The following is a 276,050-nucleotide window of genomic DNA, read 5'->3' on the forward strand; positions in this document are numbered from 1 at the left end:
CCATCAAGCTGTCCTGCCTTTATGTCATCCTCTGCTCAGAGCACCCAGCCTTGTTATTCACCCTCCTGAGAGGTCCTCTTGCTCTCTGTTCTCCTGGGTTTCTTCCATAGAAGTAGCCTACTCCTCACCTCCCACCCCCACAGCTGGAGGCTTTTTCTCAAGTTGGCCCACGCATTACTGAAAATTAATACACAGTATGTTTACTGATGAAATCCAAAATGTTCTAGAGTGAGATTGTTTGACCCCCAAACCTGGGTTGGTCACATTTCTTCCTAGCTGTGATCATCTTTCCATCGGAAGGACCGGTGACTCCCAGCCCCAGACTCTCCTTTTATAAAGGAGGAAATGACTTGGTCAAGGCCACAGAGTTGGTCCTAGCAGCAGGCTCCCCACCAGTCCACAGATGTGGGGCCTGGGGGAGAGACTAGTGTACCTATGTATTCAGGTGTTCTGAGAGTGAAATGGCCTCTGAGTCTGATGACGCTGAAATCAGCTGGCGCTTACGGTTGGGCTGTGAACTCGGCCACCCTCTTGGTGGCTGAAATTCCAGAAATGGCTCTGCACCTTGATCTGGAGGACTTGAGCTTGCCAGCTGCATCTCTTAGGCACTCTCTCTGTGTGCTAAGATACTACAGTTTCCCCACGACCTCACAGCCTCTCTGTCACCTTTCTCTGCTTTTGAGAGCCACAAACATCTTGAACATAGTCCACACGTTCCTAATTCTCTGGAGCCTGTTTCAGGCTACCATGTTATGGCCTCCCCATCAGCTGCGCAAACCCAGGGTCTAAGGGTAGAATTTGGCAGCTTTGGAAGATAAGGGAAACAGCCCCCAGCCATTGGGGAAAAGGGGCTATCAGGGTCTCCCGCCAAACTCCTTGAGCGGCTCGGCTGCCCTTCCACCACCATTCTCCGTCTTCTTTTTCCCTTTATTTATCTCTGTGTTTCCTTCTGTCCCGCATCGCTTGCTTCCTCTTTTACCCGCCCAATTTTTGGCCCCCTCTTTTCTCATCTTCCCTCTCCTTGTCTTGCTAGGCTCCCCTTACACCCTAGCTTCTCCTGGTTATTCATTACCCAGCCCCTCGCCCTGCACAACAGTCCAGGACTTCCCGCCTGGGACTGGGCCCCGAAGTTGCGGGCAGGGAGTGGACGCGGGCAAGGATCCTCAAGCCCTCAAGCCCCCACGCTCTCAACAGACCTGTTTTCCCCAGGCTCCGCTTGTCGCCACGAACCCAGAGGGACATCTACAAGGGCCTCGCGGCCAAGAACACGAACCTTAGGAAGAACTGACCCTGCCAGCTGGGGGATGGGGGGGAATCGGAGGGTCTTTCTTGGTTTTATTTCTCGCGGGGGTGGGTTCAGTAGTGGAGATAGAGGGCAGAGGCGGTCCTCCGTGCCACCAATGCTGGCGGCGGGCAGTGGTGACCAAGAGACTTTCGAGCGGGGCTTTTCGCTGGACCCGGGTCCGGGGAGCGGGCGGGAGAGCCCAGGAGGCCCCGCGGGTTCGGCTCCGGCGGGCGCAGCCGTCTGGATCCCCGAAACTCTCAAACGCCACGTCGCCCCGTCTAGGCCCCCATTCCCCTCGGGGGCCTTGGAGTCTCTTCTTTTCCATTTTGTTTCCCTGCCGTTCTATTATTTAGTTTAATATTTAAATGCCTTGGGTATGTTTCCTTTTTTTAAAAAAAATCATTTAGTGTTATTTTATCTCTTTTAACGTTCTGTTTCTTTTCAGATAGATTTTGTTTTTCCCTTCTGTTTCCGATGCTCTATTTTCTCGCGCTCACTTCTGGCCTCGGGTCTTCCGGGGCTTTCGTTTCCTCTCCCGGGCGCCCGCGGCCGTGCGGCTCTCGCGTCGGGAGGCGTCCGCGGTCCCGCCCCGGGGAAGGAGCGAGGGTCCCGCACGTCTCGCCCTTCCCACCCGGAGCCCCCTCCACACCGCCTGGCGAGTCCGCGTCCCGAGCCGCTGCGGAGCTCGGACTTTGTCGGAAGCGGGAGCCGGAACCGCAGCTGCCCGCGAAAGCGCAGAGGAGAGGCAGGGACGCCGGTTGGGGCCGCACCGGCGTACTCCCGCCGGACTTCTGCCCGGCCAAGGGACCCACAACTCACACACAGAAGCCACAGGTTCACGCACACTGGGATTCAGGGGCTTGCAGACCATGGTCCGCAAGCCACACGCACGCCGAGCCACAGCCAACTCAAAGGCGTGCGCTGCACACACCAACAAACCCCCAGATCACAAATGTCACACATACAGCCCCGAACTACACACAGCACTCACAAAGAGTAGTCATATGGACGTATGTGTGATCCCAGTATACATACAGCAACCAGCACCCTGCGAACACACACACAAACCTACTTGTGCACACAAGGCGGCTCAGGGGGATTTCAGTGCTGACTCAACCCATCGCAGTGGTGACCCTGAGGGAAGCACCAGGCAGTCGGGAGGCAGCCTGCCTGGCCTCACCAGCGGGCACAGCCATAGCCGTATACACAGCCACCCGGAGTTCAGTAGCTCTGCCAGGACTAACGTTATCGGGGCTCCTAAGGTGGGGAATACTGGCTGCTTGTTTGGCTGAGGGATCCAGCCCAAATCCCAGAGCCTGAGCCCCAGAAATGAGCATCAGACCTAAAGAACCCTCTGTGAAGCAGACAGAAACGGGCACTGCACCAAGAAAATGGCACCGTGTTAGAGTATAAAGCAGGCATGCAATATGGGTGCCAGGATGTATTCCGTGCCACACATATCCCACACAGAGCGGGTGTTTGGCCAGGTGCCCACATGGAGACCATTATTTTTGTGAAAATGAGCAGAGGAGATGTATACCATTCTAAGAATAAAAGTAACACATGTATACAGATATAGGTACCAACAGACAACCAGGGAGATGTCAAGGAGAAAATCTCTCTCCAGCTCCTGGGCATTGTTATCAAGCTGGCATGTGAGACCAAGTCTCTGTGGCGAGGTCTGTCTCCTTTCCAGGGCAGCTGTGACTGTTTGGTGCCGTGGGAGTTCTGTGGTGAAAGACTGGTTTGTGAGACAACCAGATGTATCTGACATATTATCAGCCCATCAAAAGGGGAAATTTTGGCAGCTTTAGTGGGGATCTTTGGGGGTAGAAAACGATCTGATTTGTACCTCAGAAGTGCTGGGTTTGGAGGATGCCCTGGGCCGTAGCAGTGGTGGCCAGACATGCCTGGCCGCTGGATGGTGGAGCCTGAGAGCTGGCAGGTGATGATACACATAGACTGTGCTGGATACAAACATAAACCTTTTCATGCCGTACACAAATCCGCTCCACACACAGCTCCTAACAACCACACCGGGTAATGTGCAATTATGGATGTCCAATGGGGTTGCCAGAGAGATTTAATTTGTAAAAGAGAAGATAAGAGATATTTAGGTGCACACACAGAGCTCCATAGGTTTGGAGCTCAGTTATTGTACAGGAGAACCAGAGAAGCAGGAAAGTGCCTCTCGTTCAAAAGAGAAACACTGGCAGGCAGTCCCCGTGGCAGGCAAGTCCCCATAGAAATGCCAGGCTGCCAGGAGATGGGTGTCTAAGCGGGCAGCCCTGGGAAGGATTTGATCCGTTGTCCAAACGACTCCAGGAGCATGACGAAGGATGTGCCTGAAGAAGCTGCAAATCTACTCACCGATTTTGGGCTGAGTCTGGGGAAGAAACAGGCAGAACTGAGGACCACATCCCCAGATCCCCAGTCTCTAATGGGGGATAGAGAATGGAAAGTGCAGCCCCTGGGCTGGCCGACTGTCACTCTCTGGTCTTCCCTGTTCTTGACTGGCTTTCTGGTGCCTCTTAGCACCTATCTCTTTCCCTCGAGAAGGCTTCTGTCTCTGAGGTGGTCTCTGCCCCTCAGCGCTCTCTCAGTTTCTCTCTCTGTTCCATTTGTCTCGCTTTCTCACTGCCTCTTTAGTTCTTTTACTGTTCTGATTAGTTATTTTACTATTCTGAATCATATGGCCACAGAGAAACACAGCCAGATCCAGGAGCAGATACAAAAATAAATGCATAGTGTAGATGCAGAGGTCACTGGAGATAAAGCCTATCCATCTTGCGGGTCTAGATATATCTATGTGACAACACATTTTCATTTTGGGGTAAGAATCTAAGTGCAACATTGAGATTTTGTTTCCTTGCAGTCTTTTGGCAGCTGTCTCTCTGGGCATCTGTCTCTGTGTCTCTCAGAGACCCCTCCTCTTCTTCGTTGTACCACTGGAGAGCAGGTGTTTTGGCTAGTGGACTCTGCCACAGGTTTGGTAATACCCCCTCCCCCACATTGCCTCATTTGAAGTTTTCCTCAGGTGGGCAAAGGTTTTTTTTTTTTAAACAAACAAACAAACAAACAAACAGGGACAGCTAGATTGCCACGTTGCAAGTGGTACCTGGAGAAAGGCATTTAAAACACAACGGAGATACAGGAATATCTAGGGCTTTGGGACCAAACAAAGATACTCCTCCCTTAATGCACCTGGGGGCTGGAGGCTCCTTCTGAGTGGAGTGGAGGGAAGGATATAGGTGAGGCTCTGAAATCCCAGCCGCTGATCCATTGGCAGCCATGCGCTAGCAGAATCCCATCCAGCAAGGCAGAGGAAGAGGTACCCAGCTCAGCAGGGCAAGCCATGGAGCAATATGAAGGAAAAGCAATGACAACTGTGAAGGTCCCACTTCCCAAGTGTGGATCTGGTAAAAATAGTGTCTTAGTAAAAGAGGTATAGAATGTGAAAAGGGAGGCAGTGGTATGACTGACTCCCTAGAGACCTAGGCAGCCTGTGGAGATCTAGCGGGGAGGGGGAGGGGGGAGCCAGAGACTGAACGGGCTGACGGCTGCACAACCCGGGAGAGGAGAGGAGACAGGAGATGGAGGGCTCCCGGCTCAGCACTGGTGTGAGAAAGGAAGGTGGAGAAGGAAGGAAGGATGTAAGTGAGGCTCTGAAATCCCAGCCGCTCGCTGGTCTATGGCAGCCATGCACCAGAAGAATCCCACCTAGCAAGGCAGAGGAAGAGGTACCCAGCTCAGCAGGGCAAGCCACGGGAACAATATGAAGGAAAAGCAACGACAAAGTTAAGACTGTCATTGCTTTCTTCATGCCATTTATGCTTACCCCGTGGTGGTTGGAGTAAACAATGCTTCTGCTCAGATCCCTTGCCATTTACTGAGTGATGGAAAGAGGGCAGAGGACTTGGTACTGTCCTTGGGTTGGGCTCTGGAGCCCACAGACCACTGGGGAAGGCCTGAGCCCTCAGGCTGCCCCAAGCCCAAGCTTGAGTGAACCTAGAGAACTCATCCCTCTGGCTTTCAGATCCTTGTTTTCTCTGAGATCCAGATTCTTGGTGACTCTATGAGTTCACCCCTCTGTTCCTGGCTTCTTCACTCTCTGGAACTGTGGATCTGTCTCTCTCCATCTCTGTCATTGCTTCATAGCTTTTCTGGCTTCATCTGTCTCTGTTCTCAGGTCTCTGTCTCTCCATATCCCCTCCCTTTGTTAATTCAAAGTATTCTCACTGAGCCCCTCCCTAGGCTTCACAGAATAACGTTGAGTAAAATGAGATAAAACCCGCCTGCAGGTTTTTTTTTCCTTGTCCTGTTCCCCTCAGCCCCCTCCTCTGGGGCTACAACCCCCTCTTATAATGTCAGATAATTGCTGGTGTGCAGATCTGAGAAGCCAGAGCTGATACCAGAGAAGGAGAGAGGGGGAGAGAAATAAATAATAATCTGCTTCCATTCAGCGTATATAGGTTACCTGATTTGCATATATGCTAATATTGCTATAATTACCCTGCTGTTCTGGCCTATGATCAGGTTCTATAAATACATAGGATAGCAGAGCTAGGCCTAGCAACACCACCCTGAAAATTATCCAGTATACATACATATGCATCTGTGTGCCTTTCTGTGTACTTTAAATCTATGAGCCTCTCTTAGACACAACACACTCCATGACAGATCCCCCTAGCTCTTCCAGCTTTTCATTACCCCTCTCATGTTTAAAGGCCCCTCCAAGGAAGGAGGAAAGAGAAGCCTGAATGAGAAGATATTCTAGGTTATATTTAAATTCTTAGTATCATTATGAATAAGTCATAACTATTTTATTAGGAAAATCAAAGGTTTCCCCAAATTATTGAATTAGTTATTATTACCTGAATGCCCCCACCTCCTACAGGCCCATGCTTTGGGGTACAGGTTGGGGGATAGGAAAAGGATATCTCCATATTCCTAGGCCTCTCACAATATCTGAGAAAGTGCTGTCTATGGGAAAGGAAGTAGAGCCCCCTTCCCCAAATCTGGCCCCCAGCCTCACTCTCTTAGCAAACTCCCCACTCTCAGGAAACCAGGGGGAAGATGCTCAGGGAGTTGTGCAGATTTTTGGGTGCTAGTGGCAGAAGTGGGGAGGAAGCTCGGAAGAACATAAAAGACGCAATCCACAGCTGTCTGCTTTTAATTATAATTATCCCCTTTTGCTTCCTTTCTGGCTAATGAGGGGGGGATTACATTTTTTTTTCCTCTCTCTCTCCCCCTCCCTCTTTTCTCTGGAATTGAGGGGTGGAGTGAGTTCAGGGTCCTCCTCCCCTTCCTCCCCAATCCCCTGGTTACTGGGAGAAAGGCAGACTCCAGAGGGTGGTGACAGTATGAAGAGATTTGTAGGAACAAAGGAAGGACAGGTTTGGATTGCTGGACACGTCCCAGAGTTGGAGAGACCCCCCCCCATTCCACTAGCACCCCCTCCCTTCAACCCCCAGCTCCCTAGACAAGGAACTCAATGTCTTCCAGGCGGTGAGAAAGGAGCTAAAGGGAGCCCTGGTCTAGAGGGAAGGAGGAGGGAAGGGGTGGGGAGCTGGGGGTGGGGGGTGCAAAATTAGTCTCAAAGGATCTTTATTTCTGAGCTAGTGAAGCAGATGTAATCAAGGGGAGAGCAAAATAATCATAATGGGAGGAATGAGGGGCGGGGGAAGCTGAGGCTGGAATGGGGGGACTGGGCCAGGACAGGGCTGAGAACCGGGGCAGAGAGCCTTGAGTGGGGGCTGTCTGGTATCTTCTCCCACCTCCCCAAAGTCTCCCTACCTTGGGGTGGGGAAAGGAGGACTGGGTCTATAGACTCTGACCTTTGCCCTCAGAATCCCTCTTTCAGAGCTTAGGGATGGCCAGGCCAGAAGGTGGCTGGGAAGGCACCAGGGAGAAGGGAGCCCCCCCGCCCCAGCTGAGGGAGGTGGTGAGGAGAGGGGAGACTGAAAGCAGTGGGGGAGGGTGAGAGAGGGGAGCCAGCGAGACTCAAGTGGCCTCCAGGTCTGTGGGACAAAAGTTGGAGGGAGATTTGTGTATGAGAGAAGAGGGGAGGGGGCCTTGGGGAAGGGGGGGCTTTGACAATGAACTTGAGACAAACTTCATTAGCATGCAGGCCTGCTGTCTGTCACGTCGAGCTCAGACTGAGTTCCCATGCAGGCCAGGAAGAGTGGGAGGGAGGGAAAGGGAGGGGCTGAAGGTGGGGGCGAGAGAGAGAAAAGAGACCCGACCATTGTACCATTCTGGGCCCCAGCTTCCACCAAGTATCGGGACCCCAGCCCTGGAAACCAACCCCCAAATTGCTCTCCTCTTCTTAGAACAAGATAATTTATCTCCCACTTTGAATCTGTGGTCCCACCCCTCCTCTTCTCTTGTCTAGACTTCCAAGTGCTGGCTTTCACCACACTGCCCCACCTTGTTCCCCCCTCAAGCTCTCAGCCTTCATCTTCGGATTGCCACTTTTTCCTTCACAGCTAAGGTCTGGATTTGTGATTCGTTGAGCTGACAAGAACAGGGAGCTGGGGGAGGTTTGGGAAAGGGAGACTGGAATACTTTGACCCTCCAAATGACAAACTGTGTCCTCTTTCTATCACTCTTTATCAACTCCACTCCCCACCCTAGACACACATCATTTATCACGCTCTCAAGTTCGAAGGTGAATTAGAACTGGAAGGAGGCTGGGAACGGGGTATCCCGTCACACCCTTTCTCTTGCTTCCTTTGGGAATGAGGGGTCCTGGAGGAACAATAGCTTTCCTTAGTCCCTTCTTCCTGCCTCAGGTTAGAAAAGACAGGAGGAGGAGATGGGAAAGAGTGGAGACGACAAAGACCCCTTCCCTGACAGGCATGAGATGGGAGAAGGAGGGGCTTAATCAGAGTGGGCTGTTATCCTGGGGGGCGGGCGGTGTCTCCAGACAGGGGCAGCACCCCCTGTTTGCTGCCTTTCCAGGGAGGGCAGCACGAGAAAGAAAGAGGGAGGCAAGCAAAATTCCTGAATGGATAGACAGATGCTACGTCATCGGAGCCGCATCCTCCACTCCACAAGAGGCTAGGAGCCAGAGAAAGAGACAGGCCAGCGGCAGGGGCCACCGAGCCAGCGCGCCTCCTCCCAGAAGCCGGTAAGTGGCCATTCATCTGGAAGGGTCCTAGCCCCTCAGACATCTGGGCTGGGGGTGGGAAGGGATCCTTTAAAATCAGTTAGGGCGTCCTACCCTCCCACTTTGCCCACTGGCTAATGGAGGCGGGTGCAGAAATCACAGAAAGGCTGAGGAAAGATTGAGGGGGTGGCCAAAAGGGAAGAGGCGTGTGTGTGTGTGTGTGTGTGTGTGTGTGTGTGTGCAGGAGCAGCTAGCAGAGTGGGATTTCATCTCCCGCTTCCCCATCTATCTATCGAGGTGAGCTGAGGCAGGGCCCTGCCCAGCTGCCCCAGAGCGCCTCTCGGTCTCCCTCCTCCCCGCCAGCCCCGGCCAACCCCGAGACAGCTCACTAAGTTTGTCAATGGGATTCAGGGGGGCTTTAGGGTCACGGTGCTACTGATCCTATTAATCCGCCCCTCCCTTCTCCCCACCAGACAGGGCCAACATCTTAATGCTTGCACAAGAGGAGAGGCAGGAAGGAAGATTGTAGTGGAGATGTGAGGGAAGAGAAAAAACGGTTCTGTATTCAGACTCCTGACCTTCTTTCCTTGCTCTGGCTCTTGCTCCTCTCTGCCCCAGAGACTTCAGGTTTTAGGGGCAGACAAAGTCTGAGGGACTGGGGTCACTGGGGGTTGGGGAAGAAGCCATATCTCTAAAAGGGAGGAGACCAGAATTAGGGGAAAAAAAAAAAAAAACACTTGTAGAATTTAGAGTAATTTTATTTCCCCCTCTCCTTGCTTTTCTCAAGAGCTAGGAGATGGGAAAGGGGCTGAGGGGAGCTTAAAGGCAAGTGAGGTGTTGGGGCAGATGCTTAGGTTCAAAAAGGGGAGAGAACCTTGCCCCAGCCCTCAGGAGACCCATCTGATGGTGGCTTTTTAATTTCTTGTTTTTTAAGAAGGGTCAGAGGAGACAGGAAAGAGGCACTATTCTTATCTCGAGTCCCCACCCGCATGGTGCTTGCTGGGAGGCAGGCTGGGACCCTCGTGGGGTGGCAGAGGCTGGAGGCCAGCAAGTTATTTCTGGTTCCCCAGAGGCCAGCTGTCTGGGAGAGGCTGAGGCTACCAGCCACAGAACAAGCACACATATCCCATGCCTCCAGGGGTGTGGTCCTTGTCACCAGGTCCCCCTGTACATTGTGTGTGTGTGAGGCGGTAGAGTGGGGTGTGGGGCACAGGTCAGCAAGAAGAGGCACAAGCGTTCCAGGGACCCCATGACTCTTTGTGAATAGGGTGAGGGGAGGAGCCAGAGGCTCCTCAATTGCCCTTGTGCTTAATGTCTAGCAATAAGACAAAGTTGGGGTTGGCCCCCACTTTGGCTTGAAGATAATTTCAGACTGAGATGTCCCTTTATGAAATGGATGGGCTGGCAGAGCTGAAGCTGGGCATTAAGTGGGTATTCATGGATGTTAGAAGAGGGGAGAGAGGTATATTCAAAACACCCCCCCTAGAAATCAAGACTGGATTTAAGTCCTAAACCTGCCCCCCAGCCTTCCTTTTTTTCTGATTTCCTCTGCATTTAGGTATGTTATCTTCCTGACTTAAAAAAAAAAAAAAAAAGAAGAAGAATTAATTGTAAAATTGAGTTTGAGGTAGAAGGATTCACTAATTTATCACAACACACACACACAATACACTTCTCTTAGTATTTTAGGACCTGGGCTACCTATAGTATACGTGTCATTCTTCAAAATCATAATTTAGTCTGAAAGCAAAATACTGAGAAAGTAAGACTATAAAATATTGAGACGGGGTTTCATACCCAACATTAAATTAAAAAAAAAAAAACTGCTTTGTGTTCACACCTTTTGTATATGTGAGAGAGAGAAGGAGAAGAAAGGGAGAAAATGGGTAGCTACAGGATATGTCTTTATGGATCTTTAGTGATATGCATGGATAGAAGATAGATAGGTAATGATGAGAAGAGAGAAGAAAGCTGGAGACATAATGTGATTGACAGTGTCTTAAGTACCTAGAACTTTAGAGTTTCCAGTACAGTTACACCTAGATAGACAAAAATATACGCCTGACCCCAGATCCTTCCTTCCATCCTGAGCATGCTTTGTCATGGTGGACCGTGAGCAGCAGGAATCTGGGAGGAGATGGTAGCCACTGGGCAGGGGATTACTCCTGTAGGTTCAATCAGAAGGGCCACAACATCTTCACAGGCTCAGTGCAAATCCCTGGGCCCAGTGATTTCAGAGGGAGTTAGAGGGAGGTTGTGAGGATGGGCCCGGCTTAGAGGTATCCAGGCAAGATGGAGCCAGAGAGCTCAGGCAGGGGTCCTGCCTTCCCTGCCTATCTAGGCTTTTCTCTGCCAGCTGCCTCTCTGTGCAGCCCAGAGCCCTGTTGGTGAAAGAGTGTCAGGGAGACAGGGATGTTAGGGAGAGGATTGGAGCCACAAAAAAGACTTTAACATTTGCATTCTCCTCCTCGACAGGAGCGGAGCATCGGAGAAGAAGCAGCCTCGTTTGCTTCTGGTGTCATCGTAGGTGTCCACCTTTGGCTTTGGGGGTACTTATTTTCTTATTTGTTTCTGATGGTGGTGTTGAGGGGTGGGGTGGAGAAAGAAGCTGGCTCTGCAGTCACCTGAGTTTTCCCCCGTTCCTTATACCTCTCAACCCCCTGCCTGCTCTCTCCTAGCTTTCAGGCCCTGATTTGGGTCTATTCTAATTGTAGTAAGACCTGGATAGTCATTGATAATGGGAATGGAACATGGTGACTTGAGAATGAAGGCCACCCTGTGAGCCCAGTCCCATGAGAGAGAGGAGAGGCCCTGAGGATTCTGGGGACCCTTTGCCCTTCTCTCAGAGGCTCCTGAGGGCAGAGATGGAGGCCCATCGACCCTGGGCGGGTGAGGGTGGGAGGCAGTTAGTTGTAGAGGAGCAGAGTTATGGATGGAACATGGATGATAGAGGTGAGAAAGGAGAGGGGTGTGGGTGGTGGTGAAGGGGGACCTGGAGAGCTTAGACAGCTGTGCGCGGGTGTGTGTGCAGGGTGTGTAAGACCTGGGAGGTGGCTCTGCTGCACATATCTGTACATATGTCACTGTATTTGTCTTAGTTGATAGGCTTGCGTGTATGCGCGTGCATGTATGCATACACAGACCCTTACACATTCATGCTTTGCCCCTCGAGGAGACCATTTGCTTATGGCTGACCACCTCTGTCACCTTCCTGGCTCCATAAGGCTCTCAAGCAAGTGAGCAATGTGTTGAGTTGAAGGAGAGAACTGAGAGCCATCGGGGGAGGCAGTGCTTAGACAAACCTGAGGAATTCTCAGGCTGGCCTCGAACAGGAGGAAACACACTTTGTGGGAAGAGCAGGGTGGTATCTCTGCGGAGAAATCACCCAGATTATATCTCCATTCCCTTTAAACTCATCTGCCTACATAGAGGTTGGTTTTGTGTTGTTGTTTTTTTTGCAGCTTCCCAATTTTTTTTTTTTACTGCCAATTCTTGCTTTTATCTGGTGCAATCCCATAGAAAATGCAAATATTCTGTAGCAAAAGAATAATGTATGATAATGTTCACAATAATGAACCACTAAGACAGAAATAAATATCTGAACCCACCCTCTTCCAAATGCAGCTTTCATCTGTATCTTCAAGGCAAATTAACCTGATAATTGAAACAAAGAACAAATATGCTTTTTATTTAATTACCTGAGTATTTTCAAGAGAGTGGCATGATGCCAAAATATATTTTGGGACCCAAACTAGAAAGATTCATCCAAAAGCTGCATCCAGAGGGCATAATTCAGGCCATGTTTTTCTATACATGGGCCTCTTCAGGGACACAGACAATGGGTGGGCATCGGGGCTGTAGAGGCGGGGGCGGGGACAGGCACTGGCAAAGCACGTATGCTCCTTGGATAACTGAGACACTGAGAGACTCAGACCAGCACCAGGGGTTTGGTATGCTCTCTTCTCAGGCCACCAGAATTTCCCTGGAAGGACTTGGGTGGGGTCTGTAGACCATTGCTCTAAGAACACTGCAGCAGAATGTGCTGTCTGCTGGAAGCAGAGAGTTCTGTTCCAACTGAGGCCTTCCTAGAGGGACTGAGGCTGGTGGGCCAAGAGCAAGGGGGACAAAATGCACCCATTCTGCTCCAGCTGTTAGCTTCTCCCAGGTCTGCTTTATCCAGTTCTTCATAGTAGAAGGGTCTCCTCTGGTCAAAGGAGCTGCCAAATAGTCACTAACATACACCTCCCCCTATCCCCTCTCAGACCCATACACAGATCCCACAGGACACACATTTTGTCAATACCTTCCTTCTCCACCCACGATGGGCTCAGTTCACAGGAAGGCAAACTCAGACTTGCAGCCGCACCCACAGGGACGCACATTCTTCTATCAATTCATCAGTTATTCACCAGGCACCCACTATCTTTTAGGCATAGTGTTAGATACCATAGAGTTGAATATGTATGAAACCACCTCTGACCTTGACGGACTGTCTCTTTTGCTACCCTCAAAGTAGTGTCTTTTTTTGAAACTGGAGCAGCATGGCTTGGTATACAAACCAACCCCAGTTAACATGATGGTGGAGAGTTCTCTCCTTTCACGGCTTGTAGCTCTGTCTCCATTAGAATAAAGGCAGATGCCCCACTCACTCATCATCATTTCTAAGCAGGCACTGTGGGAGATCAGGTTGTCAAGTCCACCCAGACAAAACTAAACAAAACATTACTTCATCAGAAATCTAGGCAGAGAGGGGGATTCCAAGCAGATAGCCCCAGGACAATGTAGAATAATCTCTGTTTTCTTTTGTGCCACCCTCCTCCCCTTATATTTGGACACTGTTTAGACTGAGGTACTCTGGAGGAGCCAAAGCCACAGTAAGATACAAGGGTGGTTAGCTCTTTATCTAGCTATCTGGAGAAAATTAGATATGTACCCATTTCTTTCCTGAACTTGGTTTTTTAGGAAATCCAGTTGAGTTGAATTTGGGCAATAAGTTGGGGGGGGGTTGGTTTCTGTTGGGCAAAAAAAACCCTTTCTGTCCTCCTCTCTGACAAAAATGTGGCTCCTACTGATCCCAACTATTTCTTGCTAGGCTGTCCGGATGGTCCAGCCCTGGGTAAGGAATTGTGGAGCTAAGCTTGGGCCCCATAGAGGCAGGGAACTTGATTGGAAATTAGGGACAGAGAAGAAAGGGGAGAGCCAGCTAGCAACACAGCCTCTTTCCTATTTGCTGGCCCAAGCCTCCAGGCAGTGGGTGAGGGGAAGGTGGAGGGGCAGAAAGGATTTATTTAAAGTGCTTTTAAGAGATCTTGTGGGAGGGGAAGTGGGGAAATACTTGTAGGGGAAGTTGGTGGTGTGTTTGAAGAAGTGTAGTCCCTATTTAGGATTGCTAGAATGTCTAGAGGATGTTAGGTATCCTGTAGAGGGTGTGAGGTGGTATACTGGGAAATACTTGCGGAGGTTTGTAGGTACAAAGAGGCCTATTGTTTCTTTGGGGCCTGGCATGGAGGACTCATTTAGGGGATACATTTAGCAGCACATCAGTAGGGTAGGTCTATCTCCGAGAGCGGGGAGGGTTCGCCTTTCTGCAGCTGTACCCCACCATTGACTCATGTGCTCTCAGTTCTAGGAGGGTGAAGAATTGATACTGTGGCCATTTCTAGAAAGCCTTTCCCTTGGGTAAGGCCCTTGAGACGCTGTGGAGGCAGACAGAGGGGTGAAAGGTGTGCCAAGCACAGCCCCACCGTTAGTGTCCTGTAACCTGGGAAATCAGGCCAACAACTTCAGCTTCCTACTGTCACTCTGGTGGGGAAACAAAGTCCCTGGCCTTTGTCCTATTCCAAAGTACCCCCCACACACACACACACCCCCTACCTCACAATCATGCAGCAGTTATTCAGACTTCCCAGTCTTTGAGGGGAGCACCAAATGAAACCCACAACTAACCAAGGCAAATAGCATTCAGGCTGGGCTTTGTCCTAGACTATGCAGAGGCAGGCCCCCTGGCACGGATAAAACAACCTGGCTGGGTCTGATGGAGAATCCTGGGTCCCCTGGAGGGCACTTCGGTTGTTGTAGGATCCCTGTAGGAAGGAGCCAGCCCAGATTAGGCAGAGGGGCTGGCCTCAGGTATCCAAGTCTTAGAGTTTGTTTGTTTGTTTTTAGAAAAGGAGCCCAGAGGAAGGTGGTGGAGTGATAGGGTAACTCGCGACCTGTCAGGCGCAGCGGCTCAAATGGGAGTTCGCAGCTCGATCAGAGAGAGCTCCACCGATGAGAGAGTCCAGACCCCGCCTGCAGACTGGCGTGTGCCGTTTTCTGATTCTCCCGGCCAGATGGGGATGCAGGTCGGAAAACCTTGTCTGAGAATGATTTTTCTCCCTGTGACTCCGGCTCACCAGACGCCTGGAGATGGAACCCGGGGTGAGGGTGCCAGGCTCGCGATTGGAGGCGCACAGGATGGGGGGAGAAGCGAAAGCGCTAGGGAGGGCCTCCAGGGCTGAGTCAAATCTGTGTGTGTTGCCCAGATTAATGTCAGCTATGATTCACCAGCCTACCCTACCTGGAACTTTGGTGTTGAGAACAAGTTCCTGAGATATTCTCATTCCTGCACAGTGAAAAAGGAGGTCGAGGCTCGCTCACACCCTGCATCTCCCAGTAGGAGTTCCGAACTTCCAGGATCTTTTCCTCGCTGTTTTGGGTTGAAAACCAATAAGGGAGGTTCCTGTCCATCCTAAAAGATTAAGATTACAGTCTGGAATGGGTCAGAATCTTAGAAGCACAAAGGATATCCTGATGCGAGAAGGCCGGTAGAGGTTGAGTCTCCAGTAATCTGGTTCTTTTTGAGGAGATACCACCTGATCTCTTTTCCCATCTTTGAACCCTGGACCTGGTGCAATATACCTTGGATCAAAATGGAAAATGTAGAACCTACAATGAGGTTGGAGATCAAAACCACAAGTGGCAATAGATTGGAGATGGCAGGCAGGTCTCGGGAATGTGTGAGGCAGCAAAAGGCTGAGAATCAGCACACAGACATAGTAGTTCCACCCCCTTCACCGTTCTCCGGGGGGAAGGGCGCCCCAATTGCGCTCTCAGGCTCAACCCGGGAAGGGGGAGGGGCGGAGCCGGTGGGAGAACGAGGCGGTGACGTCAGACTCGGCGAAGCCAATCAGAGGCTGGTCTGGGGAGGGAGCACTAAAGGATGAATGAAAAGTCCGGAGCCGGAGCGCGCCCGGGCCAGAGCAGCGGCAGAGGCTGGGGAGGGAGCTAGGGAGGTGAGCTCTGCCCTGCTCGCCTTGGCTCGGCGGAGGCTGAGATCCCGGCGGGCGCCTCCACCCCGGCGCCCGCTGAGCCCTGGCACCTCGAACCCAGGGCCATGGCGTTCCGTGGGCGGGAACGTGCCGGGAGGACCGCGAGGGAGAGCACTGACGGGCACACTGGGCTCGATGTAAGTGGCCTGGCAGGCTTGGGACACGAGGTGGGTTAGCGCCTTGGGATCCGGCGCCTCCGTGCCTGGGCCTCCGCCAACAGGGGCTGGCCGAGCCCCACACCCTCCTCGGGGCTCCCGGAACCTCCTTGATTCCGATTCCTGATCGGAACCCCATCAACCTACGGCACCTCCTCTGGCTTCGGACCCCCGGCCATTTTCACAGCCCTGGGTGATATCTGGACCTCTTTGTACAAAGCCATTTCTCTGGGGGTCCTGTGGGCCCAGGGACTCGGCTCACCTTCCCAGCCCGCCCTCCGTTTTCTTCCTCCTTCCCCATCTCATGGGTGCGCTATCGGATCCCTTCCCGCGTGGTGCCTCTCCCTGTCCTCTCCTAGAGACACTCGCTAGGGAGTCTCCGGCTTGCCTCCCCGCCCCCATTTCCCTCTCTCTTTGGGTTGCCGGGATTTCCCTGTTTCCTACTGGGACGCCTCCGGGGTTTTACCCCCAGGATTCCGGGGCCCGTTGCCCTTTTTAGTCGGTGGCTAGGATCCAGCTTTTTCTCCCCCCTCCCCCCCGACGCCGCGGCGTGAGCTCCACTTCGCTTCCACCGCCCTCGGGAGTTGGGAGATGTGGTGGAGTCGGCTCCGCTGTTCCCCGCTACGACCCCACGCGGAGGCTTGGGCTTCTCTGAAAGCCAAGGCTCAGGCTATCGGATACGGCTGGATCTTCCAGAGGTGGGGGCAGTGTAGACCCCGTGAGGTTTGCGAGGCCTTTGCCTCGGTCCCTGAAGTCTTCCCGGGTGGCACGAAAAGCCTGCGAGTCCCTCCTCCCAGGGACCAGCGGCACTCTGGCTTCTGGCTCGAATAGGGAGCGGGAAACCAGGCATCGCAAGCTTCTGAGATCCGGGGGCGATTCCCGGACTTCGACGCCATCGGCCGTCGCATCTTTCCACGCCTTTTTCGGTCTCTGTCGTGTCTGTACCGCAGCGTCTCTGAGTCTTTTTCTGTCTTGGACTCTGCTTCTCTCTCTGTCCTCCCCCTCTCCCAGTGTACCCTTTCCCCAACCTCCACCGGCGGGCGACCAGGAGGCTGCGGCGATACAGGCGTGGGCAACGGCAGCCAGGCGGCTGCGTGGAAGAGGCGGCGACTGCAGCCAGGAGGCGGGGTTGGTTGTTATCTTTGGTTATCTAGCTGTATGAGTGGTGTGGAGTCTTCATAAAGCTAGATAACCGAAAGTAAAAATAACCCCATACACTGCGCAGAGGGGCCCCTGGAAAGCTGGCGGCACGGGCGGGCGGGAGGTCTAAGGGAGGGGCTAAAGCCGTGAGGACCCACGGGCCGTGGGAGGCGAGAAGAGGACCCGGCGGCCCTCGGGCCTCAAGACCGCACCGGCTTGGGGCGTCTTTCCACCCTCCAACTTCGGTCCGCGCAGGTAGGAGTCGCAGTCATGTTTCACTTTCGCCAGGCGCGATGCAATGCCTTCCACCGCCTAGTAGCGGGGTAGCAGGAAGGGCGTGATGGTTACCTCCAGAGACCTGGCCGTTTCTGGCACTCAGCGCCCGGGAACGCTGCTCCAAGGGAGAGATCTCTTGAAATCTCGTTTTGGGGTTATTCCGGGCAGTGCCTGGGGTTCCTGGTCCAGGCCTCTCCCGCGGGCGCTGGGAAACGGCTTCCCGCGGGCTATTCACAGCTATTGCTGGGGCCGGAGAGTTTGGGGGAGGTCACCATAGAATGCTAGTCTTGGCTTTGATCTGCTCCCTAAAGCCCCGTCGGTCTATTCAGCTTGGTCGGGTGCTGAGAGTGGCGGAGCGGGAGATAGGCGGAGGGAGGCTGGAAGTACTAGGGGTCCAGGCTGTGTTGCTCATGGGGAGCCTTTTTGCCCAGGCAGGGTTGTGGGCAACGGAGTGCAAAGTATTTCTCAGCCCCCTTGTTTTCATATTCTTTCCTCCTTCCCACTCAGGACCTGAATTTGATGTTTTGCAAAGCTTCTCATGCCAGCTTTCTCTTCACTGACCAAAGGGGTTGTGATGGGGTCTTTCAGGACACACTACCTTCCCACCCCATCCTTACTGTCTTGGAAATCATCTCCAAGAGCAAATGGCCTCAAGGAGCTCAAACACAAAGGAATTTGTAGCTTGGTATTTATGCTGCTGGGAGGAAAGCAAAGAATTAGAGAGATTAATCAGGGCCTTTCCTAAAAGAATCCATTTATCTGGCCTGACCTAAATATTTTAAGCAAAAGAGTGTTTAGGTGCAGTTGGGTGGAGGATGGTCTAGTCACTAGGGAGAATAAAAGTAACAGGCAGCAAAACTAGAAGTAGCTCCCTGTGCATTTATTACCTGTTCCCATCCCAACACACCCCCACCATGCCCCCCTCCACCCCACTCCCGCATTCCAGAACACCGGGCAGGGCCCTAAGGAGTCTAAAGGGAGCAGAACTGGGCAAACGACCTTGTACTGACTCCTGTTTCCCCTGTAAATTTAAAATTTCCTCCCAGGAGCTGATTTTATAGCTAGAAGATTATGATTCAATTATATATTATGTGGCAGGAATATTGGGGAATCCAAACTAAAACAAATGGGCTTCAGAGAGTCCAGAGTACATATGTCTTCTTTCTTCCGAGGTTTGGAGGAAAGGGAGATTAGCAGACTTTGTCTATTTCAGCTCTTTTGAAATCTAGCTTTTTTGGGGGGGGGGGCAACTGGAGACAGGATTAGGGAGTGGGATTGGGGCAGGCACTAATAATCCCTAACGCCACACCGTATTTCTCCTAAGAGCACTCTGCCTGCAAGCCTTTCTTTGATCCTCCAGCCCTGTGAGGTAGCTGTTATTAACCGCATTTTACAAACAGGAGCCACAGACTCAAATAAATCGCTAATGTCACTCAGTGGTTTCAAACCCAATACTTTTTTTTCTTCTCTACTTCTCTACACTTGCCTGAGGGAAGGACTGAGAGGCAAGGTGGATAGGCTGAGATAGGGGTGAGAGGGGAGGGAATCCATGCACCAGGGGAGAAGGAAAGCCGGCTGAGAGATGCAAGGCCTGGTTGTGAACACAGGTTGACCTTTTTTTTTTTTAACTTTTCTTATAGCTGGCTAGAAATATGTATTCTGGATCTGCTAAGGCTCATAAGGCTCATCCACATGAGACTCAACCTATATTATTAGCCATACAATTTGGGTTTATATTATTATTGTCATATTCTATTAGCACATTTGACCACAGAATCTCCAAAGGAGAAGAGAGGGCCTGAGGGAAGTGGTGGGTTGAGGGTTTACATCGGACAAAACAAGCTCCTCGGTGGAAAGGGCAAATAGAAGCCAGGAGAGTTGTTGGGGGGGGGGTGAGGGTTTGCATCTGCCTCATGTGTGGGTGTATAGATGGGGTTGTCAAGAGAATGATGGGTGACAATGTTCGTGAGCTGTATATGTCTGCTTATGAGGGTGAGAAACGGAGTGATGTGTGAGCTGGTGTGAGATTGGATGTGTGTGATCCCTGATGGGGAGGAAGCTCTAATGTGAGATTAGGAATTCCTGGCTACTTATAGCTATAAATCCAATAGAGAAAGAGACACTCTGGAATATGGAGGGGTTTACCAAATGCTGCCGTCACAGTGACACCACAGAGTCCTCCTTCTGCCTTCCCAACCTTTATACCAAATAGCACCTTTTTCAGCTAAACCCAGTAGGAGAACTGATGGAATGGGGATGCGTGGGGGCAGGGTTGAAATTTCTCTTTTGTATCATTACATTTCTGTGTCCAAGAATTTTTAGGTCTGTTCACATCTTGCTATAGCCACCTATTCCTACTGGAAAACAAATTCTAAGCTGGTTTCTTTACCCATTTCTCTCCTCAGTCCTTTATCCCAATACCCTCTCTCCTATTGAATTCGGAGTCCAGAAGTTCAAAGGCAATTTTCTTCTAAATATTTGTCTCAAGTTTTGCATTTTCACTCACACCCTCACCCCGGGGCAAATTTTTCATAGGTCTAGGCATCAAAAGGGTTTTGTTGAAAGATCCTTGCAATAATAGAAATAATCACAGTCAGAAGTCTAGGGAGAGAAAGAGAATGAGCAAATGTGACTGAACACGGTCTAGATTTAGGTGCCATTATTTACCAGCTTCTGATCAGATATTTGTTCAGTGGGGGTAAGAATTTGTATCCTCAGGATTGTTACATGGAACAAATGAAGAATTCTCTATAAATAAAGATCTTGTACATTATGATCCCCACAGGTAATGAGTAATTCTTTGACTGCAGAGGGGGATAAAGGCTACAGTTTGGAACAACTGTTTGAAAGCATATGATTGATCTCAGAATGCAAAAAAGGACAGCTTTTTGGCATATTCTAGGCTGAGGATCTCAAAAGATTTAAATTTAAGGAAGTTCCTCTTCCTCTTCTAGCTTTGAAATCAAGGAGGGACTCTTGGGACCTGAGGAAGCTGTGTCTGAAGCTTGGGGGAAGAGGAACAGACTCTGGAAAGTCTGTTAAGGAAAGAGGCTGGAGTCCACATGGCAGAATGGCCTTTGAATTTTTTCCTCCTTAATAAATCTTACCAGGTATTGGTAAGAGTACTTAGGATTGGTAAACTGACTTATGTAGATAGAGAGATATGGCTTGTATAAATGACAATTCCAAATTTATCCTATTAAGCTTCTAGAGTTACTAAAAAGAGTTTATTAAATTAAAGGACCAGATAGTGGGTGTAATTAAGGAACTAAAGAGCATGCAGACTTTTCTTCATTGCTCAGTGACTCACAGAAGGAATGTTTTCTGTCCTTTGGCCTCCCAGCCCCAGCCCCCACCTTCTCAACCATCTACTCCTGATTCCTAAGGTTGATACCTCACCAGAGAGCACAGGCCCCTCTGCATTCTTCCACATCTGGAAGTCTTTCTTGAGTTCTGGACTTCCCGAGGCTTGGGAGTGGGGATCCTGATATTTATTTTTCCACCTCCTTTCCACTCGGATATTCTGGGGATATTTGACCTTTCTTCCTCCCTTCCTTTGCTACTGAGACCTCAGAGATCTTGAGTAGTTATAGCACTGTCTCATCCAGGGCAGGGTGTGCCAACTTCCCTAGTTGTTAAATGAGTTTCGGTTAATGCTTTAAAATTACTGAGAGGAAAGAATAGGCAAAACTATAAAAAACATTCTTGGAGCTCTGAGGAGAATGAGGAGTAGGGCTATGGAAGGTAAGGTTGGGCTGGAGCGTATTTAGATAGGAGAGAGTTAGAGAAAAGGGGAACCCTTCTTTGCCACCCAGGCTCTCCCAGGGCTCAGAGCAACACCCTCCTCCTCCTGCCCTAATCCCCCCATTAAGGCTGCTCTGAGTTTGTTATGACAGCGGCTGAAGGCAGCTGAATTGCTGTTTGCTGTGTCTGCTAATTGGACTGAAGGGTTGGAATCTGGACACTGAAAGAGACCATTGTTGCTGTTTACCTTCCACAACTGCCTCCCTGGGGACCTTCTGGGTGAAGGGGAACAGCATGCCCTTGGGGTCATTGCACCCATTCCCTGTCTCTGTGCAAGGGACCAGGGTGGGGGGAAGTGTATCTCATTGCCTGGGGTAGTGTAAGCTCTCACAGCAGGGAAGGGACAGGCCCAACACCTGAGTCAGTCTCCAGGTCAGGCTTGGGGCCACTGAGAACTCCTAGGCAAGGGGAGGTTACACGGGCTTGTCCTTCTCCTCCCTATTCATTCCCTTCTTCAGGGGCCCTAGCCTTGCCCTCTTCCTCCAGCTGATCAGGCTTAACCCCTGAAAATTTTCACATTTGCTTTCTTCCAGACCAGTGATTCTCAACTTGGTTATGCACTAAAATCACCTAGGAAGCTTTTTAAAAGTTACTGATATTTGGCTCCAGCACATCCCAGAGTGCCTGAGAATAAGGCCTAGGCATCAATATCATTTAAAAGCTCCCTTGGTATTTCTAAATGTGCAGTTAGGGTTAAGAACCACTGATATAGTCTTATCACTCTGCCTGGCAAACACACACTCACACACATACACACACAGGTACACATGCAAGCAGACACACACATGCCCTTTCCTATCTTTCCTACCTTTCTACCCACCCCCTCAAGCTCCTAATAGCTATAATACTATCAGGCAGATTGTATATCTTCTTCATCTTTATTACTGAATTCCTTGTAGGAGCCTTAGAATTTAGGATGGAATTTAGAGGTCTGTAATCCATCAACTGCTTCAACCTGAACAATACCCTAAGGGCAGGAACTATGACTCCATCTCCCTGTGGATTTCTGAGTAGGATCCAGATGAGGACTGAGCTAATCTGGGACACTTACATCATTAGGGATGGAGGAGTGTGAGGATTAGAGTTTCATTGACTCTTGATCTCTTCCTTCCCCAAAGTAGTATTGGCTATTTGGAGATCTTCAGAGAGGAGATACAGATGTATTTCTGAAGAAATACATTTGCCCCTCTCCTTACTGTTTCTAAATGTTTCTGCTTCTTCTCTTCGCTTTAGTTTTCACCTGGGGTGAATGGGTGTTCCACCACTCTCCTGCCCTTTTTCCGCCACAAGAGCACCAGAACCGTATCCAGCACCATGGACAGCTCCCAGGCGATGAATGAGGTGGCTGTGCTGACCCCCTTTGCAGGGGTTAGGAGGGGATCCTGTCTGCACGGCTGTATATAAAAGACTAGAGTTTTAATCTTTGGGAGTTGTTTGCAGGCAGTTGTTAAGTCTCAGGGAGAGGAGGAGGCTGATGGCAGTTGTCATTCCATCTCCAGGAAATTGGGTTTGTCCACTTTGGAGAGTCTGAATGAGAGGGCTCCAGCAGCAGAAAGGTTGAGGGTTAAATTTCTGGAAGAATTTAAGCTAAGGTCATATAGGATTCAGGCTGCCCTGGTGGCTCAGAGGTAAATAAGCCATCTGCCAATCCAGGAGACACTGGAGACCCTGGTTGGATCCCTGGGTCAGGAAGATCCTCTGGAGGAGGAAATGGCAATGCACCCCAGTATTCTTGCCTGGGAAATCCCATGGACAGAGGAGCCTGGTGAGCTATAGTCCATGGGGTTGCAAAAGAGTCAGATACAACTGAGCAATGAAACAATAACAACACGTAAGAAACAGAGTGTGTGGATCAGGTAGAGCCTTAGATGGCATCAATTCTATATCCCTCATTTTACAGATTCCCAAGAGAGTGGAAGAGATATGACCAAGGTCACTCAGCTGGTTAGTGGAAAAGCCAAAATCCTGGTTTTGGATTTGGCTTTGGAAAGGCCAGGCTCCTGGTTTCCATCCTGGCCCTGTTTATTGTATCTGATACCTCTTTAAGGACTCTCCCTGCTTGAGTTGGGTAGAGCAGGCCTATTGCAGGTAGGTAGAGTTCACTGATTGTCCCCATACAAAAAAGGACAGGATGTATGTCCGGGCATATGAGGTGTCCACACAAGCCAGGAAGAGCTGGAATTGACTGTTCTGTCTGAGAAGGCTTGAAAGGGAGGCCTCAGGGAGAAGCACAGGGGAAGGCATACCTAGCAGTAGCTGATAAGCCCATGGGAGGAAAGGCAAGGAGGCAACCATCTGCCAGGGCAGAGAGGGCAGTGGATGGCCACAAGGAGTCTCCAGAGGCCAGCAAGAGCCACACAGACTGGAACGCAGCCTGGGAAAGGCCCTTCTGTGTGCCCAGTCCTGCCCCCCCCAACACCGAAAGCCTAGAAACAAAGGGGCCATTCTCTCTAGGATTTGATGCCGCCATCTCCGGCTGGCAGTGCCAGGTGGTGGGGGCATCAGGGGGTGTCAATCCATTATCCCCCCGAACTCTCTAGGTCCTCTGGGGCTGGATGTTGGGAAGGTGGGTGTTCCATGCTATGTTGCCATGGCAACCACCCCAACCCTCACCTTCCAAAGCACAAAGAGAGACAGCTTGTACCCCCCACTCCCAGGAAGAACCTGGGTCTGGTTGGGAATCTTCCCTTGGGAATCCTCCTTTCTGATGCACAAGCCATGGTGTGCATAAGCATCACCCTCTTTTCAGCTGAAGGTTCAGCCATCAGCGGACCATATAGGCAGGGATGCTGGTATATCCAGAGTCTCTGGGCAAAGTTGTGTAAGAGAGTCCCTTGTACTTGATCCTCTCTCCCTCCAAGCTCTCCCGTCCCTCACCTATAGCCAAGGCCATCCTAGGCCTCCTCAGCTGAAGTGACAGGGCCTTGACCTTCTTCTCTTTCCCAGAAGTGAAGGACACCTCACTATTCCCAGCAAGCCCCCAGGCTGTGGGAACGGAGAAGAGGGGGTCACTCCTGCCACCTTCCATCTGCACCCTCCGCCATTACTCATTAGGCATTCTGCCCCTCCTTCCGCTCGTTAAGCCTGATTTGCATATATTTGCATAATACAACTCATTTGCATTCCAGGAGGCTCTTGGTAGGAGCCAGGAGAAAAGGGGAGGGGGGCCGGAGAAGAGAGAAAAGGGGAGAGATTTTGTTTTCATCAAAGTATGTGTGTTGGGGAGGGGGAGGTGACAGGAAGAAGACCGAAATAAAAACTCACACTACTTTCTTTCTTCCTTTCTGCTCTCCCTCCCTGAGCTGGACTCAAATGCCAAAAAGAGATGCCAAGGGGCCGGCTTTTCTGTCCTTTTTTTGTCTTGCTTCCTCCGGCCTTGGCTCCCCAGCCTGGCCCCCCACCTTGTTGGGCTCAGGCTTCAGAAAGAAAGGGGCAGGGGTAGGAAGCAAGGCTGTGGGAACGGAAAAGGGAGGCCACCATCTTAGGTAGCCGGAACCGATAAAATGGCCGCCTCTGACAGGTGTGGGCTGAGAGCCAGCCCTGGCTGGAGGGCATGCAGGGAGGTGAGACCACAGGAAGGACTTTCTGGCTGACCAGGAACACTGTTGAGTCTTCCTCCTAGTGGAATTGGGAAAAGAGGATGGGGCGAGAAGGAAGGAAGGAGAGATGAGAGACGGCAGCCCAGGGCAGGCATGAGCCTCACACAGGAGCAGGGCTGGTAGAGAGGCCTCTGTGCTGAGTTTAGTTCCAGACCACTAATGAGTGTCAGTGGATGGAGGACTACAAATAGTTACAAAAAAAAAAACAAACACTGGAGGAATCAGAACTGGGAGTATCAGCAGGAGAGGGAAGGGGCAAAGATATGGGCAGGCAGGATAATCTGTCAGTTTGAGGGGTCTGTGAAGGGCTGCTATGTACTTGAGATGAAGTTCCCAGTCTTCTCTCCTCAGCCCATCAGTCTGGCTTCCACCTTCATGACTAGTCATACCTGTACCTTCTCCAGCCACTCACATAGACTCTTCAGCCAGACCCAGTGGCCCTTGTTTAAGCCTGGTGACCTCTGGGGAACATTTCATACTGATGTCTTCTCCTTTTGCCTTTGGTTCTTCTGTTGTATCCCTGATATGTGTTCTGGGTTCTAGTCATTCAGTCCTCTGGGTAGATCAAGTCTCCAGCCAGAAGTGTTTCCCAAGGTTTTGCTCAGTTTATTTTTCCTTTCCATTCACATCCTTTTACTTTTTATCATTTCAACCATCATTTGGAATTATTAACACTCATTTCTTTAAACTCAAGACTTGTACCCTAACTACCACCTGTGGTCCTGCCACTAGGCTCTTAGATCAGACTGGAGTGGTGCATCTGATTGGCTAATCCTGGATCACATGACCAGGCCCTGGTTGCAAGGAAACCTGGGAAAGTTGTTCAGTCACTCAATCATGTCTGACTCTTTGTGACCCCATGGACTGCAGCATACCAGGCTTCCCTATCCTTCACTAACTCCTGGAGTTTGCTCAAACTCATGTCCATTGAGTCGATGATGCCATACAACCATCTCATCCTTTGGTTTCTGCAGTGGCATATAAGTACAGCCTCCCTCCAAAACTCCTGAGATGGCCCTTCCTCAGACATAAGGAAGGCATTCAGAAGTTTATTCACTCAGTATTGTGCTTCAAGACTTGCCCCACATTCCTGCTTCCCTACCTCTATCAAGAGCATCATTAAATTTCTAGGTCCTCTACAAATCCTGAGCATTATCCTGGGATTTGCCCTCTTCCTTCCCCTTCACCCAGATCATTCACATCAGAACCCACCCCTTCGTCCTGTGTAGTGCTTCCCATGTCCATGCCTTCTTTTCCCTTACCTGTCAGCTCGTTCATTCAACAGGCATTTATTGGGCACCTACTGTGTGCCAAGTGCTATGCTGAAGAGGAAGGTGGAATGCAAAGCTGCTTTGAGGGCCTAGACACCTAGTGGGGAGGCAGACACAAGTGATTAGAAGATAGTATGAAGGCTGCGGTCCGGAAGACCTTTGCGTGGGGACAGCATGGGGGCTGAAGCCCTGGGATATCTTAGAGGAGTTGAGGAAGGCTTCCTGGAGGGCCGCCAAAAGATAATCAAATAAAAGGGATAAACGTGATCGAAGGTAAGCAGGGGGCTGACAGTCTAAGGAGTTGGAGTAAGTGCCTAGTGGGGCATGGATAGCATATGTGAAGGCAAGAAGGTATGAAAAAGCAGGTTATATCAGGTGACTATAGTGTCCATCAGAGGGAGTCTGGAGTGGGAGGAGATGGGAAATGGAGTCAGAAATCCAGTTATTAGGAGACTTATATGTTTCACCAGGGCAATTGGGTTTGATAGGGGTACTGGGAAGTTAGCTGACAGCCTCAGAGATGCTGGGTGTGGAGTATGGCTCAGGGGCAGCACCTAACCACCCACAGCATGCAAGGGGATACCCAAATCTAGCTGCCCACTGAGCCCGGCACCAACCAAATATTTAACTGCCTCTTGGCTGGTACTGAACAAACGGAGGATCATGAAAGGACAGTGTCACCTGAAGAAGGGTCTCTGCCTCTCCCCCATCTAGAATCACCCTCGCTCCTCTCAGCCACACACACCTGCAGGCTCAGGAAGCTCCCCGGGAGGAGATGCAGAGAAGCCAAGGTTGGTCCCCAGCACTGTGAGTGCCCTGAGGTCAGGGCAGGGGATGGGCCTCTGAGTGTAGAACAGGGAGGTTTGGTCTTGGAAACTTCCTGGAGGACAGAGTGATGGAGAGTGCAAGGGAGGATCCAGGGTGGGCCAAGGCTCCGAGGAGATTCTTTCCAGAGAAGGGGTGAGAGGCTGGAGAGACAACTGAGGAAAGGATGAGGCCACTGCGGGCCACTCGGGTGGAATGGGCATGGCGGGGGGTGCTGCCTACCGCCCCTCCCCCAGGCCCAGCCTCTGCACAAAGGCCTCTCTGTGAGTGGCTGTGGAAGTGGCCCTGTCAGGTGAGGGGGCTTAGCTCTCAGTGCCCATTGTGGGTGAGCTGGAATGGGGTTGGAGGAGCAGGAGGATAAGGGGTGGCTTCAAGCTTTAATCGAGTCCTAGAAGAAATAGAAGCCAAGACTTGGCCAGGGAGGCCATTCCCAGGACAGGCTCCTCTCCACACCAAGGCCCTGCCCCGCTCCCTTTCCATGTCTTTCCAGGTGTGACTGCAAGGCCTGTCCAGCCTGCCTTCCCCAACTGTACATGCCCTCCCACAGTGCCTCTGAGGCTGGCCCCACACAGACCCTCTTTCTTCTTCTCGGCAGAGAGTCCCCTCCAGCTCTGTATGGAGCTACCCCTTTAGAGACCGCTGTGTTGGGAGGGTGGAAATTCAAGTCTGACCAGAGCTCAAAAGGAGTCTAAGGTCCCTTCAGTCTCCAAACCCAGGGGGTTTTCTCTCCTTGCCTGGCCTCAGCATCACACTGAGCACCACACACAGTGTGGGTCAGACCTCCCCTACCTCCAATCCCCATTGTGTACGCTCTCCTAGCTAATAAAAGTTTGGACTGGGCACTGGAAGTGGTAGAATGATAGAAGACACACCTCAGTTTATAGGTTGCTCACAGATTTGGTGGAGGGGCTCCATCCACAAGAAGAACAGCAAAAGAAGGAGGTTTGGCATTTTGACTCTGGAGACAGGCTGGTCAAGAGACAAATTCTGTCTTCCCTCCCTTACTAGCTGTGCGCGTGCATGCTCAGTCACTCAGTGGTGTCCAACTCTTTGCAATCCCACGGACTGTAGCCTTCCAGGTTCCTCTGTCCGTGGAATTCTCCAGGCAAGAATACTGAAGGAGGTTGCCATTCCCTTCTCCAGGAACCTTCCTGACCCAGGGATTGAACTTGCCTCTCCTGCTTCTCCTGTATCGGCAGGCAGATTCTTTACCACTGAGCCACCTGGGAAGCCCTACTAGCTGCGTGGCCTTAGGCAAGTAACTTAATGTCTTGGATCCTAGCTTCCTTCCACAGTTATCCTGAGGATCAAATGGATCAGTGTGGAGGAAAGTGTTTGACAAGACTGTGTGCAGATGTCCAGTGCCCCTTCTAAATGACACAGAGGAACTGAGGGACGCAGAGTTAAAGGGGCCACTATAGACAGGTGGGGACAATCAAGGATGGCCTCCAAAGTTTGGAAGTGAGGGAGTGGATTGCTGGGGAGACGAGCAAAGGGACTCTGGACTGTCTGGGAGGCATGGCCAGGCTCTGTGGACTGGTTCTCTCTGGTCTCAGGCGGGCCAGCATCTTGCTGAGACTGGCTTGGGAGGCATTTGTTTCTAACTAAGTGGCCAAATGGACTCCATGGCCACAGCTTCTTTCATCCTTCTCAGGAAGAATTTCCCGCTGGCCCTGTGGGGACACTGTCCAGCACTTCTGGGAAGAGAGGGAGGGCGGAGTGAGGCCCGATTTCCCCACATTGCCCCGACCTGCTCTGCTCCCTCATCTCAGAGTTCACCAGAGGGAACATTAGCCAGACACTGTGACCCGCCCTCCCCCCCCACACACACACTGAATGTGTACAAAATGGTACCTCCAAGCCCCACCACTTTGGACCCTCCCAAGTCCCTGATTTTATGGTTCCTTATCAATGTCAGGAATGTGCTAAATTCAGACCAATTTAGATCTCTTGGCCTGTGGGCCAGGGAGACTGAACAGGAGGGTCTTTTGTCTCTGAGCAGTCATTCCTTGTTGTACACAAGCGAGAGTCAGGAGAGGGAATGATTTTGGCATCATCCCCCACAGATAGCATTGGAGTCTTTCAGCCTGGAGGGAAAGGCCAGGCTGAGGCTGGCATATGGAGGGAGAGCCCTGGGCACAGGGGGCATGAGCATCACCCAGCTGGGGCTACCTTCTGCTGGGTTTGTCCATCCGGCACCAGCTGGCTTCCCGGCACTGCCCCCGCAACCAACCAGACTCCTTCTTCTGCTGTTACCATGGCAATTGGCTGCCATCTTGTACTCGGGGCACGATCTCATATCCGGATTTTACCATGGGGTTCCTGGAGGATGGGAGATAGTTCTCAGGGGATTTAGCCTTCCTCCTGATATCCACCCAATAAAAATTCCTATTAATGTATGATTTTTTTTTTAATTAAAAAAAAAAACCGGAGGCTTACTGTATGTCAGGCTCTGCTAAATACTCCCTATGTGTTATTTAATATGTGAGGTAAATGAGGTTAATGAGGTAAAATTTAAGAGAGTGCCACTCAGGTTCCTGTTTCTGTGACAGACTTCTCTCTCCAACCAGGAAATTCCATGATCTTGCTTATTCCTGTCTTGGAAAGTCCTTTCCAATGTCTAAGCAAGATCTGTACTGCTGAAGTACCAGTTCTTTGACCTATGGCTTGACATGGCTGATTTGAGAGGTAAGGAAGGACGCACCCCCCAGCTTCAGCCACATTATTGAGCTTCTCGGGCTCCAGCTGTTGGGATAGGAGAGCTGAGACTTGGGTAGACTGGGGAGAGGCTCAGGTGCCCCTTAAAGACTTGGAGGTCCCAAGGCTGAAACTGTTGTTTGGAGAAGTAGAGTCAGTGTCACAAAATGCTTTGTAATCTCCCCTCCTTGTCCCCCTCCCCACCCAGAAAGAGGCAGGAGCAGGAGGCCATTGGAACGTAGTAGTCTCCCAGGCTCCTCCATCCAGTCATAGGGGAGCTTCCATCCAACAGGGTCCCCAAGAGATCTTGGGATGGTGAGACTTCCCTCCCTCTGGAGCTCAAGCAGAGGCCGAGAATGGTCACCTTGAGTTAGAGGGGCACCTCTAAGGGGCATCGAACAGGGGCCAGCTTTGCAGGGGAATCGTGAATGAGGAGCAGGTGGAGAGAGACAGGCCATTCTCAACTGAAGAAGGGTGGGCTGATGGGGAAGGCCTAGGGATAATTTATGATATCATTGTTCCCCGCCCCACTTTCCCAGCCCCCACCCTCTTCCCAGCCCCCTACTGTACGGTTGCTAGGAGATGCTCCCTCTGTCTGGAGCTGGGAGGGTGTAACAGGCGGAGACTGTTCCATCTGGGCCCCTCCCCCCCCCACCCAGGGGAGGCCCCACACTGAGCTTCTTCTACCACCCCTTCCCAGGCCACAGCAGACACCAGTCTCCTCTGTTGTCCCCCCAAATCCAGCCAGTCTGGGGCTAGCAGTGTTCCCAGACAGGCTGAGGATCTGGAGCAAGGAAGGGCAAAGGGAGCTGAGGAGGGACTTAGTGGGGACACTGAGGAGCAGCTGGCTTACCTCAGGGCCCCTGGGAGCCAGCCCAGGCTGGGCAGAGGACCGAGAGGGGTCAGGGACACAGGCCTCAAGGAGCCCAGGTTTGAGGGAGACTGAGTGTTTACCTTTAGGGAGCTTCCAGTATGATGCGTGAGGCAGCCCTCCCATCCCCCCCACACACACATCAAGGTTGGGGGCCTGGCAAAGGTGGGCAGGGCAAGGGGCAGGGCAGGGGAAGAGGGAGGTGGGGTATGGAGGCAAGACTTGCAAGTCTAGGTGGGAGGAAGGTGACAGTGATCTGAGCAGAGCGGGCAATGCAGGGGTGTGGCCCAGAGACCCTCCTCTTTCCAAAATTCTCTTCTCAGACTTTCAGGCCTTTTGAGAAGTCGCGTGAAGTGAATTTTGGGGGGCTCCCAATTCCACGTGGGGCAGGAAAGGAATGCTGTGCCCACAACTGTGCTTCTGATGCTTGATTTCTCAGTTCAGCCGCTTAGTTGTGTCCGATACTTTGCGACCTCATGGACTGTGTAGCGCGCCAGGCTTACCTGTCCTTCACCAGCTACCGGAACTTGCTCAAACTCATCTCCATCGAGTCCGTGATGCCATTCAACCATTTCGTCCTCTGTCATCCCTTTCTCCTCCTGCCCTCAATCCTGCCCAGCACCAGATTTCTGTGTAACCCCTCTTGATTTTATTCTTTCCTAGGTACAGCTTCCCACCACCCAGGAAGGAAGGAACTGGCCTGGATTTTGGCAACCTCTTGCTTGTGTAAGCCCTTTCTTAGCCATTGTCTCAGTTGATCACCCAATGGTCCTGAAAAATTGGTGATACTGTCCCCACTTTACAAAGGCATAATCGGAGCCCCAAGTCAGAGGAGTAGGAAGCTGGGTTGAGCATCAAATGGGGCTTGGTGGATTCCAGAGCATATGCTGTCTCCCTCCCCTGTGCCGACTTCCTGCAGAACATGTTCCAAACACAAGCAGAGGGACTGAAAGGAGAAGAGGACCAAATGGGCAGGGGGGCTTCTCTGCATATTCTCAGGGGAGGAAGGCCACTCCTTCTCAGGTGCAGGGGTGAAGTCTGAGGAATGCTGAAACAGACCTTGCAAGTTGAAGATGTGGCTGGGGAAGAAGCCACAGGAGCTGTAGAAGTCAACAAAATCTTTTCAGGTTAGTCTCTGACCAAGGAAATATGCTTCCCGTCTTCCTGAAGCAAGTGCCCTGGGCTACCACCTAGCCCCTCCCCTGCTGGGGATCAGAATTCCTGCCCTGGGCATCCCCTCCCACTCCCCCACCATGGCCCTGGATAGAGCACCTAGAAGAGATGCCTAGACTCAGCCACTGTCATGGTGGCCCCCTTTTTCATGGAGCCCTCCCTGGACTTTCACCTTTCCTGGCCACTGGACAGTTGCCCTCTGTCTCCTGCTAAGGTTTCCTTCCATCCAAAAAGAACCTTTTTTAATCTTGCCTTTTTTTTTTTCTTTTCAGACCAAAAAGAAGAACCTACTTCATCCAGTTGGCTTCGGTGCCTTGTGAGAAGCCTTCCTGATTGGCTGAAAGATGAGGCTAAATTCTAGCAAGTTGAGTGGCTCCTTCAAGAAGCCTGTGTGCAGGATAGAAGTGGAGAGGCCATAGCCTCCAGCCTGGGCAGCCCATTGGCACCTGGAGCCACCTCAACTTTGCCTCCCCTTTGCTCCTGTGTCTATAAGCTGCCCATCCCAGCCCATCCTGGTTTCTCCTGTGTCTTCTGAGCTGAGATTTCTCTGAGATGGAAGCCCCATCTCATGTCTAATAAAGACTCTTGAATACTGAACAACATTACTGGTGGTAGTGGATGTGCCTGGGCAGGGGAGGGGCTGGATAAGAGGAGAGTAGTTACCAGGTTCCCTCTGAGACACGGGTCCCCTACCTCTGGGATCTAAGGCCTGATGGTCTGAGGTGGAGCTGATGTAATCATAGTAGAAATAAAGCACACAAAAATAAATGTAACAGTCTTGAATCATCTCAAAACCATCCACCCACTCGGGTCCATGGAAAAATTGTCTTTCATAAAACCGGTCCTTGGTGTTAAAAAGGTTGGGGATCACTGCTCTGAGAGACCAGTGCTGTAGAAGCCACCATGGCAACAAAATGGCGAAGCCTCACGAAGACAGAGCCTCCACCTGTGCAGGGTGGGCGGGGCGCAGGTGGGCTCCTTCCACCTCTCTGAGCCGCCCCAGGCTTCCGGGAACACTGTCCATGATCTGGTTAGTTCCAGCTCCGAGCAGTGGGCTGACGCTCCCAGCCCAGGAGGCCCCTAGGTGCCATCCCAAGAACCAAGAGAATGAGAGAGGACAGGGATGCTCCCCTGGAATGCCTGTGTGGGAGGTCACCGGGTGGCCCTCTATCTTGGTCGTGATGGGACACATCCTTAGAAATGTTCTCCAGGGTTTGAGCAGGCCAAAGAGAAAGAGCACCCCTGCTTCACAGGGTCACCCACTCCTGCTTCCTCTCTGTCCACCCTGAGTGGAGACAGAATGGGATGAATGTGCCCAACAAGAAGGATTCAGGTTAGACAGCAGGTAGGACTTCCCAGCAATACCTGGGAGGGAACCTGAGGGAGTCGGGGAAACACGGCAAGAAGGACCTGTGCTCTTGGTCTCATTTCCCCCATGACACACCTGTATAAAACATGCTCCCCCAGAGATAGGCCCCCTGGAAAGTGTTGGCAGAATCCAGAGTGCCAGCTCCTTTTAAGCATTCTGCTGCTGCTGCTAAGTCGCTTCAGTCGTGTCCGACTACCACTCCCTAAAAAGTCCTTCCTCCCATCTAACAATCCCTTCATGGAACTATAGCTTGAATCCTAGAATTTTTCTAAATAAAAAGACTTAACACACATGGTACAATTTCAACAGCACAAAGGGAAAGTATGCCTCTTTCCCCCCCTGTTCATAGCCACCCACCTCCTCTCCCAAAAGGCAACCGCTGGTGCCTGCGTCCTCCCTGAGATACTCTGTGTGTTCAAACACATACGTCTACACACACTCCTCTTCCATTTAAGCCCTGATCACAGCATTTTTAGCTCCTCTAGACCAGGGCTCCTAGCCTGAGGTCAAGATGAAACTCAGGGGATCCTTGCATCTGCTGAAACTGCACACACAATGCCAGCTAGGCTCCTGGGTATGGTTTCCAGGAAGAAATAATGCATTAAGAGGCACCCGGTCTAGCCCAGCTCCTCAACTTACAGAGGAAACTGAGGCCAGAGAGAGGAATGGTGGTGTCCAGGGTCCTCAGCATGGTGGAGGCCCATCAGGAGAATTCCAGGCTCCTCTAGCCTGCATTCCAAGGAGCCCCACAGTCCCCACAAGGACAGGGTCAAGGAGGGCTGCAGCTCCGAAAGGCAGTTCCACTTGTATCACATGTGGCATATATAAGGGGCAGAGCCTGGGCTCATTAGGCCGGGCAAAGTGTTTCTGAGGTTCCCAGATCTCCTTTCGGGATCCTTCTGACTGCCCAGCCTTGCAAGGACCCACTGCAGCCCTGGTGGTCAGTCCCACGAGGAGGGGTGAAGGGAGACAAGGTCTGGCCTGGGATCAGCACGAAGTCTGGCCTCCCCATCCTCCTGCATTTGTTTGGACCCTGGAGCCTAAGCATCAACATTCTAGGGCTGGGCTTTCTTAACCTCCAGGTGTTGAGGGCCCTGGGGAGGGCGAGGCAGCCAGTGCCTGACTGGGGCCAGCCCTCTGCTTCCAATAGTGGCCTGGCTCCTGGCTTAGAAGGGAGGCTTCTGGTGAAGGAGCCGGGGCAGGCACGAGGAGGTGGGAGGAAAGACTAGCCTGAGCACAGGAAGGGGAAGCAGGCATTGGTGACAGCAGGTGGGAGAGGAGCCACAGAGGGTAGGATGCCTTTTGGAAACAAAAAGACCCAGACACAGACAGGGGCAGGAAGGGTGGGGAGGGGTCCCTCCCTCAACAGGGATGCCAAGACCGGGGTGGGAGGGTCCAGGCGGACACTGAGGAATGTGCTCTCAGAGTCCCACTGAGCATATGCAGATGAGGCCTGTCTGTATGCAAATGAGACCGTCTATATGCAGATGAGGAAAGAGGGCATTCTCTTCTCAGGGTTACCATAGAGCCCATCCCTACCGCCTTCCCCCAGGCCCCCAGCTGCCAGGCAGCCTGGAAAGAAGCCAGGCCAAGGGATGGAGGGGAGCAACCTGCAATAGAAGGTTAGACTTCAGGAAGAACTTACCAACGGAAAGTGGCCAGCCCTGGGCAGGGAACTGAAGAGGAAATGGTGGATATAGAGGGGCTGCTGAGAGAGCCAGGCAAAAGTAAAAGATGGTGGTGGACTGTGAAAGAACATCTCAGTCACCCAGAAACATAGGCAGATGGAAGGAAACTCTGAGAGGGAGGCAGGAGAAAAAAGAACTTCGACTTAGCCTCCACGCTGTGCCAGATCCCCAGGGAGCGTCTTCCACTCACAGTCTCACTGCTCCTGGTGATAACCCTGTGAGGCTGCTCACAGATGTGGCCCAGACAGACCGACATCTCTGCGCCACACAGTTTGCAAGAGGCAGGGCCCTGGGCTGTTCGACTCCACAGCAGACAGCCGCAGCCTTTAGGATCCTCCCGGTCCTTCCTGGCCAGCACTCCTCCTAACCTGAGGGAAACTGAAGGGCCCTGGGGGCTTGGAGCCTGCGCCTGAGTGAAGGAGAGGTCTGGCTGGGTCTCAGGACCACAGAGGGGCTGCAGAGGGCTGGGAACTTCAGTAGAAGGTAGGGTGGGGCTGTGGAGGGTAACTGAGTGGGCATATAGCAGGAGAGGGACAGCAGGGCAGGGAAGGACGCCAGGTATAACACTGTGGGGGAAACCGAGGCCCACAGAGATTGGGAGGGTCGCCCTCCTCACTCAGCAGATTGAAGTCCAAGCTGGGCCTGAACCCAAGGCACTGGGCCCCCAGCCCAGGGCCCCCTTCCTGGGAATGCAGAGGCTGGGCATGGGGGGTGTCTTTGAGAATAGCCTCTCCTCTTCCTCCAGTGGCCCCTGGCCCCCCACATCCAATGGTGTAGCCAAGGCCTTTGTGGGGAAGCTGTGGGGAAGAGAGGCCCCTTGTTGGCCCATTCATCGTGCTGGAGGCTTGGCCAATGCCAGCCCAGGCACCGGCTGGGCTCTCCTTCCTGGGGGTGCCAGCCGGCCCCCACCCACTGCCCCTGCCCGCTCCCCAGCTCTGCCGTTTCCTGGAGCCTCAGGGCTTTGGCCCCAGTCCCGGCTGAAAGATGGCGGGGAGCCCCGGCCCCCGCGCCCCCCGCACCTCGCCTTTCACACGCTGGCACCAGAGCCGTGGGAACGCTGGACGGCAGCTGGGCACCGGTGCCCGGCTCTACCCACCCCCAGCCCAGCCAACCTCAGAGAGGGGAGAGGAACAGGCTGCCCCCAAAAAAAGATCCCTCCAGGATGGGGCCCTAGAAATCCTTAGCACTAATTATGAATCTGGGGACAAACAAGGCATTTGCAAGTCAATTAGTGACAGAACTTTCCCAGGAAAGCGCTTCATCCAGGCTCAACTTCAGACAGGGACACATGCTGGGTCATCTTGTCCCTCCCCCTGCCTCTGCCCTGCTCGAAGCTCAGGGACAGAAGCCGCCCAATGTTCTGCCAGCCCCTGTGTGGCAGAGGGTCCCAGAGCCCCGATGGGCATGAGAGGCAGGAGGGCAAGGCTGCACTTGCTGAGGTCAGTGAGAGGTCACTAGAGGTCTGACACCAGGAGACACTGTTAGGCCCCTGGCCTCAGATCCCCCGGGATAGAACCTGGTGGCTCCTGGACAGAATTGCCAAGGAGACAGCTGGCCCGGACAGGGTGGCATGGATGGTGGGTGGAAAAACAGACGTCACTGTAAAAGGGCCAGGGAGAGGTGCTACCCGAAGGACACAAAGAAACCAGGTCAAGAGGAGACCAAGGGAAAGGCAAGTGGTCCTAGGCACCTCAGCGCGTGCCCAGGCAGGAGGGAGGCCCACAACCGAGGGAGGGGGTTCAGCTACACCCACGGGAACTTCAGGCGGACTGGCCGGCCAGCTGGGGCCCCTTCCCATACAGAGGGCGACAGAGCCCATGGGGTGGCTGCTCCCAGGCACGGAGGCCTTTAGCTGGGAGAGGGGCTCTCTGCTGAGAGGACCCCTTAATTGGGGGAAGAGAGTGAGGGAAGGGGCTGTTTGGGCCTCGCCATCTGAGAGAGATTAAGGGATTATAATTAAAATGTGTTTGAGGGACTCCAAGCAGGTGGGTTGGGGCTGGTGCTAACGATCTAATTGCTGCCTTTAGCCAGGGCTTTAGCCAGGGCCTGGCTGCTGAGGCTCGGTAATGAGTGGGGGTGTTTTTTTTTCAAGGAGAGTGAGTGAGAAGAGGCGGAGCTGAGGGTCCAGGAGGGGAAGTCTTTCTCTCCACTTTGAACACCTCAGCTCCCAGGGTCGCGTGCCTGGAGAGGCTCCCCCTACTGCTCTCCCTGAGAAACCAAGGGGAAGGCTGCGGCTCAGTGGCGTTCCTGGTGGCCTGGAGAATTTGGGAGCCAGGAGTGAGTGGAGAAGATACTTAGGCCACTACAGAGAGGGGACATTGAGACAGGGGATGGTTAGGGTGTCCTTGGAACAGTTAAACAACATGAACATGAATGGCAGACGTGCTGTGTCAAGCATTGTACAAAACACTCTGTGAATGGATTTCATCCTCACAGCCCTGGTGAGGTAGGTCAGCCCTGCACGGCTGGAGCAGGGCTCAGCCCCCTAGCTAAGCAGAAGTCAGAGGTCCCACTGGCCAGGGGTGGCTCCGTTCTGGGAAGGGACAGAGGGATAAACCCTCTCTAGACTCTGAGACTTCAGGCTGAGGGGCAAGAGCATGCAGAGTGCAGCCCAAAGACCCTTGACTCTGGGAGTCCAGCCTGCCTGAGGTGGTGCAGACCCCCTCCTGCCTCTTCTGCGGAAAGCCCGTTAGGACACACCAGGTGTCACAGCCAAGCTTTCACATATGATGTTCCCTCTACTTGGAAAGCCATTCCTGCGGCTCCATCTCCACCCTTCTGAGAGATCCTCCTCTCCCCTGCAAACCCTGGATCCCCTGAGAGTTCACCCTCTCCGTCCTCTAAAGTTTTGTGCCTTTAAAATGAAGAAATGGCTTATTCAGAAATAAACCCAATTTAAAATAATAATTATTCCCTCTTTTTTTAAAGGCTTGGGAAGGACACTGCCTGTGTGCATGTTTTAGTCGCTCAGTTGTGTCCAGTTCTTTGTGACCCCGTGGACTGTAGCCCACCAGGCTCCTCTGTTCATGGAATTCTCCAGGCAAGAATACTAGAGTGGGTTGCCAGTCCCTTCTCCAAGGGATTTTCCCAACCGAGGGATCAATGGGTCGATCACAATGCAGGTATCCTGCATTGCAGGCAGATTCTTGACTGTCTGAGCCAAGAGGGAAGCCTGGGAAGGACAGTGTTTAACCCCAAAGGCCAGAGCATAAGAGAACCCTTGAGACTCCTCTCCTCCCTGGAGAGGAAGAGTGGAGCTTCAGTTCCTTTTCTCATCCTCCCCTTCCTCCCACCAGGTTCCTGCCTCCTCGCAGAGCCTGGTCACTCTGCCCTACACACCCCCTGGCCCTCAAAGAGCATTTCAGTGTTGGCCCAGAGAGTGAAAAGTGCTCTTCACTGCCGGGTGGGCCTCATGGGCAGAGCCCCTGGAGTCTCACTAGCTCTGCACAGGCCAAGTCCCGGAGCCAGCAGCTGCCCCTGTAAACACAGTGAAGGCCTGGCTGCTCTGGCCTGGAGCGCTCTGGGGACTGCTGCTCGCACTCCTCTGTGCGTGCCCGAGGGACTTTTGCTGCCGGGTCCTAGCTGTGGGCCCCGATACTCTGCCGTGTGCTCTCTTCTAGGCCACCTCCCCTCTCTGCGCCTCCGTGTTCCACCTGGGACATGGGTGTATACCTGCCCTTCCTCCCCCGTATGGCTGAGCTACGGATAACGGGGCTCTGGGCACCAGTCTTGGCGTTCTTATCTGAAAAATGGGGATACAAATAGTAGCTGATTGCCAGAGCTGTTGGAGGAATTAAATGAGATAATGTATGTAAAGTGCTTGGCGCGCAGCGGGGCATGAAGCAGGGGCTCATAAATGGTGGCTGTTATTATAGTTATTAAATGGGAGGGACCCTACAGATTGTGCTAGCCTGGGGAAGGGACTCCTCATTATTGCTCTGGCTGGGAATAATGAGGCCTCGTGGTAATAGCCCCTTGCACTCCCAGGCCCCTCTGACAAAAGGACGCAGCGGCTGGGGACGGGCTCGACAAAGTGAGAAGTGAATGGTGCATAATGGGACACTTAGGGGCTTAGCCCGGGCTGGGGGGCACTGGGAAGGACCCTCTGGCTGTGGCTCCAGGTGCTGAAGGACCCCACCGGCCAGAAACCCACACCAATAGTCTGCCGTTTCTCTGCTTCAGTGTGGCTTGGTCAAGAGCCTTCAGCTGCAAACCCAGGTCATCTGGGCTTTTTCTAATATGGACTGAGCGCCTCTAAGTGCCAAGGACTGCTCTGCATGCCAGGGCACCAGCCTGCACCAACAGACCCCAGGACCTCTGGCTTCATGAGGCTAGTGTGAGAGAACAACACAAATCCAAAAATAAATAAATAAATAAGCAAAATCCATAGAGACGGTGATGAATGTCCTGGAGAAAAACAGAAAGAGAAAGGGGACATAAGGACTGGAGTCAAGGTGGAGAATTCAACTTAAATAAGGTGCTTTTAGAAGGCCAGATTTTGTTCAGCCTTTTCTTGTGGAAAATGTTAAATAGATGCAAAACTCAACAGACTAGTCTAATGGACCCCCACCTGCCCGTCATTCAGCTTCCACAACTGCCAATCTTGTTTCATCTGCACCTCCATCTACTCCCCCCCACCTTCCATGTCACTCTGAAGCAAATGCCAGCCTTCTCCTGTCACGGAGGATGTGATTTGAGCAAAGACCAAAGGAGATGAGGAAGACAGCCACGTGGCCATTTGGGAGGTGAGCATTCTAGGCAGAGTGCTGTGCCTGGGATTCGAAGCTCAGCCCTGCCTCTCCTGGCTGTGTAACCTACAGGAGTCTCCTAACTGCTCTGAACCTCGGTTTTGTCATCTGTGAAATGAAGCCTGTGCCCTCACCCCACAAGGAGTTTGTAGGGATGGGATGAGAATCTCCACGAGTATTTTAAAAAATAGAACAATGCAAGACTTCCCTGGTGGTCCAGTGGCTAAGACTCTAGGCTCCCAGCGCAGGGAGCCCAGGTTCAATCTCTGCTCAGTCATGTCTGACTCTTTGAGACCCCATGGACTGTGGCCCACCAGGCTCCTCTGTCTATGGGATTTTTCAGGCAAGAATACTGGAGTGGGTTGCCAATCTTCCCCACCCAGAGACTGAACCTGTCTCCTGCATTGGTAGGCAGATTCTTCACATTGAGCCACCTGGGAAGCCCAGGTTGGGAAGGAGCTCTGGGGGTGATTTCCTGCAGAAGGTTACCCCTGAACTTAGTCTAGCAGGTCACAGTGATGGGGAGGGAGCTTGGACCCAGAGCTGGGCCATATTTGCTGGCCTACCCCTCACCCCCACCCCCATGGATGGGCCACAGGACCCCAGGCTGCTGGAAACAAGAAAAGGGCCAAAGGCCCGGATGGCCAACTGTTCTCTGAGAGGCTTGGCCCCCTTTAAAGAAACTTACCATCACCTCCACCTCTCTCCCAGGGTGATTATCACCCAAAGAGGCCTTTCCTGGGGGGAACACAGAGACCCCCCTACTCCCATCCTCTAGGCAGGATAATGGGCCATTCACACTGAAGGGACCCCAGCCCCACACCTGGCCTCTCAGGCAGCCCCCGACAGCCCCTTTGTCCCAGGCCTGCCCTGCACACGGGTGTCGGTTGTCGGTGGCAGGGACGCCCTAGTCCCCAGCTGGAGCACTCCTGGCCCTTCCCCCACCTCTCCAGCCGCCTGGACTCTGGGCTCCGTTTGGGGGGAACTGGGCCCACCATTCACCCCACACCGCTCACTAGGAATTTCACTCCTCTCGAGAGTCCTTACAGAGCTATGGGAAAATGGGAGGGAATAATTAGGAAAATCATTAGCGTCTCAAGGCCCATCTGAGAGGGATTAAGGGATTAAAAGCCTTCCAACCAATCTCTCCTACTTTAAGTTGTTGTAGTGGTTTTGTTTTCAGGACTTTTTTTTCCTCTCTCTCTCTTCTTTTTTCCTGGGTCGGGGGGAGACTAAAGTCTTGGTGGATTCTTCCTTCAAAAGCTGCAGGAAAAAGTCAAGACATTGAAGTCTGAGGGGAGAAGAATGGGGAAGGGCAGGTGTGTGGGGGAGGGTCCCTTCCCAAGCTCTCCTGGGCCGCTTTGGGTCACTTCTCTGGACATGAGTGGATGGGGGGCGGGGTGGCAGGGGCAGCAGCCAGGCTGGGCATGAGGGGAAGCCCAGACATGCCTGCTGAGAGCTGACGGGCTCCCTTGGAAGGCCCCTGAGGGGCCTAGCCCTGCCTGCTGGGCCACCTACCTCCTTCTCCAAGTCATGGCTGATGGGGTCCAGTGGAGGCAAAATGGGCCAAGGGTTCCATGTGACACAGCCTGCTCTGGAAGCCCACGGCTGGAGGACAGAGGATGCAGAGAGGCAGAAAGGCTGCGTCAACAAAGTTTTTTTACTGTTTGCAGGGAGCAACATATACCGCTGTCTTTGAGCAGCGCATGGTCCAGTGGGGTGCTTGCGAGCGTGCTAAGTCCCTTCAGCCTTCAGTTGTGTCTGGCTCTGCAACGCTGTGGACTATAGCCCACCAAGCGCCTCTACCCATGGGATTCTCCAGGAAAGAATACTGGAGTGGTTTGCCAGGCCCTACTCCAGGGGATTTGTCCAGTCCAGGGATTGAACCTGTGTCTCTTATGTCTCCTGCATTGGCAGGCAAGTTTTTTGTTTTTTGTTTTTTGTTTTTTTACCGCTAGTGCTACCCGGGAAGCCCCTAGTGAGAGTGAGCAGGTAAAAATGAACAGCTCGTTACAACACATTGTGAGGCTGGCTGAAAGGTGAAAGGGGTGAGGGGGTCTACAGAGGCAGACCTCATCCAGCCTGGAGGGACTGGGGACAGTTCCCTGGAATGGGTTATTTATTTCTGAGCAGATCCCTAGGCCTGGCACCTGGTAGTACTCAGCAGCTATGAGGTAAACGTTCCACTAAGATGCGCCATCCCCTTTTATAGGGAGTGTCTCACTGAAATGGTCCCCCAACCACAGGAGGAGAAATTAAATCCTGTATCACTTGGCTTAAGGCAAAGCTGGTATTTGGGTTGCAGGAGGGCAGAGGCGCTCATCATCAGAGGCGCACATCAGAGGGGTGCATCCAAGCTGTCCCTAGAGTCTTCATGAACTCCATCCTGACCCAGCCTCAAACATTCTGGGGAAGAAAGATGCTAGCCAGCATCATGTGACTCACATAGTGCACCTCCCCTCCACCCCCACCACACATTCACAGCTCCATTTCTCTGGAAGGCTCAGCTGACCCCCTCTGAACCCTCTGTACCCAATGACCCTTGCCTTGAAGGCCTGAAGCCCGGTGGGGTAGCTGGTGAAAGGGAGCAGTCCTTCCCAAGATGGAGTCAAGCGGGAGCAATCCCAGAGCCCGCACCTCGCCAATGGTGCGGGTGAGAGATGCTGGTGGCTGCAGCCTGCTACGGCATTAATAGTCGCGTTTATAAATGATCTTAATTAGTAACTGCCAACAAGAAGCCCGGTTCTAATTCCACCAATAATCGAGGCTTGCGGGGCGTGGACAGGAACGCGAGTGGGGGGATGGCTGGGATGGATGGCTGGCAGACCCTGTGTGTAGCTTGCAGATGCCTTGCAGCTGTGGAGTGCAGCTACCACAGGGGCCAGCCAGTGGCCGGAGAGATGGGAAGGAGGGGGACCCTGCCCCCCACCGGCTTTCACACCAGGGTTCCTTGACCCCCCATGGCGCAGCCTCCTCATATGGTGTTGGGACAAAATGAAGCGTGAGGAATTGCGGGCAGGAGGGGAGTCCTCTGTCTGTGCCTTCAGAGCCAGATCCCAGACAGCAGACTGTGGGATGGAGGCGAGCCTGTAAAAGCCCGAGTGAAATGAGCTAGAAGGGGATTGGGAACAAGCCCCACAGTGTCCAGGAGCCACATTCCTTGCTCTGGGGAGATGGATGGTGCTAAGCTGAGAAGGAGGGGACACTGGGGTGGGGGTGGTGGGGGCAGCTTCTCTAGCTGAGGGCTCTCTTACTGAGAAGAGCAGGGGAGGAAAAGCTAATTTAAGAATCCAGCCTATGTCCTGGCACAACAAAGCCCACTTCCTCTCTCAGCCTCAGAGCCAAGCGGGGTCTGCTTGGATCCTGCCCAGGGACCTTTCCGAAGACCATCCAGAACAGTCCCAGGGAGCCCTGGAAATCCAGGCTGAAGAGAGAGAGCGCCACCTTCAGGGCAGAGAATGTCTGGGCAAGCCTCTCTGGGGACCACCTGCAAAGGGAAGAGAAGAGGGAGGGTCATGGGGGGAAGGATGTGTTCTGGGGTCCGGCAAGGGGAGGCTCTAGCCAGGTGTGGAGACAAGTGAGGGCTTGGTTTGGCTTCTTTCAGAGGTGGCATCTGGGGGTCCTCAGAGTCTGGGCAGCCCCAAGTCAGAATGCTTTAAAGGGTTCCAGGTTGGAGCAGAGACCCAGTGAAGAGTTGCAAGGGAGTCTACTTCCAAGGGCTTCCCTGGTGGTTCAGTCAGTAAGGAGTCTGCCTGCTGTGCAGGAGACTGCCTGCAGTGTAGGAGGCCTAGGTTCAATCCCTGAATCAGGGACAAGCCCCTCGAGAAGGAAATGGCAACCCATTGCTGTATTCTTTCTTGCCTGGAAATCCCAAGGACAGAGGAGCCTGGTGGGCTACACCCCCTGGGGTCACAAAAGAGCCAGACACAATTTAGCGACTAAATCACCACCACTTTCAAAGGTGGAGAGTAGAGGTGGACAGAACTCTTGACTGCTTCCCTAGCACAGTGAAATGCCCCAGCTCCCAGCCCACATCCCTTAACCCTGCCTCAAACTCCCCTCTTATCTAATAGTCTCTCAAATGCTCTCCCAGGAGGCCAGGCTCCACTGCCTGCACCCCACTTCTGCCTCCCCAGAAAGGAGTTGCCATGCATGTTGTACCTGGATCCTCACAGAGGCCAGGAAGACAGAAGAGCCCCAGGACAAACCAGAAATGAGCAGGCCTCTGAGGCAGCCCTATAACCCCTGTTTCCCACAAGACCCCTGCCCTCCCAGCATCTTCTTCCTCTTCCTCTCTCAATTTTATCCTGCCTTGTGTGCATGTGTTAGTCGCTCAGTCATGTCCGACTCTTTGTGACCCCGTGGACTGCAGCCCACTGGGCTCCTCTGTCCATGGAATTCTCCAGGCAAGTATACTGGAGTGGGTTACCATTTCCTTCTCCAGCATCTTCTTTGACCTGGGCATCAAACCCGGGTCTCCGGCATCGCATCATGAGCAGATTCTTCACCGTTTGAGCCACCAGGGAAACCTGCCTTACTGGGACTGAAAACCTGAACTTCCCCGGTCAGCTCTCATTTTGCTGTTGCTCCAGTTGATTTTGTCACCTCAAATCTTATGAGTCCCAGAAACATCACTGCTTAAAGGGCCCAGGCACCATTTCTGAAATAGCTCTCACCCTAGGGGCATCAGTTGTCGACCGTGAGCCTGTGTGGGAATTTAGGAAAGTTGAAATCAGGTCCTGCACCTTGCAGAGTTGAAAGTCCATTTACTGGAGCTCAGCCTGCAAACACCCAAGAGCCAGGGCCAAGTTCCCAGCTAAAATGGACGCTGCTCCAAGCACAGAGTCTCTTGCTCACTGTCCAGATATTTTCCTCCAGTGCCGAACAGTGCAGTGTGTTAGGTGGACGCAGGCTCCTGGGCTGCGGGGAGAGGAACACACTCTTTCACCTGTGGGAGGGAACTTTGTGTGGCACTCCCGTCGCTGAACCTCTAGTCACTGGAGAAGCTTCAGGCCTGCATGGCTGGCATTTCTCTCGTAAAAGGTGGGCCTTCTCAACTGGTAGCAGCAGAAGGAAGCAGGAAGGCGGCCTGGACTCGGCCTGGGGCTCACCTTGTCCAGTAACCTGTTTTGGGGAAACCATGAGTATTTCTCTCAAGGTTCTAGAAGGAAACTGGCTCCAGAGACAACCCAGATCAATGTCATGTGAAAAAATGATGGAGATGGGGAGGGCAGTTAACAGGTAAGGAGGATGGGAAGAGCAGAAACTCTAGGTTATGTTTAGCCTTCAGGATACAGGGGCTCAGAGAAATGAACTGGTTTGTGCAGGCCATCAAGCTAGTGAGCAGGGGAGCCAAGTTGGGGGCCCACCACGGTCTGACCCTAAAGTTAAGGCTCTTTGGGGAGAGGAGTAGGAGTGGAGGGAACAGGTGACCACCCCTCCCTTGCTCCAAGGCCTGATTTTGGTCCTCTTCTGCCTTCCTCCTGGAGCTGGCGGGCTCCGATGGGCGATCAGACAGCCGCACCGAGACAATGGCACTCTGTCCCGGGCGGGCGCTCCGGGACGATAGCTCATCCCTATGCAGGGGCCGCCTCCCCCACCCGGGCCTGGCCGCCAGCCCCTTTCAGGCGGTGGAAGACGCGGCGGCGGCAGAGGGGGATTCTCACAGGCCGTTGGACATTTGCATAGCCCGCTCGCCCGCCCGGAGACATTGGCCCGCATTGTTCCCGGGAGGCGGCGGCGGCGGGCGCACGGGCCGCGGCGCGCGGGGCGGCGCGGCGGACCCGGCTGGGAGTGGGCGGGAGGGCCAGACAAAGGAGACGGGGCGCGCAGAGCCGGGCGGCGGCGGGTGGGGGACATCCTGACGGTGGGAGAGAAATATCGGGGTGAGGTGGGGGGAGCACGGCTGCCGAGTTAGTCTGTCCCGGGACCACCACCACCCCCCACTTCGGACACCCACGCCGTGTCTAATTCCTCCTCGAGCTGGGGCCACCTTGCGCCGTGATTTGAATCCCAATAGTGGGGCATCTCAGGCCTTTCCCAGGCTGCGCAGGTTCGGAGGGCGGTGTCCTCCAGGGGTCACAGGAGCAGCTCGGAGCTCCTGGCCTGGGGGTGGTGAGGGGACGGATCTGGCCACACAGGGACAGAAGCACCCTGAGGTCCACGGGGAACCTTGGGCCTCTCCCCCAGATGTCTGGCCCGGAAGCCCTGTTATCGCCCACACATACTCCAAAACAGTGACCACCTCCAGAAACCCTTCCCTAAGGGTTCTGACCTTGCTGGCTTGACACTGACCCCCGGCGCAGCCGGTCTTCCCCATCAGTGGGGCCCTGGGAGGCAAGCAGGGTCTCAGGGTCCTCGTCCATCATTGTCCCCAGAACTCGGGCACTGGGGCTGGACAGACAAGAGTTCATGAGTGGGCAAGTGTCTGATTGTCCTGCATTGAGAGTAATAATGGTGGTGATCAGAGGGGCTGTCCCTGAGGGGCAGAGGCCTCACTGTCCTGAAGGGGTGAGGAAGGAGCCCCCTTGGCCCCTGTCCCCGCCATCTTCTTGACCTGCTCATTGTCACCCTGTTGACCCAGCCTGAATGGATGGGCCACCGAGTGTGGGGGACCGATGGTGCTGAGCTAGGGGCTACAGGAAAGATGGGGGAGGGGCTCAGTCGCAGGGCAGCAGAGAGGCTCCTAGGATACCCTAGGGGCTAGGACATTTCTTGCCCTCTGAGCTATCTGCCTGAAAGCAGTGATGGAGGAGCACTCCATACCCAAACTGCAAATGATGATGGCTCAGTCCATCACTCAGACTGAACGATCTATGGACTGCCCACTGGGGAGCTGGGCACCAGAGGAAGAGCTATGGGAGGGAGAGGAGGAAATGTAGAGTGAAAAAACAAGGGCCTGGTTTCGCCGACTTCAGCCCTGGACAGAGTCCCCTGAGCCATGAAGCCAGGGTGCTGGATCTTGTAGATCTCAGCAGTGTCTTGGGCTGTGAGCAGCTTCAAGGGAGTAACAGAGCCTCAACTGTTTGGTTACAGGATTTTCAGGGCCATCTCTTGTTGGGCAGCTACCACGCTGTCCCTCCTTTCCCAAGGACCTCTTGGCAGGCCACCTTGGGACCTGCACTTTCCTCCCTTAGAAGCTGGTAACTGTCCTCTCCCAGGAAGGGTTCAATTGTCACTTCTTCAGGAAGCCTCCCTGGATTGAGATGGGAGCAGTGACCAGCCTGGGCTGGAGCAGCCCCATTTAGTCAAGCCTGGAGGAGATTTGGTTATGGTCAGAAAAGAACCAGAGTGATCAGGAAAAGATCAGGTGGGGAAATGCCGGTGGTATGTGTAAATGAATAGTCATAAATCAGAACTTTACCCACCCAAACCAAGCAAGGGCAGGGAGGGTCTTATCCTCAACTCCTTTCCTATAAGTCTTTCAGATCTCAGAGGACTGCTCGGGGAGCTTGGGGGCAGAACAGATCAGCTGACTGTACCTGGATCTTTCCAGGGCTGGAGCGAAGGCTCTGCAGGATGGAATGGGGGATGGGCCTCTGCTTGTCCAGACTCCCACCCTCCTGGGGCTCACAGGACAGGATACCTTTCTGCAATCTCAGCAGTCATCCTTCTGCCTCAGCACAAGGATCTCCCTCCAACATACTGATCCCAGCCAGCAACGAGACAGGGGAGGCTGTGGAGGAAGGAGGGGAACTCAAGGGGAGGGATACACCAAGTCTGTTTGGGCCACAAAGGGGGTGGTCCCATGGAGCACTTGTCCCTCAACAGCACTCCTTGTTCCTCAGCTTTTCCTCAGCTCTGTGCTGTCTTCTTTCTCCAGCCCAGCTCAGTCCCTTTAACTACAGTGAGGATGGAGCCTCGTGGGAACACCTTTTGCCCCTATCCCAGGACTGCTGCTGCTGCTGCTGCTGGTAAGTCGCCTCAGTCGTGTCTGACTCTGTGCGACCCCATAGATGGCAGCCCACTAGGCTCCTCAGTCCCTGGGATTCTCCAGGCAAGAATACTGGAGTGGGTTGCCATTTCCTAGGACTAGGCCCCAGAAATCTCTCCTGGGGTTTGGTCCTGAGGAAGAGTTCTGTAGTCTTGTTCACTCCTGTCAGAAGCCTGGGGAGCGGCAGGAGAGGGCAGAGGGGCTCCCAGCACTTCAGGTTTGGGAAAAGAGCTCTGGTCTTCTGGAAGGATGGATTCTTAGTCAAATGAAAGATCTGGAAGCCCTAGCACCGCCTGACATGTGATGGGGAGTGGGTGCTCAGAAAAGTCTTGTGGCAGCAATAGTGAGGACCAGAGCTGAAGCAGGCAGGAAGGCCATTAGGCTGCAGGAAGGACTTCCATTTTTGGTAGAGGTTGCTGGAGCATGAAGGCCCCATCTTCCTCTGCTGGGACTGGAGCGCCCTCTGGTGGTCTGATGGTATCAGGCCGACGGAAGCCCTGGGCCTGCCTTCCCCATTCCCTACAGCAACTCTGAATTGCCCTTTCTAGTCCCCACTCCTCAGACTCCGGACAGGGACCTAAATTGGTGCCTGGAGGCTGGCTGCTTCCAGCTTCTGAGGAGTTAGTGGCAAAAGAATTCCTTATGCTACTCTTAAGCCTCCCGGGGCTCTCTTCCTACTGTGTTCAGAGGTCACCCAAGTTGAGGGTAAGAGTGGCATTCATTCTAGAATAGGAAGAGCTCTCTAGCAGACTGAGCTGTCTTGTAACAAACACACACTTGCTGGAGGGGAATGAGCTCCCTGTCTCTGGAAGCAAGTGCAGTCTGGGCATTGCCCTCATAGAAGACAGCATCCTAGGGGGAGTTCCTTAGTCTCAAGGAGGCAGGATGTTGTCACCAGTCAGGTCTTTTTTCACCTGAGGTTCTAATATTGTGAGTTAGATGGTGCGAGAAACTCCCCAAATTCTCAATGCACAAAAATAAAGGAGTCAGAATCCTTGGTGACCATGGTATTTATCACCCTCAGAGAGCCAGGCTCTGGCTCAGGCTTCACAGTAACTGAGTGATGCTGGTCCAGTGAATCAGCAGTCCCTCGAGTGCCTCACTTGCAGGGTGTGGGGTGGTGGGGTGGGGGTGTGTGAGGCTCTCTCCTCACCATGACCAGTTATAGCCACCTGGCTCCACCATCTCCCCAGCCTTCCACCACCCCTCCCCCAGGGCTCCCTATGGAAAGGCGCTTCTTTCCTGCAGCAGCAGTGATGGGAGCTAATAATGAGGAGCTTCCCCACGGTAGGCTGTCATCCTCTTCTAAAAGGAGAGCATCCTTCCAAGGGCCGGAAGCAAGTTAGGCCTGAGTCTCTGTCTCCTCTGATCCTTGGGCTAAATGCTCATGTTCCCCAGGCACCTGGAGGGCAGGGACGGAGGAGCAGGTGAAGGGTCAGCTCTAGAGGACGGAGACCACAGCTGAAGGGTGAACCCCAGAGGAGCAGGAGCGGGGGAGGAGGGAAAGAGGCAGGTTGGACCAGAGGAGGCGAGGCAGGGAAGGGGGCGTTTGAGCGTGAGAGGGCCCTAAGGGCCTGAGGGGTGGGCACATCTCACCTCCCAGTAAATCTGGTCCTCGTAGCACTGGGAGTCTGGCGGGGAGTCCAGGATGGGCAGCCTCAGCAGGAGCCCTGGTGGCAGTAGGGGACAGGGTGTGAGGCTTTTTGCTGCCCCCATAGGGGAGGTTGCTACCCAGTACCACAGGGCACAGAGGAGCTGGGAGTCATGAGGTCAATGGGATGCCTGGCACAGGCAAATCACAGCAGTGTTTATCAAGCGCCACTTCTGCTAGGCCCTGTGCAAAATGCGTGACAAAGCACTGCCTCCCTGAGTAATCACAGCAACCCTGCAAGGTGACTAGGATCCCTATATTACAGAGAAGGGGACCAAGGTTCAGAGAAGTAACATACTGAAGTGTGCACGGCGGGAACAGATCAAATAGTGTCTGTCATGAGCCACAGCTCGTAAGCTTTCTGTGGGCTCCTCTCCAAGAGGGATGCAGAAAGTGTTTCTTGGGTAAATAAGTAATTAAATGAATGAAATGAACTCTTATTTAAGAATAAGATCTCAAGGAATCTTGAGATCAGGAAGTTGGGGATCTGAGAGCAGGAAGATGGGGATACCGAAGCATACGTTTAATTTTGAAGGCCAGACATCAGGAGGGACTGCCTGGCCTGGCATCAGTGGGCAGGCTGCCTCTGTGGAAGGTTTTTGTGCCCCAGGCCAGCTAGGCCTCTTCCTTCCCGGCCCCTACCCCAGCCCCAGCCCCAGCCCCAGAGAGATGGCGCCACAGGCCTCAGCCTGAGGCTGGGCTGCCCTCTAGTGGGAAGAGGGAGCAGCGCGCCAAGCAGCAGAGGAGAGGGATTGGTCAGCAGGCTTCCCACCTTCCTTTGCGACCAGAAGGGAGAAAGTACCTGCTTGGTCCTCCTTACCTGGAGGAAGTTACCCCTGAACACCATAACCCCACGCAGCTCCTGGCACGATGTAGGTGTTCAATAGAGTAAACGAATGTCAGGGGAATGGGATCGATCCAATGGCCCTTCCTCCAGAGAATCCCCCGCCCCGCCCCGCCGCCGCCGTCGTCTTCTGCCCTCCCTGGGGCTCCTCCTGCCAACTCCTGACCCCAGCCAAGGTCACTCACCTCCAAGGCCCCCACCCACAGAGGCAAATGTCAGTGTGACAAACAGCCCGAAGAGCTGGTGCATGGCCTGAGACGTGGCACTGCGCTGGCCCTCGGCTATGCGTGGAAACACACTCTCCAGGCTGCAGGGAGAGGAGGGTGTGGGGAGACGGATGGAGCACGGAGCCAGGGCTGGTCAGCGCACCAGTGCCGTGCAGCCGAAAGGGCCCTGGGGAGCCTGCCAGGCTGAGTCACCTCCAGGCCTTTGCTCCAACTGAGCCCATTGGAGGGGAACACCCTCCCGCCCAGTGTGCCAGCCACACCCTCACACCTTTCAAGGCTCAGTTTGAGGGTCACTTTTGCTTCCCATCTCCCCTGAGCCCTGATGTTCAAAAATCTATCCTAAGGGTCAGTGTCTCTTCCTTGACCCTTTAATAATGACACTGTTGAAATCATTTATTTAACGACCTTCTGCTGCACTCGACCAAGGACCAAGAAGGCAGTCCCCAGGCTTGTTCACCCCAGTTTCTTCAGCTTCCAGGGTATGGATGAATGAATGAAAGAGAATAGACAGCTTTATTTTGGTCAGGAGCAGGAGCGGGGGAGGAGGGAAAGAAGCAGGTTGGACCAGAGGAGGTGGTTGTGGTCCACAAAAGGAGGAATAGACTGAGGGAGTTAGTTCAGGGTGATAATGATTCCATTGAGGATTGGGGGTGGGGTGAGGGTGGGGAGAACTCACCCATCTCCATAAGCTTCACGGGTGGCCAGCCCAGCCACAAGGCCACCCAGGAGGGCTCCCAGGACCCCCGGCATCCCATGGAGGTTGTGCACGCCACATGTGTCTTGGACTTTGAGTTTGGACTCAAGGATGGGCTGGAGACAGGACACCAATCATGAGTCTCGTGTGTCCCCCTCAGCCAGGCCTGCTGGAGAGGAGGAAGGGTGTGAAGACGCCCTGCCCTGCGCAGGGCCCAGGGGCTTATGTACCGTGATGAACTTGTACCCCAGTGTGGAGATGGCCCCAGCCAGGAAGCCAGCCGCCAGAGCCCCAAAGGGTGTCAGCATCATTTCAGCTGATGTCCCCACTACAACCCCTCCGGCCAGCGCTGCGTTCTGCACGTGGACCTAAGGGAGCACAGAAGAGCAAGGCTCTGGAGGCCTTTTCTGATGTCACAGCCACACCCACCCCAAGCCCGCCCACCAGTGCCACCTGCTGCTTCTCCACCGTCTAATCCTCTACCTCACACGCGGTCCTAGCCTCACCGCCTGCTCTGGCCCCAACGCCTCCAGTGCATCTGCAGCCCCCTGAGCCTCTGCCCTTACCTGTCCCCCTGGAGGATCAACCTTGCAGGGTCTCAGACCTCTCCCTGGCCTCCCGGCCCACCCCTCAGCCTCTCCCCACGCCTCTTCCCCATACCATGTCCAGCCGCCCATCCCCCCCAACAAGGGCTGACAAGGCGAAGGTGCTGAGGGTGCTGGCGGTCAAGGAGTAGTATGTGTTGAGAGCGGTCCGATGCTGCCCGTCCCCCAGGGCAGTGGGTGCAGAGTTGAAACTAGGCCAGAAGATCCACAGGAAGATGGTCCCTAAACGGTGGGCAGAAAGGCGGAATGAGAGGAAGTAAGTGACTCCCTCGCAAGGTACAAGTTGTGTAACTGCAGTCAAGTCACCTACTCTCATCAGCCTCAGTTTCCTCATCTGTAAAATGGGGATAGTGACGCATACCTCAGGAAGTGAGGACTCAATGAGATGATGCATACCAAGTACCTAACCACAGCTTGTTACTTTAGTCAGTGTCAGTCGCTCAGTCATGTCCGACTCTGCGACCACGTGGACTGTAGCCCGCCAGGCTCCTCTGTCCAAGGGATTCTTCAGGCAAGAGTACTAGAGTGGATAGCTATTCCTTTCTCCAGGAGAGCTTCCAGACATCAAACACAGGTCTCCTGCATTGCAGCTGGATTCTTTACCAGCCGAGCCACCAGGGAAATCCAACCATGGCCTCGTTGTGTTCAGTAGCTCAGTCGGGTCCGACTCTTTGCGACCCCGTGGACTGCAGCACACCAGGCTTCCCTGTCCTTCACCATCTCTTGGAGCTTGCCCAAACTCATGTCCATTGAGTCGATGATGCCATCCAACTATCTCATCCTCTGTCGTCCCCTTCTCTTCCCACCTTCAATCTTTCCCAACATCAGGGTCTTTTCCAGTGAGTCAGTTCTTCACATCAGGTGGCCAAAGCATTGCAGCTTCAGCTTCAGTCCTTCCAATGAATATTCAGGGTTGATTTCCTTTAGGATTGACTGGTTTGGTCTCCTTATTGTCCAAGGGACTCTCAAGTGTCTTCCATGGCCTAGCTGGTACTAAATGTCTAACAACTGGTACCACTGAAGGGTACTGGCATGAGAGGGCGTAAGTTACTTGGTTGACAACCACGGGGGGTGGGGAGGGGTTGAGTTTTTTTTAAGTATCAGAAAAGGAAAGAAAAAAAAGGCAAAGGGCACCACATATCAGGCACGAATCTGGTACTTGATATCCATAACAGGAAAATCATTTGTTTTATAACCTCAACTGCCACCTGGAGAGGGTGGGCCCCGGCCTGAGCACTGATGGGCTGGGCCTCGGCGTCTCGGGCAGGAACTGGGAGCTCCATAGGCCTTGCTGCCCTGTGAGGTTCCCAGGTCAGTCCTGGAGGGAGAGGTGGGGGGCAAGGGAGGAGGGGGGCTGGGGGCCCTGTGGGGCAGGGCCAGCGTGGCAGAGAGGCTTGAGGGAGTGCCCCTTAGTTCTGAGTGGTCCTTGGGTTGCGATGTAGCTTCTGCACCTCCATAGTCTGCAGTAAAATCTACCGCACATACACATGTGTCTTCTGAGAAGAGTTTTGGGAGGAATCAAGGAAGAGACCCATTTTCCTGTCCAGCAGGAGCTGGGAGGCAGAGGAAATCTGAGAATGTAAGCCTCCCAGGAAAGCACAGAAATCTCCGGGAGGCCTCTGGACTTCAAACCAAACTTATCAAAGGGCAAGGAGGCCTCCTCTGACCTAGGGTTCCATGAGCTCTGTTTCACAACACACCCAGATGTGAGCAAGAAACACAAGGCTAGTCTCTTCTTTATGTAAGAATGGGCACTTCAGTAACTACTCAATACTACCTTCAAAAAGGTAAAATATCAATTTCCTTTCCTGACTCATCAGTGAATGGACAGGAGCAGAGGTGCAGGCTTAGAAGAAGTAGGTGGTGACGAGGGTGCTTGCAGGCCAGACCCTACTCCTCCCAGGGGTGACCTGTAACCTCTCCTTCTCTCCTGAGAGTGCCGGGGCTTCCAGGAAATCTCCTGGGAGGAAGTGTCCTCAGGAGGTGGGAGGCAGCACCAAGGGAACAGGCCTAGAGGTTACAGATGGGGAGAAGCTGAGTCTGGCTGGAGAGAGAGGGGGAGAAAGAGGTAGGGAGTCGGGAGGGGAAGGGGAGCAAATTACTGCACAGGCCAGTATGCCTGACTGAGGAGTCCAGTATTTAACTGTGGGTAGGGGGACCCTGAAGGCCTTTAAACAGAGATAGGTACCATCAGACTTGGATTTAGAAAGGCCCCTGAGATGGATCTCGGGCTTCCCTGGTGGCTCAGACAGTAAAGAATCTGCCTGCGATGCAGGAGACCTGGATTCAATCCCTGGGTCAGGAAGATCCCCTGGAAGAGGGTAAGGCAATCCACTCTAGTATTCTTGCCTGAAGAATCCCATGGACAAAGGAGCCTGGCGGGCTACAGTCCACAGGGTCACAAAGAGTTGGACAAGACTGAGTGACTAACACCTTCATGAACATTTTCTGGGATGGAGCCCTGAGATCCATGAGCTCTGAGTTCTAAGAACCTGTCATAAAACTACCAAAAATGATAAGCAAGGGTCCCCAGGCTCTGATGGAAGAGTCCGAGTTGGAAGGGAGTTCCCTGCCAGAACCCCAAGACTTATAGGTGGTACCCCGAGACCAGGCCTGGATATGAACTGGCCCCTCACCCACCACACCTCAGGAGGCCTCACCAATCATAGCAAAGAGGTCCGAATGGTAGACGGAGCCCTGGCAATGCTTGCTGTTCTCCAGTTGGGGCCTATAGAGGACCCGGGAGAGGATCAGCCCGAAGTAAGCGCCAAAAGTGTGGATAGTCATGGAGCCTCCTGCGTCCTTCACCTGGGGAGGTGGGGCTGAGGTGGAGGGGCAGCCCCTTGCCCCACTCCTGCCCCATGCCTTCCCTGTTCAGGGCCTGGCCATGCCCACTCCGCACCCCATCCCCATCCAAACTCACCTCCAGGAGGCTAAGCAGGACAAACTCGTTGAGGCCAAACAGCACCACCTCCAGCAGGGCCATGAGCAGCAGCTGAACCGGCCCAGTCTTGCCCAGTACGGCCCCAAAGGAGATAAGCACGGCCGCAGCACAGAAGTCAGCATTGATCATGCTGGGGGATTCGGATGGGGCGGGTGAGGGGGGCTGGAAACAAGGGCAGCCCAGGGGGATGGGGAGGGGGCAATGAATGCACCAGGCTAAATTCTTCCCTGGGAGGTGGGACAGGATCACCTCCCTGTTTTGTAGAGATTCTGGGGTTTGGCAAACAAAGCCCAGGACAAGTGGAAGAACCAGATTTTGAATCAACAGCAAGCACTGCCCTTTTCCATGATGCTGTCTATCCTCCCAACAGTTCATGAGTAATAAGGGGCCTAAAGGGAGGTGTGGGTCAAGGATGGGAGAAGAAATCAGACAACAAGAACAGGCAGGGTACCTAAAAGAAATTGACTGACGGGTCAAAAACCTAGGTCAGGGAGCAGACTTGAAAGACCAGGCTTGAGCTGGGTCCCTTGGGCAGGGTCCTCCCAGGTAGACCTAGGGGAGCCAGGGAGGCCACTGCTGCCCACCTCTCCATGCCTACAAGGATGTAGCCACCACGGAAGGAGTGGAAGAAGCCCTGGATGAGCGTGGACCACTGCAGGGCAAAGGCGGCCAGGAGGAAGGTGAAGCCCACGCTGCTGAAGCCGTAGCGCTGCAGGAAGACCATGAGGAAGCCGAAACCCAAGAAGATCATGGCATGCACATCCTGGAAGCCTGCAAGGGGGCATTTGGGACTACTCAGGCCACCACCCATAGACCAATCAGCAATCCTGCTGCACCCTCCAGCTCTCACTAGCCAGTGCCACCTTGAGGCTGGAGCCAAGCCTATAAAATTCCCCAAGGCGTGGCCAGGCCTCCCAGCCTGGCTCACCAGCGCAGAGCTGCCCAGCCTGGAGCAGTGGGACCCCCACCATCCCTGTTGTCCCCAGGTCAGAGCAAGAGAGTAGAGCCTTCTGCTCTCTTCTCTACCCTACTCAACTGCCCAATCCCTGGGTCATTATGACCGGGGAAAAGCCCCACCTTTCCTGTGTGGTTTCCTGCAGCAACCCCTGCCCTCTGTGATGGAAATTCTCTTCCCCTTCTGGCCTTTGTGCTGGAAGTTCATCTTGACATCTAACCTCCATTCCTCATGCTTCAGAATCTATTCCTCTCCACTTTTAGGGTTTTAAATTTTACAAATTAATTGATAAAATAACTGTTAACTTTGTAGAACTGTATAAAATAACTTTAATAACTTTGTTAAGAGGTTATCTCAGGGAAAAAAGGAATTGAAGGCAGGGGGAGGGCTGCTGAGCCATACAACTCTGGTGCAAATAACGCCCCCTGGATATTTGCAATATGGCCACTTATGAATAAGAAGATTTATGGGAAAGATTTTACCCTATAGTTTGCTTCTTTCTATAATTTGGATATCTTAATTTTATAGATGAATCACTTGAATTTTTTAAGTGTCAGTGGGGTTTCTGGGGAGGGACACTTGGGGTCTTTTCTGTTTGCTTTCCAGTCTGTGTACAAAAATCTAAAATAATAAGCAGCCATATTGAAAATGAGATACATACAACAATTTGCTTTGTATTATTTTGTTCTGTACCCCTCCAACCATCTACTCGTAAACAGGGCTAGAAACACAACCTCGGGTGATGTTCAGCCAGTACATCTCGTCCTGTTTCCTTTGTCTTGGGTCTATGTATCAGTAATGCTGTGCTATCCTTGGCTTTAATTGAGAAACACTTAGAGGAACATTTGAGTGCATTATTGCATCTGTTGTAAATAACTTATTGAGAAACAGGGTTGACCAACCATGACCCTAAACTCTCCTTTCATAGCTCCAGGTGGGAAATTTCTCCTGGAACTTAGTCCTAGGAAATGTCATCTCCCCTAAGGAACAAGGAACTGATCTGCTTTCCTTCACTCATGTGTTAGATGTTTACTAAGAAGTCATAGAACTAAAAATAAATAAACAAACAAAAAAACCTAAGCAGTCATGCATCAGACTCTGGGAATGTAGCTATTGCTGGAAGACAGACATCAAAGGAATCAAAGAATCACGTATGTGAGGCTTCCTTTATTCTGATGAGAACATGTAACTGTCCATATTTCCCCTTTTTCTTGGCTGCCTATAGCTCAAAGCTACATTGGAATTTCAACTATATCAGCTATAGGCCTTCACAGTGTTCATTATTTGTGTTCTTCTCTGCTTTTCGTATAACTGAAATTCACATGTTTTTGTTGTAAATGAATTCAAGTAGAAAGAGGCAGATCACAAAGAAAAAAAATCACAATCACCTTTTTTGTTTAAAGGTAAAGAAGCAACAACAAGGGATTTCCCTGATGGTCCAGTGGCTAAGACTCTCTGCTCCCAATGCAGAGGGCCTGGGTTCAATCCCTGGTTAGGGAACTAGATCCCACATGCGGCTACTAAAGATCCCGAGGGCCACATCTAAGACCCAGCATGGCCAAACAAATAAAGAAGAACCATCAACAAGCCAAATTTGTACTACTGAACTTCAGAATGCAATCAATAACTTTGAGAGAAGCAAATTTGTGTGTGTGTGTGCTGAGTGTGGGCTGATGGGAAAGGAGTTTGCAAGCCCCTGCAGAGGGCTGGGTACACGCAGCCCCCAGGCCAAGGGGGTGAAGGTCCAGTGGCCTCATTAGATGTCCCCACCACTGCGCCCCTTCTCCAGCCCTGCCCACTCCTCAAGTCGCCCAGATCGCTCTTCCCTTTCAGATCTTAAAACCCAACAGAAAAGGAGAGGTGTTGTTTAGATCTCAGTGTGCAGCCTTAGCTCTTTCAGCCTCCCCATCTGACTTGCTTTCTCCTTGTGCAAACAGTAAAGGGGAAGCCATGTCTGTTCTTTTGCCCAAGGACAGCAAGACAACAAACGGGGCTGGGTCACAGGGCTCTGTGCCCAAACCGCTCCAGAACTTGTCTTAAATAGCAATAACATTTACATCTCCCACCTGGGGGTTGTTTGGAATCAAAACTCAATCCAGTGGCTTTTCACCTGGAATCTAAACACCAAGAAATCTCCTTTATTTGTTCCATTCCATGGAATGTTCCACACAGACATTCTCTGTGGGTTGTGGAGGGTAAGGGGCTATTCCAGGTGGAGGCAGGGGGATAGATATGATGACCCCTCAACATTCCCTTCAGGGGATCCCTGGGTCCAGCAGCATGGAGCCTGTTTCCCATCACATCCCCAACGCCTCCAAACTCATGCACCTTTGGCTGGAGAGAAGATAAAAGCCCTCCAGGGCCACCTATTACCCTCCCTCCTTCCCTTACTGCCTCTCCCCAACCCCACCAGATGATTCCTGAACAAGGTTAGACTGTAGGACAAGGGAACAGTGACAACTGGGGCTTTAGCATCTCACAGAGCTGGCTTTAAATTCCAGCACACGCATGCACACACACACACACACACACACACACACACACACATCTCTACACTTCTCACTGTGTGACCTTGGACAAGTCACTTAACCTCTCTAAGCCTCAGTTTCCTCGTCTGTAAAGTGAGGATATAAAATATGAGTAGCAGGAAAAAGGGAGTGGTGAGCTGCGGAGACCATCTCTCCCCACCACTCTACCTCCACCTGCCTTTAAGAGGGCAGATTGGGCTGTATTCTCCTAGAAGAGTCACAAACCACTCTGGTCCCAGTCACACACACTGCTACCCCCACCACAGGAAGATCCTGTTTCCATCTGTCCTAAATCCCTCTTCTTGCAAGTAAGGTCTCAGAGACAGACAAAAAAGAACCAAACTGTCCATATTTTTTCTTAGAACCCTTTCTCATCTTGGCTTCTGCGTCCCCTGCACACTTAGACTTTCCCCCTAGTCTTTTCCCCCTCTTATTTTCCATGACTTATCTCATGGAATAAGAGGTTTGTAATGTGGAGGAAATGCTGAAGATGGGGAGTCAAGAGGCCGGGTTCTAGGTGGGCTGACTTGCTGTGTTATCTTGCACAGTGGCATTACCTCTCTGGTTCTCTCTCCACCTCGGAGAGGAGTGAACCAGCTGGGCTCTGAAGGCCCTTCCTGTAGAGATAACAGGCAGACACTCAGAGCAGCCATGCCCTTGGCGTTGGCTAGTCCCACTGCCTAACAACAGCGGCAAAACGCCCTTTCATCTCCCAAATCAAAGGGCAGTGGCCACACCACCCTCTGGCCCTGACCACTTCTCCTGGACACAGGGACGGTGAAGACTCGGCGCATCAAAGCCCCAGGCTCCAGGGACCTCACACCTCCCTCCTTTCCAACCCATCCCCAGGGTCCCAAGTCCACAGGGACAAAAACCTCGTGCAGAAAGAGGTAGGATTCCCACTGCTGTTCCTCCTACTGCAATCCAGGGACAGAAAGCTGTGCATTCAGGACAGTTTATCATGCAACAGAGGGGCAAGGAAGGTCAGGGAGGCCTTTGAAGCAAGCAGGGCTTGGAGGCATTGATTGGGGCCCATGGGAGAAGCAAATAGGGGGTCATGACAGGCAGCCAGGTCAGACTCTAGAGCAAGAGCTTACAACTCTCAGTCCATGAACTGTTCTCCATCCAACTCCCCATCTCTCTGGACAAATGCATGACCCCAAGAGCTTCCCATCCCAGCTCTGTGGCTTTGATTTCAGCATCCATGGCTCACTTATGCAGCCAAAATTGGGATGAAATGTGGGAAAGGAGGAGCTGTAGTCCCCTCTGCCTAGGACCAAGCCTCCACCAATACTTTGGCCACCTGATGCAAAGAGCTAACTCACTGGAAAACACCCTGATGCTGGGAAAGACTGAGGGCAGGAGGAAAAGGGGCCGACAGAGGATGAGATGGTTGGATGGCATCACTGACTCAAAGGACATGAATTTGAGCAGACTCTGGGAGATGGTGAAGGACAGGGGAGCCTGGCGTGCTGCATTCCATGGGGTCATAAACAGTTGGACACGATGGAGCGACTGAACAAAATCAAGCCTCCGCTTCACCCTCTCAGTTCTCAGCACTGTGAGCTTCATGGTGTTGGGGTTGGGGCTGGAAGAGAGTCAGGTGAGGACAGCTGCCACCAGCTCTGCACACAGAAAGTAAGGTAATAAAAGCTGGGGTTTTTATAGGAGACACCCACATTCTGGGCCTTGTTTGAATGTATATCTTTCAAATGGAGGCACCTTTCTTCTCATTGCTCAGATGGGGGAAACTCAGATGAGGCTTAGAGACCTGCTCAAACATTTGTAACAAACCCTGGGAGATTTGGTGCCCTTGGTCCTAGCTGCCCAGGGCCTGAGTCACAAGGCTGGTCCCCCAACCTTGAGGGAGAGGCTCTGTCCTCAACATGAAGCAGGGGCTTAAACTTCTCCTTCCTGGGCCTTGTCAGCAGGCAGGTGAGCTGCGGTGCTAAGAGCTTAGGATGCTGCTGCTGCTGCTAAGTCACTTCAGTTGTGTCCGACTCTGTACGACCCCATAGATGGGCAGCCCACCAGGCTCCCCCATCCCTGGGATTCTCCAGACAAGAACACTGGAGTGGGTTGCCACTTCCTTCTCCAATGCATGAAAGTGAAAGTGAAGTCATGTCCGACTCTTAGCAACCCCATGGACTGCAGCCTACCAGGCTTCTCCGTCCATGGGATTTTCCAGGCGAGAGTACTGGAGTGGGGTGCCATTGCCTTCTCTGAAGAGCTTAGGATGACCAAGTCCTAGTTCCAGCTCTGTCACACACATACTAGGTGATCCTGAATAAATCACAGCCCCTTTGAGCCTCAACTTCCTTCTCTGTGAAATGGGTTAATGACCCTGCCTTTCCTCCTCCTCAGGGCTGTGGGGCGGCTACTCTGTGATTGGCTGGTGGATAGAAAAAATGGTGGTCATTTTTTCTCTGACTCTGGAAGAACCAGCTTTGGGGGACTGGGGAAGAAATGTCTGAGCCCACTGGCCTTGGCTGCCTTCACAGCTATTACCTGCATCACTGTCTCCCCCACCCCACCCCCTACCTCCCCTGCCCAAAGGATTTCTTTTTCTCCTTGTGTTCAGGGTGGAGGCCTGAGAAAGACAAAGTCTCTAGGCAAAGCCCAGCTAGGCCAACAAGAGAGTAGGTAAAGCTGGAGCTTCAGATTTGGGTTCAAATCCCAGCTCACTCACTTCTAACAGCAAGACCCTGAACCAGCCAACTAACCTCTCTTAGCTCAGTTTCCCCATCTTTGTCTACTTCACAGACTAAAGGAGAAAATGCATGTGCCGCCCTTGGCATAATACCTGGAACGTGGCAGACACTAGTGAAAGGATATTTTTATAAATCTGGGGCACCTTCATCTCAAAGCAAGAGGGTAGCCTACCTAGGGGTAGATCTGGACTCCCTCCCAAGACACCAGAGAAACCTAGGGTCTTAGCTTCCCGCGCGCCCTCACCCGCACTCACTTGGGTAGCGAAAGTAAAATTCATTGTCCGCGTTACTGTGGTTGCCCCAGTGCCAGAGGGCAGCGTCGGTTTCACGGTTGTAGCGGACAAAGACTGCAAAGAGGATGGCGGTGGCGCCCTGGAGGAAGAGGCACAGCAGGGGCAGCTGCAGTCGCCGGCCCGCGGAGCGGCGGGGAGACCAGGCCATGGGACAGAGGCTGCGAGTCTCCGACTCGGTTGTGGCTCTAGGCGCGTGGCGCGAGCAGACAGTCCAGGGGCGGGCGGGGCGAGCCAGGCCCCGCCCACTGAGCTAGGCCCCGCCCACCACGAGGAGGCTTGCCAGGGCCTTGTTACCCGCGCTCAGTTACCCATCCGAGTTCCCGGAAGCAGGGTGTCGCGGGGAAGGTCAGGGCCTGGGCCCCAGACGTGAGGCGGGGCGAGAAGTGGGAGAGGATGGGGCGTTCGTAGCCCCAAGTCCTCTTTCCTTTGGCCCAGCTGACCCTGATGCCGTTCCGTTGGGACAGATCCTTGGAAATAACCCTGGAAAGGCTCCCCGTGTCCTGCCCTCCTCCGGCGCAGCTGCGGACCGGTGAGGGTGGAGGGAGAAAGAAGGGAGGGCACCCGCCCCCTCAAACATGATGTTAGTTTAGAGAGTGTTTCCCAAAGAATAATCGACCTTGATGGGCTCAGGCTTCTCCCACCGGACCCCTCCAGGGTAGATACAAGAGAGAGTTGAAGTGTTACTCAATCTTTTCCCCAACTGAAAAACCGATGGAGACCGGAGATAAAGAACCGGCTCTGTAGGCACTGATGATTAACGTGGCCAAGGAGGTCTGAGTCTCGACAGTTGAGTTCCTTACCCCACTCCCAAGCCTCCTCGCTTCTACACCCCACCACACTTCTAGGACAGAAGGCTGAACCTGGGAGCAGGCTGGGCAGGGGCCCACTGAAACCTGGGTTCCCTGAACACCCAGTGTGATATGAGAGGTTCTGGGCTGCCCCCAGCAGCTGGAAAGACAGGAAGATAGGTGGTAGGAAGGTCTTCTCAGTTAAAAGTCAAAAGCCCCTTGTTACACAAGCAGGATTTGTATCCACTGGGGTCCTGGTAGACAAACAAGGAGGGGATAGCTGTTAACCGAGCACTCACTGTGAGCCAGGCTTTGGAGATGAGCCAGATCAGCCCTCCCTCCAGGAGCCACTGTCCAGTTAGAAGAGAGACATTCAGGAGGGAATTGAATTGCCATTGGGGTAAATGTGTCACCCAGGAATCAAGAGACTGTGGCGCCCAGAGGAGAAGCTGCAGAGCCTACAGGAGTGGGGATAAGGAAAGGGACTGGGCTGGAGAATTGCCTCCTGGGAAGTGGTGCCTGAAGGCAGCCTGGAAGGACAACCTGGAAATTGAGTAAGTGAAGAAAGGAGAGGAGACATCTCAAGAAGGGACCCACATAAACAGAAACCGTGGGCATGTTCAGGGTGCTCAGAAATTGAGGTTGGGGGTGGGTATCAGCAGGCAGAGAAACGTGGCCTCTGTTTAGTTGGGTGCTGGGCCCCTGGAGACCTCTGAACAGGTGGAGGACCTTTGTATTATTGGTTCTGACACCCAGCCCACAAAGGGCTTCAAAGAAGAAAACCTGAAGGCCAGTAGGGCTGGTGGTGGGAGAAGTCCTGTGTCTCCACTGCCCACAGCCTAGCTGCACCTATCTGAGGGGGTTGTTATACAGGGGTGGGGGGTGGGCTTGTGGGTGTTTGCAAAGATGTCCCAGACCCTGGCCTGAAAGAAGAGCTGCCATTCCCATGGGCTGTAGCCTAAGGCCATAGGGACCAGTCACTGCCCAGAGCTGATGCCAAGTAGGGCTCAACCTTGCTTCTCCTCTGCCACCTCCCCAGTTCACCTCCTCCCCCACTTCTCCTCAAGGCCTAAGCCTCTGGTCCAGCATGGACTCTGCAGGACAGTTAGATTCTAGGTGCCCAACTGGGCAGGTGTGGGAGGGTGGTAGCTGCCTCTGATAGCACAGCTCTAGCAGGCGGAGCAGCCTCTCTGGCCCTTGGTGGCCCCTGGCCCCGAGGCTCTGTGTCACTACTTGGTCAGCAAGATGGCTGTTTTCTTGCTCCTCTGCAGGTGGTGGGGTAGGGGAAGAGGGCAGGGGAGGAGAAGATGTCTGATCAGCTGCCTTTGGATAACAACTCTCAGATCATTCAACATCTGGGGTTTCCTGCCACATTCAGCCTTCTGCCCCAAAGATGCAGTCTACTTCCTGAGCCCTGTTTGGAAGAGGGGGTTGCCCTGGGTTGCACAGGCAAGGACTAGACAGGCCCTTAAGGGGAAAGGTTTTCAAAAGCACCAGAACTCGAAAGAGAAAAGAGTAGGGGCTGTGTCTTCTCAGCATGGAGCATGGAGGGCAGCATCAGAATCACGGGAGCTTCCACCGTGATTCCAGCCTCCTCCATCTCTGTCCCACCTGGTGTCTCTCTTAGTCTCTGAATCCCTCTGAATCTCTGATTTTTCCTTTCCTCTGTTGCTCATTCATTCATTCACAATATTCATTTAGTGTCAACCCTGAGCCAGGTTTGGGGGCTGTGACCTGAGGTTCTAGTCACATGTATACCACGGTTGGGTCCTGGGTGCCTCCAGCCCTGACAGGTGTTCACCTTTTATGTGTTGGATTGTGGGAGGTCTAGAGGGAGCCCTTTGGGAGGGCCAGGATAGCTGGGCCAGTATCTCGAAGGCACACTTGGAGACCTTTGGGCAATTACTATTCACCAGCCTTTACAGGAGGATCTTGGTATTCTCACAACTAGTGGGTACCAGCTGGTATCACCCCTGGTCTAACAGAGAACAGGATCCTGACAGTCCTCCCCTTCTGAGGGTCCCCCTGGCCCACCTGTCCCCTCTGTGGGCTCTCCTGGCAGGCCTACACCTGGGGGCTCTCCTAGCCCACCAACCACTATGGAGAATCTCAGTCTATGGTTTTCTTTGGGATTGCCAAGTGCTGTCAGAACCCTTGGCCCTCCCTCCTGCCTTCTCCAGCCCTGGAAATTCTGATGGAATTGGGGAGAAGGCTTCATCTCTCACCCGTCTCTCCACCCTTGACCGCCTCTGAGGGGCCCCAGCTCCGTCACCAGTGCCCATCCTGCCTGGCCTGGTGGTTTGCCCAATCTTTGACCTTCCATCTCCAGTTTCCAGCTATGGTCAGCTGGGCACTTGAGGGTGGCCAAGGGGAACTGGTGTCTGCCACTTGCCCTGGCCCAGCCTGGCCAGGCTGTTCGTGGGGACCAGGGCTTGGGTTACTGAGTAACTCGGGGTTGCTTGGAGCTGTTCTCTACTGGGGTCACCTTCTGCCTACTCCCTGCTCTCTTGGCTTAGGAATCCTCAAAGCCAGTGGGCTTCTTTTCTCCATTGAGCTTTCCCAGGGTTTATGGGGAACAAAAGAGAAAAGTACTAAAGCACCAGAATCAGTAAGACTCCCGTTTGTTCATTCTTTCATTCACTCAACACATCTTTGCTGTATCACCTTGGCAAATTGTGGAGCCCTCTCTGAGTTTCAGTTTCCTTATCTACAGAAGAAATGATATTCCCTTTGTGGAAATATTATGAGAATTACAAATAATTGCTGAGGAGTGCTGGCATTTTCGTAGGCAGTCAACAGATACTGTTATTAGTGTTCCAATTGGCTGAGCAGAGAGGGTAAATGGGTTGCTGACTCCAACAAACCATGGGCACATGTGCCTCTGGTGACAGGAAAGGGTGGAGGGGACAGCCACCTCGATGCGTTCTCCTGTTGTTGGCTGGAGTGAGTGAACAGCAGGTCTGGGGGCTAGGAAAAGCACATTCAGGAAAGGCCTTTGAACCAGCAGGCCCCGTGACATAACAACTCTTGAATACAGGAGATTTGGAGAGCCTTCCTTCATTCAACAAATATATATTAAGCACCTGCTGTGTGCCAGACATGGTGCTAATTGTTGGCAATCCAATGAAATGAGATACATCCCCGGGTGGGGGTGGGAGGTCTATCTGTGTGTGTGTGGGGGGGTGCAGATGAAGCAGCAGGCAGTACTATTGCCAAGGGTGATAGTGGGGGAGACAGGTCATACCGGGACCCAGGCCTTGCTGGGGGTGATCAGGGAAGGCTTCCCAGAGGCAGTGATTCTTACATTGAGATCTGGCCTAATTTCACAGCTAAGGTGGAGCAGAAGGATTCCTTTTTGTCTAACAGTCTGGTATGGAAATAGAAAAAGAAGCTATACTGGGGACCTCCTTAGCACCCATTTTCTGGGGGTAGACAAACCCCAGAGCTCAGTTTTTCCCAAAAACTACAGCCACAGTGGCACCATAAAAATATTATTGTGTTTACATAAAGCCGTTTGTAAAAATCAAATATGGCCTTTTGTCCCCAGAGGCTCACCAAAATAGCTTCCGCATAAAAGATTGCCAGAATTAGATCACTTGTGTTTGTTAAGGTTTCTTCATCTGTAAAATGAAAATGGCACTACCTTGGGAAAGAAGTTGGTCAGAAGGCAGCGATCTCACAGGGATCTCATTTCAAAGCTTCTCATTCATGTAGCGCATTTTGTTTGCCTTCCTGCTACGGGCTAGATTCTAGACGACTGCCTCCATGTTCTGCCACCACCAGATGGAGGGGAGTCACGCTCTGTCCTCAGGACGCCACGGCAGACGAGATGTAGTCTCGATTCCCCAGCCCTGACAGCAGCTCTGCCTCAGTGGTACAATTCTCGTGATCCTACTGGGGGCTTCTGTGGTCAATTCCTGACCAGGAAGTTTTGAAATACAGCAAAGATCAGAAGGTGAGCGTGTGTCTTCAGATTGAGAGGGACAGAGGACTGAATCCCAGCTCTGCCCAAAAGGGATTTTGGAGAAGTTGCTTACCATGCCTTGAACCCCAGTTTCTTCATCTGTTCCATGGAGACAATAATAGTACTAATACCACAAGGGTTGTTGTGAGGATTTACGTCCACAAATCATGGGACATGTGGTACGTACACCTTCAGCAGTATGGTCACAGTTCTGACTGTTGTTCATAAGGAAACATATCAATAAGCTGTAGAGCATTTCTTTCTTTGCCTTCCATTCCTCCTCTTAGTAGTGGTAGAACTTTTCTAACTGCTAGGGACATGGGGAAAACTTTGCTAACAGCTAAGGACATGGGAAAAACTGGCCCTCAGTCCTTAGTTTTAAAAATGTAATTGTGTTCTGCTAATTCTCAAGGGCCTGACCGGAGTCCCTTAAGAGAAAAACCAGGGAGAACTTCCCTGGTGGTCCAGTGATTAGGACTGGGCCCCTTCACTGCAAGGGCTGGAGTTCCATCCCTGGTCGGGGAACTAAGATCTCTCAAGCCGTGTGGTACAGGCCAAAAGAAGAGGGAAAATCCAGAAGGGAATCCAGAATGCAGTGGACTTGCTTCTAGAAATGGGTCACATGAAGGTGACTGCAGCTAAAGGGAGCAGGGAGATGGGAAGCCACGTCCTCGCCCCAGCTTCCCTTCCACATTTCTCCTAAGGATTCCGCCACCATCACCAAATCAGCCAAAACCACAGCCAGGAAAGCTCAAGTCCTACCACCTCCCTCTGCCAGAAGCTGTTGTTCAGGCGTCCAGACATCGGACCCTTGCTCCCTCCCCTAGGCCAGCCCCATCCCCAAGTGTGAGAGACACTTTGTGGTGAATACCTCTCTTCTCTGGAAAGCGAGCAGTTGAGTAGAAATATTCTTCATATCCAACCCAGGACAGGACATTGTGAAGGTTGGAAGCACATCTTCTCTGCCCAGGGCCTGGTGAGGCACAGAAGCGGGGAGCAGCCAGAATGGAGGTGGTAAGATGAGTCCATAAAGTTTGACAGGAGCTGCAGAAGGGTGATCAGACTGGGCTGTGAGCCCAGGAGAACTCAACCTCTCTAGTGCACATCTAGCGACATGGCTCCCTGCTCTGAACTCCCTCCTGCAGCCCTGCCAGTGGACCAAGCTCCTGAGACACAGGAGAGAATGTGAGATCTGAGGTTCTTAACAAAGCAAGGTCATGACCATTCAGCCGTTCATTTCATAGCTGTTTATTGAGCCATGTGTTACAAGGTCAAGCAGGCCCTGCTTTCAATCCTGAGGCCAGGGCACCAAACAAATAGACATTGTCCTTGTCCCCCTGGAGCTGCTATCCTGGTGGAGGAGACACACAATAAACACACACAAATAGATACATTAGATATCATGAGAGGTTTGCTGAAGAAAACAAAGCTGAGCTAGAGGATACAGTGATGGGGGTTACTAGACTGGATCACTAGGGGAGGCTCAAGAGGGATGGAAGGAGTGAGAGGGGACCTCATAGACTCCTAGGCGGAGGGAAGAGCAAGTTCACTGCCCCTGGGTTGAGGAGCAGGGAGGGCAGTGTGGCTAGAGGTCAGTGAGTAAGGGGGCAGTGCAGGAGGGTATGAGGGCCAGCAGGTGGAGGGCTCAAGGCCCTGGTGAGGAGTTTGGACCTTACTATTAAGATAGTGGGGAGCAATTTGAGGGGTCAAGAGCAGAGAAATAACATGACCTGAAATATTATTTTAAAGGATCCCTCTGGCTGCCTAAGGAGCATGGCTGTAGGGTTAAGCAGTTGCAGATGACCAGACCCGAGGCTACCATTACAATCCAGGCAAGAGCAGACAGTAGCAGTAACAGTGTGGAAAGTAGCAGGTTATGGAAGTATTTGGAAGGTAGAACTGACAAGGTTTATGATGGACTGGATATCTGAGAGAGAAAGGAGTTGCTATGGACTGAATTGTGTGCCCTCAGAGTCACATGTCTGGGACTTCCCTGATGGTCCAGTAGTTAAGAATCTGCCTTGCAACACAGAGGATGTGAGTTCGATCCCTGGTCTTGGAACTAAGGTCCCACATACCTCAACTACTGAGCCCATACGCCACAACTAGAGAGAAGCCAGCTTGCCACAACTAAGACCCAATGCAGCCAAATAATAATAATTAATTTTTAAAAGTCATACGTCAAAGTGCTAACCCCCATGGTGATGGTATTTGAAGATGGGACCTTTGGGAGGTAGTCAGGTTGAGATGAGGTCATGAGAGTGGCCCCTCATGACGGGATTAGTGCCCTTATAAGAAGAGATACCAGAGAGCTCCCCCAGCCCCCTGCCCCTTTTGCTCTCTTTCACTCTTGCTCGCTCTGCCACATAAAGACACAGCAAGAAGGTTGCTGCCAGGAAGAGATGTCTCAGCAGAAACAGACCATGCTGCCAGCACCTTGATCTCAGACTTCCCGCCTCCACAACTGTGAGAAAAGAAAGTTCTGCTGTTGAAGCACCCAGTTTATGGGCTTTTGTTATGCAGCCCAAGCTGACCAAGACAGGAGTCAAGGATGGTGCCCAGATGTTTGATCTGAGCCACTGGTGGGAGGCCCATCTCCAGTAGGGAACTGAGAAGACCCCTCCCTGAAGCAGCCTGTCTCTCCCTCCAGGCTGAGATTTGCTTTCCAGACTCTGTACTTTAGTCTGGGCTGTTACCAGAACACTCCTTCTTCTACTAAAACAAGACTTCACCTTCAAGGCCCACCTCAAGTATGACTCCCTGCCTTTGGGTCCTGGCTGCGTGCTCTCCACATAGAGTACTAGATGCCCCACTGGGATTTATACCTCCACCTCCTCTCTGGACTGGGCCAGCAATGTTTGACTGAAGGAAGACAGGACTTTGACTCTGCCTGGTGAACCAGTCCCGATGCTGCTGGGAGTTCTTTCTAGATCTCCACCCTTGAGGACCGGCCCTTCCCTACTGCTTCCTCTGCCTCCTGCTTTCTCTGCCCGGCCCTCCGCCCTGAGACAGCTGGGCAGCCGGTGGTGGAGCTAAGTGAACACACCGGTTCCCACCTCCCTCTCATAGCACCAACACCTTCACCCTAGGGTTGCAGCTCCAGCGCTCATAGCTCAAGCCAGAAGCAGGTTATCTTCCCTGGAGGGGGAGGCCCACACCATCATCTGCTGGGCGGTGGCTGCGGACAGGAAAGAGGAGGCCCTGCGCCGCTGGCTGGGCTGGGTTCCCTGGCCGGCTCTCCGTGCACTCTCAACCATTGTATCTTCTTGCGTGCTAAGTTGCTTCACGTCCGACTCTCTGCAACCTCATGGACTGTAGCCTGCCAGGTTCCTCTGTCCATGGGGATTCTTCCAGGCAATGCTGGAGTGGGTTGGGTTATCTTATGTTCTTAGTCAGATCAATTTGTAAACAATAGTATCTTTCCCACTTATTCACTCAATAAATATTTATCTAAGTATTTCATTTTATTAGCCATTTAAATATGCAGAGAGCCAGCAGTGTGCCAGGTACTAATCTATGCATTGGTTACACAGCTTTAGGAAAAACCATCAAGAACAGGACAAAAAAAACCCTGACTTTTCATTAATGTGAAGTTCATTAACGTGTTTTAAATTGTATTGTTTTAAAATGTGTCACTGCTGGGAATTCCCTGGTGGTCTGGTGGTTAGGACTTGACGCTTTCACTGCCATGGCTCAGGTTCAATCCCAGATCAGGAAACTAAGACCTCACAAGCCTTGCCACACAGCCAAAAAGATAATAATAAAATGTGCCATTCCTTGAAACTGGTGATTTGACTGCACCAAACTCCTGCCAGTGAAGTGAAGTGAAAGTCACGCAGTTGTGTCCAACTCTTTGCGACTCCATGGACTATATAGTTCATGGAATTCTCTAGGCCAGAATACTGGAGTAGGTAGCCTTTTCTTTCTCTAGCAGATCTTCCTGACCCAGGAATTGAACTGGGGTCTCCCGCATTGCAGGTGGATTCTTTACCAACTGAGGTATCAGGGAAGCCCTAAATTCCTGCCAAGTGGTTTGCAAATATCAGGTGAAAAACCCCAAAAGGCACTGAGTTCAGGAAGGGAGAAACTGGGCTGGTGGGGTGGAGTGTCGTGGGGAGTGTGTACCCAGAGAACTCCTCCAGGATTCTGACTCTCCCCTTCTGAACTTCATTTTCCAAGCTCTGGACACACCTGAAGCTCTGGATTCAGTTAGAGCTGTCACATCTGAGATGCGCAATAAACAGAGAGGCAGGTTCAGATGAAAACCAGAGGAGGATGGTAAAGGAATTGGGGCTGCTTTATCTGGACAATGGGTGTCTTAGACTGGGGGAGGGGGTTAACTGCTTCCTGTCTTCACTGTGAAATTGATTTACTAAGGGCTTGGAGCTGAAACTCCAATACTTTGACCACCTCATGCAAAGAGTTGACCCATTGGAAAAGACTCTGATGCTGGGAGGGATTGGGGGCAGGAGGAGAAGGGGATGACAGAGGATGAGATGGCTGGATGGCATCACCAACTCGATGGACATGAGTTTGAGTGAACTCCGGGAGTTGGAAATGGACAGGGAGGCCTGGCGTGCTGCGATTCATGGGGTCGCAAAGAGTCGGACACGACTTAGTGACTGAACTGAACTGAACTGAACTCAAGGGCTTGGAGAAAGCTATAGGAGTCAGACCCAGGTTTAGGTACAAGAGCCTTCTAGCACCCAGACCTGCTGCCCTGGGAGAAGACTGGGCTTCCTGCAGAGGGGCTAGAAGCTGGGTAACTCCTGGCAGGAGAATCATGGACCCAGAGAGTTAGGGGCCGAAAGCACCCTTATCAGAACCACTGCGGGAAAGTTGAAAAGGCTCAGCAGTTGACTGTGAGAGACTGACATGGCAGCACCCACTCCTCACGTGAACCCTGCTGGCCTGGTAGGGACACTGTCCAGTGTCCCTCTGAATCACCTGGGTTGGGGAAGAAACTCTGAAAAAATACTAATGCCTGCCTCCACCCCTGGAGAAGGCAATGGCAACCCACTCCAGTACTTTTGCCTGGAAAATCCCATGGATGGAGGAGCCTGGTAGGCTGCAGTCCATGGGGTCGTTAAGAGTCAGACACAACTGAGCTACTTCACTTTCACTTTTCACTTTCATGCATTGGAGAAGGAAATGGCAACCCACTCTGGTGTTCTTGCCTGGAGAGTCCCAGGGAAGCCTGGTGGGCTGCCGTCTATGGGGTTGCACAGAGTTGGACATGACTGAAGTGACTTAGCAACAGCAGCAGCAGCAGCCCCCACCCCACAGAGACTTTGATTTAATAGGTTTGGGTGGAGTCCCAGCACCAGTATTTTTCTTTTATAGTTCTCCAGACAATTTTAATAGGTAGCCAAAGTTGAGGATTGCTGATCTAGAGCAGCAGCACTAGCACCCTCTACCAGGGAGCTCGTTAAGAAGGGCAAGCTCTCAGGCCCTGCCCCAGACCCACCGAATCAGAAACTCCTGGAGAGGGGCGCACAGTATGCAGGGAACAAGCGCTCTGGGTGATTCTGACGCATGCTGATGTTTTGGGGAGCTTTCAGGCCTTTTCTAGCTCTAAGAGTCTCAGAACCTCAGGGGAACACAGCTCCATAACGGCTTACCCTCTTCACCAAGGAGGTGTGTTAATAGTTTAACCCGCCTAGAGGACAAACTAGTCAAACCTGATATCACAGAATGGCTTCACTTCTTTATCAGTGTCATACTTCATGAAAAATCCAAACCAAAAACTTGACCCATCTTAAGATTTTTTCACGAAGTGTTCAGTTCAGAAGCAAACAGTGGTCCTTGAATCAGATATACCCATCACCTCCTGTCTCAGAGTATCTACTGCTTCGGTCCTTTAGACCTGACTGCCTGCTTTATGAGGTCTTTACCTAGGGGACCCTGCCATCTTGTTGGTTTTCATCCCATCTTCAGGAGTCAAGCATCAGTACATAGAGGGAAGGACCTCCCAAGCGAGAGTTGGCCCGACTCGCCCAGAGACAGAAGTGGTGTAAAGCCAGGATTGAGTAGAAGACCATGCCTGGCACCTCTGGTTCATTTAGGAGCAGCTTTAAAGGGATGGGGAGACCAAACCCCTGAGTCAGAGGAAGCCTACAGCAGAGGGCTTGTTTTCAAAGAGGGAGTGAAGCACTCTGCGCTGGAGGCTCTGGATAAAACCAGAAGGCTGTGAGGGTCCCAGGATTTCCATCCATCAATTCCCCCCAGTGTAGAAGAGGAGGGACCCAGGCTCCTCTCAGAGATTTTTCTCCAGGTCTTTCTCTTGGCCTCAGAGCAATTAGAAAGGCCGAAGAACCCAAAAGGAATCAAGACCTAGAGAGGAAGTAATGGCAAAAAATCTAGGATCTCTGGGAAACACAGTCATGTAAGAAGGAAGAGGAACGGTAGTTAGTGAAATCTCAGCCCCACTGAGGGGAAGCCAGGAGGAGAAGGGCACAGGAGGAATGCTGCTCAGGCACACCAGCCAGCTTCGCTCTCCTGTATGCCTCCCTGCAGTTCCCTCTGAGATACTGTCATAAAGACGCCCCACAGGCACTAGCACGTTATAACAGGCACTTGTTCTGTAAATTCTCTGGCCCTTACCTCTTGCTTCAGCTAATGCTGTGGTTATGGTTTCACATAAGCTTCAACCAGCTTAGGGCAGGTCCTACCTGACAGTGTCTGTCCTTGGAATCGGTGCCATACCTCCCATTTCTACCCCTGGGGCTTCTTTGCAAGAACCTACAAAAACTCATGGGCTTCCCAGGTGGTGCTAGCCTGCCAATGCAGGAGATGCAGGTTTGATCCCTGGAGAAGATCGCCTGGCGGGCGATCGCCGGGAGAAGATCATTGGGAAGATTGCCTGGAGAAGGGCATGGCAACCCACTCCAGCATTCTTGCCTGGAGAATCCCACGGACAGAGGAGCCTGGTGGGCTACAGTCCATGGGGTCACAAAGAGTCGGACACGACTGAAGTGACTTAGCATGCAAGCACACTCAAAGACTTATGCGCGTGTAACCGGGAAGCATGGAGGGGAAGCCAGGGGGGAGGTGCTAGGGACTGAATGTTCATAGCCTCCCAAATTTCAGGTTGAAACTCTAAACTGTACCCCCTCAACATGATGGTATTAGGAGGTGGGGCCTCTGGGAGGTGATTTGGTCATGAGGGTGGAAGCCCCATAAATGGGATTAGTGCTCTTATTAAAGGGACCCCAGCAAGCTCTCTCCCCCTACTTTCACCATGTGAGGATACAAGAAGTTGGAAGAAGACCCTCACCAGCACCCAGATTTTAGATGTCCAATCCCCAGAACTGAGAATTCAGTTCAGTTCAGTCTCTCAGTCATGTCTTACTCTTTGCAACCCAATGGACTGCAGCACACCAGGCTTCCCTGTCCATCACCAACCCCTGGAGCTTACTCAAATTCACGTCCATTGAGTCTGTGATGCCATCCAACCATCTCATCCTCTGTCATCCCCTTCTCCTCCTGCCTTCAATCTTTCCCAGCATTAGGGTCTTCTCCAATGAGTCAGTTCTACGAATCAGGTAACCAAAGTATTGGAGTTTCAGCTTCAGCATCAGCCCTTCCAATGAATAATCAGGACTAATTTCCTTTATGATTGACTGCTTTGATCTCCTTGCTGTCCAAGGGACTCTCAAGAGTCTTTTCCAACACTACAGTTCAAAAGCATCAATTCTTTGGTGCTTAGCTTTCTTTATATGAGAATTAAATTTTGGTTATTTATAAGCCATTCAGTCTGTGGTACTTTTTTTTTTTTTGGTTTGGTTTTTGTTTGCTTATTCAAGTATAACTGACTTACAATATTATATTAGTTTCAGGTGTACAACATAGTGATTTGATTTTTATTTTATTTTGTTTTGTTTGGCCATGCTGTGCGGCTTGCAGGATCTTAGCTCTCGACCAGAGATGGAATCTGGGCGCTCGGCACGGAGATCGTGGAGTCCTAACCACTGGACCACCAGGAAATTCCCTCAATATTTTTATACAATACAAAATGATCATCACTATAGTTCTCTGTTATAGCACCCTAGACTGATTCAGATAGGGAGTTAACCATAGTAGGGCACCTGTGTCTAATGGGGATCAGGAGCCAATAGATACATTTCCCCTTTGCATTTCCTCTAAGTGGGTGGTTCTGAAATCCATTTCATGAGGCTCCTCAAAAGGTCCTGTGAGACTGAGCAAGAGTCATGTGCTATGGTAGCTAACTGAATGATACATCTTTATATCATCTCTCCCCTTCTTCTCTCTTTCACGCCGCTTGCTTTGCGCATCATTTCTCTGGATCAAATTCCCAAATAAACTACCTGCATGAAAATATTTAATTCTTGCTTTTGGGAGAAACTGGCTAAAACAATTGGTCCCGGACTAGAATGGGATTTTGGAGCTGTATCACTCTTTAGTCAGATGGCGAAAAGGACTCCATTGCTGGTAATTCCTGGTGTATGATCGCATCAAGATGACTACGATCCTCAGCTGTGGTGGATTGGGATGCGGTAAAAGGTGAAGTGATAGGCATTTGTGATAGCTATGAGCCTTGGGATGGGGGCAATGGTAATTACGAGGATTGGCTGGGTTTTACCTGTTGTGAAAGCCTTCAAAAACAGAAAATTAGAGGCTCAGGTCAACCAACTAACAACTCAAGGTATACCATGCAAGTCAGAGAGCCTCTAGGAAGACTCTCATCTAAGCCACAGGGCAGACAGTGAAAAAATCAGATATGGGGTGTAACTGAGGGTAGCACAACAGCAGAGGAGACTGAGTGCATAGCATCAGCAGGTCTCCTATGTCGGAGTCAGGACCCTGAAGGGAAAAGAGTAAGACTAAAAGACCCAGAAGGAGACATCTGGGGATGCAGGAACCTGAGAATTCTGAAACTCCAGGTTGACCTGAACACTCCAGGTCAGCAGAAGCAACCCTCTTCCCTTGCAGATTAGCAGCATCATCAAATACTTAAAGGATAATAGGATGGTAGTTTTGTTCAGATTAAGTGATGGATACACAAGAATTCATATATTATTCATTTGTCTGGCTCTGGCAGAAGCCAAGCAGAGTAGATGAGAATGAGTTACCACAAATTTAACCACATGGTAGCCCCAATCATAGCGGCCACACTGACTGTGGTATCTTCACCAGCCAGCTTCCAGCATCGACATGTGACTGTTGGTCTGGAAAGTGTGTTCTCCATCCTCCTTGGTAAGGATGGGCAAAAGCAAGTGGCCTTTATAGGGGAAGGACAGCAGCACATCATCTCCATCTCGCCACAGATCATATTAACTCTCCTGCTCTCTAACCAACAGTCTGCAGGAAATCCAATTGTCTTGACACTGCCCAACACATGCCAGTCCACTGGATTGATGATGTACTACTTGGACTTGATCATGAAAGATGGTAAGTGGCTTAGTAAGACCAGAAGATTCAGGTTCTTGGCTGTACAGCTGTTAGCAAACTGATGCCCTCTTGGACCCTTGGAAGTTCTCCTTTCCTTTCATTGCTCCTACCCAGGACTGTAACGTGCAGCAAATCATTTCTCTGCCACCAAGGGCTTTTTAGCTAATAGATATTGTCTAAGAATCACGAGGACCAAGTAGCCTCTATGCTGTGTTAGACCCCAAACAATGATGAAGAACTCTCCCTGACATATTCTTTGTGTCCACAAGACTACTTATCCATTCACAAATCTTAACTTAGGAATGTATGTCTTGTTTCCAAGCACCTATCCCCATACCCTAGGTTAACTATAATATTATCCCAGTGGTCCCTCTGCTGTGTGGAGTACAGCTGTGAATGCTTCTGGATCATTGCCCACCCAATCCCATTCCCACTGGTTTAATCACCACTGATCCGCTGATTATATATGGAGCCTCCTGCTTCATTTTTCAGTCTCAAGATGCCTTCTCAGTTTGGTGGGCACTTTTTATTCCCTCTGTCCTCCAACACTGACACACTGAAGAAACTTTAAGGGGTCCAATAATCTGAGGCATGCCAGAACATCTCCTCTGTAAAGGACAAAGAGCTGAATTTTGTATCTCCTACCACTATGACCAATCTAGATAGCATATTCAAAAGCAGAGACATTACTTTGCCAACCAAGGTCCGTCTAGTCAAGGCTATGGTTTTTCCTGTGGTCATGTGAAAAAAGCTGAGCATCGAAGAACTGAAGCTTTTGAACTGTGGTGTTGGAGAAGACTCTTGAGAGTCCCTTGGACTGCAAGGAGATCCAACCAGTCCATCCTAAAGATCAGTCCTGGGTGTTCTTTGGAAGGAATGATGCTGAAGCTGAAACTCCAGTACTTGGGCCACCTCATGTGAAGAGTTGACTCATTGGAAAAGACTCTGATGCTGGGAAGGATTGGGGGCAGGAGGAGAAGGGGACGACAGAGGATGAGATGGCTGGATGGCATCACCGACTCGATGGACACGAGTCTGGGTGAACTCCGGGAGTTGGTGATGGACAGGGAGGCCTGGCGTGCTGCAATTCATGGGGTCGCAAAGAGTCGGACATGACTGAGCAACTGAACTGAACTGAACTGAACCACTAAGAAGAGTAGTAACTGGCAGAACTCTTTAGATTTTGATGGCAGCCTATTCCACACATGGGAACTTTGCTCCACACCATTTATGAGGTGACTTGAAGGGCTATTAGTTTTGAGTGGGGTTCAAAGCAAGAGAGAGAGAGCTGTACAGACATCCAGACTGTGATTGAAGCTATCCCATCTCTAAAGCCACATCACACACACACAAACGCAATGAATCCAAAGGTATTTACAGTGGATTAGAGTATTGGAGAAGGAAATGGCACCCCACTCCAGTTTTCTTGCCGGGAAATCCCATGGACAGAGGAGCCTGGCAGGCTACAGTCCATGGGGTTGCAAAGAGTTAGACACGACTGAGCGACTTCACTTCAGAATATTGTAGAGAGTCTCTAGAAAACCCCAGTAGAACTGTTAACACAGACTCGAGGTTCTGGAGCAAAATTCTGCCAAATGTGAATGAGAATGACTTGTCATTTGCCAAATGGGCTATAAGGCTTGAGCACAGACCCAGCACTGACTATAGGACATGGAGACTATTCAGCTAGAGCGGCTCATCTTGACTGGGCATTATCAGATCCGTTCAGTCATAAGATGGGGCGGGCACTGCAACAATCCACTGTACGGTGGGGAAGTGCAGATTTGGTATTAGGCCTGAGCAGATCAGAAAGACGCTTGGTAATTGATTACATCAAGTGGTGGACCAGATTGTCTACGCCCTTTGCTCCAGTGCTTTTCCCCTCAGCTCATATCTATGGCCTCACGGAAAACTTTCCAGGACAAACTGACAGAGGAACAAAAACTCAGGTCTGATTTTGAATACATCCTGGATAGTTGATATTAATGTACTTGATAATACTAAAATATTTACAGTGAAATTACATAATATATGCAACTTGTTTAAAATATCACGAGGAGGGGAAAGAATGGGACAGGCCATGCTTGAGGAGGGAGTGGCCATGGTTAAGCATGAGTTAGGGATAGATGAGAGTTCATATACTATTCTATTTACTTAGGTGTACATTCTAAATTCTTTTTTAAAATTTTTTATTTATTTTTATTTTTTGGCTGCACTGGGTCTTTGGTGCTTGTGCAGGCTTTCTCTAGTTGTGGTGAGCAGGGCTTCACTGTAGTGCTGGGCTTCTCATTGAGGTGGTTTCTCTTGTTGCAGAACACAGGTTCTAGGTGATCGGGCTCAGTAGTTGAGGCTCTTGGGCTTAGTTGCTCTGCTGCATGTGGGATCTTCCCAGATCAGGGATTGAACTATTGTCCCTTGCATTGGCAAGCAGATTCTTATCCACTGTGCCACCAGGGAAGTCCCCTAACTTCTTTGTCAGTCAAAGTTAAGAACAACTCAGTCTGGTCCAGAGACGGGTCAGCACGATACACTGAGGTTATCATGAAACACTGGGCTGCTGCTGTACCACAGCCTTGTTCAGGGGTGGTCCTAAAGGACACCAGGCAGGGAAATACATGGAGGGCCAGAGCTTTGAGCATCACACCCAGTTGTTCACTTTATATGGCAGAAGTGGCCTGAGGTTGAGTATACACGGAGTTCTGGACAGTAGTGGTGAATGGCTTGGCGAATTGATCAGGGGCCTGCAGGACAAAAGCTTGGAAAATCAGAGACAAGGAAGTATGGGAAAGAAAACATTGGTGGAAAAGAATTAGAGTGACTTCTGTTTCCAGTAATCACATTATGTTCCTAATGGTGAAGCAAGGGTTACTTGGCTTTTTTTTTTTTTTTTTTGCCATGTTTCACGGCATGTGGGATCTTGTTTTTTTTTTTTTTTTTTTAATGTTTATTATTTATTTTGGCTGTGCTGGGACTTAGTTTTAGCACACTGGATCTTCCACCTTTGTTGTGGCTGAGGCATTTGGATCCAGTTTCCCCAACAGGGATTGAATCTGGACACCCTGCATTGGGAGCTCGGAGTTGTATCCACTGGACACCCAGAGAATTCCCGGGCTCTTTCATTCTTGAACATGTTTTCATCTAAGACTATCTTAGCTTTTCTAATCAAAGCTAAGGAGAGTAGAGTCTGAAAGTAGCTCTTCCTTTCATGGAAGTCTTAACCTTGTTGTGCCCAGAGCTCTGTTCTCTGCCGCTTCATTCCTTAGCTCCTTGTTTTGTGGCTTTCAATATCATTAACACACTGATGTCCATAGAATTTTAATCTCCTCCCCACTGCATTCAAGTCATGTATCTACCTGCTTGGCGGACATTTCCACTTAAATATGTAACAGGCATCACAAATTTCACACAGTCAAAACCTTCCTTCTGTATCCACCCCTTTTATTCCTTTTCCAGGCTTCTCCATTGCATCATTCCAAGTGTTCAGGTCAAAAATCTAGCATCATCCTTGACTTCTCTTTCTCTCACACATCATACCTTCTATCACCAAATCCTGAGAGCTATACCTTCAAAATACATTCCAACTCCAAACATTTTCACCACCTCTGTAGCTATGACCCTGTTCCAAGCCACCTTCACCTCTTATCTAGATTATCAAATAGTGTCCTCCTCCTCCCTTTACCTCTATCAATTTTCAACTCAGCAGCTACAGTCATTCTGTAAAAATATATTTCTGGGATTTCCCTGGTGGCCCAGTGGTTTAGAATCCACCTTCCAATGCAGGGGCTCAAGCTCAGTTCCACTAAGTTTCCACATGTTGAGGGGCAGCTCCGGGGCAACTAAGCCGCGAACGGCAACTAGAGAAGCCCACGTGCTGCAACTACTTCATCTAGAGCCAACACTCTACAACAGAAGCCCTTGCAGTGCAACTCAGACCCAGCACACCCCAAAAAATAAAGGTATTTCTGACCACATGACTCTTCACAATCCTCCAGTGGTTTCCCATTTCGCTCAGCGTAAAAACCAAAGTCCTAAAAATATCCTGCAATGCCCTACACGTCATCTGGGATTCTCATCCCTCTCTGACCTCACCTCCTTCCACTCTTCCTTGCAGTGATGTCACTGTAACCATTTTGACCTATCTGTTCTCCCAGAATTCCAGGCACTCCTCATAGCCTTTGCACTTGCTGTTCCCTTGGTCTGTAATGTGCTACTCCCATATGGCTCATTCCTTCTCTACCTTCCCATCTCTGCTCAAATGCTACTTTATCAGTAAGACTTCCACTGCCTCCCACAATCTCTCCCTTCCCCTCGTTATACTACACCAAGGGTTTTCACACGCTGATTTTAGGACCCCTTTCCACCCTTAAAAATTGAGGACCCCAAACAGATTTTGTATATATCTTTCAATATTTACCTTGTTAGAAATTAGAACATTTAAAAATATTCATGTATTCATTTGAAAACGAAAGCAACCTCATGTTAACAAATATTTTTAATAAAAATATAGTATTCAAAATTAGTGAGAGCAAGAGCACTATTTACCTTTTTCAGTTCAATTCAGTCGCTCAGTCGTGTCCGACGCTTTGCAACCCCCATGGACTGAAGCATGCCAGGCCTCCCTGTCCATCAACTCCCAGAGCTCACTTAAACTCATGTCCATTGAATCGGTGATGCCATCCAACCATCTCATCCTCTGTCATCCCCTTCTCCTCCTGCCCTCAATCTTTCCCAGCATCAGAGTCTTTCCCAATGAGTCAGTTCTTTGCATCAGGTGGCCAAAGTATTGGAGTTTCAGCATCAGCATCAGTCCTTTCAATGAAAACTCAGGATTGATTTCCTTTACAATTGACTGGCTTGATCTCCTTGCAGTCCATGGGACTCTCAAGAGTCTTCTCCAGTACCACAGTTCAAAAGCATCGGTTCATTGGTGCTCAGCTTTTTTTATGGACCAACTCTCCATACATACATACATCAGATATCCATACATGACTACTGGAAAAACCATAACTATGACTAGAAGGACCTCTGTCGGCAAACTAATGTCTCTGCTTTTTAATATGCTGTCCAGGTTGGTCACAGCTTTTCTTCCAAGATGCATGCATGTGTGTGCGAAAGTTGCTCAGTCACGTCCAACTCTTTTTGAGTCCGTGGGGTCGCAACCAGGTCTCCCACATTGCAGGTGGATTCTTTACCAAAGGAGCAAGTGTCTTTTAATTTCATGGCTGCAGTCACCATCTGCAGTGATTTTGGAGCCCAAGAAAATAAAGTCTCACTGTTTCCATTGTTTCCCCATCTATTTGCCACGAAGTGATGGGACCAGATGCCATGATCTTTTTACCTTTTTACCAATCCCTTTAATGTCTGGCTTAATAGAAAAGTAACTGGATTCTCATATCTGTTTCCAATCTGTTGTGATCTCACATTCCTGTCGCCTCTGGAAGATCCCACTGTATACTGAGAGAATGAGAATGCAGGCAAATAATGTCTTAGTATTACTTATTACAAAAATTGTCTTGATCTCACAGACCCCCTAAAAGGGTTTTAGGAACACTCAGGAGTCTCTGGTCCAACTTGGAGAACTATATACTATATTTTAATAGTTCTTATTGTCATCCAACATAACTATTTACTTGTTTTCTTACTATCAGTCTCCCTGCACTAAAATGAAAACTCCATGAGGTGGAGACTTTGTTCTGTCAACTGTTCTATCCAGCTCCAAAATCAATGCCTGCTACAGGCATTGTGAGAGGCACCAGTAAATGAGTGAATGAAGAAATGAAAAAAAAAGGAACAACTGTTATCATTTTTGGGATTATCTCATCATGAAGAATGCAGAAATGCTGTAAAACACCTCATTTTTAAAACAATTCCATTGATGAGTCTATCCTAAGTCTGAAGTACCTATCAAACAGATAAAATAATGAACCACTTGTGATCTATTTCATCCACACCCCAAACAAGGTTCTTTTGAGGCAAACCACAAACATCATCTGCATAAGTTTCTGTATGTGTCTTCAAATATACCGATCTTCATTTTCAAAATTTTATGATGAAAATATTCAAACATACATAAAAGTTGACTTTTTTCCATGAAAACTCATAGATTACCACTACCTAAATTTTATAATAATATTTTATTCTATTTGTCACATAAGTATCTTCCCATCCTTCCATCTTTTTTTTTTTTTTTTGGATGCATTTCAAAGTGAGTTGTAGACATCACTAAACCCTTCTGTATGGACATCATTGCTGCTACTGCTGCTAAGTCGCTTCAGTCGTGTCTGACTCTGTGCGACCCCATAGACGGAAGCCCACCAGGCTTCCCCGTCCCTGGGCTTCTCCAGGCAAGAACACTGGAGTGGGTTGCCATTTCCTTCTCCAATGCATGAAAGTGAAAAGTGAAAGTGAAGTTGCTCAGTCGTGTCCAACTCTTCATGACCCCATGGACTGCAGCCCACCAGGTTCCTCCATCCATGGGATTTTCCAGGCAAGAGTACTAGAGTGGGGTGCCATTGCCTTCTCCGATGGACATCATTAATTAGAGATTAATATTTGTTTAGTTTCTTTCTTGTTTTTTATTTAATTTTTAAATTTATTTGGCTGCACCGGGTCTTAGTCGCTTAGCTGCATGTAAGATCTTTAGTTGTGGCATGGAACTCTTAATTGCAGCATGAAGAACTTAGTTTCCTGAACAGGGATTGAACCCGTGGTTCCCTGCATTGGGAGCTCAGAGTCTTAACCACTGGACCATCAGGGAAGTCCCTACAGTTTTATCTTTTTAAATTAAAATTTACATCCAATGAAATGCACAAATCTTAAGTGTATCATTTGATAAATTTTGACAAATGCATACACCTGTGTAACCCAACCCTATATCAAAATATAGAGCCATCAAACAGAAAGTTCCCTTTACCCCTTCCCAGTCAATTCTTATTCCCACTCCATCCCCAGAGGCAATTATTGTTCTTAGGTTTTCTTCCATCGTATATTAATATTGCATGTTTTAGAGATTCAAATAAATAAAATGGTACAATGTATGCTCTTTTCTGAAAGATGTCTTTCCCTCAGTATAATGTAATGTTTTTGAGATTCATTCACCTTGTTGCATGTATCAGCAGTCTGTTCCTTTTTATTGCTAAGTAGCAATGGCACCCCACTCCAGTACTCTTGCCTGGAAAATCCCATGGACAGAGGAGCCTGGTAGGCGGCAGTCCACGGAGTCCCGAAGAGTCGTACATGACTAAGTGACTTCACTTTCACTTTTCACTTTCATGCATTGGAGAAGGAAATGGCAACCCACTCCAGTGTTCTTGCCTGGAGAATCCCAGGGACGGGGAAGCCTGGTGGGCTGCCGTCTATGGGGTCGCACAGAGTTGGACACGACTGAAGCGACTGCAGCAGCAGCAGCAGCACTCTATTGCTTGAATGTAACAGTTTATCCTGACTTGTCATTATGAAATGTCACTCTTCATCTCTGGCAGTATAAATTTGTCTTGAAGTCCACACCATCTGATATTTATTCAGCCGCTCTAGCTTTCCTCTGCTGTTAGCATTGTAGTTTTTTTTCCTACCCATTTACTTTCACCAAAAATATATTTTTACAAGTAAAGTCTGCCTTATTGAGATTGACTCCTGAGTTCTTCCAACACAATTCTTAAACAGTTTCTTTCTACCTGATACGATAAGATATTCCAGGTCTATCTTGTATTTTTCCTGCCAGAGAACTGGAAATAGTCATTTCTTTAAGAAATTCTGCTTCCTTTAGTTGAAAAAAGTGGCACTTAAAGGCTATAATCTGGGTGCTAGGGGTATTCATTGCTTCAGAGTTGATCAGTTCTGGGGCCTTTTCAGTGAATATGACTTTCTGAGAAAGTGCTCAGTGTAGACTCACTTTATTGCATGTGGATGTCCAGTTAACAGTTTAGAAAACACTATCCTTTCTCCATTGGATTGCCTTTACTCCTTTGTCAAGGATCAATTGACTATGTGGGTCTATTTTTGTGTTTTCTCTTCTGTTCCACTGATTTGTCTTTCATCAATACCATACTTGATTAGTGTAGCTTTATATGAAGTCTTGAAGACTTAGTAAGTCTTCCTCATTCTCTCCCCTCCTCCTCCTCCTCCTCCTCCCTCAATAGTGTACTGGCTATGCTTAGTCTTTTGCCTCTTCATATAAACTTTAGAGTCAGTTTGTCAGTATTGACAAAGTAATCTGCTGGGATTTTGATTGGGATTGCATTGAATCTATAGATCAAGATGGGAAGAACCGACATCTTAACAAGACTGAGTCTTCCTTTGAGACTTCTCTGGCAGTCCAGCGGTTAAGAATCTGCACTTTCAATGCAGGGGATGTGGGTTCCATCCCTGGTCAGGAAACTAAGATCCCACATGCCAAAAAAAAAAAAAAAACAACTCCCAAAACCCAAGATTGAGTCTTCCTATCCATGAACATGGAATACCTTTTCATTAAGCATGATTATAAATTTTTATTGAATATATTTGACAAAAAACATTGTGTACATTTGAGGTGTGTGTGGTATGCTTGTTATGTTACTTTTGATATCTTATGTTACTTTTGATATCTTTATATTTTATACTATGATTGCTGTTGTAGTTATACTTACTATATTACATAATTATGGTACAATACTGTTGTCTATGTTCATTATAGGGTACATCCAGATCAGTAAGGCTTCAGTTTAGTTCAGTTCGGTAGCTCAGTCGTGTCCGACTCTTTGCGACCCTATGAATAGCAGCACACCAGGCCTCCCTGTCCATCACCAACTCCCGGAGTTCACTCAAACTCACGTCCATCGAGTCGGTGATGCCATCCAGCCATCTCATCCTCTGTCGTCCCCTTCACCTCCTGCCCCCAATCCCTCACAGCATCAGAGTCTTTTCCAATGAGTCAACTCTTTGCATGAGGTGGCCAAAGTACTGGAGTTTCAGCTTCAGCATCATTCCTTCCAAAGAATACCCACGGCTGATCTCCTTCAGAATGGACTGGTTGGATCTCCTTGCAGTCCAAGGGACTCTCAAGAGTCTTCTCCAACACCACAGTTCAAAAGCATCAATTCTTCGGTGCTCAGCCTTCTTCACAGTCCAACTCTCACATCCATACATGACCACTGGAAAAACCATAGCCTTGACTAGACAGACTTTTGTTGGCAAAGTAATGTCTCTGCTTTTCAATATGCTCTCTAGGTTGGTCATAACTTTTCTTCCAAGGAGTAAGTGTCTTTTAATTTCATGGCTGCAGTCACCATCTGCAGTGATTTTGGAGCCCCCCAAAAAAAGTCTGACACTGTTTCTACTGTTTCCCCATCTATTTCCCATGAAGTGATGGGACCAGATGCCATGATATTCGTTTTCTGAATGCTGAGCTTTAAGCCAACTTTTTCACTCTCCTCTTTCACTTTCATGAAGAGGCTTTTGAGTTCCTCTTCACTTTCTGCCATAAGGGTGGTGTCATCTGCATATCTGAGGTTATTGATATTTCTCCTGGCAATCTTGATTCCAGCTTGTGCTTCTTCCAGCCCATTTACTACTTATTGAAAGTCTGTACCCTTAAACAACATCACTTTTTTATCCCTCCACCCCCATCCCCTGATAACTACCATTTTACTTTGTGTTTTTTTAGATCCCATAAATAAATGATATCATACAGTACCTGTCTTTCTCTGACTTCTCTCACTTAGCATAATGTGCTTGAGGTCTATCCATGTTGTCACAAATGGCAAGATATCCTTCTTTCTTATGGTTGAATAATATTCCATTCCATACCACATTCATTTTCTGAAGGGCATTTAGGTTGCTTCCAAATCTTAGTTATTGGGAACACTGCAATAAACATGGGAGTGCACTTCTCTCCTCAAAATACTGTTTTCACTTCCTTTGGGTATATACCCAGTAGTGGAACTGCTGGGTCACATGGCATACCTATTTTTAATTTTTTCAGGAATCTCTCTATTGCTTTCCATAGTCACTGGACCAATTTACATTTCCACCAACAGTGTTTAAAGGTTCCTTTTTCACCCACATCCTCACCAACAACTGTTATCTTTTGTCTTCTTGATGCCATTCTAATGGGAGCATAACTCTTAAAATTTTAAGTGTGAATGGAGAGATCACTGGCTAAGGGAAGAGGGGACCCCATTCAGATCTTACTCAAAAATTGCATTTTAATGAAGATGATGAGATGATGAAACAGACATACTTTCAGACATAACATATCCTTTCTCTTTCCAAGCAGTTGGGTCAAATTTTATGCACAAATGTCAGAGCCTCTTTCTAAAATTACTTTATTTCTCTTTTCTCCACAAATAATAGCTTAATCAAAAATTTTCAATCCCCAACCCCAATTCCTCAAGCTTCACTTCAGCCTTATTCCTGCTGTCTTCCTTTTTTTAACTTTATTTTTAATTGGAGGATAACTACAGTATTGTGATGGTTTATGACATACATCTCTGCTCAGTCTTCCTTATTCATACACAATAAAGAACTCTCTCTGGAAGCAGATTCAAGATGGCACTCACCTTCTCCTGTCAGACCAAGTCATGCACTCATCTTCTCCTGTGAGACCATCAAAATCACAACTAGCTGTTGAACAACCATCGAGAGGAGGACACTGGAACCCAACAACGGCAAAGGACTAGGAGTCCCCAGAGAATTTTACTTTGAAGGCCAGCAGGATTTGACTGCAGGACTTTCACAACTGTTAATTGGTTATACCCCAATACAAAATATTAATAAAAAGTTTTTTTAAAAAAAGAAGTCTCTGAAAAACCATTCAAAGAGTTGAAGCCAATGTGAAATTCTCTTCTCAATCACTGCTTTCTCACTTTCTTATCTCTGAATTCAGGCCTAACTCTCCTTTTGTCTTCTCCACATTCCATAGGAAAAGAAGCTTCTGGAAAAAGGACCTAGTTTCAGTCTCAAGAATAATTCGCCAACACAAATGTATAAGAAAGCGGTGATCTAATGTAGTTCAAATGACTAAGCCAACCTCTGGTGTCTGCTTCTCAAACACTGAAAATATGTGGCTGGATTTGAACCTCCATGAAAGCTAAACTGATTTCCCAACTTAGAAATTTCAGGATGCTGTCGCTTGGTGCTTCAAGCTCGAGACTAGTCCCTCTCTACAATATAGCTAAGATCTACCCATTGCCTGTCTTTATATCTAAACCCTTTATCCAGACCCTGGTAGTTTCATAGGGGCCTCTCCACTTCCATCCTCCATCCACCCCAAAATGTTTTGCCCATTTGGTATCCTTTGCTACCTGAAAGCCTCCAATGGCTTTCCAGTGCTTCAGATAAAATCAGAGCTTCTAACAGTTGTTAGCAGAACAATTCTCCAGGGAGAGCTGTTCTATTCTCAGCTGCTCCACATTCTGCTTCACATCACATTCTACATTCTGGGGGTAAAAAAAACCTCTTTTCCTAATTTTTGAAGACTTATTCCCCTAGCTCTAGGTTTTTGCCCAAGCTTTCCAACTGACATGGAACTATCTTACTTCATCTGTCTAGGCCATCCAATGTAGCTCCTTCATCAAGTGGCAACACTTCCTCTGGCAAGATTCCACGACTGATCCAGTATCCTACTAACCTCTATCTCTGAACTTCCATTCCCTCTTAGAGTATTGCTAAATTTTACAATGAACTGTCTTTTCTGCTTTGCTAGATAGTAAACTCCCTGCCCACAATTTCTCTCTCTTGTAATATGCATCCCCAAGTGCCTTGTACAGCGCTTTGCACTCAGTGAGCACTTAATATGATCTTGTAAACCAACCAACCACATATAGAATATATAAGCCCAGATTCCATCAACGGTTTACTGGGAAGAGAGCAGGGAAAACATACACAATAACTTTGTTCCACAATTCATTTACTGAATTGGGGCAGGTGACTGAACAATAGATTGCGAGATAAGGCTGGGAGAGAAGAGTTCTTGTTTTCTTTCCCAGGAGCCAGTTGTGTCATGGATGCTTGTAAATTTTCCAAAATAGCCATCTGTTGTTGGGCGAGCTGGGTCTGAAGCTGGAGATTGGCATACATACATTCTAGGAGTCCTAGGCATTCCTTGGGCTTGTGGTCAATACCTGAAGGAAGAGCAATGGAGGTGCAAAGGGGACAAAAGAGATTTTATAATTGTACTGAGATGGGAAAGGTTCTCATAAGAAGACCCCTCTAAGCTTTCTGGGCACAACTCAACCCAGATGCAACTATGCTCAACTGTCACCTTCTCTATGAAGCCTACCTGGCCAGCCTATTTGAAACCAATACACTGGAATTTATTACTCACTCCCTTGCTTCACTTTTCCCCTTAGTACTTACGATTATTTGGCGTAAATTATAATTACTTATTTAATTGTTGGCTAATTCCCCCTTCTAGAATGTAAACTCCAGGAAGGCATGGATTTTTGTCTGCTTTGTTCACTTGTGTGTCCCCAGCATCTAGAAGGATACCTGTCATGTAAGTGTTCAACAGATATTTGATGAGTGAATGAAATGGTTTGAGATTGAGGCCTAACCTCCCTTTCAAGAGCTCAGGAGATACCTCAGCTTTCTTCTCTCTGACCTGACACAGTAAGTCATCAGCAGTGACTCGAAATTCTTCCTGCTTTCTAACTTCAACCAGTCTTGCTGCACCCATTTTTTTTTTGCACCCATTTTTAATGTTTTTAACTACATTATACACATCCAGCTCTGCCAGTTAACCCTGGCAGTTATTTATACATTGTATATTCATTGGTCTTGACTTCTTTGTTAAACCCTGAGGTCCTCAAACTCAGGAGTTATGACTCTCTAGGAGATCAGTCCTGGGTGTTCATTGGAAGGACTGATGCTGAAGCTGAAACTCCAATACTTTGGCCACCTCATGCGAAGAGTTGACTCATTGGAAAAGACCCTGATGCTGGGAGGGATTGGGGGCAGGAGGAGGAGAGGATGACAGAGGATGAGATGGCTGGATGGCATCACCGACTCGATGGACATGAGTTTGAGTGAACTCCAGGAGTTGGTGATGGACAGGGAGGCCTGGCGTGCTGCGATTCATGGGGTCGCAAAGAGTCCGACACGACTGAGCGACTGAATTGAAGTGAACTGAACTGAGTGCTCTGTTTGGGTTCCCACAGGTATGCTAAACATGCACTGATTTCTCTGTGGGAGGATGAATAACTGAAATGCAAAGAAACTGAGCTAATAGTTACTATTTCTTTCCCTAGTCACTTTTTAACTAACATTACTAAACAAGCAATGAAAGTCTTATTTCAGTCCTGCCAGTCTAATAAAGGCATTAATGAGCAAAACAAACAAACAAATGAACTCGTAAAATCAGGAAGAAAATGAAATCAACAGAACTGAATAATCAACAAACTACCAGCGAAAAATCTAAAGGTGCCTGGACCCAGAGGTCAGCACCAAAATCAATAAAAGAAAGCTCCAGCCACCTCGTCCATAAAACCCTCCCTGTTGCTGAGTCTATTTGGGAAATCCACCCTGCCTCCTTCCTTACCTGACGGCAACTTTGTTGGCAGGATTTTCAGGAAAGTGACTGGTGGGGAACTTGCTTGAAGATTAATAAAGCTGGGGGAGGGTTTGGCTCGACAAAGAGGCACAGTATTACCCTCCTCTTTGGCTGGAACAAAATCAGAGACAACTAAGTCAGAGTTCATCCTGACAAGGGACAGCCTAATTAGAATCCTGCATCTGGTCTATGAATTCAAAGTGCTGAGGCCCTGGCCTGAATGTCTCCAAAGAAAGTTATATAAGACAAAAAAAGAAACCACAGTGAGACTAAGGGAAACCAAGCAGAGATGGGATAAGCTAAAATCTAATTTGCTTACATTTTACAAGTTCTTATTGATCTGTGCTACACGCTGACTACTGCACTGAATACTAGAGCATAAACATGACTAAGACATGGTTTCTTAAGGTGTTTAATACCTAGTTAGGAAGACAAATCAGACCCTGGTGAAATGGTGATATAGCAACACAGGACATAAACAGTGAGTCTGATAGTCTTGCGTGAAAATAAGTCCTTTTATCTTTTAGTTATACTGAAATGTGATTAAATGTAAAAATGAATGTTTTTGAAAGGGCGGGGGAGAGGTATCAACATGAGTACAACAGACAAAGAAGACTCCAGGCAGGTGGAGGATACTTCCTAGACCTTGAAAACAGGAAGCTTCGGATAAGTGGAAAAGATAATTCAAGTGGAAGAAAAAAAGACGGTATGAGCAAAGACAAGGATGCAAGAACGTGGCTAGAATGATAAGGAGCCCTAGGAAAGTGGCCAGAATTAGGGTGGGGAGAGTGGGAAAAGCAGGATGGGTCATGGAAGACCCTTTCCAATATAAATCTGAGACTCTCTCAGAAAATCACTGAGATTTTTTAGGGTTAGAAAATTTGATACAATTTTTAATCAATACATTAGGATTAAAATGGGTTGAACATGGAAGTTCTTAATGGGGAAAAATAGATTACCTTTGGCAAAAATAGTTAAGTTAGAAGGAAATTTTGATTTGTAGGAAGAAAATGACGAGTGTTATAAGAGACATATGTTATTTCTGTCTACTGAGCCACCCTTCCTCTGAGAAGCTACTTGTTCCCCAGATTCTAGGTCATACATACATCAGGCCCCTCTCCCTATTCCAACAGGAATGGACATGTGACCCAATATAGGCCAATCGTGGTAGCCTATCCCACTTGGCAACTGGGACTGATCCAAGGGGCAAGCACATGAGGCAAACTGGGCTTGTCATGCCTTGGGACTGATAGGTAGATTCTGTGTCCAAGCTTGCTTTCCTCAATTTGCTCTGCTGGGAAGATGTAAAGCTGGGGTCAATGAAAGCTAGCAAATTTGGCTAGCATGCTTTAAGAAGCAGGTATAAGCAAGAGATTAGAGAGAAGAGACAGTATAAGAGAGAGAGAGATAGATGGGCAGATAGCTACAGGCACTGAATCCCCAGTTCCAGTCCCTGTGGTCCTCATCACTCTTATTCATTCTTATTCTCCAGCTATCTCATCAACCCTCCCAACTGCACAAGCATCTGAATTTCCTTTTTCACTCAAGGAAATCTGAGTTTCAGTAATGTCATATTAACATAAATCACATTTTGGACATATTGGATATGAGATGAGACAAAGCAGTCCAAACGCCTAAAAAACAGCCAAAGAGATGGCACTGAGCTCAGGTGAAAGGTCAAACTTCCACACCAGACACAAAGAGGTGATGAAGGAGCTGCAAGAATAAATTAGCTCTCCCAGGTCAAAATCTGGGAGAGAAACCTGGACCTTTGGGGAACTCCTTCCCAAAGTTTGCAAGATGAAAAGGAAGTGGCAAAGTAGACTGAGGAGGGCTTCTCTGGTGGTCCAGTGGTTAAGAATCCACCTGCCAAAGAAAGGGACCTGGATTGGATCCCTGGTCCATGAGGATCCCACATTCCTCGAAGCTACTAAGCCCGAGTGCCACAACTACTGAGCCCACGCTCTGGAGCCCGGGAGCTGCAACTACTGAAGCCTGGGCACCCTCGAGTCTGTGCTCTGCAACAGGGGAAGCCACTGCAACGAGAAGCCACTGCAACTAGGGAGTAGCCCCCACTCGCCACAGTTAAAGAAAGCCCGTGTGCAGCAAGGGAGACCCAGCACGGCCAACAGTAAGTAAATAAATAAAAATCAAAAATCAAAAATCCAAAGAAGAGCAATGGATGGAAAGGCAGACTATCTGGCTCCATGAAAGAATTAAAGGGATCAAGACAATGGAAATCCACAATTCACTGTCATAATAAGATCAAAGAAGATAGAAAACTCAAATTTACTCATTCATATATATAAGAGATAGCTTAGTGCTTCTATGTATCAGCCACTGAAGATGCTACAGTGCATTAAACAGACATGGCTGCTATTCTCAGGAAATGACAGTATTACACTGTAGACAGTGCATTTTCTACTGAACTGTAAGGTTTGAAGAGTACATTACACACAGTCCATATTAAAAGAACTATACTGATGACTAGACAATGTATAATAGAGGATGAGACTGGGGAGCAGCAAAAGGAAGAACAGAAAAAATAAATATAAAAAGTGATTTACATACATTACATTATACATTTCTAATACTGACCCTATGAAGTAGGTAGCCTGTGGAAAATTCTTCAAGAGATGGGAATACCAGACCACCTGATCTGCCTCTTGAGAAATTTGTATGCAGGTTAGGAAGCAACAGTTAGAACTGGACATGGAACAACAGACTGGTTCCAAATAGGAAAAGGAGTTCGTCAAGGCTGTATATTGTCACCCTGTTTATTTAACTTCTATGCAGAGTACATCATGAGAAATGCTGGACTGGAAGAAACACAAGCTGGAATCAAGATTGCCAGGAGAAATATCAATAACCTCAGATATGCAGATGACACCACCCTTATGGCAGAAAGTGAAGAGGAACTCAAAAGCCTCCTCATGAAAGTGAAAGTGGAGAGTGAAAAGTTGGCTTAAAGCTCAACATTAAGAAAACAAAGATCATGGCATCCGGTCCCACCACTTCATGGGAAATAGATGGGGAAACAGTGGAAACAGTGCCAGACTTTATTTTTCTGGGCTCCAAAATCACTACAGATGGTGACTGCAGCCATGAAATTAAAAGATGCTTACTCCTTGGAAGGAAAGTTATGACCAACCTAGATAGCATATTGAAAAGCAGAGACATTACTTTGCCAACAAAGGTTCGTCTAGTCAAGGCTATGGTTTTTCCTGTGGTCATGTATGAGTTGGACTGTGAAGAAGGCTGAGCACCGAAGAATTGATGCTTTTGAACTGTGGTGTTGGAGAAGACTCTTGAGAGTCCCTTGGACTGCAAGGAGATCCAACCAATCCATTCTGAAGGAGATCAGCCCTGGGATTTCTTTGGAGGGAATGATGCTAAAGCTGAAACTCCAGTACTTTGGCCACCTCATGCGAAGAGTTGACTCATTCGAAAAGACTCTGATGCTAGGAGGGACTGGGGGCAGGAGGAGAAGGGGACAACAGAGGATGAGATGGCTGGATGGCATCACTGACTCGATGGACGTGAGTCTGAGTGAACTCCGGGAGTTGGTGATGGACAGCGAGGCCTGGCGTGCTTCGATTCATGGGGTCGAAAAGAGTTGGACATGACTGAGCGACTGATCTGATCTGATCTGAAGTTAGGAAATTTGCTTAAGGTTTTTCAATGAGGCAGTGCTGGAATTAAATCCAGGCCTATAGACTCCAAAGTCATGTTCTTTACCAGTGCACAATACAATCCCTGAAAAGAGCTAGTTCACTTATGTTCAAGTTAAGACAGTACAGACCTCTCAGATAATCTATCCCACCTACAATTAAGTGAATAAGCTCTGGAGTCAAATGGTTTCAGGCACTTCCCTGGCCACTAGTGGGACTGTCCCACTCAGTTTGATTATCTGTTCACTCGAGTCAATAGTATGTCTTCTGTCCTAAGTATTAAGAGGAGATGCAAAGGAATAATAATACACTTTTCAACTTTTAATTACTGAGTATCTACTATTTAATAGATCCAGTTCTAGGCACTAGGAATACAGGAACGTTCCATTTAGTGGGAAATGCATAACAAATACAAATACTTTCCGACTAAATAATAGGAAAAAACCATACATACAACTAATTTCATTTCCCCAAAAGCTGGGCAATTAAGAAGGTCTGGTTTTAAGGGAGAGGAAGCAGGGCATCTGACACACACCTCTTCTGTTAGTAGGATGACTAGGAAGCTGCTCCATCTGAACACCCTCAGGTGTGGTGCCTGGGGAAAAAAATTATAGTATCTCATGACCGACAACCCATCTTACTGTTTTATTATTAACAATTTAAGTTCTCCCCAGTAGAGCTCAGGCTGTTCCAATTTGGAGAGGAAAAAGTGTGAAAGGATGTACTGTCTTAGTTTATGGCCAAATAGAAGTAACTGTTCTTGAATTGTTTTTGGTCTCAGGGCCCTTCCTTTAGTTTGGAAAACAGCTATTTCCTTTTTTTCTGGACAAAACAGTACTTTAACCACGCCTAAACCTTACGAGTCTCCTATGAACAGGCAAATATTCCGTGTTCTCTCGTTTTAACTTCTGTAATATCAGTCCTTTTCTCATTCTGTTAGGCTATTTTAAAACTCTTGCTCTCCAGCAACTCTAATGAACCTGCAGTTGAGGCGATGAGGAGGGCAAGGGAGGGAATGGGCGTGGAGAAAGAAAATCTTGAGAGCACTACACGGAACACTTGAAAAAGTCTTTTGGATAGGACAACTCGGGGGAAAACTTAAGGCACCTCCTGGTACCGCTGGCAGCCTCAGATTAAAGCATGTGCCTAAGAAAGGTTAAGTCCACGCACAGCAACGAGTCAGAGACAATAAACCACAATTCCCAGCGTGCCAGGAAGGATAGTCACCGCTCAGCCCAGCCGGATTGGACTACAACTCCCATTTCACCCGGCATCAAACCGGCCAGGTCTTCTCTCAACAGCCGGTTTAAGTCCCGCCCCTCTATCGTTCCCCGTTGCTAAGGCTGGAACGAAAGCGTGGAAACTGCCACGCCTTTCTTGACCTTCGCGGCCCGAGAGAAGCCTAGACGCCAGAGTTTAATGACCTCATCTGCAGTGTTAATCGAAAGCCTCAACCCCAGCACCCACCCTTGTTGTTGATACACATGCGCAGTGGCGTGCCGGCCAACTGCCGGAGCCTCGGCGCTTGCGCTGAGGTTCGCGCCGCACGCGGCCGGGAGCGGCCACCCTATTGCGCAAGCGCCTGTGCCCTCGCAGTTCTATCATCGTGCTTTCTCTATCTAACTTGCCCTGCGTTCTAACGCAGGGGGTGGGGCTAAGAATGTCAATTGGTGTGTTTTCGTGCCGGTCAGTGAGATGCACGCAGTGATTGGTGGTGACTCAGAGAGTAGCGGGTTTAGGTGTGAGCCCCGAGGAGGCAGCGTTTTCTGGGCTTCTCTCTGGTTCTCTCTCTCCAGAAGGTTCTGCCGGTTCCCCCAGCTCTGGGTACCCGGCTCTGCATCGCGCCGCCATGATGGGTCATCGTCCGGTGCTCGTGCTTAGTGAGTTGTGGGGAAGGTTGGGAAGGGACTCCCTTCGCCGCCCTCCCCTTTCCGCACTTTACAGCCTTGCCCCAGCCCAGTCGCGCCCTAGTTCGGCCGCGGAGCCTTCCAGTCGTTCATTTTGGAAGCCCCTTCTCCCGTTTCCCTCTTTTCTTAACCCATTTCCCTGCCTTCGCAAACGCAAATTGACCTCACCCTCGCCGAACGCGAGGCTCTTGTCTTTCCGGGCAGTGACCTCGGAAAGATGCTTCCCACTCGGCGTTCCGTTCTTCACTCCCAACCCTTGCCCCTGCACGCTTCCTTGAGCGATTTTCAGTGTGTAGCTGAATGAATAAATATTTTTTAATTTGGCCTAGCTTTATAACCTTGGTCCATCCTTTAATAGTGGTGTGGCTTCGGCCAAATAAAGATCGAAATAGTTCCATCTTTATTATTAGGGTTAACAGTATTTCCTCGTAGAATTGTGAGGCTTAAATGAGATAAGTAGATAAAATTGTTTAAAATAGGGTCTGGAAACAGCGAGTTTCCTTGGCCACTTTTTTTTATAACTGTTGTCTTGAATTTTCATTTGTCAACCCCTGTTCCTGATGTAACCCTGCTTCTCTCACTGATCATATTATATTAGATGTAATTATCCCTGCAAATGTCTCCTCCGTTGTAATCTTTCCCACTTAAGAACTGAGTTTTCCCAAATTTCTCAATTAGTTCTTTTTACCTTCGGGAACATCCCAGATTTCTTATTTACTTATGAGTCCCATTTCACTTGTCTTCACCTGGTATGTTTCTATCCTGTGTAACTACTGTACCTCATCCTGCATGATCACTTGACATGCTTGACTAGCCATTTTGCCTTTCTCACCATCTTCTGTGTAAAGAATGCTGTTCCGAGATTTTATCTATTTTCTCTACACCTGGAAAATAACTATTTTAAGACAAGCATTCGCTTAACCGAGAAAAAAAACACCTGTTTTTTCCTGATGAATCCATCAGAAAAATCCATGCAGGATTTTAGTTAACACTGCCTGAAATAGGAATCTAAATCCAGAGAGTTGTGTTTAGATTTGATGGGACGGGATAGAAAATTTTACAACAAATTGTAGGGAAAATATAATTTGGAGAGAGGAGTGAGAAAAACAATACATTGGTTCAGTTATAGCCATTGGCTTGTCTCTCATTGAAAGGGCCCTAGGGTGAGTTAGTGGTGCATTGTGCAACCTTTCCGAGGTCCGTGTTAATCCTTGGCAGTAGCGGCTGTAACTGATTATGCTCCCTATTAAAGTATATAGTACACTGTAACTGATGGTAAGTGGGTAACTGAGGCATTCTGATTATATTCAAGCATGAAGTGACCATAACTTGCAAACCCCAATACTTTTGAGTGTGTGTGCTCATTCCACAGCACACTGGGGGTCACTGTCAATAATTTATGTTGGGACTGTGGGTATGGTTCACCATATCCTAGTGTGAGAATGTAAACCCCCAGACTCTTTCCCTTGTTATATAAAGAAGAGATTCATGCTTTTTTAGGGACACCAGCCCTTTGAGAATCCCATACAGCTCAGATTATGAATCCTTGCTGTAAATACATGAGTGTTTGGTTAGAGGGAAAGTGATGACCAAGATTCCGAAGTGAAGCTTTGTGGATTGTTCTTATTATACCAGGAATTGAAGTAAATAAGTAAGTAGCCATAAGTACATGTGTTTATTTTTTAATAGTTTGTTGAGGTATAATTGATATTTAAAGAGTACAAGTCGATAAGCTTTAATCAGTGTATACATCCATGAAACCTGGGTGTGTGTTTATTTTCAAAGATTAGGGAGTAGCTTATATACAGTGGAGCAATACTGGTGTGTCGCCTTTTTTTTTTTTGAAGGATAATTGCTTTACAGAATTCTGTTGTTTTCTGTTGAAACTCAACATGAATCAACCGTAGGTATACATATATCCCCTCCCTTTTGAATCTCCCTCCCATGCCTTTTGTTTTTATCTGTTTTAGGCCAGAACACAAAGCGTGAATCTGGAAGAAAAGTTCAATCTGGAAACATCAATGCTGCCAAGGTAGCATATTTTTTTAAGTTGTTTATAATAGTTTGCCTATATTTGTATTTCTGTATTTGTTTGTGATTTGGTGGAAGAAAATTTGATTTCCTTTCCTTCAGGACATTTCCCTTTTGGTGGTAAGGAGAAAGAAGCCTTCCCTCTCTGAGATGTGTCTAATGGTCTTCTCATATTGTGCATATTATATTGCATGTTTGTGTTTGCCTCCCATACTAGACTGAGTTACTTGGGTAAAAGAACTATATTAATTCCCTTTTGTATTCCTAGTACTCACTGTAGATCCTGGATAGGTATATTCAGTAAACATCTTTTGAATGAAAGAATAAAATAGCCCTGGATATAATTTAGCATGGGGTGGAAGCCACTATCATGGAAGGAAGTACAAATATGTGGACTTTCAATTATCTGTGGACTGCTGGGAAACTGAAGCTGTGAGAGCTATGTCCCTTTTTTTTCCTTGTGAAAAGTTATTTCTTTGCATATCCAGAAAACATTCCCAAAGGGGGAAAGACAAGGAACAGAATCTAGCCATATGACACCCTATATTGAAAGTTAGTTGCCAACCCTACTTTAAAAGTGACCTTGTTAAAACACTGGCTCTGTGAGTTGCGCATACCCCTTCCCCTGAAACACACAATCACCATCCTCTGGTTTGTGCTTAACATGTTTTGTGTTTTCTTTCCCATAGACTATCGCAGATATCATCCGAACATGTTTGGGACCGAAGTCTATGATGAAGGTAGGCTTATCTCATACTGAAACTTCAGCTACAGGTTTTCCCTTTCTGTTTTCTGGGACACTTAAATATAACCTTTGCTTTGGTCCTAGATGCTTTTGGACCCCATGGGAGGCATCGTGATGACCAATGATGGCAATGCCATTCTTCGAGAGGTATGACTTTTCATTTTGTTTTCTAACGTTTTGCAAAAGACACATAAAGAGATAATGTAAATAATGGTTAGTTTCTTCGGGCTGCTTAGAAGTTACCACAGACTGTGTGACTTGAAACAACAGAAATTTATTCTCATGAACTGGAGTCTGGGGGTCCAGACTCAATGTGTCAGAAGTGACACACTCCCTCTGAAGGCTCTACGGAAATACCCTTCCTCTTGTAGCTTCAGAATCTTGACCACATTTCTTGGCTTATAAACTGTCCTTCTGTCATATGGCATTCTCTTGTGTGTCTCCACCATCCCATTGGCTGGATTTAGAGCCTACCCTGATTTGTCCTATAACCCCATCTTAGCTTGATTTCATCTTCAAAGACCATATTTCCAAATATGGTTGGATTCACAGTTTCCAGGGAGTGAGGCATCAGCATGTTCTTTCAAAGGCCACAATTCAACCACCACAACAGTGCTCCCAATAAATTAGCTAAAAGATACTGTTCTGTTCTCAAGAAACTTTAATAGTTAAGTTGTCTAATGCATTCCCCCTCCTTCCCCCTGCCCCACTGCAAAAACTACTTGAAAAAGTGGTTTACTTAGATATCTTGGAGGCCAGTTTTAATCTTTTAATCTGTGATCAAACAATAAAAGGGAGTAAGTGGAAGCAAGAATCTTTAAGAGTTAGGACCAAGCAGAATGGGTTAAGAGGTCTTTGAGTAGTGTTGATTCAATGAATTCTACATTTTTCTTTTTCTAATTATTTATGGCTGTGCTGGGTCTTCATTGCTACGCATGGGCTTTCTCTAGTTGCGGTGAGCAGGAGCTACTCTTCATTGCAGCGTGAGGGCTTCTCATTGCCTTGGCTTCTCTTGTTCCCAACTACAAGCTCTAGGGAAGACAGGCTCAGTGGTTGTGGCACACGGGCTTATTTGCCCTGCAGCATGTGGGATCTTCACGGACCAGGGATCAAACCCATGTCCCTTGCGTGGGCGGGTGGATTCTTAACCACTGGACCACCAGGGTAGCCCTGTACTTTTCTTTTCAGATTCAAGTGCAGCATCCAGCGGCCAAGTCAATGATTGAAATTAGCCGGACACAGGATGAAGAGGTTGGAGATGGGACCACATCAGTAATTATTCTTGGTAAGAAGAGAATGGAAGGTTGATAAGGAAAATTAGATTGAAACATTAGATTTTTGCCAGAGATAATGTCAGTCTTTTTTATATTTTTGCCACACTGCTCAGTATGTGGGATCTTAGTTCCCTGACCAGGGATCAAACCAGCACTCCCTGCAGTGGAAGTGCAGTCTTAACCACTGTACTACCAGGGAAGTCCCCTGAGTCATATTTTAAGAACATTTTTACTAATCCATTAATTATATAACTATTTAAAGAACTTGTTGCTAATTTTCTATGTATTCTCTCCCAACTGAGCATAAAATGTTCATCATGGTAAAGAATAAGTTTTTCAAATGTGTTAGAGTAAATTACAGTCTATTCTCATTACAGTAAATTATTTTCTATAAAGTCACCACAAACACTGAATTAGTGAGTACTAAACCATCACTCCCGGAGAAGGCAATGGCACCCACTCCAGTACTCTTGCCTAGAAAATCCCATGGACAGAGGAGCCTGGTAGGCTGCAGTCCATGGGGTCGCTAGGAGTCGGACACAACTGAGCAACTTCACTTTCATGCATTGGAGAAGGAAATGGCAATCCACTCTAGTGTTCTTGCCTGGAGAATCCCAGGGACTGGGGAGCCTGGTGGGCTGCCGTCTATGGGGTCGCATAGAGTCGGACACGACTGAAGCGACTTAGCAGTAAACCATCACTCCAGGAGGTAGTACAGGGTTAGATGCCTTTGAGCCTCTGGTCACATATTTTATCAAGCATAAATATGTGTTTTATGTTTTCTTTTAAAGTGAAGTTGCTCGGTCGTGTCCAACTGTTCGCGACTCCGTGCACTGTAGCCCACCAGGCTTCTCCGTCCATGGGTTTTTCCAGGCAAGAATACTGGAGTGGGTTGCCATTTCCTTCTCCAGGGGATCTTCCCCACCCAGGGATTGAACCCAGGTCTCCCGCATTGCAGGGAGATGCTTTATCTGCTGAGCCACCAGGAAAGCTCTGGATGTTGTTTTTAAGTAAACATGGTTTGTTTTAAAGATACCTTACTTAATGTACGTTGTTGACTCATTAACATTGAACTCATGCCCAATATCACTGTAACTCACACCTGAACTAAGCTTATCTAGTAATAGTAAGTTCATTGTCTTTATAAGGCACATCAGAGCCTTCTTGTACATGGGAAAACTAGATAGTACTTAAGGGCTTTCAACAGTGAAATCACCAAGAAAATGCACAAATTTGAGGAAAACTTGCCACTAAATATACCACATAAAGGACACTTTTTTATAAGATGAGAGCTGAAACAAGGCAGAGCATTCAGTCTTGCCTGAGAATTGTATGCATTGGGTGCTTTAAATTTTTCATCTCTGCGTGTCTGTGACTGACCATTTAAGTGCAGTAAATACTGATTTTGAGATTACAGATTTTAGTGAGTAGTAAAATAGAGAAATATAGAATCTTAAGACTGAGTCTTAGCTATACATGTTTTAATGGCTAATCTTTCTGTGTTCTGTGGGATCATAAAACATCCTTTTGAAAACTTAGCATGTTGCGTTAGTTTCATAAATTTTAAGTTGATTGTGAAATTTTTATAATAGTATTCATTTTGAAAATATCTGGAGCAACGTGAGAATTTTCTGATGGTAATCTTACTGGCTCAGTAATAGAGAATCCTTGGCCACCTCATGCGAAGAGTTGACTCATTGGAAAAGACTCTAATGCTGGGAGGGATTGGGGGCAAGAGGAGAAGGGGACGACAGAGGATGTGATGGCTGGATGGCATCACTGACTCGATGGACATGAGTCTCAGTGAATTCCGGGAGTTCCTGATGGACAGGGAGGCCTGGCGTGCTGCGATTCATGGGGTCGCAAAGAGTTGGACACGACTGAGCGACTGATCTGATCTGATCTGAATAGAGAATCCATCTGCCAACACAGAAGGCTCGGATCCCTGGGTTGGGAAGATCCCCTGGAGAAGGACATGGCAACCCACTCTAGTATTCTTGCGTGGGAAATCCCATTGACAGTGAAACCTGATGGACCATAGTCCATGGTGTTGAAAAAGTTGAATACCAACAACAGCAATCTTAGTTGAATCTTCTGAAGATACTAAATAGGTTAACTATCCATAGGTCTAGGTATATTAGACATAGCTATTTAAAAAACACCAAAATATTGCCATTTCTGAAGATAACTTCTATGATACTATTCTGGCTGCTGTTTAACAGAGCATAGTCTTTTCTAAGTTATTAGAGCATCTTTTAAAATGTTTGATTATCTTTTAATATACTTAATAGTCACTTATGAATTCTAAAGTATCAAAATCAAACATTTGAGCACATGCCAGAGAGTAGATAGGTGAACTTTGACACATTTGTGTACATTTTAAGAATTAATGTCAAAAAAAAAAGAATTAGTGGACCTGATAATATAAGCATTTTGTAAAAGGCCCTTTTTTGACCAAAATTAATGGTGTTTTAGAAGCAAACTTTTATATGTCAGTGTGTATTTGTATTTCTCTGTGTTTGTGTGTGTTTTAATTAGAATTTAAAAGTAAGGACAGTTTTTAAAAGAAAGGCATTTTACCAATAATTCCTCTTCCAAAGGGTAAGATTTTAATGGGTATTCTCTGGGTGTAGAGTTTTGGTGGGGGCGTTCAGTACCTGCAGTTTGACTACATCTTAGGTATTGAAATAATAATAAGCAAATCGATTTTCCTTTATGTATTTTTCTTTCTTTTTAGAGTCTTTGGAAAAATATTTACTGTTTAAGAAACTGATAACATATGTAGTTAGATCACAGAATTAAGTAAACCCTAGGATCAATCTTGAGTCATTTAAAATGTATCTGATTAGTACTTTATTTCAGAGTTGGCTTGTACAGAGTACAAAATTTGAAATAGTGTTGGCATACCTTTGGGGCAGACCTGCTTTAGAAAAAAAGAGCAGGTATTTTAGAAGCTTTAATGAAGTTGTTTTGATATCCAGATACTTTTTAAGATGTTATGGTATATATATCTTTTCTCAGCTGGGGAGATGCTGTCTGTGGCTGAGCACTTCCTAGAGCAGCAGATGCACCCAACAGTGGTGATCAGTGCTTACCGCAAGGCATTGGACGATATGATCAGCACCCTTAAGAAAATAAGGTATTGGAGGTGGGGACCAGAAGCGGGTGGTGTCGACCAAGGAAGGCCTGAAGACTGATCTGTTCTTAGGTGGTAAAGGAAGGCCGGGCACATCACCAGTAGTTCGTATTATTTTGCAAGGAGAAAGAGGGGAGCAAAATGAAGGGAAGGATAAGGGGAATAAAAGCTTTTAGAAAACGGCCAAGGATCCAGAGCAGACAAATAAAAGGCGCTAGGTTCAGTTCTTCAAAACATGCTTTGGTTACATGCAACCTGCTAGTTTCCATGTTAGACACTGCCTTGGGGAATGTATAGTAAGTGAACTAGAGCTTCACTCCCAAGTTACAGATTGTAGTAGGAGAAACAAGGAGTTAGATAACTGTGATTATTGAGGACTTAATATTAAAATATCCTGCCATCATGTATGATTATAACTAATCCAGTCAGTACTCTCTGTAATACACAGCGTTGTATAGGATAATAGTCAGCTGTATTCATTCAAATGAAAAGGATGGTACTGAAAATGCTGTTTGAATCCAGTCGAGTTATCACAGAACTTGCCGTTGCTCTGTGTTTGCTGACTGCTATAAGGTATAATAAAAAAAATATAAAAATGTGTGACTTCTACTTAAGGGAATGTCAGTTAAATGAGAAGATGATACAAAATGCAAAACTTTTTTATTAAAACAGTTGTTTAAAAAATAAAACCTATAATCTACTCATATTCTTGGGTTGTTGGATGCACAAGTACCCCACAGTGTGGAAGCTTTGTATTGTACCGCCTGCTATTAAGAAACAAAGTGTTTGATAACTAGCACTCCTAGAGAATGAGGTGTTTGACTGCAGATAATTTTATGAAGTAAGCTTTATAAGAACATAGAGATACAAAGGATTTATTGAATATTTGGATCTGAGTCATTAACATTCTTCTTTTTATGAAGCAATAACTTTTGAAGCTATTGCTTTTTTCTCTAAAATACATGATTCAACAACTATTTAATGATTGCTTATTGTGTGTCTTACACTGTTAATAAGAGGGATTTCAGCAGTATGTGAAAATTCAGACAAGATAGTATCCAAGGTCTTCTACGACTTTCAGGATTTTTTAGTTAAGGGATGAAGTTTCAAAGATGAAATGTTTCTTGAGTCAAGTTGTTAAAGTTATATAGAGTGCATATGGTTGGAGTAGACAGTAAAGAGAATATTGTACTGTAAACTCTTAAGTAAATGTGGAGGGTTGTCAGAGGAGGGAGCAGATTATTCCGGGATTTGAGACACCTTCCAGGGATGGGTTAATTGTAAGCTTTCTGAAAAGCAGAAGATGGACAAGGTTACTTCTTGATAACACTTTAGTTTCCTATGAAGAAACAAATTGCCCCTTCTTCTGCCTGTTGGCCCACTGTTACAGCCATCAAGATGTAGATGAGGGATTTCTTAAATATCCAAGACCCCCCTGAGCATATTACCTGTTTTTCTTTTCTCCAGTATCCCTGTCGACACCAGTAACCGAGATACGATGCTGAACATCATCAACAGCTCCATTACTACCAAAGTAATCAGTCGGTGGTCTTCTTTGGCTTGCAACATTGCCCTGGATGCTGTCAAAACTGTACAGTTTGAGGAGAACGGCCGGAAAGAGATTGACATCAAGAAATATGCAAGGGTAGAAAAGGTAAACTCTTCAAGTGTGTACTTTGCTTGCAGAAGAAGTAAGTTTAAATCAGAGGAAGATACCTTTGTTATTAGAACCAGGAAGAAGAGTATTTACTACCTGGAAAACAAAAATCTTGAAAAAGAAGATACTAAAGAGGTATCCGAAATAATTCTGTTAGCTTCACTGCTCTCTCTACCCACGGTTTACAGGGGCAAGGGAAAGCCTTTTTTTTTTTTGTCTGTATTTGTGTGCATATCAGACACTAGGTCAGGAAATAAGGGTTCTACACCATAGCACTAATAAAGCTTTCTCCATCTAAGATTTAAAAGAAGCATTAATAACTTGTGACCAGTAGAGGGAGCCCTATACCTAAAATTCGTGGAACTCTCTTTCAGGAGGTAGAGAAATATGCCTCTTTAAATCTTTGTGAATCACTGAACTTCTGTTTCAGCCAACCTTCAAATTGTGTGTCATGGTCTAAGATTGATGTGCTTCCTAGAGAGAAAGAAAGGTGATTGAAGCTGTAGTTGTTTTTGAGATTTGTGGAAAATTTAGAAATCTGAAATGGTGGTTATTTGGGAAAGATGAATGTCTGAAAAGGAAGTTGAGAAGTGTCTCCTGGTTGTGGATTAAAGTAATTCTTTTGCTCAGATACCTGGGGGCATCATTGAAGACTCGTGTGTTTTACGTGGAGTCATGATTAACAAGGATGTGACCCATCCACGAATGCGACGCTACATCAAGAACCCTCGCATTGTGTTGCTGGATTCTTCTCTGGAATACAAGAAAGGAGAGAGCCAGGTAAGGACATTGGCCCTGTTCCGTAAAGTTGATGTAAGACTCTGTTTCTATACCAAGGAGGTAAGAAGTGCTTGGTACATGCCTACTGTGTGACCTTTATATGTAGTCTCTGATTCTTACAACAACCCTTAAGAGCAAATGATACTGACTTTCATTTTACAGATGAGGGATCTGTAGCTCAGAAAAGTTAGGTTAACTGCTTTAGGAACATACTTTGTATTGGCCAAATCAGGATTTGAACCCAGCTCTGTTTGGCTTCAATTCCAGAGTATCATGCAACCTTTTCTAATGCATTAGTAGAACATGGAGTAGGAGTTAATTGAGCTTTGAAGTGCTAAAAAATTTCCAAAGGACAGGAAACTCAAGGCTCCATCACACTTGAATAAAACAAAGTAATTGAAGCTTATCAAACAGTGATTGGGAACAAGAATCATTATAAGTTGGGAGAATTAAGACCCTGAGTTACCCTGCATGCTGACAAGTCAGAGGAAACATTGAACTAAGTGGCTATAGACCTTAGCCAAACTCTCCACTAATTGCATTGTGACTTTCCTTCCGGTAAATAACTAAATGGGGTTAAGCTAGGTGTAGATGATTGTTGGAGCTAAACTGGTGTACAGAGGTGTTGGATCATGGTTTATTCCAGCTCTTGCTTTCTGGGATTCATGAAAGGGCTAAACAGAGGGGTCAGGTGGGGGTGTGTGTGTGTGTGTGTGTGTGTGTGTGTGTGTGTGTGTGTGTGACTTGCTCGATCATGTCCAACTCTTTGCAATCCCATGGACTGTAGCCCGTTAGGCTCCTCTTGTTCGTGGGATTCTCCAGGCAAGACTGGAGTATGTTGCCATTTCCTTCTATACCAGAGGGAGTGTAGTAGTAGCTAAAGAGCTTCACTAGTTCAGAATTTTTAATTCATGGTGACTTTTCTTCACCACATAGACTGACATTGAAATCACACGAGAGGAGGACTTCACCCGAATCCTCCAAATGGAAGAAGAGTACATTCAGCAGCTCTGTGAGGACATTATCCAGCTGAAGCCAGATGTGGTCATCACAGAGAAGGGCATCTCTGGTAGGATTCCATTCATTTTTCCAGACTGCTGTTGTGGTAGAAGAGGATGGGTAATTTTTTTCATCCCATGTTGTCATACACTGACCATAATGGACAGGTGATGGTTAGGCTACATGGAAGATAAAAGCAGTTCAGAACCTGGAGTTTCTGGCTTCCAACTTGACATCTCTATTTCCACAGATTTAGCTCAGCACTACCTCATGCGAGCAAATATCACAGCCATCCGCAGAGTCCGGAAGACAGATAATAATCGCATTGCTAGGTGAGTAGGTCAGGTAGAAATAAAATTGTGCTCCTTCCCATGTGTTTTTATTTTGTAGCTTCATAATGTAGTCATCATTATCTGATAAAGCTTAACAGGACACAACAGCCAAATCATTTACAGGTGGAAATAACCTGGGATTAGCCATCTGCCCTCTTCAGAGGTCCTCTAGAGTAACAATTATCTGCTGCATGAGACTCTGTTGCTCCTAACCAGAAGTGAACAGCTTATGCTTAGACATCTGTGATCACCACCTTGGTATAGGGGTCCATTTCAGAGTCGTCTGTTTTAACTAGCTCAGAATATGATAGAACCAATAATTTTCTTGATTGGATCCTCAGTTACTGTTAATACAACCTTAGATTGCATTCACTACTTCAGCATGGATATCTAGGCTTAGGTCCATCTTTTTTTTTTTTTTTAATGTTAAGTCTATCCTAACATCACATAATACGCCATAGATCCAAATGTGGTTTTATACTTAAAACGTGATTTTATACTTAAAACGCTTGCTCTGAAATGGCGCAGGGCATGCATGCGTATATATAGTTGACTCTGCATGCCCATGAGTAGGGGGAAAGAATGACATAAAAAATTAGCCCTACATTCATTAAAATGGGGTCAGACATATATTTACCTTCCTTCTTGCTTGACCTTTGTTTTGTTTTTAGTGTAGTCCTGTTATTGGCCTTGAGATCTAACTAGGCAATATAGGGCAAGTTCAGCATAGAAATGACCATTATCTAACATGCATAAGAACTCATTTGTCCAAATTTTAGGGTCTACTGAATATACTTTGAATTAAACAGTATCTCATTATGGTAATTATCTTAGGTATGTACACTTATAAAACTATATTAGTTTAAGGAAACTTTACCTCTGTATTTGGAAATCTGTTTCACCAGGCAGCCAAGACCTCTCAAGTTCGGTAGAACTGTTACTAGCAATCCACTTTTGCCCTTCCTTTATCGCCCACCACAGACTCTAGGGACCAGGAAGGTGAGTAAAAGTATCTGACATCATCTGGTCTTCTCCCTGTCCCCCTCCTCCCCATCTAATCACTAGAGCCTGTGGGGCCCGGATAGTCAGCCGGCCAGAGGAACTGAGAGAAGAAGATGTTGGAACAGGAGCAGGCCTGTTGGAAATCAAGAAAATTGGAGATGAGTACTTTACATTCATCACTGAATGCAAAGACCCCAAGGCCTGCACAATTCTCCTCCGAGGGGCCAGCAAAGAGATTCTCTCGGTGAGTCAGCCTTAGAAGTGTGACTGAATTGAAGTAGGTCATTCCATTTCTTGAGAGTTTCCCAAAGGGCCTAAAATTTTCCTGTTGGCCATTTATAGTTATTCAGTTGTCATCTGAAGCTGCAAATGTTTTTATTTTAAATTGTGATTAAAATTTTTTTAAATGTAACATTTATTGTCTTAACCATTTTTAAATGTATTAGTTCAGCAGTGTTAAGTGTATTCATATTCTAATGCAACAGATCTTTAGAACTTTTATTTTGAAAAAGTGAGGTGCTATACCCATTAAACTCATTGTTTCCCCATCCCCTAGCAACCATTGTTTTCTTATTTAAGTTGAAATTAATAAATATTACCTTTTTTTTCTTAATGAGGTTAAATAACTTACGGAATGCACATAGCTAATAAGTACAGAGTTTCCAGTATGCTGTGCAGCCTCCTAGAGTATACAAGTAGACAGGACAGAGTAGGGTATAGGTCTGTCAAGCACAGGGGACAAAAGCCTAATACCCCAGAGTGACACCTCCTCCCCGTGGCCTTCTTGGAATTGTAGTTAATGTGTTTTTCCACAGTTACAGCATCTACCCTTCCCAAAAGGTTTGAAGGACCTTTCTTAGTCTGCCCTCTTTGGTGGTTTACCAAACTTGGCAATCAGGAAGTCCTTTGATGCTTCCGGTTTGTTCCTGAGCCATCGAACTTTGGCTTTATACTGTCTGTTTGCTTTCCCAAGGAAGTAGAACGCAACCTCCAGGATGCCATGCAAGTGTGCCGCAATGTTCTTCTGGACCCGCAGCTGGTGCCAGGGGGCGGGGCTTCTGAGATGGCTGTGGCTCATGCCTTGACAGAAAAATCCAAAGCCATGACTGGTGTGGAACAGTGGCCGTATCGGGCCGTTGCTCAAGCCCTGGAGGTCATCCCTCGCACCCTTACCCAGAACTGTGGAGCCAGCACCATCCGTCTGCTTACCTCCCTTCGGGTGAGTTCCTTTCCACGCTGTTCTCTTAGGTAGGAAAAGCTGTGTTGCGACTAAGGATGGTTCATGTCTGTCCCCCCAGGTTCTCCTGGTAGCTTCTTCCCTTAAAAACTCGATCTTAATTTTTACCTTATTTGCTGTCATTGGCATTTTCTCTTATTCCTGCCTTATCAGTGTATTTGGTTCTTGTCTAATGGTCTCTGTCAGCTTACTTGTTCCTAATATTTTCCCCTTTAACCGTTTATGCTTGTTCCAACTACAGGCCAAGCATACCCAGGAGAATTGTGAGACTTGGGGTGTAAATGGTGAAACAGGCACTTTGGTGGACATGAAAGAACTGGGCATCTGGGAACCATTGGCTGTAAAGCTGCAAACGTATAAGACAGCAGTAGAGGTGAGGCAGTCAAAATCATATGCTGTGCTGTTTGAGTATTCTTCAAAAGATCTCCCCAGGAATTCCATCCCCCTGCTTATTTTTAGCTCACTTAAAAAGCAAGGTAGTGGGAACTTTCCTGGTGGTCCAGTGGTTAAGACTTTACTCTCCACTTGGGGGTGCAGGTTTAGAATCTTGGTTGGGAGCAAAGATCCCACATGCCTTGGGGCCAGAAAACCGAAATATAGAACAGAAATAATATTGTAACAAATTCAGTAAAGACTTTTTAAAAAATGATCCACATGAAAAAAAAGTCTTAAAAATAAAGAGCAAGGTAAGGAATTTCCTGGCAGACCAGTGGTTAGAACTCTGCTCTCTCACTGCCCAGAGCCCAAGTCCAGCCACTGCTCAGGGAACTAAGATCCAACAAGCTGTGTGGCACAGCCAGAAGGGAAAAGTGAACTAGCCCAAGTAGCATCTCTTGCTTAGGGAGAGCTCCATTTACACTCAAGACTATTGAAGGGTAGATTTCAGATAAAATGATAATTATGTAGGAGGAGCTGAGTGATAATGTCTGAAAGAAAACAAGTGTCCTTCCTGTCTGCTGACCTCTTTGGGGCTGTGGTTTTTCTTCTAGACGGCAGTTCTGCTGCTGCGGATTGATGACATCGTCTCAGGCCACAAAAAGAAGGGTGACGACCAGAGCCGGCAGGGCGGAGCTCCTGATGCTGGCCAGGAGTGAGCAGTGGACAAGGCAACTTCAACGCACAGAGCCAACAGAGTCTCCCCCTACCCTGGGCCAGATTGCCAGGGACACTGTGGATATCTTTGTTTGGAAGGGATCAGGTTGAGGGGCAGCCCCAGTCTCTTTCTGTCCCAGCTCAGTTTGCAAAAGGCACTGACATGTAATTCTTCTCTATTGTAAGCTTTCCATTTAGTTTGCTTCCGATGATTAAATCTAAGTCATTTGAGATGGTTGTTATGTGTTTTTCAACCTTGGGTCATATCTCTGCCTCCTGGCAAGGAGGGAGAAGGCCAAAAACCTTACTGGGAAGAAAGAAGAATGGGGATTGAGGTCATTAGGTAACTTTGTTTTCTTGAGAGGGTATTCTTCACACTTCTCAGTAGATGCTAGTTGGAATGGCTCTTGGAATTCAAAGCTTGATACTGTAAAGCTTAAAGAAGCACAACTTTGCATTCACCACCCAAAGAACAGGAAGAACCTGTCCAAACTATGGTATTCCTTGTGTGTGGTTGTATGTAGAGCAACACCCAGTATGTGCCGGGGCTCTGGCGTTCATCCTAAAGAACATAGAGCATGTGTTTTTTGTACTGTATCCTGTAGCTTTTCAGAACCTTTTCTGTCATTCCTAGAATTCTTTCTTTGCTGTCTCCCAGGGTTCTTCCTGATTCCAGTCTATTCTGGCTTGCTGGCTTATTTTCCTGGTGTGTTTGTGTCACAGGAGGATCTCTACTTTCCCTGCTAACATTAACAAAAGATGTCCCATTTTGTGCTTCATTTTTATCAAGACAAAAAAAAAGTCTTGTGACCCTGAGACTCTGGAGGCTAGGTGGGGCTAGCCTTTGATTTCTTCAGAGACCTTCCTCTGCGCCGTTCCCTGTTCCCTTTGTCCTCATGACTCATGCAACCAGATTCTATCTCCTCCATGACCACAAGAGTTAGTATTACTAAGTTTAATATCAGGTGGCATGATAATGGCTAGCACATAGTGCTTATTGTATAATGGCTATGTTTTGGTCACTTTGCATATATTAGCCAGTCCTTAAAAGGACCCTGTAAGATGGGTAATAACCCTGTTTTATTAGGAATCCAAAGCATAAAGTAATTTGTCCAAGGGTCACAAAAATGGTAAGTGGCAGGCTTAGAATTCCTGTGTAGATAGATGGTCTGGCTCTAAAGTTGAATTTACAACTAGCAATGATGACTGAACAGAGGTGTGCCTGAAAAGGGCCTTTGGAGATCTGCTCTCATCACACCTGGTATTTAACTTGCTGTTTAACCCGGTCTAAAGTTTTCAGCTTTTCCTTTTCTATGAGAGGCTCTGAAATCAGCCTACCTACCTTTTGCTGAAATCCCTGCCTCTACATGAAGTGTTAATTCCCTCAAGAGTTTTCAAACATTAAAGAAAGATAATGAGTTAATTCTCAAAGATCTTGAAGAGATGGTTGGAGGAATTGCCTCCCATTTGTTCTTTACACTTTTCTAGTAAAAACCATTCTGGTTTTACCTCTCATGGTTAAATACATGGATAATTGTACATAGTAGTCTAACCTATGGAAATTCCTCTTGGAATGTTAGATCAATCTCTATCCTTCATCGGAGCTTTCAGAGCCACTTTGTGCTTTTCAAAAAGCCTTTAAGTCATTACCCAAGCAACTATGTTGCCTGCATGGGCTCTAAAGTGAAGTGACACCATGAACACAGTTTTTGCTGCCACTTTGACTTTGTCATGATTCTCTGGCAAATTCCTGGATTCAACTAAATTCTATTCTGCACCTGCCCCCTCATAAAGCAGTGTTTTGGGGGTTGGGGGAGCCTTGAATCCTGCTAAACACTATGTGCTCAGCCAAGACACTTGAGTATATCCTCACATGCCAAGTCTAGAGGTGACACTTGAGAGGGTGCAACTATTTTTTTCTCAAGGAAAGGTTTTTAAATCTTACTGAAGTATAGGTGATGTACAGTGTTAATTTCTATTGTACAGCAGAGTGACTTATATTGATATATATTCTTTTTCATGTTCTTTTCTATTCTGGTTTATCACAGGATAGAGAATGTAGCTCCCTGTGCTGTGCAGTAGGACTTTGTTTATGCATTCTACATAGAATAGTATGCATATTACTAGTCCCAAACTGCCAATCCTGCTGTCCATCCCTAACAACCCTAAGTCTGCTCTGTATGTCTGTGAGTCTGTTTCTGTTTCACGAGTATGTTCATTTGTGTCATTTTGGGATTTTTTCTTTTTCTCTTTTGGATGTGCAACACAGCATGCAGGTCCTAGCCTCTCTGGCCAAGGATCGTGTCCACACCCTCTGCAGTGGAAGCACAGATTCTTAACCACCGGGCCACACCAGGGAAGTCCCTTTGTAGACATTTTTGGTGTGACATGGCCATGGTGACTGGTGTGTGTGTGTGTGTGTGTGTGTGTGTGTATAAGCTCATAGTTTATAATTTTTATTGGCGTATAGTTGATTTAATCTAGTTTTGATTTGCATTTCTATAACAGTGTGATGAGCATCTTTTCATCTGCCTATTGGCCATTTGTATGTTTTCTTTGGAGACACGTCTGTTTCAGTTGGGTTGTTTTTTTCTTGCAGTGGAATTGTATGACCTGTTTGTATATTTCGGAAATTAATCCCTTGTCAGTCACATCATTTGCAAATATCTTCCAGTACACAGGTTGTCTTTTAGTTTTGTTTCTGGTTTTCTTTGCTGTATAGAAGCTTGTAAGTTTGATTAGGTCCCATTTGTTTATTTTTGCTTTTATTTCTGTTGTCTTGGGAGACTACCCTAAGAAATCATCGGTATGATTTGTGTCAGAGAATGTTTTGCGTGTGTTCTCTTTTAGGAGTTTTATGATGTCTTAAAATTGTCTATCACCTCCCTAGTGGCTCAGATGGTAAAGAGTCTGCCTGCAATGCAAGAGACCTGGGTTCAATCGCTGAGTTGGGAAGATCCCCTGGAGAAGGAAATGGCAATCCACTGCAGTATTTTTGCCTGGAAAATTCCATGGACGGAGAAGCCCTGGGGGCTACAGTCCTTGGGGTCACAGAAAGTCAGACAGGACTAAGCGATTTTTCACATACATAAGTTTGTCTGTAAGCCATTTGAGTTCTTTTTGTGGCTCAGCTGGTAAAGAATCTGCCTGCCATGCAGGAGACCTGGGTTCAGTCCCTGGGTTGGGAAGATCCCCTAGAGAAGGGAAAGGCTACTCCAGTATTCTGGCCTGGAGAATTCCATGGATTGTATAGTCCATGGGCTCGCAAAGAGTCAGACACGACTGAGTGACTTTCACTTTGTGTATGGTATGAGGTGTGTTCTACCTTCTTTGATTTACATGAGACTGTCCAGCTTTTCCAACACAGCTTGCTGAAGATACTTTGCTTCATTCTATACTCTTGTTTCTTTGTCAAAGATGAGTTGTCCATAGGTGTTATGTGTTTACTTCTGGACTCTGTTTTGTTCCATTGATTCATATGTATGTCTTTGTGCCGGCATCAAGCTGTTTCAATTCCTGTAGCTTTGTAGTATTGTCTGATGTTTGGGAGGGTTATGCCTCCTGCTTTGTTCTTTTCCCTAAGGATTGCTTTGGCAGTTCTGGGTCTTTTATGGTTCCATATAAATTTTAGAGTTTGTTCTAGTTCCTGTGAGAAATATCATGGGTAATTTGATAAGGATCACATTAAATCTAAATAGATTGCTTTGGGTAGCATGGTCAGAAAAAAAATGAAAAATTTTCAGGAAACTTGAGTTTATCCTAGACTAGCCATCAGAGGGGAAAAAATGAAATTGGATCCTTTCTTTGTTTCTTACAGCAAAATTAGTTTCCGGCAACTGAAAGATTTAAATATAAGAGCACTAGAAAAAAAACATGAGATTTAAAAATACGCTCATCAGGATTTCCCTGATGGTCCAGTGGTTAATAATTTGCCTGCCAATGCAGGGGACATGAGTTCCCTGGTCTGGGAACATTCCACATGCCTTGGGGCAACCAAGCCTGAGCACCACAACTACTGAAGCCCACACACAGCAACAAAGGCCCAGCACAGCCAAAAGTAAATTTTTAAACTATATACTTACATATCGGGAATTCCTGGCATTCCTTGGGACTCCATGCTTTCACTGCCAAAGGTGCAGGTTCCATCATGGGTCAGGGAACTTAAGATCTTGTGCTGTGTGGCAATAAATGAATGAATGATAGGGACTCAGAAAAATAGGCAAAAGGTATAAATAGCTCCAGGGAAGCAAAAATAAATGACTAATAAAACATGGAGAAGTGTTTGATTTTATTCATCGGGAAATACAAATTGTTTGGTAAGCACTTTGTTGGAGTGTGGGGAAAATGGGCCCTCAAACATGGTGTTATCAATTGAACTTCATAGATGGCAACTTGAGGCAATTCTGCTGAGTATTAATCTTAAAGATTTGGTTACAAATATATGAATTGCTGATCATATAGGGATATTCTTTTCAGTGTTTTTTGCCTGTAGCAAAATGTTGGATACTATCAAGGTTCTAAGTATATCTGTGGAATATCCTCCCTGCAATGAAAGACTGGAGAGATACAGAATAGTCCTCAATATATGTGAAAAAAAAATTCTAGACAGTGGATTCCATGGTATCTTATTACACACATATATGTATATAGTATTATTAAGTATGTATGTGTATATGCAGTCCAGTGGTTAAGACTGCTTCCACCGTAGGGCATGGATTCAATCCCTAGTTGGGGAACTGAGATCCCACATGCCATGTGGTGTGGCCAAAAAAAGAATACATAAACATGAGCACGCATAGAATATTTTAGGAAGGACACATAAGACACTGGTAATAATGGTTGTCTCAAGGAAGGACCCAGGTTGCTGATATCTTCTGGCACTTTATAAATACTGTACCATATGCATTTATTTCTTAGCTAAAATGACTAGGATTAAGGAACAAAAACAAGAAGTGCATTCATTCAGCCAGGCATGCACTGAGTTATGTATTCAGTTCTATGACAATTAATGTATCACTTTCATGTCTTGTTTTGAGGTTTCTTTTCTCCACAGTAAAATTGTGAGCTCTCTTCCAAGACAAGAACCTGCATAGCCGGGGGCTCAATAATTATTAATAATTGACAAAAACAACCCTCTGAGGTGTGCTATTCCCCCACCGAATTCTTTCAAATTCTCGGCACATTCCCTGCCACAGTCGTTCTGTAGATTCCATTTGGATGTTTGAATCCAGATATCATGCCCCCTTGTAGGTAACTTTAGTGGAACCAGTTGGATAGGAGAGGTTAGGAGTGTGTCTGCAAATCTAGTCTGAGATGGCTCGCTTGCCAGCTCAGTTGGGGATGACAAACTCCTAACCTTTCTGATTCCATTCTTAATTCAAATACGGAAGGGAGGTGGACTCTTTAAGAACTGTTGTGACGGCCCCGCCCTTTTAAGAGATCAGCTGACTCTGTGAGTCACATGACTTCAGCGTCTCTTCCGCCCTCTGAAGTTGGGACCACATGAGCGGCTATGAAAAGCCTAGCCGGGGCTGGGGGTTCTGTGCCGCCAGCCCCGTGCTCCTGAGTCTACTGATGGCAGCTCCACTTGGCCTGCTAGGGGAGGAGACCCGCCAGGTGAGGGGCTAGAGCAATAGGTGTTTCAGCATATGCTGCCTTGAAGGGTGGTTGGAATCTAGGACAACGGAAGGGTGGGGATGAAAGGTGCTTGCATTGAGGAGTCGGGGCAGCCGTGGGTCACGGTACAGGATTATGGAGTAGGACGGATGTGGTAGAATCCGGACCCTGACTTAGCCCTGAGTCAGCCAGGTCCAAGCAAGTGTTGGATTTTTTCCTTCCTCTCAGCCGTGTGCCCTGATCTCTCCACCAGGGTTAGGGCAGTTTGGGCTCTCCCCGCCTCTTCTCCAACCCATGTCTGCCCTTGACAGTGAGGTTCTCTTAGCTCCCACAAACATTCCTCTTGCACTCTTTCCCCATCATTTTGCAAGCCCCCTCTCATCCCCAGACATCTTTGTCCTGTGTCTCTCCCTGACCCTGTTCCCCTGACCAGCTTCTACTCCTTGTTCCAGGTGTCTCTGAAGGTCATCTCTAACGGGCTGGACTTTTCCCAGAACCTGCTTCATATTCGGGCAGTGGGCACCAACTCCACGCTGCACTATGTGTGGAGCAGCCTGGGTCCCCCAGCGGTGCTGCTGGTGGCCACCAACACCCCCAACAGCACCCTGAGTGTCAACTGGAGCCTCCTGCTCTCCTCTGATCCCGACGGGGGCCTGATGGTGCTCCCCGAGGACAGCATCCAATTTTCTTCTGCCCTTGTCTTTACCAGGGTGAGCAGGTTGGGGGAGATCCAAGGGGAAGAGTGCAGAGGAGAGGGTTCATTCTAGAGGGAGAAATTGAAGACTGGGAGTAGGTGAAGTAGAGTCATGTGTGAGAGCCTAGGGTGGGGCCAGTGAGTGCGGGGTGGTGATTCAGGAGAAAGGTGGACTCGGGCAAACCTTGTCCCTCCCCACCCCTTCCCCTCTGCCCCCACAGCTGTTTGAGTTTGACAGCACCAACATGTCCGATGCGGCCTCAAGGCCTCCAGGAAAATCATATCCCCCGTACTCCTTGGCCAATTTCTCCTGGAACAACATCACTGACTCACTGGATCCTGCCACCCTCAGCGCCACATTTCGAGGCCACCCTGTTCGCGACCCCACTGGGGCTTTTGCCAATGGCAGCCTGGCCTTCAGGGTAAGGATATAGGGAATTTGAACTCGAAAGGCTGGTTTATGAGGGTGGGAGTTAATGATAGGGGTCGCCTTCAAACATATGCATCCACCTGAGAGGTGGGAACCTCTCCCATGCCTCTTCATCTTAGGTCCAGGCCTTCTCTACATCTGGCCGACCAGCCCAACCCCCTCGCCTCCTGCACTCGGCGGACACCTGCCAGCTAGAGGTGGCCCTGGTTGGGGCCTCTCCCCGGGGAAACCGCTCCCTGTTTGGGCTGGAGGTAGCCACCTTGGGCCAGGGCCCTGGCTGCCCCTCAATGCAGGAGCAGCACTCCATCGATGACGAGTATGCCCCTGCTGTGTTCCAGGTGAGGCTTCCAGCAAAAAAGCAGACAGGTGGGCGTGTGAAGGGGGACTCTATCAGGACCTCAGAATCATTCAACAATTTACTATTTAGCAATACTTCATTCAGTTCCTTTAAGTGCTGAACACTATGCTAATGCATTTAACCGAGAGGAAGGGCGGTGCAATGTGACTCTTGCTCTGACTGGTGGGATGTGCAAGGGCCTGGGGTCCCAGAGTGGGGAGCTGGTGCAGGCTTGCTGAGTGTTGAGACTGGGAAAGGACTCCATGCCACCCAGCTGCGAGTTCTAGAACCAGGCCTAGGATTCAGGACCGCTCATGACAGGGGGAGGCTGTGAAAGGGCAGGGGAACAGAAGGGCCAAGCATCTTTTGTCCTCCTCAACCTGTGTGTTTGCGTTTCTCCTCAGCTGGACCAGCTGCTATGGGGCTCCCTCCCATCAGGCTTCATGCAGTGGCGACCAGTGGCTTTCTCCCAGAAGCAGGGCAGCCGGGACTCAGCCATGCCCTGCCAATCTTCCCCGCTTCACCCCACCTTGGCATACCTTCTCCCCCAGTCACCCATTGTCCGAGCCTTCTTTAAGACCCAGGACCACTCCTGTGCCTTCAATCTGACATTTGGGGCTTCCACAGGCCCTGGCTACTGGGACCAACACTACCTCAGCTGGTGAGAGTCAAGGCCTGGGCCAGGGGTTTGGGAGGTTGCAGTGGAGGAAGGTTAGGTAGGCCTCTCGGCCTTCCCTCCTAAGCCTGACTCCCTCTCTTTCTCACTCTGCTTGCTCTAGGTCCATGCTCCTGGGTGTGGGCACCCCTCCAGTGGATGCCTTGTCCCCACTAGTCCTAGGCATCATGGCAGTGGCCCTAGGTGCTCCAGCACTCATGCTGCTGGCAGGAGGCCTGTTTCTGCTGCTGGGCCACAAGCGGGACTCTGAATACCAGTCCATAAATTGAGGCCTGCTCTCTAGAGGAAAGGACATTACTGGACCTGCCTTGCTGGTCTGCAGGTTTGAGGGTCAGTATTCCCAGCCAGCTCCTCCTCTTCCGTATCTTCCTTTTTGGTAGGACCTCAGATCAGCCTCAACTTCCTGGGGGACCCAGGTGGGGCTTCCTTCCAACTCTGAGGAGGGACCAGACACAGAATGATTGCTAGAGGGAGGGTCCCCTCCGTGTTGCCTCCCCGTTGCTCCACCATCCCATTTCCCTTGAATGGGACTCACAGGCCTAAATGAGAGAGGCCTTCTGACTGTTTGCTGCCCTGGAAGGCATGAAATAGACTAGTTTTTTTCCCACAGGGCTTGTCTCTCAATGTGATGCGTTGTTGGGCAGGTTTGGACCTGGTTCCAGGGAATGAGAGGGCTGGAGGAGGGGCGTGGAAGGCAAGTTCTTTTTGAAGCCTCATTTCCTCATCAGGCCTAGTTCTCTCCCTTGCCATGGGACCAGGCTCCTGCCAGCCACTCTTCAATATGTGGAGCTGGGAGGTTTCTGGTGCAGTTTGAATCAAACAAGGAAGGGACACTTGAGATTGAGGGGCAAACCCGACGGAAGAGCCAAGAAAGACTGTGGTATTAATCATTTATTATTATATACACATTCGGACGGGGTTAACATCAACCACCATGCCTTCCAACCACTCCCAGCCACCACACGTGTGGGCATGCACGCACATACACACACACACACACACACCTCTTAGGAAGCAGGTTTCCCTGTCTGCTCCTCTTCCCACAGGAGAGAGATGACTGGGCACTTTGGAGGTGCAAAGTTACAGGGACCTAAAGGGTTGGAAGAGAGGAGTCAGCCACTCTGGGCTGGAGCAGCTGTAACTGACTTGGCTGAGGCTAAAGGGCCTATGAAGGCCAGTCATGGACAGTCCTGAACCCAGGTCCCCAGAAGGGTTTTCACCAAACAGGAAAGTCCTATTTGATCTGATGCCCAGCCTTTACCTAAGGCATAGGCAATGTTTCCAGTCTCTTGGAGGCCCTCTGCTTAGACACCCAGCACAGAAATGGTCAGAGTTTTGGCTATGCCCTGCCGGCTGCCTCAGGCAGGAGGCTGCAGAGTGGGGAGCAGAGTCCAGTCTTTGTGGGCCCTGGTGGCAGCAGTCAGAGGCTGCTAAGAAAGGAACCATGCCTCTGCCCCTGGTCCCGTGTCCTCAGCATTCTTAAGGAACATGGCTGTCCACCTCTTTCCCTGAAAGACTGTTTAAGTCCCTCCCACATAATTGTCCCAGGCTCCTAAGATGAAGGGGAGCACCCCACACTCTGATTGGATGGCACCCCTGTTGGGGCAGTAGGTGGGTTCATCCCACCCAGGGACAAAGCGGGTGGGGCAGCTCAGCCCCGGGAGCGGGGCCTGTAGTCTGAGGCAGAGCGGGCATGGTCAGGGTAGTCCAGGCGGCTCTCGGAGGCAGTGAGCATGCGTTCAGGCTCCACCACGAACATGTAGTAGAAGTTCCACAGCAGCATGGACAGCAGAGGCAGGAACGTCAGGCCATAGCCAAAGCCTCGGAAGGAGCGGCCCACAGCGAAGGTCAGCCAGTATATGAGCCTGGGAGGCGAGAAAAGGTCGGGCTTTCCTTGAGGGAAGTGCATCAGCGAACAGGTTGATGATACGGAGCGTGGAAAGTGAGGGAGGCAGATGGGGGTTGGTTGGCACAACTGATACCTCTAAAAACAACCAGTGTTCATGCACTGACATATGTGCCAGGCATGGTACTAATGACTTTAGGGGCACTATTTAATTTAGACCTCGCATCTCTATGAAGCGTGTATATTATTCACCTCCCTCTTTGTATACTTCTCAAATTTGAATTAAAAAGTTTTGAGTAGGCAATATACATTTACACGGTTCAAAATTCAAAGGCACCAGTGAATATAGTAAAACGTTTTCCTTTACTGATTCCCAGATACTCTGTTCTCTTCCTTCACCTCCTCACCTCTATTCTACTCCCACCCCAGACATCGTCCATTATTATGGTTTCTTGTACATCGTGAAGTTTTCTGTGTATATAAGCAAGAAAATTTATGTTTTCCTCCCCTGCCTTTTTTTTTTTTTTTTTTTTTGAGGTTTGGGAGCATATTATTCCATTGGGGTCACAGAGTCGGACATGACTGAGCGACTGAACTGAACTGAACTGAGCATACTATAGAGACTATTCTGCACATTGACTTTTTCCCCCCATTTAATGCATCTTGGAGATTATGTCATTGTGTGTGTGTGTGATCTGTTGCTCAGTTGTGTCCGACTCCTTGAGACTCCATGGGCTATAGCCCACCAGGCTCCTCCTCTGTACATGGAACTTTCCAGATAAGAATACTGGAGTGGGTTGCCATTTCCTACTCCAGGGGATCTTTCCAACCCAGGGATTGAACCCACATCTCCTGCATTGGCAGGTGGATTCTTTACCACTGACCCACCTGAGAAGCAATTGTGTCGTATCAGTATATAAAGAGCTTCATTATTTCGCAGCTACAGTACATTCCATTGTGTTTATTTCCCCTTTTGTAGATGGAGAAACTAAGATTCCAAAAGGTTAAGACGGGTCCAATGTCACATATTGGGGAAACAGTAAAACCATGATTTGAACCCATGCCTGTTCATCAGCCTCTCTCCTGCCGTTTTAGAGGGGCTGAGGGAAAGAAGAGACTAAGGAAGCCAGCTTCAAGAGAGCTTGAAGCCCAGAGGGATGAATCAGGCACAACTAAATTTTCCCTTTTGGAAGATCCATTCAAAAATACACACCCCTCAGTGGGAGGAGCGCAGCAGTTTCCTCTTAACTTACGAAGAACCATCTATTACAAAATTGAGATGCCCCTATATTTTTACCTGTTAATAGAGAGAAGAGTACATGCTGCCAGTAACTTGCCCATAAAGAAGGACCCTGGATGAGAGAGGGAAGGGACTGGGGTTCTAGTCCTGCCTCTGCTGCTGACAGACCTATGCAACTCTTCTCCCCCAGTCTGTACTTCCTCTCATAGTCATTTTCTCTCTGTAAAATGGGTAAGGTGGACCAGACAACCGCTGGTCCTTTAGCTCCCTGATGATTCTTACTGCTTAAACCAAATTAAACCAACTTCTTATCTGAGATGAGTGTTCCCTGAGAAGGAGATGGGAGGTTGAGTTACATGAGCAGGAACATATTTATCTTGGAAAACATTTTCTGAAAGAGCACGCACGGCTGTATGATGGTCAGGAGACTGGCAGGACAGATGACCATTAGACTACACTTAGAAGGGACAGGAAGACAGATGTTAGCTTAATAGGAAGAATGCTTTAGCAGTTAAAGCCACCTGGAATCCTGTATGGAAAATAACAGGACTTCCCTAGTGGTCCGGTGGTTTAAGGATCCACCTGCCAATGCAGGGGACACAGGTTCGATCCCTGCTCCAGGATGCTAAAGCATGGTCCTACATGCTATGGGACCCCTAAGCCCCTGTGCCACAACTACTGAGCCCGGGCCCTGGAGCCTGTGAGCCCCAGTCGCTGAGCCCGCATGCTGCAGCTACTGAAGCTCGCGTGCTTTGAGCCTGTGCTCCGAAACAAGCCCACACGCTGCAGCTAGAGAAAGCCCTTGCTCAGAAACAAAGACCCAGCACAGCCATGAATAAATAAATATGATAAAAATCTTTTTAAAAAGAAAATAACAAAAGGAAATGTATTAGGGGGGGGAAATGGAAAGATCTGCATTTCTGAAAGACTTCAGAAATTCAAGGGTACCTTTCTGGGTTAACATAGTTTACATGAAAATACCCCTAAGGATCTTCAAATTCTAAATGAAAGAGTAATGAGGCTGCTATGAGACCTATGTGCCCTCAGTTTGGATGAACAGGACAAGCCCATGACCAGCCCCCACCCCCTCCCATTTGACAAGCAGAATTTCCTGCCTAGATGGAAAGAGACAGGCTAGAGAAGGGACCAGGACCATTTAGCAAAGTAAGCACTGGAAGAGCAGACTGTTGGGAGTCAGAATTGATAGCTATTGTCAAAGATCTGAATTGACTAGAAAATTCCAGAGGTTAGAATCAGGGCAGAAGTTTTCGCACAATATAAAAGAGAACTTTATAAAAACGAGGACTTTTGATAAATAAGACTGCCTTATAAAGAACAAAGCATTTGGTCACAGGGGATGTTCAACCAATGTTCAGCCAATGGCCACCCGACCAGAGTGTCATAGAGGAGTGGTTGCAATGGGTGGGAAGTTGGTCTAGGTGACACCCGAAAGCCCTTCCCTTCCCGTTCTAGGTTGATATATGTGTCTTACGAAAGACATAGGAGCTGCCAAGTGAGGTAAAGTGCAAGGCAGAAAGTGGACTCAACTTTCCAGGGTGCACATTTGGGCTGACTCAGAATCCAGAATCCCCCTCCTCTCCAGACATTTGGATGCCCAGGTCCCTTAAGCACCACGACCTCCCCTGTGCCCCACCTCCAGCCCCAGCTCACCGGGAGATGGCAAAGAGACCAGTGAGTAGAGGCAGCAGTTTGAGGGTATCTTGAGGCAGGTAGGTGGAAAGCACGGCCAGGTTGAAGAAGTAGAGGATGAAGAGCTGGACCGACTGGGCCACATATCGCCGGTGGATCTCCACCTCCCGCCGTGGCTCCCCAAAGGGCCGAAGGGCAGAAAAGCACAGCAGGCTCAGCCCATACACCAGGATCCCTGGGTGGGGTTGGAGAACACACAGGATCAGGTGAGGAAGCAGGAGGCAGAGTTTGTAGCATGGGCATGGGCTCTGCACCCTGGGTGGGGCTGAGGTGGTCCTGAGTGGAGGTGGGCACACAGGGTGACAGGGTGTGGGAGGCCCTGAGGGTCCAGGTCTAGTGATGGAAACTTTCCTGCTCTCAAAGTCAGGCAGGCCCTGCCCTCCAGCCCAACTCCCAGATGCCCCCTCCCTACCCGCAGGGCCCAGGCTCACCCAGTACAATGGGGAAGGTGGCAAAGACCCCACAGCGCAAGGTGTAGATGAGGCGGGAACTCATGGTCGGCAGGCGTGGGGCATCGAAGGGCAGGAAGGCGTACGCCCCGTAGAGCAGGCAGGGGAAGAGGATGAGGGCGGCTCCCACTGAGGCCACAGCCCTCAGCGCCTCTCGGCCTCCACAGACCCCACAGCCCCTACAGGAGTGGCCAGGCGGCTTCACCACTGCTTCGGCCCACTTGCACTCCGGGGGCTCAGGGTGGGTGGCCCGGGGAGGCAGGAAGGTCCGGCGGTGCTCGCCCTCGCTGGCCTCACAGCACACAACGAGGTCCTCCTGGGGCCGCCGCTCAATGCACTGTAGGTCGATGGGCACGAAGGCCCGGGCTGCCTTCTCGGGCAGCAAGCTGGCTTCATCTTCAGGCAACTCCTCTAGTTTAGTGGGTGGCTCTGACTCGGGGGGCTCAGGCTCAATGTTCCTCCAGCCCGGGGGATCTGGGAACGGGGCACTGGGCTGGGGGCCACTTCCCCAAGGCAAAGTGGCAGCCTCACTTACTGTGCTGTCTAGACCATCCTCGGTCCCCTCTCTGGCTGTGGGAGACTCAGCTGAAGACCCCACTCTAGAGGACTCAGCTCCAAGGGACTCAACCCCATCTTCCCCTTCCAGCTTCTGGCCATTGGGGACCAAGGCCTGGGGTGGGCTCTTCTCCAGGGTCTCAGGCCCCTTCACTTCCAGCAGGGTCAGGGTCTCGGGTTCTGTCATCCTGGGACCTGACTTCTGAAGTCTACCACAAAGTCATGTCACCCTGGAGGGAGCAGAGTGAAGTTCTGTCAGAAGCTGCCATCCTCTGGCCCTTAGGAGGGGTTGATAGAACTGCAACTCTCCAGGGCAGCTGGCCTCACAGGCTTTAGCCCCTTCTGGGATCTTAGAGAGAACCTGATCTGGAGGAAGGTGTTCAAACAGTGGGAGGCAGGAGAGAAGTGAGCAGCTGAAATGGAGGCACCCTTTCGACATCAAATGCTATTCAGCAGGAGAGGGTGAGTCAGGGGGCACAGGCCCCAGCAGCTATGGCCTCAGCCAGCCTCCACCCACGCCTTCTACCCCCTCCACCAAAACCCCTGGGGTCATGGCCACCCTAACGCAGGAATAGGAAGAAAGGGAGATATTTAGAATTTTGCCAAGGGCTTTCTTCCCATGAAGGATCTTGTGAACAGAGAAGCTGCCCCTTCTCCTCCACACCTCCCCTTCCCCTGCAGATCCCCAGCTGGAACTTTCCTGGCAGCTGACACCCATGATTTACCAAGAGATCTGTCCCAAGGAGCTGGCAGTGGCAGTGCACCCTGGTCTTTTTCTCCAATCTGGATACTTGGTCTGTTTCCAAACTTCTCAGTAACCCACCCCCTACGTCTCTGGAGGGCCCGGGTGGATCCATTCTGACCTCTAAGTCTAATGAAGGTTGTTTCCCATGCCTCCTCTCTGATCTTTGTCCCCTCCCTGCTGTCCTCCATCTCACTGCTTCTGGATGGGGCTGATTTCCCTCTCTTTACCTCCCCAAGGACCTCCTACCCCCTACTGTGTGGACCCATGACACCCTCTTACTTTCCATCTGGAGAGAGGTAGAGGGTCCCCAGCGTCCAGGAAGGAGCTGCCCAGCTCTTCTGCTGGCTCTGCAAGTATTCCTTTCGGTCTCCCTCCCTTTACCTGTGTCTCCAAACCTGTCTGACCAGAGCAGGTGGGGCCCAGTTTAAAGGGGAAGGCCCCGCCCTGCTGAATCTGCCGACAAAAAAAGCATTAAAGGAGGACGTCATGCTTTCTGAGCCTAGAGGTGTGTGTTCTGGGAACATGGGATGTGTAGGAACTCCCAGCACAGGAAAGCAAAGGGGGCAGAGTGGGTTTCTGCATCAAAGGGCTCTTGAAATAGATTGGGATACCCCAAAAGAAGTAGAACTACTACCCTTATTCATTCAGTATTTACTGGGCATCTATTATTAGTTAGGCACTATTCTAGGGACAGACACAGGAAAGAACAAGATGACAGGCAAAGTCTCTGTGCTTAAAACCTGGCTCTATTGGGGTAACAGATAATCAAGAAGCCCAGCAACTAAACCAACATGACAATATCAATAGGGAGACACCTCTTTGCCAAAGTGATAGTTGAGCTGTGACCTGATGGGAAATCTGGAGAATAAGTGTTCCAGACAGAGGAACAGCAAGTGAAGGGCCAATGAGTGGGAAAGACAGGTTGTTTCAGGACAGAAAGGTCAGTCCATGTCTAGAAAGGGAATTTATGTTCCCACTACAGCGTGTACATGGGTCCACTGAACACTTTGCTTTTTAGGTTAGGTTTAAGGTTAAGAACAGAGAAGGCAATGGCAACCCACTCCAGTACTCTTGCCTGGAAAATCCCATGGATGGCAGAGCCTGGTAGGCTACAGTCCATGGGGTCTTGAAGAGTCAGATAGGACTGAGCGACTTCACTTTCACTTTTCACTTTCATGCATTCTAGAAGGAAATGGCAACCCACTCCAGTGTTCTTGCCTGGAGAATCCCAGGGACTGCGGAGCCTGGTGGGCTGCCATCTATGGGGTCGCACAGAGTTGGACACAACTGAAGCGACTTAGCAACAGCAGCAGCAAGATTAAGAAAGCAATAGGAATCCAAGGTGATCTTTCCCATGGAAAGACCAGGCGGGGCAGAAACATAAGGCACATGCAAACATAAGCAACAATGTTGCTTCTCATTCCTGTGGATCTTTTCCCCTAAAGTCATTTGAGCTTTATGGGGGGAGGGGCAGTGTCTGAGTTGCTCATGCCTGCTCTCCACAACCCAGAATTGTGGCTGGAAGACGGCAGGTGTTCAATAAATGTTTGCTGGGCTGGTTGGAGATTAACAGCAAATGGAAATCTTTGAGTTGGGGTAGGGGAACTGAAGGGCCCAGGTACAGAAGTTCTGTATTGGATGGCCTTTCTCTTATGTCATGCTTGACTGTCCAAGAAATTTTTCACATACACGTTTTTTGTTTAATAGGGGAAAAGGGAGAATTTGAATCAATCTATCCAGTAATCTGAAAGAGGCTCGGCTCAAACGGATGGGCCAAATGACCACTGTCGGACAAAGCAAAGTCATGCTCCTAGCTGTGAGCCCATCTGCCCAGATCCAGCTTAGCCTCAGCACCCTCGCCGCAGAGGCCACTGCTTGTTGTCTGGTTGTCTGGAGGCTGTGTCAATAAAGTTTTTCGCAAGGGCTCACCGAAGCCGGAAAGAGGCGAGGCTGCCCAGAGTTAGTTCTGGCAACTTCCCGGGAGGGAAAAAGAGTTTCGCGAGATTTGGTAGCAGCAGGCCGCTGGCCCGCCACCTGCAGCCGCTATCGCGAGATTTGGCAGGCGGAGGAGGAGCTGTCGCGGTCAGCCGCCTCACAGCGATGGCGGCCGAGCAGGGCCGGCGGCGGCGGCGGCTGCGGCTACGGCCGGAGACAGCAGTGGTGGCAGTAGCGGTGGGTGGCGGGGGCCTGTGACCGGGAGCCACCCCTGGGCCCGGGCATCATGAGCCAAGGCCCCCCCACAGGGGAGAGCAGCGAGCCTGAAGCAAAGGTCCTCCACACTAAGCGGCTTTACCGGTGAGAGGGGCCGCGGCGTGAGTGCAGCCGCCAAGGGAAGTGGGGGACAGCGAGAGGCGGGGCCTCCCGGACAGGCGGGCTCCGGTGCCGGGCTGGGGTATGGGTGAGGGAAGAGGGTGCAATTTTGGAGGGAGCAAAGGGGGCGGGGCCGCGTAACCCGGGCTTGAGCTGAAAGAAGGAATTGGGTGGGTGGGAGGTTGGGAGGGAAGCACGTGGAGGGAATCTCTTCCGCAGTGAGCTTGGGACGGGCACCGAGCTTTGCGGATTTGGGGTAAGAAGGTGGAAATTGGGACTGCAGGGGCTGAGAAGGTGAGGGTGGGGTCACAGATGGGAGAAAAACCCGGAAGGGAATATAGTGCGTAGAACCCTGTAAGGATTTACAGGGAAGAGCCCTGGACTGAAATCAAGAGAGGTCTTTGCTTTGCCGTTCACTGTGTGACCTTGGGCCTTAGTCTTCTCATCCTTAAAAGGAGAGATCTGGATTTGATAGGCTTTTAGGTCTCTTAGGGGTCCAAGTTTTGGGAATCTGAATGAAAATAAAGAAGCTGTAAGATTATTTTTGTTAGACTGGAAGGGAGGTGAAGGACTTTGAGTCCAGAGTTTTCGTAGGTCATCGGAGCCCATTTCCGGGCACCTGGGGACTCCTGAGCCCTGCTTTCCTTCCAGCCTCATGACTGCGGTCTCTTGCCAGGCAACTCCATTCCTGGTTTCTCATTTCCACAGTGCCACTCACGCTCCTTAACATCTTCATTCAGCCTTTCAGCCCTCTGTTGGGAACAGGCCGGGGTGAACATTTCCCGCCCTGAGTGGAGGATATTTTTGTGTGGGGCAGCTAGAACACGGGTTCTGGATATGGATCAAAAATAGAATGACACATAGAGACCAAACCGAGTTTTCCACTTTCTACTAGGAAGTTAGGAGTTTGGGGTAATTTGGCTAAGGCTCTGGAACCAGAGGTGTCTGCATGAGAAGACTACCGTCAGAGCCATGGGCCCCATCTTGGCAGTGAAAGAGTCAAGAGCATGTTGTCTTTTCCTCCCTTGTGTAGGCATCCTGCCTGGTCTGGCTTCCTAAGCCAGAAGGCAGAGGGGAGTATCGGCTGCTCCAAAAATAGAAACGTGATCCAAGCCCTCAGCCTCTGGGCTCCCACTGTGGGCTGCCCCAAGCGGTCTCCGGGCGGGTGAAGAGACTGGGGTGGCACGTGTGCCTCCTCATGCTGCCGAGTGTCAGTGCTGCCTGTCAGACAGAGCGTGGGCAGTGTCTGTGAGATTCCTCTCTTGTCTCCAGCTTTTGGAAATGGCTTTGGTCATCCTTCTTACCATTCTCAAATCTTGTTTTTTCTCAAGCCACTGCCCTCACAGAACTGACTGACTTAAGCTGATATGTTTGCATGTGTGGCTTACATGTATGCACAGGGGTCTCTCTGCTGGTAATTGTGCGTTGTTGGCTTTGGGTAGGGTGGAAATGTGAGGCAGCACATCTCTTTCTATCATTTATTATAGCGGTGGTGATTGGTGGGAAGAAATGGGGGAAGAAGGTTTGATTTCTCGGCCCAAGGTAAATATGTTGTTGGGCTATGAAACTGGCATTGGAGCTTCTGTAAATTTGGGAAATTCCCACAATCTGTTTATAGAAATGAAATTCTGAAATGTTTGAAGCTCCTCAGAAAAGGCAGCTGGAAAAGGGATGCTGAAAGGGATGCAAGCACCAATTATTAATAATTAGGCAAATTTTAACTACTTAAAAAAATTTTTTAAACATGTTTTTCTTCTTTAACACTGTGCTTGACCTAAGATTACAGTAGTGAATGAGACACAAGACTGGTTTTTGCAGTTTTTGTTCTAAATGAGATTACAATTTAATGGAGGAGCTTATGGTCTGATGGGAAATGTAGAAGAAAGTGTGGAGTCCTCTAAGGTTTAAGAGCTTGCAATTAGAACTCCCTGGAGTAGTGGTTACTAACCTTTTTGAATTGAGAATCTTAAGGAAGGCTGTGGGGCCTATCCATGAAAACAGCGCCCCCCTCCCCCCCTGCACCCCCGCTCCAGATCTGTGCATGGCCCTTTCCTGGGGACTAAACTGGCATATCACTGATGGCCGCCTGGTGCTGCCTTTGACATTGAGAGCCTGGCTGGCTAAAAGAGCTTGGCTTCCATCTCTAGGCAGCCCAGGAGGTGTTTGGAGAAATGCTGGGCTCTTAAGATTGTCTTTGAGAAGGCCTTGATTACCATCCCACCCACTCAGCTGGGTGTGGGTGATCACTTCCCAAGTACAGGACAGCTTTTAGGGGTACCGACTGAGCCACCACAAGATGCTAGCCTGCTGTGGCCCACTTTTCCTGGCCCAGGAGCACTTTTCAGTATTCTGAATCCATTTTGGACTATTTTAGGAATTGTAACTCACTATTTTTCGGTTGTTTTGTGTCCAAGAGCAGTGCCTGATTCATCTGTTCTCACAGCTGCTGTCTGTCATCCTCTGGGTTTTTCCCTTCCAGAGATGATACTTACTTAGGTACCTCTTGGCCATCCATTGCAGAGTTGCCCTGAATTTTTCTCTTAAGGCCTGGAGTATCCTCAGGATGAAGACCAATACTTACTAAACACTGTGTACAAGGCATTGTTATGAATGCTTTATGTATTAATTAATTTAACTTGCACAAAATAGGTGATGTTACTAATCCCATTTTATAGATGAGAGAACTGAGATAAAGAAGTTAAATATTTGACCCAGGACTGTATAGCTGGTAGGAAGTAGAGCTAGGATTTGAACCCAGGCTGTCTGATTCTAGAGACTGTACTCTATATTAAAACAACTGTTTCCTTCAGCAGAATCCAGGAGACTTTAAGAACTTCAGGGACACTCTCATTCCCCTTTCTTTTACCCCATTATTGCAGAATGGAATTTTATGTTAGGAATGCTTTTCCTTTATATCTGATAATCAGCCAGCCTTTTAACAATAATAATTCATTTCACCAATATATAGCAAATGTTCACTATATACCAATGCTGTATTTAAATTATTTCATTTACTTTTCACAACAGCCCTTTGAGGTAACTACTCTTATCTCCATTTTTATAAATTGGTAACTAAGCCTTAAAGAGGTTAGGTAATTTCACCCAAAACTATAGAGTTAGTAAGACACAGCCAGATTCAAACCCTACATTTTCTGCCTGGCATCAGAGCCTATGCTCTTTCCATTGAGAGAGCCTACCTTCCCATATCACAGAGTTTCTCTACCTTGACAGTGTTGGCAGCATGATAGTTACGATGGTGGACTGTCCCGTGTATTGTGGGGTGTCTAGCAGCGCACACTAAACGCCAATAGCAGCGCCCCTCCTTCCCCTCCCCAGGGTTGTGACAATCAGGAATGTCCTCAGCATTGCCAGACATCTCCTGAGGGGCGGGTGTATCAAGATGGAGGCTCTGTTCATCTTGTTTTGAATGGAGCTCAGCCTGCAGCCATTTGGTTTCCCTACCCTTAATTCTGTAGCTTTTCCTGTAAGATTAGTATATGGACCATATACATGGCTCAAGGGCTGTTTGCCTATGATTCCCTGCAGGGCTGTGGTGGAGGCTGTGCATCGACTTGACCTCATCCTTTGCAACAAAACCGCTTATCAAGAGGTGTTCAAACCGGAGAACATTAGCCTGAGGAACAAGTAAGCTGAGACTCTATACACATCCTTAGAGTTTCTCTTTTCCTCTACACCTGAAACCCTGTCATATACAGACATATTCTCTCTTATCTCCTGACTTCATGGTACATAAATGGTCTGTGACATATCTGGCCTTCCTAAGAGGGAGAGGGGATCCCTCACTTTCTGCAGCTTCTATATCTAACAGACTGGTGCCATTAGAGTGGTGTTTGAGTTGGGGGAGTTGACTCTACTGCATAAGGAAAGAAAGAGATACAGAGGCTGAGTAGAAAGGAGAGAACGGTGCAAGGGAAGAAGATGAAGATTGTTAAGATTCTTACTGCTCCTGCCTGTATCTTGGGGCTCCACTGCCTTCTAGGACTGCTTGTCTTGTGTCCTACTGAGTGAGCCTGGATGTCTAATGGGAGACACAGACGTCTGTCAGTTGGGGTGTTGGCAGGTGCCTTCTTGCCCTCAGTTCTTGTGTCCCGCACGAAGGGATGGCCAGTCCCTCTCAGGCTTCTCTACATCCTCATAGGCTGCGTGAGCTCTGCGTCAAGCTTATGTTCCTGCACCCGGTGGACTATGGGAGGAAGGCTGAGGAGCTACTGTGGAGAAAGGTATACTACGAGGTTATCCAGCTTATCAAGACTAACAAAAAGGTAAGTGGAGGGCTTCTCTGGTGGCTCAGACAGTAAATAATCTCCCTGCAGTGCAGGAGACCTGGGTTGGATCCCTGAGTTGGGAAGAGTCCCCTGGAGAAAAGAATGGTTACCCACGCTAGTATTCTGGCCTGGAGAATTTCATGGACAGAGGAGCCTGGTAGACTACAGTCCGTGGGGTCACAAAGAGTCAGACACAATTGAGCAACTTTTGCTTTTCAAGGGGAGGTCGTAGAGCTTGGAAAGAAGTTTGTCTAAAGAGGGGAAGCTAAGGAACGAAAAGAAAGCTAGGCAACTGGCCCAGAGCATGGCTGTAGGTAGGGATGTCAAGGAAGCGATAGAAAGGAGGGAGGGAGTCATATAGAATTAGGATTAGGAGAGGAGGGGAGCCTGACCCCAGGTAGGAGACCAGAGAAGGAGATCTAAGGGTATAGGGTTGACTCGTGAGTAAGAGGAGAGGTGGATAAAGTTCCAGACTTCCAGAGCCAAAAAGATATGTTTATTTCTTCAGTGAGATAAATATGATTAGGGACAGGGGAGCAGAACTCTGATCTTGCTACTTAACTGGCCCCTTCTTTTTCCCTATCTCCAGCATATCCACAGCCGGAGTACCTTGGAATGTGCCTACAGGACACACCTGGTTGCTGGTATTGGCTTCTACCAGCATCTCCTTCTCTATATCCAGTCTCACTACCAGCTGGAACTGCAATGCTGCATCGACTGGACCCATGTCACCGACCCCCTCATAGGTCAGTGAAATCTGAAAGGCGGGCTGGAGGAGCAAGTTGGTTTGTTTCTACTTTGGTATTCTTATCCCTCAGTATCTATGTACCTTGTGACCCAGCCAGGCTGTGAAGATTCTAGAAGACATACAAATGCTTCATGAAATTTGGATTTAACCAAATAAGCATGTGAGTTGGGGTAAAGATCTTAAGGAAAGAGAGAGGCCTCTTTAGTTTGGGGTTATAGACTGATGTAGAACCAGTGGGAGGGATGGAATGATCTAGAGGAAGTCTGGCACTGGAAGATGATATTGATAGCATTTTTTTTCTCCCAGTTGGATTTGACTGGCACTTTCTTTTAACTTGAGAGATTGTTTCCTAGTATTTGATGAAAGTATTACAGTATTTAGAAATATTGGGAAAATCATGGACAGTCTTTCAAGATAGTGCAAATCTCTTCTTTATTTTCTGAGGTACTGGAGCTATGGTTTACCTCCTTCTCTAGTTGATGGTTTTCTCTTCAGTTTGACTGTCCTTTGGAGCTTCTTCCCTCTTCCCGCTTCCTCCAACTCCCCTTGCTCTTCATACCTCCTGCCCTCCCCCAGCCCCCTGCCCCTCCCCTCACCAGCAGAAAGACATTCTGGGTCAGAGATGGAGGTTATGTCTGTGCCACTGTGTGGCAGCATTCTCTGATCAGAAGGCACTCTATTTTATCCATTTGAAACACTTAAGAACAAAACAATGGAGGGTTTCCTGGTGGTCTAGAGGTAAGGGCTCAGCACTTTCACTGCCGGGACCCTGAGTTCTATCTCTGGTCAGGGAACTAAGATCCTGCAAGCTGCATGGCCAAAAATAAAGCAATGTTAATCCAAGGCAGAATTCATAGGTGTCATATGAGATTGCCAGGAGGGTCCATAGCCTGAACGAAGATGATGAACCCTTATTTCAAAGAATTAACTCCCCAAACAACTTTATCTCCTTACAGATACTTCTCATTCAGCCAACTCAGCAACGTCTCTATAGTAAATATTGGGGAGGGCTCCTCAGAATGGGAGCTGCATACCTAGGAGAGTGTGTGCAAAGTGGAGGGGATACATGGATGGTCTCGAGCCAGATTGTCATTTGGATCCCAACTCTGTCACTTACCTGTTATGGGACTTTGATTTAACTGTAAAATGGAAGTAATAAGAGTAACTACCCCTTGGGGTTGCCTTGAGGATCACTTCAGTTGGCCTTGTGATACACTTAGATCAGTACCTAGCACATAGGAGAACTGCCTCCCAAATAGCTGAAGCGCTTTGAAGTCCCAGGGCTGCCTGGGTAAAGGGAGCAGTGAGAGCCCAGGCGTCTGTGGCTCTGGCCACCACCTGTCCTCAGGTCAGACAAGTCTCCTCCACGGATGGGCTCTTCAACAGGCTGCCTTCTCTGTGACCTCCTCCACCAGGCAGAAGGCAGCATTTCCTTTGGCCTCATCCATATGCCATTCTTCCTGGGCAAGTTTCCCATCTTTACCCAAACTTTTTACCCGTAGGTGGGGAGTAGCTCCCCAAGGCACCCACAACTATACTTACACTTGACTTCACTTCTTCTTCCTTTCTAGTAACCTTCCTGTGATGACCTTTCACATGACCTTTCCCCAGGCAGCTGTCCTAGGTTGAGGACCCTAGACCATCTCTTCCAGTTCCTTCCTGTCCTGTGAATGACTGTCCTCTGTCCCTACCTCTGTCCACCTGTGAGCCTGTGTCTTGGATGGGCGTCATCTCTGCCCCATAAGGCTGGTCTCCAGAACTAGACCTGGATTCTTGATCTCCATTCTCCACCTAGGAAAGGTGTTTTCCAGAGGTAAAGTCAGAAGAATGCGCTTATAAACCTCTGTCTCTCTCTTTCTCAGGATGCAAGAAGCCAGTGTCTGCCTCAGGGAAGGAGATGGATTGGGCACAGATGGCATGCCACCGATGTCTGGTGTACCTGGGGGATTTGTGTAAGAATCAGAATCTTTCATTTTTCTCTGTTTGGGGCTCCAGGACAGGCTCCAGCTGTTCAAATTGTTGGTACCACCCTTTTAAGCGACCGGAGGGCAGGAGGAGTAGTTTGGGTTCTGATAACTTCTTCCCTCCAGTCTGTTGAGTGTTTCTTTCTCTTCACTGTTCTTCCATGAGTCAGAAAGGATGAGTGGATGCAAGAAGAAGGGGAAAATGTCTTTGTGCTTTAAGAAAGTCGGGGTGATAACCTGGTTTTAGTAGTAAGTTCGGAAGGTTTTAATTTGATGTCCTTCTCTTTTGGAGTTTTCTTTCTCTTCATAGATTCCTAGGGGAATTATGGTTAGACCTCAGGGAGGACTTACCTACCTGAAGTATGTTTCTCAGAATGGAAAAGGACTCTTGCTTTATGCCCCCTGAGTCGCTAATCCTGATAAAGACCTGTAGTCCTGTTAGGCTCCTGGTGTGTGGCTTTTGGATGCATTATCTGTAATTGACCTGAGGTGCCTCTCCCTGCCCTTATCCCACTCCTGAACCCTTTACAGGTAGGGGCACAGGGAGAATCAGGCTTCCCAGGTGGTAAAGAGTCTGTCTGACCGTGCAGGAGATACAAGAGACATGGATTCAGTCCCTGTGTCGAGGAGGGAGAAGGAAATGGCAACCCACTCGAGTATCTTTTCTGGAAAATTCCATGGACAGAGGAGGCTGGTGGGCTGTAGTCCATAGGGTTGAAAAAAGTAGAACATGAGTGAGCAGGTGCAGGCACATGTGTACACACACACACAGAATCAGCTGCCTCACAGTAGATTGACCTAGTGTCATTAGTAATGTCTTCTCTCTAGAACTGAGCAGTTGAATTCCAGAACCAAATATCAGAAGTCATTTCAAGCATTAATATATGCTGTAGCTCCCCTTCCTTGGGAAGAGATAATCAAGAAGAGCCTCTTTACAAACAGTAAATATTCTTTACGTTTTGGACCTACCAGCAAGGAAGAGAGAGTTGAACAATTTGCCCATAGTCATGTAGACTTCCAACTGTGCCAGAAACTCAAACAGCCTGCCTTCTAGCTCAGGTATCTTCCTCCCAGGCTCCTATTACAGCTCTCTAGAGTGGACTTCCAGGCTAGGGGAGGTGTTTTCTGAAGCATGGAATTATCATATTTCTTTTCTTCCTCCCCCTCCTTACAGCACGGTATCAGAATGAACTAGCTGGCGTAGACACTGAGCTGCTAGCTGAGAGATTTTACTACCAAGCCCTGTCAGTAGCTCCTCAGATTGGTAAGTGGACTCCCCACTGGGGCCTCCCAACCCAGCAGCATTTTCTAAGAGGAAAACAGTGTTGAGATGGCAGGCAGGCATACTCACTTCCCCCTAGGTCCTCCTCACTCAGTTCTTTCATACTTCACCTTGGTTCTGAATTCTTTCCCAAGTAACACACACTCAGAAGATGGTGGAAGAGGAAGAGAAATGGGAGAGTCTTGAACTAAGAGGGAAGGAGGCAGAAAAGAAGGAAAAGAAGATGGCTTCTTCATCTCTGGTGTCTCTGTAGAAAGAGGAGACTGTGCTTCAGCTGCCACTATGGAGGCGCAGTGAGGGAAGAGATGAGGCTAAATTACAGGAAGAGATGGGGACTAGCATGTCAGAAGGAGAACTCAAAGGCAAGAGACTGAGCCGAGATGAGAGGGTTCCAGGAGTTGAGTCAGTGTTGGAAGAGCCACAGCTGCTGTTGAAGGAGTCGCACCCCTCAGTGCTGAGTCCCTGAGGGCCAGGTGGGATTAGACTGGTAGGACGTGAGTCGGAATCAGTAACCCTCTGGGGGAATAGGATTAGCTACTGACCACCTGAGAGACCAGTGTCTCCTGCAGAGCCACTGTTCTCCACATGAGTTCTCTGATGCTCAGCATGGGTTGGGCCGGCAGCTTTCAGTGAGTGTTGTGGCCACAGACTGTGTGACTTCTCTTTCTCTCCAGGAATGCCCTTCAACCAGCTGGGCACCCTTGCAGGCAGCAAGTACTATAATGTGGAAGCCATGTATTGCTACCTGCGCTGGTGAGTGTTTGGCAGCTCTTTCCCAGCTTTCACGTCTGCACAGTTCCTGCTTTGTCCTCTCTTTCCGTTCTCCCTCTCTAGCTCCTGAGGAAGACAGATGGGAGAATGGTGAGGCCGGGGGGGCCTCCTCAGGGACCCTGCTTCCTGGCCGCCCCGCTGCTTTTTGCACAGCCGCCTGGATTTGTAGGCACTTGGGCAGCTAATGTAGCTGTCTGCTATCATGAAAGCTAACAGGATAGCTACCTTCCCGAAGAAGGAGATAAATTGGATGCAGTTGGCAAAATCGTACCAAAGTAACTTCTGACAAGAACTTCAAATTGTAGAGCTTTGGTGTCATGAAGTGACAGGCATGACAGACAGCATGGGGGGATCAGTTTAGCAGGGTGGATTACTGCTTCCCTGGATCTCATTCTTATTTCTTAGAATTAAAAAACAACAACGAAACACAGTTTTTTCAGGGCACCCACAGTTGGTTAGACTTAGTGTACTGAGTCACCGTAACCAAGTGCACGTGAGACTGACAGGTGAGTGAAGAAGGCTTTGACCACAGTTTGGTGAGACATAGACCGCCGGGAAGCACACTGTTGCCGCCTCGTCAGGGCCAGCGTCTACTTGAGAAGCCAAAGCAGTCTCGGTAGTTACATAGTGAATTGGCTTTCAAGGCCCAAAGGGAGTAAGGTGATCTTATAGCTTAAATGATCAACTACTGAAGTGTAAATTACGATACCTAATTCTGCCGTAGAATTCCAGGCTGTGGTCCCAAGGAAACCTATTTTCAGTATCAATAAATATTTGCCCTTATCTAGATCAGGCACTGTATTTTTATTTATTTATTTTTTAATTGAAGTATAGTTGATTTACAGTGTTGGGTTAATTTCTCCTGTACAACAAAGTGATTCGGTTATGTATACCTTTTTAAAAATTTTATTTTTGGTTGCTCTGGGTCTGTTGCCACGAGCAGGCTTTCCCTAGTTGCGGTGCCTGGGCAGTTCATTGCGGTGGCTTCTCCGGTTGTGGAGTACAGGCTCTCGGCACATGGGCTTCCGGAGTTGCAGATGTGGGCTCAGCAGTGTGACTCTTGGACCCTAGAGTGTGTGAGCTTCAGTAGTGTGGCTCACAGGCCCGAAGGTGTGTGGGCTCAGTAGTTGGGGCACAAGGGCGTAGTTGCTCTGTAGCATGTGGAATCTTCCTGGACCGGGGATCAAACCCCGTGTCCTCTGCCTTGGCAGGCAGATTACTATCCACTGTACCATCAGGGAAGTCCTATACATTCTTATAGTCTTTTCCCTTATGGTTTATCACAGGATGGATGCTGAGTATAGTTGCCTGTGCTGTACAGTAGAACCTTGTTTATTCATTCTGTATACAATACTTTGCATCTGCTAACCCCAAACTCGCAGTCCATCCCTCCCCCACCTTCCCCTTGGCGACCACAACTCCCTTCTCTAGGTCTGTGAGTCTGTTTCTGTTTCACAGATAGGTTCATCTGTGGCATATTTTAGGTTCCACATACAGGTGGTATCCTGTGGCATTTGTCTTTTTCTGACTTACTTCACTGAGCATGATAATCTCTAGTTCCATCCATGTTGCTACAAATGGCATTATTTCATTCTTTTTTTATGACTGAGTAGTAGGTCGTGACATAGTATAATATATGTGTGCCCTGTCTTTATTCATTCAGCTGTAGATGGATATTTATGTTGTTTCCATGACTTGGCTGTTGTAAATAGTGCTGCTATGGTACCAGTGGTAAAGAACCCACCTGCCAATGCAGGAGAAGTAAGAGGTGTGGGTTTGATCCCTGGATCAAGAAGATCCCCTGAAGAAAGGCGTGACAACCCACTCCAATGTTCTTGGGTTTTTTTGGTGAATCCCACGGACAGAGGAACCTGGCAGACTACAGTGCCTGGGGTCCCGCAGAGTTAAGCACAGCCAGGACAACCTAGCGTGCGCGCACCTGAGCACAGGGGTGCGTGTGTCTGCTTGACTAACTGTTTTGTCTGGGTATACTCCCAGGAGTGGGATTGCAGGATCATAAGGCAATTAATTCTGTTTTTAGTTTTTTGAGGAATCCCATACTGTTTTCCGTAATGGCTGCACCAGTTGACATTTCCACCAACGGTGTAACAGGGTTAGCTTTTTCCACCTTCTCCCGCATTTATTATTTGTGTATTTATTCTTACATATGATTACCAGGTTTCTACCCTCCCATTGAATCTTTCCCATTCCTTGTATGCCTTCCAGGGAATGCCCCCCTTACTTGTCCTGGATCCCGTATCACATTCATAATTATGATTTAGGGTGAGTCACTTGCAGAGAGCCAAGTACATCCAGGTTTGGGAGGTGCCCACTAAGGTCCTCTTCTACGATGCCTGAACAGTTATATCTCGTGTTTTGTGGGTTAAGCATTTGCCTAGAGTCAGTCTGGCAGTCTTCCTCCTGGTGGCACTGTCTAGGGTCAGGCAGTGGTATTCGGCTGGCCTGGTGTCTGATGTGTCTGGAGAATTGGCTTATCTGGACCCCTTTCCCTCTCCTTTTAGTCTTGGGGCCACTCCATGTGGTATCTTCCTCAAGGTAGATGGACTTCTTACATAGTGGCTCAGGACTCCCAACAGCAAATAATAACCCAAGAAACTTGAAATTAGGGTCTGCCCATCTCTTAAGGCCTGGGCCTGGAAACTGGTGGCGTTACTCCTACAATGCATTCTCGGCCAAAGCTTTTTCAATGGTCGTTGCTTCCCACTCCCACCCCCCTGCCAAGATTGAAAGGAAGGTAACATAGAACCCACTTCTCAGTGGAAGGAATATCAAAAAATTGATAGCTGTATTTAATTCACCTCTAACATGTATTTCTTCTTTTCTATACCTTGCTTTTTATAGTTAAAAGATGTTTCAGGGACTTCCCTGGTGGTCCAATGACACAGAATCAATCTCTGTTTGGGGAACTAAGATCCCACATGCCATGGGGCATGACCAGAGGAAAAAAAAAAAATGATAAAAATTTTTAAAAGACATTTCAAACAACAAGACATTTTTAAAAAGTATAGCATGCTGTTAGTCTTTGTGGTAGGGCAGATTGGGGTTGGAGATTGAGCGGTACTATGTTTAGCTGTGTGACCTTTGCATTATACTCGATCTCTCAGGCTTCATTCCCTTGTCTGTACATGTGGGCAGTAGTAGGGTGCAGTGCCTGACAGAGTGGGGTGCTCAGTACATATTTGCATTTGAATGAATATTGTGAAGATTAACTAAAATAGAATATGTAAATATCCTTAATGCTTGTTAAACGCTACCTATTAAGTGCTCTGCTTTTAAAAAGATGAAAAATAGTGTATTTCAGCGATGGTGACTAAGTTATGTTTGTAACATTGAATGGGATTAATTGTCCCATATCTGGATGCAGAGGAGATACAGATGTCATCATTACTCTGATTAATCTGAAAGTTGTATGTGTGTGTTTTTATTAGGAAAGATAGTTTTCACCCTCAGTCTGTATGTGAAAGAGGCGGCTGGGGGCAGCCTGTATTTACTAGAAACAGTGCTCCTGGGACATCCTGGTGGTCCAGTGGCTGAGACTCCACACTCCCAATGCAGGGGGCCCAGGTTCAATCCCTGGTCGGGGAACTAGATCTCACACGCCACGACCAAGACCTGGCGCAGCTAAGTACAGAAATAAATATTTAAAAGAAAAACAGTGCTTCCTAAATCCCTGGAAGACTGACATTTTCCCTCTCCTCCTCTGCCAAGACTTAGTAGCTCACCTCTGTCTCCTTCAGCATTCAGTCGGAAGTGTCCTTTGAGGGGGCCTATGGAAACCTCAAGCGGCTGTATGACAAGGCAGCGAAAATGTACCACCAGCTGAAGAAGTGTGAGACTCGGAAACTCTCTCCCAGCAAGAAGCGGTGAGCGGGGCCTGTGGGAAGAGGGGGTCTTCCTGCAGTTTGTGCAGTAGGACCACAGGGAGCTGTTGGCCATCTACCTTGGGCTCCTCTTATTTCAGATGTAAAGACATTAAGAGGTTGCTGGTGAACTTTATGTATCTGCAAAGCCTCCTGCAGCCCAAAAGCAGGTGAGTAGAAGAGAGTGTGAGCAAGAACTGTGTCCTGGGAGCCCCATCCACAGTGGCTCTTTATGGCAGGGGACTTGGAGAGGAGGGGGGGGCGGGGGCTGGTGAATTCTGTCTCTCAATTGGAAATTCTTGAGCTGGTTAGTCCTTTCTCGGCATCCCTCACTGTCTCACCCTAGGTTCCATGCCCATTCTCTGGGTGGCTCACCCTCTGGCAGATTAGGCGCTTACTGGAAGTTGAAGGAATGGCCGAATGGGAAGCCCACCCACATCCCTTCCACTGTATGTCTGCCCTTCCCGTGTTATTCTGTCTGCTTTAGAGATCAGCCAGCACTGAGTCCCCCTCCTCCTCTCTGAAGTCTCCCTTGTAGGATCCCATAGTCTTTTCTCTGAATCCTGTATTCCCAGCTCTTTGTGCCTGCCCCAGCCCCCATCACTGACCTCCCATTACTCCTGCGCTTCCACAGCTCCGTGGACTCAGAGCTGACATCACTTTGCCAGTCAGTCCTGGAGGACTTCAACCTCTGTCTCTTCTACCTGCCCTCCTCACCCAACCTCAGCCTGGCCAGTGAGGATGAGGAGGAGTATGAGAGTGGATATGCTTTCCTCCCGGACCTTCTCATCTTTCAAATGGTCATCATCTGCCTTATGGGGGTGCACAGCTTGAAGAGAGCAGGTAACTCTCCCTATGTCCCTCTTTTCTGTCCCACTGGCTTCTGGGATCCTCACTACCCTTTTCTGCAGCTCCTTATCCATAAAGTAGCTTCCACAAGTAGTCCCTTCACTACCTGTGTTTCTGCCTGTAGGAGAGAGCCCTGAAGGAGCTCCTAGTGAACAAACAAAGGCAACAGTGTATTCCCACCCCCTCCACCCTCCCACACCCACAGATACACGCACCCTTGTCTGGGACCAAGGCAGACAGTGGTTGAGATGCTTAACTGTTGATCCAGATGGAATTCAGACTTGGTGGCAGTGGGGCCGGGGGCAGTTAGTTTCTGCCAGAGGTATATGTAGAGCAAGGTTGGGTGGAAGGGAGGGAGAGACGGGACTGGGTGTGAACATGCTTGGGGAGGGGCCTTCGTGAACACATCAGAGCTGGGGAGGATGAGGGGGGACAAGAGGAAGCAGGATGAGCTGACACATTCCACATTACAGGATGGGAGTGCAGAGACCTGAGAAATCTTTTTTTACCTTAGAGAAAGTTTTTAGAGGTAAGTAAATCCTTAGGAGAGTTGAGAACAGGTGAGATGAGGTTGGAATTAATGGTGCTTCCTGCTCTTCAGGGCCCTCGGCCCCTAACACTGGCTTCCTGGGTTTAGGGTCCAAGCAGTACAGTGCAGCCATTGCCTTCACCCTGGCCCTCTTCTCCCACCTCGTCAATCACGTCAACATCCGGCTGCAAGCTGAGCTGGAAGAGGGCGAGAATCCCGTCCCGGCGTTCCAGAGCGATGGCACAGGTACAGGGATGGGGGAGTTGTGGCTGTGGAAAGGTTAGCATGGGGTGTGGGGATCCTGGGAGGGGAACACAGGTGTGGCGGGGTGGGGGCTGTCAACGCCTGCCAGTGTCCCAGTGTTGACCCTCCTCTTTCCACAGATGAACCGGAGTCCAGGGAACCCTTGGAGAAGGAGGAGGAGCCGGGGCCTGAGCCGCCTCCTGCAGTACCTCCAGAGGGTGAGGTCAGAAAGAGTCGGAAGTTCTCCCGCCTCTCCTGCCTCCGCCGCCGCCGCCACCCACCCAAAGCAGGTGAGGACAGTGACCTGAGTGAAGGCTTTGACTCGGACTCAAGCCGTGACTCGGCCCGGGCCAGCGAGGGCTCGGATAGTGGCTCCGACAAGAGTCTTGAAGGTGGGGGAACAGCTTTTGACGCTGAGACAGATTCAGAAATGAACAGTCAAGAGTCCCGATCAGACCTGGAAGATATGGAGGATGAGGACGGGACACGGTCCCCAGCCCTGGAGCCATCTCGGGCCAGGTCAGAGGCTCCTGAATCCCTCAATGGCCCTCTGGGCCCCAGCGAGGCCAGCATTGCCAGCAATCTACAAGCCATGTCCACCCAGATGTTCCAGACCAAACGCTGCTTCCGACTGGCCCCCACCTTCAGCAACCTGCTCCTCCAGCCCACCACTGAAGCACCTGCCTCGGCCACCCTCAGGCGCTGTGTCAATGGAGATGTGGACAAGCCTTCAGAGCCAGGTACGTGGGCCTCTCTCCATTGTCCTGCGGGTCCACACCTCTGTACTGTCAGCACTCACTTGAGAGAGGCTGCTCTTTTCTCCAAGTACTTCTCATCCCTACCCTTGATGCCTTGCTTCTGGCCTCTGCCTGTAGTGTGGCCCAGGAGCTTTTCCCTGGAGATCCCCTCTCCTGCTCACTTTCTCATTCTCAACTCCCAGCTGATTTTGTGGTCCTATTCTCCTCCCATTCCCACCTTGCCCTATGGGTTTGGGGTTTTCCTCCCCACACAACACTGTAGCAACAACTTCTCCTGTGCTATCCCAGGTCCTGCCAGGGCTCCTGGAAAGTAGAAAATCCAGCACCCACTAGGGGGGCAGGTAGATTGGAACAAGGCATTTCACCTGAGGGCCTTCCCCCAAGGTGCAGAGGGAGCACCTGGGCAGCGGCCGCGAGCGTTTGTGGCATCTACACCGTGCAAGCATCAGGCTGCACTTTTTAGGGTCTTGGCTTATTTAACTTTCACAGCAGTCTTTTTCTTACGAGTTTTTTGTTGTTTTGTGTTTTTAGTTTTTTTGGCCACACCTTGTGACATGTGGGATCTTAGTTCCCTGACCAAGGATTGAACCCGTGCCTCCTACATTGGAAGCACTGAGTCTTTACCACTGGACCCCCAGGGAAGTTCCCACGGCAGTCTTGTGGTGGGAGAGTCATCATCCCTGTTCTGAATGCTGTCCCACTAAGCTTCTGTGTAATGCTCCTTTATCCTGGAACATGCTTTCCCTCCCTTGCTCTGAGTGTGTTGCTTGGCTAATTCTCACTTGCCTTCTAGATTTTGCCTTATGAATCACTTGGTCTGGGAGTCCTCCGAGGGTCAGCTTCCTGTGGTCTCCTGTAGCTTCTATACCTCCACAGCTTCCAGCGCTTTCCCATTCAAGTGATGATGTCCGTTGGCTTGTATGTGTGCCCACCAGTACCATGGGCCTTTTGAGGGCAGGGCAGTCCATGTTTTGTCTGTTGCTGTATCCCCATTACCAAACGCAGGGCTTGGCACAGTGCTGGGGCTGAGGAACTACTGAATGAGTAAAAGAAATGAGGAGGCTGATGCTCAGAGATGGAGTGTGACCTGCGTCGTGTTCTAACCTGCAGGCTTACAGAACTGGGAGCTGGAAGTAGTTTTAAATTCTGTACCCTTTTTCACCCTACCTGTAGCTCCTTTCTGACTGTCTGCCCTGCCTTTCACACAGAATGAGCACATCATAGATGTCAGTTGAGTGCGTAGCTTTAGATCTTACAAATTAGCTCGTATTTTAAAAGGCACGAGGCTCTTGGCTTAAAAGCAATCAGTTAGTGGACCTAGAGAAATCAGGCCGGAATCTCATTCCTCTCTTCACATCAGAATTCTTCAGAAGAGTCCAGGCAGGTGGGCGCACACCGCTCTCAGAGAGCCGAAGTCTTGCCGTGTGTCTGCTAGTTGCTCATTCCAGTTCTCTGTCTCCCACTCCCAGCCTCTGAAGAGGGCTCGGAGTCAGAGGGAAGCGAGTCCAGTGGGCGCTCCTTTCGGAACGAGCGGAGCATCCAGGAGAAGCTGCAGGTCTTGATGGCTGAAGGCCTGCTCCCTGCTGTGAAAGTCTTCCTGGACTGGCTGCGGACCAACCCCGACCTCATCGTTGTGTGTGCGCAGGTGCGTCACCCCACGCCACTGCCCTCTTTAGGTCCCAGGGTGTGAGGGGAGGGCTGGGCCAGCCACAGTGGGGCGTGGGAATCCCCTCAGCTGGGCTGGGCAGGGCAAAAGGTATTGTCAAGCACCTGTTGTGTGCTGAATCCTAATGCTTTTTACAGGCTAGGCTTAGGCATGACCTTTGCCCTTAAAGAGCCTGTGGCCTGGACTGGGATACAAGTCTTGTGGACTGGGAAAGTGAGAGAGCTGCTTATTCGGCTTTGTGTCCCCAGCGCTAGGCATAATGCCAGCTGTAGTGAGTAATGTTGGTGAAAATACATGTTCAAGGGCTAACCTTGGTAGGTAAACATCAGCACCCAGAGAAAAGAGAGGGCACAGCGTGGCGACAAGAGCGATGGGCCTGGGCAGGGACAGGGTGCACAGACGAGGCGCAGCTGCCGTGGGCAAGGAAGTGGCTTAAAGAGACTTCTGCAGCTGGAGCGAGCAGTGTGGAGGTGGGCGCCCATGGAGGCTGGCTGGGTTGATGGCGGCCTCCTTCCCTTCTCAGGTTCAGAGTCTTCATCTCAAGCCTCTGGTGTTCTGAGGCTTTTCCTCAGTGTGGTTTTATTCCAGAAGCAGACCTGCCTGCTGTGGAAGACCCTTTTCCCTGTCGGTCGCCCTCTTCCCTCAAAGAGAGAGTTAGGTCAGGGCCAGGCACACCCTGGGGCGTGTGCTTTTGCCTGAAAACAGCTAGTTAGTCACCGTTAGTCATCGAGGGTGGTGAAGTGAAGATGGCGGTACAGGCTGCTTCCCCAGAGAGCTGGCCCGGTGTGTGCACCTGGAGGGCTGAAAGAAGTTTGTGCTAGAGAGACGCTTCTTCCAGCACTCTAGCTTTTTCCACTACCACGAACCAGAGAGTTCTTCCTGTGGTTTCACACCTTCCCTTTTCATGAAGTCTTCAACTGCTGATGAAGCTCATTGAAGCTTCAGGGTTCCCCTTCTTCATTCCTTCCTGTTTTCCAAGTCCTCTGTAAGCCCCACTTTTGTTAATTTTTTTGTTAACGCTTCTAGGCATGTGACCATAGCCCCAGTCCTCCCAAATCTAGTGCTTCTCTTGTTCACTGCCAGCCTCCAGTACTGCCCCAGCTAAAGACTTTCTCTTCTGTCTCTCTCTCAAGAGCTCTCAAAGTCTGTGGAACCGCCTGTCTGTGTTGTTGAACCTGTTGCCAGCTGCTGGCGAACTCCAAGAATCTGGTGAGTGAGTCCCTGGCACTGCCCTCCCTTCCCCTCTCCCTCACTGGCCACGGACCCCCCCCCCCCACCCCCCCTACCCCCCTGGTAACCTGGCGCTTAGGGTAAGGAGGTTAATGCAATTCACCTTGTCACCTCCCTAACACACAGCAGTCATTGTGGTCTGGGCTTCTCTCGTTCCCTGCCCAGACACTGCCCCACTGTGGGCAGGTAGCCTGGGCCACCAGGGAGTGTGCTTGCTGAGCGGTCCTCTAGCCCTTCCAGTTTTGGTCTCCTAAAGCTCTGCCAGACGGCCCTGTGGACCATCTCTCCTTTCCTCCCCGCATCTCTCCCCACCTTCTGTCCAAGGAGTATGTCCTGCCTGGAAGTTCCCAAAGGGAAGCACTGTGTCCCTCCGACCGGGGGCTCCCACAGCGCAGGGGCCTCATGTGTCCTCTTTTCTCCCCAGGCCTGGTCCTGTGTGCTGAGGTCCAGGAGCTGCTTGAAGGCTGTGAACTGCCTGACCTCCCATCTAGCCTGCTGCTCCCAGAGGACACGGCCCTTCGCAACCTGCCTCCCCTCCGGGCAGCCCACAGACGCTTTAGCTTTGATACAGCTCGGCTCTTGCTCAGCAATTTAGAGGAGGTGAGGCCGGCACTCCTCGTGCCACAGGCTTTGTCTTTGAAGATTCGGTAGCAAAGCAGGAGCTCGGGCTGGGGGTGGGGCTGGGTGGCAGGCTGGCACCCCTTCCATCCAGACACGGAGCATGTCCCTGGCTGCAGCTCTGAGTCCTTTTTCACTCAGTGAACCATCTGGGCTTCCTGTCATTCTTGGCAGGATGTCCATCCACAGTGTCTCCCTATGTAGAACAAGCCATCTTCCCCTTTCCCCACCTTTTGGAGAGGACAGAACAAGTAAATTATTAAGGCTTTAAAATCTCTGTTGATCTCTTTTCTCTTCTGAGCCCAGCCTCCTCTAAGCTGACCAGCACACAGAGAAGGTTGGAGCTGGATGGGAATGTGCTGCCCATTTAGTCCAGAGACTTTCACCCTTGAGTCTGTGTCACCACATGGGCTGTCCAGGGGCAGCAGAGGGAAGCCAAGTGGACTGGCGTACCAGCACCATGCACACAGGCGCATGCGCACGCGCGCACACACACACACACACACGCCCTTTGGTTTCTTCTTCTCCAGCCAGAGCAGGTTGGCTTTATGCTCTATTTTATATTTTAGCACTCTAGGTTAAGACTTTTGTGTGATTGGGAAAGAAGGGTTTTGCTGACCAAGAACATAAGTTGGAAATGATGACATAGTCTGTCCTCTCATTGTACACGTTAGGATCGAGCCCTAGAGGAGAGAGATGCATGAGAACCCAGGTCTCGTGTCTCCCAGCATGTGGCCTTGTCGCTCTCTCTCTTCTCAGCCCTGAGTCCTGCTTCTCCAGTCCTTCTCAGAGTCTCCTCCCCCTGTGTGGTCCCTCTCTTTCTGGTAGCTACAGGCTCTGGGCCTCGGTGCTCCTCTTCTCCCTACACACCCCAGGCCTTTGCAGGGAGCCCGTGTTGCTGAGGGGGCTGGACTGGCGGAGGGCGGGGAGGGGAGGAGGAAGGAGCCCCGGCGGGGGCAGGTGAGCCTGGCGGACTCTGCTTAGCCAGGCTGGCTCCCGTGTCTCCACAGACAGTCGTGCGGATCTGCTGCATACGCAGCTTTGGCCACTTCGTTGCCCGCCTGCAAGGCAGCATCCTGCAGTTCAATGCAGAGGTCGGCATCTTTGTCAGCATCGCGCAGTCTGAGCAGGAGAGCCTGCTGCAGCAGGCCCAGGCCCAGTTCCGCATGGTGAGTCAGGCTGCCCCTCCCTGTCCACTCTGCTCCCACAGGCTCACTGAGAAACCACAGCCAGAGGCTCAGACATGCTGTGGCCCTCGACTGAAGAACCTGGTCAGTGGGGCCAGGGCAACAGAGACCGAGCCTAGGGAGACCAGAGGGCCGGGAGAGAACTAAGGGCAGATGGGGAGTGAGAGGTGCTTTGAGCAGGGGCAGCCTGGCACCGCCGCTGGATCTAGACTGACTGGGGATTGAGGGCCATTTCTGTCACCTCCCAGTCTGAATTGAGCAAGTCACTTAACCTTGCTAAACCTGTTTCCTCATCAGTTACATAGGAATAGTACAATCAGCTTTATGGGGTTGTTGCGACTAAGGCATGGTAGTGAACGTCAGGCACTTGGCGTGTTGTATTATGCAATGTGTGTGCTCAGCAAATGCTCCCTGACTGAGGTTCCTGCATCAAACACCATGCAGGAACCTCCCATCCCACAGGAGCCCTGAAGGGTAGGAGGCGGCCTCTGTGATTTCTTTCCCATTCAGTTGTTCGTTGTACAGATATTTACTGAGAATCTGCTCTGTATCAGTAGCCTAGGCCTGGGGGTTACAGCCGCAGACAAGACAGGCCTGTGTCTTGTGGCGCTGGTGCTTTGTGGCAGCAGCCGGGCTCTGGGGCCTGCGCAGCCCTGGCGTGTTGTCCTGCCCCAGCTCAGTGGCACCGGCACATTTGGGTGGTGGTGTCTGGCACAGCAAACACAGCCCGTGTGTCCTGGTGAGCCCAGGGCTGCTTCCTCATCTCAAGCCAGTCTCTTCCCCAGTGTTCTTCCTTTCCCCAACCACAGGCTCCCCCACCTCTGAGCACCCCCTTCCTGCAGATGGGAAGGAGCACTGGCTCCCCAGAAACTCCCTTGCTGTGTTAAAAGCAAGCACATTTTGTTAAAAACTAACCTTTTATGTTAAGACTTTTATTCCTATTCCATAGGGGAAAACAAGGGGGCTTACGAAAATAATTATGGGGAAGTTACACAGCTTCAGAAAATGTAGAGTGTTTGCAGGCATTTCCTTTGGCCTAGAACTCCTGAAGACTCCTCCTGGGGGGCGGGGAATACTTGAGAGCCCTTCTGGTGTGCTGCTGAGCCCACAGGCCGCTCTGGAGCCAGGCCGCACTGCCTGCTGGGACTGCATCCTGCGCCCCCGGGGCAGGGTTTCCACCCCAAGGGGCTCGGTTCCCAGTGGCGGCAGCAGCGTGCTCCTGTCGTGCTGCCACCTCCCATCGCGCATCGAGTTTTCCGTGCATGGAGCTGCTTTGCGTGTGACGTCTCAGGTGCTTGCATCCTCATTTCATAGGCAAGGATGCACAGAATGTCAGAGGGAGGTATGGGTGGCTGAGCCAGGGCCCTGGAATTGGAAAGACCTGGCTTCTGTCCTTGTTCTAAGCCGCTCTGGGAGCTCAGCTTCTCCACAGGCCAGGGGGGGCCGCTGCGCCTGCTCTCCAGGCTCTCGTGTCTGCTTGGGTTAGGGAACCCCTCGTTCCCCATTGCCCGGTCTTCTGCGTCCCTTCTTTCCTTTCTCTACCAGTGTTTCTCAAAGGGGATACTCTGGAGGGGGGTAAGAGGTGGACACTTCCTACCGATAGTATAATTACCAAAACTAAGAAATTAGGATTGGTGCAGTACTGCCAACTACAAGCTTTATTCAGATTTCACTAGTTTTCCTGCAAATCTCTTTTTTTATTTTTCCCGAGGATCCCACATTACATTTGATTATTAATGTCTCCTCAGTCTTTGCTTGTCTTTTATGATCTTGACACTTCTAAAGAGTACTTGTCAGCTGCTCTGTGGAGTGACCCTCACGTGGCTTTGTCTGGCATCTTCTCATGATCAGGAGGAGGCTTACATCCCAGGTTACTGTTTTAAATCCTCACTCTGATGATGCCAGTTTGTTCATCAGAGAGTCTTTAATGGTTCCCCGTGTCTTCTAGAATAAGTCCCCATTCTTAATTTCATCTTTAGACCATATTCATCTAGAAGACAAAGGAAAACCATCACGGGGCTTTTAGTCAGGGCCATGGTGGACCACAGATGGTTTTTGAAAGATTTCCTTGGTTGTCAGCAGAGAAAATAGTCTGGAGGCAGAGAGCAGAAAGAAGGTGGTTTTAATAGTCTAGGTTGGGGGTACTGGCTTAGGCCAGGGTTGTGCTTTGAAAATAGAAGGATGCAAAGGGGTGTGTGTGATTTTTTTTTTTTTTTTTTTAAAGGAGGTACAGTTGACAGGACTGGGAGGCTGATAACTTCTGGGGCTGAGAGAGAAAAAAGTCGAAGCTGGTTAGCTTTCTGACTTGACAGATGGTGGTTTATTTAGCAAGCTGGGGAACATGGGAGGATTAGAAGCAGCTTTGGAGAAGCAGATCGGGCTGTTGAGTAGGCAGTTGGGTATATACGTCTCGAACTCAGGAGTGGTCAGGTCTGGGCTGCAGCTGTAGATTTTGGAAGAAGTTTGCAGGTGGATTGGTGACAAAAAGTGAGGGTTACATGGATGGTGTTCCCTGGGAGGAAGGGAGGATGAGGGGGTCAGAGGTGAGACCAGACAGGTGCTGGCCCCGCCTTTCCTTCCTGGGGGTGTGGGCTGCTAATGAGAGGTGTTCAGATTGCACCAGAGTGGTATTTTGGCTCCCACGCCTACCTTCCCCTCACTTAGCGGAAGCAATAGAGAGTTGACTTATATAAGGCTGTACCTATTCCAGACCCGAGGAATCCCTGTTGGAGTTCTTGATCACTGGAGAAAGGAATATTCCCCCAGCTCCTTGTCCCAAGCTTAACACCTGTTTCTTTCCCCCCTGTGTAGGCACAGGAGGAAGCTCGGCGGAACAGGCTGATGAGAGACATGGCCCAGCTACGACTTCAGGTAGGAAGCCAGGGCCCAGCACTGCTTCTGCTCCTGATCTGTTGCTGCCTGAAGCCCCCGCTCTGCCCGCTGTGGCCCTCCACCTCGCCCTGACTACCCTCAGCCTCGTAGACTGCCCCCCCACTGCGACTGGTCACTGAGCCTTTGTGCTCCCGTCCTGCCTTTACTTCTCTTTCCTTCTCTTCCTCTTAACCATTGTTCCTGTCTACTTTTCCTCTGAAGCCATTCGTAGGAAATGGCAGCAGGAGGAGTCCCATAAGAGCCACCTTGAGAAGCATTCTCCCCCAACCCAGCCCGCACACAGCTCCCCGCCGACCCTGCCTTCTCTCAACAGCTTGAGGTCTCTCAGCTGGAAGGGAGCCTGCAGCAGCCCAAGGCACGGTCAGCAATGTCTCCCTACCTCGTCCCCGACACCCAGGCCCTCTGCCACCACCTCCCTGTCATCCGCCAGCTGGCCACCAGTGGCCGCTTCATTGTCATCATCCCAAGGACAGGTGAGTGCATTGGAGAGGTTGGGGCACAGAGTAAGGCTGAAAGAGAATCTGGCTGGGGATTGAGAGGCCCTTATGCAGGCCCAGTTCACACACAGTGCCCTTGGTCAAGTCAGCCACCTCTCTCAACTTCGGTCATGTCATCTGTGAAGGGGTCATGACCATCTCTGTCAAACCCTGACTCATGAGGAGGTTGGGAGAAGCCCGTGAGAAAATCTGAGGGAAAGCAGTTGGTAAGTTCCCAAGTGCACTGTTGGCAGGAGGTCAGTCAGGCCTTCGGGGCTCCTGTGGGGTCTGCAGTGTGTCCTGGAGCGAGCGCAGGTGCTTCTGCAGAGCCCTCGTCACAGCAGCCGGAGCTCATCTGTTTTGTCCTTCCCCCACCCTCACCATGTCCGCCAGTGATCGATGGCCTGGATTTGCTGAAGAAGGAACACCCAGGGGCCCGGGATGGGATCCGATATCTGGAGGCAGAGTTTAAAAAAGGGAACAGGTGAGTGCAGGCCTGGCTGGACCTGTCCTGAGCCCAGGTCAGCACAGATGCCTGTGTGTTCCTTGTATAAGACACATGCTCGTGGTCCCTGCTCACACTTGGCTCATGGCCTGGGGAAGGAGGCCGAGGATATAATTATTAGTCAGGGGGTTAGGTGCTGAAATAAACAGTGATTGGAGGAGCCAGGAGCCCTGTTGGGGAGCATTGGCCTGCTGTCCATCTGCCTCTGGGGCAAGCATGGGATCAGTGTCAGTGGGGAGAGGGGAGCAAGCCCCCAACTCAAGCCATGGGCGCTTTTGCAGGAGTTTCTCCTGCTTTAGGTAATCAGGTTGACCAGGGGCTTCCCACGGTTCAGGGGGGTTAGGGTGGCAGCGTGTAGGTGCTCAGCCCAGCACAGGCCCTTCTTCTGGCCTTTGGGGCCAGAAGAGGACTAGGCACTGGGTGTTGGGAGGAGGGAGAGAGCTCCCCGCTCTCTGCTGGCTGGCCCACCCTCTGCATCTGCCCTTGCCTGGCCAGGAAGCTACACAAAGCCTTCTTGTTTGGACCTTGTCTCCAGAAGCACTGACTTGAAAAGCATCCGCTGCCTCTCCCCACCCAGCTCCTCCCCAGGGAGGAACCAAAGAAGTGATGTTATCAGGAGGAGAAACAAGCTGGGCTCAGCAGCTGGGGAGCCACTTAGAATGGCTCCAGACGGACCTGTGACGTGGGAGACACCCCTTCCCCTCCCGTGACACGGGGTCTGTGTGCCACAAGGGCCCACTTTGTGTGAGCTGGGCACCCCCACACCCCTGCCCCTGCCACTCTCCCGTCTTCCTGCAGGTACATTCGCTGCCAGAGAGAGGCGGGGAAGAGCTTTGAGCGGCATAAGCTGAAGAGGCAGGATGCCGATGCCTGGTAACATTTCTGCCTGTGCCCCTGGAACCCCACATACGCTGCCTGCCTTGCTCCTCTGTGGGCACGCCCCAGGAGAGAGGGATAGGGCCAGAGAATCCAGTCACAGGCAGCAGGACCAGCCTGGGGCCAGGCGCCTCTGCGGATCTCACCCTAGAGGCAGTGAGAAGTCACCCCAGCTCTGGAGCCCCTGCGGTCCTGAGATCCTTGGGCGCAGGGCCCTCCCTCATCGTATCTTTGCCTGGTTCCTGGAGCTCATCCTCCAAGCCAGCTCCCAGAACCCACTGCTTCGAGCTGCCTGGTAGCTCTTTCTGTCTCCTGGGCCCCTCCCCATCCCAGCTTCCCTTCTGCCCTGGGGATGTGGTATTCAGATCAGATCAGTCGCTCAGTCGTGTCCAATTCTTTGCGACCCCATGAATCGCAGCACGCCAGGCCTCCCTATCCATCACCAACTCCTGGAGTTCACTCACACTCACATCCATCGAGTCAGTGATGCCATCCAGCCATCTCATCCTCTGTCGTCCCCTTCTGCCCCCAGTCCCTCCCAGCATCAGAGTCTTTTCCAATGAGTCAACTCTTCGAATGAGATGGCCAAAGTACTGGAGTTTCAGCTTTAGCATCATTCCTTCCAAAGAAATCCCAGGGCTGATCTCCTTCAGAATGGACTGGTTGGATCTCCTTGCAGTCCAAGGGACTCTCAAGAGTCTTCCTCCAACACCACAGTTCAAAAGCATCAATTCTTCGGTGCTCAGCCTTCTTCACAGTCCAACTCTCACATCCATACATGACCACAGGAAAAACCATAGCCTTGACTAGACGAACCTTTGTTGGCAAAGTAATGTCTCTGCTTTTGAATATGCTATCTAGGTTGGTCATAACTTTCCTTCCAAGGAGTATTCAGGGTTGTGCTAACGCTGGGACTTGGCCCTCCTTCCCCCTCCCCTCCCCGCTCCAGGACGCTCTATAAGATCCTGGACAGCTGCAAACAGCTGACTCTGGCCCAGGGAGCAGGTGAGGAGGACCCGAGCGGCATGGTGACCATCATCACAGGCCTTCCACTGGACAATCCTAGCACGCTCTCAGGCCCTATGCAGGTGGGTCACGGGATGGTTCGGGGAAGAGTGGAGTGGGGAAGAGGTACCGGAGTCGACTCCCTCAGACCAGACAGCTGCCCTTTTCCTCTTCTGCTACCCCTTCTCCAGCCCCTCAACGACTTGTGCCGTAATTTAGGAGGTCAGGCCCTCCTCAATCTGTCCTTCCCCCAATTCCACAGGCAGCCTTACAGGCCGCTGCACATGCCAGTGTGGACATCAAGAATGTTCTGGACTTCTACAAGCAGTGGAAGGAGATTGGCTGAGACTGAGCCCCAGGCCCTGCAGCGGGGCTGACTCCAGATCTCTCCTGCCCTCCCTGGCAGCCAGGACCACCACCTGTAGTCACCCCACCACACGCAGACTCACGCACGCACACAGGAAGGAAGCCCAGCTGCACACGGGCTGCAGGGAGGGCCCAGGAGCCAGCTGGGAGGGCGGGGTCCCCCTGTTGCCAAGACGACGTCAGGAAAGCAAGGAAAGTGCTTGGAGCAGGAGAGGCCTGTGGGCCCCTAGCCAGCCTTCTTGCCTCAGCCCACTGCTTTCCCCAGGGGCAGGTGGCAGGTGCGGTGTCTGTTTCATTGGAGTGGTTCCTGGACCTCTGAGGGGAAGGGACAGCAGAAGGGGCCCTTCCTCACCCAAGACGCAGGGTGGGTGGTGCCAGGAGTTGGGGCCCTCAGGGCCTGGGGCAGAGTTGGGTAACACCGGGTGTCTGGGTGGTTCTCTGCAGACCCTTCCTCTCCTCAAGGACCACCCGCCCCTCTCATCCCCCTTTGCAGGGACGGGCAGCTCTGGAGCCTTGGGGACTCATAAGGAAGAGGGGCCTGGGGCTGCTGGCACCGACAGCAGGGCAGGGCTTGGATCCCCTCCTCCTGCTGCGGGGGCCGCACACCGTTGCCCCACTCGTTTCCTGTCTCCCCTCTTCTGGCTTCCAGTGCAGGGAGCAGGCCCGCAGCAGCTGCAGGCAGTCTGGCCTGTGTGCCAGGGAGGGCTCCTGTGCCCACCAGCCCCTGGTCACTGCGTGTTGTGCTCTGGGCTGGGACAGAGTGGGGTGCCAGTAAGAGAGGGGGCAAAGTTTGAGGCCACCACCCCCCTTACTATTGAGGGAGGGGCCTGAACTCAGATGGGCAGCAGAAAGGAGAGGCCCCTTGAAGTTGCCTGGCTGGGTGCCCTCTGCCCTAACGGGCTTCCCTACTTCTGTCCTTCCCCAGGACTGAAGGCCTGGGGGAGCCGAGCGTGGGGCTAGCTTTTGGAGTGCCAAGGTGAATGTGAGAGCAGAGATCATGGATAGCTCAGGGCAGTGAGTGGAGCCACAAGAGCGGGGCTGCGTGAGGGAGGCTTTGGCCAGGATTTCCTCGGCCCCTCCCACCTCGGGCTGCACACGTAGCGTGGGCTGGGGGTTGAGGGAGGGGGGTCTCAGCTCTGCTGTTCCCCACCCCAGCGCTAGCCCAGCTTCCCAGGCTGTTCTCAGGGGACAGCAGGCTTCCTGCATCCTTCCTCTAAGAAGGCAAGTCTGGGACAGCCTAGGGGGAGTGGGGTCACTCCCACTTCGAGTCCCTGGCAGAGACTTGAGACTAAAGCATCACTTAATAAAGACCCCCTGAAGCCCTCCCTGCCTCCCGGTGCCTTTCTGTACAGTTTTACTGGAACATGGGAAAGATCACAGGCTGAAATGGCAGTTTGGAAAGGTTTCTATGATGTGGCCCAGTTGAAGCAGGAAACCAGCGGTTGAAACAAACTCCAGAAGCAGTTTTGACAGCTGTGAAGCTCCTTGCTGCACTGAGCTGCTGCCTTCACAGGGTGACGTGTTAGTCTCAGTCGTGTCCAGTTCTTGTGACTTCGTGGACTATAGCCTGTCCATGGAGTTCTCTAGGCGAGAATACTGGAGTGGATTGCCATTTCCTCCTCCAGGGGACCTTCCTGACCTAGGGATCAAACCCGGGCCTCCTGCATTGCAGGCAGATTCTTTACTGCCGAGCCACCAGGGAAGACCAAGGCTGACAGGTGAAGGCTATACAGATGACCGTGAACAACATGTGGTTTTAGGGCACTGACACCCATATAGTCAAGCATCTGCACATGGCTATCCAGTTGGCTTTCTGTATTCAGTTTCACATCCATGATTTCAAACATGGACCATGTTGCACTGAGCACATATTTACTGAAAAATTGTTTCACACCCATGTTCAAGGGTTAACTGTTTTGAAGGTGACAGCCTGGGGGTGGTTGGCTGTCTTCAGCTCGGTCGTCTGAATCAAGGAGAAGCCTCCTCACAGGAGATGAGGGTGAATCTTGAAACCAGCCTCTTGAGTCTTCCATCACTTGTCGCTAGGATTGACACACCTCTCGTGTATCCGGGGAGTGGAGAAGCTTGGTGAACCCCTCGTGGTTTAAACCAACATTTACCAAATGCATTTGCTCTGAATTCTGTCCAGCACCAGGCACTAAGGCAGCAAAGCACAGTGAGAAGTGATTTGGAAAATCCAAAGTTGGGGTTGGAATTCCTCTGCCCAGCCTATGGCAGAGTCCCCCATCCTCAGCTGCTGGGAGAGCCTTGAACCCTGGAGCCGTGGGGCAGCCTGGGCTGAGGGGTCCCTCCATACCACCCTGGCTGCCTCCTGGATAGGGCCTGGGCCTCTTCCGGCCAGTCTGCTCTCAGTGGGGTGGGGTCAAGCTGGAGGGGCTGGCTGTGTGCTCGAGGCCGAGTGAGCTGCCTGCTAATGGGGCTGGGCCACCCTGCGCTGCTCCCTGAAGGCTGGACAAGGCTAGGATTGTTTCCCTGCTCCCTTTGTCTCCCACACCCCGCCCAGGCCTGGCCCGCCTGCCTGCCGCTCCTCTCCCTCCCTTTGGCCCAGCTGGCAAGAGCCAGGGATCCGCCCGTGGAGCCCAGGGCCTGCCGACCCTCTGGCTTAGGAGCGCCCGTCAAGCTCTGGGTAAGGAAGCTCACCTGGGGGACTAGAGGCAACGCACCTGCTCCAGCTGCACGCCGCACCTCCCTCCCCCCCCCCCCAATTTCCTTGGCTACAGCTGACTACTCCAGAGACCTGACCCTAGTGCTGAGGGGAAGACCCTGAGGGGAGCTAGACCCCAGCATCGTCCTGGTCCACCCCTCCCCGAAGTAGCTGGGCTGCACTCAGGGTAGGTCAGGATACCCCCATCCCCCTCTTGGGAGGGGTCGGTCATCTATCTCGGGTAGTTTATTGGATGCGGTCCGAGGCTTGTGGGGTCTTAGTTCCCGGACCAAGGATGGAACCCAGACCCTCGGCGGTGAAAACACGGAGTCCTGATCACTGGCATGCTAGGTCGCTTCAGTTGGGTCTGACTCTGTGGCCCCAGGGACTGTAGCCCACCAGGGAAGTCTAATCACTGGATGGCCCCGGAATTCCTGGGGGTAGATACCTTAAAGCTCAGCCGGGGTGCAGACTAGGGACCAGATCTGCCTTGTGTCCAGCAGGGTCCCCAGCATCCAGCTCAAGGGCAGAGGCTCGGGGTTCGGGCTGGCTGTGTAAGGCCCGGAGTGTGTGAGGCACAAACAGAGCAGGCAAAGGAACAGCAGCAGGAAGAGGGGTGGGTCTGGGCTGGAAAGTTTTCGCCTGGAGAGGTGGGCGGGGTGTCCTGTTCGCCCTCCTCCCAGGGCAGTTCCACCCACCCTGGTGGCCCAGCCCCTCCACTTGTGCCAAGGAATGTGCCTGTGAGAGGCGGCCTGGGAGGCAGGCGGGGCAGTAGAGCCGCGGCCACCCGGAGGCAGCACACAGGTCTGAGGCTGAAGGGCGCGGGGCTCAGAAGGGACAGGGACCGGAACACCCCCGGGGATGCAAGTGTAGTCGTGGAAGAGCTAGGCTTCCCCCAGTTCCTTGCCCCACCAGTGGGCATCTGGCCTTTCCCAGAATTCTTCCTAAGCTCCCTGAGTTTTCTGTGCTCAGCCCAGGCACTGGGGGCCAAGGGGCTTTCTGGCGGCGGCGGTGGCGGTGTGCCTGGGCTCTCTCTGTGCTGTCCTTTGTAAGTCAGGGTTCTTCTGAGACAGAAATTTGGGGTTAGGGACTTGGATCCAGGGTTCCTGAGGCAGCCTTCTGGCTGAGGAGGCCACTCCACTCCTGATGGATCAGTCCCTCTCCATGGGGGAACTGAGTGGCCCCAGGTTAGGCTGAGGAGGGGCTAGGGTTATGACCACTGGGGAGAGCCTCCCCAGGCCTGAAGAAGCAGCTTGGTGGCCAGCTACCACTGCACGCATGCCTGTACACAGCCCACCCTGGGACTCAGGGATGGGGTCCAGCCTGGGCCTAGGTGAAAAGGGACCCATGGATGGGGGCAGATACCTAATTCCCCTCTGCCCTTTGTCTCCAGGTCAACGTGGAGGTGCCGGGCCACCATGCTCAGTCTCAAGCTGCCCCAACTCCTTCGAGTCCACCAGGTCCCCAGGGTGAGGGATTCACCAGCTCCTACTTCCCAGGGTGCTGGCTGGCCGGAGGTGCTTCTCTTTGTGCAAGTGCAGAAATCTTTGCTACAGGCGACCTCATCCCTGTCATTCTGGTGTAGGGCTCCTGTTCTCTAAGGAGCAGGGTTTGTGACCTGCTTCCTGGAGCCCAGAACGCTGCTTTATCTGGAGTCCCCAGCCTCAGAGGCCGTGTGTCCACCGACTCCCAACCCCATCTGGTCCCCTCCCTCTGCCTCTTCTGTTTCTCACCTGCTCTCTGGGTTCTGGAACCTGTGGTGAGATGGGGTTGCATTTAGTTTGGCTTTGGCACCATGGTGATCTCCAGACCATTCCCTTCAACCCTGCTTCCAGAGATCTCTCTTGGAGAGAAAGGGTGGAGCACAGTGACTCCCCTCTTCTCCCCCCACCCCGCCCCCACCAACTACCCTAGGTGTTCTGGGAAGATGGTATCATGTCTGGCTACCGCCGCCCCACCAGCTCGGCCTTGGACTGTGTCCTCAGCTCTTTCCAGATGACCAACGAGACCGTCAACATCTGGACTCACTTCCTGCCCACCTGGTGAGGGAGGCTCTGTCCCAGGCTTGGGCCTCGAGCTCAAGGGGGTACTCAGGCGGGCCAGGACTGCCTGGGCCCACGGGCTGCAGTGGGAGTCGCCGGGGCTCCGGTGGCCTGAGCACGTGCCCGCCGCAGGTACTTCCTGTGGCGCCTCCTGGCGCTGGCGGGAGGCCTGGGTTTCCGGTCGGAGCCCTACCACTGGCCGCTGCTCATCTTCCTGCTGCCCGCCTGCCTCTACCCGTTTGCATCGTGCTGCGCGCACACCTTCAGCTCCATGTCGCCCCGCGTGCGTCACATCTGCTACTTCCTGGACTACGGTGCGCTCAGCCTCTACAGCCTGGGTGAGCCCCACGGCGCGGAGGGCAGGGGGAGGGGCGTTTCGGGCAGGGCGGGGGTGTGGCACGGGGGTCCTGGGGCGGGGCCTCAGTTCCCGCCCCGCCCCCAGGCTGCGCCTTCCCCTATGCCGCCTACTCCATGCCGGCCTCCTGGCTGCACAGCCGCCTGCACCAGCTCTTCGTGCCCGCCGCCGCACTCAATTCTTTCCTGTGCACCGGCCTCTCCTGCTACTCCCGGTGGGTTCTCGGCCAGTGGTGAAGGGGAAGGCGGAGGGGCAGACCAGGGCGCCCACAAACACTTGGACACCCAGGACCACTGGGTGTGCCTGCGCCCCACTGCTCCTGAACAAAACTAGTGGCTGCGGGGCCGTTTACTGAGGCCTTAGTCTGCCCAGAGCCTGTGCACCAGCGCCACCCCGGCTGTCTCTCCCACAGCGACCTAAGCGGCACGCGTCTATCCCCGTTTCATAGCTGTTGTCACTTGCAGAGGAGTTATGTGGCCTAAGGGCTTTCGAAGCCACTAAACATTCCATGGTGGCCAAGGGTCCCCTGCCCTCCTCTCACCCCCCATCCCAGCACAGTGATGGTGACCAGCCTTTCCCTCTTGCCTCCCAGGTTCCCAGAGCTAGAAAGCCCTGGGCTCAGTAAGATCCTCCGCTCAGCCGCCTTCGTCTATCCCTTTCTGTTCGACAACCTCCCGCTTTTCTATCGGGTAAGGCTCCTGCTTTCCTATCCTGACCCTCACAGTGCCCAGTCCCACCCCCTCGAGCCCTGACCCCAGCCCTGCCACCCACCCTCCTAGCCCAGCATCCAGTCCAGCTGTGCACCCCCCCAATCCTCACCAGATCCCAGACACATGATGTCCAGCCCCAAAGCCCCTCCCTGCCAACCCTGCTTTTCCTTTGCCAGCTGGGACTGTGCTGGGGCAGGGGCCGCAGCTGTGGGCAGGAGGCGCTGAGCACCAGCCACGGCTACCACCTCTTCTGTGCGCTGCTCACTGGCTTCCTCTTTGCCTCTCATCTGCCTGAGCGGCTGGCACCAGGACGCTTTGACTACATCGGTGAGCGCAGACCCGGCCTGGCCTGGGGGGAGGTCAGGGAGACAGCTCCCCAGAGCCCTGAGCGAACTAAGCAGAGTGTTCCTGGCAGGGCCCTCAGGTTAACAGCAAAACCAGCAGCACGTATGCCAGGGGCTCTGTGAACAGCAGCTCACTCATAGTTGCTGATAACTCTGGGAACCTTAGGAAACCCTGGGTTTCTTATTCCCAGTTTTAGGGGAGTAGCAGGCCCAGATGATGGGATGCTCGCCATGGATCACAGTACGAATTGGGGCAGCCCTGGGGGTTGGGTATGTGTCCTCACCTGCCCACCCTCCCCACAGGCCACAGCCACCAGCTATTCCACATCTGTGCAGTGCTGGGCACACACTTCCAGCTGGAGGCGGTGCTGACTGATATGGGATCTCGCCGAGCCTGGCTGGCCACGCAGGAACCGCCCCTAGGCCTGGCAGGCATGGTGGCCACTCTGGGCTTGGCAGTGGCCGGGAACTTGCTCATCATTGCCGCTTTCACAGCTTCCCTATTTCGGGCCCCCAGTACATGCCCCCTGCTGCAAGGCGGCTCACTGGAGCGGGGTACAAAGGCCAAACTGCAGTGAGGTCCCAGCTCTGGAAAGGGTCTGCCCTGGAAAGAGGCAGAGGCCAGGCAGGCCCTCATGTAGGGGAGGAGCCCAGACCCAGGCCTGATAAGATGGGGGCACATCTGAGCCTGGAAGCAAGGGTGGCTGAGGACAGAGCGTGGAGGTGAGAAGGGAACTGGGAAGACAGAGGTGAGGAGAGGGCCTGGGAGGCTGGGAAAGAGCAGGAGGCTCAAGGAGGGGGCTCTTGATGGGCTTGGGAGGTGCTGAGGGTCTGAGAGGGGAGGTGCGTGTGTCCAGGCTGGAGCTGCCCCACCTGCCATGGAAGGCTGGGGTGGGAGGCGCTGGGTCCTTTTATCTGGTCCCATTTCTGGTGCTCCTGGAATTTCTGCACAGCCCAGGGAAGAACTAACATGGCTAACCCAGGCCCCCCCCCGAATGCTTGTTAACCCAGCTGGGAGGCCCGCTTGTGCCCTACCCCCAGACCAGGCAGCGCTGGCCGCTGGCAGTTCTTGGCCTGTGGCCGTGAGGGCATCTGTCCTGGTCCCAACCGTGGACTCCGCATCCAGGCCTCTGGGATCTGGTCTATTTGGGTGTGTCATGGATGGGGCAGTGGGTTGAGGTGGGGGGAGGGTGCTGGGCTAGAGAGGAGAACCCTAGCTAGACTTTAGGGAGCTACCGTCAATGCTTCTGGAATCAGGCAGGGATAAATAAATAAATCAACAACAGATTTTGGGAAACACTTTCTGGGACTGAAAAAGGGAAAACCTCTGGCTCCACTCGCCATCGTCCCAACGCCTCCTCCTCACACTCCACAGATGGACAAAGAATCACAGCCCCAGTTCCTCTTCTGGAGTTTATTCTAAAGCAGTGGGGATGACGGGGAGGGGAGGGGTCCTGGAGAGAAGCCAGAGCTGGGGGCTGCCAGCCAGGTGGGCAGGGCTGCAAGCTCTAGATCGGGCCGTAGAAGCGCCGATAGGCCTCCTGGAAGCCGATGTGGTCAGCTAGCTCGTCACAGTCAGGGTTGAGCTCACACACCTCCCTCTTGGGCTCCAGCGGATCTGGGTAGGGGACTGGGGCTCTGAGAACCCACCACACCGGGCATCAGCCTCCATGCAAAGTGCCCGCCCCTCCTCCCACGGGACCTGGGGCTCCAGGGTGCCCCCACAGCAGCCGCTCCTCCCAGCCCATCCTGCAGATGCAGGGCCTTGGCCCAGCACCGCCCCTCCTCTCACCCCAGCCCATGATCCAGGTAGCGCCTGAGTCTCTTCACCACCTCGCTGCCCTCCTGCTTGGACACGAAGGCTGTGGAGCACAGGGGCAGGGGTCAGGTGGCTCCCAGTTTGGGTGGGTAAGATGAGGAGCAGGCTGGCCTTCCTGAGAGCCAGATGGGAGGGAGCAGGAGGGGAGAATGGGACTGAGAGGACTGGGGTAAGAGCGGGTGCTGGGAGTGGGCAGCACCCTCGGAGATACGGGACATAGCCCCCGTCCAGCCACTTCATACCTGCACCTTTGCCCGACTCTGCATCACCAGGCTTTGCATCTGCAAGGAAAAGGAGCCCAGTTCACCCCCTGCTCATCCCTAGAGCCCTCCCCACCCTCCCCTGCCTCTGGCAGCTTGCTCTTCCCTCCTCTTCCTCCACAAGGAGAGAAGGGGGCAAATGGATTAAGACTACAGAAAGCTAGTTAGACTGTCACAGGGACTGCCCGTGGAAGGGGTGAGGAGAGCGTGAGTCCATGGCACTTACTCTCCCAGCTCCCATGGGCTGGATCTGGGGCAGGGGTTGGGGCACTCACCTGCCCGGCCAGCGAGGCAGAGTGTGGCCAGGGCCAGCAGGGTGAGGAGCATGGGGGCTCTCATGGTGTGTCTGTCAGCGGCTGCGTGGACTTGGCCAGTCTGCTTCTCCCAGCTTCCAGCGCCGTTTTATACTCTCTGGGCTGTGCCCCAGAGGCAGGGGTGCGGGCGGGTCATGGGGGAGTCTGCCAGGGCTGTTTGGGGCTCATCCGCCTCAGCTCTGTCGGCCAAACCCCAAAGGAGGTTGTGGTTGGAGCTGTGGCTCCCTGGGCAGGCCCCCAGAGTGATGGAGGAGGGTTCTCCTCAATCCAAGACTGCCAGCCTCCAGAGAGGGTCCCCAGCTCCTCCCCGCGGGGTCGCCCCAGGTCCCCCAGCCCGTCCTCTCCCTCTGAGCCCCAGCCAGTTTGAGCCATCAGTGGGGCAGGCTGGGAGGGGAGGATGGGGAGCCTAGAGAGGAAGGGGGGCCGGGGGTCTAAAATAGAACCACGCGGAGTCGGGCTGCAGCCTCTCAGACTGTGATTTCCACCACTGGCCCCGTGGGCAGGAGCCAAACCCCAGGGAGGGCGGGCCTGCTGGCAGATGCCCTCATTCGCCCCGTCCTAGAGAGGCCTCGACAGCGGAGCCGGCTCGGCTCTGTGCAGGCCCTGGGCATCAGGACACGGGAAGGCGTTGGGGCAGCACGGGGCCAAGAGCCAAAAGCCAACACGGTGGGGCCGGGCCTGAGGTTAAGGACAGCCCTGCGGTCTGCCACCGGCCAGGTGGGCCCCAAGCTGAAGACCTCCTTCCCCGTGCTCCTCACAGGTGGGGACACAGGGTCTGCGTGGGGCAGGAAGATGGAGAGCACCCCTGGGCTCCTGACCACCCCATCCTCTTCCTGCCCTCACAGCCTCCTCAGTGCCAACCCTGGGGACCTGTCCTCCAAGGGACAGAATATCCAGCTGGAAAACCCGAGAGCTGCTTCTGCCTCAGCTCAGGCTGGAGAAGAGGGGTGTGCTCACCCACCCCTGCTCACCGGGTGGAGGCCTGGCAGACACAGCACTGCCCGCCCACCCCCACCTGTGGCTGGGTGTTTGGATACCTCCAGAAGAGAGGAGCCACTGGGCTCAACTTAGGGGGTGGCGTCTGTGAAGAGGGGCCACGTTGACATCTCCCAAGTGTCCCTGGTGCTCCCAGACAGACCACCCAGGTCTCTGTCCACAGTGAGGATGGAGCTCTCGCCCATACCCCTCTCTCCCTCCAGTCTGGAGGAGGCACCCATCCCACCTTTGGCCAAGTCTCTCCTGATGCCCTGTGGCCCTGGCTGGGGAAGAGGGGGCATGACGAGCCAGAGGACAAAGTCCCAGCCCTCTGGAGGGCCCACCAATGCAACCACCAAGGAGGCCCACCACAGAGCCTCTCTCAGAAGCAACCCAAGGGAAAGAGAACAGTGGGCTGGCTTGGACAGAGTGACACCCTGCGGAGGCTTGTCCTGGCCTCAGGGAACCCAAGGGTCCTGGTTTCGGTGACAAGGGGTTTCCCAGCCCTTCTGTACATGATGATCAAACACAGCCCCCACCCGCCCTCCCCAAGACCTCTTGCAGCCCTGCAACCAAGACCTCGATGGGAGCCAGGACTCCGGTCCAGGGCGGAATCTTGGCCTTGGAGAGTCCGGGGAGAGGCCCAGGCGGAAGCAGCACCCTCACAGATTACAGTGTAGTGGAGGAGGTTTATTTGCAGATGTGGGGAGAGCATGGCAAGGGCCCCTGGGGCTGGCCAGCAAGGGGGCAATCAGGAGACTGGAGACAGATTCCCCGAGCCAGGTCCGAGGGCGGGCTCAGGAACTGGCGGTGTGTGTCAGGGGGGTAGGGTGGCGGGTTGGCCCAAACCTATACGAGAGGAAGCATGGGGCCTGCCTCCCACGGCAGGAGCTGGCCAAGAGTCCTCAAGTTAGGAGAAAACAGGGAAGAATCTGAACGTCGTGTGTGTTTCTGACCCCAAGGAGCCCCAAAGTACAACAGCAATGGAGAGACCTCCTTCTCCAGCAGATTCCATCACTGCTGAGGGACTGTTCTCACACGCAGTTCACTCAGGCCCAGCATCCTGGACCACAGGCCCTTGACCTTGACTGCCCTCTGCTCCTGGGTCTGGCCCTCTCCTCCTCACTCAGGCTCCTTTAGTACGGCCAACAGCTCCTTCTGTTCTCTGTGTAGAGCCTGACATCAATGAGAGAGAACAGACAGATTGGGAGATGAGAAAACCCAAACCCCTTTCCTCCACTGTCCTTGACTCCAGGCCTGAGTTTCTACCAGGATGATATGGAAGGTGTCTGTAACTCATGTCATGGGCCCAGCAGAGCATGTTAGGAAATCCACTCCACTCAGCAGGTGTTTATGGCAGGTTGGGTGGCAGGCTTGGGGCTCCACCTAGGCTGGGCCTCCACAGAGAAGAGCTGACCTTCAGAAAGGTCCCTTAAGTGTCCCCCTGAGCCTCTGACCTAGTGGAGATTGCTAGCAGAGACGCTTTCTTAAATGGACTTTCAGCTGGGCTAATGGTTTAGTTGCTAAGCTGTATCCAACTCTTTTCGACCCCATGGATGGTAGCCTGCCAGGCTTTTCTGTCCATAGGGATCTCCAGGCAAGACTACAGGAGTGGGTTGCTATTTCCTTCTCCAGGGGATCTGCCCAACCAGGGATCAAACCCACATCTCCTGCTCTGCAGGCGAAGCTTTACCACTGAGCCACTGGGGAAGCCCTTCAGCTGGACTAGACATGGAAATTGTGATAAAAGGGGCTCTTTGGGCTCACACAGGATGCAGCGCTGAGCACACCTGACCCACTTCAGACAATGGCTAGGATCTGCACCTGTGGGGGAGAGGTACGGCTCTAAGAGCAGGGTGCGTCCTTCCCCTGAGAACAGAAGCACCAAATGTCACAGTGGGCAGGGCTCTGGGGATCACTGTTTGGCCACTTTGGAAGCCAGAGCCCAGTCAGGGAAGTGACCTCTGGCCTCACAGTGATGGAGCAGCAATGTCAGAGCAGCCTGAGGACCCAGCAAGGCAGCCCTAAGAGCACCCGAGGCACAACTCTGAGCCATGGAACCCGCCCCAGGAGACAGGACCAGGCTGAGGGCCTCGGCTACCCGTCCTGGGCCCTGCCATGCAGACCTGGGCCACTACACAACACGATGCTGCACGACAGTACACCCCCAGGGCCGGAGGCTGAGGAGTGAAGACAAGAGGACGCAGAGCAGGACACAGCCTTTCTCCCGCCGCCGCCTCTCTGAGGCTCGGCACCTTGCTGAGGCTGGGGCACGGCCTTCAGGTTCCCCTGACTGGTCTTGGGAGAAGACCAGGGAACCCAAGAGTCATGGATCTGGGGACCTATCCTGCTCAGGATCAGGAGGGTTTGCCCCAGGAAGGGAGCTGTCAAGTGGCCACAATAGACATCAGCTGGACATCTGAATGGTGGACAGAACCCAACGGAGGCTGGGTTCAAGCCCCACTAGAAGCCCTCTTTGGGAACCGTGCTTTGAGCCAGCAAGGAAACCCACCTCATCACTCTAGCCACACTTGCTGTCTGTGTCACCCAGCCTATCACCCCTTCCCTTTGTTTACCAACCTGGCCCCAAGTGACTTGGGGCCACTTTCAGAAATAGAGTTCACCCTCAAGGACATGCTTTTTATACAGGGAGGCTATGTTGTAGGTATGCTGACACTCTAGAAGTTGTTCTAAAGTACACATTTTAAAGGTACCGGGCAGTGGCCACGTGGAGTTGAGCCGCCATGGCTATGGAGTGCTGACCTGACCGCGACAGGGAGAAGCCGCCCCTGGGCACGCCACCTGCTCTCTCTGGGCCCATTTTCTCCTCAGCTGCCACAGGGGACGGCGGGCCTGAGGGCCGGGCTGGGGCGCTCACCTGCCAGGCCTGCTGCCGGGCCTGGGCCTGCAGCTGCAGCTCCTCCAGCTGCCTGCGCCCAGCCAGGACGGCGTCCGCCAGCTGCCTGTTCTCGGCCTCCTGCCTCTGCACACGACGCTGCAGGGCATCCCGCTGCTGCAGCAAGTAGGGCGCCATGGCGCTGCGCAGGTCCTTCTCCGGGATCCCACTGGGGCGCCTGCAGGGGGCGCAGGGGTGGGGACAGGGAGGAGGAGGTGGTGGGGTGAGGCCTCTGCTCCAAGCCCAGGTGGCACGCCCACCTTCCGCTGAGCTGAGCTGGCTCTCAAGGCCTCTCCTGTGGTCCCTCACTCCCAAACCCAATCGCATGGCTCCTGCTCCTGAAGGGAACGCAGACCCGTCCCTCAGCTTCCGCTCCCAGGAACCCACCTCTCCCCTTTTCACCAGTCCGCACCCTAGCCTTCCTCCTTTCATCCACATACGCTCTCCCCAGCTCTACCCCTCCAGGGCTGGAGGCGACTTTCCTCTGTGCTTGTGACCATGTGACCATGCGCCTTGCTGGGGCGTCCCCACTGTCAGACTGTAAGCTGGTGAGATGGGCGCAAGGTGGCGGCCCAAGAGCAGGCCCAGACCCCAAGAGGCCATGGCTGGCTAACGTGGGAAGATAAGGAAAGACAGATCTGAGAAGGCAAGATTATAGGGGGTTCTGAGTGCCCAGAGTGAGGAGATGGGTCAGTTCTGATGGGCAGGGGCATAGAAGCCACTGTAGGTTCTTTAAAAATCCTTTGTCAGTTATAAAAGGTAATTCTCTTCAGTTATAAAGATCATAAAGCATTAAATTGAAAAGCACAAAAAAGGTTTTCCCTCCTCCTGACCTAGGTGTCTGCTCAGGCAGGGAGTGGAGGCAGGAGCTCCGGCCACTGTGATTTCGGTGGCCTCAGCTCTGCACTCCCGTCCCCAGGGCCCCCGCTCCGTCCTGCCCAGGACAGCCAGGCAGCGGGTCTGCCCCCGGAATGACAGCTCCCGGACAGCAGGTCTTTCCTGTCTTAGTCACTGGCGAACCCCTGGCATGAAGAACAGTTCTGGGCGTAGAGTAAGTGCTCCTAAAATATTTGTTGAATGAACAAATGAATAAAAACCAGATGCTTGGGCCAGACTAAACGACCTAAGAGTCCAAACGTCTCTATTCCGCCTCATCCCACTCCCTCTGTTTACCCTCTCTCCCACAGGCCACGTGGGTCCTGAAACGAGATGCCTGGGAAGATATCTCTCATCCCAGTCACCTCAGCCCCCAGGATAACACGCGTTTGCCTCCAGCTCTCCTTCCCCAGAGGGGCTACGCATTTGTCTCTCTGTGCTGGGGCACTGTTCGGTGTTGGCCCTCTCCACCTGTCCCTGTCACAGGGTCCTCTCAAGGGCCGTGAGCCCACAGTCTCATGCACGTGGTTCCACCAGAAAAGCTCCTTCAAAATGCTGAAATGCTGGGACTTCCCGGGTGGGCCAGTGGAGGCCCGGGTTCCATCCTAGGTCACAAAAGTAGATCGATCCCACATGCCGCGCAACTAAGATCCAGCACAGCCAAATAAAAAAAAATTTTTTTTTTTTTAAGATGCTGAAATGCTGCCTCTTTCCCTATGAGCCTGCCTGTGGCCAGGGAAGCAGGCAACGCCCTTCTCACCAGGCTGGCTCCTTGCGGTCTTTGCTTTCTTCCACAATCGCGTCCAATGCAATCAGGACAGCTTCCAGGTTTCCCTCAGCTTTGATTTCAGAGATTTCCTCCTGGAGGGAAAACAGGAAGGAGCTATAATGATACTAGACAATTCCATATGCTGAACTACTAACGGCACTTAGTAGAATTCTGGCTGATTTAAATTCTGTCTTCATACAAGCAGTCCAACTTTCCTACATGTGACTTTTATAAGTAAGGAAGTACAACACAGAAAACACTTTTTAAAAGAGTCTGCATGGGCTTCCCTGGTGGTCCAGTGGTTAAGAATCCGCCTGACAATGCAAGGGACACCGGTTCAGTCCGTGGTCCAGGAAGATCCCACGTGCCACAGGGCAACTAAGCCTGTGCGCTACAAGCATCGAACCTGTACTCTGGAGCCCATGAGCTGCAACCTCAAAGCCTGTGTGCCACAGAGCCCGTGCTCTGCCACAAGAGAAGCCAGTGCAGCGAGAAGCCCGAGCATCGCAGCTAGAGAGTAGCTCCCACTCCCCACAACTGGAGAAAGCCCACAATCAGCAACAAAGATCCAGCACAGTTAAAAAAAAAAAATTTTTTTAAAGAGCCTGCAGCAATACGCCCCTCCTGCCCATCATCTCTGAAGGCTGCAGCCCCTGCAGTTACCCCCACGCCCGAGCGCCCCCAGCTGACAGCACACACACGTTCTGATGCTTAGCGAGGCCCATCCTGGAGGGTGCCAGCATGGGACTGAGACTCCCCAGGGAGAGCTACTGGAACCCTGTCCTTTCCTGTGCCCCCTCCAGCATGCAGTTCCCGTGAATTCAACCATTTGCTAAACGCCTCCTCTGCCAGGCTTTGCAGCAGGTGCTGGAGAAACACAGGGAAGCAGAACCAGGCCTGCCCTCGCTGAGCTCCCAAGGTCGGGGGGACAGCAACTATAACCACCGTTACAGCACAGGACAGGAGGCACTGGAGACACCCACATCATTTGGAGGGAAGGGAAGGCGGCCACTGCAGCCCCTGGGCACAGGGAATAGTCCTGGGGACTGAGGGCAGACGGAGGCCGAGGGCAGGGTCCCTGCCTTCAGGGGGCTGACGACCTGGAAGACAGGACCCGAACCAAGAGTGCCTGCGGGGATTCTTGCCACTCACCTGGATAGAAGTCTGCAACTGAGTTACAAACTTGTCATAGATGCGCTGGGTCATCTCAGGCTGCAACTGGTAGAAGCGCTTGTAACAGTCAGTGAACCTCTGGAAGCTGGTGGGAGGGCAGAAGGCGCAGGTTGGGGATTCAGTCATCAGCTGGCGCCTGGGCAGCCCTGCCCCTCATCACAGGGCTCGAGGCCTTGTCTCCATGACTCTGGCTAATGGCCGTGGGGGCAGAGTCTCATCTGCAGCTCTGGTCACTGAGGATGGCTCAGCCCCTCCAGTCTTCCCACTCCCTCTCAGCAGAGGCCCGGCTGAGTTCAGGTGTCTCCCTCTGAAGGGTGGGTCACAATCGGGCCAGCCACAGTACTTAAACTCGACCTTACCAAGCACCAACTCACCAGGAGGGCTGATGAAGACTCAGACTACTGCCCCCGCCCCCATTCTGCACAAGCTCCCAGGCGATGCTGATGCTGCTGGCCTGCGCCCCTCACTTTGAGACTCTCTGGTCCTTCCAGTGCCCTTGCAGGGCTGCATTAGGACAGGGTATGTGGCCGCTGGGAGAGGCTTCCTTACTCCTAAAAAGAGCCACACAGGAAGAACTGATGCCCATTCTGCGGGACTTAACTATACCCAGGTGATGCTCCAGCCCCCAGCAACCACAGAGGCAGAGCAGGAAGAGGGAAAGAACCGGGTCTCAGAACGTCATCAAGCTGCTGGAAACATCAAGCTGGAGCCATCCTACCTCGGGGCTTCTTGTTAGTGAGGTAATGGATTTCTCTTATTGTTTGTGGCATTTAAAATCAGGGCTCTGTCACTGGCAGCTGACACACTCCTTGTAGCTGCAAAGGTCAAAGGGTGCCCAGTATACTCCCGATGGCTGGCTCCTCTTGGGCAAAGGAACTGAAATAACAAACGAACTCTCATGGCTGTTTCCTCTCCCTCCTCCACCAGCCTCTCTGCCTCTCTCTCAGGCCCTTCCCCTCCACAAGCGTTCACTTAGCATCTGCTATGTGCTGGGTGCTCCGGGTCAGTGAGGCTGGCACGGCCCTCCTGATGCTTCCGGAGGAAGAGATGGCAGGAAGTACAGAAACTCACAGGCGAACGTGGGGATGATTACTAGTGGAGAGTGCTTGGAGGGAAAAGGGCTGGGAGTTAGGGGCTCAGAGAGTGCACCATGGGGATCACCTTTAAGTGTGGGGGTGGTCAGTGAAAGCCTCTCTGATGAAGGAATGTCAAGGGACCTGCAAAGAGTGGCTGAGGAGGTGTCTGGAAACACACCCTGAGGCTTCACTATGGGCTCAGATATTCCCCAGCCGTCTGGGCCAGTAGGGGCTCTGGACAAACAGGGCGTTGGGCACCTGGAGCCCAATGCACAGGCCCCGCCGCAGCCAGGGCGCCACTGCTGGGTCCTCCCTTTCTCATGGCTCTCTGGGCCTCCTGGCCCCGTTCCTGCCACCAAAACAGAGTCCTCTCAAACGGACGCAGAGAGTGGCGCAGTGGTGTGCTGCGGCCAGCGCACAGTGGTTGCAAGAGATAACCGTTAAATTTCCAGGAAATCTGTGAGGCAGTTGTTAAACACAGTAATTACTGAAAATTAAATTAGGTAAGACTATAATGAATTATACTAGAAACAAAGGTACTGGGGCTTTCCTGGCGGTCCAGTGGCTAAAACTCTGCGCTCCCAATGCAGGGGGTCCAGGTTTGGTCCCTGGTCAGGGAGACCCTGCATGCTGCAACTAAGATCCAGCACAGCCAACTACATGCATAAGTATTTTTTAAGAAAACCCACAAAGGTACTAACTGCTCAAAACACACGATGTCCAAGTCATTCTACACACTTTACTCTGCTCCGGAGGCCGACCCCATCCATGGTCTCCATCTGTGGACACACTGCTGCCCGCCCCTCCTCTACTGTATGCAGAGATGCTACGCTGCTAGGCTTATTTACACCCGGGAAGCTGGCAGACACCGCGAGCCAGGGCTTCATTTCTGGAGGGCTGGCTGTACACACCTACCAGCGTACCTCTGGCTACAGGCGACCGTCTCCCATCCTCTTGAGGCTACACATTTGCTATCCGTGCACTTTGGGGGAAAAACTAAGGTACCAAATACAAAGATGACAGACGTCCTTTCACCCTCGAGAGCCCCAGACATCCTGTTGTTTTGCCGCTGGCCCCACGAGCCACGCAGTCTGCGGCTACACAGAGGAATATGGAGGGACACACGATGCCTGAAAAAGCGCGGCTGGAATGGAAACCAGGTAATTGTGGCTTGAAATGGGTCTGGCTCAGAAATGGGAGATCCTGTTCCTCCTCCCAGCCCTCTCAGCCCAGGCTGGCAGCAGACAGGGCCCAGGGCAGGCTAGGATAATTCTGCTCACCAGTGCCGCTGGTCAACTCTTCTGGTGTCCCCTTCCTGGTCTGTGAGATCAGTGAAAGTGACGGACCCAGAAACACACACTGATACAAACACACAACACGGGAAACATGCTCCAAGGACATGGAGGGAGAGCAGTCGGGCTGGAAGCGGGGAGGAAAGTGGTTTCTTTTCTTTTAGTTTCACTGAGATGTAATTGACATATGGCACCCTATAAGTTTAAAGGGCACAGCATAATGACTTGTATATACTGGTAAATGATTACCACGGTAAGTAAACATACACCATCTCAGAAACAAAAAGGACTTCCCTGGTGGATCAGATGATAAAGAATCCACCTGCAGTGCGGGAGACCTGGCTTCAGTCCCTGGGGTGGGAAGATCCCATGGAGGACGGTATTGGCAAGCCACTCCAGTATTCTTGCCTGGAGCATCCGCATAGACAGAGGAGCCTGGTGGGCTACATACAGCCCATAGGGTCATAAAGAGTCGGACATGACGGAGCAACTAAGCATACACAGAGAAACAAAAAAGAACAAACAATTGGATTTTCCTTGTTATGAGAACTAGTAGAATCTGCTTTTTAAACAGCTTCCACACACACCACACAGCAGTGGTAACTGCAGTCACCAAGTTCTGTGGCATTCCTGGCGCTGACTTATCTTATGATTGGTAGCTTGTATCTTCAGACCACCTTCATGCAATTCCTTCTCCCCTCAGCCCCCAGGGATTCCTTTCTTGAGAGCCAGTGTAGACTTGGGAATACTGTGAATGCTCTTGTAAATTTCCTGAAAAAACACACTCACAGAGAAATAGGAAAAATGATGCATTTTAGAAAACATTCACGGCCACTCCCGCCAAGTGTCACCTTTTATCTTTTCACGTAAATTCTAATATCTCTGTGGACGGGGTTGCCATCCACAATGGCGCTGGGATATCCAGGGTACCCAGACAGTGTTAGAATCACAGCAGCACGCAAGACAAGCTGAAGACCAGGTGAGTGCGACTGCGCTGAGGCCCGGGCTGCCCGGCCTCAGGCGTGCTCCATTCCCAGCCACCTCCCCTACCCCGGACCCTAGGGTACCAAGGCTTGGGCTGCTTGATCAGAGGCGCCCTCTCCACAGAGCGTCTCCATCGGCCTCTCTGCCAAGCCCTCCTGTGCCCTGTGCTGGAATGGTCTTCTGGCCTTGGCCTCCCGAGGGTACACAGGGGCCCTCCAGCTGTCTCTGCCGGGCAAGTGCACCAGCTCTAAGGCCTGCCTGTCCTTTTGCCTGGGTTCACATCCTGCCTCTGCCACTCATCAGCTGAGTGACCCTGGACAACTTCTCTACCTTTATAAGCATCGCTTTCTATCTCCATCAAACAGAGATAGTAACTACCCATAAGTCACAAAATTACTGTGAGGATTAAATGAGGTTACATATGTAAGCACTTAGTACAGTGTACAGGGAAATGCTCCACGTTAGCTACAATTGTTATTACAATTTTCAAAGCAACAGTCCTCACCACCCCTGAAAAGTGTAGAACACAGCCAGTAACTGCATTTCCCGGGGCTGGGAAGTCTGAAGAAGGCAGGTGCTTAGTAAAGCATCTTGACTGCAACTGCATGTGCAGGAAGAACCCCCTGACCCCACTGCAAAGAAAAGGCTACACTGTGGTCCCCAAAAAACAGCCACATTTTTCACCAATGAAAGTATTTTCTTACTGGCGTATAACTGCTTTACAATGTTGTAACTTCCTGCTGTATAAGAAGTGAATCAGCTGTATGTACGCATGTATCTGCTCCCTCAGACGTCCCTCCCAGCCCCGCCCCACCCCGCCACTCTAGGGCCTCACAGACCACCACGCTGAGCTCCCTGTATCACACTGCGAGTTCCCACTAGCTACCTGTTTTACACATGGCAGTGTGTTTATATCAAAGCCCACCTCCCAATTCATGCCGCCCTCTCCTTCCCCCGCTCCGCCCACAGTCCACTCTCCATGTCTGTGTCTCTGCTCCTGCCTTGGAACTAGGTTTATCTGCACCATTTTTCTGGATTCCTCATACACACTGGCTATATATATAAAACACATATGTCGTTAATATACGATATTTGTTTTTCTCTTTCTGACTTACTTCGTTCTGTATAACAGATTCTAGGTCCATCGATACCTCTCCAAATGACCCAATTTCGTTTCTTTCTGTGACTGAGCCGTATTCCATTGTATTCATATACCACGTCTTCTTTATTCATTTCTCTGTCGATAGACCCTTAGGTTGCTTCCATGTCCTGGCTATTGTAAACAGTGCTGCAAGTAACTTTTAAAAACTGCATTTACTAAATTTCAAAACAGAGATGACTATACATTACCTGATTTTAACCTGTTTTTTCCTCTTATTATGCAATATCTGAGTCACCCTCACTGTTTTTGAACTCACCAAAAAAGCATGTCATTCACAGCACTAAAAATTAATCGCAGGGACTTCCCTCGTGGTCCAGTGGTTAAGATTCCACATCTCTCTGATGGGGGCCTGGGTTCTATCCCTGGTCAGGGAACTAGATCCTGCATGCTGCAATTAAAAAGATCCTGCATGCAGCAACTAAGACTCAGTGCTTCCAAATATAAAACAAAACCAAACCAAACAACCTCACTGTAAACTGGGTTTTCACATATGTTTAACTTAAAATATTTAAGGTCAAAATCAAGCTCTAGTGGCTAGTCAATCTGTCAGTTTACATACGCAGATAAATTGTGCAGGAATGGAAAGAGAGAGGCATAGACAAGTAAACATGTGTACTGCTGCTGCTGCTGCTGCAGCTAAGTCGCTTCAGTCGTGTCCGACTCTGTGAGACCCCAGAGACGGCAGCCCACCAGGCTCCCCTGTCCCTGGGATTCTCCAGGCAAGAACACTGGAGTGGGTTGCCATTTCCTTCTCCAATGCATGAAAGTGAAAAGTGAAAGGGAAGTCGCTCAGTCGTGTCCGACTCTTAGCGACCCCATGGACTGCAGCCTTCCAGGCTCCTCCGTCCATGGGATGTTCCAGGCAAGAGTACTGGAGTGGGGTGCCACTGCCTTCTCATGTGTACTAGTGCTAAAGAAACCCGGTGCGCCCTCCTCCACGGTAACCAGCTTGCTGCCTGCCTGCCCGCCTGTTCCACAGACTGTCCACCAGAGGGCGGGTGAGAACTGGCGTTTTCGTTCAATAAAGGCATGGAGGGTGAAGACAGGGCAATACAAATATACAGAAGCTGGGGAGCACTGTGACAGAAACCCATGCTCTCCACTCTCCACCCGCCACCCGCCACCTGTACAGCCGCCCTGTTTTATTAAGAAATGTTTCTCTAAAATGAAAAAAAAAGAAAGAAAGAAAAGAGAAGAAACAAATATTTTGCTGCTTGGTCTTTCCCCCTTCCCCCTTTTCAGCCTCAGGACTGAGAAAGAAAAGGGGGCAATAAAAACCAGAAGAGTTCCCTGATGAAAATAAGAGGTCAGTCAGCCGCATGTATATCCAGCTAGAACATCTGCTCACACCATACATAAAAATACACTCAAAATGGCTTAAAGACTTAGATATAAGACCTAACACCAAAAAATTCCTAATAAAGAACATAGGTGAAACATTCTCTGATACAAATCATACCAATGTTTTATTAGGTCAGTCTCCAAAGGCAACAGAAATAAAAGCAAAAATAAACAAATGGAACCTAATCCAACTTACAAGATTTCACACGGCAAAGGAAATCAGAAACAAAATGAAAAGACAACCTACGAAGTGGGAGAAAATATTTGCAATGATGTGACCAACCACAGGGTTCCCTGGAGGAAGAAACGTCCGAGAGCAGCAGGAGTCTTTGAGGGAAGGACAGAAGGCCCGGCAGCAGCGTGAAGATTAGAGTGCACGCACGCCTGGGGTGCAGATGCCGTGACGAGAAACACGCACGGGGCGCCGCCTGAGCCAGGCACTGTTCCGAGCCCTCTACGTGAAGCAACTCACTTAGTCCTCATGGTAACTGAGGAAGGGTCTGCTCTCGCCGTGCCCCTTTTTCAGATGCAGACGCTGAGGCAGAGAGGAGCCTGCCCAAGGTCACAGAGCTGGGACACGGTGGAGCCCTCAGCTCTGGGTCAGGCGTCCTTGCCTCCACACAGTCTGCAGGCTGGTGGGTCAGACACACACAGTCTACAGCGTATCATGATAGGAAGAGCTGGAGAAGGGGGCTTTGGGCAGGGGTGGGGCAAGAGCAGATCTGTATGTTAGAAACCCCTCTGGCTGCTGGGAGGGGGACTAAGGAGGCACAGCTGAGGTGGCAGCCGACACAGTGGGGACAGGGTGAGGTGGGTGATCTGGAAACACACGAAGAGCAGACAATCAGCACGACGGGCTGAGGCCACACACCGCAGTCTGAGTCACACCCACACTTCAGAAACTAGCCGCTGCCAGCAGCACGCGTCATCTGCACATTCAAAGAGCGCGAGATATTTCTGAAGCACTTACTTAATCAGAATATTTTAAATATCAAACCACTCTTTTTCCTGTGAAGAACTGTTTCCTATGAACACCAACAGTCTCTGCCATTCGTTTAAAACTCAACCAGTTCACGTACACATGTGATTAGCTCTCCTTCCTTGGTCCCTGTCAGACACAGGCTTCAAGTCAGTTTCTACACATCACCCTCTGTAGCACGTGTTGGGCAGGAACGGCACCCGGACAGGCACTGGGCCAGTCTGGCACCTCAGACTCAAGAACTGTCAGTCACCGCTCACTCCCTCAGTGCCCCCGGGACGAACACCGCACGTGGCACCACTGCCGGGGGCCGTGGGGACCTGTGGCAGACTGGGCGTGCCCCCAATGGTGCCAACTTCTACCGGGGCCCCACCAACACCAACTCTAAGCAACTGTCTCTCTTGGCAGGTCCTGATTTGTAACAAAACACAGCAAACCTCATCTACTTGCTTTAGCTAAACAGGAAAACAGCTGTTTCTCAAGGTCCAGGAGGCTGTATGGACAAAATGAACCCTTCATTTTCAGAAGATAAGGGAGAGGTCGCATATGGTAAGCTCCAACAGGGCCACATTTCTATGTCCTGAAGCCTACGAGAGGACAGATTTGGACGTCTCTGCCTCAGCTGATCCAGTGAAAGGAAGACACCCTAACTGAAGACGGGTGTGGGTCTGTGAGATCTGACAGCCCAGTGAGGCCAATAATCTCCCAGTCACTCTGGAGTGTATCATATAATTTGCCCCTCTGGTCAAGCTAACATGGATGGAAAAATATGAGTTGTAGGGGAATTCAATATGCAGTTTGAAATATCCCTTTGGATAACTGGCATGTGAATAGACCAGCTTTTACTCTGTAGAGATTCCTGTCCTCTGTATAAGTTCTTGGTCTTTGGGATTGAGGACTTTTAATGACTTGGGAGAGGGTCAAGCATTTGGATACATCTTAAAAGGCTGTATTCATACATGACATTTGTTGAGCCCTTTCTATGTGGAAGCCAGCCGTAAGTTCCTACTTAACTGAGAGAGGGGAAGGGCGTTCTAGCAATGAGAAAAAGCAAGTGGAAAGAGCGGGTGGCAAGGGTGGGGGACAGTAGCAGCTCTTAACGCCTAAGAATTCATGTGCGTGTGTTTGCACACCAAGTGTGCTTTGCTGCACACCCACGGCCCTGACCACGGCTGGAGAGATGGGAAGGGCCAAGGGGTAATGGCCTTTACACTAAGCTAAGGAGCTGAGCAGTCCTGAGCCAACTGAACATTATAAGCAGAAGGACATGCTCAAATCTGAGCCATAGACTGGAGGGAGGGAGCAAGATTGAGGATGGAGGGCCATTTTGGAAGCTGGTGCAACAATTCTATGAGAGACAGTGAGGGCCTGGACTGAAGCATTTGCATGATGATGGAGAGGAGATTGAGGAGAGAGGCTGAAACCAACAGGGCATGGTGGCTGACTGGAAGCAAGGGGTCAATGAGGAATCCCAAATCTCTGGCCTAGAGAATGAGTAGATGGTGGTATTTTCAACCAATTTGGGGACCACAGAGGGAAGAGAAATCCTGTTTTGCTGAACGTGATGGTTCTGTGTGATACCAAGTAGAGATTTCTAGTAGTAGACTGTTAAAGATAGAGGCCTGAAGCTCGGGAGAAAGATGTGGCTTGAGAATCCTCACTTATTCCAAAGCTATTTACTGAATGTTTACTATGTGCCAGGCACCATAATAAGCAATGAGCAGAAAGTGATGAATAAGACAGATAAGATCCTGTCCTCAAGGATCTTACGTTTCATGTGGGGAAGACAGACCACAAACAAACAACAGAGCAACATACTATGGTAAGTCTTTACAAAGGAATGAAATAAGGTGTTGTGATAAAAAATAACCAGGGGAGAAAGGTGGCTTTAGAGAAGATCAAGAAAACCATTTCTGGCAGAGCAAACATCAAGTGCGAACAGCCTAAGGCAGGAAAGCTCTTGACACTCTAGGGAATGAGAAGGTTAGGATGACCAAGTATAGCTGCAGAGGGGAACAAGAGGCAGGCAGGGGCTAGAACACACGGGGCCTTGAAAGCCACAGTAAGGAGCGATGAACAGCCACTGAAGGGCTTTCAGCACAGCAAGATACCAGATGGGCTGTGACCTGCACATGTGCAGGTGAAGCAGGAGAAGGGCGATGCTCGCACATTTAAGGGACAAGTGGACGAAGAAGAGCCCAAAAAGGAGCAGCCAGTGCGGTAAAGGACAGAGAATGGTGTTGGAAGCCAAGGGAGAAATTTCAAGGACAGAGAAGTGGTTAATAGTGTCAAATGCTACAAGGAGAGCAAGTACATTAAAGATGAAAAAAAATCCAAAGTATTTAACAACAAAGAGTTATTATTGACCTTGAAAGGAAGGTTTTAGGAGAATGGTGTCAAACTCCCCTAAGCGGAGGGAAAAAACTGGAGATGGAGAACTAGAAGCTGGGAATGCAGAGACCCAAGGTCACAGCCTGGGATGTGAAGGGAAGGACACTGACGGGGAGGGAGCTAGGAGGATGCAAGACCAGGCATCTCAGCCAAGTTTACAGGCGTCTGAACCCCTGCCTGGTGTCTCTATTCTCTGTGGACCCGGTGTTGAGGCCGTTTTCAGTGAGCGTGTAGAGGTAGCAGGGGAAGGGCCTGGGGGACAGGGTAAACATTTTAAATATTAATACTTCTGTGGAGAAGGGGAAGAGAGCTGACTGGAGACATGAGGATAATGGGCTCTCTGAGCGCCCAGATGAATCCCAAGAACATGGCTGTGTGGAAGCACCATTTTCCACCATGGGTGAGACTCTACAGCTGCTCAGAAGTTGAGTGCAGGGGCAGAGGAGTGCAGGCAGGACCCTGAAGGTGGGTTTCACAGCTGGTGGGTTAGGAGGATGAGGGGGCAAAGGAGCTGAGATACACAAGTGTGGCTGCCTTGCATCTCCAACCGAACCTATCCAAACAGAGGTCTTGATCTCCAACCCCGGACTCATTTCTCTCCCCCAACTCACGGGGGAGTGTTTCTTCCTCATCTCAGTAGATGGGAAAGCTGCACTCAACCACCATCATGAAGAGGCAGCATCCTCCTGGAGGTCCCCTCCCCCTCACCTTTCCTTCCAATCCAATCCGATTCTCTCTCTTATCAGCTCATATCCACCCACCCCTCTCATCTACACCATCTCTTATCTGGACCCTTTCAGCCCCTACCATGCAGTTAGCATCCCAGGCACAGGACCGTGACCTGACAAGTAGGGCAGACAAGATGATTTAGACTTAAAAATAATGGGAACGGCTTCAAAAATAAAAGCTCAACACTGACCTAATAAATGTCATCTTAGAGTAATAAAAAATATAACACATCACCTAGTCAACTACAATTTTAATATGACTAGATAAAAATTACATTTAATATGGGATACAGATACTTCTCCCCATGACATAACCTAATTTTTAAACTTACCGTTATAACATGATCATTTTTTCCATAAGTCAGTATTATTCAAAATGGAATTTTAAATAATTCCATAGTCATGTGGCATAGGAGATCTTAGTTCCCCGACCAGAGATCAAACCTGCACACCCCGGGCAGTGGAAGCATGGAGTCTTAACCACTGGACTGCCCTCGACAGGATTTTACTAGATAGTTATTATACCTACGTAACCACCATCCTTCAAATGTTGGACATTTTTGGTGGTGTTCAACTGTTTTCTACTGAACATGCTGCATAGATATTTTTTGTACTTTTTATTTTATGATGTAAATTTTTTGACAATTTTATTTTGAAATAGTAATAGATTAAAGGAAGCTGCAAAGAAATGTACTCTCCCCAATGTTAACATCTTACACACCGCAGTACGATATCAAAACCAAGAAGCTGACACGGGTACAATCCACAGAACTCATTCAGATTTCAACGGTTATACATGCATTTGTTTCTATTTGTGTATCTTTACCACATGTGTAACCTTGCATAACCACCGCCTCAGTCAAGACACTCAACGCTTTTTAAATATATTTGTCATGATATGGGTTGAGGTCGCAAAAAGAAAAAAAGAAAAAAAAAATCAGAGTCTAGAAGCCTAGAAAGACCTTAAGGTAATCCTACCAACAATCCATTAATATCCTGCACAGCAGTCAGAGTACCTTTAAAAGATCAATCACTGTATCACAGCATTACAAATAAATAGATTTTTAAGCCCGTGGAGAGCCATCTCCTAAATACACACACACACACACACACACACACACACACACACACACACGGATCAGTCATGCCTTAAAAACATCGATGACTTTCCATTTCTCTTAGAATAAACTCACTTGCATCTAACAAAAAATAATAACCCCTATATATAATGTAACAAAGACAGACAATGGGAAAAAAGAGATATAAACAGTTGTGATGAGATTTTTTTCTTTCTTTAACTTTTTAATGTATTTTAAAAATTTATTTATTTTTTAACTGAAGGATAATTGCTTTACAGAATTTTGTTGTTTTGTGATGAGAGATTTTTAAAATGAAATGAATGGCTCAATCAAGACCATTTTTAAAATGAGCATATTCTCTCTCTACACACGCATGCGCGCATGCCTTTGGCCACATCTTGAGGCCTGTGGGATCTTAGTTCCTAGACCAGAAATCAAAGAACCTACGCCTCACGCAGTGGAAGTGGAGTCCTAACCACGAGACCACCAGGGAATAACTAAAATACTTTAATAGGAAAATTTAGAAGCTCAAACTAATAAATAAAATTCTAAATCCAGGAAACACAAACTGTATACTCTTTTCAAGTATACATGGAACATTCACAAAAATTGCCCATAGACTTAGCCATAAAGAGTCAGAATGTCAAAAATTCCCACAAAATCAGCATCACACAAACTGTTATTTCACCACAAGATGATAAAATTGGAAATTACAACAAAAGGATAACTCTTTAAGAATTACATGTCTGGGAGCCAAATAACATACTACTAAATAATCACTGGGTTACAGAGGAAATGATAAGGAAAATTACAAAGTACATAAAATTAAATGACAATGTCTATATGTAAAAAAATGAAATTGGATCTCTTTCTCATACCATACAAAAACTACCTCAAAATGGGTCAAAGACCAAAATGTCAGAGCTAAAAATATAAAAGTCATAGAAGAAAATATACATATAAATCTTTATGACCTTGAATTACACAATGGTTTCTTCAGTTCAGTTCAGTTCAGTTGTTCAGTCGTGTCCGACTCTTTGTGACCCCATGAAATGCAGCACACCAGGCCTCCCTGTCCATCACCAACTCCCGGAGTCTACCCAAACCCATGTCCACGAGTCGGTGATGCCATCCAGCCATCTCATCCTCTGTCGTCCCCTTCTCCTCCTGCTCTCAATCCCTCCCAGCACCAGAGTCTTTTCCAATGAGTCAGCTCTTCGCATGAGGTGGCCAAAGTATTGGAGTTTCAGCTTCAGCATCAGTCCTTCCAATGAACACCCAGGACTGATCTCCTTTAGGATAGACTGGTTGGACCTCCTTGCAGTCCAAGGGATGCTCAAGAATCTTCTCCAACACCACAGTTCAAAAGCATCAATTCTTTGGCGCTCAGCTTTCTTTATAGTCCAACTCTCCCGTTCATACATGATCACTGGAAAAACCAGAGCCTTGACTGGATAGACCTTTGTTGACAAAGTAACGTCTCTGCTTTTTAATATGCCATCTAGGTTGGTCGTAACTTTCCTTCCAAGGAGTAAGTGTCTTTAATTTCATGACTGCAATCACCATCTGCAGTGACTGTGAAGCCCCAAAAAATAAATCAGCCACTGTTTCCACTGTTTCCCCATCTATTTCACATGAAGTGATGGGACCGGATGCCATAATCTTAGTTTTCTGAATGTTGAGCTTTAAGCCAACTTTTTCACTCTCCTCTCTCACTTTCATCAAGAGGCTCTTTAGTTCTTCACTTTCTGCCATAAGGGTGGTGTCATCTGCATATCTGAGGTTATTGATATTTCTCCTGGCAATCTTGATTCCAGCTTGTGCTTCCTCTAGCCCAGCATTTCTCATGGTGCACTCTGGATATAAGTTAAATAAACAGGGCGACAGTATACAGCCTTGACGTACTCCTTTCCCGATTTGGAACCAGTCTATTGTTCCATGTCCAGTTCTAACTGTTGATTCCAAGAGCTTATAAACATTGATCTAACTAAATCCAACTATATATTTTAAATACATCATATTCAAGATTTATTCCAAGAATGCAAAGACAGTTTAACTTCCCTAAAATCTACCAATGTAGATCATAACATTAACAAACTGAAGAAAAATGACAAGATCTTCCTAACTAAGGAAGAAAACATCTGATAAAGTTCAACACCTAATCATGATCTTCTTAATAATTCTCAGAAAACTAGAATGAGACAGGGACTTCCTTAATTTGCCAGAAATATGTACCAAAAACTGGAGAACCCATATGCACTGGCACAAAGACAGGCAAATAGATCAGTGAAACAGGAGAGAGACCCAGGGGCACAAAATGCCGAGGGACTTGCCATGTGATAAAAGATGAATGAACTGCTTAGTTGGCAATGACTGGGAACACTAAAAAAAAAGTAAGAGTAACTGAAACTACCATTTTACACCTGTGATCAGACAGATCACAGACTGAAAGAGTAAAATGATAAAACAGCCAATAGAAGAAAACACTGCATATCATCTTTGTGATCTGGGTGTGGGTACAGCCTCTATAAGCAAAGTATCATAAGCACAGGCCATAAGATTAAACACAGGACTTACATGAAAATTGAGGGTTTTAAAATATAAATTGATTAGGTGATACCTAACAATTTATTAGGACTGTTCGAGGGATGTGGAGTTAGTGCAAAGGCTGAGTAGTCATGAGTATCCACATAGCTTGGGAGAAGGCCCCCCTGGGATGACTACATTTCTCTTTCTGCCTCATTTTCCTGGGGTAAAGTGTAAATGATTAAAATCTGCAATTTTAATTTAAATAAGGATTTCTGTTACTCAAAGGACATGATAGACAAAGCTAACATCTCACAGAGATAGCTATTTCCTCTTCAGTCTAAAACTGACAAAATGATTGATATCTAGACCATACTGGGAACTCCAGCAAATCAACAAGATAAAAAACCCAATTCTAAAAAAGTAAAAAAAAAAAAAAAAATTACAGGAAATAAGTAGGCAGTTCACAGAAAAGGAAGTCAAATGACTAATGAGGTATACAAGGAATTGCCCACAGCTTATGAGGAATTAGAAATGTGCAAATTAAAATAATAATGAAATACCCTTTTCACACCTTCAAAATGGCAAACAGAATGGTGGGTATAGGAACAGCTTTTCCGGAAAGCAATCCGACAAAACATAGGTAGGTGTAAACCCTTGGATCCAGTGATTTCAGTCCACTGTACACCTCAGAGAAATTCTAGCACTAGTCTGTGAGGGGAGGTACCCTGGCATAATCTGTGGAGGAGGGAGTTGGAAGCAATCAAGAGTTCATGATTGGGAATGCGCAAGTGCTGGACGTGTATCATGAAATGATAAACAGCACTGAGAAGCTATGAACCACATGCATTTACAGTATATGGTTATATCTTAAAATCAAAAATCTGTTGATTGAAAAAGACATGAGCACGATTATGATTCATGTAAATTTAAAACCTATATTTACAGACAAAACAACACACTTCACAAGGGCGCAAACTTACTCAAATGTCAGGTCCTTGCACTTACACTAACCCAGACCCATCCCTATTGCTCTCTATTCCTTTTTGCTGATTTATTTTTCTTTATGGCACAAGAAAGTCTATTCCATGAGAGCAAGGACCTTCCCATCTTCCTCACTGCGGTATTTCCAGTTCCTAATACACAGCCTGAGACACTAGAGATATCCAGTAAATATCTGCACATGAATACATGAAAAAAATGGAGGACACACAGCGAGTGGAGAACAGGGCCTATGGGGAGGGGAGAGGAGGGCAAGAATGAGCAAGAGAAAGCCAATTAATCGATCAATAATAGAGCTTGCCTGGACATACAATGATGGTGTGTCATGAATGGTCCATAAACATGATTATAAATTATTTACCAAATGTATTACTATGGAAACTGTGCCCTGCTGGATAAGCCGATCACCTGCCTATCTAGCCTCCTCTTATTGTACTCTCATTCTGCTACTTCCTAGAATGCCCTGACCATTTCAAGGCCTTTGCACAAGCTGTTCCTCCTTCCCACAAGCTTTTCCTCTAGTTCGTCAGAAGGCTGGTTCCCTCTCATTCTTCAAGTTTCAGATCAACGCCACTTTCTCAGAGTGGAATCCCTATCTTATCTAGTGTCTTCCTTTCCCCCAAGTTGCCTCTTCATTACCTTACCAAGCTCTGTGATAATTTTGCTTACTTCATGTCTCTACATATTGAAGGCAAGCTCCAAGACAGGGACCTTGTCTACTTTATTGTATCCCCAGCACTTGACACAGTGTCTGGCACAGGCACTTAAATATTTGCTAGGTGAATCAATGAGTGATGAGATGGATCCTAAGGTCTTGGTAGGAAACAAAGTCCTAAAACTAGGAAGAAAATCAGAAGAAGATCAGAATCTTGATGAGGTCAAAGAACAGAGGTAGTGGGAACATAGAGGGTGGATGGAGAACAGGCTGTGGTCAAACCCCTGAAGGTCCTGATAACAGTGTTTCAGCACTAATGTTCTGGGGTATGGGACCATGGACAAAACTCGTCCTTTAAAGTGTCCAATACTGTCGTGACAGGCTGGGACCTGGGCCCCTTTGCTGCAATGCTTGCACCTGGGCAAAAGTCTCCTCAAACAGCAGAATACAAAGAAACTATAAGGAACTAAAACTAACCACATACACGCACAGTTAATGGCAAGTTATGAATAAGATACAAAATGACCAAAAATTCCAACTGTTACTTCTGAGCTGTTGGAAGTAAAAGCTGGGTACTGCACATGATCCCGGCACACAGCACCACTAAAGGGGTAGGCAGAACACTTAAGCCTCCTCTCCAAGCTGGACCAATGGATCCACCCCTGTCCTCTCCGCATTTAAGGGACCAGCTGCCTCTCCCACAGGAAAACCAGCAAGGACTCCTACAACTTTTTTTTCAAGCCCTCCTGCTGCACCACAAGTCTCAATAAAGGCTTGCCTGAATTTCTCCCCTTACCAATTTCTATTGTTTGAAGTGTTCAATAACCCACGTCAGTAACATTGTTACAATACTGTTCATAGACAGTAGACCGGACGCGTTTCTTTCTATTGTAAGACATTCAGTCCTCACACCCACCCAGTGAAGAACGTATTACTATTTTCATAATAAATTCTATGATTCTAATGCGTTCTACGTGGCCGGCACTGTTCTAAAACCCTTACGACTATTTACTCATTTAAATCTCGGAAAGACCCTATGAGAAAGGTACTATTGTTGCTATTTTATTCACGCTGAACAGAAGCACAGAGCAGTTAAATCTTTTTCATTTAAAGTTGGGCCATGATTTGAACCCTAAATCTAATTCGAAAGCCTGTAACGTTCCTTCCAACCACCTATAATCAACACCAGGTTTACTGGAGAAAGGAGTAGCTAGAAGTTAGGTCTGCTCCACAGTACCTGTGTTAGCAAAAAACCAGTGACCCCCCACCACCCCCAACATCCACGTGACTCAGCTCTTTGCCCCCACCCACCCATCACGAGCCGTCCTGATCTCGCGAGGTTTAGATTCCAGTGGGACTACACTCTACAACGAGATTTACACTCGGCCTCACTTCCTCTACCTTACCTCCCGGCAGCGACCAACTTCTGGAGGAAAGTGTCCACCATGGTGTCGAAAAGCTTCACCCTCGAAACGATAGTGCCGGGGCGCGCAGGTTCCTGAGACAATTCCTCGGGCCCTTTTTCTTCACAGCCGCTGCCTACGTTGACGCTGCTCGCTTCAGCCATGTTGAAATAGAACCGCCAAAACCGACTGACCCGGCCGCCCCGCCCACCGAAGCCCCCGATTGGCCGCTCCCGACCGTTGGGCGCCTCCGATTGGAAGCAGCAAATGTCTATCACCCAGCCGTGGGGCGGGGACACTGCCGGAGGCGGAGGATTATACAAACAAAACAACCGTAGTCCTTTCTTGGCGAGAAGGCAAAATAAGCTCGAAACTCAGGGACTCAATAAAAACGTTTAATTACACTTTTTAGAGAATTCGTACAGTGCAACAGTGAATGTTCGCCGTTAATATTATTCACAGGAGTCCATTTTATCAAATGTTAACTGTATCTGCATTTTTATTCCCCTGTCCAATACTCCCATCAGGTTGCCCCATCTTGCCCAGTCTCCCGGAAGTTCTTCCAATTTTGGCTACAGACCAATACATCAAACACTCCAATTGGTCCGATCCATGGTCCTGGGAAAATGGAAGGCCACGGTCCCATCCCCATCAAGCCATATTTTAACCAAACCCAATACCAGTCCCTAAAATATTAGATGGAAAAGTAAGGGACCATGGGTCCCTTTTAGTAATATGCACATCTTTTAAAACACCCGTGCGCGCGTGTATGTGTGTGTGAGAGAGAGAGAACAGGAAACAAGTAAGATTGAAATACTTTACAAGAAAACAAAACATCAGAAAAAGAGTTGAGGAGTCTGGGTCGGAGAAATAACCTAAGACAAGAGAAGCAGGAGGCTACCTCTTGTCCATGATACCTCCTTACCCACTTTGCAGTGGTGGGGAAGGACTGAATATGTCTCTAGGAAGGGGAAGGTGTGGCGCTGAGAAATATCAACCTCCAAAGGTCTCAAAAGAATGAGTTTAAAGAGAAAGAAGGGACCCCTGTCTTCTCTTATCTTCGTGGTTCTTAGGAGTGACTGAGACACAGAAGATTCAGAATGATGTGCAGACCCAACCCTTTAGATGACCATTTGTGAACAGAAACTGGAGGACTCTTGACAAAATCTAAGAAGGGACAAACAATGAAATGAATGAAAGAGAAAATAATCTTCAAAGAGCACAAGCTGGGACATGGTGGTCAAGGTAGAGAATTCAGATTCTGATCTAGCCCGAGGGGGATAGACTGTGGGGCAGCCATAAGAAATATCAAGGCTTCAGGTAGCTAGCACCTTTCAAATTGGCACCGTGGCCTCTCCCAGGGGGTGGGACCAAATAAAGTTTGAAGGGTCATCCAAGTCAGATGTTTGAAGCAGAAGTGTGGGTTTGATATGCCTTCTTCTCATGCCATTTGCTGCACCTCTCCTCACCTACCACACTGACTTGGTAGAGGAGGTGTGTGTTGTGGGGGGGAGGATGAGGCAGGAAAGAAGCACTCATCACCTAGCTCCTGAGAGCTTCAGTAGATAATCTCGGCAGTATCAGGCTGGTAAATGCAGTGGTCCTGGTATTGAGTGACTTCCCAACCCACCTTTTACCCTCCTCCAAGCATCGATCCGGAGGGTACCATGACCGGGATGTCTCCTTACCCTGGGGAGAAGAAAAACACAAACAGTTCCACATCTCAGAGATTCCCATTGTGAGACAACATCTGTTTCTGTGAGTCCAAGTGATTGGTGTGTGTGTGTGCGTGTGTGTGTGTGTGTGTGTCCGCGCGTGTGTGATGACTGCCTGGGGTTAAGAAGCTCCACGACCCTCTGCTAGGTCTGGCTCAGCTGGTCAAGGGAGATGCACTGGGGCATACATATCCTTCTGTCACTTTCCAAACCAACTACTCTCTCAACCATACTTTTCAGAGTAGTGTTCCAAGTCCTGTGTGTCCCAGACAGTCTGATTTCCTTAGAGCTGTGCCCACCACTGTAGTCATCTGGGCCAGGGGAAAACAGCAGCTTGTTTGTCCTAGGGCTGCTGGGACTGGAGGGACTGCGAGGGATAGGGAACTGGGATTGAGGGAAGAGCTACATTACATTTCTCATCTGTCTGAGGAAGGGGTAGGCTCTGACTGCAGGATTGGTGCTTTAGCAGGACTTAGACAGTAGCCTGGTTCACAGAAAAATATACACACAAAATAAAGTATCAACATTTCTCCCCAACCTAATAACTCTCCAAAGAGAGGACAAGTGCTCTGGAGAACCAGAGGTTGTTGCTGCTCCTACTCCCTGTGTAAAAGTGCCTGGCACCTTGTCCCCAGTGGCAGAGAAAAGCAGAGGAGTCTGGTGGGCAGCTCAGTCCCAAAAGAAAAATTAGCAAACCTAAGAGATGAAGGGCTGATGGCAGCTGCTCGGAATTCAGACCGAAAGCCCAATAGGAAGAACTAGCGCTAGTAACCAAGTTCTGTGTACAGCTCTTCTCAGGACCTCAGGGACACAGATGGAGGGAGAAGGCAGAGAAGGGCCAGCACGGGATCCGATGGAGTGGGATTGGCGGGCAGAGTGGATTTCCTTAGGGCAGGACTGAGTACCTGGACTGAGTGAGGAAGCCCAGCTTGGCAAGAAAATTAAAAACAATGAGGATGGGGGATCCAGGCGTGGAGCCTCTTCAGCAAGAGCAGTTCAAAGTCTCTGTCCCTGTCCCAGACAGGCCACCTGGCCCACAGCAGGACTAGGTCTGCAGTGGGGGCACTTGGAGAGGGTGCTAGCCTCTCCTCTTGCCCCTGACCCAGAGTAGTGTAGGAAGCAGCAGGCTTCTCTCCCCATCACTGGTTACCAGTGTCTCGAGTCGACCAGCTCAGGTCGGAGGCTGAGTTTCTTGAGGCTCTCATAGCCCACCACAATGACAATGGTGGAGGGCGTGGCTGAGATGATTCTGGCGGACAGGCCTTTCATGAGCCCCCAAGGCCCCTCTTCTGCCATCAGCTGTCGGAAGGTCAGGATGATGGAGTTCTTGCCCTCAACCTGGAAAAGTCAACACAATGGAGGATCACAGGCTGCAGTCAAAGTCCCTACACCCAGTCTCTCCTATCTGAGCCTAAAAGTGGAAAGAATTAAGACTTGGGAGTCAGAGGGCTGGACTCTGCTTCAGCAGGACAGCTCAGCACAGTGAATGAGTGTGGCCTCTGGTGCCAGAATGCCTGGTATGAATCCTGCCCCCTAATTTACTAACAGCATAATCTCAGGTAGTTTACTTAGCACTTTGCATCCCAGTTTCCTCAAATATATAATAATAATGATAGTACCTACACCATACGGTTGTTTTATGCAGTAAGCAAAAGAATTCTTATAAATGCTGAGAACAGTTCCGGGCAGACAGTAAGTATTCAATAAATGTTAGCTTCATTAATATTATTACATAAACTACACGGTGATGAGTCTGGACCAGGTTCCCCTCTCTGGTCTCAGGGAGGCTGGATTAAATCACCTCCAAGGCCTCTGCAGACATTTTGATTCTGATCATCTCAATTCCTCTGAACCCACATGGCTAGAGTCCTCCCCTCCGTCCCTGCCACCTCCCACCCTGTGACCTGCCTTCCCTTTCATACCAGAAGCGCGGCTAAGGCAAGAATCTTTTCTCTCTTCTTCCCTAATACTCTTGCCCTCTTCTTCATACCTACAACCGAACAGCCAATGCAGGACAGAGACCCTGTTATACCTCTCCCTATTCCCAAGGTGGGCCCATTTTTGACTAAAAACATCTCCCCGTTCCTCTCTGCCTCCTTTAGCACCCGCCTCCACATTCCCTCATTCCCTTCTTCCTCTGACCATTTGCGCGCCTCTCAACCTCCACTTATCTACAGACACGTGAAGGACTTTTTTAGCTATGGCCCTGGTCCTCATATGCACTTTTTCTCTTCTAGCTTGGGAACGCCTCAAAGTAGTTGTTGTTTAGTTGCCAAGTCATATAGTAGGGAAATGTTCTTTCCCTTGATTCTCCTCATGGAACCCCCATAACAAGGCTAGGAGAGAATAAGGATGGAACTTGTGCACTTTACGATTTGTAAACCGATCAGACACCATTCATTTTAAAATGTATGGGTCATAGCAGGGACAATCTTTCCTAGAGATAAATATACAACTGACCCTTGAACAACATGGGTTTGAACGATGTGAGTCCACTTATATGCGGTATTTTTTTTTTCAGCAGTAACACTATTAACAGTACTAATAAAAATTAAAAATAAATAAAAAATAAAATAACCAGAAATATTTTACCATTGCTTTTTAACCTCTATGTATTGTATATTTTGAAACATATCAAGATATATTCTTGTTTCTCTAAAGTATATACTTGGTTAATTTAAGAATTTCATGCTTACACTAACATTAAATTTAAAGAGATTATTTAACTTCTCTGGAAATAAATCAAAATTTTACATAGGTAGCAGAGTTATTACATAAAAAATTGAATTTAGGGAATTCCCTGGCTGTCCATGAGATCATGGCATCCAGTCCCATCACTTCATGGGAAATAGATGGGGAAACAGTGGAAACAGTGGCTGACTTTTTTTGGGGGGCTCCAAAATCACTGCAGATGGTGACTGCAGCCATGAAATTAAAAGATGCTTACTCCTTGGAAGGAAAGTTATGACCAACCTAGACAGCATATTCAAAAGCAGAGACATTACTTTGTCAACAAAGGTCCGTCTAGTCAAGGCTATGGTTTTTCCAGTGGTCATGTATGGATGTGTGAGAGTTGGACTGTAAAGAAAGCTCAGCGCCGAAGAATTGATGCTTTTGAACTGTGGTGTTGGAGAAGACTCTTGGGAGTCCCTTGGACTGCAAGGAGATCCAACCAGTCCATCCTAAAGGAAATCAGTCCTGAATATTCATTGGAAGGACTGATGTTGAAGCTGAAACTCCAATTCTTTGGCCACCTGAGGTGAAGAACTGACTCACTGGAAAAGACCCTGATGCTGGGGAAGACTGAAGGTGGGAGGAGAAGGGGATGACAGAGGATGAGATGGTTGATGGTATCATAGACTCAATAGACATGAGTTTGAGTAAGCTCCGGGAGTTGGTGATGGACAGGGAAGCCTGGAGTGCTGCAGTCCATGGGGCAGCAAAGAGTCGGACACAAGTAAGTGACTGAACTGAACTGACTGAACTGGCTGTCCAGTGGTTAAAACTCCACGCTTCCACTGCAGTGGGCATGGGTTTGATCCCCAGATGGGGAACTAAGGTCCCACATGCCACGGTGGGGTGGCTAAAAAAAAACAAATTTAAAACTGAACTGCCTGCTTATATTACCCGCAATGTAATTAAATGTCTTTATGACTGTAACCGATAGCAAAATGATTTAAGTAAAAATTCATTTTTATTTATACTTAAAAAAAACACCTCCCCCCCAGAAAAATCCTGCAGTACTATACAATCTGTGGATGAGGAGCCACGGATTTAGAGGGCCAAGTTACACTCTGATTTTCAACTAGGCAGAGTGTCGGCTTTCCTAAACTACATGTTGTTCAAGGTTCAATTGTACCTAGACTTACCAATCGCCTCCATCCTAACATCCTGGTATCAGAAAAGCTGACTTCACCTCTAACCTGTTAAGGTTATCATTCTTCCTTCTCCTCCCCCATTCTTGGACTTCCCTAGTGGCTCAGAGGTAAAGAACCTGCCTGCCAACCTGCCTGCCAATGCAGGAGATGTTGGAGCCGATGGCTGGATCCCTGGGTCAGGAAGATCCCCTGGAGGAGGAAATGGCAACCCACTCCAGTATTCTTGCCTGGAGAATCCCATGGACAGAAGATTCGGGTGGGTTACAGTCCATGGGGTTACAAAGAATTGGACATGACTGAGTGCGAGTGTGTGTACGCGCGCACACACACACTCCACCTAAAGCTTTATAGAGCAAAATGTATCATTTGTATATTATATATTATTATTTAGATTCAATTTCTTTGGCCTTCAGGTTGTGAAATTGTCACTGAGCTGACTAAAGACAGGGTCTATAATTTCTGGACAGCACCACCAAGGCCTTTGTCTGTATTTGTGCTGAGTCCATACAGAACCATCTGTGAAAACTGTTCAAGAACAGTCACTCTCACTGTAGAGAGCTCATAGCCAAGTGGAAAAGCCAGAGAGACTTATGAAATAAACTAAAATCATGTTTCTAGTATCGACAAACCTGCAAGGTAAGGAAAAGGTGGTTGATACGCTATCCTAGGGCTTCCCTGGTGGCTCAGACGGTGATCTAATAGGACAAAAGCCTAGAAGACAGCAGTAAGAATTCCTGGGGGCATGGGCAAGGAAAAGAGGCAGCAAGGTGGTAGACAGGGTGACAGGAACATCTGAGGTGGTTCAAAGTGCTCAGCTGGTTTCTGTAGATGGTGAGTCATAACCACAGGGAAAGGCTTCTTGTGGCTTATCTGGCAGCTGGGGAGAGAAGAAGACTGGTCTTACCTGTACTCGGGTTCGGATGACGTCCATGGGATTGGTGAGGATGGAAGCAGTGGCAGCAGCCAGAGGCCCCGAGACGGCTTGAAAGACAATGTGAGGGCACTCCTTTGGGCAGAGGGATGAGAGCTGCTCTGGAACCGAGGGAAAGACAGCGCCTCAGGACACGAGCCGCCAGCCCATGTGCCCCTCACTGCTTCTACCAGTTGGCCCAACAATGACAAAATTTCCATCCTTGGCCACCTTAGACCCTGTAACTTCCGTCCTGTCTTTTCTTCACGTCCATCAGAACCAACAAAAATTTATAAATCTCAGGCCCCTTCCAGAAGTCAATTCAAACAGGACAAAAATTCCTCTGGAGAAGGGGATTTCAAAATCCCTTTGCTTGCTGACTCCTTTCATTTGCTGGACAGAAATCCTTCCTGATGTGAAACTCTTTTGCCAATACTCCACTTCCCCCAACTCACAGGCTAAAAAAGCACATGCTACATATTTTCTTGTATGTGCACTGGATAACTGGTAGAATACATGAGAAACTGGTCACACTGACTGTCTCCACGGAAGGGAGCGGGGTGACTACGGTAGACGAGTGTTTCCACCATACACCTTTTTCCTACCTTTTGAATTTCAAACCATGTGAATATTTTTAAAAAATAAAAAACAATTACAATTAAGACAAAATCATATCCTACAGTGAAAACTTTTCTTCAGCCTATATCAAGGAAGGAAAATTCATTTTTCAAAATGGTGACGAAGCAGATACAATAACACCCAGACTCACCCAACCCCAGTGTCACTCGGAAGTTCACCTGCAACTGAATTCTTTTGCTTTTTCCCTCTCTGGAGGTGAGAGATGAGAGTCTGTTCATTTATTCAACAAAGATTCACTGAGTGACTACCAGGAGCCAGTCAGCTTGGGTTCTGAGGAAACAACACTAATAAAAGAGCCTCAAGTCAGCGTCTGAGGAGAACACAGTGAAGCCACAAGGGTCACTGAGCCCTCTCCCGGACCTGGCCATCCTTCTCAACGCTCCATATACAGTATGACGTGGCCTGTCCCCACTTATCTCAGCAACTTCATTTCCCTCTCATTGTACATTAATGAGAAAAGTAAAGTTGCTGTCAATGCTTGCCACTGGGGAGCCTGCCTCCAGCTGCTCCTGGGACAGACCTGCCCCAGGAAGGGCCACCCAGATGTGTGGGTCCTGAAGGGCGAGATCAGAGGTCCAAATTTTTGTCTAGTTAAACTGGGGCTATGTATAGGAATATTAAAATTTATCAGATTAAAAAATCTAAAACAACCTTACGATATTGAGGCAGAAAGTGACAATAGAAGGAAAAAGAACTTTTACCTCACCAAACAAAGCTAGTTTAATTAGTGTGTATTTCAGGGTGGGTTGTTTTTTTTTTTTTTTTGCCAACTTTTATAAATCCAAATTGTAATGTTTAAAAAAAAAGCTTCAAATCCCTGCCCTTATGAAATTTACACTCTGCTGCTGCTGCTAAGTCACTTCAGTCATGTCCGACTCTGTGTGACCCCATAGACGGCAGCCCACCAGGCTCCCCCATCCCTGGGATTCTCCAGGCAAGAACACTGGAGTGGGTTTTACACTCTAGTGGGGGAAAACGGACAATAAATAAAAAATAAAATATATCAGAAGGTGATGTATGCTAAAATATACATTTATATGTATATTTTATATATATATAAAAATATGTATGTTTTTAGGTATAGATAAAAATAAAGCAGGAAAAGGAGATAAGAATGCCAAGGGTAGAAGGTGAAGTTTAATCAAAGAGTTAAAGGAGAGTGTAAGCCTTATCGATCTGTGGAAAGAACTTTCCCAGCAGAGGCAACATCCTATGCAAAGGCCCTGAGGCATGCGTATGCCTGAGATCTTCAAGGGGCAGCGAGGCCAGTATGTCTGGATGAGTGAGGGGAAGAAGAGTAGATGAGGTCTAAGAGGTAGGTCATTTAGGGCCTCGAAGCCATTGCATGGACTTTGGTTTTTACTCTGAGTGAGACAGAGTGTCAAACAGATCTATCATCTCTAAGGATCCCTCTCAGTTTTCTCTCTACAATTCAGTCACCATAACACCTTTAAGAATTCTTTTCTGGGAGGAGGGGCATTATAGAGGTAGGGGATTAAAAGGTACAAGCTATTGGGTGTAAAATAGCTACAGGGATATATTATATAACACAGGGAATATAGCAAATATTTTATAATAACTACAAATGGAGTATAACCTTTAAAAATTGTGAATCACTATAGTGTACCCCTGTAATTTATACAATATTATATATTAACTATCAGTTTCAGTTCAGTCATTCTGTCGTGTCCGACTCTTTGCAACTCCATGGACTCTTTGCAACCCTATGGACTGCAGCACTCCAGGCCTCCCTGTCCATCACCACCTCCCGGAGTCTACTCAAACTCATGTCCATTGAGTTGGTGTTGCCATCCAGCCATCTCATCCTCTGTCGTCCCCTTCTCCTCCCACCCTCAATCTTTCCCAGTATCAGGGTCTTTTCAAATGAGTCAGTTCTTCACATCAGGTGGCCAAAGTATTGGAGTTTTAGCTTCAGCATCAGTCCTTCCAACAAATATTAACTATACTTCACATTAAAAAAATAATAGTAACTTTTTTCTCATGCTCCTACTTTTGGTAATTTATGGCCAGGCAACTAAAGATTGGAGAACAAGTAGGAGGGTAGAGGTTGGCAGGGCAGAAGCGAAGGCTTCCAAGACCCAGCAGCATGACAGAATTCCTTAAGCCCTACCAGAATCACCTCTCCCCTGATTTCTGATCACTTTCTTCCCCAGGGTTAGAATACAAACAGAAACAAAGTGAACTGGCAGCTGTGCCTCAAGGGTGACTTGCTCTCCAGAAGAGAAAACATTTCACAAGCATTAGAAGGTAGCATCTGGACTGCCACTGCCAGCTTCCTGGGGCCTGTCTGCACTGGCATCCAAGCCAGCAAGCTGCAGTGGGATTCAGATTCCAATTCTAATCACTCACGTATGCCATTTTTCCGGGGTTTAGGAAGAGGGTGAAAAAACAAAGACAAGAGGGTGGGAGAAAGAGTCCCAAGTCTTTCCTTCTCCGTTATTCACTCAACAAATATTTATTGGGCATCTATTATCTGCAAGGTAGAAGATAAACCTAGGCTGACTTGGTTTAAGTCCTTCCTGGCTAAATGACTTTGGGCAAGTAATATAAATGAGCATTTATTTAACATTTACTATATGCCAGCCACTGTGAAAGCACTAGGCATAAAACAGAGAAATGGGCAGGGACGTAACTTCATGGAACTTACAGTCTAATTAAGGAGCTGCATGGGAGCTAGGGATAAAACAATTGCAAATTATGATAAGTGGTCTAAAGGAAAAGGTGCTGAAAAAGAAAACAGGAAGCGCCCTCTTTCCAGTTGGGTAAAGGTAACATGTATGCCGATGCCTGAGGCATGAGAAGGACCCGGCCACATAAAGAAAATGGGGAAGGGTGTTGCAGGCAGAAAGAACAGTATCTGCAAAGGCTAGGAGGTGAGAACGGAGCTTGATGTATCTTGGGAATTGAACGAAGGGCAGTGAGGATGGACCAGAGTGAGTAAAGGGAGAGGAGCGTGAGATGGGGCTGGAGAAGGAGACAAGGACTAGGTCACACAGACCTGTACTGACTGTGAGAAGCATTCGATTTTATTCTAAATACCCATATGGAAGCATTGGTAGATTTTAGCAAAACGGAGTGACAAGAATCAATCTACTCGCTCAACAAGTATTTACTGAAAAAAAAAAAAAAAAAAAAAAAACAAGCATTTACTGAGCCCTTACAGTTCATCAGCCCCTGAGACACAGTGTCACAGAGCCTGGCACACAGTGAGGGTTCAATAAATGTTAGCGGGGACAAGGAAGAGGCAGGGCCAAGCGCGACGCGCAAAGCCTCCAACTCGCTGATCTGAACCTGACCACTGACACCTGAAGTAAGTCAGAAAAAGAAAAAGTTTGGGATGAAAAATGTTATAGTTGAGTAAAATTTCAGATGTATGTGCATGCCTTCAAGTTGAAAGGTCCAACAGTCGGAATATCTGTCCAGAGCTCTAGACAGGTTAGTCTGGGAAAAGAAATAGAGATTTGGACATATTAGAAAAGGACAACCCTAATTGCAGATGAAATCAAATGAGGAGACAGGGGTGAAGATAGACTCCAGAGAAAATTTTTCCTAGGATGTTTCTCTAACATTAAGATTACCAGCATCTGTTCCTAAAGAATCTGATACAAAGGGTCAAGGTGGAGTCCATGTATTTACATTTTACCAAATACTCTAGATGCAAAACTGTTAAAAGAAAGAGACAAAGTTACAATGCTGTGGATGTTTCAGGGTACCAAGCACATACAGGTCCTGCTCTTAGCAATATGCTTTGCCCTTTCAGAAGGAAATCTGGCAGTATGTTTATTAAGACCCTCAAAAATGTTATCTCTTGGGACTTCCCTGGAGGTCCAGTGGTTAAGATGCCATGCTTCCAATGCAGGGGGTGCAGGTCTGAACCCTAGTCAGGGAATTAAAACCCCATATGCTGCGCGGCCATTAAAAAAAAAAAATTGTTATCTCTGGACCCAGTAATCCCATTTCTAAGAAATACCTGTGAACAAAAAATACAGGATTAAGAGCTTCAAGATTATATTACATCTTGAACTTAAATTTAAAAATATCCAGGAAAGGCATCCAACTCAAAAGCTCACACTATCACCACTGATTCCATCTTTAAATCCCATGGATTTTGTCCCTCTCCACCCATTCTCTGCCAATATTCCACAAACCTTAGTTGATCCTGATGCATGGAGAACATACTCAATGTTCTACAGTCATAGATTTTACTTGTCTGATTCCCTCCACTATAATATTAGCTCTCTGAAAGCAAGAACCATATCTTATTCATCTCTGAATCCTCTTGAATTCAAATGTTTGCTGTATGAATTCTCCCATTAAATCTCCCATTCGAACATGCCCAGGGCGATAGCATCTGTCTCATTAGTAACCCATCCTCCACCCTCAGCCTCCTAGTTCCCGCTTACCTGCATAGAAGTGGTAGAAGGGCCACCAGACAGCACTGTTTGGGATGTAAGTAAGCAGTGAAGCCACGTAGCCTCGGTAGAAGCCACGAAGTCCATCAGCCCGCAGGATCTGCCTGATGATGTCCTTGGTTTGGCCAAAGGCAACTACCCCTTGTCCCTCTGGATTCCCTCGCACTTGGAAGCGGCCCATTTTCTCACCCTTGCGCTGCATCATCAGATGCTGGGAGACCACGTCAATGGGTACCGTGATGCTCTGGGCCACGAGAGAGGCCGAGCCACCAGCCACCAGTGATTTGACTGTGTTGCTCTGGCTGTAGTCAGCTACGAACTTCCGGGTGAGCTCATAAGTGGTGACATAGCACTGGCCAGAAATGAGGGTGAAGGTGTTGACCAGGAACCCCCGGTAGAGGCCAGTCACACCATCCGCCCGTAGGATCTTGATGAAGGCGTCGAAGGTCCCATGGTAGAGGCTCCTGCCTTTCTGAACCTGCAACCGAGTGCGGATGAGGGTGAACGGGTAGACGCTGACGCGGATCATCATTGTCATTGCCACACCGAACACGTAGAACTTCTTCTTGTCCAGGTGCTCCCACTCGATGATCTGGATGTTACGTTTGTCCTCCATTGTGCCTGGAGACCTGGGGGCTAGAGCAGGATGGAGGGAATATGAAGGAGATCAGAGTTCACACTTTCTCCTCTTGGCTAGGCTCTGAAACGCTATTCTCAGGCTTCATCTCCTGGGGTACTCACCTCCCAAAGCTTAGACTTCAACTAATCTGGCTATGCCAACCCCTGCCTGATTCTTCCTTCACAGATCAAGATGCTCCCCATCCTTTACCAGTCCGCGCATATTCAGGACCCCTCCTGTGAAAGCTGTTTCTCACCTCAGGGACTCCCCTGTCCCCAGTCCCACCTCAGCTCCCTGCTCCCAGCTTGCTGGACTCGTCTGCTCGCTCTGCCTCTGCCCAGGCCCTGGTGTCAGGCCATACTCTTTTTCCTTCTCTCCCTCACCCAGACAGCTCAGGATGCTGTGGACAAACCAACCATGTGACAGGAGGCAAGACCTTTAGGTGGGCTAATGGGATGTCACGAAGCGACATTCCAGGGGTTCCTAAAACCTCAAGGGAAGCGCTCCATTTCTGATGCCCCTAGGCCTACTGAGAAGGCAAGGCTTTCAGCCTTCAGCCACTGAGCCGCAGCAGACTACCTCTTTTAGCACCATTTCCAGCTGACTCACCTGACTTTATTTCTGGCTTCCTGCGTTGGCCCCTCTGAGCTTCCCTGACCCACACTCACTACACTTACATTTTCTCCGGTCTGCATTAGAAGAAAATGTGGGGAAGAAAGCCAACAGGGCTTTCACGCCACAGCCACCACCCCCTCCCTCCCTCGCCTTTAATGAAAGAAATTAGGAAGTCAGGAACAAGTCAAAGGTCAGAGTCCTCTTTGGTTATTAGATAACTCACCCGAGAGAAAGAAATGAACCACCTGAGAGCTAAGTAGCTTCCCTGAAGAGTCTTGACAACTGTAGAGAACATGCGTGGCCCCCTTATCCCCAAGCACAGAAACAGTAACCTCAGCCCTAGACAATGAAGGGAGAGTCCAGTGACAGAAGACAGAGAGACTCTGCCTTTGATACACTCAGTCTCTTCAAGGAGACTCAGTATCCCTCTGGGGAATGGACATAAGAAACAGAGATAAAGCAACCAGGGCAAATTAAATACATGTGGCCCTCATGTTACGTGTATCCAAAGAGTAAAGTTTCAAACAAAACTCATAAGCTTACAACTGTAATAACTACATAAAATCAGGAGCTTCCAACTTAAGAAATGTCAAATGAGACCACATCATATACTGGACATAGACCCAGTGACAATGTGATGTGCTCCTGTGTAGGATACTGGACATTTGCAGCCAGAAGGAGAAAGTGGAAAGTTAAATTCCAGGAAGTGAGAAGTCAGGGGCTCCCCAAATTTTAAGTAGCTTCTTGGTTTACAAGGTTAGCTTTTTGGAATTCCCTTAGCTGGACTGCAAGGACATCCAACCAGTCCTTTCTGAAGGAGATCAGCCCTGGGATTTCTTTTGAAGGAATGATGCTAAAGCTGAAACTCCAGTACTTTGGCCACCTCATGCAAAGAGTTGACTCATTGGAAAAGACTCTGATGCTGGGAGGGATTGGGGGCAGGAGGTGAAGGGGACGACAGAGGATGAGATGGCTGGATGGCATCACCGACTCAATGGATGTGAGTTTGAGTGAACTCCGGGAGAGTGATGGACAGGGAAGCCTGGCATGCTGCAATTCATAGGGTTGCAAAGAGTCGGACATGACTGAGCGACTGAACTGAACTGAACTGAGCTGGACTGTATCACCTTCATTAAAATACAAAATACCTGCAGTATAAACTCAGTACATGTGAGCTGAAGGAAAAACCTCAGCTTCAAGGTGAGACATGCATGAGGCACATGTAACCAAGATAGGCTTCCTGGAGGACAAAGCAGGTGAATGGAGAAATACATGTGGACAGTGGAAGGGAGAGAAAAATGGCTGAAACCACGGAGTTAACCAGAACAGAGAACTGAGGTCATGGGGAATGAACTAGAGATTGAGTTCTAGGAAGAGAACCTTTGGAAACTGATGTGCCACTTACTGTGGGCCCTTCCTCCAGCCTCAGCCTACGACACCCACCAAGTCCAGTGGAGAAATCTTCTCCTTTGAGGCCCTTCAAAAGAATGGGATCACTGTACCATTGAAAAGCTAAGTGGGTGTTTGTCATCCAGGGTCCCAAGGTCATGTGTCCATTTCTACTGAAAGAGGAGGAAAGAGAGGGAGATACTAGGATTCACTGAATGCATGTTACCTCATATAATCCATACAACTTAACTTGTGTACAGTTAGACACTTCTGCTAAATGAGAAAGCAGAGGTACAAACAGGTTAAAAGAAACAGGCCTAAGGTCACACAGTTGTTCAGCGGTGGAGGCAGGACATGAGCCAAGCTTGCTCCTCTGCTCCATCATGCCCTCTGCCCCCTGGGTGTTGAGGAGTTCTAGCACAAATCACCTCTGTTCTGTCTGAAGCTAAGTCATTCCAACCCTGGGAGGCAGAATTAATGCCCTCACAACTGCCAGTCACGCAAGGGTTAAGCATAAGCTCCTGGCCGTGCAGATGCCCAGGGATTTCTCTCAGCTTTGTTCCGGAGAAACCAAGAGCTGCCTCTGCTTTCCCAGCGTGTTTGTGGAGGGACTGAGCAGAGCGGCTGGGCAGGCCTGTTGTCGTCACAGGACAAATACAGCAGGGCTCAAGCAGGAGAGCCTTCTGCCCGGCTCATGAGTACTGCGTGACAGGCAGGGCAACAAAGGACTCTGTCCCAGAACCTGGTTTTGAGGGCACCATCTCAACTTATGAAACTGAATGACAGAGAACCAACATCTTCTGATTACAGCAGCATCCGGTGCCTCACTTCCCCACTTTCCTCCATCTCCATCTCTCACATGCACCAGTCTAGTTTAAATTCCCAGAAAGAAAGAAGGACTCTCCATGGCCAAAGCAGGAAGCTTCCACCATTGCCATGATGACAGAGGAAGCCGCTATGGGTCATGCCACAGAGGGCTGAGCCTCTACAGTTGAAGGTGAAGGCACTGCATCTTCTCTCCCTACCCCTTTGAAAGGTAGGGCTGCTCCCAAATGTTGGAATCTCAACCTGCTCTTTGTTCTATAACCTCCCAACGTCATGCAGAAATGTCAAAACCAGTTCCTTCTGTCTGTCCCTCAGGGAAATCGTTCTTGCAGATACCTGTACGCTCACTTCCTGCAGCCTTCCAACTCAATCAGTCCAGCTTCTTTATGACTCTTTCCCAGACCCTCATTTGTGTGGGTGTGGACATGCTCAGTTGCATCCGACTCTTTGTGACCCTACGCACTGTAGCCTGCCAGCCTCCTGTGTCATGGGATTTTCCAGGCAAGAACACTGGAGTGGTTGCCATGCCCTCCCCCAGGGGATCTTCCCAACCCAGGGATCGAACCTGCGTCTCTTATGTCTCCAGCATTGGGAGGTGGGTTCTTTTACCACTGCACCACATGGCTTGCACCACATGGCTCCGGTTGTGACCTGTCTCCAATCTTTTAACATAGCTTAGACACAAGGGTTAAAGTGCTTCATGTGGAGACCCACCAGATGACCCAGGATGTCCTGAAGTCATCAAATGAGATGTCAGAGGCAGAGGCCTCATTGATGAGCCTATCAGAAGAGAGGAACAAACTGGCCCAGGCAGGTATACTCCCCCTCCACTTCAGCCTCCCTGTACCAGAAAAACTACACCAGACTTCACTAGGATCTCAGATAAGGTTCTGGTTCAGGCCAACACAGAGTCACCTGGAACGTAAGGTCATTCTATGGAAAGAACACTAGTAGTTAGGAGATCCAAGTGTGAGTCCCACTACCATTACTTTCTAGTAGGATTGGAACCAAATCACTTCTTTGAAATTCAGTTTCCTCATCTCTGAAATGGGGCTAATAAAGCCTGCCATAGCTATACAACAGTTTGGGGCAACTCACCTGAGCTAATATGTGTGAAAGCATTTTGAATACAACAAAATACTTCTATTATTGCAGAAAGCTCTGCTGGACAGTGCTGCTCTAAATCTCTGCTACTCAGAGTGTGGCACAGACCAGCAGCATGGGCATCACGTGGGAGTTTGTAAGAAATACAGAATTTCAGGATGCTCTACAGACCTGCTGAATAAGAGCCGACAGGATCTTGGGTGATTTCACAGGATCTCTGGGTGATTAATACATATATCAGAGTTCGGGAAGTACTGCCTTAAATATTAAGGACTGTCAGTATTATGACAATGATAACAACTACTCTAGGAGTCCAGGATCATCTGACTCCATCCTGACTGGTCACCAGGACTGGGCTCAATGATGTCTACTAGGCTCATTCCGATCTTATCAGTCAACAACCCCCACCAAATCAAATCGACACCTAAAACTTCTGACAAGTCATCTGTGGGGTTTGGTCCCCACTTCTGTGCTGGAAACAAGATCTTTGCTTCCTCCTCTGTTCTAACTGCATCTGCCTGAAGGCTCTGCATCCTGGGAGCTATCTACCACATGAATGTGAATGTATTTCCACGCTTGCCCACCAGTCTTAATGAATATGCATTTCCTTAGGGAAGTTCCCTGGCATACCTCCAACCGCTCCCTCCAAGACAATCTCCGCTCTGGGACATGAAGAGATTCCCACCCAGCCTTCCTTTGGTCTTTCATAGGCCCCCATGTGATGCTTCATGACAGAAACCACATGACAATCCTCTTCACCTACTCCATATGACACACGCTTTAAGCTGCTTCTGTCCTGGCCCCCGAACTGCCGCCTCTGGATCCTCGGACTTGTCCCTCGCCATGCCTCTCGCCATGCTTCTTTCGTTGTCAGCGAACCTCATGCTCCTCCGACAGAAAGAGATGACTAGTTGGAATCGTCCCTTATTCCCCAAACTGCGTGGCGGGCTCCCACTGAAGTGCAGCCGGGCACTGCAGGCACCCGCTGCCTCCTTGACAGGTCCAGCCCCTCGGAGACCTTAGTCCTCAAGCACCCCAAGCAGGTGGTTTCTTACCTCCTCAGATCAGGGTGGTTCCGCCGCGTCTGAAGTGAACTCCAAGTGCGGACCTCTAGGCTGCAGGTCCCATTTTATCCTCTGTTTCTGGCGACTGATGGCCTCCGGTCGCATCTTCCTCCATCTCGACCGGGCTCCCGGTACTGACGGAACCGGAAATTGGGACCTTGTCACTCCCTCCCCTTGAAGGGGCGGAGATGAACGGCGCCAATTCCACCAATGGCGTTCTGAATCTTCAGCCTCTCCCCCCGCCCCCGCAGCAAGAGTGGAAGTTCCTGGAAGCCATCTTGGATTTGGGCAGAGGCCACGCCTTCATTAGCTCGGACATGCCCTCAGCTGTACAGCGCATGCGTTTTCTTTCGCCGGCACTTCTTGAGTATCTTGTTGTAATTGGGTCACCTTGTGTTTCGATGCTATTGGAATCCTTAAATTCAAAGCTAATCTGTTATTTTTCTCATCTGTTGAGCCAAAACAGAGACTAATGTGCTGAGCAGGAAGGACTAAATTTAGACAACCAATTTTAGCGTTTGAGAGCTCCAAGAATTGCAGGAATAGAGGACATCCTGGAGGTGGAGTAGTCTCTCCCAGCTCTAAAACGATTTGCCTATACATGGATTTAAAAGAAGAGGCAGAACCCTTTAAATAAGGGACTGGGAGGTGGGGTATGGGGTGGAGAATAGATTCATTTCAAAATAGATATTTCTACACCGCCACAAAAAGACAACCCAATTCTTTAAATGGGTAAAGGACTTGAATAGACATTTCTCTAAAGAAGGTGGCCAAAAAGCACAGGATAAGATGCTCAGTATCATTAGGGAAAAACAAATCAAAATCATAAGATCTCACTTCACACCCACTTGGGTGGCTAAAATTAAAACAAGCAAGCAAACAAGAACCTGGAAAGTAAGGAGTGTTAGCAAGGATATGGAGGAACTGGAACCTTCAGACATTGCTGGTGGAAATGTAAAGTGGTTTAGCTGGTGTGAAAACAGTTTGATTGTTCCTCAGTAGGTTAAGCTACATTAATATATGACCAAACAGTTTCACTCTGAATAAGTATCTGAAAGAGTTGAAAACAGATGTTCAAAAAAAAAAAAAAGAAAAAAAGAAAAAGAAAACAGATGTTCAAACAAAAACTTGTAACACAAATGTTCACAGCAGCACTATTGCAATAGCCCAAAAGTAGAATCAAGGGTTCCTTGTTGATCTGTACAATGGGGCATAAGCTCTTTAAAATAAAATATGGATACATAGTCCAATGTCAATGAGAATTTTGAAACCATTATGCTAAGTGAAATAAGCCAGACACAACAGTCACATATTGTGCAATTCTATTTAGATGAAATATGCAGAATACACAGATCTATATAGACAGAAAGCAGGTAAGTGGATTAGCGATTCCCAGGAACTGGAGGGAGGAGGAGTGGGAGTGACTGTTTAATTAATACAGAGTTTCTGTTTGGAGTGATGAAAGTGTTCTGGACCTAGATAGTGGTGATGATTATACAACACTGTGAATGGCTAAATGTCAGCAATAGTAAATTTTATGTTATATGTATTTTATTAGGTGGCATTAGTGGTAAAGAACCCACCTGCCAATGGGCTTCCCTGGTGGCTCAGAGGGTAAAGAATCTGCCTGCAATGTGGGAGACCTGGGTTCAATCCCTGGGTTGGGAAGATCCCCTGGAGGAGGGCATGGCAACACACCTCCGTATTCTTGCCTGGAGAATCCCCATGGACAGAGGAGCCTAGCAGGCTACAGTCCATGGGGTTGCAGAGTCAGACACCACTGAGAAACTAAGCACAGCCAGTGCAGGAGATTCGGGAGACATGGGTTTGATCCCTGGGTCGGGAAGATTCCCTGGAGGAGGGCATCAGTATTCTTCAGTATTCTTGCCTGGAGAATTCCATGGACAGAGGAGCCTACCAGGCTACCGTCCTTAGGATTGCAGAGTCAAGCATGACTAAAATGACTTAGCACGCAGGTACAAAGAATTTGATAGTTCTAGGAAAGATCCGTCCTGAACACCAGATTTGTATTGACAACTGCCACAAAATATCTAATGGGCATTTCAAACTTAATGTGAAAGTTAGTCTTATGTCAGTCTGGAACTGACATATGAAAGTCAGTGCTATTTCATAGCACTATGAATGTGAAAGTGAAAGCTCCTCAGTCGTGTCCAGCTCTTTGCCACCCCATGGACTAGTCCATGGAATTCTCCAGGCAAGAATACTGGAGTGGGTAGCCTTTCCCTTCTCCAGGGCATCTTCCCAAACCGGGGATTGAACCCAGGTCTCCCGTATTGTGGGCGGATTCTTCATCAGCTGAGCTATCAGGGAAGCCCAGGACTATAATACTTATTCACTAATAGATATTGCTGTGAAGGTGTTTTGTAGGTGTGATTAATGTCCACAATCAGTTGACTCTTAAGTAATGATTACCTTGATAATGTGGATGGGCCTCACCCAGTCAGGTGAAAGTGTTGCCTTTGGAGCAACACTGAGGTTTCTCTGGGAAACCTCAAGGATGTAAGGATGTACAACCAGCAAGGATGTACTGTATAGCACAAGGAACTATATTCAATACCCTATAATGAAATGTAAAGTAATACCCTATAATGAAAAAGAATCTGAAAAAGAATATTTATACATACAGCTGAATCACTTTGCTGTATACCTGAAACAACACACCATTGTCAATTAACTACATTTCATTTTTTTAAAGGGTAAAAATAATAAAAACTGCAGCATCAACACCAGTGTTCATAGCAGCACTATTTATAGTAACCAAGACATGGATACCATCTAAATGTCCATCAACAGATAATGGATAAAGAAGATGGGGTATACAAACAATAAATCCTGGAGAGGAGGTAGAGAAAAGGGAACCCTATTGCACTGTTGGTGGGAACGTAAACTGATACAGCTACTATGATGAACAGTATGGAGATTCCTTCAAAAACTAGGAATAAAACTACTATATGACCCAGCAATCCCACTACTGGGCATAAACCCTAAGAAAACTACAATTCAAAAAGACACATGTACTCCAATGTTCATGGAAGCATCACTTACAGTATCCAGGACATGGAAGCAGCCTAGATGTTCATCAACAGATGAATGGATAAAGAAAATGTAGTGTGTGTGTGTGTGTGTGTGTGTGTGTGTAGAGAGAGAGAGAATAGAATATTACTCAGCCATTAAAAGGAACAAATTTGAGTCAGTTATAGTGAGGTGGATGAACCTAGAGCCTATTGGACAGAGTGAAGTAAGTCAGAAAGGGAAAAACAAATATTGTATATTAACACATATGTATGGAATCTAGAAAAATAGGACTGATGAATGTATGTTCAGGGAAGGAATGGAGATGCAGATGTAGAGAATGGACCTGTGGCCACAGTGGGGGAAGGAGAGGGAAGGGAAACTTGAGAAAGTAGCATTGACATATATATACACACTGTTGGGGGAAAAATAGATAACTAGTAGGAAGCAGTTATATAACACAGGAAGCCCAGCCTGGCATTCTGTGATGATCTAGAGGGGTGGAATGGGATGGAGAGAGAGGGAGGCTCATGAGGGAGGGGATACATACATACTTATGACTGATTCGCATTGTTGTATGGCAGGAATGAACACAACATTGTTTAGCAATTATTCTCCAATTATTAATTTAAAAAGTAATAAGAAATATGCCAGCAAATTTGGAAAAGTCAGCAGTGACCACAGGACTGAAAAAGGTCAGTTTTCATTCAATTGCGCTCATCTCACACACTAGCAAAGGAATGCTCAAAATTCTCCAAGACAGGCTTCAATAGTACGTGAACTGTGAACTTCCAGATGGTCAAGCTGGATTTAGAAAAGGCAGAGGAACCAGAGATCAAATTGACAACATCCGTTGGATCATCAAAAAAGCAAGAGAATTCCAGAAAAACATCTACTTCTGTTTTACTGACTATGCCAAAGCCTTTGACTCTGTGAGCACAACAAAGGGTGGAAAATTCTTCAAGAGATGGGAATACCAGACCACCAGACCTGCCTCCTGAGAAATCTGTATGCAGGTCAAGAAGCAACAGTTAGAACTGGACATGGAACAACAGACTGGTTCCAAATCAGGAAAGGAGTACATCAAGGCTGTATACTGTCGCCCTGTTTATTTAACTTATATGCAGAGTACACCATGCGAAATGCTGGGTTGGATGAAGCACAAGCTGGAATCAAGATTGCCGGAAGAAATACCAATAACCTCAGATATGCAAATGACACCACCCTTATGGCAGAAAATGAAGAAGAACTAAAGAGCCTCTTGATGAAAGTGAAACAGAAGAGTGAAAAAGCTGGCTTGAAACTCAACATTCAAAAAACTAAGATCATGGCATCCGGTCCCATCACTTCATGGCAAATAGATGGGGAAACAATGGAAACAGTGACAGGCTTTATTTTCTTGAGCTCCAAAATCACTGCAGATGGTGACATGAAATTAAAAGACGTTTGCTCCTTGGAAGAAAAGCTATGACCAACCTACACAGCATATTAAAAAGCAGAGACATTACTTTGCCAACAAAGGTCTATCTTGTCAAAGCTATGGTTTTTCCAGTAGTCATGTATGGATGTAAGAGTTGGACTATAAAGAAAGCTGAGTGCTGAAGAATTGATGCTTTTGAACTGTGGTGTTGGAGAAAACTCTTGAGAGTCCCTTGGACTACAAGGAGATCCAACCAGTCAATCATAAAGGAAATCATCCCTGAATATTCATTGGAAGGGCTGCTGATGCTGCTGATGCTGAAGCTCAAGCTCCAATACTTTGGCCACCTGATGTGAAGAACTAACTCATTGGAAAATTCCCTGATGCTGGAAAGATTGAAAGCAGGAGGAGAAGACGATGGTTGGATGGCATCACCAAGTCGATGGACATGAGTTTGAGCAAGCTCCAGGAGTTGGTGATGGACAGGGAAGCCTAGAATGCTACAGTCCATGGGGTCTCAAAGAGTCGGACACGGCTGAATAACTGATTTGAACTGAATTAAAAAAGCAGCATGATGGAACAATCTAGTCATGAGATTAAGGGTGTAGAAGGATGATGTAAATTCTAAAAGCCTATATAAAGGTGGACAGTATGCCAATCCTAATTTTTAAAAAAAAGACATGTGGTACATATATACAATGGAATATTACTCAGCCATGATAAAGTATATATATATATATATAAATTATAGAATTGTTTTATATTATTTTAAAATATAGATTCAGTGCAGCTCAGTTCAGTTCAGTTGCTCAGTCGTGTCCAACTCTTTGCGACCCCATGAATCGCAGCATGCCAGGCCTCCCTGTCCATCACCAACTCCCGGAGTTCACACAAACTCACGTCCATCGAGTCAGTGATGCCATCCAGCCATCTCATCCTCGGTCGTCCCCTTTTCCTCCTGTCCCTAATCCCTCCTAGCATCAGAGTCTTTTCCAATGAGTCAACTCTTCGCATGAGGTGGCCAAAGTACTGGAGTTTCAGCTTCAGCATCATTACCTCCAAAGAAGTCCCACGGCTGATCTCCTTCAGAATGGACTGGTTGGATCTCCTTGTAGTCCAAGGGACTCTCAAGAGGCTTCTCCAACGCCACAGTTCAAAACCATCAATTCTTCGGTGCTCAGCTTTCTTCACAGTCCAACTCTCACATCCATACATGACCACTGGAAAAACCATAACCCTGACTAAATGGACCTTTGGTGGCAAAGTAATGTCTCTGCTTTTGAATATGCTATCTAGGTTGGTCATAACTTTCCTTCCAAGGAGTAAGCGTCTTTTAATTTCATGACTGCAATCACCATCTGCAGTGATTTTGGAGCCCCCAAAAATAAAGTCTGACACTATTTCTGCTGTTTCCCCATCTATATCCCATGAAGTGATGGGACCAGATGCCATGATCTTCGTTTTCTGAATGCTGAGCTTTAAGCCAACTTTTTCACTCTCCTCTTTCACTTTCATCAATAGGCTTTTGAGTTCCTCTTCACTTTCTGCCATAAGGGTGGTGTCATCTGCATATCTGAGGTTATTGAGATTTCTCCCTGCAATCTTGATTCCAGCTTGTGTTTCTTCCAGCCCAGCGTTTCTCATGATATACTCTGCATATAAGTTAAATAAGCAGGGTGACAATATACAGCCTTGACGAACTCCTTTTCCTATTTGGAACCAGTCTGTTGTTCCATGTCCAGTTCTAACTGTTGCTTCCTGACCTGCATATAGGTTTCTCAAGAGGCAGGTCAGGTGGTCTGGTATTCCCATCTCTTTAAGAATTTTCCACATTTTATTGTGATCCACACAGTCAAAGGCTTTGGCATAGTCAATAAAGCAGAAATAGATGTTTTTCTGGAACTCTCTTGCTTTTTCGATGATCCAGCGGATATTGGCAATTTGATCTCTGGTTCCTCTGCCTTTTCTAAAACCAGCTTGAACATCTGGAAGTTCACGGTTCATGTATTGCTGAAGCCTGGCTTGGAGATTTTTGAGCATTACTTTACTAGTGTGTGAGATGAGTGCAATTGTGTGGTAGTTTGAGCATTCTATATTCAATACCCTATGATAAACCATAATGGAAAAGGATGTGAAAAAGAATGTATATGTATATGTGCGTGCTCAGTCAAGTCCAACTCTGTGACCCCATGGACTGTAGCCCACCAAGCTCCTCTGTACATAGGATTTTCTAGGCAAGAATACTGAAGTGTGTTGCCATTGCCTCTTCCAGGGGATCTTCCCAACCTAGAGTTCAAACTCCTGCGTTGGCAGGCAGATTCCTCGGTAGCCCATGTATATGTATATGTATGTATCTGAATCACTTTGCTGTACAGTAGAAATTAACACAACCCGTAAATCAACTATACTTCAGTAAGATAAAATTTTAAAATGTCCGGAGCTTGAGTACTTCCCACCACCTCCATACTACCACCCTAATCTCAGCCACTATCATCTCTTACCTGGATTATTCCAGGAGCTTCCCTACTGGTTTCTTTGCTCCCACCCTTGCTTCTGCTATGTACTAACCAGAATAAAGCAGCCAGAGTGATATGTTTAAACTTTAAGTCAGATCAAGCCCCTCATCTGTTCATAATCCTTCAATGACTCCCCAGTTTATTCCAAGTAAAGGTCAAAGTCTTTACAGTGACCGACAGGGTCCCATAACCTTCCCCCACGCACAGACAGCATCTTTCTCATCTCACCTACTATTCTCATTCCTGCCTCAGGGCCTTCACATTGGCTGTTGCTTCTGTCTGGAAGTTCTTTCTTCAGGCGTGCACATAGCTCCTACTTTCACCTACTTCATTGTTTTATCGTTCAAACACTGTCTTATAAATGAGACCTACTCTGAATTTCCTATTTAAACTTGTAGACACTCCTCTCACTCTCAACGTTCTTTCTCCAATTCAAGTTCTTTTTTTTCCCTCCATAGCACATCACCATTTAAAGTACCCTATCTGAAGTTCCCGGGTGGCCTAGTGGTTAGGATTCTGGGCTTTCACTGCCGTGGCCCAATTGGGGAAGATCCTGCAAGCTGCATAGTCAAGAAGTTGCTTATATAGTACTCTATTTTATTTCTCTCTCTTCTGCACTAGAATGTAGACTCTGTGATGGCAAGAATTGTGTCCATTTTGTTCACTGACATGCCCACAGTATGTAATAGTGCCTGTCGCACAGTAGGTGCTCAGTAAATATTTTTTAAATTATTTATTTTAATTGGAGGCTAGTTACTTTACAATACTGTAGTGGTTCCTGCCAAACATCGACATGGATCAGCCTTGGGCGCACATATGTCCCCCATCCAGAACCCCACTCCCACCTCCCTCCCCATCCCATCGCCCAGGGTCATCCCAGTGCACGAGCCCTGAGCACCCTGTCTCATGCATCGAACCTGGACCGGCGATCCGCTTCACACATGATAATATACACGTTTCAATGCTACCCTCTCAAATCATCCAACCCTCACCTTTTCCCACAGAGTTCAAAAGACTGTTCTATACATCTGTGTCTCTTTTGCTGTCTCTCATATAGGGTCATCGTTACCATCTTTCTAAATCCCATATAAATGTGTTAGTATACTGTATCGGTGTTTTTCTTTCTGGCTTACTTCACTCTGTATAATAGGCTCCAGTTTCATCCACCTCATTAGAACTGATTCAAATGTATTCTTTTTAATGGCTGAGGAATAGTCCATTGTGTATATGTATCACAGCTTTCTTATCCATTCATCTGCTGATGGACATCTAGGTTGCTTCCATGTCCTGGCTATTCTAAACAGTGCTGTGATGAACATTGGGGTACACGTGTCTCTTTCAATTCTGGTTTCCTTGGTGTGTATGCCCAGCAGTGGGATTGCTGGCTCATATGGCAGTTCTATTTCCAGTTTTTTAAGGAATCTCCATACTGCTCTCCATAGTGGCTGTACTAGTTTGCATTCCCACCAACAGTGTAAGAGGGTTCCCTTTTCTCCACATCCTCTCCAGCATTTATTGCTTGTAAACTTTTGGATCGCAGCCATTCTGACTGGCATGAGATGGTACCTCACTGTGGTTTTGATTTGCATTTCTCTGATAATGAGTGATGTTGAGCATCTTTTCATGTGTTTGTTAGCCATCTGTATGTCTTCTTTGGAGAAATGTCTGTTTAGTTCTTTGGCCCATTTTTTGACTGGGTCATTTATTTTTATGGAATTGGTTGCTCAGTAAATATTTGTTAAACAAAGGAATGGATTTCAGCACTGAGAGAGTGCTTACCATACGCTAGGTACACAGAAACACAATGAAGATACAGCACTGTATGAAAATGGTTATACTGGGGTAAGCATTGGTCACTAACTCTGCATGGGAAGTTAGAGGGCAACCCACAGAGAGGATGCTGTTCTAGGTGGGAGTCAAAGCATGTCCAAAGGAACCTGACTGCTGGTCCCTCTAAGCAGAGTGTCTTTTCATCTCTGTGTCATCAAGGCCTGGAGTAGTGCTCGGCACTCAATAAAGCTTTCCGCAAAGCTGTGTAGAGAAGCTCATGATCTACAAGTAGTGTCTAGGTGTGGATGGGGGAGCTGGAGACAAGCCATGCCATACCAAGGGGTTTTCATCTTTCTCAATCTGGATTTAATGAAAAGCCATTTAGAGTTTAGGCAGGTTTTACTTTTTCCTTCCTTCCTTTTCTTTCTTTCTTCCTCCCTCTCTTCCTTCCTTCCTCTCTTTCTTTCCTTCTCTCTTAAGCTCCCTTTGACTGGAGAGTGGAATGCAGGATGGGAGTAGGAGAAGGTGGCAGAGACTGGTCAGGGATCAGCTCTGGCTGTCATAGTAAGGGGTCTGGGCCAGTGGGGATGAAGAGGTACTGAGGAAATCCAGGGAGAGGGAGGAGGAAGAGGGGATGAGATTGGTGGTATACTAAATGCGGAGGACATAAGAGAAAAGAGGTCCCAGGCTTCTGCATTGCAGTGTGGTTAACCAGCATGGGGAACAAAGGAGGGGAAGCAGGTTTGAAAGGGTTGATAAATTCAGTGTGGACACATTGCATTAGAGATGTCTGTGGTGTATGCGGGTGGTGGTTGGGGTGGGAGGTACAGGAAGCCTGAGCTTGCAATACTCTGTCCCTCACCCCACTTCTCCCCCACCCCACCCTGGGCTCTGATTTTTTCCATCTATCCCTTTTGCTGGATTGTAAGCCCTTCGAGGGTAAGAAGCAGGTCTGACTAGTGTTTCTCCCCAGGTCAGATTCTCTCTCTGTTTTTTTTTTTTAAGTAAAAAGAAACAAATTTTGACTGTAACACCTGGCACGTGGGATCTAAGTTCCCCTGACCAAGAATCGAACCCACACCCTCTATAATGGAAGCCCAGAGTCCTAACCACTGGACCATCAGGGAAGTCCCTAGGCCTGATTCGGAACCACAGAAAGTACTGAGTGCTCGTTTGCTGAATGAATGAATGTGCATCCTTGATTGAGAAGTGAAAGTGGAAGCAATAGGCATGGAAGATATTATCCAAGGGGACTTTTCAAGGGAAACAGAAAAGGAGAAGCACTTGGAGGACCCTGAAAAGCATGGCCAGAGAGGTAGGAAGGTACGCAAAAGCAGTGCAGCCAGGGACCAAAGAGTAGGTATTACAAGAAGCAACTGTCACTGATGTCAAAGACTGCAGAGAGGTCAGGTAGGCTGGGACTGACCAGGGTTTTGCTGTCATAAATGGGAAGCGTTTTCCAAGTGCCTCCCCTCACAAGAGCATCGTGCTTCACACTGTAGGCTGTGGAGATGGGAAGCAGATTCACCTGTCCCCAGGGTGCTGAGCGTCCAGCAGGAGCAACTACATGTGCCAGCCCGTGCTGTGCTTTACATTCTTCACGGAAACTTTTGTATTTAGAAGTAGCCGGCTGGACTCAGTTTAGATGATCCCAGTTCTATTGGCAACCTCCAAAGAAAGCATCGTCGTCGGGAGCCAGCTGAACATAGGCCTTCTTTTCTTCATCAGGCCTGATCAGAGTGTTGACCTTGGCCAGAGAGCCTTTTCACAGCCTGTTTAGTCTGGTGCTTGTTGGTCTTGACATCCACAGTGAACCCCAGTGTGTTGCTGTTTTCTGTCTTCTTCCTGGCTGACGTGATGGTGAGGGGGAGCTTGTTGATAACATAGTGGTCAAGCGTGTTTCTCCCAGGGGCGCTCTTCCAAGGATTTTTGGGCTGCCTCCTGAGCCGCAGTATTCTGGGTGGCGGAAAGGTAGGTAATGTCGGACTGTCTTTTTTTCGTAGCTCTGGACGCCTTTCAACACTGCTTTCTTGGCCTTCGAAGACTTTGCTCTGGCTTTGACTTTCAGAGGGGCAGGGGCCTCCTTCTTCGCCGTCAGCACCATCTTTGTGAAAAATGGTATTTTACATTCTTATGGTTGGGTCTAAATACCTCTGAACAATACAGACTATGAGTGCTGGGGAAATCTTAGGGAAAAACTAATCAGCCAGAACTGGAGCAGACTGGGAAGAGAAGGAAGGGACAGCCTCTAAATTGTGCCTGAGAGGGAGATGCGGAAAGAGTATCCAGAGTGATGTTGGCAGGAGGTAAAGGAGGGAAAGATAAAACATGGGATTCCGGGAGCCCCCAAGTCACCTGGATGAAGGTGCCCAACAATCTTATCCTTGTCCTGGCCAGAGCACAGGAGAAGGCTAGGCTCTGGAGCTGTATATCTGACAGAGAGGGCTCCATAACACTTAACGCAGGAAGTTTCCTGTGCATCCCTTCTCCCTGAGACGTGAAGACACTGAGGTGCAGATGGGAAGGTGCCCAAGTCTATTGTCATCAGATCACAGGCAGGACCTCAGTCCCGGCCCTGTGCCCCTTCCACTGGCCCACAGCCCTTGACCTAGAGGCCATGCAGGAGCCATAAGGAGACAGTCTGGAAAGGATGCTCAGAACAGTGAAGGCGGGGCCTCAGGACAAAAGTGATGAGAGGAAGGAAAGGAGCCAACAAGGGAGAAAGAAACAAAAAGGGAAGCCAAACACCTCCACTAAAGGATCCGTGGCAGATAGGATCTTGTGATATCTGCACACCCATGCTGATTGCGGCATTATTCTCAACGGTGAAGAAGTAAAAACTACCCAAATGTCCATCAACAGATAAGCAAACAAATTGCGGTCTACACATAGAATGAAATATTCAGTTCAGTTCAGTTCAGTTCAGTCGCTCAGTCGTGTCCGACTCTTTGCAACCCCATGAACTGCAGCACGCCAGGCCTCCCTGTCCATCACCAGCTCCCGGAGTTCACTCAGACTCACGTCCATCGAGTCAGTGATGCCATCCAGCCATCTCATCCTCTGTCATCCCCTTCTCCTCCTGCCCCCAATCCCTCCCAACATGAGTCTTTTCCAATGAGTTAACTCTTCGAATGAGGTGGCCAAAGTACTGGAGTTTCAGCTTTAGCATCATTCCTTCCAAGGAACACCCAGGACTGGTCTCCTTTAGGAGGACTGGTTGGATCTCCTTGCAGTCCAAGGGACTCTCAAGAGTCTTCTTCAACACCACAGTTCAAAACCATCAATTCTTCAGCACTCAGCTTTCTTCACAGTCCAACTCTCACATCCATACATAACCACAGGAAAAACCATAGCCTTGACCAGACAGACCTTTGTTGGCAAAGTAATGTCTCTGCTTTTGAATATGCTATCTAGGTTGGTCATAACTTTCCTTCCAAGGAGTAAGCATCTTTTGATTTCATGGCTGTAGTCACCATCCCGCAGTGATTTTGGAGCCCAAAAAAATAAAGTCTGACACTGTTTCCCCATCTATTTCCCATGAAGTGATGGGATCAGATGCCATGATCTTCGTTTTCTGAATGCTGAGCTTTAAGCCAACTTTTTCACTCTCCTCTTTCACTTTCATCAAGAGGCTTTTGAGTTCCTCTTCACTTTCTGCCATAAGGGTGGTGTCATCTGCATATCTGAGTTTATTGGTATTTATCCTGGCAATCTTGATTCCAGCCTGTGCTTCCTCCAGCCCAGCGTTTCTCATGATGTACTCTGCATAGAAGTTAAATAAGCAGGGTGACAATATACAGCCTTGACGAACTCCTTTTCCTATTTGGAACCAGTCTGTTGTTCCATGTCCAGTTCTAACTGTTGCTTCCTGACCTGCATATAGGTTTCTCAAGAGGCAGATCAGGTGGTCTGGTATTCCCATCTCTTTCAGAATTTTCCACATTTTATTGTGATCCACACAGTCAAAGACTTTGGCATAGTCAATAAAGCAGAAATAGATGGTTTTCTGGAACTCTCTTGCTTTTTCGATGATCCAGCGGATATTGGCAATTTGATCTCTGGTTCCTCTGCCTTTTCTAAAACCAGCTTGAACATCAGAAAGTTCACGGTTCACGTATTGCTGAAGCCTGGCTTGGAGAAATTTGAGCATTCCTTTACTAGCGTGTGAGATGAGTGCAATTGTGTGGTAGTTTGAGCATTCTTTGGCATTGCCTTTCTTTGGGATTGGAATATTAATCAGCCTCAAAAAAGGAGGAAAATCCTGTCATATGCAAGAAAATGGATGAACCCGGAGGCCAGTATGGTGAGTGAGATAAGCCAGTCACACAAGATCAAATACGAGACACCTAAAGTAGTTAGACTCATAGAAAACAGAATGGTGGTTGCTAGGGGTTGAGAGGAGGAGGAAATGTTCAATGAGCATCAGCTTTTAGGTTCACGAGATGAAAAAGTTCTAGAGATCTGTTACACAACGATGGGAACGTAGTTCACACACTGAACTGTATGCTTAAACTGTATGGTTTGTTGCTGTTTAGTTGCTAAGTCATGTCTGATTCTGTGACCTCATGGATTGTAGCCCGCCAGGCTCCTCTGTCCATGGGATTCTCCAGGCAAGAATACTGGAGTGGGTTGCCATTTCCTCCTTCAGGGGATGGAACCCGCATCCCTGCATTGTAGGCAAATTCTTTACCACTGAGCCACCAGGGAAGCCAAAACTGAATGGTTAAGGGGGTAAATTTTATATTACCATGTTCTTTTTTTTAACCACAGCTGAAAATTTTTAAAACATCTTCTAAAGAAAAAGCCATAGAAGAGAGTTACGAGGAATCTAAAAAAGAGCAGATATATGTTTAGGTATAACTGATTCACTTTGCTGTACTGCATAAACTAACACAACATTGCAAATCAACTATACACCAATAAAAATTTAAAGAGTGAGTTGTGAGAAGAATAGCATGGCCAAGGTGTGAAGACTACATGGAGATCAAGGCCAGCGAGAGGCTTATGGAAAATCATGAAGAGTCATCTGAGTAGAGAGGTGGGGGGAAAAGCCAGCCTGCAGGGACTAAAGAGGGTGAGGGTGACGCTGGGGGTGGTGGGGGGACAGCCAGAATGAACCCGACCTGCTGTTCAGTAGTTGACAGGAAAGAGTTAGTGAGTGTGGCGGGGGTAGACTGAAAGTGTGGGGTTGTAGGAAGGATCGTTGCTTTTTTCCCCTTTGGTACAGAGAACACCCAGCACACTTGTGGGTGGAAGAAGGGAGGTTAACAGTGAGGGAGCAGTAAAGTGGGGAGGGCAGGGGAGGGCGTCTTGACGTGGCCCGTGGAAGGGCCAGTGCACCTGTTAGCCTTGGATGGAAATGGGACAAACGTTGTGACAGGATGGAGAGTGGGAGGGTGATAAGGGGGTGTGCACAGAGCATTTGTCAGATATTAGGAAGGATGTGGCCAGGATGGGGGTGGCTGCACGGTCTTTCTATAAATTCAGTCCTCCAAGGGTTGAAACCAACTGCTGCCGAGGGGTAGGGGGACTGAGTAGGAGTCTCGAGATGTGTGGGACAGCTGAGATCAGCAACTTTGGGGCTGCGGCACGGAGTCCGGGACGGATGAGGTGGTGCCTGGCCAGCAGACACAGATGTGAGTTGGCCCCAAAGACAGAGTTGGAGGTGCTCTCCAGCAGTGTCTGGAGTAGAAGGGCTGTGGGGCTGCTTGGGGGCTGGGAGGGAGCTGGCAGGGAGAAAGGGGTGGTTTGGAGCTGGAGAGAACAATCACCCCACAAACCTACTAATGTCCTCAGACTTCCTGCTCCCCTCCCCTCCCATGGTTCCCGGCTGGAGTGCTCTGCTCTGACAAAAAAACAGCACCAGTCACAAGCTTTGTCTTTTTAATAAAAAATAAACTGTCTGTGACAAGCAGGTTTTGAATTCCAAAACAGAGGAGAGGGGAGAGAAGAGAGTCCAGGGGTCAGCCAGGGAAAAGGAGTGATCAAGGCTCAGATTACCCCTGCCGTTCGAGCCAGGCCAGAAGGGATTAAATGTGCCCCAACTGAAGCAAGATGGAAGGAGATGAGACTTCAGGAAAGACCTCCCAGCGGAGCTGATAAGGGGAGCTGGAGGGAGCGGCTCCCTGCAGAGTCCTGGAGAGCCCTTGCAGAGGGGAGTGTTGGTGTCCAAGGTGGCAGCTGCTTTCAGAGTGGAGTCTCCAGATGTGGTGTGCTCACGCGCTTGTTGTTTTAGGGTCTCCTGCAGCGGTATGTTCTGGACGGTCCCAGGATGCCCAGAACTGAAGGATCCTCTCTGGGTCCTCCTTTCACGGCCTAGACCAGGTCTGGGGCAGCCCCCCTTAGAGAGGCCACGTGCTTGGTAGAAGCAGGTTCCGCAGGGCAGCCAGGCTGCTGTGCCCAGCCTCACTGAGCGCTATCAGTGGCACAGAATGGCAGAGAAGGTCCTCTGGTGGGGGGAAAGCAGTCTTTGGTGCTACTCCCAGCCTAGTCAGGAAGGAACAGCTCCCAGCTCCCCCAGCCAATGGCCGCACGCCCTGCCCTATCCAACAGCCCCAGCCTGTACCCGGAGTTTAAGCCACCTCTGTGCCCTGGAGGTTGTTGTCGGCGTCCATATCACTGGCAGAGGTCCTGCTTTCCTTGGGGGGTTGGAGGCACTGCTCGCTGCTCAGTGGGGCTTTCTCCCTGGAGGGCAGGGTCCCACAGCCTTGGACTTTGCCCCGGGCTCGGAGTGCCCCCAGCGGGGATACAAGGAAGGTGATGAGGGCTCCTGAGAGCACCAGGGCAAGGAGCACAGTGACGGTGAGGAAGTGGGGCCAGTAGGACTTCGGGGCAGCCAGGGCGGCCCCACCGCCAACCCTGGTCAGCGGGGCCTCCATGCGCTCCCGGGGAATGCCCGCCAGTTTGGGGTCCAGGGCCAGGGGCTGGTCCTGACTGTGCACCCAGTAGGAGACCACAGGGTACGAGAAGTCATTCTCAGTGGCCCAGCACTGATAGAGACCCCCTGCCCCATCTCGCAGAAGCAGCAAGAGGGAGCCATTGTAGACTGTGGAAGAGGCCTCTGGGATGGCTTCTACCCCGTGACTCCAGTGGTAAGAGGCCAGAGCCGAGCTCTGGGGACAGGGGAGCTCCAGGATGGAGTTGGGGACAGCCAGGACTTCTTTAACTGTAGGGGAAGGAAAGGGGCCAAAGGTTAAGAGGAGAATGCAGGCCCCGACATCTGGGGCCCCATTCCCGTCTCCGACTTCTATTTCAAGTCCTAAACTCAACTCTGACCCCTTTCCTGTCTCCAGTCTGGGCCCCAAACTAACCCCCAGTCCATCTGACTCCAGCTCTGACACCAGAATCAATTTCAACCCCAATCCTGAATCCCAGCTTAGAATTCCTATCCCTCCGCCCTACAGCTGACATTCAAATCCATCCTGACTCTGGATATTCAGTTCCCAAGCCATGCAGATGCTGAGGGGAGAAATTGATGCAGGAGTGTCCCCACTGCTGGAAGTCTCCCTAGCCTTTGCACCTCCTCTGGCCCCACACTCACTGATCTGGGGGCGGCTCCTAGGCCCCAGACTCCTGCCCATGGGGCCACTGGCACATGCCCACTCTGGGTTCCCTTGCTTCATGTCCTGCTTCCAGGACTTCCTGAGGAGAGAAAGCAAAAATTATCCCTTGAAACAGGCAAGAGTGGGAAGAGGAGGGAGCAAGAGAGGGAAGTGCAGTGGGGAGAAAGATGGGTCTGGGAGACAAGGTAGAACAGAGATCAGGGGAAGAGAAGCCCAGGGTGGGCTGAAACAGCTCAACAATGCCTGGTGTAACTCCATCCCTGGAGGAGCCCCCAGAGGCTGGGGGTTGTCTTAGAGGCGATGTGTTAGTATTAGGTTGATGAAAACGTAATTACGATTTTTGCATGTTGAAATTTGCCATTTGATATTGAAATACATTCTTAATAAATGTGGTTATGTTATACATCATTTTAATGTATATTTTTTGCTTTATGTTTTTTGCTAATGACCTACTACTTGATGTTTATTTTATATTTATTTTGGACTAGGGAAATAATATTAGACAAAAAGCAAATATGAGCAATTTTCTTACTCAAGCTCAAAATGGGTCGTAAAACGGCAGAGACAACTCGCAACATCAGCAATGCATTTGGCTCAGGAATTGCTAGCAAACGTACAGTGCAGCGGTGGTTCAAGAAGTTTTGTAAAGGAGACAAGAGCCTTGCAGATGAGGAGTGCGATGGCCGGCCACTGAAAGCTGACAACGACCAGTGGAGAGGTCATTGAAGATGATCCTCTTACAATTACACAAAAAGCTGCCAAAGAACTCAATGTCGACCATTCTGTGGTCACTGAGCATTTGAAGCAAATTGGAAAGATGAAAAAGCTCAATAAGTGAATGCCTCACGCGCTGGCCACAAATCAAAAAAATCGTCATTTTGAAGTGTTGTCTTCTCTTATTTTACGCCACAACAAGAAACCGTTTCTCGATCAGATTGTGATGTGTGATGAGAAAAGAAAAGTGGATTGTATACTATAACCAGTGAGTACCAGCTCAGTGGTTGGACCAAGAAGCAGCTCCAAAGCACTTCCCAGAGCCAAACCTGCACCAAGAAGAGGTCATGGTCATTGTTTGGTCAGGACCTTTTTTGGTGCAAGTGTGGCTTTGGGAAGTGCTTTGGAGCTTCTTTTTGGTCCAACCACTAAATGTCTGATCCACTACAACTTTCTGAACCCTGGCGAAACCATGGCATCTGAGAAGTATGCTCAGCAAGTCAATGGGATGCACTGAAAACTGCAACGCCTGCAGCCAATTCAAAAGAAAGGGCCCCTTCTCCACAGCAACACTCAAACACATGCCACACAACCAACACTTCAAAAGCGAACAGACTGGGCTGCAAAGTTTTGCCAAATCCACCATGTTCGCCTGGCTTCTTGCCAACCAACTACCACTTCTTCAAGCAACTTTTTGAAGGGAAAACGCTTCCACAAACAGCAGAAAATGGTTTCCAAGAGTTCCTCGAATCCTGAAGCACAGATTTTTATGCTACGGGAATAAACCAACTTATTTCTTGTTGGCAAAAAATGTATTGATTGTAACAGTTCCTATTTTGATTAATAAAGATGTGTTTGAGCCTAGTTAAAATGATATAAAATTCACAGCCCCAAACCGCAATTACTTTTGCACCAACCTCATAGCACCTGGAAAGAAGGAGCCCAGAAGCACATACAGGGTAACTGGCACTCACAGGATGGGGGTGGGCAGGAGGCGGCAGGTTTGAGACTCAGGGTCCCAGGCACAGTGAGGGTCCCGGGCAAGGACACAGTCCATACAGCTCTCGTAGACACTACAGTTGGCTCGAGGAACCTTCCAGATGCCTCCTGAGAAGCCTACAAACACTGCTCCCTGGAAAAGAGATGAAGCCTGTCAAGTCACCCTGCCACACCTAGTAAGGACCTAGCACCCAAGGCCTGCCCCCCTGGAGACCCCATATGAGGATCAGGCCCTTTCCCACCTGGGTAGGGGCCAGCTGCAGGTTGCGAACAGGTTCAGGGTCAGGGAACAGCTGAATCTCCTCCACCAGATAAGCACTGTGGTCCCCACTCACCACAGCCTTGTGGAGGGAGCCTGTGCCTGTGGAGAGAGACAGCTGAAATCACCTAGCCTCTCATGCTCGCTCTCTGACTCCAGATGGCCTCCCCAGCTGTCAGAAAGTTCCTTCTGGGACTTCTCTGGTTGCTCAGTGGTTAGGTCTTTGGGCTTCCATGCAAGGCGTGCTGATTTGATCCCTGCTTGGAGACCTAAGATCCCACATGCCTTGAAGCCAAAAAAAAGAAAGAAAGAAAGTTCCTTCTGAAGTCTGCACTGGACACAGATCTGTCAGACCATTTCCTTCCATTGCCATGGAGACAGAGCTCTCCTAAATGGCTGGAAATCCCTAGCCTCTCAGTCCTTCCTTGGAAACTGCCTGATCAAACTCCAGCCCTAGAGGAACCAAACTATCCCCTTTCTTCAATGGATATGTGGACTTTTAATCAGTTCTGGAGAAAATCACATCACCAGCCTCCCTCATTTTCATCAAGGGTCTCTACTCAAAGTTCAGTAAGGTCTACCCCGACCACCCTTTCAGAAATTACCACCTTCCCAACAAGCGTTCCTGACCACCCCATCACACTGTTCTATTTATTTTCTGATCTCGTAATGTACCAAGTAACTGACTCCTTCAGTATGTTTATTGTCTGTCTCCATGCACTCCAAAAGGAGCTAGCTTTTTGTCTGTTTTGTTCTTGTCTGTGCATTCAATATAGGCACAGCTGATGTCCTAAAAGAAAGAACGAACCTGATGGGCTTCTTCTACTAAAGCTCAAGGTCATCCACCTTAGCCAGGCCCTCAATACATATGCTTCGCAATCTTCCCCATCCCCCCACAGACCATTTCTCCTTCTTTCCACAAAGAATATTTGAATCTACTTCTCTCTTCTCAAACCTGCCTTTTCCATCCCTCAGTCCCCGCCACTCATGACCTTGTGTTCTCCTACTTCACAGAAAACACAAAAGCCTTCGCCTAAGAGCTCCCTCTACTTCCTGCCCATCTTCTCCCTCCCCAAGTCTATACACCCCTCCTCTATCCTCCCTTACTCCACCTTTCTAGCATGGTTTCCCCCATAAGATAAATAAATAAGATAAACAGCTCTTGCTAAGGTCACCAAAACCCTTCATGCTTCTCTACCCCACCAGACTGAAAGTTCAGAAAAGTTAGGGATGCGGCTCTTTGGTTCCCCTGCTATATTTTCAGAGCCTAGCTGGGTGCCAGGCACAGCACAGGTGCTCTGATAAACATTTGCTGCTTTGTGATAACCTAGAGGGGTGGGATGGTGGGAGGTCCAAGAGGGAGGGGTTATATGTATACGTATAGCTGATTCACACTGTGGTACAGAAGAAACTAACACAATATTACAAAGCAATTATCATCCAATTAAAAAAAGAATTTGTTGAGTGAATGCATGAGTGAATGAACTCAAAGGTCTCCCTCCTCAACCTGAGTTGCAACCCTGGCTCCAGTCCCTTGAGGGGTGCCCTGGAGCCCTCTACTCACTGGTGCCCAGGTACATGACCAGATGGCTCTGCCCGTCGATGCCCTGGGCTGTCTCCACCGCAAGCCATGTGTACTCTACACCAGACTTCACCAGCAGGGGTGTCCCCACCACTGGCTCATCCATCAGGAAATGGTCCTTCATGAAGGTCAAGGCTTTATCAGAGGAGGGGCCCTTGGAGCACTGAAGGGGGAAGGAGGCAGATCAGGTCAGCTTTCTCCTTTCCTTCAACCCACCCGTGGCCTCTTCTCTTCCTCCCTCCCCCTTGGCTAATCTCCTTTGCCTCCCTCCCTCTTGGCAGTCCTCATTTCAGGATTGGGATTAAAGCTGGACTCTGGAACTGCCTGGCTTTAAAATGCAGCGTCTGAATTCAGCATGTCTGAGGTTCCTTAACAGTGAAATGGGCCTATTACCAACACAGCACAGACTTGCTATGAGGATGCAAGCGACTTACATGAAAAGCAATTAGAACAGTACTTGGCATGAAGTAAGTACTTGATAAGCTTTAGCTGTCATTATTTCTACCCATCATCCCCGTCACCAAGGATGCCTGGCCACCAGCAGAAAGTAGGGTGAGGATCCCCTGCAGGCAAGGACCACCCTGAACTCATGTCTGTAGGCCCAGGCTTAGCATAGGACCTAGTACTCAGTTGGGGCCCAATAAATGTTCACAGAGTCAATAATGGAATGCAGTCTGTCACAAAAAGGGGTGGTGTAGCAGGGAGTATTTTGCATCATGGTTTGGCATGAATTGGATGCACGACTCAGGGAGAGTCCCTTCTCCATTCTGGGCCTTCTTTTTCTTACCCATAAAATGAGGGGGTTGGCCCGGCTGTTCTCAAAAGGCCCTGCCAACAACAGCATACTGCAGCTCTGGGACACCTGTGTCCTGATCATTGGTCACGATTCTTGTCCTCCGTTTCCAACGGCACTGTCTTAAAGCCAGCCACAACGGCATCACCTCGTGCTGTGTCCTCAGACAAGTTACCCTACCTCTATGAGCCGCAAATTCCTATCTGTAAAGTGATGCGATAACATCTGTATCTCATTTAGATGCCAGAATGAGCACATGTACCTACTCTCGCTTCCTCCCAAAGGGATTTTTTTTTTTAAGTCATATGAGAACATGAGAGGAGGTAAAAGCAGCCACATTTGGGAAGCTGGAAAGCAAATGAACAAAAGGGAAAAGACTTAGCAGGAAAAAAGAATCTTTCTAAGCCAGCCCATGCTTAAATTTTGATTTATAAGGCAGAATTTCTGAAGTTCATAAATTAGTGGCCTCAGTCCCCTCTGGAAACGGGGCAAAAGAAAGGCTATATTTGAAAATCTATTTAAGAAGTAGGCAGACTTCTTCCCAGCTCCATGCAGCTGAGTGACTGTCCCTTCCATACCCTGGCCCAGGACTGGAGGTTTATTCTCTAGAGAGGATAAGGCAGAGGGACTCTGGTTGGAGGACAGCGGAGAGGTGACACACCATGATGAAGGCAGGGGATTAAATGCAGGTAGACACAGCACCTGCTGAGACTCTTCCCCCACCCTCAGCCTTTCTTCCCCATGACTCCCAGATCCCAGGAGCCAGACCGCCTCACTCCAAGAGAAGACTAGAAGAATCTGCTCCAGGAAAGCTGAATAAAGGCCCAAAAGGAAAGACTTGAAGATACTGATATTGAAGGTCTCCAGTAAAGCAGCCTAGCCAGCCCATTCTCAGTGGAGTTATCATGGAGTTCAAGTTGCCAAGTCATACCCAGGGTGCAGAGTTTCCACAGCTTCAAGGTCCCCTCCCTCATAACTATGAGTAGATAGCCAAGGATGACCAAATATGTGAGTGAAACCACAGACATGAAAGATATAAAAAACAGAGACACGGAAAAAAATTAATAAACTTTAAGAGGAAACAAATGATTCAGAGAAAAGAAAACTTCACAGCGAAGTATCATTATTACCTTAAGAGAGAGAAGTACGAAGATAGCATACCCATGAAACAAGAACATACACAATGCTTCAAAAGAGGAGTTCTTATTCCAACGAATGCAGCCAGAGATTATAAATGTCCTGAAAGAAGACCAAACTAATACAAGTTTTTATTTTGCTCCCCAAAGTCAAACTTTAAGAGCAAGTTTTTATGATCAAGTTTCTAGATCCAAACACCAATTTATAGAAAATACTTAAACTCCACCACAGCAATGCAAAATCATCAAGATCCAGACTGTGGGAAATTCTATATAACAAATAAATTGTAAGAGAAAGAAAGAAGTTGGAAAGGGAACATATAGACTAAAAGAGACTGAAAAGAACAACCAATCCAAACTTACAGATCTTATTTTGATTTGATTTCAAAAACAAACTATATTAAAAAAAAAAAACCTTATGATATCTATGAGACTATTAGAAATTTGAATACTTTTGCATATTAGGTTAAGAAACTATTATTAATTTGGGTGGGGTGGAGGGCTTCCCTGGTGCCTCAGATGGTAAAGAATCCACCTGCAATGCAGGAAACCTGGGTTCAATCCCTGGAGAAGGGAGTGGAAACCCACTCCAGTATTCTTGCCTGGAAAATCCCGAGGAGCCTAACCGGCTACAGTCCATGGGATCACAAAAAGTCAGACACGTCTGAGTAACTAAACATGCATGTGTGCATTGTTTTTTTGGTGTAATAATGGAACTATACATTATTTTTTTTTCAAAGCCCTTATCTTTGGTGATACATACTAAAACCATTATGGATGAAGTAATGGGATGAATGGTAGCCACCCAAAGGTATGCCCATTGAAAACCTGGGAGTGTGACTTTATTTGGAGAAAGGCTATTTGTAGATATAATTAGAAAATCTCAAGATGACTCATTCTTGATCACAATGGGCTCTAAATCCAACAACAAGTGTGCTCATAAGAGAAGAGGAGGAGACACACAGAGATAAGGCTATGTGACAGCAGAGGCAGAGACTGGAGTGAGGTGCCTACAAGCCAGAGAACACCAAAGCCTGCCAGCAGCCAAGGCAGGAGTGAGGCCCAGAACGGATTCTCTCTCAGGGCCTCCAGGAGGAGCCAACCTTGACTGCAGCTTTGATTTCAAACACCTGGCCTCCAGAATTGTGAAGGAATAAATTTCTGTTGTTTTACACCACCAAGTTTGTGGTAATTTGTTATGGCAGCCATAGGAAACTAACACAGATGAAATGATGCCCAGAATTTGCTTCAGAAAATAAGAGGGGAAGTGAGTGGGGTAGAGATGAAGTGGTCTGATTGGTGAGGAGTTGCAGCTGGCTGATGGGTGTATGCTGCTAAGTAACTTCAGTCGTGTCCGACTCTGTGCGACCCCAGAGATGGCAGCCCACCAGGCTCCCCCGTCCCTGGGATTCTCCAGGCAAGAACACTGGAGTGGGTTGCCATTTCCTTCCCCAATGCATGAAAGTGAAAAGTGAAAGTGAAGTCACTCAGTCGTGCTCTTCACGACCCCATGGACTGCAGCCTACCAGGCTCCTCTGCCCATGGGATTTTCCAGGCAAAAGTACTGGAGCGGGGTGCCATTGTATAGAGGTCCATTATACTATTCTGTCGGAGAAGGCAATGGCACCCCACTCCAGTACTCTTGCCTGGAAAATCCCATGGACGGAGGAGCCTGGTAGGCTGCAGTTCATGGGGTCGCTGAGGGTCGGACACAACTGAGCGACTTCATTTTCACTTTTCACTTTCATGCATTGGGGAAGGAAATGGCAACCCACTCCAGTGTTCTTGCCTGGAGAATCCCATGGACGGAGGAGCCTGGTAGGCTGCAGTCCATGGGGTCGCTGAGGGTCGGACACAACTGAAGCGACTTAGTAGCAGCAGCAGTATACTATTCTGCCCACTTTTTATATGTTTAAAATTCTCTATAATAGAACATATTTATAAGACATATGCAAAGCTCAAAAAATCTAGGAAATTAAATATGTTAGCAGAAATTTAAAATCTGACAGAAGGATCAGAAGATAAAAAATTGAGATACTCTCTTAGAAAGTAGAACAAAACCAAAGACTTGGGAAAATTCCTAAAAAGGATTTTAAAAGTTATAGGACCAACCAATCCAGGGGGTTCAGAAAGAAATGAGAAAACATCCCAACAGTAGAATATCCTCTCCATGAAAAAAGAGATTTTTGTTTTCTTCACTACTATGTCTTCATTGCCTACAATAGTGAGAGGTGACCTTAAAAAATATGTATTAAATGAAAAGGTAACAGTTCAAGCAACAGGTAACAGTTCTTTTCAGTTCTTAGAACTGAAAGAACTAAATTTCCAGGCCTAAGGGGCAAAGTGAATGCCCGGACCATGAATGAACAAGATCCCATCAAGGCACAATATCATGAAATTTCAAAATAACCAGCAACACAAAAAAGGTACTACAAGATTCCAGAGGGAAAAACAGATATTCAAAGCTTTGGGGATCAGAATAGCTTCAGACTTCTCAAACAGTAGCACTGTAAGCTAGAATATAATAGAAGATGCCTTCCAAGTCTGAAAGGAAGATTATTTTTTCCTAGAATTAAAATAGATACAACTAGGCAAACTATCAAAGGTGAATGTAGAATGAAGACATTTTCAGACATTCAGGGTCTCAAAAAAATTTACCTGCTGTGTATTCTTTTCCAGGAATTTTGAGGCCATCCTGGTGGCTCTAGCGGTAAAGAACCCACCTGCCAATGTATTGAGACATAACAGACACGGTTTTGATCTCTGGGTTGGGAAGATTCCCTGGAGGAAGACGTGGCAACCCACTCAGTATTCTTGCCTGGAGAATCCCATGGACAGAGGAGCCTGGCAGGCTATATAGTCCATAGGGTCGCACAAAGTTGGACACAACTAAAGCAACTTAGCACCTACCCACCCATCCTCCACTAAAATAAGACAGTGAAAGAAAGAAAAAATAGGAAGTTGTGGGATGCAAGAAACACCAGATTATCACAAGAAAGAGGCAAAGGGAATGCCCAGAATGATGAGGAAGGGGGCTTCCAGGATGGCAGCTGTGTTCCGGATGTACATGAGACGAAGATGTAGTCAAGACTGCAGCAGACAGAAAGGATTTCCAGGAAAATGAAATTCTTAGACTACCAAACGGGTCTGTTTTCAAAAGAGATTCAGTTAATTGAGGTAGAGTTTGGGGTTGAAATAAAGATAAGAGCTTAGAAAACAAAGCAAGAAAAAAAATCAAGATAATTACTAACCCCAGGGAAAATTTTCTTAATTATGCAAAAAGGAAAAATAATCATGGCCTACTATATGGCTCAGTTGTGAGTAATGAATCATAATATAAATACTGGCCTGACCAAACTGACTATAAACCAATGCTGGGAGATAAGAGGTGGGTACAGCGGTGTGCTGGTAAGGCTGCTCTGGGGTGATGATTTAGTGTTTGCTGATTTCCATAATGTATTATTCCCACCATGGTTAATTTCAAGCTATCAACGTAATGTCACTGAACTCAGATTTGGAAAGAAATCCACAAAGGGTTCTTGCTAGTTGCTGCAAGTCAGCTCCAGCTCATCGCTGAGTGGGGGTGGGGATGGGGAGACACGGTTAAATCTTCACCATCCACAATGGGAATTCAATAGCTGCTGCCTGAAATGGAAGCAGCAAGGAATAGCAATAAACATATTTTGAGATTTGGAGATAAAATCAAAAGAATCAGCTAAAAGAGTTGAAGGAGATTGTCTCTAGAGAGGGAAAAGTGCTGGAGAGAGGAAACTGGGCTGTTGTTTGTAACCAACCACGTAAATCTCCTTCGAATGGTGTACATATACAACTCTGATCCAAAAACAAAAGTTAAAGAAGAAATGCAGATGAAGAGGCCCAGGAAAGTCCTTGGCACAGCCTGTGCTCCCTTGTCTTTTCAGTGATATACCCAAGCATATGGTGTGCACTTAGCTGGGGTGCAGGGGTGCTGTTCTGTATTTAGGATGGGGTTGGACACCATGGATGTGGAACGTGGGCAGCTGGAATGGTGAATATCTGAGCAGGTAGGACTTGGGGGTGTGGGGAGCACTAGCATTTATGGGGTGCTGTGATTCATCGGGTCGCAAAGAGTTGGACATGACTGAGCGACTGAACTGAACTGATCATGCTGTGATAGGTGCTTTGACACACATATTGTATGTCTGGGGGAGGCGGGCTTTACTCAGTGGCATGGATAATACTCACACTGCCTGGCCGTGGACTGATATCAGGATATTCATAAGTAGTCCAGCGTGAAGTCTCTTTGTCCAATTCCTTATACTTCCCCTCAAAGACACGCTTGATGTCCTTGAGTGAGAAAGCACAGACAGCAGAGCTCCTGGTCCCACCAACATGCCTGGAGACAGCCCGAGGGGAAGTTGTCTGTAACCTCCTGTGCTACACCAGGAAGCTCCCACTCCCACCTTGGCCCACTTTTGGTGAAAAACCCCAGAAGGGGAGAAGTATGAAGGGCTGGGTCAGTCCCCAGCCGAGGAGATAAGAGCTAGGAGAGTCCCAGACTTTATCCCATTTTAGGATCTGAGGTGTGGTTATCCTTAATGAGAACTAATTTGGGCTCAGGCCCTGGGGCGTCTCCCGTGTGGCCTGCCCAGACTGAGCCTCTATGGGAGAAGCAATGTAGCCAGCTCCCAGACAGGCTCCAGGTGAAGCTCTCCTCCTTGGGGGTCCAGTGTATTCTTGGTCCTCAGAAAACCAAACAGAACCCAACTACAAGACTATTTTTATTCCTTCCGCCCTGGTCTGTGGAGACAAAGCTCTGTCTCTATTGTTTCGTTTTAACCTGACTATGGCATAAACCATATTCTCAGTCCTGGAAGCCACAGATACCAGACCCTGCTTACAAAAGCTATCTTTGGTACCTGACACATTGTCAGCAGATACCTGAACACTGTGGGAGCCAGACCACAACAAATAAGTCTCAGTCTCCAAGCAATGACTTTATTTTTATCTTATGTTGTTGATGGTGTTTCGCTCTATGCTATGACCACTAGGAAGTTCACAGCTACAGATGTCCCAATATCCCCAACTGTATAAGTGATAAACATCTGTAATGTGCTGACTCCATCCCTGGGTTCTCCCATTCTCCTTTTATTTCCATTTCCTCATAGGTTTATTTTATTTTAATGTTTGCCTTTTGTAAGCTGCCTCCTATCCTTTTTGGAACCAGGCAGGACATAAACTAATAAGAACCTTTCTGAGCTTTATTTTCCCTATCTACATTGAGCCCTACATTAAGGGCGTGAGTCAAATTCCTGGGAGATGGTGATGATCAAATGTCTTCATATGTGAAGTGTGGAGTTTGTGCTTCGCTCACATCAGTTCCTACCCTCCCTGGCGGGCCAGGGCGAGACGGGGGCTGACCCCAAATCCCACTTCCAACCCCCACACTCTCGCCTAGCTGCTCACCACTGAGAGGTAAAGACTGCGTAGACCTGGGGATCGGTGGAGGAATTGTCTGCCAGCAGGACAGCGTGACGGATAACGTTGAAGGGAAGTTGTTCCGGCTGGGTGCAAAGCAGCTGGGCCTTTAGGAAGGTGGTCCACTTCTTCTGCAGCAACTTTTCGCCACCCACATCATTCTAGGAGCACAATCTAAGAGTCAGAGGGTGCCCCCACTGCCCACGCGTGACCACGCCCTCTAACCCGCCCCTCACCCCCATTGGACCCTAAGCGCCCAGCCCCGCCTCTGCCATCTCCCCCATTGGCTTCTCCACGGCCAGCCCCGCCTCCCACCAGGCTGTAGACCTTGCAGACTTGGGCCACCCGGGAAATGCGAAGCTTCTCGAAGAACTCAAACTCGCTGGCTGTCTCCTCGAAGAAGAAGTAGACGACCTGGGTGGAAGGAATGGCTGCCACGAAGGAGGCGTCCGCTGCACGGGAAGGGCAGATAAGCTAAGAGATGGAGCACCTAGGTGTCCTGGTTTCCCCTTTGGGAAAACCTTGACTCTGAAGACCAGGAGGTACTATGGCCCAGATCTACAGCTGGTCGAGGTGTGGCCATGGGTGGGGGGAGGTACTTTAATTATTTACATAAGATGAAAGCTTCCCGGGTTTCCCTGGTGGCTCAGTGGTAAAGATCTGCCTGCCAATGCAGAAGACAAGCATTTGATCCCTTGTCAGGGAAGATCCCACATGCAGCAGCTAAGCCTGTGGGCTGCAGCTATTGAACCTGTGCCCCAGAGCCAGAGAGATCCACAACCACTGCGAGCCCGTGTGCTGCAACTGCTGAAGCCTGTCTGCTCTAGAGCCTGTGCTTCCCAACAAGAGAAGCCACGTCAAGGAGAAAAGCCCATGCACTGCACGCAACTGGAGAGTAGCCCCTCGCTCGCCACAACCAGAGGAAAAAAACCTGCGCAACTACAAAGACCCAGCACAACCAAAATTTTTTAAAAATTAAACAGTTTTTTTTAAAAGATGAAACCTCCCCAGGACAGGAGGTCTGTCTTCTTCCCTGCAGTACCACCTTGCATATAGTACGTCTCAACCAATAAGAGTTGAGTGAATTAGCAGCAGTTCAGAGTGCCAGGTCTCCGGGACTTGGGGAAGGGGGCCAGACCTGTGCTGGGTGGGGCTGAGGTACTTACGTTGCAGCCAGCGGAGGAAATTGTCAGTCTTGAGGATAGGCTGGGATCCCAGAGTGCGCAACAAGATGGGCTCACTGCCCAGGAAGTTGTTCATGGTGCCAGAATAGAGCATCCCATCTAATGTGAGGAGAGGAGGGGGGACCTTGTCAGTTGGAGGGTGCCCCTGCCCTTCTCAGATCTGCCTCTGACTGGGGTCAGCATTCACATCACTCTCTGGCCTTCTTCATTTGTTCTACACCTCCCCGTGGAGTCCCAAAGCCCAGCTCACAGCCCACCCTGAGCACTGTTCTTAGGTCCTCCTCCCACAGGGACTGGCCAACTTTATGGCCTTCAGTGTTTTGGCGCTTTTCCAGCCTTTCTCTGGCTCCTCCCTCCCATGCCCAGCTGAACCACTTGCCAGCTAGAATCACTTATTGTTTCCCCAGGATGGCTGTTCTGTTTCTACACAAGAGGGCCTACCCTTTTCTTCCTGGAACACTTTCCCTGCCCATCTACCTGTCTTTCAAGGTCCCACTCAGTCAAAGGCCACCAGCTTCAGGAAGCCAAGGGGTAGGGGGAGTGATGGTTTGTGTCCAGGAGGGCACAGCACCATGATTTCCTCTTTGCAATCCCTACGTTTCCTAGCCCAGAGCCTGGCACACCAGAGGGGCTGTTCATACAGAGCCTGCTTGTTGAAAACATGGTGACTCTCAGGCCTCTTCCCTGTCTGAGACCCTTCCAGGACCCTCTCATCTCTGTGCATCCCTCCACATCCATCTTGCCCCACCTCCTTTGTGGCATCTTCAGCTGGTTGGGGTACCTGATACTCCCTCTGATTTTATGCTCTGAGGCTCCTGGTTTCCCCTCCCTTTGTCCTCTTGCCTTTCAGGAAATCATCAGATTCCCTGTGTCACAGAGTGACCGGGGAAAGCAGTTGTTGGGATGGACCAGGGAAGCCGATACTCACCTGCCATGACAGCCGTGTGCTTATGGGTGGGGTCGAAGGGGCTCTGGCCTTTCCCCTCCACAACCCTGTCCTCCGAGATGGGCAACAGCCTGGAATCTTGGAGTTCCTAGAGGGGGGGAAGTGGCTGGGGGGGCCAGAACGCCAGAGTCTCACGTCTGGGAAAGGAGGGTCATGAGGGAGGAAGGGGTAGGGGGTGCAGAGGAAAATTGACCTGGAGCTCGGAAGCTCACAAGGACCCTGGGCTGCAACATCCGAGTTTTTCAGAGCTGCAGAGGATGAGCTGGGGTGGAGGTGAGGTGGGGCCTGAGAGATGGCGCCAGATAACTCACAATGAAGGTACAAGCAGGGCTGAAGGCAAATGTGCCGCAGGCGTAGAGGTGGGTGGTGTTGAAGGATACCAGGACACGAATAAAGTTGAAACACTGTGTCTGGGGAAGAGAGACAGTTCAGGCCTCCAGGACACTTGCCCCAGACTCCCAGCCCCTGGAGGACTGCTCCCTCACTCGCTAGGAGGGAGAAGTGCTGGACAATGCTGAGACAGTCCCCGTAGGTCTTTATAGAACAGCAGGCCACGTGATCATGATCCTCTAGAACACGATCACTCAAACAAGCATCCTCTGCTGCCTGCCTCACCTAAGGTCATCCAGTGATGGCCTGGGGACACCAGGGCTCTCTTCCAGAGCCCCAGTATCGCCACCCCTACTTACCTCATTGCTCTTCCTCTTAAAGGCACATTCACTCTTTTTTCTGTCGCTGGCTGGCCAGGGTATCTGAAGTAGGGCATTGGGAAAGGGGAGATGAAGGGAATGAGATCTTGAGCTCTCTGACCTCCTACCCCCTCCTTGGCTCTGGTGTGGAATCACCAGCAGGCATAATGGTTAGTTACGTGCTGGTAGGCTGTAAGAACCTCGCTTTGTGACCCTGGCTATTAACTCTAATGATACTGATATTCATGAGGACACAGCGCCATGTGAGAACATGGTCAATGGAATCAGACCTGAGCTTGAACCTAGACTCAGCCACTTACTGGTTGAGTGATCTTGGTCAATGGCACAGATTTCTGTATGTAAAGCACCTAATGCCATGCATGGTATACAAAGCAGCAGCTGGAAACAAAACAAAACACATTTCCTGGGGAAATTGTTAAAAATTTTCGGTTCCTCACACCTCAGAGAAACTGTATTTTTAATCCGCATCCCATATGTGCAGGTGGCCCACAGGCCACATGCAGAGCAACACAGACTGCGTTGAGATGCTCAGTAATTGCTCCCTCCCTCCCTTTTTTCCTTCCCTCTCCCTTTCTCCCTTACATTATTCCTGTGAGTAGGGTGACTATAACACAGAAGCCTCAGTGATTTCTTCCAGTGGGTGGATATCACATTATTGATATAATTTGAGTCAATGTTTCTCTCATAGGTCAATTTCCATATCAGTTATTTTAGCAACTAGTATTGGGGCTTCCCTGGTAGCTCAGCTGGTAAAGAATCCGCCTGCTAATGCAGGAGATCCTGCTTCGATTCCTGGGTAGGGAAAGAGGCCCTTGAGAAGGGATAGGCTACCCACTCCAGTATTCTTGGGCTTCCCCGGTGGCTCAGCTGGTAAAGAATCTGCCTGCAATGCGAGAGACCTGGGTTCAATCCCTGGGTTGGGAAGATCCCCTGGAGAAGGGAATGGCTACCCACTCCAGTATTCTTGCCTGGAGAATTCCAGGGACTATCCACGGGGTTGCAAAGAGTCGGACACGACTGAGCAACTTTCACTTTCACTTTGTCAATTTCCATATCAGCCAGTTTAGCAATTAGTATTATTCAACCAGTATTCATGGTACCCATGAAGTGTGAGGTCACTGCCGTGTTTCTTGTCTGTCATAAAAATCATACGTGTATATATCCATACCAAGAACTGCCAATTGTTGCTGATTATAGACAACAGCAAATTGGGTAGTTATTCATGCATAGGCAGCCCAGGCACAGGACAGCTGCCAGCCCCCTCCTCACTTCCAGCCCACACGCTTTCCCTGGCCTCTCACCATATTCTTCAGCCTTGGCACCCCAGGATCCTCGATATTCAAGGCCAGAATGGCCTCTCGAGCCCCCACATAGAGAGTGCCTTCGTCATCACTCAGGAGCAGAGTGTCAAAGTCCTGGAGGCCCTTTTGGTGGAAGAAGCTAAGAGCTCTGCGTCCATCCCCTGTTGAAAGGTGGTGAGAAGGGGTGAGTGATGAGAAGGCATGGGCAAGCAGCTGATTTCTGAGAGAAAAGCAGGGGAAGGAAAGGATTGGCAGAGTGTGCTCCCCCCAGCCTTCGCAGCCGGACCCACTCTTCAGCAGCAGATCCCTGCTTTGCCCCATCCTGCTGACAGCCTAGGAGCATTGGGTGCTGAGCTCATAGTGGAGAGGAAAAACAACCAGATTCAGGGTAATAACAGATTGGGACAGACAGAGGGTGCCCCACACTCAAGAGACAGACAAAGGGACAGGAAATAAAGTGAGGCACAAGGGATGTTCTTTCAGGCCTAGGGGGCTGCGGCTGGGCAGTGCACGTCAGTCCTCACAGGCGGGGAGGGCAGAGAGCAAATAAGACAGACAGGAAGGTGTTGGCACCCACAGACAAGAAGGCTAGAGGTAGACAGGACTATGTGTCAGAGTAACTGTGGGTTGCAGGGGTCCCAGTCACCAACCCCACTTTCCTTCCCTCCTCTACAGGAAATTTCCACCACGAGAACCACTGCCATAGGTGGAACAGAAAGAAAACCTTTTTCTCCTGAGTTTCCTATAGGCGCCTGGATATCACCCGGACTGGGGATTTCGGCTGGCTGTGGGAGATTCCCTGAAGTCTCCCCATCACTGTGATGTGGCAGAGGTGGGCGTGTGTGCCCGGTCCCCTGGCACATAGGGCCCCTGGCACATCAGCGCGGAGAGATGAGCTTCTCAAACTCTCTCTCTCATGAGCACATTTGCACTTTCGCATTAGATGACTGATGAGCTAACTGTTAGCTCCGGAGGCTCAGAGAATCTTAGTACCAACCACGAAGAGGAGTTGGGGAAACATGTGGCAAGGTGCCAGAGAGGCTGGCCTCCCCAGAGTGTATAAAGCCCTCTGTCACTGAACTGATCACCCTCAAGTATGGTTGTCATAGCCCACCTGCCTGGCCCTGGGGACCATCAGCACCTTGGGGGCAGGGTTTATGCTGTAATCCCAGCACCTAACACAAGTGAGGCCCTTCCATCAATGGGCAACATGCATTTCCTTTACCAGGTTGCCCCAGAAAGATGCTAAAGACTCAGCCATGCCCAGGAGACCCTGCCCCTACAACTCTGACAGGGCCCATGTCCTTTCCTGAGTCTTTTCCCTGGAGGTGGAGGGCCAGAAGCCCCCACAGCCTCAGTAAGAAACCAGTCAAGCTGTGCCTACAGGGTCCCAGGGCCCATATCCCAGCCAGGCTACTCTGGGTTCTTATATTCCTGGTGTCCACAGTATTGGACACAGCGTGGTCCAGCATCATCTGTGCACTTGTGTGTCCTGGGTCACCAGGTCCATGGATTCCCTTAAGCCTCAAATGTCCTAGGGGCATTTGAGGGCATGAAAGCAGTTATGGGTTTGAAGTGCCCAGTTTGATAACAGTGACACTGAAGGAGGGAAAGAGAAATCACCAGCTCTGGAGAACCAGAAGGCACAACGCCCCTGGCCCCCTGCTCCCCTCACCTCCCTTTCCTCAGTCTCTCCCCCAAGTGAGTTTCATCATTCACTCCTTTCTCAGCCTGAATTTCTATTTCTGGCTGTCTCTCTCTCCCTGACGCCCTCTGCCTCTCCATGACTTATCTATCGTGGTTTCTCCAAGTTCAATTTCCTACCCCTCTCCTTCCATTCTCTCTTTCCTTCCTCCAGCCCAGGGCTGCCATCCCCTACTTCCTGATCGTCAGACCCTTACCTGCATAGTATTTGACCCTGGGTGTGGGTCCCTGCCCTTCACGCCCCGCAGGTGTCGCCGGTGGCAGGAACAGCAGGAGCAGCTGGAAGAGGAAAAGGCCCAGGAAGCTCCAGGAGTCCAGGCCCAGGGCTGGAAAGGCCATGCTCAGCCAGGGGCTGTCACTGGACGTCTCTGGGGAAACAGGCACCGGGTACTCTCTGGGTGAGCAGTTCTTACCACATCCCCCCTGGGAACCAATCAGAGAGCCCCAGGCAGCAGAAGTGTGTATGGCAGAGGGGGGGATGCTAGGGGGACGGGCCAGTTTCCTCTCCAGTGTGCCCTCAGAGAGTCTCACTTCCATCATTCTCACAGGCCTCACTCTGCCCCACTCTCCCCTCCGGATTGAAGTCCAGTTGTTCCCCATCCCTTATGATCTCTTTGTACCAATAGCCCGACTCTGCCTTTCCTCACCTTACTCTCAAGGAAGTCCTTCTTGTTATCTACTCTTTGCCTTTCCTCCTCCCACATCCCAGATCCCAAACCACTGCCTGGTCCTGGCTCCAGGACTTTCTGGGGAGCAGATTCCTGCACTCGCAGTATAGATTCTTCAGACTTGATTCTCCTGGCTTTTTCAGATCTCTTGATACCCAGGGCCTTGTACTCAGCCCTACCCTCTGATGACCCAAACAAGAAGACCAGGTCTGAACCAGGTCTGAACCGGCCTGCTCTGTTGTCTGACTCTGAGGCCTACAGGCCTCTTCTTACAGAGAGATGTGAGACCACCCCTCCATGCTCTCTACTAGCGTCACACGGAAGGCGGCCCAGGGCAGGGAGCGGCTGGTCATCTCCCACCTCTGCAGCTGCCCCCTCTCTCTCTGGTCTTAGTGCTGCTGCTATCTGTCCCCCTGGTCTCTGCATAATCCTCCCCTTGGACACCCCTCCAATCAGCCATCACATCTCACGTACCGTTGAGCCAGTCACAGCGTAGAACCCAGGTATCCAGACTCTTGGGCGGGGGGTGCCATCCGAGAGAAAGAAGGGAGGGCTCCCAGGCCCCAGAGGTGGGGGACGGGAGGCTCAGCCCGGCTGGGCCAGGAGTGCGGCCCTCCAGGTACCCATAGTGGCAAAGCCCGCACTGGGAGCTCTGGGCAAGGAAACCAGAATTTCCACCTCTCGAGTTGTGACAGATCCCTGGCTTGGGCGGAAGTTGGTTGATTGGGAGGGGAATAAAAGGAGACACACCTCTCTCTTTGGCCCTCCTCTCACCTGTCTATCAAGAAAGTTTAAAAGGCCAGAAAGTTTCTAGGTCATTTCAGCCATTCCCCTGTCCCTCTATCATCACAGCCAGTCTAACAAGCCTAGTCGGGATTTTACCTCTTGCTCAAGATTTCCCAGATAGGAGACATGACACCGTCTTTCATATTCCTCTTTTCACTTACCTCTCCACTCCTACCAACAGGGAAGTCCCTGAAGTGGAATAACCTTTAAGACCTCCCACGTCCAACCGAACCATAGTCTTTAAAAAACAATACGATCGCGAACAACAAGGACCTACTGTACAGTACCTGCTGCTGCTGCTGCTAAGTCGTTCCAGTCGTGTCTGACTCTGTGCGACCCCGTAGACGGCAGCCCACCAGGCTCCCCCGTCCCTGGGATTCTCCAGGCAAGAACACTGGAGTGGGTTGCCATTTCCTTCTCCAATGCGTGAAAGTGAAAAGTGAAAGTGAAGTCACTCAGTTGTGTCCGACTCTTAGCGACCTCATGGACTGCAGCCCACCAGGCTCCTCCATCCATGGGATTTTCCAGGCAAGAGTACTGGAGTGGGCTGCCATTGCCTTCTCCAGTACAGTACAGGGACCTATATTTAATATTTGTAATAACCTATAACGGAAAACAATCTGAAAAAGAATATGTTTATATATAATCTGCCTGCAATGCAGATTGACCCTGGCTTGATCTCTGGGTCGGAAAGATCCCTTGGAGAAGGAAATAGCAACCCACTCCACTATTCTTGCCTGGGAAGTACCATGGATAGAGGAGTCTGGTGGGCTACAAGTCCATGGGGTCGCAAAGAGTCGGACACAACTTAGCAATTAAACAACAGCAACCCACTCCAGTATTCCTGCCTGGCGAATTCCATGGACAGAAGAGCATGGTGGGCTGCAGTCCATGGAGTCACAAAGAGTCAGACACCACTGAGCAACTAACACTTTGACTTTTCCTATCTATATATACGTGCTGCTGCTGCTGCTAAGTCGCGTCAGTCGTGTCCGACTCTGTGCGACCCCACAGACAGGCAGCCCACCAGACTCCCCCATCCCCGGGATTCTCCAGGGAAGAACACTGGAGTGGGTTGCCATTTCCTTCTCCAATGCATGAAAGTGAAACGTGAAAGTGAAGTCGCTCAGTCGTGTCTGACTCTTAGCGACCTCATGGACTGCAGCCTACCGGGCTCCTCCGTCCATGAGATTTGCCAGGCAAGAGTACTGGAGTGGGGTGCCAAACTGAATCACTTTGTTGCACAATCTTCTCTTCTTTCTCTTTTTTTTTTTTTTGGCCACACTACCCAGCAATATGGGACCTTCCCCAACCAGGAATCAAACCCCCACACCCTGCATTGGAAGCATGGAGTCTTAACCACTAGACCACCAGGGAAGTCCACATTTTGCTGTACCTTTGAAACTAACACAATATTGTCAATTAAATATACTTCCATTTAAAAAAATGATTTAGGGGCTTGCCTCTTGGTCTAGTATCTAAGAATCCACCTTGCAATGCAAGGGACACAGTTTCGACCCCTGGTCAGGGAACTAATGTCTCACATGCCTTGGCGTAACTGAGCCTGCATGATGGCTAAGACCCAAATAAATAAATATTTTTTTAATGGTTTAAAAATTTTTTTGTAATAAATAAAACAATTGCATTAGGCTCTCATCCATGGCGGAGAAGGCAATGGCACCCCACTCCAGTACTCTTGCCTGGAAAATCCCATGGATGGAGGAGCCTGGTGGGCTGCAGTCCACGGGGTCGCTAAGAGTCGGACACGACTGAGTGACTTCACTTTCACTTTCCACTTTCATGCATTGGAGAAGGAAATGGCAGCCCACTCCAGTGTTCTTGCCTGGAGAATCCCAGGGACGGGGGAGCCTGGTGGACTGCCGTCTATGGGGTCGCAGAGTCAGACACAACTGAAGTGACTTAGCAGCTCATCCATGGCTTTGCTGAGAAAATTCCTTCTGTAGTCTTATCTCCAGCACTCTTAGGGCAGCATCAGGCCAATGGGAGACCCAGAAAATTTCCCATCTGCGCTCATACTTCTGAGGCACCCAAAGGCCGGATGGTGGCTGCTCACCCCTCCCTTAGGGCTCCAGGGATCTCATAATGCAGGCTTAATGAGGCATCTAGCACCAAAGGCTTCATGACCTAGAAAGTGGGTAGTTTCCTGCTCACTCAGCCCCAGCTGACTGCTGGTAACAGAGCACAGACGTCCCAGGGCTAATCGACTCTAATAAATAGACCACCTCCTTAAATGCATATTCCTCATGGTCAGGAAGTCTTTGCTGCTGTGTAACGTCCACCCACCCCCCTCCCTGCCACAGCAAAGCGTACAGAAGGTGGGACAGCTTAGGCTCCTTCTTAGAAGAATTCCTTGTCAGAGTCGGCTCAGCCTTCTTCCCTTTCCCTCTGCCCTCATTTTCCCTCAATTTCTCTGAGGGCTGGTCTCAGCCAAGCCACTCCTGACAACTGTTTCTGGCAAGACTAGCTTAAGGGACCTTCCTGCTGATCTAGTGGCAAGCTCACTCTGCAGTCTCAACTTGGGGACCCAGATTTGATGCCTAGTTAGGGAACTAGATCCCACATGCTGCAACTAAGACACAGCACAGCCAAATACATTAAAAAAAAAAACAACAACACTTAGTTTAGACTCCCCCAGACTCTCATGGAGTCTCATTGCCAGGCCCCTAGGAGAAGCCATGGGCCCAGTCACCCGGAGAAAATTTTCTAGACTCTCAGAATCAAGGATCACTCCCACCTGGACCCCACATTTCATGCCCCCTAACCCTCAGTTTAGAGTGGGAACCTACCCCGCTGCAGGCCTCTCTGCTTGAATGGACTGGCTTGTCTGGGAAGAGTTCTGATGGTGGGGAGCAGGGAGGAGGGAGGAGGTTCCAGCCCTAGGCTCCCAGCCCCTGCCTTGTTCCTCTCTCTCCGGTCCTCTCTCTCCGGAAGTCTTAGATTCAATGCCCTGTGCCTAGTTCTTCCTTCTGACAAGTCTTCTTTACCTCAACCACAAGTATGAAGTTTGCCTCATCGATAAAAGCTTTGATCTACCCAACAATTTTAGCTTCTAGGTACTACAGTAATGGTTTTTTTTTTTTTGGTCTTGCCATGCAGCATGTAGGATCTCAGTTCCCTGACCAAAGATAGAACCCTCACCACCTGCATTGGAAGCATGGAGTCTTAACCACCGAATCACCAGGGAAGTCCCCACATTTTAAAGATAAGGGAAGTGAGGTAGAGTAGCCAGAAGGAAAGGTAAACTCAGGTCTGCCTCGTTCCAGAGTGAATCCCTTAGGCGTCCTCCTCCTGCCCGGGTCCAGGGAACTCAACTCTGAGCAACTTGGATGGAGAAAGCAAGTTCTAGTTCCCCTGGGCTAAGAAACAGTATCTCTGGGGTGAATCTTGACTCAAGAGGAAACAGAAGCCTACAACTCCTGCCTCCACTGCCTCCTCAAGGGCCTCCCGGGCTAGTTCGCTGAGGAGCCTGGTGGGGAGGAGGGTTACCTTGCCCCCATCACTGCCCATCTTGTACCAGAGTCTCAGGAGTCAGACTTCAGGCCGCACTGCCCTCTCTCTTGCTGCTGCACACGGAGTCAGCCCACAGTCAGGGCTGGCTTCCTGGGCACGTAAGCTGGGCAGTCACACAGGGGCCCACGCTCAGTCTAACGCCCAAGTCCTGCTGTCTTGTAAGTCTTGGTTGGTTTTTTTTTTTTTTTTTTTTTACTAAAAAAATGTTTACTAATGTCTATTCCCACTTAAACATAGCACTGTCATAAAAAAAACTTTAAGCATTTGCAATTTTTTAATAATTTCACATATGTGTTCATGAAATCATAGTGAAGTTGATCTGGTAATCCATAAGATTTTCAGGTTGTAAACTGCAGAGGCTATATATGAGATAGGTGATTTCAGAAATGTAGGGAAGGAGTTTGGGAGGGGGGAAGAAAAGGAGAAAGGAGATAAGGTCTTTGGAAACAGAGTTTTCTGTGGAATCTCCTGAAAACTTTTCTGGCATTCCACCTTGGAAAGATATTTTGGTAAATAGTCAGAATGTTTGAAAGTCTAGATTTTGAATGAGGGGCCCCACACTTTCATTTTGCACTGGGCCCGGCAAATAATGAACAGGACCTCTCACAACATCGGGGATGCTCAGAGCTGACAGGGTCCCACCCTCTCTCTGTACAAATGAGGAAACCAAGGCCAGGGAGAGGAAGTGTCTTGGCTGAGGCTGAAGTAGGGCAGCAGTTCAGGTGGGGTGGCGGTAGGAAGGGGTCAGTGGTTCAGGACCAGGTTGTAGGGGCTATGCCATTTCACAGCTGCACTGTGGGAGCTCCCCAACTCCTTTCTCTCCAAGCCCCGGGGCCCAACCTGGGGACCCCCATGACAGCAGTGCTGAGTTCAACCCTGACCTCCCAGTGGGGACTCTTTCCCCATGGCCCCTGCTGCTGCTGCTGCTGCTAAGTCGCTTCAATCATGTCCGACTCTGTGCGACCCCATAGACGGCAGCCCACCAGGCTGCCCCATCCCTGGGATTCTCCAGGCAAGAGTACTGGAGTGGGTTGCCATTTCCTTCTCCAATGCATGAAAGTAAAAAATGAAAGTGAAGTCGCTCAGTCGTGTCTGACTCTTAGCGACCCCATGGACCGCAGCCTACCAGGCTCCTCTGCCCATGGGATTTTCCTGGCAAGAGTACTGGAGTGGGTTGCCATTTCCTTCTCCAATGCATGAAAGTAAAAAATGAAAGTGAAGTCGCTCAGTCGTGTCTGACTCTTAGCGACCCCATGGACCGCAGCCTACCAGGCTCCTCTGCCCATGGGATTTTCCTGGCAAGAGTACTGGAGTGGGTTGCCATTGCCCCTAGACCACATCAAATAATAACCCCTTTCTGGCCAGCTTTCACCCCAGGATGGAAATCTAGATGTGAGGATAGAGGTGAGAGAAGTTGCTTCCCATACCCACCCCATGCTCACCCCAGGGTCTCTGTCTCTTCTGCACTCTGATGGAGCCTGGATACCTCACCAAGGGAGGGATCCTGGAGCCAGGAGAGAAGCCACTCCTGGCTGTGCCAACGACCCAGCTGGTCTAATTCTTCCCACCACCTCTCCCCTCAGCTTCAGGGAAGCCCCAGAAGAGCACAGTCCTAGGGAACATCAGCTTCCCGGGTCCCCTTCTTAGCCCTATCTACCCAGTCCCTCATTATCCTCTTTTTTACAATCACAAGAAGTCAAATCAACTTTTAATTAAAGTGCCTAATGTGTGTAAGGCACTAAGGATATATCCCCAAGCCTCTGCTCCCCCAGCACCCCCCACCTCTTCTCACCCCCACAGTCTCCAGCCTTCTTTCTGTCCACCCAGCCCAATCCCCTTTAACCCCTTACCAGTGCCTCCTGGGTTTCCTCCTCCTGTCCGACTAGTGCTGGAAGACTGAGCTGAGTATTGAACACAATGGCCTGACCCCCTCTGTCCGCCCCTCCTCGGGGCAGAGCAAGCGCCAGACAATGGACCGCCCCCTCCATTCTGAACTGTCAGCGCTTAGGCTCCCTTACCTGGAGCTTGGATGTGCTGCTGCGTCTCCCTCCCTCTGGAATGCCAGGCTTCCTGTCTCCCAGTGCCTCCGTCCCTGCCACACCCCCGCCCCCCACCCCCAACCCCATCCCGCCTCACTGGTCCTCAGTCACCATGGCAACTGCATCTCTAAGTGGGAGGGACTAGAATCTCCCCATATTCTTCCTCCTCCTACTCGTGTCCCCCTGCGCCCCACCTTCTGCGGCTCCTGAATCCACATGTGTGGAGGACGCAGGGCTCTGGATGTGGGGGGATGTGGGGGGGGCACACTAGCCTCTGGGGGTCCTTGCTCATCTCCCTTGCCCACTGTCAGGCAGACATCACGATGCAGATGTCCCCCAGCTTGGTTCAGGGGATTAGTTGAGGCCAATTCTCCTTATGGTCAGTTCCTCTGGGTTTTCCCCCTTCTCTCAGGAACTATGTATAGGTAAGGGGGTCACACCTGGATGCTGGCCAGCCTGACCCCAGGCAAACTGAGTTTGCCAGCGAGGATGCAAATGAACACACAAATACCCATGCAAATAAGCCAAGAGGCAAGGTCTCTGTCAAGAAGCCTAAGAAGCTATCTCCCATTAATATTATCCTGGCTTGCATGGCAAGGGCGCCACTGCCAGGTTCAAGTTCTGCTGTTCATTCCTAAGACACTTTACCAAGATGCCAGAAGCCTTTGGCTAACCCCCTGAGACCTATTAGAAGGAGAAAGTTTGTGCTATAAGAGGAGGGACAGAGGGTAGACTTCAGAAAGGACTTTCCAGAGGATCAGACCAGATAGGGATAAAAAGAGACAAGCCTAAACTGGATTCTTTCCTATTGAGAGGCAAGCAGGGGTCTGGGCAGAAGCTTTGGAAGCTGACTGGGGTCCTCTACTAGCCCTGATCCTGAGCCACTATGTACCAGAGCTCCCTCGTGTCCCCCCTGGGGCTTACCTTCTTCATTGGTAAAATGAGGAGTTGAAAAAGCCCCTTCTAGGGGACTTCCCTGGCGGCCCAGTGGTTAAGACTCTGCACTTCCACTGCAGGGGACATGGGTGCAACTCTTGGCTGGGGAACTCAGATCCTAGATGTCATACGGCCAAAAAAAGAAAAACAAAAAGCCCCTTCTAGATTGGTCTCTCCTGGTCTGTGGGAAGATTGTGAAAAAAGGCACCATGGGGCTGGAAAGCAGAAGCCCTGGATCCCAGGCCTGGATCCCTATAACTTGCTGTGTGATCTTAGGCAGGGCACCTGCCCTCTCTGATTTACATAAGTAAAATGATGACTTTTCAGCTTACCTGGGAGCAGCTTGGCTCATCTCTAGACTTAGTATTTTTTTACAAAGAAGGAAGTGAGTGTTCTGGTGGCGGTCCAGGGCAGAGAGTTTCACAGGCCAGATGTGGTTCCCCTTAAGGTCTGGTTTGGGGTAGCGAGTGAGCATTTCCGTCTGGGGCAGGGCAAGAAGGGCATGTGTTGAAAGCAGAAGTGGACTAAGCAGAGATGCTGTCGCATCCCCCACCACTTCCTGACACGCCATCCTCTGTACCCTCAGCCCTGAGGCCCTGGGGATTCGAAGAAAGCCAAAAGATTCTTCCTAAGGCAGGAGGCAGATGGGCCCCTGTAGGGCCCATAGGAAATCCACTCCATGTGGACTGAAATTCCAAGAAGAAAGTAACAGGACAATTAAGAGAGGAGGCTGGGCCCTGCCCAGACCACATATCACTCATCTTTAGGGGACCTGTCTGACCACACATGCACAGAAAGGCTCCTTGGAGATCATGGGGAGTAATGCCAGGGGATGGCCTACCCATAGGCCTTTGCAGTAGAGTCCATCTTGACCAAGAGATGCATGCGCAAATGTGGAAGGATCCTGAGATATATGAAATATGGACCAGGCAAATCAAAATGATTGGCCAAAGGAAAACCAGAAGATACACCCCATAAAAATAATTCAAACTACCACGAGGGTACAACTCAGGGACTCTCCCTCTGAGTCTGCCCATGTGTCTATCCACACATACTATACCCTTTTCCTCCAAATAAACACTTTACTAGCTTCACTGCTTTCCAGCCTTGTGGGAATTCTTTTCTGCAAGTGGCTAGGATTTGGTGCTCTCACCTCTGTGATCTGACCTCAATCTTTGGCCGGGGAACTGAAGCCCAACTTCAAGCCACTGCAGGCCAAGGCCACTCGAAATTATTCTCCCCCAGGATTAGGACACACAGCAGGAAAGGAAGAAATGATTTGGAATCAAGGTGGCTGGGGCTAAAAGAAACTGAAACTGAGCTAGGGCTGTAAGACAAAAACTGGACTGCAGAAAGACTTTACACCTGGGGGTGTCCTTGGGCCCCTGCCCCCAGTGCTTTCCCTTTTAGGGGGATTGGCCCCAGTCCCTGTAGCAGAATTGGAAGAGACTACATTTCCATTTCTGAAGAGGGAGGAAAGTCTACAGTCCCCCTCCGCTTCATTCCAGGTTACCCAGCTGAGCTTCAGGGAACCCTCTCCTGGTTGTGACATGGAACTCAAAACTTCCAGGAAGGAGCTAAGTTGTCCCATGAGGGAACAGAGACTTAGTCTCTGGAGGTAGCTGTGGCTGCAGTTAGAAATTTACCAGGGTGAGCGGGACACCCGAGTCCTGTGTCTAGCTCCTGGGAGTCGAGAAGGAAGGAGACGCTTTCTGCAGCCTCACTTCCACTTCTCCAGCCGGGGCACACGATTCCACTTACTCTGGTTTGCTTGGTCTCAGTTTCCCCATCTACGGGAAGACAGGGTGTCAGGGCCCTATGTCCTTAATTGAAGGAGGGGCAGGAAGTGATTGGACAGAGGTTAGCAAATGACAGTCCCAGGAAAATGAGATGAGGAGTGAAGCGTGAGGAAACCCAGGCATCCTGTCCCCCTAGGCTCTGTCCCTCAAGATCCCTGGGGTTACCCTTCCCCCACTTTGAGGCCGGAGGACCACCCAGAGGGCCCCTTAAGTTATCCACTCAAGTTGGCACACCGATGTTCCATGTCCACAGGGCTAGGAACTGACATCCCGCACCCCCCATCCCACCCCAGGGGCCGAGGTCCTCCTTCCCCACCACCTTCAAGCCTTACCCCCAGCCCAGCAGTGGAGACCCTAACCCAGGCGTCCAAGACTTCCAGCAGAGTCTGTACCGGGCAGGGGGGCGGAGCAGAGGCAGGCAGGGAGGGGGAGGGGGTGGGGACCCTGCCAGCCCCCTCCGATGTCCCAGTTCCCAGGCAGCTCTTAAAGGGACCAAGGAGAATTAGCTAGGGGCAGCTTAAGGGGGTAGGTGTAGAGGAAAGTGGGTGGTGGGGAGAAGATTAGGTCTGCCAGGGACAGGAGGACCAAAGTAGGGGGCCTGACACATCCCCTCTTCCTCCAGAAACCCCCAGACTCCTCAGTCAAGCCTTTTCCTCATCCCATGTGACCCCCATTTTGGCCACCCAGCTTATGACTAACACTTCCTCAAATCCTGGCCCTATTTTCCCTTGGGTCCTTGCCCACTTCCTCCCCCCTTCCCCATATTCATGCCACCCCAGTCTCCGGTGGGAGCTGCCAGCTGGCACTGACTGGTACTAAGCACGGAGACTCAGCCCAAGGATTGTAAGGGCCCGAGGCCTGGCCCAGAGGGGGCGGGGAGGCCAGCGCCTCAGAGTCCATCCAGGTTGGCCGGGGTGGGTGGGGAGCAAGAGGCACCCTCCCCTCTCAGCTGCCTTCTAAGTCTTGTTTCCTCCACCCCTCTGGCTGGGCAGGGGGCACCGAGGCCCTGGAGAGACTAAGAGACAAAGGGTCCTGTCCCAGCCCCTCCCTCTCCTGCTCCCTGATAGGCTGTCAGGGTGCTGACACAGAAAAGGAAAATGGCTTAGCCAGTTACTTCTGGGCCTGGAGGGGCAGGGGGCAGCTGAGAGACACACACACATAAGGAGAGGGAAGAAGAAGTGGAAACTGAAAGACAGCAGTGAGCCGGCAGGAAACCTCAGCTCTCATATCCCTGCTCTGCTCAAAAATACCCCCTGGCTCCCCAGTGTCCTCGGCATTAATTTCCGGCTCCCTGATGGTGTTCTCGGCCGCCTGTCATCCCTTCAGCCTGGGAAGGCTCTGCCCAGTCCACCCGGACTCTGCCTTTCCTCAAGTATCAGTTTATTATTTTTTCTGTATCCTTTTTTCTTATTCTTTTGTTTTTCTTCTTTTTTTAAATAAGAAAAAAATATATTTTTTAAAATGAGCAAAAATTCATTTTTAGTTTTTGTCAAGTTTTAGTTTAAACTGCATCCCCTACCTGGGATGGTGTTTCTTCTCTTTTCTACCTGGTAGAAAACTTCCCACCTTTCCATGCCCTTCTCCCAAAGGATCCCTTCCTCTGTGAAGTCCTCCTGGGTCTTCCCACAGTATTCTGAGTTGCCGCACTGTTTTCTGGGAATCAGGAGTCCTGGGCTCCTCCAGCCGTGAACTGGGTGACTTCAGGGAAACCTCTCGTTTCTCTGGGTCTCTGCTGCCTCGCTTAAAACGGGACTACTAATAGCCTGCCCCCTAGTGGTGAATGTGCAAATTGGTTCTATCGTTTTGGAAGCAATTTGGCTAGAGGTCTCAGGTTCTCCAAAAGTGCTCACACTGAGTCTATTTCTGAGTTTATGAATTTACAAATACTTATAAAGCACCTACTATGTTGTCAGACACTTCACTAGGTACTGGAGATTCAGACAGACAAAAACACCTGCCCTCAGATGTATGTATTCCGGTATGGAAGACAGATGATGAACAGATATACATATGAAATCTGTGCAGTGAAAGTGAAGTTGCTCAGTCGTGTCTGACTCTTTGCGACCCCGTGGACTATAGCCTACCAGGCTTCTCCGTCCATGGGATTTTCCAGGCAAGTGTACTGGAGTGGGTTGCCATTTCCTTCTCCAGGGGATCTTCCCGTCCCAGGGATCGAACCCAGGTCTCCCGCACTGTAGGCAGACACTTTACCCTCTGAGCCAGCAGGGAGGCCCTGAAATATGTGCAGTGATATTAAATGCACTAGAGAAAAAGTAAACCAGGGAGGGTGGCTCAGAAATTGTCAGGCTGAGAATGAGAATGAGTGTGTGCGTGCTCAGTTGCTTCAGTCACGGCCAACTCTTTGTGACCCCACGGGCCACGCCAGCCTCCCTTGTCCAGGGGATTTTCCTGGCAAGAACACTGGAGCGGGTTACCATTTCCTCCTCCAGGGGATCTTCCCAACCCAGGGATTGAACCCACGTCTCCTGAATCTCCTGAGCTGCAAGCAGACTCTCTCCCACTGAGCCACCGGGGATATCCACGAGCAGGAGGATGCTATTTCATTAAGTTTGGTCAAGGGAGGTTTTACTGTGGGGGGGGGGGTGACATTTGAATAGAGACCTGAAGAAAGTGAGGGAACAAGCAAGCAGATATTTGATCGGGAAAGCGGTCCAGGCAGAGGGAAGCACTTGTGCAAATACCCTGAGGCAGGCGTGAGCTTGGTGTGTCCTAGGGAGTGTCTGGGTAGTCACTGAAGTTGAGTGGAGTAACCATGAGGGAGAGCAGGGAGACACGAGCTGCAGGGGCTGTCACGCCTGGCTGTGCATGCCATTTTGGGAACTTTGGCTCCTTCGCTGAGTGCTTTGGAAAGGCTCTGGAGGGTTTTGAGCAGAGGAGTGACCCAACTATTAAAGGACCACTCTGCTACTGTGTGTGGAGAATAAAGTGTATGGAGCACAGGCAGGAGACCGGTTAGGAAACTAATCCCATACCCCAGACGGGAGATGGTGGTGGTGGTGGTGGTGAGAATGAACGGGATTCCAGATATATCTTAAAGATGGAGTTGGCAATGTTCACTAATGGATTGAACTTGAGGTATGAGAGGACAAGAGGAGTTAAGGATGAGCTCCAGGGTATTTGACCTGAGCTCCTGGAAAGAAGGGTGGTCATTGGCTGAGGTGGAGGAAATTATAGGCAGAGCAGGTAAGAGTGGAGCAGAGGGGTAGAAACCAGCATATCAGTTTGGGACATACTAACTTTCAGATGCCATTTGACTTCAAGTGAGTATTCAGGCCCTGGGTCAGGGCACAGGAATGAGCTCAAGAGTTAAGAAAGAGAGTCACCAATATACGGAGGGTGTTTAAAGTTGTGAACCTGGAGGAAGACTCCCAGGGCCTAAGCGCAGACAGAGGAGAGAAGGATTGAATGCTCGGTCACTCCCTGTGTCAGGGATCAGGGAGAAGAGGATGATTCAGCAACACTGGCTGAGGTCAAAGAAACTGAAGACCGAGAAGTGGCCGCTGGGTTAGCAGCACGCAGGTCACAGGGACCTTGCCAAAGCAGTCTTTTTGGAATGAAGGAGGAAGCAGGTCATCAGCTGAGAGTTAGGAGAGGAAGTCTGAAGAGAGAGAAGAGGTGTGAAATAGTCATCTGGAGAAAGGGATGACTGGGTTCAAAACAGCAATAGCAGGGGAGGAAGTCCCAGGGGTGTGTGGTCATGAATTTAAAGTAAGATTCCGTGCTAAGAAACTACCTGAAATATTTACAGAAAAGGGATTCACTGCTGCATTATTTACAATCATAAAATTAAGAATTAATATAAATGTCCAGAGGGGGTGGTTAAATGAAGTGTTGTATATTCATTCAGCCACTAAAAATGGCTGCAAAATATCTGCAAAACATATGACTTTATAGCTGCAGATAGATAAAATTGAGAGAAAAATCTTTCTCCCTTAAGAACTGATATGAGAAAGATAATCCTGCCAATAGAAAGATGAGCAAAAGGGATAGAAATATGTTATTCACACCAGAAGAAAAGTAAATAACCAAAGTATGTGGATGGAAAAAAATTTTCAACTTCTCTTCAAAGAAATGCAATCTGAAACATTAATGAACTGCAATTGTTTTCCTAACAGGATGGCAAAGATTAAAAAAGACAAAAATCCTGGTGTTGGGAAGAGATTGGGGGCAAAGTGGGCTCTGCTGCAGGTGAGAATGGTAAGGACCCATTTCTCTGGATAACACATAGCCTTTATAACATGTATACCTTTGATTCAGCTAGTTCCCTTCTTGGAATTTATTTCATCGAAATGCCCAGAGATGTGTGCAAAGATACCTGTTCCAGGACACATTATTTATTAGAACCAGGAGAAAACTGTAAATATATGTATATAAGTTGAAAAAAAAAATGCTTGAAGGCCTCCCCCCATGGTATTCATAGAGGTTATCTCTGAGTAGTGGCAGTATAGATGGTTATTATTTTTTTTCTTGTTCTACCTTCTCTGTAATGATGAAGTATTACTTTAGTTAGTGTCTGTTAATGAAAGTTGCTCAGTCGTGTCCGACTCTTTGTGACCCCATGGACAGTAGCCGCTAGGCTCCTCTGTCCATGGAATTCTCCAGGCAAGAATACTGGAGTGGGTAGCCATTCCCTTCTCCAGGGGGATCTTCCCAACCCAAGGATCGAACTCAGGTCTCCCGTATTGCAGGCAGCTTCTTTACCATCTGAGCCACGAGGGAAGCCCCAAGTATTGCTTACAGGATAGGAAAAGAGTCAATGCTGTTTAAAAATAACCCATATGGGGGACTTCGCTGGTGGTCCAGTGGCTAAGACTCTGTGCTCTCAGTGACAGGGGGCCCAGGTTCAATCCCTGGTCAGGGAACTAGATCCCACATGTGGCAGCTAAGACCTGGCACAGCTAAATAAGTTAATTAAAATAATGTATAAATTAACTTAGAAAATGAAAATAATCCTTATAAACTTTGAAATAACATTGGAAAGTGCTGACGCATGTCAACTGAGTAAAGCAGAATTAAAGTTTAAACCACAATGAGGTCTTAACTATGTGAAGTGTATGTTCAGGGGGAAAAACTAATGTGAAGGAAAATCCATCAGGGGGTTGCCTCTGGGTGACTGAAAAGGGATGATTTCTTTTTTCTTTTCGCAATTACTTGTGTTTTCCGTTTTACTACAGAGTATGTGTTACATATTAACTGCTGCTGCTGCTAAGTCGCTTCAGTCGACTCTGTGCGACCCCATGGACGGCAGCCCACCAGGCTCCCCCTTCCCTGGGATTCTCCAGGCAATAACACTGGAGTGGGTTGCCATTTCCTTCTCCAATGCATGAAATTGAAAAGTGAAAGTTAAGTCGCTCAGTCGTGTCCGACCGACTCTTAGCAACCCCATGGACTGCAGCCCAGCAGGTTCCTCCATCCATGGGATTTTCCAGGCAAGAGTACTGGAGTAGGGTGCCACTGCCTTCTCTGTACATGTTAACAAGGACCAAATCGTTAATAGTCATGTGCGGTCGTCTGAGAGTCACATGAGGTAACCACGTGTGACGCACCCGCTGGGCGGACTTGGAGCTACCAATTCGCCTGCGCGGTCAGCTTGCCCCAGGTTTCGTGGACCTGCCTTACCCTCTGCCTCGCTCAAGAGCAGGGACGCTGCCTGCTAGCCCGGCTCTCAGTGCTTCCTGCGCGGAGCCCCCCAGTGTTCAACTGCCGTGAGCGGGGCTCTGGCGCCCCCAGGTGTCACGTCTGGGAAGCCCATATGGACGGTCCCATTTAGAAAAGACGGAACTCCATTGACGCCCAAATCCCATATTCCCTGGGACCCCCAAGTCCTTGCCTGGGACTGAGAGAGAAAGGATTTCCTTCTTCAGAACCACCCTCCCCAGAAAAGGACCGCTTCCTCAAGTCCATGCACAATCCTCTCTGCATCCCTTTCCCGGAGGCACCTGGCTTGAGCCCCTAGGGAAGCAGGACTTTCCAGCAGGACTTCAGAGGTTTTTCTCATCTCATTCATTTTGCTTTCTCCAGTTCTTTTTCCCACAGTCCCAGGCATGCTCTTTTTCTCACTAACTTTTGACTGCAGGCTCAACTCATCTGCCCCAGGAAATGTAAACTTACATTTTATCATCACTTTTTTTTTTTTTTTTTTTCCAGAAGGGGAGCATAATGTCACCGAAGCAGGGGTCTGCAGCCAGGACCCTGGGTTCTCTCTGCCATCTAGTAGCTGTGTGGTCGTGTCAAGTTAACTCTGAGCCCGCATTTCCAGGGACAAGACAGCATGAGGGTCAAATGAAATAGCGCAGAGATGCTTTGGAACCTATAAAAGGCCAGAGGAGGGTTGGTCCCTGTAGCTCATTTTCCCTGCTTGGGGTCTTTTCCCTCCATCTGGTTTCCTCATTCCCCTACATTAGAGGCCTCCCCCTGAGGCTCCTACTCCACCTGACCTGTCCCTTTGTCCCCAGCAGTCCACTGGAGTGTAAGATCCCTGAGAACCCTGAGTACACGGTCTTGTCTGTTTCCCTGTCTCCGAGCTGAGCACAGTCTGGCGCAGACGGACATTAACTGCCTGCTTGCAAAGTCAGACTGGCCCCTTTCTGGCCAACTCCCTCCTCCCCATCTGTCCTTGCCCTGGGGTCCTGAGACGTCACCCCCCTCAGACTGGGTCTGTATCATCATGTGTCTCAGTATTCATGCTGAGCTCAGGGTCCAGCACGAAGAAGGTTCTCGCTAAGTGCTGGCTGGTTGAAGGAAGTCAGGAAGGAAATGCTTGCCCTCAGGCTCTGCCTCTCTGCGACTCGTGGAGAGAGCCCCGCCTTGGGTGGGCAATGCTCATGTCAGAGTGTCTCCCCAGCAGCCACTGCTGGGTGCCCAGCTGTGCACCTGAAGCTCTCCGGTCTTTGTCTCCCCAGGGGAGGCTGGGCAGCGTGAGGATGCAGGTAACCGAGTGACATGTGTATGGGACCCTCAGAAAACACACAAGGACACCCACCAACAAAGACACCACGGCAGCCAGGGATAGAAACAACTAGTGTATTGATTCAGGGAGGAGAGAAGGGGTGCAGATGGGAAACGGGAGGCAAGGGGCTCCTTAGTGTTTGCTGAAACCCGCTGCCGCAAGCCCTCCACACTTCCTTGCCTTCCTCCCCTTCGGTGGGGCCCCAGCAGGCTCTCCCCTTTCCTAGTAGGCCTCCATCTCCCTCCTCCCCTACACCCACGTGACCTTGACCGACCTTCAGTGACTGGGTAGAACCCACCCCTGGCTCTTAAGCTAGGTGAAGGCAGGCTCCAACTAACCTTTCTTCCCCCTCCTCTACCTCCTGCCTCATTCCCATCTCTTGTCTAAATAACATACAGAAGAAGCAAACGCAGCTGGGACCTGGGAGAATCGAGTCACCCCGGGGTTGGGGAGAGGAGGGGACGGGGCGGGCAGGCGGAGGAGCCTCTGCCAGGGGTCGTGGAACGATGGGGGCCGGCCCAGGGGTGAGGCTCAGCCCTCCTCCCTTGGAGGCTGGCGGAGCAGACTCCACACCTGCCTCTCAGGCACCATGTCACGGGGTCCCCGGGATGGGGGTGGTGGGCAGGGCAGAAAAGCAGAAACGAGGCTTTGTAAAAGCAGCCCCTCTTCTCGGCTCCCTCTTTGGTTTTAAGGCAGATGCGGAGTTTCTCGGAGGCAGGGAGAAAAGGGGGGGAATTGAGATAGATGCGCGCATTTTTTTTTTTGGCTTATGTTTTTCCTTCGGTATAAAACCACTGTAGAAAATAACTTCTCTTAGAAAAACAAAAAACAAAACATAGAAGAAAAAACAAAGGGGTATTTTTCTTTGGCTTCGAACCCCTTCCCGTGAGGTGCAGGGCAGGGGTGGGCATGAGGTGAGGAAGAAGCGTGGGCCTCCGCCCCCACCCCTGCCTGGCAGGTCCCAGGTTACATGATGCTGCAGTTCTGGGGGCTCTAAGAGAGAAGAGAGACAGGGAGAGGTGTGAGTGGCAGTGCTGGGCCGAACCCTCCCTTCCCCTCTTAACCCAGCCCCGCCCCTGCCCTCCAATCTGGGGCTCAGACAGGAGGGGCAGGACGCAGGAGCGGCAACCCTCTAGGATCTCGGGCTGCGGGGAGGAGGCTCCCACTCCCCCGGGCTGCGGAAGAGAAGGCTCTCCCTCCCACAGGGCAGCCTGGCCCTAACCCTGGAGGACTAGGGTCCTCTGCCCACCGGGGCTTGGAGACAGAGGGCTGACTCACCTGGGTTCGGGGTCTGGAGTTGCCCAGGAGGTAGGAGCGGGTGACCAGGCTGTCCCCGAAGCTGCCACCCCCACTGCCCCCCACACTTCGGTAGCTGCGAGTGACTGTGACGCTGGAGGCGGAGGAGCCAGAGGAGATGGATCCGCCCACCTGGGCTCCCGAGCCGCTGGCAGACGCCTTGTCTGCGGGCTGCCCGCAAGTCCCGCACAGCACGGTGCGCGAGCGCAGGTTGTACTCGGCGGGGTCCCCCGAGCCGCTGCCTGCGTGGGAGCCCTGAGGAGGGAGACAAGGCTCAGGCCGGACGGCGAGTCTGGGACTGACCGCTCAGGCCCAACACCCAGGCTCCGCGCTCCGGCAGGGTCCAGGCAGAAAGGTGGGCTTCTGCGCTTAAGTAACCTAACTGGTGGGTGGGGGGGCCTGGGCTGGGAAGAGGGGAAGGGAAGGACATGACAGGGGGAAGGGTCAGGAAGACTTGGGGACAGGCAGGAAACGGGAGCTGGGGCTTTGACTCTTGTCTTAGCTACTCTAAGCTTCAGAGGGAAACGAGAGAGAGTGAGCAAGCTTGTAGAGCGGCAGGCATGCAAAATTAACTGGGGAGGAGGGTAGGTGAGAGAGACCCTTCTCCCAGGAAAAATGGGGAAAATGAGAGGCCATGCATGTGACCAGGAGGGGGAGGAGACAAGAAAGGAGATGCATGCAACAGAAGTGGGGGGAGAGAGGCAGGGCTGCGCGCCCCACGTCTGTCCTCCCTTCCCCGCCCAGGGGGATAAATCCGGACTCTTGTCCACCGCTCCCATGGGAAGACTCATTGGCATCAGAAGTTCCCACTCCCTTCCTTACCAGAGTAGGGCACCCAGACACCTGGGTTCCCTGTTCAAGGTATAGGGAGGAGAGAGAAGAAAAGCCAGGGCAGCGAGTGAAGTTCCAAAATGTTCTTTAATGAAAAGATTTTTTGGCAGGGGGAGGCCAGGGAGAGGGTGTCCCCAGGCCTGGCTGCGTGCCCTGGCGTGGGCTGGGCCTCAGCGGCGGCTGCCACTCACGTGGTGGTGATGGAGCAGATCGTCTCCATCCTCATCGTCGTCGTCCTCAACCACGGTCACTGAGCGCACCAGCTTGCGCATGGCCACCTCCTGCCGCGGACACAGGACACCGAGGGTTAGGGGCTGCGGGTCGGAGAAGGGGTGTGCAGCATGCCCACCCCAGCGGCCTCCAGGAGCCTGCTCGCGTTCTGCCCCCTGTCCCGGCTGCCACTTGCTCTGTCCTCCAAGGCGCTGGAGGTAAGAAACTTGTTTCTACTCCAGGGGCATGCGCAAGGTCTCTGGATAGGAGCGTGATCTGCCCTTAACCATGCTCACTGTCTAACCCCCACCCCTCCTGCTGCTAGGGGAGCTATCTCTGGGTGGAGAGTTTGGGGCCTGGGAGAAAGCGGCCCTGAACTGGGGTGGGGGCAGCTGCCTCCAACTCTGGCCGCGGGGGAGGCCTTGTCCAGTGAGAGGCCAGCCCGAAGCATACTCACTTCCCCAGTGGAGTTGATGAGAGCTGTACGCAGGCTGTTTCCGCAGCCCCAGGTGTTCTGAGCCTTCCACACCAAGTCAGTAGGGGGGCTGTGGGTGGCCCCAGCTCCTGCAGCCCAGATCTGGGGGAGGGAGAATTCAGTAGAGAAGGGTGCTCACGCTCCGGCACCCCCAGCCTCAGGCCAGCCCATCCCCACCCGAGGCCACCCCAAACACCCGGCCACTCACCGTCACCACCTGCCCAGCCTTCAGAGTGAACTTTGGTGGGAAGCGGTAGGTCAGCAGGGGGTCATCTCCATTCTGGCGCTTGATCTGCCAGTTGCCCATGGACTGGTCCTGCCCGGGAGGGAAGGGGCAGGTGAGAGAGGCTCCTTCAGGCTCTTAGAGGGTTTATCACCTTCTATTCCTCCCCTCACGGCTCTCCCCGCTCAAGGATAAATAACAGCTACATCTATAGGCACTTAGGCTGTACCAGACCTACTCAGTCCTTTCATCTTCCCAAGAACTCAAAAGTTAGGGACTATTGTTTATGCCTGTTCTGCAGATGACGATGCTAGGAGAGGTTAAATACATTGCCCAAGAAGGTCTCACTGCACTGATGAGTCCTGGGGCCAGGACTGGAACCGGAGTGTGGAGGAGATACCCACACTTGCCCTGGTCTGATGTGAGGAACAGCCCTCCCCGCAAACTCCATCCCTTCACCTTCCAGGTCTTCTCCCTAACCCGACCTGGGAGGCCTACCTCGTTGGACTTGTTGCGCAGGCGCACGAACTTGCCTTCCTCGTCCACCTCCTCCACGGCCACGCGCCCGCTGGTGCGAGCGTGCTGGGAGAAGCTGCTCCGGCTCTCGGTGGACTCCAGCTTGCGCTTTTTGGTGACGCTGCTCCCACTCTGTGTCTGGGACGAGTGGGAGGAGGCCCGGCCTCGGCTGCGCTGCGAGGTGGGGCTGGGGGACAGGCGGAGCCTGTGGAGGGGGAGGCAGAGTGAGGGGGCCTCGTCAAGGCGGGTGGCAGGCAGGCAGGAGGCAGCAGCCGCTCCCTGCCTCCCCCGGAGCCCACCTCTCCTCCTCGCCCTCCAGGAGCTTGCGGTAGGCGTGGATCTCCATGTCCAGGGCCAGCTTGATGTCCAGAAGCTCCTGGTACTCGTCCAGCTGCTGTTGCATCCTTGCCCGCATTTCTGCCATCTCCCGCTCCTTGTCTGCCAGCAGCCGCCGGCTGGTGTCGCGTTCACGGGCCAGCGAGTCCTCCAGGTCCCGCAGCTTCGCTTCCTTAGCTGCCAGCTGGTTGAGGGGGAATGGGGGTCTGGTGAGCTCTGAAGGTCCCCGAGTATGGAGAGGTAAGGGAAAGGGGTAGGAGCACCCCCCTGGGCACACACCACCCCCACCACCCCTGTCTTGAGGTTCCCATCAGAGCCTTTCATGGGCTCTAATGTGGCTGTGGCTGGCTGGCAACTGGGGAGTCCTTCTCAACATCCGACTGAAATCTCTTAATTTGAGGCTAGAACCTATCTCCTCTGCCACAAATGGCACAGCCAGCTACAATATTGACGCTGTTAACACCTCACTATGCCTGCAACGCAGGAGACCCCGGTTCAGTCCTTGGGTCGGGAAGATTCCCCTGGAGAAGGGAATGGCTACCCGTTCTCCAGTATTCTTGCCTGGGAAACCCCATGGACAGAGGAGCCTGGCAGGCTACAATCCGTGGGGTCGCAGAGAGTCAAACATGACTGAGTAACATTTTCACTCTTTTCTTTTTCACTTTTAACACCTCACGCTGAGTCTTGTGGCAGATCTAAGAGTTAGGGAGGACAGGAATGATCTCCATATTCAAATGGGAAAAACCTAGGCTCTGAGAAGTGAAGGTCAAGCAGGTAGATATCAAGAGATAAGAGATAGTCCTGGACCAGCAAACAGGTCATGTGACTCCAAATCCCGGGCTTCTTACTCAGTCTGCGCCCTCCCCTATGGGGAGGGGAGGGGAGGGGCTGTGGGGGCGGGGGCAAGGGGGAGGCGGGGGAGGCGGGGCAGCACCTGCTTCTGGAGCTGGCTGAGCTGGGCCGAGAGGCTGTCGATGCGGATGCGGGACTGCTGCAGCTCCTCGTGGGCGGCCCCCACCAGGTTGCTGTTCCTCTCCGCGGACTGCCTGGCATTATCCAGCTGGCAGGGAGGACACAGGGTTAGAGCTGCAGGGACCGACCAGGAAGGAGGCAGGGACCCGAGAAGGACATCGCTGCTGCAGCCCGAGGTCTGGGGCAATCTGGGCCCCCATCCGCCTGATCTCCCACAGGACATCTCGGGGAGGGCAGTGGGGAGGGCTGCTGGGGACAGAGGCAGCACGGGAACCCGGGAGAAGGAGCACCTTGGCCGAATAGGTCTTCTCCAGTTCCTTCTTGTACTGCTCCACCTGGTCCTCATGCTGGGCCCGCAGCTCCTGCAGGGCATCCGCCAGCCGGCTCTCAAACTCTCGCTGCTTCCCATTGTCAATCTCCACCAGGCGCGTCTCGTGGCGGCGTTTGGTCTCACGGAGCTCCTGGAAGGGGTGGACCCAGAGACCAAAGTCAGAACTAGTCCTTTGAGGATGAGGCCCAAGAGGCTGAGCTCCCAACCCAATCCCAACGCGGAACAAAGTCACTGTGAGCTCCACTCTAACCTGGGGGCTGGCCACCACTCCCCCCAGCCCTCACCCCGACTCCCCATCACTAGTACAAGCCAGCCTGGCAGGGGAGCTCTGCACACAGCTGATACCCCAGCCCAGCTCTGACATCTTTCAGCACCCAGCCCCAGTCCTCCGATCTGCAGGACACAGTTCCCACCTCGCTGTAGATGTTCTTCTGGAAGTCCAGCTCCTCCTTCAGGGTCTGCAGCCGGTTCTCAGCATCCACTCGTCGCAGCATCTCATCCTGAAGTTGCTTCTTGGCCTCGCCCAGGGCTGCCTCGAGCTGAGAGGAAGAGGACAGAGGTCAGGGAGAGGGGTCATAGGACACCAGAGCTGGAAGGAAGCTGAGAAGGGGGTCATGTCCAGCACCTCCCTTTATATGTGGAGAAACAGGCCTAAGGGAGCAAGAGCCTTGGTTGCCCACAGAGGTGATAATGCATCTACTCCTTCGCAGTAATGACCTTGGATGGTTGCTGTGCTAATGAAAATATAGATAGTGCCTCCTGTCTCTATAGCTGTTATTTTGCTATAGCCACGGAAATATGCCCAGAGTACAGAAGGAACATGAGGGAAGGGACCAAAGTGTGCCTGGGGTGGTAGCGGGGGGCCTGTAGGAAGGCCTCCAGAGTCTGAGATCTGAAGGACAGGCAAGTGGGCAGACAGGAGCAAGTGCAAGGGCGCAGAGGTACGAAAGCACACGCATGCACTTCAGGCTCTTCGGAAGGCTCAGTACTGCTGAAGCCGAAGGATGGGGCCCTGGGGGCAGAGTGACGGCAGAGGTGGCTGGGCTGGAAGGCGGGGCTGGGCCATGGATCCATGGATCGCACCCTCACTGCCATGAAAAGATCCTCTGAAGCTTGAGTAGGGGTGCACCTTTCTTAGATCTTCATCTTAGAAAGCACAAGCTGGGCAGTGCAGCTGGGAAGGGCTGGGGGCAGGGCCTGGGAGGAGAATGGCCCAGCCTCGATTTTCTGGCCAAACTGCTGGCTTCTGGTCTCTCCACAGTGTACTATGGTGGCAAGGCCTAGCAGGGAAGAGAGCCCTGGACAGAGGCTTGGTGGCTGACTCTAGTCCTGACCTTGCTCTGAGCAGATGTGGCGGTGAGACTGGGAACAAGCCTGCTTCTTTGATTCTGTTCCCTAGCTTTTAACATGAGACTAGAAGCTGGAATGGAGAGCAAAGTGTTTGAAAGTAAAGACCATCATATACATTAAAAACATATGTCCATATATGATCAACCATCAGCTCCCAACTAGGGCTCTGTGGACAGTCTACACTCTTCTCTGATCTTCCAGAGAGGTCACGGCTGTCTATAGCAAGGCCAGACGGGAGGGATCCAGGGCCAGGCACAATTCATTTCAAAGTTAGATGGAAATGGCTTGTGGATTCTTTTAAATTCATGGTGCTAGACACCGTGGGCAGCAAAGGAGGAAGCACTGTGGTCTGAATGGATGCAGCAATGCTAGGGCACAGGAATGGCTCTGATGCTGTGGGACAGGACAGACCAGGCGCCTCCTGAGAATGCCTGGAGGGAGCAGTGAGTGTGCGTTTGTGCGGGGAGCAGGGACGAGTGTCAGCTGGGTCTTGGGTGGGCCTCACCTTGGCCACTTGCCCCCGCAGGTCATGCAGCTCGCCCTCCAGCGTGCGCTTCTCGCTGAGAGCAGTGCTCAGCGCGGCCTCCTTGGAGTTGAGCAGAGCCTCCAGGTCCTTGAGCCGGGCCTGGGCGGCCATCAGGTCTCCCTCCTTCTTGGAATTGCTAAAGAAGCCAGAGAAGAGTGGCTTTAAGAGAAGTCTGTATCCCTAGACAGAGTCAGGTCCCCCAGGGAGAGTGAGAAGTCCTGGGAGGTCAGCCACAGTACCTGGTTCTGCTATCCCCCAAGCTGCCAGGAGAGGGCAGCCTTGGGTCTGGTTTGCAGCTGCCCGCCTCTGGGGCTGGATTCCCACTTCTCCCAAGGCCCCCAAAACCCCTTTCCTGCTTCTCCACCCTTCCCATGACTCAGTGCTCAGGAACGTGCCTGGGGCCAAGGGCAAAGCTCGATCCCGTGAGATGAATGCTTTTCCCTCTCTCCCCTCCCATTCCTTCCCAAAGAGACAGAACCACCTTTGTCTCCTGCCCCTTCCCACATAGGGCCTTAACCTTCTCCCCCTGACTCCACCCACCTTCCATTCAGCCCAGCCTCCTCCTCTGCAGGGATCCAGACAGCCAGACTCCTAGCCCTGGGGTCTGAGTGTCCCTGACGCTTATCAGTTTGAGTGCTAAAAGTGTCAGTCACTTCCCCTAGTCCCTTTACACACCACGGACTGCTGGGAGGGAAAGTTTGGTTAAAGCTCAGGGAGACCTGGAATGAAGACTAGCAGGCATTGTATTGACCATTCCCTTTCTCAGACCCAGTCTGGGTCCCCTGATGGGGCAGAGCACAAGGGTTCCAGCCTTCCCTCTCTCTGGGCCTCATCAGAACCTATCGACCACAAGCCCAGCATCTGGCTCCAGATGTGACCCCAGGCCTCCAGGTCCATCTGGGCTCCAGCCTTGAACCTCCACACTCCTCAAACTGGGTAAAGCTTTAACTAGAACCAGTTCAAACAGGGAGTGGCCTCCGCCACCTTCCTTCCCTTTCCAGGCCCCTGATTATTTCTGCTGGATAGTGACCTGGAGAGATAGAGGGATTCTATTTTCTTAAAGACCTCTGGGGAACGCAAGAACTTCCCAGTTGGAATGATCCCTTCACTGCTGTGTGGGGAGAGAAAGCACTAGACCCAGGGAGTGGAAGGAAAGAGCCCAGGGGCCTAGTCCCAGCTGCCATCTGCGACTCATCAGACTTCAAGCATGAACCCACTTGGGCAGATGGAAAAAAAGAAAAGCAAATGTGGGCAGGGGGAGAAAGAAATCTATCCTGGAAAGGAGAGAAGTGGCCCTGCCAACATTTTTCTCCTGCCACCAAGCCCTCGGCTCCAGGCGCCCCAGCAATTCAGTGTGAAGAAGGATGAAGAAGGCCCAGCAGGAGAAGCTCTGGACGGAGGGCCCAAGACTGGGGCAGTGTGCTCTGCCACGAGCTTAGAAGTCTTCAATCAGGAGTCACCTCCCCTCCAACTGGGCTCCACTGTGAGAGGGAGAATGCCACCCAGACAGGCAGGGGAAGGACGTGAAGATCTCGGGGGAGCACCCCCAGCCTTGCTCTGTCCAGGCCTCTGGCCACATTTCAGAACAAGCTGTTTAGAGCAAGAGTGTCTGTCTCCTGTGAAAAGAGGCCCTTCCAGACCTGAAGGAGCTCTCCCCTCCTCCGTCTTAGCCAGAAAAGCTAAAAATAAAGTCAAAACCCAGCTCAGGTTTTGGCTGCCATCCGGCCCAGCCCCTGGCTGGGAGCACAGCCTCAACTTTCCATGACTTCAGAACTTTTCCGAAGCATAGGCAGCTGCAGGGGGAGGAAAGAAGAAGAAGAAAAACCACTGGTAAAGTGAAGCGACACGGCAGACAAAGATTCCGAGCTCCTTGGGCCGACTCCAAGGCTGGCAGGGACTTCCCAGAACAGGCCTCCCTGCCCTGCAGGCTAATGGCTGGGAGGCTCTCAGAACTTAGAGAACTGGGAGGAGCTTCGCATAGGTTCGCCTTAACCCTCTCCTTTTACAGATGAGGAAACTGAGGCACGGAGGAGGAAGGTGAGTGACCCCATGTCAAACAAAGCATGCAGCTCCGGGGACCCAGGCAGAGTCAGTCGATTCTGGCTGCTGATCAGGACTCCTCCCCCTGCTCCTCCTCCTACTCAGCCACAGGTCTAGAGAGAACCGAGCCGGCAGGAGACAGGGCTCCTGATCCAGCCAGCCCGAGCTGGGAGCAGCAGGACGGAGCACCATGACGCTTTCAGAAGACATCTCAAGGGTGTCTCTTCCCTAGTCCCGCCTCCACGGCCTCCTCAGATCCAGAGGAGAAACTTCAGAAGTTCTCCTTGGAAATACCTTTGCTGTGAGAGTGCCAGGCAGACGCTGACACAGGAAAATGTAGCTGCGTGGTCCCTGGCCTCGGGGGCTCACAGCCTGACAACTGCAGGATTTTGTCCTTCAATCTAGCCTCTTCAGTTAGGGCTGCTCCCAGAGGTGGGGTGGTACTAATACTAATACTATTAGACTAATATTAATACTAATAGACTAATACTAGTAATCATCTAAGGACAGCAAACAGAGCTGACTGTGTACCCGTTATGGTTGTTGTTCAGCCACCAAGTGGTGTCCGATTCTTTGCTCTTAAAGACTGTGTTAACTGAATCGCCTCAGCTTCCCCCCTGAGACAGGTGCTAGTCCTAGGTGATGGAGGAAACAGGCTCAGAGAACTCTGCCCAGGGTGCCTCAGGGATCCTGCAGCAAGTCGGGAGCAGAGGTGTGAATGGGTGCTGGATGGCTTCCCCCCCCCCACCCCCGCCTGCCCTGCAAAGAAATTAAGGGGGTGATTTTCCTTCCCCTCCTGGAGACTCTGATTAGCACTTAAAAGAGTTGCAATGAAAGGACCCAGACACACCCCGCAGATGAGGGAAGCCACTTGAGCAGAGAGGGAAGCAAGGAAGAGCCTTTGTGGTTTTCTCAGTCAGGCTCCGGGAGCTCCCCTCTGTGGGGAAGCAGCCGCTATCACCCATGGGCTTATGACTCAGACCTCAGGAGCCCTGTGGCCAGGGAGCCACACGCACCCCGCAAGAGACGGCTGGGGGTGGGGCACAGAAGCCAGCGCCTCCCCAACATCCTTATCAGTCTTGCCTGTCCACTAGCTCCAAATGACATTGCTTCCTTAGTCGGGGTCCCCGGCCCTAACAGGGACCCCAAGCAGACACCAGCTAGGCGTCCAGCCCAAGGGGCGGTGCTGCCTCTGCCCCAGTCCACTGGGGGCCAGCAATGGGAAAGTTGGGCACGTGCTGCCCCACAGTGGGCTGGCAGGAAGAACAGGGTAGGGCAGGCAAGGGGAGCTGGGAAGGGTGGGACCCAGGGGCTCCTCAGGTGACTCATCCTCCAGCAGACAATACCCGGGCAGGTGTCAGGAAATCCTCTAGTGCTCACAGGGGAGACCCTGGCTGTACCCACGTCCTGCCCAGGCCCCCGTGCCACGCCACAGGGAGCCCACTCTCTCCCTCCCATCCGCCAGGCTCCTCCAGCACTGGAGTGGGTTCATCCCAGTGGGCTCCTGAGACAAGAAGGGCTGGGCATCCTGTTTCTAAACTCTTCCCAGGCTGGCAAATCCGATCGCAGAAGGCGGGAAAAGTCGGGTGGGGCAGGGCAGGAGAGCAGAAAGGAAAAGGCTAAGGCCAAAGCACTAGAGCTGGGAGCGGCCTTGCGTGCTCCCAGCCTGGGGCGCTATTAGGCTGGAGTGATAGGGGAGCCGGGCTTCAGGGCCACTGCAGGGCAGGACTCTAGGGGTTTCTTGGACGGGGGTGGGGGTGGGGGGAAGCAAGGCGCCTGGCGCAGTAAAGGGGCTGCGTGGGCACTGCGCCAGGCGCTGACCTGCCGACTGAGTCAGCCTCCTCAGCCCAGCTCGGATGCCAGATATGGAAGCCAGGGCGGCCACAGGCCTGTTTGGGCCCGGTTGCTGGGAGCAACTTGCTAGGCCCTGAGGGAAAGGCCCCCATTTCCTCCGCTGCGCTGAGGAACACGAGGCGAGCAGAGACAGCAGGCTGGGGCTAAAAATAACCAGTGGGCGGGGCAGATGGCCACAGGGGCAGTGGAAGAGCCTGGCCGGTCCGCCCGGGCTCCCTCAGACCCGCCCCAGTCCCCTCGCTGACCACGCCCCAGGCTCACCAGCCCTCGGAGTTCCCCATCGACGGGCGGAGACGAGGGGGGAGGGGAGGCAGGAGCACCGAGATCCCGAGCCCCTGGCATTTCCTGCCTCACTAAAAACGGAGCCCCCTGTGGCTGGGCAGGGCAAAGCAGGGCTGGGTGTTCAGCAGTGAGTCCCAGCCCTCTCCTCTCCTGCCAGACGTTTAGACCTCTTCCCAGGCTGACTCCCTGCCAGGTGATGGGGTCTCTCCTGTGGCCACCCCACGCCGGGCCCCCGCGTTCCTACCACCCTTCCTTTTGTTCCAGCAACTCCTCCCACTGCAACGTATTCTTCCCTCCCTCCACCTGTCCAAATCCACACCTGCCTCCTTTGTTTGAGCCCTGCCTCAGCCCTGTGCCTCCAGACCCAGCCACACCTCTCTCTCCTCTTCCAAGTCCGCTCAGCCGTTGTTTTACCTGCTGGTTTATTCTCTTTCCAGTTATAAGTGTGTCTCGGGGCTTTTTCTGTTTGTCCCCAAATGCCCTGAGGCCAGAAGATTCATATGTTCAAGGTTTCTAAGGGGGAACCTCCTTCTGGAAGAATTCCTGCCCTTTTACAGGTGGGGAAACTGAGGCCTGCAGAAGAGTAGGCTCAGACTCTAAAACCCTGCCCACCCGGTCACCTGAGGACACTCGGAGCAGATGGAGACCGGCTCAGAAAATGGCATGACGTGTGCAGGGCGCGCAGAAAGTAGGTAGAAACACCCAGGAAGAGAGCCCGGGAGACACTTGGGCTTCTGCTCCATGGCCAGGAGTCACCCTAGGACCCAAGTGATGACACACAGGCCTAGCGAAAGAGCCCTCAAACATCAGCTACGCCACAGCTGTGTGTGGAGCCACGAGGTTCCGCAGTTCCCTCTCCCAAAAGGAACCACTGTTGGGTTTCTTGGCTGGTCTGTGGGCCTGCCATCGCTCTCAGGTATGGGCAGGATGTGGAAGGGCTGGGACATTCGGTTCCGCACTCTGGCTTTCAAGGCACCAGCTCTCTCTGGAAAGGAGACCTTAAGGAGAGGAACTGAGAGGGGCAGGTGTTCTAGGGACTGAGAAGCCCCTTGAACCTTCCCCAGATGCCACCCTGTGCAAGGTCTGAATGTCTTACACCTGGAAAGTACACGGGAGGATCCCAGTACGGACCCCCCGACCCCCGACCCTCCCACCCAGGCACATCACCCACAGCAGGCATGGCTCTGCTTCCCCACGCCTCCCTTGGGCGTGACACCCACCACATATGCTCAGGGTCCGAGGGCCCTCGGATCCCTTTCCAGAGCCTCTAGGCTCCCAGCTGTCCTCACCCCAGACAAAGCCAGCTCTTAATTCCAAGCAAAGGGAGGGTTGGGATGGGGGAACTGGCTGGTGCTGAGAAGGGGGACAGGAGGCCTGTTGACATGTTCAGACGCAACTCCAGCAGAGTTGCTGGGCCTGGCGCAGGGCCAGCCCTGAGTCACAGCTGCTGGGTGTATCAACGTGGCATTGTGCAGCAGCGGGAGAGGCCTGCAGTCAAAGGTCGGTGCGCTGGGGTCCTGGACAACAGGCGGCAGGCTTCCTGACTAACCGCTCCCTCCTGCCAAACTCCACTTTCCTTCTTCCTGGCCTGTCTCTCCAGAAATCATTCCTGTGTTGTCATAAAAATGCAGGCCAAGGCCTGGAACAGACCAAAAGAAGTCGGGGCCTGGAGGGGAGAAGGATGGCCTAGGAAGAGGTAGGAGGTCCTGGGTATGGGAGGGAGGGAGGCCACTGGCCAACAGGCGGGACATGTAGGGGATCCCTACAAGAAAGCGATTCAGTTGTCCCTTCTTAGGATGTATTAACCTTCCATCTGGTGGCTCGCGGTTATTAACCCTGACAACAGCAGGGAGAAGGTGGGAGCCGCACCCCAAGATGGAGAAAGGAAGTTGGGGAGGACCTAGCAGTTCTGGTCGCGCTGCATTCCAGCTCCAGCCTTGGAAGATGCAACGCTGTCTCCCAGCCAGCAGAGGGTGGCAGCGTCATCAGAGCTTCGGGAGGAGGAAGGGGGGGTGCCTTGGCAATCCCAAACATCCCCCTCTGAACTGCCAGGGACTGTGCTCCTGGAAATCAAGGGTCTCTTACTTCCCTGAGCCAGTCCCGAAAGGGATTCCTGTATTGTTCCCCTCCATCCGTCCCCCATCTGATTCAGATCCTCCTCCTTCTTCCTGCCACTCAGAAAAGTAGTTTTCAAAAAAGGCCGTCCCCCAGTCTTTCTTTCTCTGACTGGACAATTCAGGGTCTCCCGTCCACTCTCTACTCTGCCCTCTACCGTGACTCAGCTCCTCTGCTGGGCCTGGGATTTCGGCCAGAATTATTCCTGGTTTCAACAGGCAGGATTCAGGCTTCCTCATAAAAGGACAGGGGAGCATGGCCCCCTACTCTGCCCCACCTCCTTCCCAAACTATCCCCTTCCTTGAGTGTTAAGGGACAAGACCTCCTCACAGCCCAGCCTCAGGCTGGGGGAGCCAGAATGGGGCAGGAAGAGTAGAAGGTGGGCAGTTCAAGGTCACCCTGCACCTCCCTCTGATTCCGGCCCGTGCTGTCTAATCCCGGCCAGCACTAAGGTAAGAGTCCTGCCTGCCCCGGAGCCTCCGCTTCTTCTCCAGCACAGGTCCATGGGACCCTCCTGCATGGTACAGCCTCAAGGGCGGTATGCTCAAAATATAGTGTCCTTTCCTACTAGTAATAAAAACAAAGTCTAAGCCAAGAGTGTAATGTCATAATAATTACCTGTTTTTCACAAACTTTCTTGGAAAAAGAGAGGAGGGTGTTAGTACTTTTAATTCCACAGCTTGTGGGAAATATTTCTATTGAGAATAGCATTGGCTATTAACTATTTTCACATTAATGATATCTGATTTTTATATGCATAGCTTGGTATTTTATAGAACTGTTTTCGCACTTTGTGGGTCATGGTACTACTTTGGAACTGGAGGCATCTCTGGAGATCTTCTGCCCTAACCCCTTTCTTTTACAGCTAGGGAAATCCAGAGGTGGAGGGTGATTTCTTCAAGGTCACACAGCAGTTCAGAGGCAGGGCTAAGCCTGGAACTAAGGACACCGAAGGCCAGGGCTATTTTCACTGCCTCACACTACCTGTCAATTTGTTGGTAGACCACCTTGCCTTTTGTTAAGTGATAGGAGACCCTGCACCCTCCCCCACAGAACCTCTTTCCCCGGCATCTCCAAGAATATTAGAGCTTAGCCTGTGTCATCTTCAGTTCAGGAGCGGGGGTTCGAGGGGCCAGGGAGGTAAGAATGGAATGAACTGCCCTGGACCTCTGGGCCAGACCTGGTCCTGGCTGTTGGAGCTGCTAAAGGTGGTCAGGGGCTGGGGAGGAGGGAGACTGGAGGGTGGGGGGAGGAGGGCACAGGGGAGCAGGGGGCACAGTGGGTAGGTAAAGCCATCTCCTCCCAGTTGTCCCCCCAGCTGTCCCTGCCTTCAGCCCTGACACTGAGCTACTGAATCACTGGGGGTGGGCCTGGGAGTGCAGACAATGGGCACATTCCATGCAAGAGTAAGCCTCAGATCCCTGGAGGCCAGGGGATGTGCCAGGGACGGGGCATCAATCTTGGGAATGCCGTCAGGACCTTAGCAGGAATTACAGTCTTTCTTGTTTCTCTTGGTCTCCTCAAGCACTTACAGCTCAGCCCCTGGGGTTAATTGTACTTTCTTCTTTCCATTTGAATAAGAATGTGGACTTTAGGGTGAGGGGTAGCGTGGAGAAATGACAACAGGAGCACGCGCAGCATCCTCAAAGGCCTCCATCCCCGCTATCCTTACATATCTGCCAAAGGGCACACTTTCTTACACATCCGGGAGGCAATTCCCATGACAAGTCCCAAGACAGTCTCAAGACAGGAGTTACCAGCCTCTCACAGCTCATGATTCAGGGCCTGGAAGGGTCCTGGGTCTTTCCAGGTATGGGCTGTGGCAAAGGCTGTTGATCAAGTGATAACAGGGCCTGCAGGACGGCAGAACATTAAGGCAACCCTGGCCTCAGAGCAGAATCTCCAGAGTGCAGGGGTGCACTTCAGTCACCCCAACCCTCCTTCCACATCCTCCAACCTGTCCCGAAGCTAGAGAAGTGAGGTGTAATGGTGCGTGTGTGCATGCTAAGTCACTTCTGTCGTGTCCAACTCTGTGCAGCCTTATGGACTGTAGCCCCCAGGCTCCTCTGTCCATGGGGATTCTCCAGGCAAGAATACTGGAGTGGGTTGCCATGCCCTCCTCCAGGGGATCTTCCCGACCCAGGAATCGAACTCCCATCTCTTAGGTCTCCCACATTGGCAGGCGAATCCTTTACCACTAGTTAACGGTAGGAGCACTCAAAATGAGAGTCAGAAGACGCGTGCTCAAGTCCGGGCCTGTCACTCATTGGCTGTGTGACATGGGACAAGCCTTCACACCTCTCTGGTTTTCCCTGTTCTTATCCTGATGAGAGCTTGGAAGAACCTAGGGCTGCAGGTCCCCGCGTGTCCTGACTGAGGCCATCATGTAAGGCGGGCAATTCAGGAAGTTGTCGGGCACCCAAGGCCTTGTTCGGGGGGAAGGGATGCTTCTGCTTTGTGGGTCTGGGATCTCCTCACTTCTGACTCAGCCTTCCTCTACCAGTTCCGTTTGGGAAGACACAGACCCTGCCACCAACCCGCAGCCCAAGCCCGTAACTCTGGACCCTGCTCTAGAACTACCTGTGCGCACAGTCTGTCAGGAGCCCCGGTTCCAGACCACCAACTAAGGAAGGAGGCAGAAAAGGATCCCAGGATGCAGTGGGGAGCGGGGAGCAGGGATGCAGACACTCAAGCCCCCACCCCTCCCTGTAAGACATCTGCTGTCTCCACCCTGTCTCTTGCAAAGCCACTGGGGTGGGAGGGAGGGGGGCAGTATCTGAGTCATCCACCCAGCTGTCCTGACTGGGATGGGGCCTAGCTCCAAGCCTCGACCCCAGGCCGGCCTTTCCTGATGCTTTTAACCTCCTCTTTCTTCCTGCGAGTAGGTGTTCAAAACCCCTGGGCTCCAGAATAAAGGATGTGAGTCTATGTTTGTGGGCAGGAGCAGTGTTTCTGCTTGGAGCCTGTAACCCAGCCTGATGAGAGGGGGCCCCAAAGCCCTGGGTGTGGTCAAGGTACCCAGGTTGGGCCAGGGATCACCACAAGATCTTACAGACAGCTCTGCATCCCAACCCAAAGCCTGGCCCTGAACTCTGAGCTCTAATTAAACATTAAACCAGACAACACCTTCTCTCTAGGCTTTAGTGGGAGGAGTTAGGACAATGCCTTTCTTCCTCTCCCAAATTCTTCATGCCATTCTTCACCTCACCCTGAGCAAAGCAGACACAAAAGGGAGCAAGAAATCCTTGCTCCTCCCACTGGGGACATAGAAGGGGACAGAAACCCCAATCTGAGCCCTCTTGGTCTCCACCCAGCCTCCTATCAGCCTAGGATCCAGGTGTGCAAAACCACCCCACCTCTTCCGGAAGCCCAGCACCCTCAGCCAGGATCAGTGGGGGAGAGGAGAGGCAGGCAGCTAAATATAACAAGTACACACACCACCCCCGGCCCTGTCCCACGTGCGCGCACACCCGCCTGCTGTCCCAGACGGGGACAGCTGCACCAGCGGGCAGAGACAGACTGGCGTGGCTGGGTTAGCGAGAGACCATAGACTCCACTCTTTCTGTTCCCTGATCAACACCTTCCCCAGAAAAAGACCTGCTAAGAATGCCCTTGGCAGGGACCTGCAAGGTAGTAGTTTGGTAGCTGGGTAAACTAGTTTAGAACACTACTTCTCTGGGACTCCCCTAGCTTGCCTCTTATCTGCCCTGTTAACTAAGTTATTCATATCACCGGTGGACAATGACAGGAATGATCCCTTTCAACAGAAATAGTCACTCTGAGTTCCCTGGTGGCCTAATGGTTAGGATTCCTGGCTTTGGATCCCTGGTCTGATTGGGGAACTGACACCCACCAAGCCTGGGCTTGGGGGTGGCGGGTGGCGGGGAGAGTCACTGCCTGCCCACACCATTTCCACCTACTCTTCACTAGGGTATGATATATCTGCCACACCCACCGTGCCAGGGGCTGGGGGCTAGCGAAGGGGTATAAAGACTGGCAAATACACAGCGCTTCTGAGAAGAGCATGAGCCTGGAGAAGACAACGCAAAGGGGAAGAAGAGAAGACAAACCATTACAGCCTCAACCAGGGATCTCCAAGCACCTTTAGTGCTCTCTGGCTGAGGTCTTCACAGAAAACAAATCCGTGGGGAGCTGAAGAGGGCCTAAACTTCCCAGCTCCAAAGGCCTTTTTAGAAAAGAGGGAGGAGACTAGTAGGGTGCGGTAGGGTGGGGCAGGGATGGGTAAGGTAGGAGGGGCCTGAGCTTTCCAACGGCTGGATTTCAAAAATGTCACAGTATTCCAGTAGTTTAATACGGCAAAGAACAATAACAACAACAAAAAGTCCCAGTGGCTGAGAGGACAGGCCAGGGCAAAAGCTGCTAGGCTTGGCTGGGAAAATGAAAGTGGCTCACCCCAAGAAGGGAGGCAGGGAGGGACAGAGTCCATATCCTCCTCCGAAGACTCCAGGCAGAGGGTGAGGGTGTGGAGGTGGGGAACGGGAGGCACAGACCTGGGCATACATAACACAACTTCCTGAGCCGGGAGCCTCTGCCCTCCGTCTCCCTCCCTCCCTTGCATTCCTGGGCCAAGCAGGCCAAGGGCTGTGGGAGCTGCGGGGGAGCGGCTCTCCTGGAGCTGATCGGTGGGCCTGTCAGAGTCCAGGGGAAGTCCCAGACATGCAGGGAGTAAAGGAGCACTTCAAAACTCTTAACAGGAACCCGGGAAAGGGTTGGGCAGTGGGGACCATCGCCGTGCCCCTGCAGGGGGAAAAGGGGGGCACCCGGCTTTGGTGGCCTCTCTCTGGCACCACTGGACATCTCCCAGCTTAGGAGCTCTGTTTTAGTGGGAGTCATGTCTTCAGAGCCAGGCTGGGCAAAGTTGGCACGGTGCCAAGGCTGCCAGGAAAGTTCCAACAGGACCCCTTCACCCACTCCTAAGTGTCTTGGGTGCCTAGATGTCTTAGACCTGGCAAGGCCAGTTCGGCTTTGCTCAAGGCCCTCTCCCAGGCCCCAAATGACTAGCAAATCCCACCCTGACAGAATGTGGGCCTGCCACCAGCTCCTACTTGGCCCTGATGAACCCCGCCATTCCTTATACACCCCACCCTCCCCCGGAGACCTCTCCCTTCTCAGTCCTGTCTTGACAATTTCCCTTGGCACTGCCAGGCACTCGCTGGGGGCAGTTCCGGGAGGGAGGAAACTATACGGGCAAAGTTATCAACCGCCTGGAGCCCGGGCAGGGGCGGCAGTCCGTCTGCCCTCGCTGCTCCTCCCGGCCCCACGCCGCCACCTGGGGCACTCACCGTGCCTTGAGCTCCTTGAACTCCTCTCGCACTTTGCTCAGCTCCAGCTGCAGGCGGGCGCGCTCCTTGGCCACCGAGTCGAGGGTCTTGCGGGCATCCCCCAGCTCGGCCTCGTAGGCGGCCTTTATGCCAGACACCTCGCGGCTGACCACCTCCTCAGACTCAGTGATGCGAAGGCGCAGACCTGCATTCTCCGTTTCCAGCGAGCGCACACGGTCGATGTAGACAGCCAAGCGGTCATTGAGCTCCTGTAGGTCTTCCTTCTCCTGCAACCGGGTGATGCGGGTGGGTGACAGCGGGGTGGAGCTGGCCTGCGCCCCGCTGCGGGTGGCGCGCCGCTGGGACGGGGTCTCCATGAACGGCAGGGTGGCAGCGCTGCCCGAGGGGCAGAGGTCCCGGGAAGGACGCGGGGCTCAGGCCGAAGGACAGAGACTGCTGGGGTAGGAGCGCGCCGGCCGGCTGGCTCTCGGCTGGCTCCTGGCAGGCTTGTGGATCTGGGCCGGGCGCTGTCAGACCTCGGGATCAGGGCTGGCCGGTGTGGATGCGGAGCTCCCGCGAACACTCTGAGTCACCGGCTCCTGGGCAAAGGCTCTAATAGGTCTAGGGAATGGGAGGAGGGGCCACTCTCTTAAAGGGGCCGTCGCTTAACCACAGGGGTGGGAGAGGGAGGGGTGAGCAGGGGAGACGACTGCCCCGGGTAGGGCCCCACCCTCCCTCAGGCACCCCCACGTGTCTGGGGCTTCCCTGAAGCTCATCTCTAGGTCTCTACCTGCTCAGAGATCCAAGCTGAAAGCTTGCTCCCACTGCCTCTGGCCTTAGAGGGGGTAAAGAGCAGAGCCAAGGGGTGAGTCTGGGTGGGTAAAGGGCAGAGCCAAGGGGTGAGGCTGGGTGGGCAAAGGGCAGAGGGAAGAGGCGCAGTAGGCACAAAGCAAGGGAGGGCACCAGGCAGGCAGATCCAGGAAAGTGGGGGGAGGTTGAGGCTGGTGCCCATGAGGGTGACTCACTCTTCCACCACTGGCCCCCCTTTTCCTCCCCATAGTAATAGTCACCCCTACCGCCCCCCCTCCATGAGTGGGTAGTCCATTCAAAGCTGCATCTCAGTATGCCAGGGTGGGGTGGGGAAATATGCCTGGGTTCCCTGGGGTGGTTGGAGGGAGGGCTGCCACAAAGTTCTGGATCCTGAGTTCCTTATACACCCTCAAATTCAGGGTGGAGACCAGAGTTTGGGGTCATTCTTTTCCTATCTTCTGCCCCAGTTTAATCTCCTTTTGAAATCAACCATTGGATCTTAGACCCAAAGAACAACCCCCAGGCCCCAGAGGAGGTCAAGAATAGGACCCAAGTACTGCCCACCCCGTCCCCTTCCTTTGGACCCAAGCAGCAGGAAAAAGAGCCTGCCTGAGGTTCCTCCCAGCTTTGGTCCCTTTCTAGTCCTCAGCCCAGCCCACCCCACCCCACCAACCCCAGGACTGTACTTATTTTTCTTTTCCAGGACTGTACTTATTTTAATGGATAATTTAAAACAGATACCAGAGCTGTGCATGCATTCATCACATTGCCAGGACACCAGGTCCCAAATTTTTGTGGTTCCCAAAGGGGCCTGAAAGGGGGAGCAGGGCTGGGGGCTGGACAGCCAATGTTGGGTCTCTATCCTGGTTTCAGCCAGAAAAGAGGGCGGGGGTGATGGGTGTGGAGGCAACAAAGACGCCCACAACCTTGCTGACTGCTGGGCCAGCGCTGCACTTATCTCCACATTCCTCTCTGGCCAGGTCTGCTTTGCCACTGGCTCTGGGGAGGGGCCAGGCCTTCTCACAAAACAGGATCATCCAAGTCCCTGAGCTTCCCCACCCCAGGCTCTGGAGCTTCATCCTCAGGACTCACAGGACACCCCTTTAATCAGCCTCCTACTCCCCTCTCCCATCCAGGCCCTGGCCCCACCAACCATCTCATCCTAAGAGGTGGCAGAGGCTGAGGCTCCAGAACCCACGTGCTTTCCTGCCCTGACCCTGGGCCTCCCATGGCTTATTCTCTGGTGAGGAACTGGGGAAATTAAATTATGTTGCTAACTCCTACAGCTCCAGGACATCAGGATACACAAGAGAAACAGGGCTGGACAGGTCTTCTGTTCTGGAGCTGGGGCAGGATTAAGGCAGGGACTCTGAGTGTTCAGGGAGAGAAACACTCCCTGAGGGATGGCAGGTTCCCATTTCCAGGGGTTGACTGGGCAGAGTGCTGAGCATCCAGGATACTCAGAGTTGGGGAACCCGGGATATGGTTCCCCTCCCTGCAGCCCCCTCCCTCAGGGTGGGGACCCCACCTTCAGCTTCCCAGACAAAACAGAAAGTCTTTCCCTGTTTCTCCCTCTCGTGTTCCCCAAGTCAGAACCAGAGGTGGGGTGAATGAGCCAGTGAAACGTGAGGGACAGTGGCTGTTCCCACTGCCTCAGCCCCCCTCCACAGGGCTCCCCGGCCTCTGCCCCACCCAGTCCCTGCCTGGCCTGGCCTGACTTCCCCTCCTGGCTGGGGAGGCAAAATCACACTTAACCCTTCCTCTCTCAGACCTCCCCATCTTTGAGAAAAGAGACAGGATAAAGGAGTCGGGGATTCTCACCTTAAGTTTCTCTCTTTCCAAAGGGTTCACCACCACCACCACCACCACAATGGCCTCAGTCCTAAACCTGAACTTCAAAGTGGGCCTTTACCCTAAATATTCAAGCCTAACTCTGAATCCCAGATGTCATCATCTGCTCTCCCCCTGCCAGGGTGTAGATGGTCAGTCCCAGCAAAAGCAGAAGGCAGGGAAGGCCAGGTCCAGAGGAGCGGAGCCTGCTGGGGGTAAGGGTTGGCAAGAGTTGTGTCTGGGTGGAGACCAGTTTCCAAGCCTGTCTCTCACTTGGCCAGGTGATGACAGGTCTGCTGCTGAATTCTCCGGGCCTCAGCTTCCTCATCTATAACAGGGGCAGAGTGGCTACCAAAGAAATGAGGGTTGAGCTAACATGTTTGCTCTCTAGGGAGTTGTCCACCAGTAGGGAAAACAGGAAGAGGCGATACCAAGCATGAGCGGTTAAAGAGCAGCATAGAACCCTGAACTGGATAATGAATTCCAAATGGGTTCCAGAAGCCTGGAAGTTGGAACGTCAGTAAGTGATATTAGAATATAGTTGTTGAGTGCAAAGGTCCAACTATCAGAATACAATTGTTGGGCAGTGGAAGAGACACTTGTCTTGAAGACCAATGACCTTGGGAAGGGGACCCTCCTCTTTCCCATAGCATCATGGACATCTGTGTCCCTAACACTTGGCCCAGTGCCTGCCTTCAGGAGGTGCTCAGTGTTCCTTAAATGAGCAAATGCATCTGGCCCTCCCACTTCCCAGTTGACTGACTTTGGGCAAGTTTTATCTTTTCTTTCAGCCTGTTTCCTTGTCTATAACATGGGGATGCTGCCATGATTAAGTAACATGCATTTAAAGGCAGGCTTCTTGGAGGAGGTAGATTTCAGGCTTTACAGAAGTGCCTTATGCCCACAGTGAATTCACTCATCCAACAAAGATTTATTGAATACCCACTGTGTGCCAGGCACTGCTCTAGACACTAGGGAGACAGCAGTGAATGAAACAGATCAAAATCCCAACCCTCATGGAGCTGACATCCAAGTGGAAGGAGATGGTCCATAAGTAAAAGACAAAATTATAGTTTGTTGGGGCTTCCCCAGCGGCTTAGTGTTAAAGAATCTGCCTGCCAATGGGAGAGTCACAAGAGATACAGGTTCAATCCTGGTGAAGATCCCCTAGAGGAGGGCATGGCAACCCACTCCAGTATTCTTGCCTGGAGAATCCTATGGACAGAGGAGCCTTTCCGGCTATAGTCCGGAGGGTCACAAAGAGTGGGACACCACTGAAGCGACCTAGTTTGCACGCATGCACGCACGTAGGATACTGCTCAACAAACTGGGTAACTGACACTTTGACACTCTTTAGTACGTTTTCACAAACATTCTCAATCTGGTCCACAAAACCACCTTATGGGCTGGGGATCATTTCCCTGTTTTACTGCTGGGGCTGACTTTCCCCAAACTAGACATTACTAGGCGGAGGCCAGAACATGGAAGAGGTGGCCTGGACCAGGATTCCTTCACTATCTCATGCCACTTTGATGGGACGTGTGGGAGGAGTTGGGGTGGACTGGTGCTGGGAGGAATTCTGTACAGAGGTGCTGAAGTGGGAAAGAGCTGAGGAGGGTACACAGCTCAGCTGAGCAGGGAGACACTAGAGGTGAGGTGGGAAAGTGCGGGAGCAAAGGCAGGACTGGAGAAGAGGGAGATGGAGGCAGCCACCTGGCTCAGGGATGGAGATCTGCGGGAGGGAATCTGGCTGCTTGATAAGGCTGGGCTCAAGAAGGAGAGAAGGGAGGCCTTGAGACCTGCAAGGAAGGAGTCAGAGGCAGCAAGTTAAACAGTGGGCTCAGCAGAAGGGTGAAATGCAGAGGGCTTTGAGGGGCATACTAATAACGATTCATGTGGGGAGCACTGTGGAGTACCTACTATTATTAGGCCCTAGGTATCCGCATTACTGTGTTGAACCTATACAATAGCTCTACAGGGTGAGTACTGTTATTAGCCCTATTTTATAGATGAGCGAACTGAAGCCCAGGGAGATTAAATTATTCCTTTAAGGCAGGGATTCTCAAAATTTGCACTATTGACATTTTGGGCCTGATAATTCTTTGTTGGGTGGGGAAGGGTCTGGGCACTGTGGGATATTTTGCTGCCTCTCTGGCCCTCTATCTACCTCTGCCCCCAGTTATGACAATCAAAAATATCTTCAGACAGTGCCCGTGTCCCCTGTGGGGCAAAATCATGTCCAGTTGTGAACCACTTACCTAAGGTCATATGGTGAGTAGCAGGACTGAAATTTTAATACAGGTGGACTTGACTTGGAACACCAAGCACTTACTACTACTACTACTAAGTCACTTCAGTCGTGTCCGACTCTGTGTGACCCCATAGACGGCAGCCCACCAGGCTCCCCCGTCCCTGGGATTCTCCAAGCAAGAACACTGGAGTGGGTTGCCATTTCCTTCTCCAATGCATAAAAGTGAAAAGTGAAAGTGAAGTCGCTCAGTCGTATCTGACTCTTAGCGACCCCATGGACTGCAGCCCACCAGGCTCCTCCATCCATGGGATTTTCCAGGCAAAAGTACTGGAGTGGGGTGCCATTGCCTTCTCCGAAGCACTTACTATCAGGCTGTAATTCTAGACAGGTTGGAGTGGGAGAGACGCATTCAAATGGATCCTAGGCCACTGGGGAGACAACTCCCCCATAGGGATGGGAAGAGGGGAACTCCTGGAGGAGGGTCTAGGGAGTGGAGGCTGATTTGGAAAGTGGGAGCTGGCTGACAGCCATGGTTTGAGGATCCCTTTATAGTAGGTTCCAGAGGGAAGGTCTCTTTCTTATTCATTCTTTGATCACAGGGTCTGGCACAAAACACCTGTTGAACTGCTGAGTCACTCGTGCACAGGTGAATATTATAACCTTGAGAGTGGAAGGACTCTCCTGTTCTGTAAGTGGTTGTCACGTACAAGGCACCCGGCGAGGGGCTGTGTGGGGCTGATCCCACTTAATCTCCACCTAAGTCCTAGGAAGGAGGTATTATATCGGCATTTTATGTACCAAAACCCCCAGACTCTGAAAGGTTGGCTAACTGACCTCAGGCCGCCCAGCTGATTAGACTGCCTTCTTCCCGCTCAGACTCAGCTAGATGGAATGATGCAGGCTGTGGGCAATTCACTTAGCTTAGTTTAGCCAGGAAGGCCCTTAGAAGGAATGTGTATATTTGACAGCCCTTTGGAAAGACAAAGAACTTCTCATTTGAATGAAATCTCACCCCCAGAGCCTCTCTAGCAGGGAAATTTTGGGACCCTTTCTTGGTGATCCCTTGTCCAGAGGGCCCTCAGGGCTCTGGAGAATAAGCCCCTTTCTTTACAAATAGGCTTCTAAGGCCACAGGAGAAAAGATTTGCCCAAGGTCACACAGGTAGGCCTGCCCAGAACTCCTGAAATAGTGCTCTGACCCCATCATATGCTACCACAGGAGACATAACACCCTGCACAGGGCACCTCAAGGGAGGGCATTAACATCACCTTGATGTGGGGGTGGGGTGCTGGCTGCTGAGCCAGAGTCCACATCTATTCCTTCAGGGAACCAGCCGGGTCAGAAAGGGCCACTGGATAATGGGCAGAGAACCAGCCTTTAACATCTCACACCTGGCTGGGCAGGTCTCCCAGGCGTGACCCTTGGACAATTAAAATTACTACCGTAACAGTCTCAAATCTCTTAGAGACGCACAAACACCATTACCCCCATCACACAGATGAGGAGATTGAGGCTTGGGCGGGTTAACTGATTTGCTCAAGGCCACGCAGCAGACAAGTGACGGAAGGAGGCCTCAAACCCCAGGTGTCCGCCTCCAGGCTAACTAACATCCCACCCTGTCAGCTCAAAGCCTGCAGGAAATCCAACTGCAAAATCTGAGGATCTGCCTGAGAGCTCCAGCTCAACATTTCAAACCCCCTTCCCCACCCAACTGGGCCAAGAGAGCCGCCCACCTGAGAGCCTCTAGTTTCCAGACCTGTCACAGGACACACCAGAATACACACCAGACTAGGGCCAGAGAGGAATTCCGCAGTGACAGCTCCCACTCTTGCCCTCCATCCCCCAGATTTGGCCCCTCCCACCAGGTGAGGGTGGGGGAGGGTGGGGGAGGGTGGGCGTGGGGCGGGGCACCGAAGGTGTGGGTGGAGCCATGTGGACCGGCTGGCCCCCGGCTGATCGGCTAGGCCTGGTAGGTTGGCTCGGGCTCTAGCTGGGTGGTTCCTCCCTCCTTCCCGCCCGGAGGCGGGCAGTGCTGACGGCTCGTGCTGACGCAGGCTCCTGCGTGTGGGCGGCTGCCTATGAGTCTGTGTGTCTCTGTATGTGTGTGTGGTTGCTGGGGCCTCCCAGGTCTCCTAAATGGGGGTTTCCTCTCCCTGTTGTCAAGGAAACAAACAGAAGCTCCAACACTCCAGGGCTGGGGCTGGAAGAGCAGGGTCCCCGAGCCCTACACACCCATACATTTCCAGAAGGTGAGGCAGAAAAGGATTCCCTGTCCCTCTCCGCTCTCAGGGTACTGACCAAACGTGACCAAACAGTGGGGCCCTGATACTGGAGTAGCCACCTGTCCTGTTTGCAGAGCACTGGGGAGTTTCCTAAGACAAGGGAGTGGTGGTGCTCAAACCAGGACAGGTCCTGGCAAACCCGACAACTGGTCTCCCTACATGTTCATCCAAGTTTTGCGGGGAGTCTCTTTTTAAAATATAAGAATATCTTTTACAGATTTTACACAGATATATGACGATGTGGAAACACGGGCAGACTCCTCTGAGGGTCTTGGAAAGGCCTGTGCAGCTGAGGGTCCCTGAGCTTCCCCTTCATCACCTGCACTAGAAACCCACCCTGAGGCCTCAGTCCCCACAGCCCTTGAGCTCCATGGGTCGCTTTGAAGGCTACCCCCCTCTCCCACCAGGCACTCACACT

The 276,050-nt window shown here is 50.1% G+C and overlaps 13 protein-coding genes and 4 long non-coding RNA genes across 66 annotated transcripts; 7 read left to right on the forward strand and 10 right to left on the reverse strand.

Annotated features, from left to right (window-relative positions):
- Positions 1-7,609: 7,609 nt before the first annotated feature.
- On the forward strand, positions 7,610-32,119 carry MIR9-1HG (MIR9-1 host gene). Of its 26 annotated transcripts, none has more exons than XR_003109951.3 (6): positions 8,186-8,417; positions 10,872-10,945; positions 29,347-29,464; positions 31,008-31,070; positions 31,368-31,471; positions 31,790-32,119. XR_003109951.3 is itself a non-coding variant. In XM_045165997.1 (4 exons), exons 1-4 carry the CDS (start codon positions 8,146-8,148, stop codon positions 31,848-31,850), a joined length of 444 nt encoding a protein of 147 aa, XP_045021932.1. In that variant the 5' UTR covers positions 8,027-8,145; the 3' UTR covers positions 31,851-32,119. The 26 variants fall into 26 exon arrangements, 2 of the variants coding, with proteins under 2 accessions (XP_045021932.1, XP_025143450.1); XR_003109941.3 differs by having other exon boundaries at positions 8,190-8,417; positions 31,264-31,471; XR_003109946.3 differs by having other exon boundaries at positions 8,191-8,417; positions 31,344-31,471.
- An 11,640-nt stretch (positions 32,120-43,759) lies between these two features.
- LOC123333969 lies at positions 43,760-47,043 on the reverse strand. The gene is made up of 3 exons (XR_006551607.1): positions 46,908-47,043; positions 45,597-45,715; positions 43,760-44,446 (listed from the first exon to the last, which is right to left on the reverse strand). It is a non-coding gene; the product is annotated as an uncharacterized LOC123333969 (long non-coding RNA).
- Positions 47,044-48,247: 1,204 nt separating this feature from the next.
- Positions 48,248-60,941, reverse strand: RHBG (Rh family B glycoprotein). 4 transcript variants are annotated; one of them, XM_006051979.4, is made up of 10 exons: positions 60,669-60,934; positions 54,805-54,991; positions 54,200-54,350; positions 53,937-54,084; positions 51,332-51,498; positions 50,902-51,039; positions 50,654-50,787; positions 49,936-50,057; positions 48,852-48,925; positions 48,248-48,657 (listed from the first exon to the last, which is right to left on the reverse strand). In XM_006051979.4, the coding sequence occupies exons 1-10, from the start codon at positions 60,853-60,855 to the stop codon at positions 48,598-48,600; spliced, it is 1,368 nt and encodes a 455-aa protein (XP_006052041.3). In that variant the 5' UTR covers positions 60,856-60,934; the 3' UTR covers positions 48,248-48,597. The 4 variants fall into 4 exon arrangements, with proteins under 4 accessions (XP_006052041.3, XP_044800172.2, XP_044800174.2 ...); XM_044944237.2 differs by lacking the exon at positions 49,936-50,057 and having other exon boundaries at positions 60,669-60,937; XM_044944239.2 differs by lacking the exons at positions 49,936-50,057; positions 50,902-51,039 and having other exon boundaries at positions 50,654-50,837; positions 60,669-60,941.
- A 24,090-nt stretch (positions 60,942-85,031) lies between these two features.
- On the reverse strand, positions 85,032-93,704 carry TSACC (TSSK6 activating cochaperone). Of its 2 annotated transcripts, none has more exons than XM_025287668.3 (4): positions 93,534-93,704; positions 92,602-92,661; positions 88,384-88,506; positions 85,032-86,968 (listed from the first exon to the last, which is right to left on the reverse strand). In XM_025287668.3, exons 1-4 carry the CDS (start codon positions 93,550-93,552, stop codon positions 86,751-86,753), a joined length of 420 nt encoding a protein of 139 aa, XP_025143453.2. In that variant the 5' UTR covers positions 93,553-93,704; the 3' UTR covers positions 85,032-86,750. The 2 variants fall into 2 exon arrangements, with proteins under 2 accessions (XP_025143453.2, XP_025143454.2); XM_025287669.3 differs by lacking the exon at positions 93,534-93,704 and adding an exon at positions 93,294-93,527.
- Positions 93,705-93,775: 71 nt separating this feature from the next.
- On the forward strand, positions 93,776-108,489 carry CCT3 (chaperonin containing TCP1 subunit 3). The gene is made up of 14 exons (XM_006051981.3): positions 93,776-93,946; positions 95,944-96,005; positions 96,694-96,744; positions 96,834-96,896; positions 97,938-98,034; positions 101,045-101,162; positions 102,627-102,813; positions 103,447-103,596; positions 104,533-104,665; positions 104,846-104,927; positions 105,993-106,173; positions 106,903-107,148; positions 107,408-107,539; positions 108,156-108,489. Exons 1-14 carry the CDS (start codon positions 93,916-93,918, stop codon positions 108,258-108,260), a joined length of 1,638 nt encoding a protein of 545 aa, XP_006052043.1. The 5' UTR covers positions 93,776-93,915; the 3' UTR covers positions 108,261-108,489.
- A 5,228-nt stretch (positions 108,490-113,717) lies between these two features.
- LOC102413759 (glycosylated lysosomal membrane protein) lies at positions 113,718-116,620 on the forward strand. Of its 2 annotated transcripts, XM_006051982.4 has the most exons (6): positions 113,718-113,874; positions 114,327-114,584; positions 114,790-114,990; positions 115,118-115,336; positions 115,740-115,996; positions 116,115-116,620. In XM_006051982.4, the coding sequence occupies exons 1-6, from the start codon at positions 113,761-113,763 to the stop codon at positions 116,278-116,280; spliced, it is 1,215 nt and encodes a 404-aa protein (XP_006052044.3). In that variant the 5' UTR covers positions 113,718-113,760; the 3' UTR covers positions 116,281-116,620. The 2 variants fall into 2 exon arrangements, with proteins under 2 accessions (XP_006052044.3, XP_044800175.1); XM_044944240.2 differs by lacking the exon at positions 114,327-114,584 and having other exon boundaries at positions 113,721-113,874.
- A 1,042-nt stretch (positions 116,621-117,662) lies between these two features.
- Positions 117,663-122,967, reverse strand: TMEM79 (transmembrane protein 79). Its single transcript, XM_006051985.4, has 4 exons — positions 122,836-122,967; positions 121,239-122,041; positions 120,769-120,982; positions 117,663-117,876 (listed from the first exon to the last, which is right to left on the reverse strand). The coding sequence occupies exons 2-4, from the start codon at positions 121,996-121,998 to the stop codon at positions 117,663-117,665; spliced, it is 1,188 nt and encodes a 395-aa protein (XP_006052047.3). The 5' UTR covers positions 121,999-122,041; positions 122,836-122,967.
- A 1,635-nt stretch (positions 122,968-124,602) lies between these two features.
- SMG5 (SMG5 nonsense mediated mRNA decay factor) lies at positions 124,603-152,321 on the forward strand. 3 transcript variants are annotated; one of them, XM_006051986.4, is made up of 22 exons: positions 124,604-124,851; positions 128,413-128,511; positions 129,026-129,149; positions 129,742-129,898; positions 131,763-131,852; positions 133,039-133,128; positions 133,821-133,899; positions 137,676-137,801; positions 137,900-137,968; positions 138,433-138,641; positions 139,285-139,422; positions 139,560-140,159; positions 141,647-141,822; positions 142,977-143,052; positions 143,498-143,673; positions 144,702-144,860; positions 147,690-147,749; positions 148,084-148,243; positions 148,640-148,730; positions 149,550-149,624; positions 150,577-150,715; positions 150,895-152,321. In XM_006051986.4, the coding sequence occupies exons 1-22, from the start codon at positions 124,778-124,780 to the stop codon at positions 150,976-150,978; spliced, it is 3,051 nt and encodes a 1,016-aa protein (XP_006052048.3). In that variant the 5' UTR covers positions 124,604-124,777; the 3' UTR covers positions 150,979-152,321. The 3 variants fall into 3 exon arrangements, with proteins under 3 accessions (XP_025143457.1, XP_006052048.3, XP_025143461.2); XM_025287672.2 differs by lacking the exons at positions 149,550-149,624; positions 150,577-150,715; positions 150,895-152,321 and adding an exon at positions 149,287-149,543 and having other exon boundaries at positions 124,603-124,851; XM_025287676.3 differs by lacking the exons at positions 124,604-124,851; positions 128,413-128,511; positions 129,026-129,149; positions 129,742-129,898 and adding an exon at positions 130,039-130,060.
- Positions 152,322-152,848: 527 nt separating this feature from the next.
- Positions 152,849-154,373, reverse strand: LOC123333970. Its single transcript, XR_006551608.2, has 2 exons — positions 154,112-154,373; positions 152,849-153,156 (listed from the first exon to the last, which is right to left on the reverse strand). It is a non-coding gene; the product is annotated as an uncharacterized LOC123333970 (long non-coding RNA).
- Positions 153,149-158,399, forward strand: PAQR6 (progestin and adipoQ receptor family member 6). 5 transcript variants are annotated; one of them, XM_006051989.4, is made up of 8 exons: positions 153,508-153,645; positions 155,057-155,180; positions 155,578-155,705; positions 155,838-156,043; positions 156,148-156,274; positions 156,653-156,749; positions 156,947-157,097; positions 157,418-158,399. In XM_006051989.4, the coding sequence occupies exons 2-8, from the start codon at positions 155,082-155,084 to the stop codon at positions 157,690-157,692; spliced, it is 1,083 nt and encodes a 360-aa protein (XP_006052051.1). In that variant the 5' UTR covers positions 153,508-153,645; positions 155,057-155,081; the 3' UTR covers positions 157,693-158,399. The 5 variants fall into 5 exon arrangements, with proteins under 5 accessions (XP_044800183.2, XP_006052051.1, XP_006052052.1 ...); XM_006051990.4 differs by having other exon boundaries at positions 155,057-155,132; XM_025287683.3 differs by lacking the exon at positions 153,508-153,645 and adding an exon at positions 153,808-153,850 and having other exon boundaries at positions 155,057-155,132.
- A 117-nt stretch (positions 158,400-158,516) lies between these two features.
- On the reverse strand, positions 158,517-159,945 carry LOC102415210 (bone gamma-carboxyglutamate protein). The gene is made up of 4 exons (XM_006051988.4): positions 159,469-159,945; positions 159,176-159,214; positions 158,907-158,976; positions 158,517-158,752 (listed from the first exon to the last, which is right to left on the reverse strand). Exons 1-4 carry the CDS (start codon positions 159,530-159,532, stop codon positions 158,623-158,625), a joined length of 303 nt encoding a protein of 100 aa, XP_006052050.2. The 5' UTR covers positions 159,533-159,945; the 3' UTR covers positions 158,517-158,622.
- Positions 159,946-161,151: 1,206 nt separating this feature from the next.
- Positions 161,152-182,997, reverse strand: PMF1 (polyamine modulated factor 1). 2 transcript variants are annotated; one of them, XM_044944249.2, is made up of 5 exons: positions 182,818-182,997; positions 166,176-166,281; positions 165,015-165,115; positions 163,361-163,495; positions 161,152-161,658 (listed from the first exon to the last, which is right to left on the reverse strand). In XM_044944249.2, exons 1-5 carry the CDS (start codon positions 182,976-182,978, stop codon positions 161,619-161,621), a joined length of 543 nt encoding a protein of 180 aa, XP_044800184.1. In that variant the 5' UTR covers positions 182,979-182,997; the 3' UTR covers positions 161,152-161,618. The 2 variants fall into 2 exon arrangements, with proteins under 2 accessions (XP_044800184.1, XP_006052054.1); XM_006051992.4 differs by having other exon boundaries at positions 163,361-163,556.
- Positions 182,998-183,193: 196 nt separating this feature from the next.
- Positions 183,194-200,162, reverse strand: SLC25A44 (solute carrier family 25 member 44). 9 transcript variants are annotated; one of them, XM_044944244.2, is made up of 5 exons: positions 199,997-200,158; positions 197,029-197,182; positions 194,381-195,025; positions 189,312-189,439; positions 183,194-185,867 (listed from the first exon to the last, which is right to left on the reverse strand). In XM_044944244.2, exons 3-5 carry the CDS (start codon positions 195,003-195,005, stop codon positions 185,676-185,678), a joined length of 945 nt encoding a protein of 314 aa, XP_044800179.1. In that variant the 5' UTR covers positions 195,006-195,025; positions 197,029-197,182; positions 199,997-200,158; the 3' UTR covers positions 183,194-185,675. The 9 variants fall into 9 exon arrangements, with proteins under 9 accessions (XP_044800179.1, XP_044800180.1, XP_044800177.2 ...); XM_044944245.2 differs by having other exon boundaries at positions 197,029-197,185; XM_044944242.2 differs by lacking the exon at positions 197,029-197,182 and adding an exon at positions 199,705-199,826.
- A 14,448-nt stretch (positions 200,163-214,610) lies between these two features.
- Positions 214,611-240,163, reverse strand: SEMA4A (semaphorin 4A). 5 transcript variants are annotated; one of them, XM_044944251.2, is made up of 15 exons: positions 240,095-240,163; positions 233,289-233,370; positions 231,388-231,548; positions 230,066-230,128; positions 229,688-229,786; positions 229,359-229,464; positions 228,413-228,529; positions 227,574-227,698; positions 227,235-227,407; positions 226,014-226,164; positions 219,843-220,023; positions 218,262-218,380; positions 217,995-218,152; positions 216,285-216,385; positions 214,611-215,909 (listed from the first exon to the last, which is right to left on the reverse strand). In XM_044944251.2, exons 3-15 carry the CDS (start codon positions 231,388-231,390, stop codon positions 215,317-215,319), a joined length of 1,989 nt encoding a protein of 662 aa, XP_044800186.1. In that variant the 5' UTR covers positions 231,391-231,548; positions 233,289-233,370; positions 240,095-240,163; the 3' UTR covers positions 214,611-215,316. The 5 variants fall into 5 exon arrangements, with proteins under 5 accessions (XP_044800186.1, XP_044800185.1, XP_044800188.1 ...); XM_044944250.2 differs by lacking the exon at positions 240,095-240,163 and adding an exon at positions 237,353-237,488 and having other exon boundaries at positions 233,289-233,459; XM_044944253.2 differs by lacking the exon at positions 240,095-240,163 and adding an exon at positions 237,353-237,381.
- LOC123333971 lies at positions 220,031-222,294 on the forward strand. The gene is made up of 2 exons (XR_006551609.2): positions 220,031-220,327; positions 221,406-222,294. It is a non-coding gene; the product is annotated as an uncharacterized LOC123333971 (long non-coding RNA).
- Positions 227,650-228,243, forward strand: LOC123465875. Its single transcript, XR_006641172.1, has 2 exons — positions 227,650-227,788; positions 227,949-228,243. It is a non-coding gene; the product is annotated as an uncharacterized LOC123465875 (long non-coding RNA).
- Positions 240,164-249,880: 9,717 nt separating the features above from the next.
- LMNA (lamin A/C) lies at positions 249,881-268,836 on the reverse strand. The gene is made up of 12 exons (XM_006052001.4): positions 268,481-268,836; positions 256,866-257,022; positions 255,424-255,549; positions 254,970-255,140; positions 254,642-254,767; positions 253,671-253,891; positions 253,354-253,576; positions 252,841-252,948; positions 252,615-252,734; positions 252,139-252,228; positions 251,099-251,371; positions 249,881-250,813 (listed from the first exon to the last, which is right to left on the reverse strand). Exons 1-12 carry the CDS (start codon positions 268,834-268,836, stop codon positions 250,787-250,789), a joined length of 1,998 nt encoding a protein of 665 aa, XP_006052063.1. The 3' UTR covers positions 249,881-250,786.
- Between the last annotated feature and the right edge of the window lie 7,214 nt (positions 268,837-276,050).

This window comes from Bubalus bubalis, chromosome 6 (assembly GCF_019923935.1).
Source record: "Bubalus bubalis isolate 160015118507 breed Murrah chromosome 6, NDDB_SH_1, whole genome shotgun sequence".
In the NCBI taxonomy this organism is placed as follows: domain Eukaryota; kingdom Metazoa; phylum Chordata; class Mammalia; order Artiodactyla; family Bovidae; genus Bubalus; species Bubalus bubalis.

What these genes read in the sequence shown, in the direction of transcription:
- SMG5 (XM_006051986.4), top strand. Translation starts at nt 124,778, where the DNA reads ATGAGCCAAGGCCCCCCCACAGGGGAGAGCAGCGAGCCTGAAGCAAAG. An exon ending in GTCAGTAGCTCCTCAGATTG is followed by an intron (nt 133,129 to 133,820) that starts GTAAGTGGACTC and finishes CTTTCTCTCCAG; the next exon opens with GAATGCCCTTCAACCAGCTG. An exon ending in TCATCGTTGTGTGTGCGCAG is followed by an intron (nt 141,823 to 142,976) that starts GTGCGTCACCCC and finishes CTCTCTCTCAAG; the next exon opens with AGCTCTCAAAGTCTGTGGAA.
- SLC25A44 (XM_044944242.2), bottom strand. Translation starts at nt 199,825, where the DNA reads ATGAGGTTCGCTGACAACGAAAGAAGCATGGCGAGAGGCATGGCGAGG. An exon ending in TAAAGCGTGTGTCATATGGA is followed by an intron (nt 195,026 to 199,704) that starts GTAGGTGAAGAG and finishes ATCCTGCTCTAG; the next exon opens with CCCCCAGGTCTCCAGGCACA. An exon ending in CTTCTACCACTTCTATGCAG is followed by an intron (nt 189,440 to 194,380) that starts GTAAGCGGGAAC and finishes CCTCGGTTCCAG; the next exon opens with AGCAGCTCTCATCCCTCTGC.
- LOC102413759 (XM_006051982.4), top strand. Translation starts at nt 113,761, where the DNA reads ATGAGCGGCTATGAAAAGCCTAGCCGGGGCTGGGGGTTCTGTGCCGCC. An exon ending in ATGCCCCTGCTGTGTTCCAG is followed by an intron (nt 115,337 to 115,739) that starts GTGAGGCTTCCA and finishes GTTTCTCCTCAG; the next exon opens with CTGGACCAGCTGCTATGGGG. An exon ending in GACCAACACTACCTCAGCTG is followed by an intron (nt 115,997 to 116,114) that starts GTGAGAGTCAAG and finishes TGCTTGCTCTAG; the next exon opens with GTCCATGCTCCTGGGTGTGG.
- LOC102415210 (XM_006051988.4), bottom strand. Translation starts at nt 159,532, where the DNA reads ATGAGAGCCCCCATGCTCCTCACCCTGCTGGCCCTGGCCACACTCTGC. An exon ending in CTGCCTCGCTGGCCGGGCAG is followed by an intron (nt 159,215 to 159,468) that starts GTGAGTGCCCCA and finishes TTTTCCTTGCAG; the next exon opens with ATGCAAAGCCTGGTGATGCA. An exon ending in AGAGTCGGGCAAAGGTGCAG is followed by an intron (nt 158,977 to 159,175) that starts GTATGAAGTGGC and finishes TGTGCTCCACAG; the next exon opens with CCTTCGTGTCCAAGCAGGAG.
- LMNA (XM_006052001.4), bottom strand. Translation starts at nt 268,836, where the DNA reads ATGGAGACCCCGTCCCAGCGGCGCGCCACCCGCAGCGGGGCGCAGGCC. An exon ending in AGAAGAACATCTACAGCGAG is followed by an intron (nt 255,141 to 255,423) that starts GTGGGAACTGTG and finishes CACCCCTTCCAG; the next exon opens with GAGCTCCGTGAGACCAAACG. An exon ending in TGCGCAACAAGTCCAACGAG is followed by an intron (nt 252,949 to 253,353) that starts GTAGGCCTCCCA and finishes CCTCCCGGGCAG; the next exon opens with GACCAGTCCATGGGCAACTG.
- TMEM79 (XM_006051985.4), bottom strand. Translation starts at nt 121,998, where the DNA reads ATGACAGAACCCGAGACCCTGACCCTGCTGGAAGTGAAGGGGCCTGAG. An exon ending in CACCTTCCCCATTGTACTGG is followed by an intron (nt 120,983 to 121,238) that starts GTGAGCCTGGGC and finishes AACCCCACCCAG; the next exon opens with GGATCCTGGTGTATGGGCTG. An exon ending in GGTCTCTTTGCCATCTCCCG is followed by an intron (nt 117,877 to 120,768) that starts GTGAGCTGGGGC and finishes CTCGCCTCCCAG; the next exon opens with GCTCATATACTGGCTGACCT.
- PMF1 (XM_006051992.4), bottom strand. Translation starts at nt 182,978, where the DNA reads ATGGCTGAAGCGAGCAGCGTCAACGTAGGCAGCGGCTGTGAAGAAAAA. An exon ending in AGTTGCAGACTTCTATCCAG is followed by an intron (nt 165,116 to 166,175) that starts GTGAGTGGCAAG and finishes TTTTCCCTCCAG; the next exon opens with GAGGAAATCTCTGAAATCAA. An exon ending in GACCGCAAGGAGCCAGCCTG is followed by an intron (nt 163,557 to 165,014) that starts GTGAGAAGGGCG and finishes CGCCCCCTGCAG; the next exon opens with GCGCCCCAGTGGGATCCCGG.
- SEMA4A (XM_044944250.2), bottom strand. Translation starts at nt 233,430, where the DNA reads ATGGCCTTTCCAGCCCTGGGCCTGGACTCCTGGAGCTTCCTGGGCCTT. An exon ending in CAGGGTCAAATACTATGCAG is followed by an intron (nt 231,549 to 233,288) that starts GTAAGGGTCTGA and finishes ACCTTTCAACAG; the next exon opens with GGGATGGACGCAGAGCTCTT. An exon ending in GCAGTCTTTACCTCTCAGTG is followed by an intron (nt 226,165 to 227,234) that starts GTGAGCAGCTAG and finishes GGCTGTCTCCAG; the next exon opens with GCATGTTGGTGGGACCAGGA.
- MIR9-1HG (XM_045165997.1), top strand. Translation starts at nt 8,146, where the DNA reads ATGAGATGGGAGAAGGAGGGGCTTAATCAGAGTGGGCTGTTATCCTGG. An exon ending in CGTTTGCTTCTGGTGTCATC is followed by an intron (nt 10,920 to 31,007) that starts GTAGGTGTCCAC and finishes ATTCTTTCCTAG; the next exon opens with GTACAGCTTCCCACCACCCA. An exon ending in TTTGGCAACCTCTTGCTTGT is followed by an intron (nt 31,071 to 31,789) that starts GTAAGCCCTTTC and finishes TTTTCTTTTCAG; the next exon opens with ACCAAAAAGAAGAACCTACT.
- RHBG (XM_006051979.4), bottom strand. Translation starts at nt 60,855, where the DNA reads ATGGCCTGGTCTCCCCGCCGCTCCGCGGGCCGGCGACTGCAGCTGCCC. An exon ending in ATTTTACTTTCGCTACCCAA is followed by an intron (nt 54,992 to 60,668) that starts GTGAGTGCGGGT and finishes GCCCCCTTGCAG; the next exon opens with GCTTCCAGGATGTGCATGCC. An exon ending in TGGGGTACAAGTTCATCACG is followed by an intron (nt 50,788 to 50,901) that starts GTACATAAGCCC and finishes TCCTGTCTCCAG; the next exon opens with CCCATCCTTGAGTCCAAACT.
- CCT3 (XM_006051981.3), top strand. Translation starts at nt 93,916, where the DNA reads ATGATGGGTCATCGTCCGGTGCTCGTGCTTA. An exon ending in GACCGAAGTCTATGATGAAG is followed by an intron (nt 96,745 to 96,833) that starts GTAGGCTTATCT and finishes CTTTGGTCCTAG; the next exon opens with ATGCTTTTGGACCCCATGGG. An exon ending in GCAATGCCATTCTTCGAGAG is followed by an intron (nt 96,897 to 97,937) that starts GTATGACTTTTC and finishes TTTTCTTTTCAG; the next exon opens with ATTCAAGTGCAGCATCCAGC.
- TSACC (XM_025287668.3), bottom strand. An exon ending in TCATCCTACTAACAGAAGAG is followed by an intron (nt 88,507 to 92,601) that starts GTGTGTGTCAGA and finishes ATTTTGTTCCAG; the next exon opens with CCAAAGAGGAGGGTAATACT. An exon ending in GCCAACAAAGTTGCCGTCAG is followed by an intron (nt 86,969 to 88,383) that starts GTAAGGAAGGAG and finishes CTCTTCCTTCAG; the next exon opens with GTATTGACCACAAGCCCAAG.
- PAQR6 (XM_044944248.2), top strand. Translation starts at nt 153,433, where the DNA reads ATGGGGCTGGGCCACCCTGCGCTGCTCCCTGAAGGCTGGACAAGGCTA. An exon ending in ACTCACTTCCTGCCCACCTG is followed by an intron (nt 155,706 to 155,837) that starts GTGAGGGAGGCT and finishes TGCCCGCCGCAG; the next exon opens with GTACTTCCTGTGGCGCCTCC. An exon ending in AGGACGCTTTGACTACATCG is followed by an intron (nt 157,098 to 157,417) that starts GTGAGCGCAGAC and finishes CCCTCCCCACAG; the next exon opens with GCCACAGCCACCAGCTATTC.